Source organism: Rutidosis leptorrhynchoides, chromosome 6 (genome assembly GCF_046630445.1).
Source record: "Rutidosis leptorrhynchoides isolate AG116_Rl617_1_P2 chromosome 6, CSIRO_AGI_Rlap_v1, whole genome shotgun sequence".
NCBI classification, from domain to species: Eukaryota; Viridiplantae; Streptophyta; class Magnoliopsida; order Asterales; family Asteraceae; genus Rutidosis; species Rutidosis leptorrhynchoides.
Window position 1 is genome coordinate 327,149,884 of NC_092338.1, and position 288,358 is coordinate 327,438,241.

The 288,358-nt window shown below is 34.1% G+C and overlaps 1 protein-coding gene across 1 annotated transcript; it reads left to right on the top strand.

Annotated features, from left to right (window-relative positions):
• The first annotated feature begins 123,078 nt into the window (after positions 1 to 123,078).
• Positions 123,079 to 125,465, top strand: LOC139851330 (uncharacterized). Its single transcript, XM_071840346.1, has 9 exons — positions 123,079 to 123,323; positions 123,434 to 123,485; positions 123,586 to 123,659; positions 123,772 to 123,894; positions 124,008 to 124,166; positions 124,305 to 124,356; positions 124,462 to 124,535; positions 125,005 to 125,094; positions 125,229 to 125,465. Exons 1-9 carry the CDS (start codon positions 123,193 to 123,195, stop codon positions 125,284 to 125,286), a joined length of 813 nt encoding a protein of 270 aa, XP_071696447.1. The 5' UTR covers positions 123,079 to 123,192; the 3' UTR covers positions 125,287 to 125,465.
• Positions 125,466 to 288,358: the final 162,893 nt, after the last annotated feature.

Sequence of the window (288,358 nt, forward strand, 5' to 3'; positions counted from 1 at the left end):
GTTTAAAAATCATTAAGTTAGTAGTCTTGTTTTTACATATGTAGTTCATTGTTAATATACTTAATGATATGTTTACTTATCATAGTATCATGTTAACTATATATATATCCATATATATGTCATCATATAGTTTTTACAAGTTTTAACGTTCGTGAATCACCGGTCAACTTGGGTGGTCAATTGTCTATATGAAACATATTTCAATTAATCAAGTCTTAACAAGTTTGATTGCTTAACATGTTGGAAACATTTAATCATGTAAATATCAATCTCAATTAATATATATAAACATGGAAAAGTTCGGGTCACTACAGTACCTACCCGTTAAATAAATTTCGTCCCGAAATTTTAAGCTGTTGAAGGTGTTGACGAATCTTCTGGAAATAGATGCGGGTATTTCTTCTTCATCTGATCTTCACGCTCCCAGGTGAAATCGGGTCCTCTACGAGCATTCCATCGAACCTTCACAATTGGTATCTTGTTTTGCTTAAGTCTTTTAACCTCACGATCCATTATTTCGACGGGTTCTTCGATGAATTGGAGTTTTTCGTTGATTTGGATTTCATCTAACGAAAAAGTGAGATCCTCTTTAGCAAAACATTTCTTCAAATTCGAGACGTGGAAAGTGTTATGTACAGCTGCGAGTTGTTGAGGTAACTCAAGTCGGTAAGCTACTGGTCCGACACGATCAATAATCTTGAATGGTCCAATATACCTTGGATTTAATTTCCCTCGTTTACCAAATCGAACAACGCCTTTCCAAGGTGCAACTTTAAGCATGACCATCTCTCCAATTTGAAATTCTATATCTTTTCTTTTAATGTCAGCGTAGCTCTTTTGTCGACTTTGGGCGGTTTTCAACCGTTGTTGAATTTGGATGATCTTCTCGGTAGTTTCTTGTATAATCTCCAGACCCGTAATCTGTCTATCCCCCACTTCACTCCAAAAAATCGGAGACCTGCACTTTCTACCATAAAGTGCTTCAAACGGTGCCATCTCAATGCTTGAATGGTAGCTGTTATTGTAGGAAAATTCTGCTAACGGTAGATGTCGATCCCAACTGTTTCCGAAATCAATAACACATGCTCGTAGCATGTTTTCAAGTGTTTGTATTGTCCTTTCACTCTGCCCATCAGTTTGTGGATGATAGGCAGTACTCATGTCTAGACGAGTTCCTAATGCTTGCTGTAATGTCTGCCAGAATCTTGAAATAAATCTGCCATCCCTATCAGAGATAATAGAGATTGGTATTCCATGTCTGGAGATGACTTCCTTCAAATACAGTCGTGATAAATTTCTCCATCTTGTCATCTTCTCTTATTGGCAGGAAGTGTGCTGATTTTGTGAGACGATCAACTATTACCCAAATAGTATCAAAACCACTTGCAGTCCTTGGCAATTTAGTGATGAAATCCATGGTAATGTTTTCCCATTTCCATTCCGGGATTTCGGGTTGTTGAAGTAGACCTGATGGTTTCTGATGCTCAGCTTTGACCTTAGAACACGTCAAACATTCTCCTACGTATTTAGCAACATCGGCTTTCATACCCGGCCACCAAAAATGTTTCTTGAGATCCTTGTACATCTTCCCCGTTCCAGGATGTATTGAGTATCTGGTTTTATGAGCTTCTCTAAGTACCATTTCTCTCATATCTCCAAATTTTGGTACCCAAGTCCTTTCAGCCCTATACCGGGTTCCGTCTTCCCGAATATTAAGATGCTTCTCCGATCCTTTAGGTATTTCATCCTTTAAATTTCCCTCTTTTAAAACTCCTTGTTGCGCCTCCTTTATTTGAGTAGTAACATTATTATGAATCATTATATTCATAGATTTTACTCGAATGGGTTCTCTGTCCTTCCTGCTCAAGGCATCGGCTACCACATTTGCCTTCCCCGGGTGGTAACGAATCTCAAAGTCGTAATCATTCAATAATTCAATCCACCTACGCTGCCTCATATTCAGTTGTTTCTGATTAAATATGTGTTGAAGACTTTTGTGGTCGGTATATATAATACTTTTGACCCCATATAAGTAGTGCCTCCAAGTCTTTAATGCAAAAACAACCGCGCCTAATTCCAAATCATGCGTCGTATAATTTTGTTCGTGAATCTTCAATTGTCTAGACGCATAAGCAATCACCTTCGTTCGTTGCATTAATACACAACCGAGACCTTGCTTTGATGCGTCACAATAAATCACAAAATCATCATTCCCTTCAGGCAATGACAATATAGGTGCCGTAGTTAGCTTTTTCTTCAATAACTGAAACGCTTTCTCTTGTTCATCATTCCATTCAAATTTCTTCCCTTTATGCGTTAATGCAGTCAAGGGTTTTGCTATTCTGGAAAAGTCTTGAATGAACCTTCTGTAGTAACCAGCTAGTCCTAAAAACTGGCGTATGTGTTTCGGATTTTTCGGGGTTTCCCACTTTTCAACAGTTTCTATCTTTGCCGGATCCACCTTAATACCTTCTTTGTTCACTATGTGACTGAGGAATTGAACTTCTTCCAACCAAAATGCACACTTTGAAAACTTAGCGTACAATTCTTCCTTCCTCAATACTTCTAACACCTTTCTCAAATGTTCACCGTGTTCTTGGTCATTCTTTGAGTAAATAAGTATGTCATCAATGAAAACAATGACAAACTTGTCAAGGTATGGTCCACACACTCGGTTCATAAGGTCCATGAACACAGCTGGTGCATTAGTTAAACCAAATGGCATGACCATAAACTCGTAATGACCGTAACGTGTTCTGAAAGCAGTCTTTGGAATATCATCTTCTTTCACCCGCATTTGATGATACCCGGAACGTAAGTCAATCTTTGAATAAACAGACGAGCCTTGTAGTTGATCAAATAAGTCGTCGATTCTCGGTAGTGGGTAGCGGTTCTTGATGGTAAGTTTGTTCAACTCTCGGTAGTCGATACACAACCTGAATGTACCATCTTTCTTCTTGACAAACAAAACAGGAGCCCCCCACGGTGATGTGCTTGGTCGAATGAAACCACGCTCTAAAAGTTCTTGTAATTGGCTTTGCAGTTCTTTCATCTCGCTGGGTGCGAGTCTGTAAGGAGCACGAGCTATTGGTGCAGCTCCTGGTACAAGATCTATTTGAAATTCAACGGATCGATGTGGGGGTAATCCCGATAATTCTTTCGAAAATACATCGGGAAATTCTTTTGCGACGGGAACATCATTGATGCTCTTTTCTTCAGTTTGTACTTTCTCGACGTGTGCTAAAACAGCATAGCAACCTTTCCTTATTAGTTTTTGTGCCTTCAAATTACTAATAAGATGTAGCTTCGTGTTGCCCTTTTCTCCGTACACCATTAAGGGTTTTCCTTTTTCTCGTATAATGCGAATTGCATTTTTGTAACAAATGATCTCTGCTTTCACTTCTTTCAACCAGTCCATACCGATTATCACATCAAAACTCCCTAACTCTACTGGTATCAAGTCAATCTTAAATGTTTCGCTAACCAGTTTAATTTCTCGATTCCGACATATATTATCTGCTGAAATTAATTTACCATTTGCTAATTCGAGTAAAAATTTACTATCCAAAGGCGTCAATGGACAACTTAATTTAGCACAAAAATCTCTACTCATATAGCTTCTATCCGCACCCGAATCAAATAAAACGTAAGCAGATTTATTGTCAATAAGAAACGTACCCGTAACAAGCTCCGGGTCTTCCTGTGCCTCTGCCGCATTAATATTGAAAACTCTTCCGCGGCCTTGTCCATTCGTGTTCTCCTGGTTCGGGCAATTTCTAATAATGTGGCCCGGTTTTCCAAATTTATAACAAATTACATTGGCATAACTTGCTCCGACACTACTTGCTCCACCATTACTCATTCTGACACCATTTGTTCCTTTCGTTCTATTAACCCCTGGTCCGTAGACCTCACACTTCGCCGCGCTATGACCATTTCTTTTACACTTGTTTCAAAATTTGGTGTAGAACCCCGAGTGATACTTTTCACACCTTTGGCATAGCTACTTCTGATTGTTGTTGTTGTTGTTGCGGTTATTATTGTTGTTGGGATGATTGTTGTAGTTGCTGTTGTTGTTGTTGTTGTTGTTGTTGTTGGGCTGTTTGTTGTAGTTGCGATTGATGTTGCGATTGTTGGGATAATTGTTGCGATTATTGTTGTAATTGCTGTTGTTGTTGTATTGGTGATTCTTATCACCGTTTTCCTCCCACTTTCTTTTGACTTGCTTCACATTGGCCTCTTCAGCAGTCTGTTCTTTAATTCTTTCTTCAATCTGGTTCACTAGTTTATGAGCCATTCTACATGCCTGTTGTATGGAGGTGGGCTCGTGTGAACATATATCTTCTTGGATTCTTTCCGGTAATCCTTTCACAAACGCGTCGATGTTCTCTTCCTCATCTTCGAATGCTCCCGGACACAATAGGCACAATTCTGTGAATCGTCTTTCGTACGTGGTAATATCAAATCCTTGGGTTCGTAACCCTCTAAGTTCTGTCTTGAGCTTATTGACCTCGGTTCTGGGACGGTACTTCTCGTTCATCAAGTGCTTGAATGCTGACCACGGTAGTGCGTACGCATCGTCTTGTCCCACTTGCTCTAGATAGGTATTCCACCATGTTAACGCAGAACCTGTGAAGGTATGTGTAGCGTACTTCACTTTGTCCTCTTCCGTACACTTACTTATGGCAAACACCGATTCGACCTTCTCGGTCCACCGTTTCAATCCGATCGGTCCTTCGGTTCCATCAAATTCCAAAGGTTTGCAGGCAGTGAATTCTTTGTAGGTGCATCCACCACGATTTCCTGTACTGCTAGATCCAAGGTTATTGTTGGTATGTAGCGCAGCCTATACTGCGGCTATGTTTGAAGCTAGAAAAGTACGGAATTCCTCTTCATTCATATTCACGGTGTGTCGAGTAGTCGGTGCCATTTACTTCAAATAGTCAAATGGAACAAGTTAATCATACAGAATATTAAGAGTAGTTAATAGTATTTCGTAGCATAATATGAACTCATTTATAAAAGCTTTTTCTTCATATTAGCGTTTTATAAGTTTAAATTCGGGTAGTACCTACCCGTTAAGTTCATACTTAGTAGCTAATATACAATTCAACTACTATAATTCTATATGAAAAACTGATTATAATAATATTTCGCGTTCAAACTTTTATACAATATTTTACAAACTTACAATACTGCTTATTTTACATAAAGCATGAAATATAGAACACAATAACTTTGATACAAGATAGTTGTGAAGATAATTCTAGCTAGTACACAAGTCGTTCAGCAAAGACAATAAAGACACGTAATTCATACGTCCAGAAACAAGTCATGCATTCTGGTTTTACTAGGACTACTTCCCATCCTTGGTCTTGTGGAACATAACCGTTATGGCCGTTGATAAGACAGCGTGTTGTAACGTCGTCAAAGGGACGAGGGTTACGTAATGTCCAACAGTCCCATAACAATCTAAAAACCTCATTTCTTACCCCAATTACTGACTCCGTCACTTGTGGGAACGTTTTGTTTAATAGTTGTAGGCCGATGTTCTTGTTCTCACTTTGGTGAGAAGCGAACATTACTAATTCGTAAGCATAACATGCTTCTTTATGTTGCATGTTAGCCGCTTTTTCTAAATCACGAAGTCCAATATTCGGATATATTGAGTCAAAATAATTTCTTAACCCATTGCGTAAAATAGCATTTGGGTTCCCCGCAATATATGCGTCAAAGTAAACACATCGTAACTTATGGATTTCCCAATGTGATATCCCCCATCTTTCGAACGAAATCCTTTTATAAACCAAGGCATTCTTGGAACGTTCTTCGAATGTCTTACAAACTGATCTCGCCTAAAATAGTTGTGCCGAAGAATTCTGACCGACTCTAGACAAGATTTCATCAATCATGTCTCCGGGTAGGTCTCTTAAAATATTGGGTTGTCTATCCATTTTGTGTTTTTATACTGTAAAATAGACAAGAGTTAGATTCATAAAAAAAATACTTATTAATACAAGCAATTTTTACATATATCATGAAGCATAAGCACACTATATTACATATATTACACCACACGAATACAACTATCTTATTCTGACTCGCTTGTTTCTTCTTCTTCGGTTTTGGTTCGTTTTGCCAAGTGTCTAGGGATATATGATGTTCCCCTAATACGAGCCGTCGTTATCCACATTGGTTTAGAAAAACCTGGTGGTTTAGAGGTTCCCGGGTCATTATTACAACTTAAGGACTTCGGGGGTTGACGATACATATAAAGTTCATCGGGGTTGGAATTAGATTTCTCTATTTTTGTGCCCTTTCCCTTATTATTTTCTTTTGCCTTTTTAAATTCAGTTGGGGTAATTTCTATAACATCATCGGAATTCTCGTCGGAATCCGATTCATCGGAGAATTGGTAATCCTCCCAATATTTTGCTTCCTTGGCGGAAACACCATTGACCATAATTAACCTTGGTCGGTTGGTTGAGGATTTTCTTTTACTTAACCATTTTATTATTTCCCCCACCGGTTCTATTTCTTCATCCGGTTCCGATTCTTCTTCCGGTTCCGATTCATCTTCCGGTTCCGACTCTTCTTCCGGTTCCTCTTCGGGAACTTGTGAATCAGTCCACGAATCATTCCAATTTACATTTGACTCTTCATTATTATTAGGTGAGTCAATGGGACTTGTTCTAGAGGTAGACATCTATCACATAATATCAAACGCATTAAGAGATTAATATATCACATAATATTCACATGTTAAAAATATATAGTTTCCAATAAAATTTGTTAAGCAATCATTTTTCAAGTAAACACGGCCGAAGTCCAGACTCACTAATGCATCCTAACAAACTCGATAAGACACACTAATGCAAAATTCTGGTTCTCTAAGACCAACGCTCGGATACCAACTGAAATGTCCCGGTCTTATTGATTAAAAACGTTCCATATTAATTGATTTCGTTGCGAGGTTTTGACCTCTATATGAGACGTTTTTCAAAGACTGCATTCATTTTAAAACAAACCATAACCTTTATTTCATCAATAAAAGGTTTAAAAAGCTTTACGTAGATTATCAAATAATGATAATCTAAAATATCCTGTTTACACACGACCATTACATAATGGTTTACAATACAAATATGTTACAACAAAATAAGTTTCTTGAATGCAGTTTTTACACAATATCATACAAGCATGGACTCCAAATCTCGTCCTTATTTAAGTATGCGACAGCGGAAGCTCTTAATAATCACATGAGAATAAACATGCTTAAAACGTCAACAAAAATGTTGGTGAGTTATAGGTTTAACCTATATATATCAAATCATAATAATAGACCACAAGATTTCATATTTCAATACACATCCCATACATAGAGATAAAAATCATTCATATGGTGAACACCTGGTAACCGACATTAACAAGATGCATATATAAGAATATCCCCATCATTCCGGGACACCCTTCGGATATGATATAAATTTCGAAGTACTAAAGCATCCGGTACTTTGGATGGGGTTTGTTAGGCCCAATAGATCTATCTTTAGGATTCGCGTCAATTAGGGTGTCTGTTCCCTAATTCTTAGATTACCAGACTTAATAAAAAAGGGCATATTCGATTTCGATAATTCAACCATAGAATGTAGTTTCACGTACTTGTGTCTATTTTGTAAATCATTTATAAAACCTGCATGTATTCTCATCCCAAAAATATTAGATTTTAAAAGTGGGACTATAACTCACTTTCACAGATTTTTACTTCGTCGGGAAGTAAGACTTGGCCACTGGTTGATTCACGAACCTATAACAATATATACATATATATCAAAGTATGTTCAAAATATATTTACAATACTTTTAATATATTTTGATGTTTTAAGTTTATTGAGTCAGCTGTCCTCGTTAGTAACCTACAACTAGTTGTCCACAGTTAGATGTACAAAAATAAATCGATAAATATTATCTTGAATCAATCCACGACCCAGTGTATACGTATCTCATTATTGATCACAACTCAAACTATATATATTTTGGAATCAACCTCAACCCTGTATAGCTAACTCCAACATTCACATATAGAGTGTCTATGGTTGTTCCGAAATATATATAGATGTGTCGACATGATAGGTCAAAACATTGTATACGTGTCTATGGTAACTCAAGATTACATAATATACAATACAAGTTGATTAAGTTATGGTTGGAATAGATTTGTTACCAATTTTCACGTAGCTAAAATGAGAAAAATTATCCAATCTTGTTTTACCCATAACTTCTTCATTTTAAATCCGTTTTGAGTGAATCAAATTGCTATGGTTTCATATTGAACTCTATTTTATGAATCTAAACATAAAAAGTATAGGTTTATAGTCGGAAAAATAAGTTACAAGTCATTTTTGTAAAGGTAGTCATTTCAGTCGAAAGAACGACGTCTAGATGACCATTTTAGAAAACATACTTCCACTTTGAGTTTAACCATAATTTTTGGATATAGTTTCATGTTCATAATAAAAATCATTTTCTCAGAATAACAACTTTTAAATCAAAGTTTATCATAGTTTTTAATTAACTAACCCAAAACAGCCCGCGGTGTTACTACGACGGCGTAAATCCGATTTTACGGTGTTTTTCGTGTCTCCAGGTTTTAAATCATTAAGTTAGCATATCATATAGATATAGAACATGTGTTTAGTTGATTTTAAAGGTCAAGTTAGAAGGATTAACTTTTGTTTGCGAACAAGTTTAGAATTAACTAAACTATGTTCTAGTGATTACAAGTTTAAACCTTCGAATAAGATAGCTTTATATGTATGAATCGAATGATGTTATGAACATCATTACTACCTTAAGTTCCTTGGATAAAACTACTGGAAAAGAGAAAAATGGATCTAGCTTCAACGGATCCTTGGATGGCTCGAAGTTCTTGAAGCAGAATCATGACACGAAAACAAGTTCAAGTATGATCATCACTTGAAATAAGATTGTTATAGTTATAGAAATTAAACCAAAGTTTGAATATGACTATTACCTTGTATTAGAATGATAACCTACTGTAAGAAACAAAGATTTCTTGAGGTTGGATGATCACCTTACAAGATTGGAAGTGAGCTAGCAAACTTGAAAGTATTCTTGATTTTATGTAACTAGAACTTGTAGAATATATGAAGAACACTTAGAACTTGAAGATAGAACTTGAGAGAGATCAATTAGATGAAGAAAATCGAAGAATTAAAGTGTTTGTAGGTGTTTTTGGTCGTTGGTGTATGGATTAGATATAAAGGATATGTAATTTTGTTTTCATGTAAATAAGTCATGAATGATTACTCATATTTTTGTAATTTTATGAGATATTTCATGCTAGTTGCCAAATGATGGTTCCCAAATGTGTTAGGTGACTCACATGGGTGGCTAAGAGCTGATCATTGGAGTGTATATACCAATAGTACATACATCTAAAAGCTGTGTATTGTACGAGTACGAATACGGGTGCATACGAGTAGAATTGTTGATGAAACTGAACGAGGATGTAATTGTAAGCATTTTTGTTAATTAGAAGTATTTTGATAAGTGTATTGAAGTCTTTCAAAAGTGTATAAATACATATTAAAACACTACATGTATATACATTTTAACTGAGTCGTTAAGTCATCGTTAGTCGTTACATGTAAGTGTTGTTTTGAAACCTTTAGGTTAACGATCTTGTTAAATGTTGTTAACCCAATGTTTATAATATCAAATGAGATTTTAAATTATTATATTATCATGATATTATCATGTATGAATATCTCTTAATATGATATATATATATACATTAAATGTCTTTACAACGATAATCGTTACATATATGTCTCGTTTAAAAATCATTAAGTTAGTAGTCTTGTTTTTACATATGTAGTTCATTGTTAATATACTTAATGATATATTTACTTATCATAGTATCATGTTAACTATATATATATCCATATATATATGTCATCATATAGTTTTTACAAGTTTTAACGTTCGTGAATCACCGGTCAACTTGGGTGGTCAATTGTCTATATGAAACATATTTCAATTAATCAAGTCTTAACAAGTTTGATTGATTAACATGTTGGAAACATTTAATCATGTAAATATCAATCTCAATTAATATATATAAACATAGAAAAGTTGGTCACTACAGAGAATACATGCGCTATTTTTACAACTGCTTTATTAAATGCTTTTGAAATATATTTTGAACTGCGAATACATGAAATGCTTTTATAAATGTTTGACGAGATAGACACAAGCAAAACATTCCTCGAATGAATTATTATGCAGACAGAAGTTCTGCGGATTATTATTGAATTATGTGGACATGATAATTGCCACCATTGAATTATGTGGACATGATAATTATCACCATTGAATTATGTGGACATGATAATTGCCACCATTGAATTATGTGGACATGATAATTGCCACCATTGAATTATGTGGACATGATAATTTCCACCAGTTGATGTGAATGTTATATATCGAGAGAATGACTTTTATATACAGGTTATGTGTATTAGTTTTTGTGCACAAAATATGTGTACGGTTACTAGGATTTATGAAAATGGATTGCGTACATGAGAAAGGTGTACTGTATTTAAAAGATATCGCATGTACATTACATGTGGGTATAGGATTCGGGCCCATTTGTACCATGCAGCATTTAAATCTTGTGGTCTATCAAAATGATGAATTTTATTGTTTTATGATAAACCTATGAACTCACCAACCTTTTGGTTGACACTTTAAAGCATGTTTATTCTCAGGTATGAAAGAAGTCTTCCGCTGTGCATTTTCTCATTTTAGGGATATTACTTGGAGTCATTAATGGCATATTTCAAAAGACGTTGCATTCAAGTCGTTGAGTTCATCAAGAGTATTACCAAGTCAATTATAGTTAGATATAGTATGAAATGGTATGCATGACATCAACTTCCGATGTATTGAAAGATTGTCTTTTCAAAAACGAATGTAATGTTTGTAAAATGTATCATATATAGTTCAAGAACCTCGCAATGTAATCAACTGTTGTTTATCATAAAATAATAAAATTCATCATTTTGATAGACCACAAGATTTAAATGCTGCATGGTACAAATGTGCCCGAATCCTATACCCAACTGTAATGTACATGCGATATCTTTTAAATACAGTACACCTTTCTCGTGTACGCAATCCTCTTTCATAAATCTTAGTAACTGTACACATATCTCGTGCAAAAAAATAACATACACATAACCTGTGTATAAAAGTCATTCTCTCGATATATAACATTCACATCAATTGGTGGCAATTATCATGTCCACATAATTCAATGGTGGCAATTATCATGTCCACATAATTCAATGGTGGCAATTATCATGTCCACATAATTCAACGGTGGCAATTATCATGTCCACATAATTCAACAATAATCCGCAGAAATTCTGTCTGCATAATAATTCATTCGAGGAATGTTTTACTTGTGTCTATCTCGTCAAACATTTATAAAAGCATTTCATGTATTCGCAGTTCAAAATGTATTTCTCGTCAAACGTTTACATGGGAATCCGAAGAGTTTGTCTTGGTCTATCTTCCGGCTTGTTTATGTAAGACCCTAATATTTATTATACGGAAGTGTAATTATGCTACATAAAGTGCAGGAAGCATTGTGTAATTAAACAAAGCTCAGATTCTGCCCAGACATGGGTGCGCGCAGTGCACACCCATGGGTGCGCGCCGCGCATAGCCCAGCGACAGAATTCTGTTTTTTCTATTTTGGGTTTAATGAGGGGCTTTTTGATCTTTTCACTTGAGGCCGGATGTGAAGCCATATCAGCTGGTTAGATTCAATTTTGGATCACATTTCACATCCATTAACACTCTCAAATCATTCTAGAGAGAGAAGGAGATTTCTAGAGAGAGATTTGGGGTTTTGGAGAAGAAGGAGCTTGAATTGATCAAAGTCTCGGGTTTTAAAGTTGTTCACCTCGTTCCTAGCTACGTTTTGGTGGTTGTGGTAAGTTCTAACTCCGAATTTCATTGTTTGATTTTGATAATCAAGTTAGGGTTTGAACTTAAATTGATGAGAAACCCATTTAAACTCTTGGAGTGAGTTTAGTGATGCTAGTAATCGGGTTTATTGCTATTGTTGGTGGATTATGGGTTGGTGAACAAATTGACCATGATTAGGACTTGAAATTGGGTTTAATCACTTAAGTTAGTGATTATGGAAGTATTGAAACCCATTTAGGGTTATTTGGTTGACTAGTTTTGACTTTGGGTCAAAATTAGGGTTTATGGGCAATTTGGAGATTTGTAAGTGTTTAACACCCGTGTTCGGGTTTAATTGGCGTGTTAGGACCATTCTCACTTGTGTTAGTGATTATTGGTTAATTTTGGGGGCGGTTTGTACTTGGAAGTGCATTTGGGTCGAATTTGCACTAATTGTCAATTTGGTTTGGTTTGTAAATCCAATCTAAGTGTGTTGTTGAATTTGTGATAATGGAATAGGTACTTTCCATTGGCGAGTTGTGGTTTACTTGGAAGCATTCATCAAGGCGACAAGGTGAGTGTTAATATCCTATGTGCATATGTATGTGTAGGATGGGTGCGGGTCGGGTGAAGTGGTTCTCGGTTATAGAGCTCACTTCACATATAGGTGCATTTGATAGACTTGCGTTTAGATCCAATTGGCATGGTTGTGCATTTTGGTTGACCACCTTTGGCGAGGTACACATTTTATGTGTACACTATCACACTGGTTGTGATGTGGATGATATAACCCCAATGGCGAAGGGTTTTGAGTTGGAGAAGTGAATCGCGTGTAGTTCGGATTCACGATGACGCGTGTAGTTCGGTCATCTTATCAAAATGAATCTCGTGTAGTTCGGATTCATGGTGACTCGTGTAGTTCAGTCATCTTATTGAGGTAGTAATCTCGTGTGGTTTTGGATTACTAAGGCTCGTGTAGTTCGGCCAACCTCGATGTTGTGAAGATAGTAATCTCGTGTGGTTTCGGATTACTAAGGCTCGTGTAGTTCGGCCAATCTTCATTGTGGTATTTGGTTCTCGGTATTGGGTTAAGGTGTTAACCTTGTTCGTTTATATTGTTATATATTAATGTATTGTTGTAGTGTAGCTAACCCTCCGGGTGTAGCTTCTTGGCGTTGTTCACATCGTCGTTGGTGAACTTATAATTGTTGTTGTATCTTTAGCTCGTTGCTTAGAGATCGTACGGTATGCTTAATGTAGTGCCTTATATATGGATGCTTCGGTATGCGGTATTTGTTATTTCGTGGCATGTCCATTTTATGCATATATATGTATGTAGTATATTATCATTCACTAAGCGTTAGCTTACCCTCTCGTTGTTGACTCTTTTTATAGATTGCATGCGGATGGTGGCTCGGGTAAGCGCGAGGATTAGAGGACTTGCATAGTTGCTTTAGAAGATCTTGCTTTTGGATTGATTAGGATTGGGTAGCGTATCCCCAATCGCCATGCTCGGTCTTTATTTTGTGTTAAAAATCATGTGGTCGAAACTTGTATTTTGTACGAAAGTCGTAAAACGGCCGATGTGGGCCCGATCTCATAAAACTCATTTTATTATTGGAACGTGTTAGTTTTAACTAATATAAATTGTTGTGAAAAGCGTTTGGTCTAAAAGTGTCGGGAAGTCGAAGATCTTTTCGCGAAAAATGGACATTTTAATCAGAACTGTCACAGGCCTTGTGCGCGCCGCGCACAGGCAGTGGTGCGCGCCGCGCACCCTTCTGTCCAGTTTAAATTTTTTTTTTATTCCGCGTTTTTGGTTGGTTAACGGGTTGGGATGTTACAAGTGGTATCAGAGCATGGTCTAAGGGATTTAGGTGACTTGAGATAGGTGCCTAAACTTAGACTTTTGTGTGTGCTTAATTTGTTGCGGGACTTGTAGGATTACGAGTCGGAATAGGTTATAGTTAGTGCCTTGTTTGTAGGTGGACTAACGTTTATATTAGTAATGTGGATATTATTAATATATTATTTGTGTTGTGGTAATAATTCTCGCGTGTGTTTGTACCGCGTAGAATTTTAGTTGTGTTGGTTATATCATCGAGCGAGGCGGTCATTGTACTAACGAGTTGAGACAACGTGTGTGCGTAATAAGGACTTGCAAACCTTATTACGGGTGCAGATCGTGTCTAACAAGTGATGTACGATGAGTGTTTAGCAAGATGGGGCAGTGTGGTGCGTATGGTTTTATACGTTCATGGACTAATCGTTTTGCATTCTTTAGAATGGCGACGCAAAATGAGATCGAGACGAATGACGAGGAGTTTAATACTAGAGTTGCGGCCGCCGTTGCTGAGCAAATGGGTGCGTTGGAAGAAAGAATGGATAGGAAGTATTCCGAATTTCGGGGTAGTAGTGAAATGGAGCGTTATCTTAAGAGCTTCATGAGGACTAAACCCCCGATGTATGACGGGAAACCGGATCCTTTGATAAGCACAACTTGGATTTCGGACGTCGAAGGGTGTTTCCGTACTATTGATTGCCCTCCAGAGAAAGACGAGACTCGCTACGAGTTTGTTGCGGGGTAGGGCAAGGGATTGGTTGGATGGTAAGATTGATCTTGTCGGTGGCGAGACGTTTACGGCTTTATCGTGGGATGACTTTAAGGAGGAATTCTTCGAGGAGTTCCGGACTTCGGCCGATTTGTGGGAATTGCGTAATGAGTTGCGAAATTTGCGACAAGAATCTATGGATTTGAGTACTCTCAAGACGACCTTTATGGCGAAGGCTCGTTTTTTTCTGGAGTATTTGGGGAATGATCGTTTGTTGATGGGGGATTTCTATCGGACCTTGAACGATGACTTGAAAAGTAAAATTAGTCGGGGTCAAGCGAAATCGTTTTCGGAATTATTCGACTTGGCTAGAGGTTTCGAGTCGTATTCACGATCGAAAAAGGGTGAACCTTCAAGTGAGCGAAGGGTCGTTTCTTATGGTGCTCCGAGTAAGAGGGCTAAGGGTCCGAGTGTGAGCACGGGTGGTACGCGAACGGGTATCTCAGATTCTAGTGCGGCTAGATGTTACAATTGTGGCATGAGGGGTCACAAGTCTTGGGAATGTTCGGTACCAAAGGGTGATGGTATGGTGTGCTTCAATTGCCAAAAAGAAGGACATCGTAAGTCGGAATGTCCCAAGTTAGCGGGGACGGGTGCGGCAAGGAGACGTTAAGGTACGTTTCAATTTAATAAATATGTCTTTTGATTATTTATTAAGTGCCGTTTGAGTTTGTGTAGTATGCCTTTTGTTGTGCATGTTATTGTTGTGGGTGACGTTCCTAAAGGAAGTACCGTATGTTGATGTTTGATTGTCGGACGAAAGGCGTAAGACTTGGTGCAACCAAGCATTCCTTAGTATTGGGAATTGTTTCTACCAAGCCACGGAAATGGTTTTGGTGTTTGGTTGTTAAGCGCGTGTTCGCTTTTATGTTGAAGTGATGAATCATGAGGTTCGTCGGTTGGTTGGAACCCTTGAGATCGAGTGTTTTAAATCTCGATGTGTGTTGGTAATGGAGTCTTTATGACGCGACATTAGGTGCCTCTTTTATACCTACTAGCGTGGTGTTCGACTCCGATTGGGTTGTGGTTACATTGTACTTAGGGTACCTGGAGAAACCCTTAGGTACATGAGTGACTAGGTGAAATTTGACAAACTAAAGCAATTGGATGATTACGAGGGTATGGTTTGTGAAATCGTAGTACACTTTTCGTTCGAAGTGTTTAAGGATGGTTTGAAATCCATCGTGTGCTCAAGGTTGGAGCAAGATGTGGTGATGGGTCGTGTGTACCCAATTGTTGGTAAAGTCTACCTTGGTAGCATTGTACGGGTGTACAAGTTGTAATATTGGAACGTGGTTCCAAGTGGGGGAGTTACACTTCCGCACGAGGAAGTTTTAGTGTGAGATTTCGGATGATGTTTTTGGTAGATCCGGAAATTTGGTCGAGACCTAGTTTGGATCGATTTGTAGTAGAGTGCAATTTCGGTTAACTTGTACTTATGATATTGGATTTGTAAATTATCACCGAGGTGGTAAGTTGGTGAATCTCGTTGGGAGATAATGGACGTGTTTGGCGAGCAAGGTGAAATCCTTCGGTTAAGGGAGGTGTGTGTCGGGTTCTCTTTTGGTGAATTATTGTTTGGTACCTATGTTTGGTATAGGTGGTTCTTGCTCGATTATGGATGGTTAGTGGTCCGCTAGGGTCCACTGTAGTGTAGCAGAGCGCGATGTTGCACGACTCGGTGATTGAGGCCGAAAGTGCGTATGTGATTGATGAAGCATGACTTTCGGAGTCCGCTGACTTCATTATGGTATGGTTGATTGATGAAGCATGATCTTTAGGGTCCGCTGACTTCATCATGGGAGTACGTGATTGGTGGAGCATGACTTTCGGGGTCCGCTGACTTCATCATGAGCGTGGTGTTATATCGGTGAAGCATGATCTTCGGGTCCGCTGACTTCATCCGGTGTTGAGATTGGTGAAGCATGATCTTCGGGTCCGCTGACTTCATCATGGTTGTGGATCGCGTGTGTTTTGGGATTCACGATGACGCGTGTAGTTCGTTCATCTTATCGGAATGAATCTCGTGTAGTTCGGATTCATGGTGACTCGTGTAGTTCGGTCATCTTATTGAGGTAGTAATCTCGTGTGGTTTCGGATTGCTAAGGCTCGTGTAGTTCGGCCAACCTCGATGTTATGGAAGTGAATCTCGTGTAGTTCGGATTCACAAATGACTCGTGTGGTTTCGGTCATTGTATTGAGGAGTGAGTCTCGTGTAGTTCGGATTCACAAATGACTCGTGTAGTTCGGTCATTCCTCTGGGATAGTGACTCTCGTGTAGTTCGGATTCACTATGGCGCGTGTAGTTCGGCCATTCCCGATTGTGTTGTGGTGAAGGTAGTGAGTCGCGTGTAGTTCGGATTCACTAAGGCGCTTGTAGTTTTCGGCCAGCCTTCGTGTGGTGTGATCTATCGGTTGTTTTATACACCGATGGTGGGGTCGTAAGGACCGTGTGGTTTGATCTATTGGTGTTTTATGCACCAATGGTGGGGTCGTAAGGACCGTGTTGTGAGAACTATCGGTTGTTTTATACACCGATGGTGGGGTCGTGAGGACCATGTTGTGAGATTAGTGAGGCGATAGCCGTGTTTCGCTCACATGTTGCTACGGGTGTGACGATAGTTGATTTGGTACACCTTGGGATTTGCGTTTCCATAGTCGTTTTGGGCGCTATCGGTTTTAGCCGTTTGCTTTATGATGTTACCGTAGTTGCGTTTTGGTCGTATTGCGCACTACCAGGGATGTCTAATGATTGGTGTTATCCGTAAGGATTCGTTTGGTTCGGTCTTCATCGTTCGGGTTGTTGACCTTAGGTTGAGACTTGGTTGCTTTTAGTGTTGTACTCGGTAAGGGTACGCTAAGGGATTGATATCTCGGTACGAGATTGGTCGATTTTCCCGATGTTAGGGAATGAGCATGGTTTTAGTGCTCGGATTGGTGGATTAGATAAATCGCGGGTGACAATTTAGTTTTTAAACACGATTCATTGGGAAGACTTGCCTAGGGAAAGTCGGTTTGGGACTTATGTTTGAGGACCGTGGAGTGTGGTCCGTTTGGTTAAGTGACGAGGATCACGAGGACGTGATCGATTCTAAGTGGGGGAGAGTTGTAAGACCCTAATATTTATTATACGGAAGTGTAATTATGCTACATAAAGTGCAGGAAGCATTGTGTAATTAAACAAAGCTCAGATTCTGCCCAGACATGGGTGCGCGCCGCGCACACCCATGGGTGCGCGCCGCGCACGAGCCCAGCGACAGAATTCTGTTTTTTCTATTTTGGGTTTAATGAGGGGCTTTTTGGTCTTTTCACTTGAGGCCGGATGTGAAGCCATATCAGCTGGTTAGATTCAATTTTGGATCACATTTCACATCCATTAACACTCTCAAATCATTCTAGAGAGATGGGGAGATTTCTAGAGAGAGATTTGGGGTTTTGGAGAAGAAGGAGCTTGAATTGATCAAAGTCTCGGGTTTTAAAGTTGTTCACCTCGTTCCTAGCTACGTTTTGGTGGTTGTGGTAAGTTCTAACTCCGAATTTCATTGTTTGATTTTGATAATCAAGTTAGGGTTTGAACTTAAATTGATGAGAAACCCATTTAAACTCTTGGAGTGAGCTTAGTGATGCTAGTAATCGGGTTTATTGCTATTGTTGGTGGATTATGGGTTGGTGAACAAATTGACCATGATTAGGACTTGAAATTGGGTTTAATCACTTAAGTTAGTGATTATGGAAGTATTGAAACCCATTTAGGGTTATTTGGTTGACTAGTTTTGACTTTGGGTCAAAATTAGGGTTTATGGGCAATTTGGAGATTTGTAAGTGTTTAACACTTGTGTTCAGGTTTAATTGGCGTGTTAGGACCATTCTCACTTGTGTTAGTGATTATTGGTTAATTTTGGGCGCGGTTTGTACTTGGAAGTGCATTTGGGTCGAATTTGCACTAAGTGTCAATTTGGTTTGGTTTGTAAATCCAATCTAAGTGTGTTGTTGAATTTGTGATAATGGAATAGGTACTTTCCATTGGCGAGTTGCGGTTTACTTGGAAGCATTCATCAAGGCGACAAGGTGAGTGTTAATATCCTATGTGCATATGTATGTGTAGGATGGGTGCGGGTCGGGTGAAGTGGTTCTCGGTTATAGAGCTCACTTCACATATAGGTGGATTTGATAGACTTGCATTTAGATCCAATTGGCACGGTTGTGCGTTTTGGTTGACCACCTTTGGCGAGGTACACGTTTTGTGTGTACACTATCACACGTGGTTGTAATGTGGATGATATAACCCCAATGGCGAAGGGTTTTGAGTTGGAGAAGTGAATCGCGTGTAGTTCGGATTCACGATGACGCGTGTAGTTCGGTCATCTTATCAAAATGAATCTCGTGTAGTTCGGATTCATGGTGACTCGTGTAGTTCGGTCATCTTATTGAGGTAGTAATCTCGTGTGGTTTCGGATTACTAAGGCTCGTGTAGTTCGGCCAACCTCGATGTTGTGAAGATAGTAATCTCGTGTGGTTTCGGATTACTAAGGCTCGTGTAGTTCGGCCAATCTTCATTGTGGTATTTGGTTCTCGGTATTGGGTTAAGGTGTTAACCTTGTTCGTTTATATTGTTATATATTAATGTATTGTTGTAGTGTAGCTAACCCTCCGGGTGTAGCTTCTTGGCGTTGTTCACATCGTCGTTGGTAAACTTATAATTGTTGTTGTATCTTTAGCTCGTTGCTTAGAGATCGTACGGTATGCTTAATGTAGTGCCTTATATATGGATGCTTCGGTATGCGGTATTTGTTATTTCGTGGCGTGTCCATTTTATGCATATATATATGTATGTAGTATATTATCATTCACTAAGCGTTAGCTTACCCTCTCGTTGTTGACTCTTTTTATAGATTGCATGCGGATGGTGGCTCGGGTAAGCGCGAGGATTAGAGGACTTGCATAGTTGCTTTAGAAGATCTTGCTTTTGGATTGATTAGGATTGGGTAGCGTATCCCCAATCGCCATGCTCGGTCTTTATTTTGTGTTAAAAATCATGTGGTCGAAACTTGTATTTTTTACGAAAGTCGTAAAACGGCCGATGTGGGCCCGGTCTCGTAAAACTCATTTTATTATTGGAACGTGTTAGTTTTAACTAATATAAATTGTTGTGAAAAGCGTTTGGTCTAAAAGTGTCGGGAAGTCGAAGATCTTTTCGCGAAAAATGGACATTTTGATCAGAACTGTCACAGGCCTTGTGCGCGCCGCGCACAGGCAGTGGTGCGCGCCGCGCACCCTTCTGTCCAGTTTAAAAAAAAATTTTATTCCGCATTTTTGGTTGGTTAACGGGTTGGGATGTTACAGTTTATGCGGCTTGGATCGCGAGGACGCGCTACGATTCAAGTGGGGGAGAGTTGTAACTTCCCGTTTTTCCCATACGTATTGAAAGGTACATACTTAATAATTTGTACGTTTATAACTCGTTAGCTTACGTGTAAATGTATGAATATACATATAGATATAAATATAGATGTGTATACTTGATAATGTGTGCTTAAGCAAGTCTATATGTGGGTTTTGATAGCGTTAAGTCTTGCGAGACTATAGTTGAAGGTTAGGTGAGAATAGGAAGCGGGTTTGGAATGTACAAAATTAATTAATGTTGAAATTTGTTTAAGATGGTCGAGCTGCTCAGTTACAGCCTTAGGCCGCGTCGCGACAAAATGGTCCGCGCCGTGGCATAACAAGCAAACCAGGAACATAATGAGGGTTAAGAAGGGTCGATATTCATGTTGAATATCGCGCCGCGATGAATTGGGCCGTGCCGCGGCAGTCCTGCTGGACAGAATCCGGACTTAGCTCATTTTAAGTGATTTTAAGCGACAATTTGGTAATTTGGCATATAGATCAGATTGGAGCATTAAATCTCATCCACTTGTTCATTTAATTCAATTCCTTTTCCCTTTTCTTTCTATTTTCTCTCCCAAAACTTAAAACCCAATTGAATTAAAAGTGAGATTTGAGAGTGAAGGATTGAGGGTTGATCTTTGGAGCAAGAATTAAAGTTGTTCCTCTTATCTCTAGCTACCCGTTGATAGTCTCGGTAAGTTCTAACTCTAAGTTTTGAGTTTTAATTGGTTAATGGCTAGGGTTTTGGTTACTAGGGACTTGTGTGACCCATTTGGGGTTAAAATGGGTGAACTTGGGTTATGTGGGTGAAAGGAAATCTTAAATAGCTATAACCTAGGGTTTGGCCTTATGATTTAAGATTTGTAAGTATTAATGGTGTTGTTAAGCTTTAAAACACTTGTTTAATGTTGAAAGAGTGTTAAAATGGGTCAAAAGGGGTAATGTTGACCTAGTTTGGGTGAAATGGGTATGAATTACCCTAAGTTGCGATTAATTAATGTTAGTAGACTTAGATCACTAGCTTTAGTGATTTAATATGAGTCTTGGCCATTTATGGGCGGTTTTGAGGTAGGTGAGCTATTTAATGCAAATGGGTCATTCAATGCTCAAGTGATATGTAGTGTGGTAAGTTCCACTAGTTGTGTAATTAAATGTGTACTTATGTATTAGGTACGTTGCCTTGAAGTTTCGGAAGTGCATAATCATCACCGAAGTGTTAAGGTGAGATGAATAATTATATGCGTGCATATATGATGTATTTATTTGTGTAGTTGAGTTGTGAAGTGTCGACGTGTTAAGACACCACTCCTCACGTGGCGAGTGGAGTGTCGATGTGTTAAGACACCACTCGGGAGTGAAGTATCGATGTGTTAAGATGCCACTCCGAGAGATGTAACGAGTGAAGTGTCGATGTGCTAAGACACCACTCGGGGTGAAGTGTCGAAGTGTTAAGGCACCACCCGGGGTGAAGTATCGACGTGTTAAGATGCCACCCGTGGGGTTAGTGTACGAAGTGTTAAGTGCACTAATGGTTGTTATGAACTCCGACGGTCTTTAAACACCGTTCCCTCGTTCGTTTGGTTAACCATGGTTGTTGTGTGTGTGGATTGTGGTAAATTATATTATTTAAACTATATGCTATTGTTACTCTAGCTCGTATGTTGGAAGGTTTAGTGTTATACTTGTGATGGTATGATTACTTATAATGCTAGCATGTATGCGGTAAATGCGTAAGTGATTGCAAGTAAGTAGGTTGTATATGTAAACGTATAATTGTTGCACTCACTAAGCATTAGCTTACCCCTCTCGTTGTTTATCTTCTTAGATGCAGGTGTGGACAAGGGCAAGGGGGTTGTTGGGCACTAGGTGTCCCTTGATGATGTTATGTTGGAGCTTTTGGAAGTTGGCCTAGCGTTTTGGGTAGTTTAGTCCCAAACCATGCTCGATGTGTTGTTTGGTTTAAAACTATCATTTTTGTATTGGTCAAACTTGTATCACATTCGTTAATGGCCTTTGTGCCTTTTGTAAACACTAAACTTGTTGTATGTTTTAACGAAACGTGTGGAATGGTTTACATATTTAATTGGCGCGTAAATGTGTATTATTTTAAAAAAAAATTATCGTATGGAATACGGGTTGGGTTGTTTCAAGTGGTATCAGAGCATTGTCTAAGAGATTTAGGTAACTTGAGATAGGTGCCTAGACTTAGACTTTATTGTGCATGCGCTTTCATGCGGGACTTGTAGGACTTTGGGTCTAATCGGGAATTGTTAGTGCTTTGGTTATGTGAACTAACCTCGTGCTAATTGATTTGTGTTGTGTTTAGCAATCATCAAGCGAAATGGACGTTGTACTAGCAAGTTAATGCGACGTGCTCGCGTAACAATGATTAGCTACCATTGTTACGGGTGCAAATCGTGTCAAACAGGTAATGTACGACGATTGTTGAGTAAGATGGAGTAGTGTGGGGTATACGTAAATGCATACGTGTTATGTCCTTTTGTTTCGTTCGTTGTTTAATCTTTTTCGTTTTATAGAATGAAGATGAGAAACGGACACGACACCGAGAATGGGGGCACTAGTGAGGACGTCGAGTTGACGGCCAAGATTGAGGCCATTCTTAAAAGTCAAAAGGCGGAGTACCTTGTGGAGATCAAGAAGATGTTCCTAGACTCAATTGACGAGCAATTGGTCAATGTAGTCAAAGAACAAGTTAAAGCCGTCCTACATGAAGATAATGTGGGAAGATGTGACTTTCTCTATAAGAACTTTAAGGATGCTCAACCACCTACTTTTAAGGGCGAAAGAGACCCGTTAAAGAGTGCCCAGTGGATCTCCGATATGGATGGGGCCTTTCGAACTTGTGAATGCCCGATTGATAAAAAGACAAGGTATGGTTGTAGCATGCTAAGAGGTGTTGCGAAGCTATGGTGGGATGCAAAAATCTAAGTTTATGGCGAAGAACAATGCATGGATTTTACTTGGGATGAGTTCAAAACGGAGTTCTTCCAAGAGTACCGAACTTCGGCCGATCTTACTAGGCTTAAGGACGAGTTACGTTCCTTGAGGCAAGGGTCGATGGATTTGAATACTCTTAAATCCGTTTACTTGTCGAAAACTAAATTTTGCCCGGAGTATGTCGGGAATGATAAAATGTTGAAGGAAGACTTTTACCGAATCTTGAATGATAATTATCAAGAGAAGATAAGCGTGAATGTGGTGAAGAGTTTTGATGAGTTGTTTGATATGGCCAAAGGTTTCGAGTCACTCATCTTGAGAAAGAGTGGCTTTACCTTCGGCAAAAAGAAGTTTGAAGCTACTACTCATTCGAACTTTTCTAACAAGAAGCACAAGAAGGGCTCCGAGAGTGTTGGTAGTGTTAAGAAGGGTGCTTCCGGTGATTTTACTTATGCTTGCTACAATTGTGGGCAAAGGGGGCACATGGCTCGTGAGTGCCCGAAACAATCAACCGCAACCAAGCTCACTTGTTTTAATTGCGGTAAAGAAGGGCATAAGAGGCCGGAGTGTCCCGAATTACAGGGTGATCATGTTAAGAGGTTAGAGAAGGCAGCGGGCACGGCTAAGGGGCGGAATTATTTGATGACCAATGATGAGGCCAGGCATTCCAATGAAGTTGTCTCAGGTACTTTCATGGTTAACTCTAATCCGGCAAAGATATTATTTGATAGCGGTGCTAATTTGTCTTTTGTATCGCCTCGATTTGTGTCTAAGCTTAACAAACCGCTAGCTAAGTTAAGTCATCCGGTAGAAGTTGAAATAGCGGATGGTAAGACGGTGTTAGGGGTTGATGTGTGTAAAGATTTTAATGTTGTGTTTGGTACCGAAACGTTTAAAATCGATCTCATTCCGATGACTTTGGGTGAGTTTGATATTGTTGTTGGCATGGATTGGCTCGATCGTTATAGAGCCGATATTGCATGCCATGATAAATTCATTCGTGTGAGAACCCCAAGTGGGGGAGAGTTGATTATTCACGGTGATAAATGAAGAAGACTCGTACCATTATGCACTTATGCACGGGCACGACGTTTTCTCAAGAGTGGTGGTGTATGTTATCTTGCTCATGTAGTTGATACTCGTGATGAGCCACCACCCATTCGTAAAATTTCGGTGGTTAGTGAATTCGGAGACGTTTTTTCGGACGAGTTACCGGGTGTTCCGGCGGAAAGACAAGTTGAATTTCGCATTGAGTTGGTTCCGGGGGCTACTCCCATTGCTAAAACTCCTTATCGTTTACCACCAATAAAAATGCAAGAGTTGTTAAATCAAACCCAAGAGTTGCTTGAAAAGGGTTTTATTCGACCGAGTGCTTCGCCATGGGTCGCTCCGGTTTTATTCGTGAAAAAGAAGGATGGTAGTATGCGGATGTGCATCGATTATCAGGAGTTGAATAAGGTGACGATCAAGAATCGTTATCCATTGCCTCGGATTGACGATTTGTTTGACCAACTCCAAGGTGCGACGTATTTCTCAAAGATTGACCTACGGTTCGGCTATCACCAAATGCGGGTCCGTGAGGAAGATATTGAGAAAACGGCTTTTCGAACGCGTTATGGGTATTTTGAGTTTGTAGTTATGCCTTTTGGTCTTACGAATGCACCGGCGGCATTCATGGATCTTATGAATCGAGTGTGCCAACCTATGTTGGACAAGTCGGTAATTGTGTTCATCGACGACATACTTGTTTATTCTAAGAGTATGAAGGAACATGAGCACCATTTGCATGAAGTGTTGAAGACATTGTGGAAGGAGAAGTTGTATGCTAAGTTCTCCAAATGTGAATTTTGGCTAAGGGAGGTTCAATTCCTTGGCCACATTGTGAACAAAGACGGTATTCAAGTAGATCCGGGGAAGATAGATATGGTGAAGAGTTGAAGACAACCGACTACGCCTACGAAAATCCGAAGTTTTCTCGGATTGGCCGATTATTATCGTCGGTTTATCCAAGATTTTTCTAAGATCGCTTCTTCGTTGACGAAATTGACAAGGAAGAACGCGAGATTTATGTGGGAGAACGAGCAAGAAATTGCTTTTCAATTGTTAAAAGAGAAATTGTGTCAAGCTCCGGTGTTAGTGTTTCCGGAAGGGGTAGAAAATATGACGGTTTATTGTGATGCTTCTCTAAATGGGCTCGGGTGTGTTTTGATGCAAAGAGGTAAAGTCATCTCTTACGCCTCTCGACAATTAAAGGAACACGAAAAGAGATACCTGACTCACGATCTCGAATTGGCGACGGTGGTTCATGCGTTGAAAATTTGGTACCACTACTTATATGGTGTCAAGTGTACGATTTATTCGGACCATAAGAGTTTGAAACATCTCTTTACTCAACGAGATTTGAATTATTGTCAACGTAGGTGGATGGATGTGGTAAAGGATTATGATTGTGAGATTCTTTACCATCTCAGAAAGGCGAACATGGTCGCGAATTCGTTGAGTCGAAAGAGTCAACATCCGGCGATACGAGTAGGATCGTTACGCATGATTATTACTAACGATTTTCTTGTAAAGCTTGGTGAGATTCAAATAGAAGCGTATGTTCACAACAAGCATGAAGAGCGGATAATGGGGCAAACGGAGTTCATTACTATGGGCTCGCGTGGTTTGTTGTCGTTTCAAGGAAGAGTGTGGGTACCTAAGATGGGTGGTAACCGACAAGTGCTACTAGATGAAGCACATAAGTCAAAGTATTCCATTCATCCGGGTGCAACGAAGATGTACTATGACTTGAAGAAAGATTATTGGTGGCCCGATATGAAACGTGATGTGGTTAAGTATGTTGAACAATGCGTTACATGTTTGCAAGTTAAAGCCGAACACCAAAATCCGTACGGTAAGTTACAACCCTTGGAAGTCCTGAAATGGAAACGGGAGCACATTACCATGGACTTCATTACCAAGTTATCGAGGACGGCGCGAACCCAATACGATGCGATTTGGGTGATTGTTAATCGATTGACGAAAAGTGCTTTGTTTCTTCCCATTCGGGAAACGATATCGTCGGAGACTTTATCCAAGTTGTTTATCAAGGAGGTGATATCGAGACATGGGGTTCCTATATCTATTGTTTCGGATCGAGATACTCGTTTTACGTCCCAGTTTTGGAACAAGTTTCATGAAGATATGGGTACTCAATTAAAAATGAGCACGGCGTATCATCCTCAAACAGACGGTCAAACCGAGCATACGAACCAAACGTTGGAGGATATGTTAAGGGCGTGTATTATTGATTTTGGTGGAAGTTGGGATGAGCACTTGCCATTGGTGGAATTCTCGTACAATAATAGTTACCACACTAGTATCGGAATGCCACCGTATGAGATGCTTTATGGAAGTAGGTGTCGAACTCCCATTTGTTGGGGAGAAGTGGGTCAAAGAGAGATCGGGAGCTCCGATTTGGTTTTGGAAACGAATTGTAAGATTGAGATGATTCGGGCTCGACTTAAAGCGGCACAAGATAGACAAAAGTCTTATGCCGATAAAGGTAGGAGAACGATTGAGTTTCAAGAAGGTGACATGTTGATGCTTAAGGTTTCTCCATGGAAGGGTGTTATTCGGTTTCGAAAGCGAGGAAAGTTAGCTCCTCGGTTTATTGGTCCTTTCAAGGTTTTGGCACGTGTTGGTGAAGTTGCTTATCGACTAGAGTTACCCGAAGAACTTGCGGGAATTCATAACACATTTCATGTTTCCCATCTTCGTAAGTGTCTTGCGGATGACTCGACTTGGGTGCCTTTAGATGAGATTACGTTGAATAACAAGCTCGAGTATGCGGAAGAACCGGTTGCAATCCTTGATGAGAAGGTTAAGATGTTGCGAAACAAGGAAATTAGAACTTTCAAGGTGCAATGGCGACATCGAAAGGGTTCCGAATTTACATGGGAATCCGAAGAGTTTGTCTTGGTCTATCTTCCGGCTTGTCATGCGGCTTGGATCGCGAGGACGCGCTCCGATTCAAGTGGGGGAGAGTTGTAACATCCCGTTTTTCCCATACGTATTGAAAGGTACATACTTAATCATTTGTACGTTTATAACTTGTTAGCTTACGCGTAAATGTATGAATATACGTATAGATATAAATATAGATGTGTATACTTGATAATGTGTGCTTAAGCAAGTCTATATGTGGGTTTTGATAGCGTTAAGTCTTGCGAGACTATAGTTGCAGGTTAGGTGAGAATAGGAAGCGGGTTTGGAATGTACAAAATTAATTAATGTTGAAATTTGTTTAAGATGGTCGAGCTGCTCAGTTACAGCCTTAGGCCGCGCCGCGACAAAATGGTCCACGCCGCGGCATAACAAGCAAACCAGGAACAGAATGAGGGTTAAGAAAGTTCGATTTTCATGTTGAATGTCGCGCCGCGACGAATTGGGCCGCGCCGCGGCAGTCCTGCTGGACAGAATCCGGACTTAGCTCATTTTAAGTGATTTTAAGGGACAATTTGGTAATTTGGCATATAGATCAGATTGGAGCATTAAATCTCATCCACTTGTTCATTTAATTCAATTCCTTTTCCCTTTTCTTTCTATTTTTTCTCCTAAAACTTAAAACCCAATTGAATTAAAAGTGAGATTTGAGAGTGAAGGATTGAGGGTTGATCTTTGGAGCAAGAATTAAAGTTGTTCCTCTTATCTCTAGCTACCCGTTGATAATCTCGGTAAGTTCTAACTCTAAGTTTTGAGTTTTAATTGGTTAAAGGCTAGGGTTTTGGTTACTAGGGACTTGTATGACCCATTTGGGGTTAAAATGGGTGAACTTGGGTTATGTGGGTGAAAGGAAATCTTAAATAGCTATAACCTAGGGTTTGGCCTTATGATTTAAGATTTGTAAGTATTAATGGTGTTGTTAAGCTTTAAAACACTTGTTTAATGTTGAAAGAGTGTTAAAATGGGTCAAAAGGGGTAATGTTGACCTAGTTTGGGTGAAATGGGTATGAATTACCCTAAGTTACGATTAATTAATGTTAGTAGACTTAGATCACTAGCTTTAGTGATTTAATATGAGTCTTGGCCATTTATGGGCGGTTTTGAGGTAGGTGAGCTATTTAATGCAAATGGGTCATTAAATGCTCAAGTGATATGTAGTGTGGTAAGTTCCACTAGTTGTGAAATTAAATGTGTACTTATGTATTAGGTACGTTGCCTTGAAGTTTCGGAAGTGCATAATCATCACCGAAGTGTTAAGGTGAGTGGAATAATTATATGCGTGCATATATGATGTATTTATTTGTGTAGTTGAGTTGTGAAGTGCCGATGTGTTAAGACTCCACTCCTCACGTGGCGAGTGGAGTGTCGATGTGTTAAGACACCACTCGGGAGTGAAGTATCGATGTGTTAAGATGCCACTCCGAGAGATGTAACGAGTGAAGTGTCGATGTGCTAAGACACCACTCGGGGTGAAGTGTCGAAGTGTTAAGGCACCACCTGGGGTGAAGTATCGACGTGTTAAGATGCCACCCGTGGGGTTAGTGTACGAAGTGTTAAGTGCACTAATGGTTGTTATGAACTCCGACGGTCTTTAAACACCGTTCCCTCGTTCGTTTGGTTAACCATGGTTGTGTGTGTGTGGATTGTGGCAAATTATATTGTTTAAACTATATGCTATTGTTACGCTAGCTCGTATGGTGGAAGGTTTAGTGTTATACTTGTGATGGTATGATTACTTATAATGCTAGCATGTATGCGGTAAATGCGTAAGTGATTGCAAGTAAGTAGGTTGTATATGTAAACGTATAATTGTTGCACTCACTAAGCATTAGCTTACCCCTCTCGTTGTTTATGAAATGTCCCGTTCTTATTGATTAAAAACGTTCCATATTAATTGATTTCATTGCGAGGTTTTGACCTCTATATGAGATGTTTTTCAAAGACTGCATTCATTTTAAAACAAACCATAACCTTTATTTCATCAATAAAGGTTTAAAAAGCTTTACGTAGATTATCAAATAATGATAATCTAAAATATCCTGTTTACACACGACCATTACATAATGGTTTACAATACAAATATGTTACAACAAAATAAGTTTCTTGAATGCAGTTTTTACACAATATCATACAAGCATGGGCTCCAAATCTCGTCCTTATTTAAGTATGCGACAGCGCAAGCTCTTAATAATCACCTGAGAATAAGCATGCTTAAAACGTCAACAAAAATGTTGGTGAGTTATAGGTTTAACCTATATATATCAAATCATAATAATAGACCACAAGATTTCATATTTCAATACACATCCCATACATAGAGATAAAAATCATTCATATGGTGAACACCTGGTAACCGACATTAACAAGATGCATATATAAGAATATCCCCATCATTCCGGGACACCCTTCGGATATGATATAAATTTCGAAGTACTAAAGCATTCGGTACTTTGGATGGGGTTTGTTAGGCCCAATAGATCTATCTTTAGGATTCGCGTCAATTAGGGTGCATGTTCCCTAATTCTTAGATTACCAGACTTAATAAAAAGGGGCATATTCGATTTCGATAATTCAACCATAGAATGTAGTTTCACGTACTTGTGTCTATTTTGTAAATCATTTATAAAACCTGCATGTATTCTCATCCCAAAAATATTACATTTTAAAAGTGGGACTATAACTCACTTTCACAGATTTTTACTTCGTCGGAAAGTAAGACTTGGTCACTGGTTGATTCACGAACCTATAACAATATATACATATATATCAAAGTATCTTCAAAATATATTTACAACACTTTTAATATATTTTGATGTTTTAAGTTTATTAAGTCAGCTGTCCTCGTTAGTAACCTACAACTAGTTGTCCATAGTTAGATGTACAAAAATAAATCGATAAATATTATCTTGAATCAATCCACGACCCAGTGTATACGTATCTCAGTATTGATCACAACTCAAACTATATATATTTTGGAATCAACCTCAACCCTGTATAGCTAACTCCAACATTCACATATAGAGTGTCTATGGTTGTTCCGAAATATATATAGATGTGTCGACATGATAGGTCGAAACATTGTATACGTGTCTATGGTATCTCAAGATTACATAATATACAATACAAGTTGATTAAGTTATGGTTGGAATAGATTTGTAACCAATTTTCACGTAGCTAAAATGAAAAAAAATTATCCAATCTTGTTTTACCCATAACTTCTTCATTTTTAATCCGTTTTGAACTCTATTTTATGAATCTAAACAGAAACGTATAGGTTTATAGTCGGAAAAATAAGTTACAAGTCGTTTTTGTAAAGGTAGTTATTTCAGTCGAAAGAACAACGTCTAGATGACCATTTTAGAAAACATACTTCCACTTTGAGTTTAACCATAATTTTTGGATATAGTTTCATGTTCATAATAAAAATCATTTTCTCAGAATAACAACTTTTAAATCAAAGTTTATCATAGTTTTTAATTAACTAACCCAAAACAGCCAGCGGTGTTACTACGACGGCGTAAATCCGGTTTTACGGTATTTTTCGTGTTTCCAGGTTTTAAATCATTAAGTTAGCATATCATATAGATATAGAACATGTGTTTAGTTGATTTTAAAAGTCAAGTTAGAAGGATTAACTTTTTTTTGCGAACAAGTTTAGAATTAACTAAACTATGTTCTAGTGATTACATGTTTAAACCTTCGAATAAGATAGCTTTATATGTATGAATCGAATGATGTTATGAACATCATTACTACCTTAAGTTCCTTGGATAAACCTACTGGAAAAGAGAAAAATGGATCTAGCTTCGACGGATCCTTGGATGGCTCGAAGTTCTTGAAGCAGAATCATGACACGAAAACAAGTTCAAGTAAGATCATCACTTGAAATAAGATTGTTATAGTTATAGAAATTGAACCAAAGTTTGAATATGATTATTACCTTGTATTAGAAAGATAACCTACTATAAGTAACAAAGGTTTCTAGATCTTGGATGATTACTTGGAATGGATTTAGAAAACTTGGAAGTAAACTTGCAATCTTGGAAGTATTCTTGATTTTATGAAACTAGAACTTTTGGAATTTATGAAGAACACTTAGAACTTGAAGATAGAACTTGAGAGAGATCAATTAGATGAAGAAAATTGAAGAATGAAAGTGTTTGTAGGTGTTTTTGGTCGTTGGTGTATGGATTAGATATAAAGGATATGTAATTTTGTTTTCATGTAAATAAGGCATGAATGATTACTCATATTTTTGTAATTTTATGAGATATTTCATGCTAGTTGCCAAATGATGGTTCCCACATGTGTTAGGTGACTCACATGGGCTGCTAAGAGCTGATCATTGGAGTGTATATACCAATAGTACATACATCTAAAAGCTGTGTATTGTACGAGTACGAATATGGGTGCATACGAGTAGAATTGTTGATGAAACTGAACGAGGATGTAATTGTAAGCATTTTTGTTAAGTAGAAGTATTTTGATAAGTGTATTAAAGTCTTTCAAAAGTGTATAAATACATATTAAAACACTACATGTATATACATTTTAACTGAGTCGTTAAGTCATCGTTAGTCGTTACATGTAAGTGTTGTTTTGAAACCTTTAGGTTAACGATCTTGTTAAATGTTGTTAACCCAATGTTTATAATATCAAATGAGATTTTAAATTATTATATTATCATGATATTATCATGTATGAATATCTCTTAATATGATATATATACATTAAATGTCTTTACAACGATAATCGTTACATATATGTCTCGTTTAAAAATCATTAAGTTAGTAGTCTTGTTTTTACATATGTAGTTCATTATTAATATACTTAATGATATGTTTACTTATCATAGTATCATGTTAACTATATATATATCCATATATATGTCATCATATAGTTTTTACAAGTTTTAACGTTCGTGAATCACCGGTCAACTTGGGTGGTCAATTGTCTATATGAAACATATTTCAATTAATCAAGTCTTAACAAGTTTGATTGCTTAACATGTTGGAAACATTTAATCATGTAAATATCAATCTCAATTAATATATATAAACATGGAAAAGTTCGGGTCACTACAGTACCTACCCGTTAAATAAATTTCGTCCCGAAATTTTAAGCTGTTGAAGGTGTTGACGAATCTTCTGGAAATAGATGCGGATATTTCTTCTTCATCTGATCTTCATGCTCCCAGGTGAACTCGGGTCCTCTACGAGCATTCCATCGAACCTTAACAATTGGTACCTTGTTTTGCTTAAGTCTTTTAACCTCACGATCCATTATTTCGACGGGTTCTTCGATGAATTGAAGTTTTTCGTTGATTTGGATTTCATCTAACGGAATAGTGAGATCTTCATTAGCAAAAAATTTCTTCAAATTCGAAACGTGGAAAGTGTTATGTACAGTCGCGAGTTGTTGAGGTAACTCAAGTCGGTAAGCTACTGGTCCGACACGATCAATAATCTTGAATGGTCCAATATACCTTGGATTTAATTTCCCTCGGTTACTAAATCGAACAACGCCTTTCCAAGGTGTAACTTTAAGCATGACCATCTCTTCAATTTCAAATTCTATATCTTTTCTTTTAATGTCAGCGTAGCTCTTTTGTCGACTTTGGGCGGTTTTCAACCGTTGTTGAATTTGGATGATCTTCTCGGTAGTTTCTTGTATAATCTCCGGACCCGTAATCTGTCTATCCCCCACTTCACTCCAACAAATCGGAGACCTGCACTTTCTACCATAAAGTGCTTCAAACGGCGCCATCTCAATGCTTGAATGGTAGCTGTTGTTGTAGGAAAATTCTGCTAACGGTAGATGTCGATCCCAACTGTTTCCGAAATCAATAACACATGCTCGTAGCATGTCTTCAAGCATTTGTATCGTCCTTTCGCTTTGCCCATCAGTTTGTGGATGATAGGCAGTACTCATGTCTAGACGAGTTCCTAATGCTTGCTGTAATGTCTGCCAGAATCTTGAAATAAATCTGCCATCCCTATCAGAGATAATAGAGATTGGTATTCCATGTCTGGAGATGACTTCCTTCAAATACAGTCATGCTAACTTCTCCATCTTGTCATCTTCTCTTATTGGCAGGAAGTGTGCTGATTTGGTGAGACGATCAACTATTACCCAAATAGTATCAAAATCACTTGCAGTCCTTGGCAATTTAGTGATGAAATCCATGGTAATGTTTTCCCATTTCCATTCCGGGATTTCGGGTTGTTGAAGTAGACCTGATGGTTTCTGATGCTCAGCTTTGACCTTAGAACACGTCAAACATTCTCCTACGTATTTAGCAACATCGGCTTTCATACCCGGCCACCAAAAATGTTTCTTGAGATCCTTGTACATCTTCCCCGTTCCAGGATGTATTGAGTATCTGGTTTTATGAGCTTCTCTAAGTACCATTTCTCTCATATCTCCAAATTTTGGTACCCAAATTCTTTCAGCCCTATACCGGGTTCCGTCTTCCCGAATATTAAGATGCTTCTCCGATCCTTTGGGTATTTCATCCTTTAAATTTCCCTCTTTTAAAACTCCTTGTTGCGCCTCCTTTATTTGAGTAGTAAGGTTAGTGTGAATCATTATATTCATAGATTTTACTCGAATAGGTTCTCTGTCCTTTCTGCTCAAGGCGTCAGCTACCACATTTGCCTTCCCCGGGTGGTAACGAATCTCAAAGTCGTAATCATTCAACAATTCAATCCACCTACGCTGCCTCATATTCAGTTGTTTCTGATTAAATATGTGTTGAAGACTTTTGTGGTCGGTATATATAATACTTTTGACCCCATATAAGTAGTGCCTCCAAGTCTTTAATGCAAAAACAACCGCGCCTAATTCCAAATCATGCGTCGTATAATTTTGCTCGTGAATCTTCAATTGTCTAGACGCATAAACAATCACCTTCGTCCGTTGCATTAATACACAACCGAGACCTTGCTTTGATGCGTCACAATAAATCACAAAATCATCATTCCCTTCAGGCAATGACAATATAGGTGCCGTAGTTAGCTTTTTCTTCAATAATTGAAACGACTTTTCTTGTTCATCCTTCCATTCAAATTTCTTCCCTTTATGCGTTAATGCAGTCAAGGGTTTTGCTATTTTGGAGAAATCTTGGATGAATCTTCTGTAGTAACCAGCCAATCCTAAAAATTGACGTATATGCTTCGGAGTTTTTGGGGTTTCCCACTTTTCAACGGTTTCGATCTTTGCTGGGTCCACCTGGATACCTTCTTTGTTCACTATGTGACCGAGGAATTGAACTTCTTCCAACCAAAATGCACACTTTGAAAACTTAGCGTACAGTTTTTCTTTCCTCAATACTTCTAGCACTTTTCTCAAATGTTCTTCGTGCTCTTGATCATTCTTTGAGTAAATAAGTATGTCATCGATGAAAACAATGACAAAGTTGTCAAGATATGGCACACACACACTCGGTTCATAAGGTCCATGAACATAGCTGGTGCATTAGTCAATCCAAACGGCATAACCATAAACTCGTAATGACCATAACGCGTCCTAAAAGCAGTTTTTGGAATATCATCCTCCTTTACTCGCATTTGATGATATCCAGAATGTAAATTGATCTTCGAATAAACCGACGAGCCTTGTAGTTGATCAAATAAGTCGTCGATTCTCGGTAGTGGATAACGGTTTTTGATGGTAAGTTTGTTCAACTCTCTGTAGTCAATACAAAACCTAAATGTACCATCCTTCTTCTTGACAAACAAAACAGGAGCTCCCCATGGTGATGTGCTTGGTCGAATGAAACCATGTTCTAATAGTTCTTGCAGTTGGCTTTGCAGTTCTTTCATCTCGCTGGGTGCGAGTATGTAAGGAGCACGAGCTATTGGTGCAGCTCCTGGTACAAGATCTATTTGAAATTCAACGGATCGATGTGGGGGTAATCCCGGTAATTCTTTCGAAAATACATCGGGAAATTCTTTTGCAATGGGAACATCATTGATGCTCTTTTCTTCAGTTTGTACTTTCTCGACGTGTGCTAGAACAGCATAGCAACCTTTTCTTATTAGTTTTTGTACCTTCAAATTACTAATAAGATGTAGCTTCGTGTTGCCCTTTTCTCCGTACACCATTAAGGGTTTTCTTTTTTCTCGTATAATGCGAATTGCAATTTTGTAACAAACGATCTCTGCTTTCACTTCTTTCAACCAGTCCATACCGATTATCACATCAAAACTCCCTAACTCTACTGGTATCAAATCAATCTTAAATGTTTCGCTAACCAGTTTAATTTCTCGATTCCGACATATATTATCTGCTGAAATTAATTTACCATTTGCTAATTCGAGTAAAAATTTACTATCCAAAGGCGTCAATGGACAACTTAATTTAGCACAAAAATCTCTACTCATATAGCTTCTATCCGCACCCGAATCAAATAAAACATAAGCAGATTTATTGTCAATAAGAAACGTACCCGTAACAAGCTCCGGGTCTTCCTGTGCCTCTGCCGCATTAATATTGAAAACTCTTCCGCGGCCTTGTCCATTCGTGTTCTCCTGGTTCGGGCAATTTCTAATAATGTGGCCCGGTTTTTCACATTTATAACAAACTACATTGGCATAACTTGCTCTGACACTACTTGCTCCGCCATTACTCGTTCCGACACCATTTGTTCCTTTCGTTCTATTAACCCCTGGTCCGTAGACCTCACACTTCGCCGTGCTATGACCATTTCTTTTACACTTGTTGCAAAATTTGGTGCAGAATCCCGAGTGATACTTTTCACACCTTTGGCATAGCTGCTTCTGATTGTTGTTGTTGTTGCGGTTATTATTGTTGTTGGGATGATTGTTGTAGTTGTTGTTGTTGTTGTTGTTGTTGGGCCGTTTTTTGTAGTTGCGATTGATATTGCGATTGTTGGGATAGTTGTTGCGATTATTGTTGTAATTGCTGTTGTTGTTGTATTGGTGATTCTTATCACCGTTTTCCTCCCACTTTCTTTTGACTTGCTTCACATTGGCCTCTTCAGTAGTCTGTTCTTTAATTCTTTCTTCAATTTGGTTTACTAGTTTGTGAGCCATTCTAGATGCCTGTTGTATAGAGGCGGGCTCGTGTGAACTTATATCTTCTTGGATTCTTTCCGGTAATCCTTTCACAAACGCGTCGATCTTCTCTTCCTCATCTTCGAATGCTCCCAGACACAATAGGCACAATTCTGTGAATCGTCTTTCGTACGTGGTAATATCAAATCCTTGGGTTCGTAACCCTCTAAGTTCTGTCTTGAGCTTATTGACCTCGGTTCTGGGACGGTACTTCTCGTTCATCAAGTGCTTGAATGCTGACCATGGTAGTGCGTACGCATCATCTTGTCCCACTTGCTCTAGATAGGTATTCCACCATGTTAACGCAGAACCTGTGAAGGTATGTGTAGCGTACTTCACTTTGTCCTCTTCGGTACACTTACTTATGGCAAACACCGATTCGACCTTCTCGGTCCACCGTTTCAATCCGATCGGTCCTTCGGTTCCATCAAATTCCAAAGGTTTGCAGGCAGTGAATTCTTTGTAGGTGCATCCTACACGATTTCCTGTACTGCTAGATCCAAGGTTATTGTTGGTATGTAGCGCAGCCTGTACTGCGGCTATGTTTGAAGCTAGAAAAGTACGAAATTCCTCTTCATTCATATTCACGGTGTGTCGAGTAGTCGGTGCCATTTCCTTCAAAATAGTCAAATGGAACAAGTTAATCATACAGAATATTAAGAGTAGTTAATAGTATTTCGTAGCATAATATGAACTCATTTATAAAAGCTTTTTCTTCATATTAGCGTTTTATAAGTTTAAATTCGGGTAGTACCTACCCGTTAAGTTCATACTTAGTAGCTAATATACAATTCAACTACTACAATTCTATATGAAAAACTGATTATAATAATATTTCGCGTTCAAACTTTTACACAATATTTTACAAACTTACAATACCGCTTATTTTACATATAGCATGAAATATAGCACACAATAAATTTGATACAAGATGGTTGTGAAGATAATTCTAGCTAGTACACAAGTCGTTCAGCAAAGGCAATAAATACACGTAATTCATACGTCCAGAAACAAGTCATGCATTCTGGTTTTACTAGGATTACTTCCCATCCTTGGTCTTGTGGAACATAACCGTTATGGCCGTTGATAAGACAGCGTGTTGTAACGTCGTCAAAGGGACGAGGGTTACGTAATGTCCAACAGTCCCGTAACAATCTAAAAACCTCATTTCTTACCCCAATTACCGACTCCGTCACTTGTGGGAACGTTTTGTTTAATAGTTGTAGCCCGATGTTCTTATTCTCACTTTGGTGAGAAGCGAACATTACTAATCCGTAAGCATAACATGCTTCTTTATGTTGCATGTTAGCCGCTTTTTCTAAATCACGAAGTCCAATATTCGGATATATTGAGTCAAAATAATTTCTTAACCCATTGCATAAAATAGCATTTGGGTTCCCCGCAATATATGCGTCAAAGTAAACACATCGTAACTTATGGATTTCCCAATGTGATATCCCCCATCTTTCGAACGAAAGCCTTTTATAAACCAAGGCATTCTTGGAACGTTCTTCGAATGTCTTACAAACTGATCTCGCCTTAAATAGTTGTGCCGAAGAATTCTGACCGACTCTAGACAAGATTTCATCAATCATGTCTCCAGGTAGGTCTCTTAAAATATTGGGTTGTCTATCCATTTTGTGTTTTTATACTGTAAAATAGACAAGAGTTAGATTCATAAAAAAAAAATACTTATTAATACAAGCAATTTTTACATATATCATAAAGCATAAGCACACTATATTACATATATTACACCACACGAATACAACTATCTTATTCCGACTCGCTTGTTTCTTCTTCTTCGGTTTTGGTTCGTTTTGCCAAGTTTCTAGGGATATATGATGTTCCCCTAATACGAGCCGTCGTTTTCCACATTGGTTTAGAAAAACCTGGTGGTTTAGAGGTTCCCGGGTCATTGTTACAACTTAAGGACTTCGGGGGTTGACGATACATATAAAGTTCATCGGGGTTGGAATTAGATTTCTCTATTTTTATGCCCTTTCCCTTATTATTTTCTTTTGCCTTTTTAAACTTAGTTGGGGTAATTTCTATAACATCATCGGAATTCTCGTCGGAATCCGATTCATCGGAGAATTGGTAATCCTCCCAATATTTTGCTTCCTTGGCGGAAACACCATTGACCATAATTAACCTTGGTCGGTTGGTTGAGGATTTTCTTTTACTTAACCGTTTTATTATTTCCCCCACCGGTTCTATTTCTTCATCCGGTTCCGATTCTTCTTCCGGTTCCGATTCTTCTTCCGGTTCCGACTCTTCTTCCGGTTCCTCTTCGGGAACTTGTGAATCAGTCCACGAATCATTCCAATTTACATTTGACTCTTCATTATTATTAGGTGAGTCAATGGGACTTGTTCTAGAGGTAGACATCTATCACATAATATCAAACGCGTTAAGAGATTAATATATCACATAATATTCACATGTTAAAAATATATAGTTTCCAACAAAATTTGTTAAGCAATCATTTTTCAAGTAAACACGGTCGAAGTCCAGACTCACTAATGCATCCTAACAAACTCGATAAGACACACTGATGCAAAATTCTGGTTCTCTAAGACCAACGCTCGGATACCAACTGAAATGTCCCGTTCTTATTGATTAAAAACGTTCCATATTAATTGATTTCGTTGCGAGGTTTTGACCTCTATATGAGACGTTTTTCAAAGACTGCATTCATTTTAAAACAAACCATAACCTTTATTTCATCAATAAAGGTTTAAAAAGCTTTACGTAGATTATTAAATAATGATAATCTAAAATATCCTGTTTACACACGATGGTTTACAATACAAATATGTTACAACAAAATAAGTTTCTTGAATGCAGTTTTTACACAATATCATACAAGCATGGGCTCCAAATCTCGTCCTTATTTAAGTATGAGACAGCGGAAGCTCTTAATAATCACCTGAGAATAAACATGCTTAAAACGTCAACAAAAATGTTGGTGAGTTATAGATTTAACCTATATATATCAAATCATAATAATAGACCACAAGATTTCATATTTCAATACACATCCCATACATAGAGATAAAAATCATTCATATGGTGAACACCTGGTAACCGACATTAACAAGATGCATATATAAGAATATCCCCATCATTCCGGGACACCCTTCGGATATGATATAAATTTCGAAGTACTAAAGCATCCGGTACTTTGGATGGGGTTTGTTAGGCCCAATAGATCTATCTTTAGGATTCGCGTCAATTAGGGTGTCTGTTCCCTAATTCTTAGATTACCAGACTTAATAAAAAGGGGCATATTCGATTTCGATAATTCAACCATAGAATGTAGGTTCACGTACTTGTGTCTATTTTGTAAATCATTTATAAAACCTGCATGTATCCTCATCCCAAAAATATTAGATTTTAAAAGTGGGACTATAACTCACTTTCACAGATTTTTACTTCGTCGGAAAGTAAGACTTGGCCACTGGTTGATTCACGAACCTATAACAATATATACATATATATCAAAGTATGTTCAAAATATATTTACAACACTTTTAATATATTTTGATGTTTTAAGTTTATTAAGTCAGCTGTCCTCGTTAGTAACCTACAACTAGTTGTCCACAGTTAGATGTACAGAAATAAATCGATAAATATTATCTTGAATCAATCCACGACCCAGTGTATACGTATCTCAGTATTGATCACAACTCAAACTATATATATTTTGGAATCAACCTCAACCCTGTATAGCTAACTCCAACATTCACATATAGAGTGTCTATGGTTGTTCCGAAATATATATAGATGTGTCGACATGATAGGTCAAAACATTGTATACGTGTCTATGGTATCTCAAGATTACATAATATACAATACAAGTTGATTAAGTTATGGTTGGAATAGATTTGTTACCAATTTTCACGTAGCTAAAATGAGAAAAATTATCCAATCTTGTTTTACCCATAACTTCTTCATTTTTAATCCGTTTTGAGTGAATCAAATTGCTATGGTTTCATATTGAACTCTATTTTATGAATCTAAACAGAAAAAGTATAGGTTTATAGTCGGAAAAATAAGTTACAAGTCGTTTTTGTAAAGGTAGTCATTTCAGTCGAAAGAACGACGTCTAGATGACCATTTTAGAAAACATACTTCCACTTTGAGTTTAACCATAATTTTTGGATATAGTTTCATGTTCATAATAAAAATCATTTTCTCAGAATAACAACTTTTAAATCAAAGTTTATCATAGTTTTTAATTAACTAACCCAAAACAGCCCGCGGTGTTACTACGACGGCGTAAATCCGGTTTTACGGTGTTTTTCGTGTTTCCAGGTTTTAAATCATTAAGTTAGCATATCATATAGATATAGAAAATGTTTTCAGTTGATTTTAAAAGTCAAGTTAGAAGGATTAACTTTTGTTTGCGAACAAGTTTAGAATTAACTAAACTATGTTCTAGTGATTACAAGTTTAAACCTTCGAATAAGATAGCTTTATATGTATGAATCGAATGATGTTATGAACATCATTACTACCTTAAGTTCCTTGGATAAACCTACTGGAAAAGAGAAAAATGGATCTAGCTTCAACGGATCCTTGGATGGCTCGAAGTTCTTGAAGCAGAATCATGACACGAAAACAAGTTCAAGTAAGATCATCACTTGAAATAAGATTGTTATAGTTATAGAAATTGAACCAAAGTTTGAATATAATTATTACCTTGTATTAGAAAGATAACCTACTGTAAGTAACAAAGGTTTCTTAATCTTGGATGATTACTTGGAATGGATTTAGAAAACTTGGAAGTAAACTTGTAATCTTGGAAGTATTCTTGATTTTATGAAACTAGAACTTTTGGAATTTATGAAGAACACTTAGAACTTGAAGATAGAACTTGAGAGAGATCAATTAGATGAAGAAATTGAAGAATGAAAGTGTTTATAGGTGTTTTTGGTCGTTGGTGTATGGATTAGATATAAAGGATATGTAATTTTGTTTTCATGTAAATAAGTCATGAATGATTACTCATATTTTTGTAATTTTATGAGATATTTCATGCTAGTTGCCAAATGATGGTTCCCACATGTGTTAGGTGACTCACATGGGCTACTAAGAGCTGATCATTGGAGTATATATACCAATAGTACATACATCTAAAAGCTGTGTATTGTACGAGTACGAATACGGGTGCATACGAGTAGAATTGTTGATGAAACTGAACGAGGATGTAATTGTAAGCATTTTTGTTAAGTAGAAGTATTTTGATAAGTGTATTGAAGTCTTTCAAAAGTGTATAAATACATATTAAAACACTACATGTATATATATTTTAACTGAGTCGTTAAGTCATCGTTAGTCGTTACATGTAAGTGTTGTTTTGAAACCTTTAGGTTAACGATCTTGTTAAATGTTGTTAACCCAATGTTTATAATATCAAATGAGATTTTAAATTATTATATTATCATGATATTATCATGTATGAATATCTCTTAATATGATATATATACATTAAATGTCTTTACAACGATAATCGTTACATATATGTCTCGTTTAAAAATCATTAAGTTAGTAGTCTTGTTTTTACATATGTAGTTCATTGTTAATATACTTAATGATATGTTTACTTATCATAGTATCATGTTAACTATATATATATCCATATATATGTCATCATATAGTTTTTACAAGTTTTAACGTTCGTGAATCACCGGTCAACTTGGGTGGTCAATTGTCTATATGAAACATATTTCAATTAATCAAGTCTTAACAAGTTTGATTGCTTAACATGTTGGAAACATTTAATCATGTAAATATCAATCTCAATTAATATATATAAACATGGAAAAGTTCGGGTCACTACAGTTTATCTTCTTAGATGCAGGTGTGGACAAGGGCAAGGGGGTTGTTGGGCACTAGGTGTCCCTTGATGATGTTATGTTGGAGCTTTTGGAAGTTGGCCTAGCGTTTTGGGTAGTTTAATCCCAAACCATGCTCGATGTGTTGTTTGGTTTAAAACTATCATTTTTGTATTGGTCAAACTTGTATCACATTCGTTAATGGCCTTTGTGCCTTTTGTAAACACTAAACTTGTTGTATATTTTAACGAAACGTGTGGAATGGTTTACATATTTAATTGGCGCGTAAATGTGTATTATTTAAAAAAAAAATATTTATCGTATGGAATACGGGTTGGGTTGTTTCATATAGTTTAGTTAAGTATATTTCTATATGACTATTGTAGTAATGATAATAATAATAGTAGTAATATTGATAATATTAATATGGTTTTTATAAAATAATAATGATAATAATAATATTAAAAATGATAATAATATTAATGTTAAAAATAATAATAATAGGAATAATAAAATAGTAATAATAAAAATAATGACAATTCTAATATTAATTATAATGATACTTAATAATAATAATAATAATGATAATAATATGAATAATAATAATAATGATACTTTCAATATTAGTAGTAGTAGTAGTAGTAGTAGTAGTAGTAGTAGTAGTAGTAGTAGTAGTAGTAGTAATAATAATAATAATAATAATAATAATAATAATAATAATAATAATAATAATAATAATAATAATAATAATAATAATAATAATAATAATAATAATAATAATAATAATAATAATAATAATAATAATATTACTACCTCAAGAGAAATTAGGCCTTTAAAAATAAAACTGCCGTTGCCCAGGCTTGAACCCAAGACCTCTCGCTTCAACACCCAAACTCCTAACCATCGAACCGTAATGTTTCTCTTGTAATAACAGGATCTTATTTCTTTTTAATACATAACTGTTCTTCTTATTCCTCTTAAAACAAACCCACTTAACATCTTCCTCATCATCCTTTAAACTCATAATTTTATCATTTTCATTTTAATCTTATTATTAATATATAACCTATTATTTTCACAAAATCAACCCGTTAACATCAACCTTATTCTATGTCATTTTATGTAACAACATACATCGAATATCATTCCTTATCATTATCGACATTCATCATGTACTTTTTCATCGTCTTTCTCTTTTTCCATTTCACAGAATCATGGGATCAAAAAGTTGTTGGGTTTCTCGTGTTTTAAACTCTAATAGGAGAAGCAAACAGAACCAGAAAAACAGTATCACTCAACCAAGTTAACAAGTGGTTTCTTATTGGGTTTGAAACCGAGTAAATGGGTTTTGAGTTGCGATAAAGAAAAAGAAACATTACAGCGGTACAGGCTGCAGTTTCGATCAAAAAGCAGAAACAGAAATCTCGAGCAGTCCAGCAGAATGAATATTAGATCTTGACCCAATTTGAAATCGATCATTAGCCCATTTACAAAATCCTAATAAAGTGGTTTACGGCATGGTCCACACAATCCCATTGCTTGAACCCTTTGTCGACAGAATCCGGAAAAAGGATAAAGGAGGAAAACGTATATTCATTTATTATTAACCTCCGCTATTATATTATCATATGCATCATCTAAAATCACGGTCCACTTATAATTAAATTAACGATTCTTGCAAAATCTATTGCAAGTGGAATAGAGATAGAATTGTATTCGACCGACCCACTCATATAAAAATAATACGGCCTAATATATAATATAAACCTTTTAAATGATCGGGTACCAAATGTTATTGAATGTATGCAGGTATCTTACTGGCTCCACCTATCAAAAAGTACTTTAACTCACCCAAGCAAGTGGCCTATCACTTTAGTACTTGTCGACTAAATATAAAAAGAAGCACGAAATTTTAATTCGAATCATCATCATTCACGTCTAATTGCAGCAACTTCTCAAATGAACAAAAAGTGCAGCATGCTTGATATGTTTATGTTGGGTTGATAAACAAAAGGAACAAGAAAAGGTTTTTGGTTATTGAAGATGTGATGTTGGGTCGTTCATAATCGAAAAGAAACAGATGTTATACAGCTGAATTGGTGGTGGTGTTTTGGTAGTTTCATGGGTGGTTTCAAAGTTGAAGATTGAAAGTGGCGTTTTAAAATATAAAAGGTAAGTAGTAGTCGACTAGCATATATGTGAGTTTGATTATATAATGATGGGTTTAAAGCGACTAAAGTGGTGATTTCACTAAAGTTATGAAAATAGTGGAAGGTGGTGCCGGTGGTGACTGAAGTGGTTGTTCGGCTGCAACACAGAAACAAAAATGGTTGGTGATGGCGGATGGAATCAAGGGTGGTGTTGTTTTAATGGTGTTTGAATGGATTTAGTGGTAGAGATTATGGTGGTAAGGAGGATAGAGTATCTGTTGCAGTTTTCTATTAAAAAATCCCTTTTTAATTCTCCAATTGCAGAAGTGATTAGCTATAATGGTTTAGGTCGAATGGTATATCTAACACTGAATGAAATCACGTTTTGTTATAGGTCGACCTGTAAAGATTCGCTTCAGACAACCCAAGCAGAAGAAACAAAAAATAAATAAAAGTGAAACAGACATTTGAAGAAAATTGGGATTGAATTCAGATTCTGTATGACATGATATCGATTTTTGAGTATCAATCAAAAGGACAATTTATACAGTGTGATGGTGAATTGCAACCAAATACCTAATTAATCTGTGTTTATATAACTTTTTATATATGTATATATATCTATTACCTACATTTTGATATTTAGTAAGTATAAATATATTAAGGTAATTAATAACACTAATAATAATATCATTAATAATATTATTAATAAAAAGCCTAATAATACTAGATGACAAATAATAATATTATTATTAGCAATTATAATAAATTTAATTACTAATAATGATAATAATAATAAAAATGATAATAATAATATTATTAGTTTTATTAATGATAATAGTAATATTGATAATAATATAATAACTTATACATATCAAATATATATATATATATATATATATATATATATATATATATATATATATATATATATATATTTCTAATAGTAACTTAAGTTGTCCTTCATTATAATTAAGCACATAATAGTTTAATCTATAATATATAATTATTTATATATATATATCCATTTACAATTAATGGTTCGTGAATCGTCGGGACTAGTCAAAGGTTAAATGATTTCATGGATAAAGATTTCAAAACTTTTGAGACTCATCATTACAGATTTTTGCTTATCGTGTCAGAAACATATAAAGATTAAGTTTAAATTTGGTCGAAAATTTCCGGGTCACTACATTCCACGCGGGAAGAAGGCACTGAAAAATAAATGGGTGTTCAAGCTGAAAAAGGATGGCAGCGGAAAAGTAGTGAAATACAAAGCATGACTTGTAGTCAAAGGATTTCAACAGAAGAAATGGATTGATTTTGACGAGATATTTTCACCAGTAGTCAAGATGACTTCAATTAGAGTCATACTTGGATTGGTCGCAAGTATGAACTTGGAGCTTGAACAGATGGATGTAAAGACAGCTTTTCTTCATGGAGATTACATGAAGAAATTTACATGGAGCAGCCGGAAGGTTTTGAGGTTTCAGGAGATAACCTCGTATGAAAGCTGAAGAAAAGTTTATATGGTTTGAAGCAGGCACCTAGGCAGTGGTACAAGAAGTTCGACTCGTGCATGGTGAGTCAAGGGTACAAGAAAAATGCAGCAGATGAGTGTGTCTACATTCAGAAGGAAATTTTGTTGCTCTTCTACTATATGTAGACGATATTTTGATCGTAGGGAAAGACGTAACAAAGATCAACCAGCTGAAGAAGGAACTCTCGAAGTCTTTTGACATGAAAGACTTAGGACAGGCTCAACAGATTTTGGGAATGCAGATAACCCGAGACAGGAAGAATAAAAGGTTATGGCTATCTCATGAGAAGTATATTGAACGAGTGCTTTCACGTTTCAATATGAACAATGCCAAACCTGTTAGCATTCCATTAGCCAAACATTTCAAGTTAAGCAAGAGTTCTTGTCCCTCATCCAAGGAAGAGATTGGGGAGATGTCTTCAGTACCATATTCTTCAGCAGTTGGAAGTTTGATGTATGCAATGGTGTGTACAAGGCCCGATATTGCTCATGCAGTGGGAACTGTGAGTCGTTTTCTCTCCAACCCCGGGAAAGAGCATTGGAATGCAGTAAAATGGATTCTCAGATATCTTAAAGGTACTACGAATCTATGTCTTTATTACGGGGGAGCTGATCCAATCTTGGAAGGCTATACAGATGCAGATATGGCCGAAGATCCTGATAGTAGGAAATCTACTTCAGGATTCATTTACACTTTTGCAGGGGGAGCTGTTTCATGGCAGTCAAGACTACAGAAGTGTGTTGCATTATCCACAACTGAAGTAGAGTATATTGCTGTCGCAGAAGCTGGAAAAGAAATGTTGTGGTTAAAGCGTTATCTTCAAGAATTTGGAATCAAGTAAAAGGAGTACAAGGTACACTGTGACAGTCAGAGTGCTCTAGATTTGAGCAAGAACTCCATGTACCATTCCCGTACAAAACATATTGATATTCGCTATCATTGAATACGTGAGGTAATTGATCGACAACTGTTGAGACTAGTGAAGATCCATACAAAGGAGAATCCTGCGGATATGTTAACAAAGGTGGTGACTCGAGAGAAGTTGGAGTTATGCAGAAACATAACTGGAATGTTCGTGGATTCGGCTGGAGGGGGAGAATTGATGGTTTCCAGCCATACACCAACTTCACCTTCTAGATGCCGTAATCAAGATTTGTTTCTAGATATTCAAAGTAGGCAACCTTGACAAGTCATATGGAAGTAGCAAAGTTGATAACGATGGCGGCCGCCAACCTTCTCCGTTCACACGACACCTTCCTCGTTCACACCATTCCACCGCCACCAAAGTTTTAGTATAAATAGAGGTTGAAACTTCAATTGTAAATCATCCCAAAAATCACTCAGAGAAGTGTAATCACAACCTAGAGAGTGTGTGTGAATTTGAGAGTTTTTTTTTTGTAAGAGTTTTGTAATACTCTGTAAATCTATTCTTGTAAGTAATAGAGTTATTTTCTCTCAAATTTGTATCTCCCAACGTCCAGGCGATCCTCTCTTCCTAACACATCTTTTTAACTAAGAATATTTATTTATGGAAATTTAATTTTTGATGATGAACACCGACTACTTGTTAAAATTTCCCAACCAAAGTTATGTTGGAGGAAAGCACAAAGAGTCATTACTTTAGTTTACTATGTTTCGCACTAATCCGTATAAGAATTGTTTGCTTTCGTTGATTTATGTAGTCTAATTAGCTTTTGTTTCAACCTCATCTCTGTCATATGTGGTGCATGATCCACCTTTTTATTGATAGATTGTGTAGTTTCTTTAATTCTTTTTTCTCTCTCTCTTTTATTTTTATGTGTTGGTGACTGGTAATACAGGAGGTTCAACTACACAAAGTTTGGCAAGTTGTAGTATGGCATCTACCGCTTAAAGATTTTTAGTGACTTAATATCGTAGGATATACAATGATTTTGTTCATTATGACTTGGTTCCAACATTTGCCATACTTTGTGTCCTGTATTAATTAGCTATTAACTTGAAATGAAAATCTAGGTTGTGCATTACTCAATAAAACTTACTCAGTATTAATACTTAATCACGAGTCAGTTTGAAACGACTGAGATGGAAACTTGAACATACACGATGACTAATGCAAATATTTTATGGAGAAACGAACCATGACAGGTTACATATTGTACTATGATGATGCCCATAAAAGATAAGGACTGGCCTTCAGGGTGTAGCTGTTAGGAAACCCGATTAGGTGAGCCCAAACAAGACAAGATAACTCAAGTTATCTAACCCACTTCCAACAAACGAAAAATATAGTGATAATCGTAACACAAGCAAGAATGATAAAAACACGGGAATTTAACGTGGTTATATGCAATCGTTTGTGATTGCTTTAGTCCACGGCCAACCAAAGAGTGTTCTTATTGATTAAATTTCGTGGTGGTGAGTTTACAATGAGTTATAATCAGGAACATTTATAGGAGAACAAGAATACATAAGCATGCTTCAAGTAATCATCAACTAGCCATCTTGATCCTCTTTACACCCTTGTATTAGCTAGATCACAGCTCTAAAACAAGGTGTAAAGTAGCCCACATGCACCTAAAGTGACAACTTGGACAACCAAATACGGATCCCATGTGCAAAAGTTGATCAACATGCTGACAGCTCACTGCCAGACAACGTGCGCGCCGTGCACACTTGATTCTTCGAGCAAACCTCCTGATCAAGTTTCACCTAGTGCGCGCAGGGTGCGCGCCGCGCACCATCATTTTTCTCTGTTTTTGCACTGTTTTGCTCTGTTTCACGCTTACCGAAATCTGCAAAATCCGTGCAAGTGTTTAAACAGTTTTTAGTGACACTTTTTTTTCCAGCTTTTGTTTAAATGTCTCCACACCTCAACAAATCTCCCACTTGGAGACTTTTAACAAACTCAATCTTCGTAAACTCGCCTAATCCAACCAAGAACATTAAATACCATTTACACACCGCCAAACGCCATTTGGGTCCTCCAATTTGTAACATCCCGCGTTTTTCCGTTAAATTTATTTTTAACACCGTTTTTTTTTTTTATATAATAATATCTTTCATATTTAAATTCGTCGACTCCGTTGACGAACGTTCATAATATTCTCGTTATTTAATTATAACATCACTCGTTTACTCTAACGTTTTAAAATATTTCGTTTGGTTAATTCCCGCACCCGACAACAAACTTGAGGGACTAGTTTCGCCAAGGTGCCAAACATTTGACTAGGTCAAATGGTCAACACCTCCTCTTATCCACTCATTTCACCTCCCACTTTCTTTTTTTCTTTTCTCTCCACCATTTTTGAACTCAAAACACCCATTCACTAAATTCATCATCTATTTCCATTCAAGCAATCAAACATCAAAACAAATTATATATTCGTGATCCTCTCTTCATCCTCTTCGATTTGGAACCAATTTCATCACATTTGGGTAACATTTCTAAATCACTAGATTTCTTTAAATTCATGTTCTTGACTTAAAAGTGTGTTAATTAGTGTCTATGGCTCATTGTGATGTTGTGTATGTAATTTGTATGCTCGATTTGTTGTTTTTGGTGTAACTAGCTTGAAAATGAAAAATGCATGCTTAATCTTTGATTTTGGATGATCATATGTTGTTTAATTGTTAAAGTTCATGTATTAAATGTGTTACTAGCATCATTAGCTTCAATTTGATGTGTAGGTTGATTAAGAAAACTTCAAAAACATGATTATTGATGTTGAGATGTTTGACTAGGGTTTGATAGTTCTTGACATGAATTTTTGGATGCTTGAATGCCATGAAATGTTAATTGTTAGTGTTTAGTAGTAATGTATGCTTCATTACCTTCAAAACGGCATATCACATGTGTGAATTGGATTCCCGAAACTTAAAATGCATTTGATGAACTTGAAACTTTGAAAATGGATTCTTAATGATCACTTGACGGAAAATCGGTTATTGAAATTGATGTTTTTGTTTGATGAAACGTGTTTAGTTGTTTTCCTTGTCAAATTACCTTTCCAACGATATATAGTATGCATTTTGGATGTTTTCGGTTCATAAAATATGTTAGTTTGAGTTTTGGTTCGTGACTTGGTCTATTTTTCTGCAAACAGCAAAAATTCCAGGTATGCGCGCCGTGCAACCTCAGCGCGCCGCGCAAAACAGAAATCCCAGATACTTGATTTCGAGATTGATTGTAATGCCTTGACCCGGATTTACACTAGGGTGCGCGCCGCGCAACCCATAGCGCGCCGCGCATATGCCCAGCTCATTTTTGTTTTTATTTTTCCTTTCACAAAATGTTTCCCGCTTAACCGTAACTCCGATTAACATGAAACTTGGCCATTCTGCTCATAAATGATTTCTCATCATGGAAAAATTGTCGGATACCCGACCCGACCCCGTTGACCTTGACTTTGACCAAGTTTGACTTTTAGTCAAACTTAACCAAACAATTATACGATCGTTCTAACATGCTTAATTACTTGTATCGTGCATGAAACTTGACTAATTGATTCACATGCTACATAATCGAGTCGTAACGAGCCATAGGACTAATTGAACATCTTTGACCGTTTGTGTTTACCGTTATTGATATAACCTATATGTTTAGGTCAAGACTAGCTTTGTCTTTGCACGCGTTTACTTGTTGAAGTACTTTATTAACTCTTGCACGCAAGGTGAGATCATAGTCCCACTTTTACTCTTTTTGAACTTATATTTGGGATGAGAAAACATAAACGATTCTTTTGAACTAAGTGAACACAAGAACGGGAAAACAAACATTCTACATACGAGTTTAGAACAAAAATCCTCAATTCGATTATCATTAGTTACACTTGACGGGTGTAAGCGAGAACTTATGTTATATGGCCATATGGGTTGACAACCCTCATCTCTGACGGTTCGCTACCGTCTACGGATGAAATATATTTTCGAGAATCAGTGTTTGTTCTAGCACTATGGATGGGGTATACAATGGATGGAATGTTAAGCTTTGATAATTGGGTGCTCGTGAATATTAACTTTTAGAATGTATTACTATTATTTCAACTTTGCAAACCTTGTGGTTCGACTTACTTACTTTTACTCACTTACTTACTTAAACCTATGATTTCACCAACGTTTTCGTTGACAGATTTCTATGTTTTTCTCCGGGCTTGCACGATATGTGAAACATGCTTCCGCTTACTATTTGATACTTGCATTGGATGTCGAGTATACATGCATTTCATGGAGCGTCTTTTGACTTTACTTTAAACCGTGTCGTCTAGATTTCATTTGTACTTATAACCTTGTAACTTAACTTTTGGTTGAACAATTCTTGTAAACTTTGGAAACAATCTTTATTTTGAAATGAAGGCGACATATTTTGGTCAAACGTTGTCATAAAGACTTATGACCAGGTGATGGGACCCATGTGGACGACGCCGTTACTTGACGATTTGTCGGGGTCGTTACAAGTGGTATCAGAGCCTTGGTTGTAGGGATTTAGAGTTCATTTGTGTCCACCCCGAGTCATAGGGTACATAGGTGAATCTAGACTACAACCGGCATATAGACTGAAGTAGGAATTACTTGACTATTTGTGCATTTATACTCGAACTCTTCTATCATATCTAACTCGTATTCGATCTTGATCTTACGTTGATAAATTTTGTTGACGCGCCACCTTGACTTTATAAAGTAATGTTAAATGCACATGTAAATCAGGGTAATATAATTTCCGGGATTATATTACGGTGATTCACATGGACGTTCCGACATTATGACATAAAGAATTTAAGGCGAGTCAAGGAAAAATTTCCTCTCTATCCTTATTCCATACTCCGGTTAGTATTGTTGAAAATACTAACCAACGATATTCTTGTGTCATGAAGGAACAATGGCTCACCAAGGTCAACACAATACTCCTCTCGAAACCCTAGAACAAGCTCTTCAACGAATGATAACCACCGCCGTGGGTACGGCCGTGGCCGATCACTTTTCTAACAACAACAATCATGGAGCCAGTAATTCAATCGAAGGTTGCTCCTACAAGAACTTCATGAAGTACAATCCTCCCACTTTCGATGGAACCGGGGGACCGGTTACTCTCACCCGATGGTTTGAACAAATGGAGACCGTTTTTAACACAAGCGGTTGTCGAGACCAAGATAAGGTCAAGTTTTCCACCCTCACTTTCACCGGTATTGCTCTCTCATGGTGGAACACGTATGTACAATTAGTGGGAAGCGATGAAGCCCACACACTCTCTTGGACCGAATTAAGAGAAATAATGATCACCGAATACTTCCCGCGCGACGAGACTCGAAGGCTCGAACAGGGTCTAAGGAATTTAAAAACGGTCGGAAATGACCTCGAAGCTTATAATCAACGGTTTACCGAACTAGTCTCGATGTGTCCAAATCTCATGACTCCCGAATCCCTAAGAGTCGAACTTTACATGGATGGCCTCCCTAAGAGCATTCAACACAGGGTAATGACACCTCGACCCACTAACCTACAAGAGGCTTTAACATTGGCCCGCCATACTTTAGACACGGCGAATGAAATGGAAACGCCGGCACCAATGGTCGAGAACCAATCGAGCGGCAATAAAAGAACATGGGAAGCCTCTCAATCAAGCAACCACAACAACCTCTCCAAGAAGCCTTTCGCCTCCAACGACAAGAAAGGCTATACCGGAAAACTACCTTTTTGTAACGAATGCCGCAAGCATCACTTTGAAGGATGTGGCAGGTTCCGCCACCGGCGCCAAGGAAGTGGTCACATCGCCAAACATTGTGAAAGTGCCACCCCCATCACTCAAAAGGGACCCAACCCACGAAAGTTGGTCACTTGCTACGCATGTGGCCAAACGGGTCATTTTAGGAATGAATGCCCAAATAAGAAAATCAACCCCAACGCACGCCGTTGAACTTTCAACATCAACGCCTAGGATGCCCGAGACGACGATGGACTAGTCACTGGTACGTTTCTTCTCAACAAACCGTATGTTTCATACTTATTCGATTCAATTACCGCTAGACGTTTTACAACCAAGACTTTGACTTGTACTCATTACATTCCACCTTTTTCCCTTAGATACTACTTAGGCAATTTAAGCGACCAACGGAAAGATATTGTGTGTCTATAAATTCTATCGGAGGATATACGTTAAGAATATTGACTTGACACCTATAGAACTAGGGAGCTCAGAACCTATTCGTTAAGGAGAAATTGTTTCCCTACAACTAGGTATAGATTATTGTGAACTAAATAATTTTCGGTTGAAAACCGATACCCTCTTCCTCGAATCCATGACCACCTGATTACTTGCATGAATCCCGTGTGCATTCCAAAACGACCTCCGTTCCGGTTATCATCAATTGGGGGTTAAGGGAGACGATGTCTCCTAAGCCATTTCCGAACTCGCAACGTTAGTTGTAAATCTCTCTTAGTACCGTTTGATTTATTTAGGACTCCGTCCGTATTCATGAACCTCCTAAACCACGAATGCAACTTATCTAGACAAATCTGTTATCGTATTTATAGATGACATCTTAACTTATTTAAGTAAAGAAGGAAAACGAACAACATCACCACCTTACGCTCGAACTTTTGAGAAAAGAGCAACTTTATACCAAATTCTCCGAGTGAGAATTTCTGTTGAACGAAGTCCAATTTTCTAGACCATGATGTTAATGGTCAAGGCATTACAATCAATCTCGAAATCAAGCCACATGTAATCAGGAAACTCTCCCAACTCAGACTTGTATTCGTAAAAATCTTAGATCTCACCGGTTGTTACCGAAGATTCATTTCTGACATTTCTCGTGTTACACAACTTTAAACCTCTTCATGTCTGAGCCTTGAACGTGATTCTTCACACCAACCTTCCTAGCTAAATTCGTATAGCACTAGATGGAACTCAAACATGGAAATATTTCTACTTGAACGGCGAAAGGCATACTCTCTCGACTCAAAATCAACGTAACTAAAATTCGTTATTTTGCGCGAAGAATTCGAATTCTAAATTGTGGATCCGATCAACTTTCTCGTCATCACGTACCACACTACATACCTATGTTATTTCACCGTTACCGTCTGATATTACTGGAATTTAAGATAACACACAATCCAACGATACTTTACTCTTCTTTGACTTAACGCCCTTGCGTTGCTGATAATCGTCCAACCATTATTCAACCCCGAACTATACAATTACGTGTACTATCTCGTTTCTCTTTCAGACTTCATTTTTTTTTTGACAACTAGAGGCACGTTATGGCAACCTCGAGATGTAAGCTCATCCAATTCTAAGTCCTCGTTTCACTCCTATCTTTATCGCTCGCACTTCCGTTTAAGGGAACTCCTTGTAACATTTCTCCATGGATAGAGAAATTCCTCATATTACCTTAGTATTCGCCACGAGGGTGAATAGTCCTAACGAACATTCTTTTTTCGAACCCTAACTGACTTGTTCAAACATATCTTAAGAGATCCTATTCTAACACGGTGTACCATTGCCAATTACCTCGGATCAAAATACTCGTATCGCTTCTAGTTTTGCAAGAAACCTTGGAAACCCACTTGGACATACGTACCGCGTATCTCCCACAACCGACGAACCGAGCAAACGAACGATTTACGTCTTGGAAAGACATGTCACAAACTCGTATTGTCACCTTTAGTAGATCACTCTTACAACAGTAGATACCACTCGTGTGTTCACACGCACTTTCCGAAACCCTATATGACCGCTAATGTCATACCCCTGTTCATTTAACCAAAGCATCAACCACCGAAATCTGAACTCCATCAAGAAACAACAATTGAGATCGTTCAAGTCCGAGAAGGGCTCGAGACAACCCATTATCGCCAGAAGAGTTATACCAAACTTAGATGAAAACCTCACCAAACCCAGTGTGTAACCGCGTAATATTGAGAAACCGCACCTTGGAAGGGTGTAATCCATTTTGGGAAATCGAGAAAGGCTATATCCGCAATATTGAACCTTTTGAAACCTTGGGGCGTATTGGAACCGCTTCCTACCGTTTAGAACTTCCGACTCAATTAAGTTTCCGTTTACCCTACATTTCGTGTAACAAACTTAGAAACGTGTCCTGCGGAACAGGAACGTGCAATCCTGCTAGATACATCAACTATCGATGACAAACTACTCTTCATAGGAAAACCAGTTGAAACCAGGGATCGTAAAAACCAAACCTTAATACAACGTAAAATCCCGACTATCCAAAATCGTGAAAATGTCCAAGGACGTATCCTCACTTACTTATAGCATTGACAACGAAAGGTCTCGAGCAAGAGACATCGACTATTACTTCCAACTAAATTTCGGGACGAAATTTCTTTTGAGGTGTGGATAATGTAACATCCCGCGTTTTTCCGTTAAATTTATTTTTAACACCGTTTTTTTTTTTATATAATAATATCTTTCGTATTTAAATTCGTCGACTCCGTTGACGAACGTTCATAATATTCTCGTTATTTAATTATAACATCACTCGTTTACTCTAACGTTTTAAAATATTTCGTTTGGTTAATTCCCGCACCCGACAACAAACTTGAGGGACTAGTTTCGCCAAGGTGCCAAACATTTGACTAGGTCAAATGGTCAACACCTCCTCTTATCCACTCATTTCACCTCCCACTTTCTTTTTTTCTTTTCTCTCCACCATTTTTGAACTCAAAACACCCATTCACTAAATTCATCATCTATTTCCATTCAAGCAATCAAACATCAAAACAAATTATATATTCGTGATCCTCTCTTCATCCTCTTCGATTTGGTACCAATTTCATCACATTTGGGTAACATTTCTAAATCACTAGATTTCTTTAAATTCATGTTCTTGACTTAAAAGTGTGTTAATTAGTGTCTATGGCTCATTGTGATGTTGTGTATGTAATTTGTATGCTCGATTTGTTGTTTTTGGTGTAACTAGCTTGAAAATGAAAAATGCATGCTTAATCTTTGATTTTGGATGATCATATGTTGTTTAATTGTTAAATTTCATGTATTAAATGTGTTACTAGCATCATTAGCTTCAATTTGATGTGTAGGTTGATTAAGAAAACTTCAAAAACATGATTATTGATGTTGAGATGTTTGACTAGGGTTTGATAGTTCTTGACATGAATTTTTGGATGCTTGAATGCCATGAAATGTTAATTGTTAGTGTTTAGTAGTAATGTATGCTTCATTACCTTCAAAACGGCATATCACATGTGTGAATTGGATTCCCGAAACTTAAAATGCATTTGATGAACTTGAAACTTTGAAAATGGATTCTTAATGATCACTTGACGGAAAATCGGTTATTGAAATTGATGTTTTTGTTTGATGAAACGTGTTTAGTTGTTTTCCTTGTCAAATTACCTTTCCAACGATATATAGTATGCATTTTGGATGTTTTCGGTTCATAAAATATGTTAATTTGAGTTTTGGTTCGTGACTTGGTCTATTTTTCTGCAAACAGCAAAAATTCCAGGTATGCGCGCCGTGCAACCTCAGCGCGCCGCGCAAAACAGAAATCCCAGATATTTGCCCCCTTTAGTTGAGTTCTGACCCGGATTTACACTAGGGTGCGCGCCGCGCAACCCATAGCGCGCCGCGCATATGCCCAGCTCATTTTTGTTTTTATTTTTCCTTTCACAAAATGTTTCCCGCTTAACCGTAACTCCGATTAACATGAAACTTGGCCATTCTGCTCATAAATGATTTCTCATCATGGGAAAATTGTCGGATACCCGACCCGACCCCGTTGACCTTGACTTTGACCAAGTTTGACTTTTAGTCAAACTTAACCAAACAATTATACGATCGTTCTAACATGCTTAATTACTTGTATCGTGCATGAAACTTGACTAATTGATTCACATGCTACATAATCGAGTCGTAACGAGCCATAGGACTAATTGAACATCTTTGACCGTTTGTGTTTACCGTTATTGATATAACCTATATGTTTAGGTCAAGACTAGCTTTGTCTTTGCACGCGTTTACTTGTTGAAGTACTTTATTAACTCTTGCACGCAAGGTGAGATCATAGTCCCACTTTTACTCTTTTTGAACTTATATTTGGGATGAGAAAACATAAACGATTCTTTTGAACTAAGTGAACACAAGAACGGGAAAACAAACATTCTACATACGAGTTTAGAACAAAAATCCTCAATTCGATTATCATTAGTTACACTTGACGGGTGTAAGCGAGAACTTATGTTATATGGCCATATGGGTTGACAACCCTCATCTCTGACGGTTCGCTACCGTCTACGGATGAAATATATTTTCGAGAATCAGTGTTTGTTCTAGCACTATGGATGGGGTATACAATGGATGGAATGTTAAGCTTTGATAATTGGGTGCTCGTGAATATTAACTTTTAGAATGTATTACTATTATTTCAACTTTGCAAACCTTGTGGTTCGACTTACTTACTTTTACTCACTTACTTACTTAAACCTATGATTTCACCAACGTTTTCGTTGACAGATTTCTATGTTTTTCTCAGGGCTTGCACGATATGTGAAACATGCTTCCGCTTACTATTTGATACTTGCATTGGATGTCGAGTATACATGCATTTCATGGAGCGTCTTTTGACTTTACTTTAAACCGTGTAGTCTAGATTTCATTTGTACTTATAACCTTGTAACTTAACTTTTGGTTGAACAATTCTTGTAAACTTTGGAAACAATCTTTATTTTGAAATGAAGGCGACATATTTTGGTCAAACGTTGTCATAAAGACTTATGACCAGGTGATGGGACCCATGTAGACGACGCCGTTACTTGACGATTTGTCGGGGTCGTTACACAATTACCGTTTAGAACACGCACCTCAACTCACGGATGAGTAGACTTTCGATATAAGGTCTTCAATGCTACTTGTTAGACTTCAAACATTATTATCCCACAATAACAACTTTGACCTACTAATTACACCTCCTTCCGTTGAGCTATAATTTGATCACCATGTTACTTGCTTGGGAAAATAAAACACAAACAACAACAACTCTTTGGATTTGACACATATCTCCTTACACTAGGAGATAACGGGTCGTTTGAGTCCGACCCCACTCAATTAACCCCATCGCCCAAGCGATCCACCCGTACACAATAACATCCACCCGGTAGATCAAACATGTGGACAATGCCATCAAGGCAACCGTGTGAGAATGCATTCACACCCTTGATCTTCCACATAACCGCCTTTGCTTTCACCATTGGAACACCGACTACATACGCGCACACGTCTTTTGACAAACCCGATTTTCCACCACGAGCCAACTCCCACTGTACAGATGTTTCTTTAACAGTGACTCTCATGAAAATCTCTTGTTCATCTTCTTCGGCCGATTGCAACAAAGTTGCCATTGAAGAAGATCTACCTGAAGTAACGAAAGCTCTAGTATAACCAATTCGTCCTGAATCTTCACTAGCTTCGACTTCCCTTGAGCTCCCACTCAAACAAGATCCCTCAACAAATCCGGAAAGCATTAGCATACTAGGAATTTTAACACCACCAAAATCACCTAGCCCTTCTTCAACCATATACTTGGCTCCCCTCTTATACCCGCGAGCAACCACATGACCTCCATTAAACACCTTCCACCTTTGATCTCCAAATAGGACATGACACTTATCATTATCCAACTGCCCAACCGAGATTAACCTACTCTTGAGCTTTGGAATGAACCTCACGTTCTTCAAGATCCAAGTATGTTTAACCATTAGATCACCAATACCCGCAACATCAAGTATACTCCCGTTCGCGACTCGAACCTTACCGGAATACGACTTGAAATTTACCATCTCGTTCATGTATGGGGTAGCATGAAACGAGGCACTCGAATCTAAAACCCAAGATTCGTCAAGAACCTCTTCTTGGCACAACAACGCATCTTCGATCACCGCATTCGTTGAACTCCCACCTGACACTAAACTCGGGCACTTCGACCTATAGTGACCTACTTGTTGACAATTCCAACACACCACACTCTTGCCCCTTGACATACTTCGCGACTTAGCTTTTCCCCGACTAACACTTAGAACCGAACCCGAACTCCTATTCGAATCTTTCCTACGAATACCTTCGCTAAGAATCAAATCACGGATTCCTTCAAAAGTGAGTTTAGTAGTTCCGGATGAACCACTAACCGCCGTCACTAAACTTGACCAACTATCGGGCAATGAAGATAGTAAAAATAACGCTTGTAGCTCATCATCAAATTTAATATCAACCGATTTTAACCGGGTTAAAATCAAATTAAATTCGTTCACATGATCCGCCACCGAGGATCCCTCCATCATTCTAGTGTTCACCAATTGCCTAACTAGGAAAACCTTGTTCAAAGCGGATGGCTTTTCATACATGTTAGATAAAGCCGTAATCAATCCCTCCGTTGTGGTTTCACCCACAATGTTGTAAGCGACGTTCTTGGCCAGAGAAAGCCGAACAACTCCTAGGGCTCGCCTATCCAACAATTCCCACTCGCCTTGATCCATTCCCTCCGGCTTAACACCCTTCAAGGGTTGGTAAAGCTTCTTTTGATAGAGCATATCTTCCATTTGCATCTTCCAAAAACTAAAGTCGGTTCCATCAAACCGATCGATCTTCACATCACTCTTTTCCGCCATTGTTCCCGAATACTCGTAAACCCGAGAGCTCTGATACCACTTGTTAGGAAACCCGATTAGGTGAGCCCAAACAAGACAAGATAACCCAAGTTATCTAACCCACTTCCAACAAACGAAAAATATAGTGATAATCGTAACACAAGCAAGAATGATAAAAACACGGGAATTTAACGTGGTTATATGCAATCGTTTGTGATTGCTTTAGTCCACGGCCAACCAAAGAGTGTTCTTATTGATTAAATTTCGTGGTGGTGAGTTTACAATGAGTTATAATCAGGAACATTTATAGGAGAACAAGAATACATAAGCATGCTTCAAGTAATCATCAACTAGCCATCTTGATCCTCTTTACACCCTTGTATTAGCTAGATCACAGCTCTAAAACAAGGTGTAAAGTAGCCCACATGCACCTAAAGTGACAACTTGGACAACCAAATACGGATCCCATGTGCAAAAGTTGATCAACATGCTGACAGCTCACTGCCAGACAACGTGCGCGCCGTGCACACTTAAACGTGCGCGCCGTGCACTCTTGATTCTTTGAGCAAACCTCCTGATCAAGTTTCACCTAGTGCGCGCAGGGTGCGCGCCGCGCACCATCATTTTTCTCTGTTTTTGCACTGTTTTGCTCTGTTTTACGCTTACCGAAATCTGCAAAATCCGTGCAAGTGTTTAAACAGTTTTTAGTGACACTTTTTTTTTCAGCTTTTGTTTAAATGTCTCCACACCTCAACAGTAGCATAGTTGATTTCAGAGATATGGACATTTTGAAGCATTTCTGGTTGAAACTCTACCAACAGCAAGGAGAAATCTAATTTAATACTGTAGAAACATTCAGTGTGAACTATCATGGAAACCACTATAATTCTATTGTTGACCGGCGTTGGTTGACTATTGGTGATGGCTGGATTTTACCTCCCTATTGGGGGTAAGTTCGATGACACGTAATTAAATAGTATACATTTTTGAATCTTACTGATTTATTTTGACATCTATATATGTTTGTGGGTTGTTCTTTAGAAAAATATTGATAATGATCAAGTGAAGTCAGCAATTAAAGGTTAATGTCAACAAACTGTTAATGTAAGCACCCATAGCTATTCAATTTTGTAGTTATAGTGATGTGTTCTCATGATCGAATCATATTCCTAATGGACATGCTCATTAGTAGAGGCCTAATTTTGTTGTTCAGATGTGGAGCTAACAGAGAAAGAAATCCAGCGTATGGTGATTAAAGCTTCACTTGCTGAATATGTGGCTAATGATCGATTAAGGCGACAACTTGATCAATGATAGTTGGCATCTAGCATCTGATATTCTCAGGTTGAACCTTCATCTTATGGAGGCAGTAAGTTTCCTTTGTTCAATCTTAAAGTGTTTTTTTTTTTCCATCTGTGCGGGTTATTTATACGGTGGTTAAGATTTGCATGTTAAACTAAATTAGTTTTTATTTCCGGTTCAATAACGAGTTCAAGATAACCAGTGTGATACTTGTGACGAAAATTGACTATCTACTAAATTAGCAGCTAAGAAGGCTCATCAAAGAAATTAGTGCAATAACAATCACAAATATTGAGATATAAAGAGATTGAATCGGCTACGAAAAGAATGCCTCTACACCTATTTTTCTTGGATATTTTTTTATCTGCAGTCTGCAAATACCATAAATACACAATAAATTTAGTGTATATCTTCAATTGTATTTGTGGACAGATCATGATGCCTAAAGACAACATAACCCTGACTTGGCAAGGATGCAAGAGGATTTTTTATATGAAACGAACAACCATGACGAGCTACCAAAGAACAGATTCAAGCTCAACAAAGACAAACGGAGAAACATAGAGTTGAGATAGAACATGAACCTATAAGAATTCAAGAATCAAGCAACGGCAAAATTTTCAAGTTTCGTACATAGATTATATTCGGGTAAAAAGTCATACATTTTCATACATAACTCTATATGTAAAAAAAAAAACTAAATTTGTTTCTTGCGGTCTTGCAGGCAACAAAATATTATGAGAAAGCCGTTAGTTGAGCAGTCTGCAGGTACATGACAAAATTTATCTATGTATCATAGTTTTGAGGTGTATATAATGTCAGTCATCATATGGTGCTAAAACTACACATTTTGTTACATTTTAGGCTCTAAATAATTCGGAACTTGCTTTACAAGCGCATCAATCTTTCCTGAAAATATGATCTTTTTCTAATTGAGTACTTTCCCTAATGTGTTGAGCATATGTTACTTGCTTGACATTTGGTTACATTTTGTTGGGCTGAGCATATGTTGCCTATTATTTTCAAATCACTTCTAATCTAAATCTAAATCAACATCAAACGATAATGTCAATTTTCGGAGATGGGTTGGGATGTGCATATGCACAGCCAAAAGATCTACTAGTATAGATACATAAAGACAATTGTTATACTCTAATCTTAAATTTCACAAATCTAAAACGTCACATAATAAATAACTTAATATAACCATAATTTTTGATTTTGATTTATTTTATAAATCTAAAACAAAAGATTAGGCGGAATAGATTGCCCGTTTTGTCGGAACTTGACAAGAGGGGTATTGATTTACATTCCGTCCTTTGCCCCTTATGCTACGACGAGGTCGAAACGGTGAATCATGCTCTACTTCCATGTAAAAAGGTTCGAGAAATTTGGGAAAAGGTGTTTATGTGGTGGGGTATCGTATTCAATCAACAAAGTCTTGAAGATATTTTGAGTGGATCTCCTCATCCTCAATGTTGGCAAACAATGATTTGGGCAAGCATATACCTAATTTGGAAAAATCGGAACAATATGATATTCAAAAAGTCGTGTTGGTCCTCTCCGGTTGCCTTGTGTGATATTCAAGTAAAGAGCTTTCAATGGATTGGGAAGAGATACAAGAAGAAAAATATCGATTGGCTTGATTGGTTGCACAACCCTCATGCTCTAGTTTTGTAATCTTTTTTGCTATCTTGAGTTTTTGTGTATTTGTATTTCGTGTACGGTGCGTTTTTTTTTTAGATGTTCACATAAGATTCTATCTCGGTATCGTTATGTGTATCATCTTGTGCGGACTTTTTGTACCTTTTCGGGTTTATCAATAATATTGCCGTTCAAAAAAAAAAAAAAAAAAAAAAACAGATGATGAAAGAAAGATCAATTACCTCTAACAAAGTTAGTGAATTTAGGATCTCTATTTACAACCAGCCGATGAACATAAACAATTACACATAAAGTTCAAATATGAAATTTAGGAAAAACAAGTAAAATTTAACTTTGACCTTATATTCAACTTTATGCTTTTCAGATTCTTCAAGAGGAATGTAATACTTAGCTAAACGAGGTTTCCCCCTGTTTTGCAGCAAAATGAATCGGACAAGTACATTGTATACGACACTATAATTTCAATATTATATAGAAATTAATAAAACTGAAATAAAATTAGGGTTTTAGATCCAAAGAGTGTCTCAGATCACCATGTTCGAGCGAATCATGCAATGAGAAGAGAAATGATCGAACTGTTTCTGTTGATTATGTAAAACCAGTTGCACAATGTATTGAAAGATTTTTTTTATTTAAAACAAAAACCAAGCCTTTGTGCACATGGATTCACTGAGATTAGATGATGATTTTGAAGTTTTAAATTTGGGGTTTTTATTTTGGGTTTTTGCAACTTTAAGTTTGATGGGTTTGGTGAAGATTCAGATGAAGATGAAGGTAAAAAAGAGAGAATTTATGCTCACATGCAATGCACACGTCAATATTTAACGGACTTTTTAACGACAGTTTAACGAAGGGATGCTGATTGCACTTTATTGATAATCAAGGGATTCTTGTTGAGTCCCCAAAATAATTAAGGATTTAATTATGACAAAATAACAAATATGTACACTAAAATGTTATGTGCAGCCAACATATGTTTGTTTATGATAGACAACAAATATTGTTGTGTCGAGTGTTTAGTATGCTGCCTGATCTACCAGCACAAGGTAGATAGTAGTCTTCAATTAGCACAGGATGAGTACCCAGCAAATCATTAAGAGCACGTGACTCAGCATAGAAGAACCAGCATGGCTGGTAAGCAGCATACTACACGAAGACAGCTATGCTCCATTACAAGCATAGTGGTTTTCTGAGTGGTCTACATCAATTGTACTATTCAACAGAAGTCGAAGACAAAGTTGAACAGAAAGGACACGTGTCGGCGGCTGACAAGTGACCTTACAAGATCACGTGAGAATGCAGAAGTTTAACGCATGTGCAGACATGTGTAATACTTTGTCAACGCCTAGGGAACACAACATTCTATTTGTTTATTCAAATAGTGGTGCCAAACCGACTTGGGGTGTTCCTGCAAATAGCTACCAAAGAGGAAAGAAGAGAGCACGCTCTCTGATGCAGTTGTCCCCACAAGTACAGACATCCTATATGCCAACGGACAATAGAACAATTACATGGATCATAGGACTACTATAAATAGAAGTATCCACTATTGTAATAACTAGTGGTGTGAGTTTATTAATTTAGAGCTCAAACTTGTAATAGCTTAAGATATCGTCGATAGCTATAACTTAGGTATAATCTGTATCAACCAACTATCATTCCGCCGAGGACATTTGTAATTCTTTGTGATTCATATCAATAAAGAATAACCGTTGAAAAATTACCTTTGACTCTTATTTAAATTACTTGCTTGAATAATAAACTGCTATAACTGTTAAGTTAATCAAAAGAATTGTATTCACCCCCATCTACAATACTCCTGTTGTTAATCGAGGGACCAACAATTCTAAATGCGAAAAAACCCCGAGGGACGCTGATTGCAATATTTGGTATAATAGAAGGACCAATGGAGCAATAACGTCTAATATTTTTAATACCACCGAAGCTTCGGTTGGGGTACCACCAACTCAGATTCGATTCTCATTCCAAGCAGGAGTTTCCAACCTTTGAAGGTACTGTCAACATTAATGTAATTTGGGAAGGTATCTAGAGGGTTTTCCCAACCTTCGATGGTACTGCCAACATCATCGCCAATTGAGTTTTCTTTTAACGCGTGTGTGGGTGACAAATGAGAGCATTCGATGTCGATATCGCCGTTCAAAAAAATATTTTTAATCATTTAGTTCGGTTAATAACGATTTTATTAATTGGCTTAAATTGGTTAGCGACTAGATGTGAAACGGTTAATTAGATTAACCATTTACGAACAAAAAATTCATATGTTGTGCTAAATAATTTCATATAATATAACTACATTTTATTTTGAGAAGCAACTGTATAATTGGTGTGTATGTAATATATAAAATGAAACTAATCCAACCTGATAACGGAAAAGACTCGCAAATTTATTTATTTATTTTTTATTTTTTTACAGGTCACCCTCGCGTCGCGGACCAAAATGGTCACGCCGCGAGGTTAAGTATGTTTTTACGTTCGAGCATTCTGACCAGACCAGAACACATTAATTATCACACTGTCGCGTCGCGACCTGGAGGGGTCGCGTCACAACACCACTCTGTTCCAGATGCTCCAGTCCTTTAAAATGCTCGGCCTCCGAAATACACTGTTGGTCGCGTCACGAGGTTGGGAGGTCGCGCCACGACGTAAAGTTGATGAGGTTTCTGTTTTGCATCATTTAATCACAATACAATTTTCCAACATTACAAGTATTTGATCACCAAAACCTGTTTAAACGTTAATTAATTCAAAATACATTAAGTTACGAGTTTACAACATCGGGAACACAAGTCCCATAATTTGACCAATGTTTATCACGACCCATTTTACCAAAGTAACCCAAAAAGTGAGCATGACCGTCGGTACCATTACCAAAAGCGTCTTCCCAAGACCACCAATACGCAAGCTAAGCCAATCCCTTACCATTGTCATTCGAAGTGCCACAATCTATAAAAAGATAAATAAAGAGGAAGTAAGCAACAATGCTTAGTGAGTGCTGTAGTGACCCGAACTTTTCATTGATTATATATTAATGGAAAACTATATTTACATGATTAAATGTTTCCAACATGTTAAGCAATCAAACTTGTTAAGACTTGATTAATTGAAATAGGTTTCATATAGACAATTGACCACCCAAGTTGACCGGCGATTCACGAACGTTAAAACTTGTAAAAACTATATAATGATATATATATGGATTTATATATATATAGTTAACATGATATTATGATAAGTAAGTATCTCACTAGGTATATTAACAATGAGTTATATACATAAAAATGAGACTACTAAGTTAAGAAACTCGAAACGATATATATAACGATTATCGTTATAACAACGTCTTACTAAATACATATGAATCATATTAAGATATTGATACATTATGTTTAACATGATAAAATGATAATTAAGTATATCATTAAGTGTGTTAACAATGAACTACATATGTAAAATAAGACTACTAACTTAAGAATTTCGAAACGAGGCATATATGTAACGATTATCGTTGTAGCGACATTGTAATGTATATATATCATATTAAGATATATTCATACATCATAATATCATGATAATGTGATAATTTAACATCTCATTTCATATGATAAACAAGGGATTTATTTACATTTAACAGGATCGTTAACTTAAAGATTTCAAAACAACACTTACATGTAACGACTAACGATAACTTAACGACTCAGTTAAAATGTATATACATGTAGTATATTAAGATGTATTAGTACACTTTTGAAAGACTTCAAGACACATATCAAAGTACTTCTACTTAACAAAAATGCTTACAATTGCATTCTCATTCATTTTCATCAACAATTCTACTCGTATGCACCCGTATTCGTACTCGTACAATACCCAGCTTCTAAATGTATTTACTATTGGTATATACACTTCAATGATCAGCTCTTATCAGCCCTTGTGAGTTACCAAGACATGTGGGAATCATCATTTGGCAACTAGCATGAAATATCTCACAAAATTACAAACTAATGGAACCTTATATGCTAGTGCATTATCACGTTTTCAACAACCATCACTAACACTTCCATTTTTCAATTTACTTGAATCAAATTACTCTCTCTCTCTCAAGTTTTCTCTTGATGTTCTAAGTGTTCTTCATCATCTTCAACAAAATCTAGCTCAATCTAGTTCATAAATCCTAACCTAGATCCACTTTCAAAACAACTACTCAAGTAAACTTCAAGAACACTTTCAAGTTTGCAAGTCTACTTTCAAGCTTTCTAATCCATTCCAATATTATCTAAGATCAAGAAACCTCTGTTATTTACAGTAGGTTATCATTCTAATTCAAGGTATAATTCATATTCAAACTTTGATTCGATTTCTATAACTATAAACTATCTTAATTGGAGTAAAAATCTTACTTGAACTTGTTTTCGTGTCATGATTCTACTTCAAGAACTTTCAAGCCATCCAAGATCCTTTGAAGCTAGATCATTTATTGTCACTTCTAGTAGGTTTACCTACTAAAATTGAGGTAGTAATGATGTTCATAACATCATTCGATTCATATATATATAACTATCTTATTCGAAGATTTAAACTTGTAATCACTAGAACATAGTTTAGTTAATTCTAAACTTGTTCGCAAAAAAAGTTAATCCTTCTAGCTTGACTTTTAAAATCAACTAAACACATGTTCTATATCTATATGATATGCTAACTTAATGATTTAAAACCTGGAAACACGAAGAACACCGTAAAACCGGACATACGCCGTCGTAGTGAAACCGGGAACTGTTTGGGTTAGATAATTAAAAACTAAGATAAACTTTGATTTAAAAGTTGTTCTTCTGGGAAAATGATTTTTCTTATGAACATGAAACTATATCCAAAAATCATGGTTAAACTCAAAGTGGAAATATGTTTTTCAAAATGGTCATCAAGACGTCGTTTTTTTCGACTGAAATGACTACCTCTACAAAAACGACTTGTAACCTGTATTTCCTGACTACAAACCTATACTTTTTCTGTTTATTTTCATAAAATACAGTTCAATATGAAACCATAGCAAGTTGATTCACTCAAAACGGATTTAAAACGAAGAAGTTATGGGTAAAACAAAATTGGTTAAAAATGGTTAATTTGACTACGGGATGAATTGACAAAAATCTATCCTAACCATATCCTAACTAACTTATATTGTATTATACATATATTCTAACATATATTATGTAATCTTGATAGACCATAGACATGTATACTATGTTTTGACATATCATATCGACGTCATCTATATATATTATTTGCAACAACCATAGACACTCTATATGCGGTAAGGTTCGAGTTAGCTATAGAGGGTTGAGGTTGATTCCAAAATAATATATATACTTTGAGTTGTGATCGAGTCTGAGACTTGTATACACTGGGTCGTGGATTGATTCGAGATAATAGATATTGATTTATTTTTGTACTACTAACTATGGACAACTAACTGTGGACTACGAACGTTGGACTGTTAACTTAACAAACTTAAATTGTTAAAATATAATAAAACATATTGTGAATATATTTCGATCATACTTTGATATATATGTATATGTATATATTTGTTTTAGGTTCGTGAATCGACCCGTGGCCAAGTCTTATTTCCGACGAAGGAAAAATCTGTGTAAGTGAGTTATAGTCCCACTTTTAAAATCTATTATTTTTGGGATGAGAATACATGCAGTTTTATAAATGTTTTACAAAATAGACACAAGTACTTGAAACTATATTCTATGATTGAATCATTATATCGGATATCACCCTTTCAGCTTGGTAGCCTAAGAATTTGGGAACAGACCCCCAAATTGATGCGAATCCTGAAGATAGATCTATGGGCCTAACTGTAGTGACCCGAACTTTTCCATGTTTATATATATTAATTGAGATTGATATTTACATGATTAAATGTTTCCAACATGTTAAGCAACCAAACTTGTTAAGACTTGATTAATTGAAATATGTTTCATATAGACAATTGACCACCCAAGTTGACCGGTGATTCACGAACGTTAAAACTTGTAAAAACTATATGATGACATATATATGGATATATATATAGTTAACATGATACTATGAAAAGTAAACATATCATTAAGTATATTAACAATGAACTACATATGTAAAAACAAGACTACTAACTTAATGATTTTTAAACGAGACATATATGTAACGATTATCGTTGTAAAGACATTTAATGTATATATATCATAGTAAGAGATATTCATACATGATAATATGATGATAATATAATAATTTAAAATCTCATTTGATATTATAAACATTGGGTTAACAACATTTAACAAGATCGTTAACCTAAAGGTTTCAAAACAACACTTACATGTAACGACTAACGATGACTTAACGACTCAGTTAAAATGTATATACATGTAGTGTTTTAATATGTATTTATACACTTTTAAAAGACTTTAATACACTTATCAAAATATTTCTACTTAACAAAAATGCTTACAATTACATCCTCGTTCAGTTTCATCAACAATTCTACTCGTATGCACCCGTATTCGTACTCGTACAATACACATCTTTTAGATGTATGTACTATTGGTATATACACTCCAATGATCAGCTCTTAGCAACCCATGTGAGTCACCTAACACATGTGGGAACCATCATTTGGCAACTAGCATGAAATATCTCATAAAATTACAAAAATATGAGTAATCATTCATGACTTATTTACATAAAAACAAAATTACATATCCTTTATATCTAATCCATACACCAACGACCAAAAACACCTACAAACACTTTCATTCTTCAATTTTCTTCATCTAATTGATCTCTCTCAAGTTCTATCTTCAAGTTCTAAGTGTTCTTCATATATTCTACAAGTTCTAGTTACATAAAATCAAGAATACTTTCAAGTTTGCTAGCTCACTTCCAATCTTGTAAGATGATCATCCAACCTCAAGAAATCTTTGTTTCTTATAGTAGGTTATCATTCTAATACAAGGTAATAATCATATTCAAACTTTGGTTCAATTTCTATAACTATAACAATCTTATTTCAAGTGATGATCTTACTTGAACTTGTTTTCGTGTCATGATTCTGCTTCAAGAACTTCGAGCCATCCAAGGATCCGTTGAAGCTAGATCTATTTTTCTCTTTTCCAGTAGGTTTATCCAAGGAACTTAAGGTAGTAATGATGTTCATAACATCATTCGATTCATACATATAAAGCTATCTTATTCGAAGGTTTAAACTTGTAATCACTAGAACATAGTTTAGTTAATTCTAAACTTGTTCGCAAACAAAAGTTAATCCTTCTAACTTGACTTTTAAAATCAACTAAACATATGTTCTATATCTATATGATATGCTAACTTAATGATTTAAAACCTGGAAACACGAAAAACACCGTAAAACCGGATTTACGCCGTCGTAGTAACACCGCGGGCTGTTTTGGGTTAGTTAATTAAAAACTATGATAAACTTTGATTTAAAAGTAGTTATTGTGGGAAAATGATTTTTATTATGAACATGAAACTATATCCAAAAATTATGGTTAAACTCAAAGTGAAAGTATGTTTTCTAAAATGGTCATCTAGACGTCGTTCTTTCGACTGAAATGACTATCTTTACAAAAACGACTTGTAACTTATTTTTCCGACTATAAACCTATACTTTTTCTGTTTAGATTCATAAAATATAGTTCAATATGAAACCATAGCAATTTGATTCACTCAAAACGGATTTAAAATGAAGAAGTTATGGGTAAAACAAGATTGGATAATTTTTATCATTTTAGCTACGTGAAAATTGGTAACAAATCTATTCCAATCATAACTTAATCAACTTGTATTGTATATTATGTAATCTTGAGATACCATAGACACGTATACAATGTTTCGACCTATCATGTCGACACATCTATATATATTTCGGAACAACCATAGACACTCTATATGTGAATGTTGGAGTTAGCTATACAGGGTTGAGGTTGATTCCAAAATATATATAGTTTGAGTTGTGATCAATACTGAGATACGTATACACTGGGTCGTGGATTGATTCAAGATAATATTTATCGATTTATTTCTGTACATCTAACTGTGGACAACTAGTTGTAGGTTACTAACGAGGACAGCTGACTTAATAAACTTAAAACATCAAAATATATTAAAAGTGTTGTAAATATATTTTGAACATACTTTGATATATATGTATATATTGTTATAGGTTCGTGAATCAACCAGTGGCCAAGTCTTACTTTCCGACGAAGTAAAAATCTGTGAAAGTGAGTTATAGTCCCACTTTTAAAATCTAATATTTTTGGGATGAGAATACATGCAGGTTTTATAAATGATTTACAAAATAGACACAAGTACGTGAAACTACATTCTATGGTTGAATTATCGAAATAGAATATGCCCCTTTTTATTAAGTCTGTTAATCTAAGAATTAGGGAACAGGCACCCTAATTGACGCGAATCCTAAAGATAGATCTATTGGGCCTAACAAACCCCATCCAAAGTACCGGATGCTTTAGTACTTCGAAATTTATATCATATCCGAGGGGTGTCCCGGAATGATGGGGATATTCTTATATATGCATCTTGTTAATGTCGGTTACCAGGTGTTCACCATATGAATGATTTTTATCTCTATGTATGGGATGTGTATTGAAATATGAAATCTTGTGGTCTATTGTTACGATTTGATATATATAGGTTAAACCTATAACTCACCAACATTTTTGTTGACGTTTAAAGCATGATTATTCTCAGGTGAATACTAAGAGCTTCCGCTGTCGCATGCACCTAAAGTGACAACTTGGACAACCAAATACGGATCCCATGTGCAAAAGTTGATCAACATGCTGACAGCTCACTGCCAGACAACGTGCGCGCCGTGCACACTTAAACGTGCGCGCCGTGCACTCTTGATTCTTTGAGCAAACCTCCTGATCAAGTTTCACCTAGTGCGCGCAGGGTGCGCGCCGCGCACCATCATTTTTCTCTGTTTTTGCACTGTTTTGCTCTGTTTCACGCTTACCGAAATCTGCAAAATCCGTGCAAGTGTTTAAACAGTTTTTAGTGACACTTTTTTTTTCAGCTTTTGTTTAAATGTCTCCACACCTCAACAGTAGCATAGTTGATTTCAGAGATATGGACATTTTGAAGCATTTCTGGTTGAAACTCTACCAACAGCAAGGAGAAATCTAATTTAATACTGTAGAAACATTCAGTGTGAACTATCATGGAAACCACTATAATTCTATTGTTGACCGGCGTTGGTTGACTATTGGTGATGGCTGGATTTTACCTCCCTATTGGGGGTAAGTTCGATGACACGTAATTAAATAGTATACATTTTTGAATCTTACTGATTTATTTTGACATCTATATATGTTTGTGGGTTGTTCTTTAGAAAAATATTGATAATGATCAAGTGAAGTCAGCAATTAAAGGTTAATGTCAACAAACTGTTAATGTAAGCACCCATAGCTATTCGATTTTGTAGTTATAGTGATGTGTTCTCATGATCGAATCATATTCCTAATGGACATGCTCATTAGTAGAGGCCTAATTTTGTTGTTCAGATGTGGAGCTAACAGAGAAAGAAATCCAGCGTATGGTGATTAAAGCTTCACTTGCTGAATATGTGGCTAATGATCGATTAAGGCGACAACTTGATCAATGATAGTTGGCATCTGGCATCTGATATTCTCAGGTTGAACCTTCATCTTATGGAGGCAGTAAGTTTCCTTTGTTCAATCTTAAAGTGTTTTTTTTTTTCCATCTGTGCGGGTTATTTATACGGTGGTTAAGATTTGCATGTTAAACTAAATTAGTTTTTATTTCCGGTTCAATAACGAGTTCAAGATAACCAGTGTGATACTTGTGACGAAAATTGACTATCTACTAAATTAGCAGCTAAGAAGGCTCATCAAAGAAATTAGTGCAATAACAATCACAAATATTGAGATATAAAGAGATTGAATCGGCTACGAAAAGAATGCCTCTACACCTATTTTTCTTGGATATTTTTTTATCTGCAGTCTGCAAATACCATAAATACACAATAAATTTAGTGTATATCTTCAATTGTATTTGTGGACAGATCATGATGCCTAAAGACAACATAACCCTGACTTGGCAAGGATGCAAGAGGATTTTTTATATGAAACGAACAACCATGACGAGCTACCAAAGAACAGATTCAAGCTCAACAAAGACAAACGGAGAAACATAGAGTTGAGATAGAACATGAACCTATAAGAATTCAAGAATCAAGCAACGGCAAAATTTTCAAGTTTCGTACATAGATTATATTCGGGTAAAAAGTCATACATTTTCATACATAACTCTATATGTAAAAAAAAAACTAAATTTGTTTCTTGCGGTCTTGCAGGCAACAAAATATTATGAGAAAGCCGTTAGTTGAGCAGTCTGCAGGTACATGACAAAATTTATCTATGTATCATAGTTTTGAGGTGTATATAATGTCAGTCATCATATGGTGCTAAAACTACACATTTTGTTACATTTTAGGCTCTAAATAATTCGGAACTTGCTTTACAAGCGCATCAATCTTTCCTGAAAATATGATCTTTTTCTAATTGAGTACTTTCCCTAATGTGTTGAGCATATGTTACTTGCTTGACATTTGGTTACATTTTGTTGGGCTGAGCATATGTTGCCTATTATTTTCAAATCACTTCTAATCTAAATCTAAATCAACATCAAACGATAATGTCAATTTTCGGAGATGGGTTGGGATGTGCATATGCACAGCCAAAAGATCTACTAGTATAGATACATAAAGACAATTGTTATACTCTAATCTTAAATTTCACAAATCTAAAACGTCACATAATAAATAACTTAATATAACCATAATTTTGATTTTGATTTATTTTATAAATCTAAAACAAAAGATTAGGCGGAATAGATTGCCCGTTTTGTCGGAACTTGACAAGAGGGGTATTGATTTACATTCCGTCCTTTGCCCCTTATGCTACGACGAGGTCGAAACGGTGAATCATGCTCTACTTCCATGTAAAAAGGTTCGAGAAATTTGGGAAAAGGTGTTTATGTGGTGGGGTATCGTATTCAATCAACAAAGTCTTGAAGATATTTTGAGTGGATCTCCTCATCCTCAATGTTGGCAAACAATGATTTGGGCAAGCATATACCTAATTTGGAAAAATCGGAACAATATGATATTCAAAAAGTCGTGTTGGTCCTCTCCGGTTGCCTTGTGTGATATTCAAGTAAAGAGCTTTCAATGGATTGGGAAGAGATACAAGAAGAAAAATATCGATTGGCTTGATTGGTTGCACAACCCTCATGCTCTAGTTTTGTAATCTTTTTTGCTATCTTGAGTTTTTGTGTATTTGTATTTCGTGTACGGTGCGTTTTTTTTTTAGATGTTCACATAAGATTCTATCTCGGTATCGTTATGTGTATCATCTTGTGCGGACTTTTTGTACCTTTTCGGGTTTATCAATAATATTGCCGTTCAAAAAAAAAAAAAAAAAAAAAACAGATGATGAAAGAAAGATCAATTACCTCTAACAAAGTTAGTGAATTTAGGATCTCTATTTACAACCAGCCGATGAACATAAACAATTACACATAAAGTTCAAATATGAAATTTAGGAAAAACAAGTAAAATTTAACTTTGACCTTATATTCAACTTTATGCTTTTCAGATTCTTCAAGAGGAATGTAATACTTAGCTAAACGAGGTTTCCCCCTGTTTTGCAGCAAAATGAATCGGACAAGTACATTGTATACGACACTATAATTTCAATATTATATAGAAATTAATAAAACTGAAATAAAATTAGGGTTTTAGATCCAAAGAGTGTCTCAGATCACCATGTTCGAGCGAATCATGCAATGAGAAGAGAAATGATCGAACTGTTTCTGTTGATTATGTAAAACCAGTTGCACAATGTATTGAAAGATTTTTTTTATTTAAAACAAAAACCAAGCCTTTGTGCACATGGATTCACTGAGATTAGATGATGATTTTGAAGTTTTAAATTTGGGGTTTTTATTTTGGGTTTTTGCAACTTTAAGTTTGATGGGTTTGGTGAAGATTCAGATGAAGATGAAGGTAAAAAAGAGAGAATTTATGCTCACATGCAATGCACACGTCAATATTTAACGGACTTTTTAACGACAGTTTAACGAAGGGATGCTGATTGCACTTTATTGATAATCAAGGGATTCTTGTTGAGTCCCCAAAATAATTAAGGATTTAATTATGACAAAATAACAAATATGTACACTAAAATGTTATGTGCAGCCAACATATGTTTGTTTATGATAGACAACAAATATTGTTGTGTCGAGTGTTTAGTATGCTGCCTGATCTACCAGCACAAGGTAGATAGTAGTCTTCAATTAGCACAGGATGAGTACCCAGCAAATCATTAAGAGCACGTGACTCAGCATAGAAGAACCAGCATGGCTGGTAAGCAGCATACTACACGAAGACAGCTATGCTCCATTACAAGCATAGTGGTTTTCTGAGTGGTCTACATCAATTGTACTATTCAACAGAAGTCGAAGACAAAGTTGAACAGAAAGGACACGTGTCGGCGGCTGACAAGTGACCTTACAAGATCACGTGAGAATGCAGAAGTTTAACGCATGTGCAGACATGTGTAATACTTTGTCAACGCCTAGGGAACACAACATTCTATTTGTTTATTCAAATAGTGGTGCCAAACCGACTTGGGGTGTTCCTGCAAATAGCTACCAAAGAGGAAAGAAGAGAGCACGCTCTCTGATGCAGTTGTCCCCACAAGTACAGACATCCTATATGCCAACGGACAATAGAACAATTACATGGATCATAGGACTACTATAAATAGAAGTATCCACTATTGTAATAACTAGTGGTGTGGGTTTATTAATTTAGAGCTCAAACTTGTAATAGCTTAAGATATCGTCGATAGCTATAACTTAGGTATAATCTGTATCAACCAACTATCATTCCGCCGAGGACATTTGTAATTCTTTGTGATTCATATCAATAAAGAATAACCGTTGAAAAATTACCTTTGACTCTTATTTAAATTACTTGCTTGAATAATAAACTGCTATAACTGTTAAGTTAATCAAAAGAATTGTATTCACCCCCATCTACAATACTCCTGTTGTTAATCGAGGGACCAACAATTCTAAATGCGAAAAAACCCCGAGGGACGCTGATTGCAATATTTGGTATAATAGAAGGACCAATGGAGCAATAACGTCTAATATTTTTAATACCACCGAAGCTTCGGTTGGGGTACCACCAACTCAGATTCGATTCTCATTCCAAGCAGGAGTTTCCAACCTTTGAAGGTACTGTCAACATTAATGTAATTTGGGAAGGTATCTAGAGGGTTTTCCCAACCTTCGATGGTACTGCCAACATCATCGCCAATTGAGTTTTCTTTTAACGCGTGTGTGGGTGACAAATGAGAGCATTCGATGTCGATATCGCCGTTCAAAAAAATATTTTTAATCATTTAGTTCGGTTAATAACGATTTTATTAATTGGCTTAAATTGGTTAGCGACTAGATGTGAAACGGTTAATTAGATTAACCATTTACGAACAAAAAATTCATATGTTGTGCTAAATAATTTCATATAATATAACTACATTTTATTTTGAGAAGCAACTGTATAATTGGTGTGTATGTAATATATAAAATGAAACTAATCCAACCTGATAACGGAAAAGACTCGCAAATTTATTTATTTATTTTTTATTTTTTTACAGGTCACCCTCGCGTCGCGGACCAAAATGGTCACGCCGCGAGGTTAAGTATGTTTTTACGTTCGAGCATTCTGACCAGACCAGAACACATTAATTATCACACTGTCGCGTCGCGACCTGGAGGGGTCGCGTCACAACACCACTCTGTTCCAGATGCTCCAGTCCTTTAAAATGCTCGGCCTCCGAAATACACTGTTGGTCGCGTCACGAGGTTGGGAGGTCGCGCCACGACGTAAAGTTGATGAGGTTTCTGTTTTGCATCATTTAATCACAATACAATTTTCCAACATTACAAGTATTTGATCACCAAAACCTGTTTAAACGTTAATTAATTCAAAATACATTAAGTTACGAGTTTACAACATCGGGAACACAAGTCCCATAATTTGACCAATGTTTATCACGACCCATTTTACCAAAGTAACCCAAAAAGTGAGCATGACCGTCGGTACCATTACCAAAAGCGTCTTCCCAAGACCACCAATACGCAAGCTAAGCCAATCCCTTACCATTGTCATTCGAAGTGCCACAATCTATAAAAAGATAAATAAAGAGGAAGTAAGCAACAATGCTTAGTGAGTGCTGTAGTGACCCGAACTTTTCATTGATTATATATTAATGGAAAACTATATTTACATGATTAAATGTTTCCAACATGTTAAGCAATCAAACTTGTTAAGACTTGATTAATTGAAATAGGTTTCATATAGACAATTGACCACCCAAGTTGACCGGCGATTCACGAACGTTAAAACTTGTAAAAACTATATAATGATATATATATGGATTTATATATATATAGTTAACATGATATTATGATAAGTAAGTATCTCACTAGGTATATTAACAATGAGTTATATACATAAAAATGAGACTACTAAGTTAAGAAACTCGAAACGATATATATAACGATTATCGTTATAACAACGTCTTACTAAATACATATGAATCATATTAAGATATTGATACATTATGTTTAACATGATAAAATGATAATTAAGTATATCATTAAGTGTGTTAACAATGAACTACATATGTAAAATAAGACTACTAACTTAAGAATTTCGAAACGAGGCATATATGTAACGATTATCGTTGTAGCGACATTGTAATGTATATATATCATATTAAGATATATTCATACATCATAATATCATGATAATGTGATAATTTAACATCTCATTTCATATGATAAACAAGGGATTTATTTACATTTAACAGGATCGTTAACTTAAAGATTTCAAAACAACACTTACATGTAACGACTAACGATAACTTAACGACTCAGTTAAAATGTATATACATGTAGTATATTAAGATGTATTAGTACACTTTTGAAAGACTTCAAGACACATATCAAAGTACTTCTACTTAACAAAAATGCTTACAATTGCATTCTCATTCATTTTCATCAACAATTCTACTCGTATGCACCCGTATTCGTACTCGTACAATACCCAGCTTCTAAATGTATTTACTATTGGTATATACACTTCAATGATCAGCTCTTATCAGCCCTTGTGAGTTACCAAGACATGTGGGAATCATCATTTGGCAACTAGCATGAAATATCTCACAAAATTACAAACTAATGGAACCTTATATGCTAGTGCATTATCACGTTTTCAACAACCATCACTAACACTTCCATTTTTCAATTTACTTGAATCAAATTACTCTCTCTCTCTCTCAAGTTTTCTCTTGATGTTCTAAGTGTTCTTCATCATCTTCAACAAAATCTAGCTCAATCTAGTTCATAAATCCTAACCTAGATCCACTTTCAAAACAACTACTCAAGTAAACTTCAAGAACACTTTCAAGTTTGCAAGTCTACTTTCAAGCTTTCTAATCCATTCCAATATTATCTAAGATCAAGAAACCTCTGTTATTTACAGTAGGTTATCATTCTAATTCAAGGTATAATTCATATTCAAACTTTGATTCGATTTCTATAACTATAAACTATCTTAATTGGAGTAAAAATCTTACTTGAACTTGTTTTCGTGTCATGATTCTACTTCAAGAACTTTCAAGCCATCCAAGATCCTTTGAAGCTAGATCATTTATTGTCACTTCTAGTAGGTTTACCTACTAAAATTGAGGTAGTAATGATGTTCATAACATCATTCGATTCATATATATATAACTATCTTATTCGAAGATTTAAACTTGTAATCACTAGAACATAGTTTAGTTAATTCTAAACTTGTTCGCAAACAAAGTTAATCCTTCTAGCTTGAATTTTAAAATCAACTAAACACATGTTCTATATCTATATGATATGCTAACTTAATGATTTAAAACCTGGAAACACGAAGAACACCGTAAAACCGGACATACGCCGTCGTAGTGAAACCGGGAACTGTTTGGGTTAGATAATTAAAAACTAAGATAAACTTTGATTTAAAAGTTGTTCTTCTGGGAAAATGATTTTTCTTATGAACATTAAACTATATCCAAAAATCATGGTTAAACTCAAAGTGGAAATATGTTTTTCAAAATGGTCATCAAGACGTCGTTTTTTTCGACTGAAATGACTACCTCTACAAAAACGACTTGTAACCTGTATTTCCTGACTACAAACCTATACTTTTTCTGTTTAGTTTCATAAAATACAGTTCAATATGAAACCATAGCAAGTTGATTCACTCAAAACGGATTTAAAACGAAGAAGTTATGGGTAAAACAAAATTGGTTAAAAATGGTTAATTTGACTACGGGATGAATTGACAAAAATCTATCCTAACCATATCCTAACTAACTTATATTGTATTATACATATATTCTAACATATATTATGTAATCTTGATAGACCATAGACATGTATACTATGTTTTGACATATCATATCGACGTCATCTATATATATTATTTGCAACAACCATAGACACTCTATATGCGGTAAGGTTCGAGTTAGCTATAGAGGGTTGAGGTTGATTCCAAAATAATATATATACTTTGAGTTGTGATCGAGTCTGAGACTTGTATACACTGGGTCGTGGATTGATTCGAGATAATAGATATTGATTTATTTTTGTACTACTAACTATGGACAACTAACTGTGGACTACGAACGTTGGACTGTTAACTTAACAAACTTAAATTGTTAAAATATAATAAAACATATTGTGAATATATTTCGATCATACTTTGATATATATGTATATGTATATATTTGTTTTAGGTTCGTGAATCGACCCGTGGCCAAGTCTTATTTCCGACGAAGGAAAAATCTGTGTAAGTGAGTTATAGTCCCACTTTTAAAATCTATTATTTTTGGGATGAGAATACATGCAGTTTTATAAATGTTTTACAAAATAGACACAAGTACTTGAAACTATATTCTATGATTGAATCATTATATCGGATATCACCCTTTCAGCTTGGTAGCCTAAGAATTTGGGAACAGACCCCCAAATTGATGCGAATCCTGAAGATAGATCTATGGGCCTAACTGTAGTGACCCGAACTTTTCCATGTTTATATATATTAATTGAGATTGATATTTACATGATTAAATGTTTCCAACATGTTAAGCAACCAAACTTGTTAAGACTTGATTAATTGAAATATGTTTCATATAGACAATTGACCACCCAAGTTGACCGGTGATTCACGAACGTTAAAACTTGTAAAAACTATATGATGACATATATATGGATATATATATAGTTAACATGATACTATGAAAAGTAAACATATCATTAAGTATATTAACAATGAACTACATATGTAAAAACAAGACTACTAACTTAATGATTTTTAAACGAGACATATATGTAACGATTATCGTTGTAAAGACATTTAATGTATATATATCATAGTAAGAGATATTCATACATGATAATATGATGATAATATAATAATTTAAAATCTCATTTGATATTATAAACATTGGGTTAACAACATTTAACAAGATCGTTAACCTAAAGGTTTCAAAACAACACTTACATGTAACGACTAACGATGACTTAACGACTCAGTTAAAATGTATATACATGTAGTGTTTTAATATGTATTTATACACTTTTAAAAGACTTTAATACACTTATCAAAATATTTCTACTTAACAAAAATGCTTACAATTACATCCTCGTTCAGTTTCATCAACAATTCTACTCGTATGCACCCGTATTCGTACTCGTACAATACACATCTTTTAGATGTATGTACTATTGGTATATACACTCCAATGATCAGCTCTTAGCAACCCATGTGAGTCACCTAACACATGTGGGAACCATCATTTGGCAACTAGCATGAAATATCTCATAAAATTACAAAAATATGAGTAATCATTCATGACTTATTTACATAAAAACAAAATTACATATCCTTTATATCTAATCCATACACCAACGACCAAAAACACCTACAAACACTTTCATTCTTCAATTTTCTTCATCTAATTGATCTCTCTCAAGTTCTATCTTCAAGTTCTAAGTGTTCTTCATATATTCTACAAGTTCTAGTTACATAAAATCAAGAATACTTTCAAGTTTGCTAGCTCACTTCCAATCTTGTAAGATGATCATCCAACCTCAAGAAATCTTTGTTTCTTATAGTAGGTTATCATTCTAATACAAGGTAATAATCATATTCAAACTTTGGTTCAATTTCTATAACTATAACAATCTTATTTCAAGTGATGATCTTACTTGAACTTGTTTTCGTGTCATGATTCTGCTTCAAGAACTTCGAGCCATCCAAGGATCCGTTGAAGCTAGATCTATTTTTCTCTTTTCCAGTAGGTTTATCCAAGGAACTTAAGGTAGTAATGATGTTCATAACATCATTCGATTCATACATATAAAGCTATCTTATTCGAAGGTTTAAACTTGTAATCACTAGAACATAGTTTAGTTAATTCTAAACTTGTTCGCAAACAAAAGTTAATCCTTCTAACTTGACTTTTAAAATCAACTAAACATATGTTCTATATCTATATGATATGCTAACTTAATGATTTAAAACCTGGAAACACGAAAAACACCGTAAAACCGGATTTACGCCGTCGTAGTAACACCGCGGGCTGTTTTGGGTTAGTTAATTAAAAACTATGATAAACTTTGATTTAAAAGTAGTTATTGTGGGAAAATGATTTTTATTATGAACATGAAACTATATCCAAAAATTATGGTTAAACTCAAAGTGAAAGTATGTTTTCTAAAATGGTCATCTAGACGTCGTTCTTTCGACTGAAATGACTATCTTTACAAAAACGACTTGTAACTTATTTTTCCGACTATAAACCTATACTTTTTCTGTTTAGATTCATAAAATATAGTTCAATATGAAACCATAGCAATTTGATTCACTCAAAACGGATTTAAAATGAAGAAGTTATGGGTAAAACAAGATTGGATAATTTTTATCATTTTAGCTACGTGAAAATTGGTAACAAATCTATTCCAATCATAACTTAATCAACTTGTATTGTATATTATGTAATCTTGAGATACCATAGACACGTATACAATGTTTCGACCTATCATGTCGACACATCTATATATATTTCGGAACAACCATAGACACTCTATATGTGAATGTTGGAGTTAGCTATACAGGGTTGAGGTTGATTCCAAAATATATATAGTTTGAGTTGTGATCAATACTGAGATACGTATACACTGGGTCGTGGATTGATTCAAGATAATATTTATCGATTTATTTCTGTACATCTAACTGTGGACAACTAGTTGTAGGTTACTAACGAGGACAGCTGACTTAATAAACTTAAAACATCAAAATATATTAAAAGTGTTGTAAATATATTTTGAACATACTTTGATATATATGTATATATTGTTATAGGTTCGTGAATCAACCAGTGGCCAAGTCTTACTTTCCGACGAAGTAAAAATCTGTGAAAGTGAGTTATAGTCCCACTTTTAAAATCTAATATTTTTGGGATGAGAATACATGCAGGTTTTATAAATGATTTACAAAATAGACACAAGTACGTGAAACTACATTCTATGGTTGAATTATCGAAATAGAATATGCCCCTTTTTATTAAGTCTGTTAATCTAAGAATTAGGGAACAGGCACCCTAATTGACGCGAATCCTAAAGATAGATCTATTGGGCCTAACAAACCCCATCCAAAGTACCGGATGCTTTAGTACTTCGAAATTTATATCATATCCGAGGGGTGTCCCGGAATGATGGGGATATTCTTATATATGCATCTTGTTAATGTCGGTTACCAGGTGTTCACCATATGAATGATTTTTATCTCTATGTATGGGATGTGTATTGAAATATGAAATCTTGTGGTCTATTGTTACGATTTGATATATATAGGTTAAACCTATAACTCACCAACATTTTTGTTGACGTTTAAAGCATGATTATTCTCAGGTGAATACTAAGAGCTTCCGCTGTCGCATACTAAAATAAGGACAAGATTTGGAGTCCATGTTTGTATGATATTGTGTAAAAACTGCTCAAGAAACTGATTTCGATGTAACATATTTGTATTGTAAACAATTATGTAATGGTCGTGTGTAAACAGGATATTTTAGATTATCATTATTTGATAATCTACGTAAAGCTTTTTAAACCTTTATTTATGAAATAAAGGTTATGGTTTGTTTTAAAAATGAATGCAGTCTTTGAAAAACGTCTCATATAGAGGTCAAAATCTCGCAACGAAATCAATTAATATGGAACGTTTTTAATCAATAAGAACGAGACATTTCAGTTGGTATCAGAGCGTTGGTCTTAGAGAACCAGAATTTTGCATTAGTGTGTCTTATCTAGTTTGTTAGGATGCATTAGTGAGTCTGGACTTCGACCGTGTTTACTTGAAAAATGATTGCTTAACAAATTTTGTTGGAAACTATATATTTTTTAACATGTGAATATTATGTGATATATTAATCTCTTAACGCGTTTGATATTATGTGATAGATGTCTACCTCTAGAACAAGTCCCATTGATTCACCTAATAATAATGAAGAGTCAAATGTAAATTGGAATGATTCGTGGACTGATTCACAAGTTCCCGAAGAAGAACCGGAAGAAGAGTCGGAACCGGAAGAAGAATCGGAACCGGAAGAAGAATCGGAACCGGATGAAGAAATAGAACCGGTGGGGGAAATAATAAAACGGTTAAGTAAAAGAAAATCCTCAACCAACCGACCAAGGTTAATTATGGTCAATGGTGTTTCCGCCATGGAAGCAAAATATTGGGAGGATTACCAATTCTCCGATGAATTCCGATGATGTTATAGAAATTACCCCAACTGAATTTAAAAAGGCAAAAGAAAATAATAAGGGAAAGGGCATAAAAATAGAGAAATTTAATTGCAACCCCGATGAACTTTATATGTATCGTCAACCCTCGAAGTCCTTAAGTTGTAACAATGACCCGGGTACCTCTAAACCACCAGGTTTTTCTAAACCAATGTGGATAACGACGGCTTGTATTAGGGGAACATCATATATCCCTAGAAACTTGGCAAAACGAACCAAAACCGAAGAAGAAGAAATAAGCGAGTCGGAATAAGATAGTTGTATTCGTGTGGTGTAATATAAGTAATATAGTGTGCTTATGCTTTATGATATATGTAAAAATTGCTTGTATTAATAAGTATTTTTTTTATGAATCTAACTCTTGTCTATTTTACAGTATAAAAACACAAAATGGATAGACAACCCAATATTTTAAGAGACTTACCCGGAGACATGATTGATGAAATCTTGTCTAGAGTCGGTCAGAATTCTTCGGCACAACTATTTAAGGCGAGATCAATTTGTAAGACATTCGAAGAACATTCCAAGAATGCCTTGGTTTATAAAAGGCTTTCGTTCGAAAGATGGGGGATATCACATTGGGAAATCCATAAGTTACGATGTGTTTACTTTGACGCATATATTGCGGGGAACCCAAATGCTATTTTACGCAATGGGTTAAGAAATTATTTTGACTCAATATATCCGAATATTGGACTTCGTGATTTAGAAAAAGCGGCTAACATGCAACATAAAGAAGCATGTTATGCTTACGGATTAGTAATGTTCGCTTCTCACCAAAGTGAGAACAAGAACATCGGCCTACAACTATTAAACAAAAGGTTCCCACAAGTGACGGAGTCGGTAATTGGGGTAAGAAATGAGGTTTTTAGATTGTTACGGGACTGTTGGACATTACGTAACCCTCGTCCCTTTGACGACGTTACAACACGCTGTCTTATCAACGGCCATAACGGTTATGTTCCACAAGACCAAGGATGGGAAGTAATCCTAGTAAAACCAGAATGCATGACTTGTTTCTGGACGTATGAATTACGTGTCTTTATTGCCTTTGCTGAACGACTTGTGTACTAGCTAGAATTATCTTCACAACCATCTTGTATCAAATTTATTGTGTGCTATATTTCATGCTATATGTAAAATAAGCGGTATTGTAAGTTTGTAAAATATTGTGTAAAAGTTTGAACGCGAAATATTATTATAATCAGTTTTTCATATAGAATTGTAGTAGTTGAATTGTATATTAGCTACTAAGTATGAACTTAACGGGTAGGTACTACCCGAATTTAAACTTATAAAACGCTAATATGAAGAAAAAGCTTTTATAAATGAGTTCATATTATGCTACGAAATACTATTAACTACTCTTAATATTCTGTATGATTAACTTGTTCCATTTGACTATTTGAAGGAAATGGCACCGACTACTCGACACACCGTGAATATGAATGAAGAGGAATTCCGTACTTTTCTAGCTTCAAACATAGCCGCAGTACAGGCTGCGCTACATACCAACAATAACCTTGGATCTAGCAGTACAGGAAATCGTGTAGGATGCACCTACAAAGAATTCACTGCCTGCAAACCTTTGGAATTTGATGGAACCGAAGGACCGATCGGATTGAAACGGTGGACCGAAAAGGTCGAATCGGTGTTTGCCATAAGTAAGTGTACTGAAGAGGACAAAGTGAAGTACGCTACACATACCTTTACAGGTTCTGCGTTAACATGGTGGAATACCTATCTAGAGCAAGTGGGACAAGACGATGCGTACGCACTACCTTGGTCAGCATTCAAGCACTTGATGAACGAGAAGTACCGTCCCAGAACCGAGGTCAATAAGCTCAAGACAGAACTTAGAGGGTTACGAACCCAAGGATTTGATATTACCACGTACGAAAGACGATTCACAGAATTGTGCCTATTGTGTCCTGGAGCATTCGAAGATGAGGAAGAGAAGATCGACGCGTTTGTGAAAGGATTACCGGAAAGAATCCAAGAAGATATAAGTTCACACGAGCCCGCCTCCATACAACAGGCATGTAGAATGGCTCACAAACTAGTGAACCAGATTGAAGAAAGAATTAAAGAACAGACTGCTGAAGAGGCCAATGTGAAGCAAGTCAAAAGAAAGTGGGAGGAAAACGGTGATAAGAATCACCAATACAACAACAACAGCAATTACAACAATAATCGCAACAATTATCCCAACAATCGCAACATCAATCGCAACTACAACAAACGGCCCACAACAACAACAACAACAACAGCAGCTACAACAATCATCCCAACAACAATAATAACCGCAACAACAACAACAATCAGAAGCAGCTATGCCAAAGGTGTGAAAAGTATCACTCGGGGTTCTGCACCAAATTTTTTTACAAGTGTAAAAGAAATGGTCATAGCGCGGCGAAGTGTGAGGTCTACGGACCAGTGGTTAACAGAACGAAAGGAACAAATGGTGTCAGAACGAGTAATGGCGGAGCAAGTAGTGTCGGAGCAAGTTATGCCAATGTAGTTTGTTATAAATGTAGAAAACCGGGCCACATTATTAGAAATTGCCCAAACCAGGAGAACACGAATGGACAAGGCCGCGGAAGAGTTTACAATATTAATGCGGCAGAGGCACAGGAAGACCCGGAGCTTGTTACGGGTACGTTTCTTATTGACAATAAATCTGCTTACGTTTTATTTGATTCGGGTGCGGATAGAAGCTATATGAGTAGAGATTTTTGTGCTAAATTAAGTTGTCCATTGACGCCTTTGGATAGTAAATTTTTACTCGAATTAGCAAATGGTAAATTAATTTCAGCAGATAATATATGTCGGAATCGAGAAATTAAACTGGTTAGCGAAACATTTAAGATTGATTTGATACCAGTAGAGTTAGGGAGTTTTGATGTGATAATCGGTATGGACTGGTTGAAAGAAGTGAAAGCAGAGATCGTTTGTTACAAAAATGTAATTCGCATTATACGAGAAAAAGGAAAACCCTTAATGGTGTACGGAGAAAAGGGCAACACGAAGCTACATCCTATTAGTAATTTGAAGGCAGAAAAACTAATAAGAAAAGGTTGCTATGCTGTTCTAGCACACGTCGAGAAAGTACAAACTGAAGAAAAGAGCATAAATGATGTTCCCATTGCAAAAGAATTTCCCGATGTATTTCCGAAAGAATTACCGGGATTACCCCCACATCGATCCGTTGAATTTCAAATAGATCTTGTACCAGGAGCTGCACCAATAGCTCGTGCTCCTTACAGACTCGCACCCAGCGAGATGAAAGAACTGCAAAGCCAATTACAAGAACTTTTAGAGCGTAGTTTCATTCGACCAAGCACATCACCGTGGGGAGCTCCTATTTTGTTTGTCAAGAAGAAAGATGGTACATTCAGGTTGTGTATCGACTACCGAGAGTTGAACAAACTTACCATCAAGAACCACTACCCACTACCGAGAATCAACGACTTATTTGATCAACTACAAGGCTCGTCTGTTTATTCAAAGATTGACTTACGTTCCGGGTATCATCAAATGCGGGTGAAAGAAGATGATATTCCAAAGACTGCTTTTAGAACACGTTACGGTCATTACGAGTTTATGGTCATGCCTTTTGGTTTAACTAATGCACCAGCTGTGTTCATGGACCTTATGAACCGAGTGTGTGGACCATACCTTGACAAGTTTGTCATTGTTTTCATTGATGACATACTTATTTACTCAAAGAATGACCAAGAACACGGTGAACATTTGAGAAAGGTGTTAGAAGTATTGAGGAAGGAAGAATTGTACGCTAAGTTTTCAAAGTGTGCATTTTGGTTGGAAGAAGTTCAATTCCTCGGTCACATAGTGAACAAAGAAGGTATTAAGGTGGATCCGACAAAGATAGAAACTGTTGAAAAGTGGGAAACCCCGAAAACTCCGAAACACATACGCCAATTTTTAGGACTAGCTGGTTACTACAGAAGGTTCATCCAAGACTTTTCCAGAATAGCAAAACCCTTGACTGCATTAACGCATAAAGGGAAGAAATTTGAATGGAATGATGAACAAGAGAAAGCGTTTCAGTTATTGAAGAAAAAGCTAACTACGGCACCTATATTGTCATTGCCTGAAGGGAATGATGATTTTGTGATTTATTGTGACGAATCAAAGCAAGGTCTCGGTTGTGTATTAATGCAACGAACGAAGGTGATTGCTTATGCGTCTAGACAATTGAAGATTCACGAACAAAATTATACGACGCATGATTTGGAATTAGGCGCGGTTGTTTTTGCATTAAAGACTTGGAGGCACTACTTATATGGGGTTAAAAGTATTATATATACCGACCACAAAAGTCTTCAACACATATTTAATCAGAAACAACTGAATATGAGGCAGCGTAGGTGGATTGAATTATTGAATGATTACGACTTTGAGATTCGTTACCACCCGGGGAAGGCAAATGTGGTAGCCGATGCCTTGAGCAGGAAGGACAGAGAACTCATTCGAGTAAAATCTATGAATATAATGATTCATAATAACCTTACTACTCAAATAAAGGAGGCGCAACAAGGAGTTTTAAAAATGGGAAATTTAAAGGATGAAATACCCAAAGGATCGGAGAAGCATCTTAATATTCGGGAAGACGGAACCCGGTATAGGGCTGAAAGGATTTGGGTACCAAAATTTGGAGATATGAGAGAAATGGTACTTAGAGAAGCTCATAAAACCAGATACTCAATACATCCTGGAACGGGGAAGATGTACAAGGATCTCAAGAAACATTTTTGGTGGCCGGGTATGAAAGCCGATGTTGCTAAATACGTAGGAGAATGTTTGACGTGTTCTAAGGTCAAAGCTGAGCATCAGAAACCATCAGGTCTACTTCAACAACCCAAAATCCCAGAATGGAAATGGGAAAACATTACCATGGATTTCATCACTAAATTGCCAAGGACTGCAAGTGTTTTTGATACTATTTGGGTAATAGTTGATCGTCTCACCAAATCAGCACACTTCCTGCCAATAAGAGAAGATGACAAGATAGAGAAGTTAGCACGACTGTATTTGAAGGAAGTCGTCTCCAGACATGGAATACCAATCTCTATTATCTCTGATAGGGATGGCAGATTTATTTCAAGATTCTGGCAGACATTACAGCAAGCATTAGGAACTCGTCTAGACATGAGTACTGCCTATCATCCACAAACTGATGGGCAGAGCGAAAGGACGATACAAACGCTTGAAGACATGCTACGAGCATGTGTTATTGATTTCGGAAACAGTTGGGATCGACATCTACCGTTAGCAGAATTTTCCTACAACAACAGCTACCATTCAAGCATTGAGATGGCGCCGTTTGAAGCACTTTATGGTAGAAAGTGCAGGTCTCCGATTTTTTGGAGTGAAGTAGGGGATAGACAGATTACGGGTCCGGAGATTATACAAGAAACTACCGAGAAGATCATCCAAATTCAACAACGGTTGAAAACCGCCCAAATTCGACAAAAGAGCTACGCTGACATTAAAAGAAAAGATATAGAATTTGAAATTGGAGAGATGGTCATGCTTAAAGTTGCACCTTGGAAAGGCGTTGTTCGATTTGGTAAACGAGGGAAATTAAATCCAAGGTTTATTGGACCATTCAAGATTATTGATCGTGTCGGACCAGTAGCTTACCGACTTGAGTTACCTCAACAACTCGCGGCTGTACATAACACTTTCCACGTCTTGAATTTGAAGAAATGTTTTGCTAAAGAAGATCTCACTATTCCGTTAGATGAAATCCAAATCAACGAAAAACTTCAATTCATCGAAGAACCCGTCGAAATAATGGATCGTGAGGTTAAAAGACTTAAGCAAAACAAGATACCAATAGTTAAGGTTCGATGGAATGCTCGTAGAGGACCCGAGTTCACCTGGGAGCATGAAGATCAGATGAAGAAGAAATACCCGCATCTATTTCCAGAAGATTCGTCAACACCTTCAACAGCTTAAAATTTCGGGACGAAATTTATTTAACGGGTAGGTACTGTAGTGACCCGAACTTTTCCATGTTTATATATATTAATTGAGATTGATATTTACATGATTAAATGTTTCCAACATGTTAAGAAATCAAACTTGTTAAGACTTGATTAATTGAAATATGTTTCATATAGACAATTGACCACCCAAGTTGACCGGTGATTCACGAACGTTAAAACTTGTAAAAACTATATGATGACATATATATGGATATATATATATATAGTTAACATGATACTATGAAAAGTAAACATATCATTAAGTATATTAACAATGAACTACATATGTAAAAACAAGACTACTAACTTAATGATTTTTAAACGAGACATATATGTAACGATTATCGTTGTAAAGACATTTAATGTATATATATCATAGTAAGAGATATTCATACATGATAATATCATGATAATATAATAATTTAAAATCTCATTTGATATTATAAACATTGGGTTAACAACATTTAACAAGATCGTTAACCTAAAGGTTTCAAAACAACACTTACATGTAACGACTAACGATGACTTAACGACTCAGTTAAAATGTATATACATGTAGTGTTTTAATATGTATTTATACACTTTTGAAAGACTTTAATACACTTATCAAAATATTTCTACTTAACAAAAATGCTTACAATTACATCCTCGTTCAGTTTCATCAACAATTCCACTCGTATGCACCCGTATTCGTACTCGTACAATACACAGCTTTTAGATGTATGTACTATTGGTATATACACTCCAATGATCAGCTCTTAGCAGCCCATGTGAGTCACCTAACACATGTGGGAACCATCATTTGGCAACTAGCATGAAATATCTCATAAAATTACAAAAATATGAGTAATCATTCATGACTTATTTACATGAAAACAAAATTACATATCCTTTATATCTAATCCATACACCAACGACCAAAAACACCTACAAACACTTTCATTCTTCAATTTTCTTCATCTAATTGATCTCTCTCAAGTTCTATCTTCAAGTTCTAAGTGTTCTTCATATATTCTACAAGTTCTAGTTACATAAAATCAAGAATACTTTCAAGTTTGCTAGCTCACTTCCAATCTTGTAAGGTGATCATCCAACCTCAAGAAATCTTTGTTTCTTATAGTAGGTTATCATTCTAATACAAGGTAATAATCATATTCAAACTTTGGTTCAATTTCTATAACTATAACAATCTTATTTCAAGTGATGATCTTACTTGAACTTGTTTTCGTGTCATGATTCTGCTTCAAGAACTTCGAGCCATCCAAGGATCCGTTGAAGCTAGATCTATTTTTCTCTTTTCCAGTAGGTTTATCCAAGGAACTTAAGGTATTAATGATGTTCATAACATCATTCGATTCATACATATAAAGCTATCTTATTCGAAGGTTTAAACTTGTAATCACTAGAACATAGTTTAGTTAATTCTAAACTTGTTCGCAAACAAAAGTTAATCCTTCTAACTTGACTCTTAAAATCAACTAAACACATGTTCTCTATCTATATGATATGCTAACTTAATGATTTAAAACCTGGAAACACGAAAAACACCATAAAACCGGATTTACGCCGTCGTAGTAACACCGCGGGCTGTTTTGGGTTAGTTAATTAAAAACTATGATAAACTTTGATTTAAAAGTTGTTATTCTGGGAAAATGATTTTTATTATGAACATGAAACTATATCCAAAAATTATGGTTAAACTCAAAGTGGAAGTATGTTTTCTAAAATGGTCATCTAGACGTCGTTCTTTCGACTGAAATGACTACCTTTACAAAAACGACTTGTAACTTATTTTTCTGACTATAAACCTATACTTTTTCTGTTTAGATTCATAAAATATAGTTCAATATGAAACCATAGCAATTTGATTCACTCAAAACGGATTTAAAATGAAGAAGTTATGGGCAAAACAAGATTGGATAATTTTTCTCATTTTAGCTACGTGAAAATTGGTAACAAATCTATTCCAACCATAACTTAATCAACTTGTATTGTATATTATGTAATCTTGAGATACCATAGACACGTATACAATGTTTCGACCTATCACGTCGACACATCTATATATATTTCGGAACAACCATAGACACTCTATATGTGAATGTTGGAGTTAGCTATACAGGGTTGAGGTTGATTCCAAAATATATATAGTTTGAGTTGTGATCAATACTGAGATACATATACACTGGGTCGTGGATTGATTCAAGATAATATTTATCGATTTATTTCTGTACATCTAACTGTGGACAACTAGTTGTAGGTTACTAACGAGGACAGCTGAATTAATAAACTTAAAACATCAAAATATATTAAAAGTGTTGTAAATATATTTTGAACATACTTTGATATATATGTATATATTGTTATAGGTTCGTGAATCAACCAGTGGCCAAGTCTTACTTCCCGACGAAGTAAAAATCTGTGAAAGTGAGTTATAGTCCCACTTTTAAAATCTAATATTTTTGGGATGAGAATACATGCAGGTTTTATAAATGATTTACAAAATAGACACAAGTACGTGAAACTACATTCTATGGTTGAATTATCGAAATCGAATATGCCCCTTTTTATTAAGTCTGGTAATCTAAGAATTAGGGAACAGACACCCTAATTGACGCGAATCCTAAAGATAGATCTATTGGGCCTAACAAACCCCATCCAAAGTACCGGATGCTTTAGTACTTCGAAATTTATATCATATCCGAAGGGTGTCCCGGAATGATGGGGATATTCTTATATATGCATCTTGTTAATGTCGGTTACCAGGTGTTCACCATATGAATGATTTTTATCTCTATGTATGGGATGTGTATTGAAATATGAAATCTTGTGGTCTATTGTTACGATTTGATATATATAGGTTAAACCTATAACTCACCAACATTTTTGTTGACGTTTAAAGCATGATTATTCTCAGGTGAATACTAAGAGCTTCCGCTGTCGCATACTAAAATAAGGACAAGATTTGGAGTCCATGTTTGTATGATATTGTGTAAAAACTGCATTCAAGAAACTGATTTCGATGTAACATATTTGTATTGTAAACCATTATGTAATGGTCGTGTGTAAACAGGATATTTTAGATTATCATTATTTGATAATCTACGTAAAGCTTTTTAAACCTTTATTTATGAAATAAAGGTTATGGTTTGTTTTAAAAATGAATGCAGTCTTTGAAAAACGTCTCATATAGAGGTCAAAACCTCGCAACGAAATCAATTAATATGGAACGTTTTTAATCAATAAGAACGAGACATTTCACTAACGAATCCCATCCATGTTATGGATGCTTTAGTACTTCGATTTTATATACAGATGAGTGTACCTGTATATTGGGGATATTCTAGATGCATTTGTTAATGTCGGTTACCAGGTGTTCATCATATGAATAATTTTTATGCAGATTGCATGTTGTTTATGAGAAATCGAAATATGAAATCTTGTGGTCTATTATTACGATTTGATAAATATATAGGTTAAACCTATAACTCACCAACATTTTTGTTGACGTTTTAAGCATGTTTATTCTCATGTGATTATTAAGAGCTTCCGCTGTTGCATGCTAAATAAAGACAAGATTGGAGATTGCATGCTTGTATAATATTATTTAAAAACTGCATTCGAAGACTTAAGTTGATGTGTAATATTATTGTAAACCATTATGTAATGGTCGTGTGATAACGCTATATTTTAGATTATCATTATTTAATAATCGTCGTAATATTTTTAAAACCTTTATCGGTAAAATAAAGGTTATGGTTGTTTTAAAAATCGAATGCATTCTTTGAAAAAAGTCTCATATATAGGTCAAAATCTCGCAACGAAATCAATTAATATGAAACGTTTAAAATCTTTATGAACGGGACATTTCAGTTGGTATCCGAGCGTTGGTCTTAGAGAACCATAAATTGCATCAGTGTGTCTTACCGAGTTATTAAGATGCATTAGTGAGTCTGGACTTCGACCGTGTTTTCTTTAAAAACGATTGCTTAACACTTTTTATTGGAAACTATATATTGTAAACATGTAAATATTATGTGATATATTAATCTCTTAACGTGTTTGATATTGTGTGATAGATGTCTACCTCTAGTACAAATCCCATCGACTCACCTAATAATAATGAAGAGTCGAATATATTTTGGGAAGATTCACAAATTCTCGAAGAGGAACCGGAAGAAGAGGAACCGGAAGAAGAGGTTCCAGAGGAGGAAATATTAGAAACCACAGAAAAATAGATAAATAAAAGAAAATCCTCAACCAACGGACCAAAGTTAAAAATGGTCAATGGTGTTTCCGCCGAGGCGTAGTGACCCGAAATTTTCCATGTTTATATATATTAAATAAAATTGTTATTTACATGATTAAGTGTTTCCAATATGTTAAGCAATCAAATTTGTTAAGACTTGATTAATTTAAATAGGTTTCATATAGACAATTGACCACCCAAGTTGACCGGTGATTCACGAACGTTAAAACTTGTAAAAACTATATGATGACATATATATGATTATATATATAGTTAACATGATATTATAGTAAGTAAGTATCTCATTAGGTATTTTAACAATGAGTTATATACATAAAATTGAGTTTATTGAATTAAGAAACTCGAAACGATATATATAACGATTATCGTTATAACAACGTCTTACTAAATACATATGAATCATATTAAGATATTGATACACTATGTTTAATCATGATAAATGATAAGTAAACATGTCATTAAGTGTATTAACAATGAACTACATATGTAAAAACAAGACTACTAAATTAATGATTTCGAAACGAGACATATATGTAACGATTATCGTTGTAACAACATTTAACTGTATATATATCATACTAAGATATATTAATATATCATAATATCATGATAATGTAATAATTTAACATCTCTTTAGATATAATAAACAATGGGTTAACAACATTTAACAAGATCGTTAACCTAAAGCTTTCAAAACAACATTTACATGTAACGACTAACGATGACTTATCGACTCAGTTAAAATGTATATACATGTAGTGTTTTAATATGTATTCATACACTTTTGAAAGACTTCAAGACACTTATCAAAATACTTCTACTTAACAAAAATGCTTACAATTACATCCTCGTTCAGTTTCATCAACAATTCTACTCGTATGCACCCGTATTCGTACTCGTACAATACACAGCTTTTAGATGTATGTACTATTTGTATATACACTCCAATGATCAACTCTTAGCAGCCCATGTGAGTCACCTAACACGGTGGGAACCATCATTTGGTAACTAGCATAAAATATCTCATAAAATTACAAAAATATTAGTAATCATTCATGACTTATTTACATGTAAACAAAATTACACATCCTATATATCTAATCCATATACCAACGACCAAAAACACCTACAAACACTTTCATTCTTCAATTTTCTTCATCTAATTTATCTCTCTCAAGTTCCATCTTCAAGTTCTAAGTGTCCTTCATAAATTCTACAAGTTCTAGTTTCATAAAATCAAGAATACTTCCAAGTTACTAGCTCACTTCCAATCTTGTAAAGTGATCATCCAACCTCAAGAAATCCTTGTTGTTTACAGTAAGATATCATTCTAAATCAAGGTAATACTCATATACAAACTTTGATTCAATTCCTATAACTATAACTATCTTAATTTGAGTGATAATCTTACTTGAACTTGTTTTCGTGTCATGATTCTACTTCAAGAACATTCAAGCCATCCAAGATCCTTTGAAGCTAGATCATTTCTTGTCACTTCCAGTAGGTTTACCTACTAAACTTGAGGTAGTAATGATGTTCATAACATCATTCGATTCATACATATAAAACTATCTTATTCGAAGATTTGAACATGTAATCACTAGAACATAGTTTAGTTAATTCTAAACTTGTTCGCAAAAAAAAGTTAATCATTCTAACTTGACTTTTAAAATCAACTAAACATATGTTCTATATCTATATGATATGCTAACTTAATGATTTAAAACCGGAAAACACGAAAAACACCGTAAAACCGGATATACGCCGTCGTAGTAACACCGCGGGCTGTTTTGGGTTAGTTAATTAAAAACTATGATAAACTTTGATTTAAAAGTTGTTCTTCTGCGAAAATGATTTTTCTTATGAACATGAAACTATATAAAAAAAAATCATGGTTAAACTCAAAGTGGAAGTATGTTTTCCAAAATGGTCATCTAGACGTCGTTCTTTCGACTGAAATGACTACCTTTACAAAAATGACTTGTAATTTATATTTCTGACAATAAAACTATAATTTTTATGTTTAGATTCATAAAATAGAGTTCAATATGAAACCATAGCAATTTGATTCACTCAAATCGGATTTAAAACGAAGAAGTTATGGGTAAAACAAGTTTGGATATTTTTTGATTGTTGTAGCTACGGGAAATATTGTAACAATTCTATACAAATCATATCTTAGCTAACTTATATTGTATTATACATATATTCTAATATATTATGTAATCTTGGGATACCATAGACACGTATGCAAATGTTTTGACATATCATATCGACCCATGTATATATATTATTTGGAACAACCATAGACACTCTATATGCAGTAATGTTGGAGTTAGCTATACAGGGTTGAGGTTGATTCCACAAATATATATACTTTGAGTTGTGATCTAGCCTGAGACGTGTATACACTGGGTCGTGGATTGATTCAATATAATATATATCGATTTATTTCTGTACATCTAACTGTGGACAACTAGTTGTAGGTTATTAACGAGGACAACTGACTTAATAAATTTAAAACAGTAAAACGTATTAAAAATGTTGTAAATATATTTTGAACATACTTTGATATATATGTACATATTTGTTATAGGTTTGTGAATCGACGAGTGGCCAAGTCTTACTTCCCGACGAAGTAAAAATCTGTGAAAGTGAGTTATAGTCCCACTTTTAAAATCTAATATTTTGGGATGAGAATACATGCAGTTTTATAAATATTTTACGAAATAGACACAAGTAATTGAAACTACATTATATGGGTGAATGATCGAAGCCGAATATGCCCCTTTTGCTTGGTAACCTAAGAATTTGTAAACCGACCTACTAATTGACGCGAATCCTAGAGATAGATCTATTGGGCCTAACGAACCCCATCCAAAGTACCGGATGCTTTAGTACTTTGAATTCGTTTTTATCATGTCCGAAGGATTTCCCGAAATGATAGGGGATATTCTTATATGCATCTTGTTAATGTCGGTTACCAGGTGTTCACCATAAGAATGATTTTTATCTCTATGTATGGGATGTATATTGAAATATGAAATCTTGTGGTCTATTATTATGATTTGATAATATATAGGTTAAACCTATAACTCACCAACATTTTTGTTGACGTTTTAAGCATGTTTATTCTCAGGTGATTATTAAGAGCTTCCGCTGTTGCATACTAAAATAAGGACAAGATTTGGAGTCCATGCTTGTATGATATTATGTAAAAACTGCATTCAAGAAACTTATTTTTGATGTAATATATTCTTATTGTAAACCATTATGTAATGGTCGTGTGTAAACGGTATATTTTAGATTATCATTATTTTATAATCTACGTAATGCTTTTTAAACCTTTATCGATAAAATAAAGGTTATGGTTGTTTTAAAAATGAATGCAGTCTTTGAAAAACGTCTCATATAGAGGTCAAAACCTCGCGACGAAATCAATTAATATAGAACGTTTATAATCAATATGAACGGGACATTTCACGAGGAAGCAAAATATTGGGAAAATTACCAATTTTCTGATGAATCGGATTCTGTTGAGGATTCCGATGATGTTATAGAAATTACCCCGACTCAATTTGAAAAAGCAAAAGAAAACAATAAGGGAAAAGGTATCAAAATAGAGAAATCTAATTCCAACCCCGATGAACTTTATGTTAACATGAAATATCCCGATGGGAAATACCGTCAACACCCGTATTTCTTAAGTTTTAACTATAACCCGGGGACATTTAAGCCACAAGGTTTTTTTAAACCATTTGTGAAAATAACGGCTCGTATTAGAGGAACATCATATATTCTTAGGAAATTAGTGAAACGAACCAAGTCCGAAGAGGAAGAAACAAGTGAGTCGGAATGAAGAGGAGTAATCATTGTGTGTAATATATGTATTGTAGTGTGCTTGTACTTTGATAATATATGTAAAAATTGCTTGTATTGTTTGTTAACTATCTTTTACAAATATAATCCTTGTCTATTTTACAGTATAAAACACACAATGGACGTTAAGGATAGACAACCAAAAATTTTAGAAGACCTACCTGGGGATATGATTAATGAAATCTTGTCTAGAGTCGGTCAGAATTCATCGACACAATTATTTACGGCGAAATTAGTTTGTCGAACATTTGAAAGACGTTCCAAGCATGCCTTAGTTTATAAAAGGCTTTCTTTTGAAAGATGGGGTATATCACATTGGGGAGACTATAAGTTACGCCGTGTTTTCTTTAAGACATTAAATGCGGGAAACCCATATGCAATTTTACGCTACGGGCTGAGAACCTATTTTGACTCCACATATCCCAACATAGGACTTCGTTCTTTAGAAAGAGCTTCAAACATGCAATATAAAGAAGCATGTTATGTTTACGGGTTAGTGATGTTCGCTTCTTACCAAATTGAGAAAAAGAACATCGGATTGCAACTGTTAAATAAAACATTCCCACAAGTAACGGATTCAGTAGTTGGAGTGAGAAATAAGGTTTTTAGATTGTTACGTGGCTGTTGGGCATTACGTAACCCTCGTCCTTTTGATGACGTTACAACATGTTGTCTTGCCAACGACCACAGCGGGACTAAAGATGGGAAATAATACTTGTAAAACTCGAATGCATGACTTGTTTCTGGACTTATGAATTACGTGCCTTTATTGCTTTTACTGAACGACTTGCGTATTAAATAGAATTGTCTTCACAATTGCCTTGTATCAAAGTTATTGTGTGCTATATTTTATGCTATATGTAAAATAGCAGTATTGTAAGTTTGTAAAATATTGTATATAAGTTTGAACGCGAAATATTATTGTATTTAGTTTTTCATATAGAATCGTAGTAGTTGAATTGTATAGTAGCTACTAAGTATGAACTTAACAGCTAGGTACTACCCGAATTAAAACTATAAAACGCTAATATGAAGAAAAAGCTTTTATAAATAAGTTCATATTATGCTACGAAATACTATTGACTACTCTTGAATTCTATATGATTAACTCAATTCTTTTGGCTATTTTTGAAGGAAATGGCACCGACGACTCGTCAGAACTTGAACATGAGTGAGGAAGACTTCCGTGTTTTCCTTACTGCGAATATAGCCGCAGTGCAGGCCGTAATGCAAAATAACAACAATAACTCTAGTTCTAGCAGTGGAACTAATTCCACAAGAAATAGTGTAGGATGCTCATACAAAGAATTCACTGCCTGTAAACCTTTAGAATTCGATGGAACCGAGGGTCCAATCGGATTAAAACGGTGGACCGAAAAGGTTGAATCGGTGTTTGCCATAAGTAAATGTACCGAAGAAGACAAAGTAAAGTACGCTACGCATACCTTCACAGGTACTGCGTTAACATGGTGGAACACCTATCTCGAGCAGGTGGGACAAGATGCTGCTTACGCATTACCGTGGTCAGCATTCAAGCACTTGATGAAAGAGCAGTACCGTTCCAGAAACGAGATCAATAAGCTCAAGGTAGAGCTTAGAGGATTATGAACGCAAGGTTTCGACATTACCACGTACGAACAGCGATTCACAGAGTTGTGCCTATTGTGTCCAGGAGCGTTCGAAGATGAAGAAGAGAAAATCGACGCATTTGTAAAAGGGTTACCGGAAAGGATTTAAGAAGATGTGAGTTCACACTAGCCCGCCTCTATACAAAAGGCAAGTCGAATGGCTCACAAACTCATAAATCAGATTGAGGGAAGGATTAAATAACAGGTGGCCGAAGAAGCCAACACGAATCAAGTCAAGAGAAAGTGGGAGAAAAACAGTGATAAGGGTCACCAATACAACAACAACAATTACAACCACAATCGCAACAACCGTCCCAACAACAATAACAACTGTCCAACAACAACAACAACCGTCCCAACAACAACAACAATCGTCCCAACAACAACAATAATGACAACAAGAGGCAGAAAAACAGGTGCTTAAGGTGTGAGAAATACCATCAGGATAATTACTGTAGGGAGTTATGCACAAAATGCAACAGAACGGGTCACAGTGCTGCAAAGTGTGGAATCTATGGACCAAAGATTAACAGGATTAAAAGAACAAATAATGTCGGAACATTTAATGCTGCCATTACTTGTTTTGGGTGCGGAAAGAAGGGCCATTACAAAACTGCATGCCCGGACGAAGTAAATAATAATGGCCAAAACCATGGAAGAGTCTTCAACATTAATGCAGTTGAAGTGCAGGAAGACCCGGAGCTTGTTACGGGTACGTTTCTTATTGACGATAAACCTGCTTATGTTTTATTTGATTCGGGTGCGGATTGAAGCTATTTGAGTAGAGATTTTTGTGCTAAATTAAGTTACCCATTAACGCCATTGGAGAATAAGTTTTTACTCGAATTAGCAAACGGTAAATTAATTACAGCAGATAAAATATGTCAGAATCGAGAAATTAAACTGGTTAGCGAAACGTTTAAGATTGATTTGATACCAGTAGAGTTACGGAGTTTTGATGTGATAATCGGTATGGACTGGTTGAAAGAGGTGAAAGCATATATCGTCTGTTACAAAAATGCAATTCACATTGTACGAGAAAAAGGGAAACCCTTAATGGTGTACGGAGAAAAGAGCAACGCGAAGCTAAATCTTATTAGTAATTTGAAGGCGCAAAAACTAATAAGAAAAGGTTACTATGCCGTTCTAGCACACGTCGAAAAAGTCAATTCCGAAGAAAAGAACATCAACGATGTTCCTGTCGCAAAAGAATTTTCCGATGTATTTCCGAAAGAATTACCGGGACTACCTCCACACCGATCTGTTGAATTTCAAACAGATCTTGTACCAGGAGCTGCACCAATAGCTCGTGCTCTATACAGACTTGCACCCAGCGAAATGAAGGAACTCCAAAGCCAATTACAAGAACTTTTAGAGCATGGTTTCATTCGACCAAGCACATCACCATGGGGAGCTCCTGTCTTGTTTGTCAAAAGGAAGAATGGTACATTCAGGTTGTGTATCGACTACCGAGAGTTGAACAAACTTACCATCAAGAACCGTTACCCACTACCGAGAATCGACGACTTATTTGATCAACTACAAGGCTCGTCAGTTTATTCGAAGATTGATTTATGTTCTGGGTATCATCAAATGCGGGTGAAGGAGGATGATATTCCGAAGACTGCTTTCAGGACGCGTTACGGTCATTACGAGTTTATGGTTATGCCGTTTGGTTTGACTAACGCACCAGCTGTGTTCATGGACCTCATGAACCGAGTGTGTGGATCATACCTTGACAAGTTTGTCATTGTTTTCATCGATGACATACTTATTTACTCAAAGAATGATCAAGAGCATGGTGAACATTTGAGGAAGGTGTTAGAACTATTGAGGAAGGAAAAATTGTACGCTAAGTTTTCAAAGTGTGCATTTTAGTTGAAAGAAGTTCAATTCCTAGGTCATATAGTGAACAAAGAAGGTATTCAGGTTGATCCAGCAAAGATTGAAACCGTTGAAAACTAGTAAACCCCAAAAACTCCGAAGTATATACGTCAATTTTTAGGACTGGCTGGTTACTACAGAAGATTAATCCAAGATTTTTTTTTAAAATAGCAAAACCCTTGACTGCATTAACGCATAAAGAGAAGAAATTTGAATGGAAGGATGAACAAGAGAAAGCTTTTCAATTGTTAAAGAAAAAGCTAACTACGGCACCTATATTGTCATTGCCTGAAGGGAATGATGATTTTGTGATTTATTGTGACGCTTCGAAGCAAGGTTTTGGTTGTGTATTAATGCAACGAACGAAGGTAATTGCTTATGCGTCCAGACAATTGAAGATTCACGAACAAAATTATACGACTCACGATTTGGAATTGGGCGCTGTTATTTTTGCATTAAAGACTTGGAGGCACTATTTATATGGGGTCAAAAGTATTATATATACCGACCATAAAAGTCTCCAACATATATTTAATCAGAAACAACTGAACATGAGGCAGCGTAGGTGGGTTGAGTTGTTGAATGATTACGAATTTGAGATTCGTTACCACCCGGGGAAGGCGAATGTGGTAGCCGACGCTTTGAGTAGAAAGGACAGAGAACCTATGCGGGTAAAAGCTATGAATATAATTATTCGTACTAACCTTACTACTCAAATAAAGGAGGTGCAACAGGGAGTTTTAAAAGAGGGAAATTTGAAGGATGAAATACCCAAAGGTTCGGAAAAACATCTTAATATTAGGGAAGACGGAACCCGGTATAGGGCTGAAAGAATTTGGGTACCAAAGTTTGGAGATGTGAGAGAAATGGTACTTGAGGAAGCACATAAAACCAGATACTCAATACATCCTGGAGTGGGAAAGATGTACAAAGATCTCAAGAAACACTTTTGGTGGCCGGGTATGAAAGCCGATATTGCTAAATATGTAGGAGAATGTTTGACGTGTTCTAAGGTCAAGGCTGAACATCAGAAACCATCAGGTCTACTTCAACAACCCGAGATCCCGAAATGGAAATGGGAAAACATTACCATGGATTTCACTACTAAATTTCCAAGGACCGCAAGTGGTTATGATACTATTTGGGTAATAGTCGATCGTCTCACCAAGTCAGCACACTTTCTGCCAATGAGAGAAGATGATAAAATGGAGAAATTGGTGCGATTATACTTGAAGGAAGTTGTCTCCAGACATGGAATACCAATCTCTATTATCTCTGATAGGGATGGCAGATTTGTTTCAAGGTTTTGGCAGACATTGCAACAAGGATTGGGGACTCGTCTAGACATGAGTACCGCCTATCACCCACAAACTGATGGGCAGAGCAAAAGGATGATACAAACGCTTGAAGACATGCTACGAGCATGTGTTATTGATTTTGAAAACAGTTGGGATCGACATCTACCGTTAGCAGAATTTTCCTACAACAACAGTTCCCACTCGAGTATTGAGATGGCATCGTTTGAGGCACTTTATGGTAGAAAGTGCCAGTCTCCTATTTGTTGGAGTGAAGTTAGGGATAGACAGATTACGGGTCCAGAAATTCTCCAAGAAACTACAGAGAAAATCATTCAAATTCAACAACGGTTGAAAACCGCCCAGAGTCGACAAAAGAGCTACGTGGACATTAAAAGAAAAGATATAGAATTCGAAGTTGGAGAGATGGTCATGCTTAAGGTTTTACCTTGTAAGCTAAGCCAATACGCAAGCTAAGCCAATCCCTTACCATTGTCATTCGAAGTGCCACAATCTATAAAAAGATAAACAACGATGAAGTAAGCAACAATGCTTAGTGAGTGCTGTAGTGACCCGAACTTTTACATGATTATATATTAAATGAAAACTATATTTACATGATTAAATATTTCCAACATGTTAAGCAATCAAACTTGTTAAGACTTGATTAATTGAAATAGGTTTCATATAGACAATTGACCACCCAAGTTGACCGGCGATTCACGAACGTTAAAACTTGTAAAAACTATATAACGACTCAGTTAAAATGTATAAACATGTAGTATATTAAGATGTATTAGTACACTTTTGAAAGACTTCAAGACACATATCAAAGTACTTCTACTTAACAAAAATGCTTACAATTGCATTCTCATTCATTTTCATCAACAATTCTACTCGTATGCACCCGTATTCGTACTCGTACAATACCCAGCTTCTAAATGCATTTACTATTGGTATATACACTTCAATGATCAGCTCTTAGCAGCCCTTGTGAGTTACCAAGACATGTGGGAACTATCATTTGGCAACTAGTATGAAATATCTCACAAAATTACAAACTAATGGAACCTTATATGCTAGTGCATTATCACGTTTTCAACAACCATCACTAACACTTCCATTTTTCAATTTACTTGAATCAAATTACTCTCTCTCAAGTTCTCTCTTAATGTTCTAAGTGTTATTCATCATCTTCAACAAAATATAGCTCAATCTAGTTCATAAATCCTAACCTAGATCAACTTTCAAAACAACTACTCAAGTAAACTTCAAGAACACTTTCAAGTTTGCAAGTCTACTTCCAAGCTTTCTAATCCATTCCAATATTATCTAAGATCAAGAAACCTCTGTTATTTATAGTAGTTTATCATTCTAATTCAAGGTATAATTCATATTCAAACTTTGATTCGATTTCTGTAACTATAAACTATCATAATTCGAGTAAAAATCTTACTTGAACTTGTTTTCGTGTCATGATTCTACATCAAGAACTTTCAAGCCATCCAAGATCCTTTGAAGCTAGATCATTTCTTGTCACTTCCAGTAGATTTACCTACTAAGCTTGAGGTAGTAATGATGTTCATAACATCATTCGATTCATATATATATAACTATCTTATTCAAAGATTTAAACTTATAATCACTAGAACATAGTTTAGTTAATTCTAAACTTGTTCGCAAACAAAGTTAATCCTTCTAGCTTGAATTTTAAAATCAACTAAACACATGTTCTATATCTATATGATATGCTAACTTAATGATTTAAAACCTGGAAACACGAAGAACACCGTAAAACCGGACATACGCCGTCGTAGAGAAACCGGGAACTGTTTGGGTTAGATAATTAAAAACTATGATAAACTTTGATTTAAAAGTTGTTCTTCTGGGAAAATGATTTTTCTTATGAACATGAAACTATATCCAAAAATCATGGTTAAACTCAAAGTGGAAATATATTTTTCAAAATAGTCATCAGGACGTTATTTTTTTCGACTGAAATGATTACCTCTACAAAAATGACTTGTAACCTGTATTTCTGACTATAAACCTATACTTTTTCTATTTAATTTCATAAAATACAGCTCAATATGAAATCATAGCAAGTTGATTCACTCAAAACGGATTTAAAACGAAGAAGTTATGGGTAAAACAAAATTGGTTAAAAATGGTTAATTTGACTACGGGATGAATTGACAAAAATATATCCTAACCATATCCTAACTAACTTATATTGTATTATACATATATTCTAACATATATTATGTAATCTTGATAGACCATAGACACGTATACTATGTTTTGACATATCATATCGACGTCATCTATATATATTATTTGGAACAACCATAGACACTCTATATGCGGTAATGTTTGAGTTAGCTATACAGGGTTGAGGTTGATTCCAAAATAATATATATACTTTGAGTTGTGATCGAGTCTGAGACTTGTTTACACTGGGTCGTGGATTGATTCGAGATAATAGATATTGATTTATTTCTGTACTACTAGCTGTGGACAACTAACTGTGGACTACGAACGTTGGATTGTTAACTTAACAAACTTAAATCATTAAAACATAATAAAACATATTGTGAGTATATTTCAATCATACTTTGATATATATGTATATATTTGTTTTAGGTTTGTGAATCGACCCGTGGCTAAATCTTATTTCCGACGAAGGAAAAATCTGTGAAAGTGAGTTATAGTCCCACTTTTAAAATCTAATATTTTTGGAATGAGAATACATGTAGTTTTATAAATGTTTTACAAAATAGACACAAGTACTTGAAACTATATTCTATGATTGAATCATTATACCGGATATCACCCTTTCAGCTTGGTAGCCTAAGAATTTGGGAACAGATCCCCAAATTGACGCGAATCCTGAAGATAGATCTATGGGCCTAACAAACCCCATCCATGTTATGGATGCTTTAGTACTTCGATTTTATATACAGATGAGTGTACCTGTATATTGGGGATATTCTAAATGCATTTGTTAATGTCGGTTACCAGGTGTTCATCATATGAATAATTTTTGCAGATTGCATGTTGTTTATGAGAAATGGAAATATGAAATCTTGTGGTCTATTATTACGATTTGATAAATATATAGGTTAAACCTATAACTCACCAACATTTTTATTGACATTTTAAGCATGTTTATTCTCAGGTGATTATTAAGAGCTTCCTATGTTGCATGCTAAATAAAGACAAGATTGGAGTCTGCATGCTTGTATAATATTATTTAAAAACTGCATTCGAAGACTTAAGTTGATTTGTAATATTATTGTAAATCATTATGTAATGGTCGTGTGATAACGCTATATTTTAGATTATCATTATTTGATAATCATCGTAATATTTTTAAAACCTTTATCAGTAAAATAAAGGTTATGGTTGTTTTAAAAATCGAATGCAGTCTTTGAAAAACGTCTCATATAGAGGTCAAAACCTCGCAACGAAATCAATTAATATGAAACGTTTATAATCTTTATGAACGGGACATTTCAAGTGCAATACTCATATGCATACATACATAAACCACTTACTTGCACAACTTACAAATAACCGCATACAAGATAGCATCACTAACTCATATATACACAATCCGAACACACACTAGCATGTTAATCGCGTGAAACAATAATATAACACGTTACACTACAAATACACAAACATATGGTTAACCATACCCAATATTGTTAGTCATCAAATCCATAACACTATCAACCCGTGTACATGGCCGACAAAAATGCCTCCCGGATGGCATTACCATATACACACGAATGTGGCCGACAAAAAGCAAAACCGAAAGGTGACACTTACCACATCTTCACAACTGGCCGACAAAGAGTGTATCCATACGTTCAACACTCACCACTTCCCACAACGCAATGTGGCCAACAAAAAGTGAATCCTTAAGGACATCACATACCACGTTGCACGGAGTGGCCGACAAAGAGAAAATTCATTATGATCGGATATTGTTCGTCACTAAACCCGCAAGCAAACAATTTATATATACACACATATAAATACTCCACTGACCTTGATCACTTAGATGAGTTAGTAACCGCGCTAGGACTTCAAGAATGATCCAAAAGCAATTCACCTAGCATCAAAACACAACATCAAGCTATAAACACTAGTAGCTTGACCCAAAAGCACCCAAGTGCAATTTTGTAACGACCCGCATTTTTTCGATCATACTATACTTATAAGATTAATATTTACATAAATTAAACCTTGCCAACATGATAAGCAATCCAAATTGTCGAGATTTATATTTCCGAAAAGAGTTTTATGCAACGTTTGACCGTCTAGTTTGACCAATGATATCACGAACTATACAATATATAATAATTATACGTTTGTGTATATATATGTATATATACATATTTAACATGATTAATAAATGTTTTAATATCTCATTTTGTATTAATAACAACAAGTTATAAGTATATTTTGAAACTACTAACTTAAGTTTTCAAAATGATAACAATACGTAACGTTAATTGACATAAATACTTAAGACTTATAATGTTTATACATATATTGTATAAGTAATGTATTTAATCACTTTTAAAGACTTAAATACATAAAATCATATAAGTGTATTCACAAAAGATAGCTATATTTGAATCCTCATTCCATTTTTCACAAAATTTCTATACGTATACCTAGAGTATTTGTACTCGTATCATACCAAGCTTCTATACGTATTTACTAATAGTAAATACACATCAAATCACCACCTAACCCACCCTTGTTACTGCCCTTAGAGCAAGGTAATTGGATTTTGGATGCATGCATGAATTATTACACAAAAATACAACATGTGAACTTGTCCATCATCATCATCATTCACGTTTTTATGGTGTATATATACATGATCATTTTGCTTCATTTACTACTTCAATTTCCTAGCTAAAACACACACTCTTTCTTACTCTCTAAACTCCATAACAACCCAGCAAAATTCCATAAAGATCTAGCTTCAAAAACCATACTAAAACACCATAAGAAAACCATACAAAAACACTTCAAGAAAACCCTCCAAGAACACCAACTTACTTCCAATCTTTCATCCACTTCTATCACCCTTTTGATTCTAGCTTCTTACTTCTCTTTTACAGCAACTTCATCCAAGGAACTTGAGGTAGAATATATGTTCATAACCTTATTCGATTCATATATATATAGCTATCATATTTTGTGATATACAAGTTTAACAACAAGAACATAGTTTGAATGTTTTCAAACTTGTTTGCAAACTAAATAGATCCTTCTAACCTAACTTTTAAAATACTTCAAGACATGTAACATAACTTATTTATATGTTAATTTAACAAGGTAAAACTTGGTTTTTCAAAGTATAAGTATTTTTGGAAAAATGGTCATTAAATGATTTTGTTGTAACAAAATGTTTAACTTCATATGTTTCACTAAACTTTCACTTATGCCGTATGATTTTGAATACAAACCAAGGTATTTACAGTTCATAGTCTTAAAGAAGAACTCGATCCAAGAAGATGGCAATTTGAATCAACGAAAACGGACTTGTAACGAAGAAACTATGACCGAAACAAAATTGGCTATCCTAGACATTTTCAACTACGGGATTCATTGGAAAAATTTACATAAAATCACATACTTCTAAGATAACATGATATTTTATATATATGTACTCATAATTCAATTTCATATGGTTCAGGATCACCCGTAAGCAACACGAGAAGATTAATCATAAGATCCCATGATTGTACGCAACACGTCATTTGACAACACCGGTACTTTATGTACGCAACACGTCATTTGACAACACCGGTACCATGGGTCAAGATTAATCTCGACCAATACATATACGTTGGGGTTTTATTTATTTCGTTGGGGGTTTTATTTATTGTGGGTATATTAAACATCTAAAAAATGAACCATTAAAAATTGAATTGCTAACCTCGGACAGCTAACTTCGGACTAAGGAAATATTCAAAGTATTAAAAGTATAACAAGTATATATATATATATAACGTTTGTTTTAAAATGAAAACATATTGATATATTATATATGGATAGGTTCGTGATATCAACCGGAAGACCGAGTCAAATTATTTATATCATCAAGACAAGAGTGAGTATATAGTCCCACTTTTAAACTCTAAATATTTCGGGATGAGAATACATGTATTTTATGTTTTACGATATGGACACAAGTAACTGAAAAATATGTTCTACGTTGAGTTGTACCACTGGCATACTTCCCTGTAGCTTGGTAACTAATATTTACAGCGGTATTGTAAACGCGAATCCTGTTGATAGATCTATCGGGCCTGACAACCCCAACCGGACTGGACGACCAGTATTCAACGGTTGCACAGTACTTCGTTTTTGTGACTACACTTGGTACGGTGTAGTAAGATTTCATATTAAAGGGAATATGCGACGTGAAAATGTTAAGTATGGTTACCGAGTGCTCAACCACTTAGAATACTTTTATTAAACTGATTATATACGAAATCTTGTGGTCTATATATATATTGCAGCCGGCATTAAACCTATATCTCACCAACTTTATGTTGACCTTTTTAAACATGTCTATTCTCAGGTGATTTCTAAAGCTTCCGCTGCATCATGTTGGATCTAACCAGGATCTTGCGTACGCATGTTTGTGTCAAAAATAAAACTGCATATCCAAGATGTTGTACTGTAAAATATGCTAGAAACCGTGTTGTTGTCATCATTTGTAAAGTTTGTAAGTCGAAGATTATCGCTAAACGTTAATCTTCTTTTTATTGTCTTAAGTTTGTAACAAAAATAATGGTTATGGTTTGTAATGTATAATATATGCAGTTTTCTTTCAAAAATGTCTCATATAGAGGTCAATACCTCGCAATGAAATCATACGTTATCTAACGCGTTCTTATGGTTAAGGACGGGTTATGACATGTGGTATCAGAGCGGTGGTCTTAGCGAACCAGGTTTGCATTAGTGTGTCTAAACCGATAAGTCGTTAGGATACATTAGTAAGTCTGGACTTTGACCGGGTTTGATTTTAAAAAAAAAAAAAACCATTGCTTATCACTGTTGGTTAAAAATTCATATGTAAATATTATGTAAGTACTAATGGGTTAGTTGTTGTGTGATAGATGTCGGGCTCGAAACTTATTATCACATTCAGCGACTCCGAATCAGAATCTTCAGATTGTGTTTCAGTCATTAACATATCCGATGACGAAAATGGTATTTTTGGGGAAGACTCACAATTTCCAGATGAACCAACTATAGAAATATCGGAAAGTGAACCCGAGGAGGAAAGTGAACCCGAAGAGGAAAGTGAACCCGAAGAAGAAAGTGAACCCGAGGAAGAAATACTAGAAATTACGAAAGAAAAATTCGATCAAGGAAAGAAACGAAAAGCGAATGAATTAGAAAATTCAAATCCCGAACTTAGTGAGAATGACGTAGCACCAATTCCACTCAACACTACCACCCCTATTCCCGCTATTCCTATTAGTGCTATCCCCGCATCTAGTTCTTCGGCTCCTCAGCCAAAACGTAGGCAGACAGCTAGGATAAGCGTTAGGCCATTCATTGGAACTAAACGCCCTAGAAAATAGACCGAACGATGCACTGCCGTATTAAGCCATGGAATCATATAATGTTTTGTATAATATTATTAGTGTGGTTTGCTTAAAGTTTGATGTAAGATAAGCATATGTAAAATAGCGAAGTATGAAATGCAATAATTTTCCATGGTTAAGTATTATTTAGATTGTAGTAATTGATTCTGTACTAAGCTATTAAGTATGAACATTAACGGGTAGGTACTACCCAAGATATAATTATAAAACGCTAATAAGAAGAAAAGGCTTTTATAATAATACCTGGTTCATATTATTAACAAGCTATAAATGTACTATAAATACATACTACATCTATAATAATCCATGTGAATAATTATTTTCTTTCATTAGGAAATGGCGCGATTGAACAGAATGACGGAACAAGAAGTCGAGAACTTCATCAACCAGCGAGTCAACGATAGAATGCTATGGGTCGAAGCTGCAAGAGCTACTGCAGTTAATCCAAATCCTCGTGTAGGATGCTCCTACAAGACGTTTCAAGCTTGCAAACCTTCATCATTCAGTGGAACGGAAGGACCTATCGGTTTAACCCGATGGATAGAAAAGATGGAGACGGTGTTCAAAATCAGCGGTTGTGATGAAAAAGACATGACCAAGTATGCATCGTGCACTTTACAAGATAGTGCACTCACATGGTGGAAGAATTATGTGAAGGCGGTAGGAGGAGATGTAGCTTATGATACTCCATGGGAAGAATTCAAAGCAATGATAATCACCGAGTATTGTCCAAGGAATGAGGTTATTAAGTTAGAAGATGAGTTACGAAGTTTGAAGGTGGTTGGTACTGAAATCACCAACTACAACCAGCGATTCATGGAATTAGTTTTACTATGTCCTGAATTGGTCCCAACCGAAGCACGGAAGATTGAAATGTACAAAGGTGGTTTGCCCAAAAAGGTCAAGGCAAACGTTACGGCGTCAAAACCTAAGACAATTCATGAAGCTATAACCATGGCGAACGAGCTAATGGATCAGGTCATTTTGGACAAGAAAGCATTCAATACTGAGGTGAAGGTATTGGGGAACAAGAAAAAGTGGAATGGAGGTTATGATCGAGGTAACCAACAACAACCTTATAAGAAACAAGAAACCACGAAAGGTGCGGGTAGCGGTTCAGGCTTTGGTTACAAAGGACAAAGTCCTTTATGCAACCGTTGTCACAAACATCATTTTGGTTACTGCAGTGTGTTGTGCACCAAATGCAATAGACAGGGACATCTTGCTGAGGATTGTAAGGCTCTCGTTACAAATGCAAATGGTAACAAGACTCCTGCCACCAACGCAAATAGAACTGCTTTGGCTAACATTACTTGTTTTGGGTGTGGAAAACAAGGTCACTATAAGAGCCAGTGCCCGAATCAGAATGGCGGACCTGCACGTGGAAGAGCGTTTGTTATTAATGCTAGAGAGGCACGAGAAGACCCGGAACTTGTTACGGGTACGTTTACCATTAATAACTTATCAGCATCTATTTTATTTGATACTGGCGCCGATAGAAGTTACGTGTGTATAAATTTTTACACTAAATTGAATTGTTCATCATTACCTCTAGATGCTAAGTACTTGATTGAGTTAGCTAATGGTAAGCTAATTAAAGCCGATAAAATTTGTCGTGATTGTGAAATAAATCTAGCCGGAGAAACGTTTAAAATCGACTTAATACCCGTAGAATTAGGAGGTTTTGATGTAATAGTCGGCATGGACTGGATGTCCAAAATAGGAGCGGAAGTTGTTTGTGCCAAGAAGGCAATTCGTATTCCTGGTAAGGATAAAATACCGGTGATGATTTATGGAGAGAAGGGTAATTCAAAGCTAAAACTCATTAGCTGTTTGAAAGCCAAGAAGTGTTTAGAAAAGGGATGTTACGCTATTTTAGCACATGTTAATAAAGTCGAAAAGAAAGAAAAGTGCATCAACGACGTGCCTGTGGCAAGAGATTTTCCTGAAGTTTTTCCGGAAGAATTGCCGGGATTACCTCCATTTAGATCGGTAGAATTTCAAATAGATTTAGTACCAGGAGCTGCACCAGTGGCTCGTGCGCCATATAGACTTGCACCGTCCGAATTAAAAGAACTTCAAAGTCAGTTAAAAGAATTATTGGACCGTGGATTCATACGACCAAGTACATCACCGTGGGGAGCTCCAATTTTGTTTGTTAAGAAGAAAGATGGATCTTTTAGGATGTGCATAGATTATCGTGAATTAAATAAGTTAACTATCAAAAATCGGTATCCACTACCGAGAATTGACGACTTATTTGATCAACTCCAGGGATCATGTGTTTATTCGAAAATCGACCTAAGATCGGGCTATCATCAACTACGTGTCAAAGAAGAGGACATTCCGAAAACTGCTTTTCGAACACGTTATGGTCATTACGAATTTTTGGTCATGCCGTTTGGGTTGACAAATGCGCCAGCTGTATTCATGGACCTCATGAATCGAGTTTGTAGTCCGTATTTAGATAAGTTTGTTATCGTTTTCATTGATGATATTCTTATCTATTCCAAGAGTGAGCAAGAGCATGAGCAGCATTTAAGGTTGATATTAGAGTTGTTGAGAAAAGAACAGCTATACGCTAAATTTTCTAAGTGTGCTTTCTGGTTGAAAGAAGTGCAATTTCTTGGTCACGTTGTTAATAGCAAAGGAATTCAGGTCGATCCAGCAAAAACTGAAGCTATTGAAAAATGGGAGACTCCTAAGACACCAACACAGATACGCCAATTTTTGGGTTTAGCCGGTTATTATAGAAGGTTTATTCAAGATTTTTCCCGAATAGCTAAGCCGTTGACAGCATTAACACAAAAAGGGAAGAAATACGAATGGACCTCGGAGCAGGAGAACGCATTTCAATTACTGAAGAAGAAGTTAACTACGGCGCCTATTTTATCGTTACCAGAAGGGAACAATGATTTTGAAATATATTGTGACGCTTCGCGACAAGGTTTTGGTTGTGTTCTTATGCAACGGAAGAAAGTTATTGCATTTGCATCCCGACAATTGAAGATTCACGAGCGAAATTATACGACGCATGATCTAGAATTGGGAGCAGTCGTGTTTGCATTGAAGATGTGGAGACACTACTTGTATGGGGTTAAATTCACTGTGTTTACTGATCATAAAAGCCTTCAACATATTTTTGATCAGAAACAATTGAACATGAGGCAACGTAGGTGGGTCGAGTTAATAAACGACTATGATTGTGAAATTCGTTATCATCCCGGGAAGGCAAACGTGGTGGCTGATGCTTTAAGCAGAAAAGAACGAGAACCAATTCGAGTTCGAGCAATGAACATAAAAATTCGTATGAATCTCAACTCACAAATCAAAGAAGTTCAACGAGAAGCACTTACTAAAGAAAATGTAGGAAATGAAATAATGAAGAAGTATGAGAAGCAACTCATTATGCGGGAAGATGGAATTCGATATTTTGCAAATCGTATTTGGGTACCGAAGTTGGGTGGATTAAGGAAGTTGATATTGAACGAGGCACATAAGACAAGATACTCGATACATCCTGGAGTTGGAAAAATGTATCAAGATCTTAAGACACGTTATTGGTGGCCTAATTTAAAAACAGACGTTGCAACATATGTTGGGGAGTGTTTAACTTGTTCCAAGGTTAAAGCAGAACACCAAAAGCCGTCAGGGTTACTTCAACAACCAGAAATCCCAGAATGGAAATGGGATGGTATTACCATGGATTTCATCACGAAGTTACCAAAGACTGCCTGGGGATACGACACCATTTGGGTGATTGTTGATCGTCTCACCAAGTCTGCACATTTCTTGCCTATAAAGGAAACGGATAGAATGGAGAAACTATTACGATTGTATATAAAGGAAGTTGTTTCAAGGCATGGAATACCTATTTCCATTATATCCGATCGTGATAGTAGATTTACCTCAAAGTTTTGGCAATCACTACAGGAGGCACTAGGAACTCGTTTGGATATGAGTACCGCATATCATCCGCAGACCGACGGGCAGAGTGAAAGAACAATTCAGACTCTTGAAGATATGCTCAGGACATGTGTGATCGATTTTGGAAACGGATGGGATAAGTATCTACCGTTAGCAGAATTCTCGTATAATAATAGTTATCATGCGAGCATTGGAGCTGCACCATTCGAAGCATTGTATGGAAGGAAGTGTAGATCTCCTATCTGTTGGACTGAAGTAGGAGATCGGCATTTAACTGGTCCCGAGATCATACACGAAACGACCGAGAAGATAGTACAAATCAAGGAGAGATTGAAAACAGCCCGTAGTCGCCAAAAGAGCTACGCCGATGTCCGAAGGAAACCATTAGAGTTTCAGGTCGGGGACATGGTTATGCTAAAGGTGTCACCTTGGAAAGGTGTAATACGTTTCGGCAAAAGGGGTAAACTAAACCCAAGGTACGTAGGCCCGTTTAAGATCATCGAACGCATTGGACCGGTAGCTTATCGACTCGAGTTACCGCAACAACTCGCTGGAGTACATAATACCTTTCACGTCTCAAACCTTAAGAAGTGTCTTGCAAAGGAAGACCTTACCATTCCTCTCGAAGAAATCCATGTCGACGAGAAACTACAATTCGTCGAAGAACCAATCGAAATCATGGACCGTGAAGTTAAACAGCTCAAACAGAGCAATATACCGATTGTTAAGGTTCGTTGGAATGCTAGAAGAGGTCCCGAGTTTACTTGGGAACGAGAGGATCAGATGAAGCAAAAGTATCCACACTTGTTTCTTGATGACGCAAAATAGGTACAATTTTAAAATTTCGGGACGAAATTTATTTAACGGGGAGGTAATGTAACGACCCGCATTTTTTCGATCATACTATACTTATAAGATTAATATTTACATAAATTAAACCTTGCCAACATGATAAGCAATCCAAATTGTCGAGATTTATATTTCCGAAAAGAGTTTTATGCAACGTTTGACCGTCTAGTTTGACCAATGATATCACGAACTATACAATATATAATAATTATACGTTTGTGTATATATATGTATATATACATATTTAACATGATTAATAAATGTTTTAATATCTCATTTTGTATTAATAACAACAAGTTATAAGTATATTTTGAAACTACTAACTTAAGTTTTCAAAATGATAACAATACGTAACGTTAATTGACATAAATACTTAAGACTTATAATGTTTATACATATATTGTATAAGTAATGTATTTAATCACTTTTAAAGACTTAAATACATAAAATCATATAAGTGTATTCACAAAAGATAGCTATATTTGAATCCTCATTCCATTTTTCACAAAATTTCTATACGTATACCTAGAGTATTTGTACTCGTATCATACCAAGCTTCTATACGTATTTACTAATAGTAAATACACATCAAATCACCACCTAACCCACCCTTGTTACTGCCCTTAGAGCAAGGTAATTGGATTTTGGATGCATGCATGAATTATTACACAAAAATACAACATGTGAACTTGTCCATCATCATCATCATTCACGTTTTTATGGTGTATATATACATGATCATTTTGCTTCATTTACTACTTCAATTTCCTAGCTAAAACACACACTCTTTCTTACTCTCTAAACTCCATAACAACCCAGCAAAATTCCATAAAGATCTAGCTTCAAAAACCATACTAAAACACCATAAGAAAACCATACAAAAACACTTCAAGAAAACCCTCCAAGAACACCAACTTACTTCCAATCTTTCATCCACTTCTATCACCCTTTTGATTCTAGCTTCTTACTTCTCTTTTACAGCAACTTCATCCAAGGAACTTGAGGTAGAATATATGTTCATAACCTTATTCGATTCATATATATATAGCTATCATATTTTGTGATATACAAGTTTAACAACAAGAACATAGTTTGAATGTTTTCAAACTTGTTTGCAAACTAAATAGATCCTTCTAACCTAACTTTTAAAATACTTCAAGACATGTAACATAACTTATTTATATGTTAATTTAACAAGGTAAAACTTGGTTTTTCAAAGTATAAGTATTTTTGGAAAAATGGTCATTAAATGATTTTGTTGTAACAAAATGTTTAACTTCATATGTTTCACTAAACTTTCACTTATGCCGTATGATTTTGAATACAAACCAAGGTATTTACAGTTCATAGTCTTAAAGAAGAACTCGATCCAAGAAGATGGCAATTTGAATCAACGAAAACGGACTTGTAACGAAGAAACTATGACCGAAACAAAATTGGCTATCCTAGACATTTTCAACTACGGGATTCATTGGAAAAATTTACATAAAATCACATACTTCTAAGATAACATGATATTTTATATATATGTACTCATAATTCAATTTCATATGGTTCAGGATCACCCGTAAGCAACACGAGAAGATTAATCATAAGATCCCATGATTGTACGCAACACGTCATTTGACAACACCGGTACTTTATGTACGCAACACGTCATTTGACAACACCGGTACCATGGGTCAAGATTAATCTCGACCAATACATATACGTTGGGGTTTTATTTATTTCGTTGGGGGTTTTATTTATTGTGGGTATATTAAACATCTAAAAAATGAACCATTAAAAATTGAATTGCTAACCTCGGACAGCTAACTTCGGACTAAGGAAATATTCAAAGTATTAAAAGTATAACAAGTATATATATATATATAACGTTTGTTTTAAAATGAAAACATATTGATATATTATATATGGATAGGTTCGTGATATCAACCGGAAGACCGAGTCAAATTATTTATATCATCAAGACAAGAGTGAGTATATAGTCCCACTTTTAAACTCTAAATATTTCGGGATGAGAATACATGTATTTTATGTTTTACGATATGGACACAAGTAACTGAAAAATATGTTCTACGTTGAGTTGTACCACTGGCATACTTCCCTGTAGCTTGGTAACTAATATTTACAGCGGTATTGTAAACGCGAATCCTGTTGATAGATCTATCGGGCCTGACAACCCCAACCGGACTGGACGACCAGTATTCAACGGTTGCACAGTACTTCGTTTTTGTGACTACACTTGGTACGGTGTAGTAAGATTTCATATTAAAGGGAATATGCGACGTGAAAATGTTAAGTATGGTTACCGAGTGCTCAACCACTTAGAATACTTTTATTAAACTGATTATATACGAAATCTTGTGGTCTATATATATATTGCAGCCGGCATTAAACCTATATCTCACCAACTTTATGTTGACCTTTTTAAACATGTCTATTCTCAGGTGATTTCTAAAGCTTCCGCTGCATCATGTTGGATCTAACCAGGATCTTGCGTACGCATGTTTGTGTCAAAAATAAAACTGCATATCCAAGATGTTGTACTGTAAAATATGCTAGAAACCGTGTTGTTGTCATCATTTGTAAAGTTTGTAAGTCGAAGATTATCGCTAAACGTTAATCTTCTTTTTATTGTCTTAAGTTTGTAACAAAAATAATGGTTATGGTTTGTAATGTATAATATATGCAGTTTTCTTTCAAAAATGTCTCATATAGAGGTCAATACCTCGCAATGAAATCATACGTTATCTAACGCGTTCTTATGGTTAAGGACGGGTTATGACAAATTTCAACCCAAATTGTACCTAAACCACCAACTTGGTCAAACAACCTCAACACCCCAAATCAGTAATAGTTAGTGATCTTGGCTCAAACTCACCAAATCACAACTTATGGTCAAGTAGTGGAAGTACTTCATGACCCATTTCAACAAAAGACTCATTTTGACCCAAATTAGGGACAACACTCAAAATCAAGCTCAAGTGCACAAATCTACTAAGTTGCAAGTGTTCAAGTGAACATCAAGCCATTGCAAGTTCATGCACTTGTAAAAATCACCATTAAACCCCATAATCATGAATTAAGGTTCATACACCCAAACTACCCTCATTCTTTGAAAGACATACATCTTTCCATTTTACTTTAGCCTTTTCCATTTTCTTCTTTCCTTCACACCAAAGGAAACCACGCAAAAACTTATCGATTTCTTTTATAATAACATCCAGTGAAATGAATACAGGAGACCAATAAACCTGCATAGAGGAGAGAACGAAGGTAAGTAAATGAATACTACCTGCGAAAGACAAAATTTTGTTCTTTCAATCGCCAATCTTCATTTTTACTCGATCAACCAAGGATTTACGGTCCTTATGATAAAGACAAGAAGAAACCAATGGGACTCCCAAGTATCTAACAAGAAGCAATCCCTCAACAATAACATCAAAGTAAGAATAGAACTCTTCAAACCTGTCGATAAATTTAAAAAGAAAGCTGTACTTTTTGGAAGACTCGAAACCAAGCTTGAACACCTTTTAAATTCATCCAAGGCCTAAAAAACCACCTTCACAGACTCCGTATTCGCGTGAGCAAACATAAATAAATCATAGGAAAAGCACACAGTAAATATCTCTCTCTCTTCGCATTTGGGATGGAATCTGAGGGAATCTTCAAACTGAATGTTCCTCTTAATCATTAAAGTTAAGCATTTCATCACCAATGGCGACATAGGGTCTCCTTGTCGTAACCCTCTCCTATAATCCAATAATGAATTATAAATGATTTCAGATATTTTTAGACTGTTGATGAATTTTTGAAACTAAATGGAGAATCAAATGACATGTCCAAGATGATTTGAGGCACTTATTCGAGTTAAAAGAATAGAAAGTTGAATTCTGGTTGGAGACCAAAAGCGCCACCATTCAAATAGTAAGAGTTGCTTTGGATCTGATGGGAAATTCAATTAAGATGGGTCAAAGAGCCTCTTGTAGAGAGAAAGAGTCGCTTTCTTAGTTTAAGAGCCGCTTTAGGAGAAAGCTTCGCTTGAAATTTTTTTCTGAGGTTTGATTTGAAGGAGCAAGCGACGCTTTGTCTAGGAAGCACCACTTTGTCAGGGAAGCACCGCTTTCACAAAGAAAGCACCACTTAACTCGTTAAGTTTTTGTATAAGGAAAGGTGATAGGAAGCGGATTAATTTGTGATGAGTTTTTGTCTTAGTTAATTAGTTTTATCTTTAAAATATCCCAAACCATTCCTAAGACCAAGTGTAATGGTAAGAAGGTTTTTTGGTGTAGCTGGGTGTTGTGCTGAGTGATATTTTGGGGGTAAGTTGGGATTATTTTAATTTCTTTTTCATTTTTCTTATTGTAAAATTTATTTTATTTTGTTTAATTACTTAAACTAAATTTAATTAATTAATAATAAATATATAAAACATACTTAATTAAAATTAAAAACGGCTACATTATTAAAAGTCCTAAAAATACAAATAATAATAATAATAACAATATAGTCCTAAAAATTGATAAACACGGTAATATAAATATGAAAACTACACGTCGTCCTCATCATCCGATAATTGAATTAAGTCACTGTACTCTTAGAGCAGTTTCTTCTTCAACTTCATAACACATTTATTTTAACTCGCGTTCGTGATGCTTAAACTTTCAATTGATTCGATAAATTTTGTAGTTTCGACCGCGCCTTTCGTACGTTCTGTCAGGGTGATTGCATTCATAGAATAATTTTTTTTCTCCATAACATTTTCTTGTACGTGTTTACATCTTTTATTAACTCCTCAAGTTTTGAGGAGTTTGTTCCGAGAGGATGTCGTCGCATAAGAAGAAGTTGAACTTTGGCCGCATTCTTTGCTTACTCTCTTTCTACGGGGCGCGGAATCGCATCTTCACGAAATAACTCGTTAGCTCGATCATGATCTTATTTTGCCCTTTCTTTGATGGCTTCTTTTTTTCATTGATCCACCGGCTTTAGTTTGTTTTGTTTGTTTGGGTTGTTGTCGTAGTTGTTGTTGTTTGGTTTGTTTTTGTTGAGTTGGTTGAAAAGTTGGTTGTTGAAACCCGAACTGTTGTTGAAGTTGTTGTATTTGTTGTTAAATTTGTTGGTAGATATCAACCGGGTTTTAGCTAAAAGCGGCAAAAACAAGTAAATGTCTACTTTGGGTGGAATACGACGATCTAGGTGTAGTCGGTTCGTTACCCAAATAATTAATATAGAACGACCACTCGTTCGGGTTTTGATTTGGGTTAGCTATTTTTTATTAATGTTTTATAAAAAATAAATAAGTAATAAAAATTGAGAGAAGAGAATTGAGTTGATAGTGATAAAAAAAGTACTGAGAAGTGTTGTTTTTATAGTTGAAAAAAGTAGTTTAAATTATTGTTTATTATATTTATCTACTATTTTAATTTTTGGAATTTATCTGTGAGAAATTTTTTAATAAACAGTCAATTTTTAAACAACAATCACCTACCATCTGTCACATGTCCAACACGCGAGGAACCATCACCGTGCCAGCACCAAGCATGCCACATATTTTATCCATCAATACATCGCGCTACGGTGTGTTGATGAAGTCACTCCGATTGGTCAAACATAGTCAAAGTCAAAGAACTAAGAACTCTATATTCAATTTAGGCGCATACAAGCATGAAAGTTGGATTCTTTTTTATCTAGACATGTTAGATAAGCATACAATAACCAATTGAATCATTATAATCTCAATTAGACACCACGTTCAAAATCCCCCAAATTGGGATGAACCCTAAAAATTCAAAGTTCAAAATTTTGAAATCAAGCATGCAAATCATGTTAGAAAACATGATAATAACAAGAATCCATCACCAATTTAACATTATCATCATCAGTTGTTCATAAATCTAGAAAGTAGCATAAGCATGAACATGGCAAGAATCATGTAAAATTTCGAAATTAAAGAGTAATGTAGCATGAATCTTACTTTGTCCATGTTAAATGATGATGAAAATATTTATTATTATTATTTCTTGAGTTGTCCCAAATTAGATGTTGGAGAAGTTAATAAAAATAATAAGGTAAATTTGTTTTATGTCTTGGCTTTATGAATATAAAATAAAAAAGTGTATAAAATGTAAGAAGTAAAACTAGAAAGCAGTTAAACAAAAATAATGTAAGGCCACATACAATGGTGCTTGATTTTAACACTACTTTTACCCGCCACATCAGCGCCACATCAGCACAAACACTTTAACATTCTTTTCACTAAACTTTCACAATCATAAACTTCACCACCTCACCTTACCCATTTTTTATTATTACTAGTGAAATGACCCGTGGAACCACGAGTTTGGTTAAACGAAACAGTTTAATGATATGTTTTAGGAATTAAGTGAATGTAAATGCTAAAGTCGTTTAATTTAATGACCCGTAAAACCACGAATTCTGACTAAGAAACTTGTCATTTTTTTTACAAACATATAGAGATATGTATATTCGCATACATATGTAACGTAATTAATTCCGTAAAAAGAATCTATATTTGAATATTAATATTATAATAATAATTATTATAATTATAATAATAATTAATAATAATAATAATAATAATAATAATAATAATAAAGTTTGCTTAAAAATTGAGTATTTATATTTTTAATAATAATAATTATTACTAATAACAAATGCCTTTTGAAAATTTTTTAAAAATTAAATTACTATTATTATATGAAAGTTGTACAATATGTTTTAAAATTTGTACATTTGTTCATTGAGTGTCTTGTAGAAGATTGTACACTTTGTTTTAAAGTTTGTACATATGATCATGTGGGTGTTTTATCATAAGTTTGTACATAATGCTTCAAATATTGTAAATATGGTCATGAGGGTGTTTTACTATAAAGATGGTGTAGAAGATGAATGAAACTATTTTTTGAGGAGATAAATTTAAATTCTTTGTAAAAGAGAGTAAGTAAAGGGGTCGTTTGGGTTTTATAGTGTTTTAATTTGATTTAGAAAAAAGAGATATTTTAAGGACAACGATTTGTAACGGTATATGCTTTTTGATTTAGCGGATATATTGTGGAGCACGAGTGTAATTTTATTTACCATATAAAAAAACAAATATTCCGTAATTTACAAAAGGAATAAAGGTTGCATCTTTTGTTAATTTATATTTTAATCATAATTAATTGTAAAGATTAAATTTTTATTGTAAATTAAATTGATTTATGATGTCATCCAAGTGGGTTAGATTTTTTTTGTATTTTCTTTTTGATTTTTTTCAATAAAGGAAAATAACTATTTATGATGTCATCATTATAGCATTTTAATATTAACTATAGATTTAAAACTTAAAATATAAATATAAATAACATTTATAAACTAAAAAAAATAAAAAAATACGGATTAGAGAAAAAATAATAAAAAAGCCGATTACATTAATTAATAAAAATACGCTTACATTAAAATTAGAATTAAACTACGAGTACATTACAAAAATGAGTACATAAAAAAAATACGAGTAAATAAACTAAATACTGATTAATCGGTATAATAATCATCCTCACTACGATCAGTTAAGTGAGGAAGATCGACTCAAATATGTTTCGTATACAACACGACATTTAGTTGATTATTACGGTTCCGAGTAGCCACGTCCATTTATCGTTATCCTCGAGCCACTCGAAGACCTTCTTTTCGTCATTCCAGTATGCAAAATGTGAAACCTCGTTGCAATCAGCGGTTCGCCTCAAATGATCGAACAAATAGCTAACGTAAAGGCCGGTAACCGCCACATCTAAGGTATCGACCCTCCCACTGTCGTATCGGTGCATGTCATCGGAAAACAACCCGCCGCAGTGAACCTTGAACGTAACCGTGTTTGTGATAACCATTTTTGTGTAAAAATTGAGAGTGAAAAATGTATGTGTGAGATAATTTGAGAGTGAAATGATATGATTTTGGTTAAGTTAATGGTATATATATATATATATATATATATATATATATATATATATATATATATATATATATATATATATATATATATATATATATATATATATATGAAATGGGTTGGAAAAAAGAAAAAGAAAAAAAAAGGAAACTAGCCGTTTGAAGAAAAAAAAGGTGGGGCCCACTAATCCAGCCGTTAGGCTCGTTGCAGGGTCCACTAACGAGCCATTTAACGGTTTGCTGATGGTGGCTGTTAACGTTTAACGGACGGCGGTGGTTGTGTCTAACGGATCATTGCATCCGGCCTAACAATCAGTTTTTTAAAAAATTGCGTGATTTTTCTTGGATAAAAGTTATATGGGAGCGAGAGAATAATTGGGCATACTATTAATTATTTTAATTATTAAGGGGTTAAAAGGAAGTGTATAATTAGTTAACGGACCAAAAATATGACAAATGTCTATCTCCTTCACCACACCTAATCTGCCACAAACTTCAACTCTTGATCACAATCTACCGCTCAACTATATTTATTTTCAAAACAAACACACTGGAATACGAAATACACTTCAATAGTTAAGGGTGACTAGTCCCCTAGCTACTCGCTAAATGTATCGTTTTAAGTACATTTCAACAAGTCTGTTTCTCCAAACTCATACAAGTTAATTAGTGCGATAATGGCTACGCCAACGTCAATGTTTGTAAAATTGAAGACGGTGTTTGTCGTATTGACATGTATAATGGCAGTTACAATTGTCTGGTCAGTCGCCAGTGATCTGTACGCATCTTGTTTCTACCCAAGGGCTTGGTAAATTTGACGCTTAATTAATTAGAATATATATATATATATATAAATTTATATATTAGTATATATTATTAATTAAGAGCCCGATTTGGTATCTAATAAGTTTGTTGCAGGTGGATGAAACTAACAGGAACGCATGTTGTTGTAGATACTGTTTTCATAACGGTATGAAATTAACTATGAATAATATCCCAATTTTATTTCTTAAATATTTGTTGTTTACTTTTACACAATAATATTGGACTCATGTGTAAGTAATGTTTAGGCTTGGTTTTTCTACAAGGAGTCTAGCTGGATCAAAACAATTGTTTATGCGTTTTTAATAACTGGGACTGGAAGGTAATCAATTTTAATTTCTTTTTTGTTGATTCCGTAATCACATTTTTTGCTGATGGGTTCCTGTTATTATACGTTATACGATTTATTATTATTTGTCATTTATTTTCTACAGTTTTGCAACATGTGGATACATCGTTATACAGTTGTTCAAGTTGTCACCTGAAGAATCTATGACCGATCCAATATATTACGCGTTAGCGAAAAAACACAAAGAACTAAAAACACCTGTAACAACGTATCTGATCATCAACAAATATGCTAAGCTATATATCCTTCTAGTTATAATTCTAATTCAAATTCTAATTCTAGTTCTTTTTGTATAAATATATATACTATACTATTGTTTAGGGATGGCAGTGGACAACACAAAGGACGACGGCCTTATGTTTTTTTAACGTCAATAGTAATGGTTGTTGCACTAGCATGTACCATGCTAACACTACTAATAAGTGCGTTGATCATTGATGGAATGCCTTTTCATCTGGAACTACGCACACTACTCACACAGTAAATTCAATCTTTACTTACCTTCTTTTAATTGCAAGTACTACTAATAGTAGCTAAAAAAAAAAAAAAAAAGTACTGTTAATAGTAATAGGACGCCAATCACCTGAACATAAATTTGACGTTAGTAAGTTTTCACAGGTGTTTCATTACGGCAGTTATTGACATGAATGTCCACGCTGTGGTATTCTCGGCACGTCCCGTTCATCAATATTTTCAGGGTTAATTATGTACAAAAAAAAAAAAAAAAAAAAAAAAAAAAAAAGTAGTGGTAGAGCATTTTAAATATTCATTTCACGTGTGGATTGCATATAAAGAGTCAAGTTGGTTAAGTTCTGCCATATGGATACTTCTACTTGTATGTTTTAACAGGTAAGCATTTGTATGAATTATATGTCACTATTTCACTCTCATGGTACTTGCCTTAATAAAAATAAAAATGGGTTCATATATAGGTTAAATTTTTTTACGACGCATAAAAAAATAACACTTCAATTTATCTATTTATTTACTTACATTGTATTTAACTATTAAAATCAAGACATTTTAACTTTAATTGATAATTTTTATCTGATTTAATTAAATAAATATTGAGAAAAACATTTACATATTTAAAATTTTGAGTCATTCTAAATTTTTGAGCTCTAAGCGGTTACCTATCTTGCCTATGCTCGAAGACACCGGCCTCTAGCCTTAATAAATTAAATTCTCAACAAATTTACTTAATAAAAAAGTAGTGGTTAAGTTCTGATCATACTCCTAACTTCATTTGAATAATTGCAAATATATTTTAATTACATATTGTGATTTATTGATATTATTACTGTTAACTCTTTTGCAGCATCACTCTGTGTGTGTACGTACTGCGACAATTATTCAAGCTATCAGATTCACAACCTATTTATCTAATACTTTTCAACCAACGTAACAGGTAATTAGCATCGAAAAAAATATTAGCATCGAAGATAATAACTACTATCTCCAACTGTGACATATACATTTCTGATTTGGGTAGAATTGAATCGGAGTGATTTTTCCTTTTTTTTTTTTTTTTAAATATTGTAGGGACATGATGATGTCGAGCAGTGATCCGCTCATCACCAAGCATACCGATAATGTATAAGTACATTATGCAACGATGTTGTGTCCGGCTAACTTCAAAATGTCATGTGGCTTAAGGAATAAAAGTGATGTTTAACGGATCAATTCCAAATAATTTCGGTTGGATTAGTATTGTTGGGTTATTTCGATTTCTTGTTCTGTATGATATTTTGTATCCAACATTTCTGATTATTTTGTCTTGTTCCGAATATAAGGCAAGTCGTTAAAAGTTTACGAAATTTTAAACTGTGAATTTAATGTGCCAAATATTGAAGCAGGTAAAAATAGTTGGCGGAAAAGGGTGGGTGTCACACAGTTACGTTTTGGCATGAATGAAACATTGGTGTTAATTGTTAAACGCATAAGCTGGAATTTGGATGGTACAATTAGAAATTGATATTGTGAAATCTGCAATATGAAATTTCATTTATTTTAATTTTGTGTATATTACACTAAGACCATTACCCTGCCTATAACGTCACAGACATGTGATGTACTTTTTGATGATGTGGAATGTCAATAAGTGAAGTTTTAATAGGAGTGTTAAATTTGTGATGAGTGATGTGGTAATTATTATTGATAGTTGAGTATAAAATATATTAATTAATAATATATAAATATTAATGTTAAAATCTGATTGGTCCATACACATCTGACGCCTATTTTTTTCTGTCAATTTTTTAAGTGACGCCCCCAGGACGTGAGGGGGCATCAGGGTTAACGGCGTCAGGGGCGTCAAATCACATGACACGTCAGTTTTTTGGGCGTCAGATTTCTATTTTGACGCCGCTTTATATATGGTCTAACATGTAGCTAGGGTTAACAGTGAATTTTTTTTCAGTATAAATTTTTTTTTTAGTTTTGCGACTTTGACTCCAGTGAATTTTTTTTTTGCCCCATGCCTACATATTTTGCTTCAAAACTTTCAAATTTTGTCCAAAAATTTCCAACTTTTGCCTCAAAACCTTCAAATTTTGCCTAAAAACCTTCATAATTTGCATAAAAACCTCAAATTTTTTCCCTAAAACCTCCATAATTTGTCCAATTTTTTTTTTACGATTTTAAATTTTTTTTCCCTCGATGAAAAAAGTCCTAATTCTGCCACTTCCAGTAGCATCTTATTATTGAAGGGAGACGATACTCACACACTCAATATTGATCCATACACACCTAATTGACTATTATTTTCTTATTTACAATAATAGAGGTTCAAGTTCCAAGATAAATCTAAGGATATAATTGTAAGTTTTATTGTAAAAAGTGTGTATGGATCAAAAACTAGTGTGTGAGTATCACCTATCATTATTAAAACATCGATCAGTCTAATACTCTAATATATCTACTATTGTTATAATAATGATAATATTATTTATATGTGGATAATCAATTTTGTATCAATACTTAGTCAATATTGAGTAGCTTTGTTTGTAGTATAAATAGCCATGTATTGCAAGCTAAAACACTTGCACCATTCTAATATACTTTCAAGAAGTATTCTCTCCTTTCTCTCATATATATTCTATTCTTATGTTATAAGAAATTTGTAGTTAGATTAGTATACTAAAAGTTGTTAAATACAACTTAATTATAACACGTTATCAGCACGAAGTGCTCCGTATAATCAAGGTTTATCTAAGCAAGCACAAGTCACTAATCAAGGTAAGAAATTCTTTAACGATATCTTCGATTATTTATTAGTAAGGTAAATATTATTATCATAAGTAAAATTATATTTCTGTAATCTAACTTTTATTAACTTCACTAACATTTATATTTATGTTATTTAAGTTATATATGGTCGGTTATACCGCCTGAATTATATTTATGTAATTTAACTTTTTTTAACTTCACTAACATTTATATTTATGTTATCTAACATTTATGATTACTTATGCAATTAATCATTATTTATTTCATGCATACTAATGTTTATTCTTAAAATTTATTATTTATGTATAATATGTTTATTCTCTTAATCTTCGTATTTATACTAAATGTATTTATACTAAATGTATTTATAGTAATCGTATGTGTACTAATAAAATTCTTTTATTAAAATTATTATTAATACAATGAGTACATAACAGTCGTTAACGTCAACTAACGACGTTACAACGGTCATATATACATAATGGTTGTTAACGTCAACTGACGACGTTACAACGACTATATTTTTCAAATATAAAATAAACATCTTCGTTTTCACATTTTCACAAATCAATCTTCATTTTCTCAGATTACCACTCTCAAAAAGTTTTTTTTTTTTGTAAAGATGATTCACACAAGAATGATTTTTCCTATTGTATTGGTCATACTAACTATCATCATTATTGCTAATATACCACGGGGTGAACCTATATTCTATCCTGCTCTTGTGGTTTTATCATTTGTAATCATGCCATTATTCTGTTGTTTGCTACTTATGAATTTAAAATGATTCTAATTTCATTTTATTATTTGTCTATGAATAGAAGTTGAGTATGATTATGATTTATGTTGTTCATCTTTTGATAATAGAAAATGTTGAATTTGAAAAAGGCTTAAATTTGCTCCTTTAGAATCAAGTGGGAACAACTACTTAACATGGGTTATGAATGTAGAAAAACATCTCGAATCAATCGGTATTTTAGAAACCCTGAATGAAAATAACAATTGTTCCGAACAAGAGAAAGCAATAGCAAGTATTTTTCTTAGCAAACATATTGACGAGTCCTTAGAATCTACATATTATATGATCGAAGATCCAAGTGTATTATGAAAAATACTCAAAGATAGATACGATATTAATTATCAAGAAATAATGGTGATCCATGAAATAATAAAATTGAAGATGTTAGTAGACGCTTTTATAAGAATCCCAGAGATTCTTATTAATGATCTGGTAATGTGGATCATCAGTCTAGTATTTCTTGAATACATGAACATCTTGTTTAGCTCTACAAATAAGTCCCAAAAGAAAAGAAAACGAGAGTGAATCTATTGAAAAATCTTGATTAAATAAACCCTGAGCTACCTTGAGACTTGAATGGTTTGAATTTTCTAAGATGCCTAGCTTGTTATGTATCACTCATAAATAAATGGTTTTAGACCATATCGCATATGTTTATTAAGTGTCATCTTTTATATACTTCAGATTGTAACTTGTTTGCAGGTAATATAACTTGATTATCTTGCTGAAATATAACTCATTATTTGCTTATCTTATTTGAAGTTTTAGTATGAATTCTGCTGAAATACAACATCAATTAAATGGTAAAGACCTATGTATTGCAGATAGTGGTAACATACACCCTATGATCAAATCTAAGAAATATTTCATTGATTTAAATCAAATGAAGGAATTATAAATACTATATCAGGTCTTGCAAACTTGATATAAGGAACGGAAAAGACAAAAATTCATATTACCAAATGGTACGGATTTTATGATAAACAATGCCTTGTTTTCTCCCAAATCAAAGAGAAATTTGTTAAGTTTCTTTGATATATATCATAATGGATATGATTATCAGTTAATGATAACCGAAAATGGGAAATATCTATGTAGCACCAAAAAGCGCATATGATGAAAAGCGCAGAGCATATGATAAAAAGCGCATATGATGAAAAGCGCATATGATGAAAAGCGCAGCGCATATGATGAAAAGTGCATATGATGAAAAGCACAGCGCATATGATTTAAAGCGCATATGGTGAAAAGGATATATGATTAAAAGTGCATATGATAAAAGGTGCATATGATGAAAAGCGCATATGATGAAAAGCGCAGCGCATATGATTAAAAGCGCATATGATGAAAAGTGCATATGATGAAAAGCACATCGCATATGATTAAAAGTGCATATGGTGAAAAGGATATATGATGAAAAGAGCATATGGTGATTAATGAAAAAGCACATATGGTGATTAATGAAAAGCATATATATGGAGCAATTCATCTGTGACGCCCCGTACAAAACCATCGTGTACGAATCATCAACAACAGGATCATTACAAGGTCAAACACTATATGCTATTTCAAAATACGGTTGCATTCATGATAAAAGGTGACGTCTTAACCAACATCAATGTTTAATAACCAAAAGTATGCTTCAATGAACAGAAGCCGTTAATAATGTACGTGACCCCAATGGTCGTTACAAGTCATAGTTTCAAAAGTAATTAAGTTCGAATGCAAGATAAAGTAGTTCATGCAGTGACATCTCTAAAGCAGCGGGTGTCTACAGCAAGACTAGTACACAGCGGAAGCAACCTTAAGCACCTGAGAAAAACATGCTTAAAAATGTCAACACAAAGGTTGGTGAGCTATAGTTTAAGTATAACAGTATGTAAGGTAGGCCACGAGATTTCAGTGTTACAAAGAGCGTTTCAAAACAGTATGATAAAGTATATGTTAACCGTGGGCACTTGGTAACTAACTTAACGTTTATACCCCCTGAAAGTACACTTGGCAAGTGCGTATGTTTACGAAGTATTAAACACTCGTTAAATGCTAGCGCTACTAGCCAGAGTGGGGGTGTCAAACCCTATGGATCCATATCTAAGATTCGCGTTCACCGGTTCAAAAACCAATGACTAAACGTTACCGAGCTAAAGGGAATGTTTATGCCGTTGTATAACCCACACATATATAAGTTTAAGTACTCGTGCCTAGTATGTAAAACGTAAAATGTGCATGTATTATCAGTTCCCAAAATAGTTAAAGTAAAAAGGGATGCTATAACTCACAATGAATAAGTAGCGGTAAAGTCGAGTCGGGAAATAAGCAAGTACGTAGGTCCGGAAAGTTCTCAACCTAAGTCAAATAGTACAAAGTCAGTAAGTCGTCTGAATAGGATTAAAAGTATGTAAATAAGGTCTTAAGGGTCATAATCATTCATCATTAAACAAAAGGTGTAAAGTAAGTTTCGTTCTAAAAAAGAGTTTAAAACAAAGGCTGACTTGGATCAGTCACCACGGCCTCTATACCTATTGAAATAAGGTGAGACAAGTGGCCATGGCTCCGTATATGAGTCCTTTAGATGTGGTAAAAATCCCAGAAGCAAAATCATCTTCGTTTGACCGTGACGACGGTCTAAGTGCGAGTAGGTCAGAATTTTCAGACAACGTTAAAAGGACATAGTGACGATCGGAGGGCCATAAACCCTAAACCATAACTCGGATTAAGACGAGTCCTAAATGAAAAGTTATATACACGAACAGAGCTATCTGAAAATCATATTTACAGTAGCCCAGGTCATACGGGTCAGACACAGAAACAGTAAAACAGTAGGTTCCGGTGGTTCTTGGTACTCGATGCTTATCACGGTTCTCATCCTTGATGCATATAGCTTCAAGTGTACAACTTGTTGATGTGTTTGCATCATATTAACCAAGGTTTCACCATCATAGCACTTGTGTAAGTCTAAGACATGTAGCACAACTCATTTAAGTATTGTATGTAGTTCGATGAACCAAAGTTACATCAAAGTCTTAGATCCGACACATACATGAACTATAAAAGTAATATTAACCAAGTTTTGACTATTATGACACAAGTGTAAGTCTAAGACATGTAGCACAAGTCACTTAAGAGTTGTATGAAGTTTGATGAACCAAAGTTACATCAAGGTCTTAGATCTAACACATACATGAACTTTAAAACTAATAATAAGTTCCAAACTTGAAAGTAAACTTATGAAATCAAGATCTTAAGTTGTAGAACATGGTTCTTAGTTAGATCTTGAAGATCCTAGACCCAAAAGTCTAGATCTATCAGAAGTGTACAAAGTCATAATTAAAGAAAGCTTACTTACATGTTCTTGAACTTTCAAGTTAACTTTTAGTTCAAGATTAATGAGATCAAAGTTAACTAGTAACACTTGACCATTTAAACCAACAATCATGAATTTAAAGTGCATAATATGAGAAAATAAACTAAGTAAACAAATAATAAGTTCATGGGTTTCATACTTTTAAAGATTCAAGCCTAAGTCTTGATCTTTAGAAAGTAAACTTTAAGTTTACTTCATGAACTTCAAGTATGGTTTTAACTTATGAACTTTAATCCTTTAAAACAATAAATGTAGAACATAACTAGAAAGTTTATGTTCTTGTTTGTTCTTGTTAATACAAGATGATATGAAGAATCTAACTATAAAGTTTGATTCTTAGTAACATGTAAGTAAATAACTAACAACAAGTAACAATAATTAAAGACAAGTATTCAAACAAGCAAAGATGATGATGAAGATGTATATGAATCGGTTCTTACAAAGAAAAGAAGAGAGAAAAGTCTTCAAGTTACTTACAATATTTAGAAAGAATAAGAGAAAGAAATGAGAGAAAATTGAGTGTGTAAGTATGTGTGTGTAAGAGTGAAATGATACTAGTGAAAGCAAGTGACTAAGTAATACAAAAAAAAAGAATTTTGAACTCCCTCTCACCCATTGAAGTCGACGGTCATCAGAAAAAAAAGGGAAGGGGGAGAAGTCCACAAGGTTATTGCATGTAAAAGTCTTAAAAGGTGGTTACTAGGGTGCATGGTGTTGGAAGATGGTGCAAGTAAATGGTAACTAGATTCCATAAGTGACTAAATCCATCTAGTTCCATCTTAAGAGTAATACTTACATGTGTTGGGCTAAATAAGTCCATATAAGATGTAGGGTGGGCTTCCAAGCCCACTAATCACTAATAAAGGCCCATGTTCCATTAATTAAAAAGTAAATCCAATTAAAGCCCAAGTAATTAACTAATATCCATAGTTAATCAAAATGATTAATAAAACTTAATCATGAATGTAAATAATATTCAAAAATATTATTCGTATAATGTATGTGTGTCACAAAGACGTTTCGGGCATCCAAAGTCAAGTATGATCAATCAAACTAACAAGTAAATGTAATAACATACATTCAATAAATCACAAGAATTAATAATAACAATTATTAATAAATAAACGTTGGAAAATCCAAGGTCGTTACATTACCCACCTGTTAAAGAAAATTTCGTCCCGAAATTTTAAGTTGAGGTAGATGGAGGAGTCGGGAAAAGGTGAGGATACTTCCGCATCATTTGATCCTCTCGCTCCCAGGTAAACTCAGGTCCTCGTTTGGCATTCCACTGTACTCGGACGATCGAAATCTTGTTGCGTTTCAAAGTCTTGACCTCACGGTCTATAATTTCAACAGGCTCTTCCACAAAGTGGAGTTTGTCGTCAATTGTAAGTTCTTCAAGTGGTATGATAAGTTCTGGTGCAGCAAGACACTTCTTCAAGTTTGACACGTGGAAGGTAGGATGAACTGAGCACAATTGAGCTGGAAGATCCAAATGGTAAGCAACGGGTCTAACACGTTCCAAGATTTCGAAAGGACCAATGTATCGTGGGTTTAACTTTCCACGTTTTCCAAAGCGAATCACACCTTTCCAAGGTGCAACCTTCAACATTACACGGTCACCAACGTTAAATTCAAAGTCTTTACGTTTAAGATCGGCATAACTCTTTTGACGATCGCGGGCAGTCTTAAGTCTCGCTTGAATCTGAGCAATCTTCTCCGTTGTTTCATGGACTACCTCGGGTCCGGTAATTTGCTTTTCGCCTACTTCGGCCCAACAAATAGGAGATCGGCACTTGCGGCCATACAACGCTTCAAAAGGTGCGGCATTAATGCTAGAGTGATAACTGTTGTTGTAAGAAAATTTGGCGAGTGGCAAATGCCTTTCCCAGGCCTTTCCGAAATCAATGACACATGCACGCAACATGTCTTCCAATGTCTAAATCGTTCATTCACTTTGCCCGTCAGTCTGTGGGTGATAAGCAGTACTCATGTCGAGACGGGTTCTCATGGCTTCTTGTCAAGAACGCCAAAATCTAGAAGCAAAACGGGGATCGCGATCTGAGATGATCGATAAAGGTACACCATGACGAGATACAACCTCTTTGATGTATAACTGAGCAAGTATCTCCATCGTATCCGTCTCCTTCATCGCTAAGAATTGTGCAGATTTAGTAAGGTGGTCAACAATAACCCAAATGGTATTGTACCCGCCCACCGTCTTTGGTAGCTTGGTGATGAAATCCATTGTTATCTGTTCCCACTTCCATTGTGGGATTTCTGGTTGTTGAAGTAATCCAGAAGGCCTCTGATGCTCGGCCTTAACTTTCGAGCAAGTCAAACACTTACTAACATAAGTTGCAACGTCCTTCTTAAGATTCGGCCACCAATACTGTTCCTTAAGATCGTGGTACATTTTGCTCGCTCCAGGATGAATCGAATATCTCGATTTGTGTGCTTCATCAAGTATAAGGTTCCGTAGATCTCCATAAAGAGGTACCTAAATTCTTCCGGCATAACATCGGAGTCCAGACTCCCTAACCTCGAATCGAGAGACAAGTATGTTCAAATGTTCATGAGATATATTCTCCTCCTTGAGAGCCTCATCTTAGGCTACTCTGATCTGGCTGTTAAGGTTCGAATGGATGGTGATGTTCAGAGCCCTAACACGAAGAGGTGCCATCCTCTCCTTTCGGCTTAAAGCGTCAGCTACAACATTGGCCTTTCCAGGATGATAGCGAAGTTCACAATCATAGTCATTTAGCGTCTCGATCCATCGATGCTGTCTCATATTCAATTGCTTTTGATCAAATATGTGCTGGAGACTCTTGTGATAGGTGAAGATAGTGCTCTTAGTTCCATAAAGATAGTGTCTCCACAATTTGAGCGCAAAGACAACGGCTCCAAGTTCGAGATCGTGAGTAGTGTAGTTCCGCTCGTGAATCTTCAATTGATGGGAAGCATAGGCAATAACCTTTGATCGTTGCATCAATACACAACCAAAACCACTTTTCGATGCATCACAATAAACGACGAAATCGTCACTACCTTCAGGGAGAGATAAGATAGGTATGGTGGTTAACTTCTTCTTCAAAGTTTGGAATGCTGATTCATGTGCGGGTTACCAAATGAACTTCTTGCCCTTGTGAGTCAGCGCGATCAAAGGACGCGCGATCAGAGAAAATCCTTCAATAAACCTTCGGTAGTAACTGACGAGACCTAGGAATTGGCGAATATGCATCGGAGTAGTGGGGGTCTTCCACTAGCTGATAGCTTCAATCTTGGCGGGATCAACTTTGATACCCTGGTCGCTCACAACATGACCCATAAATTGAACTTCCTTCAACCAAAATTCACACTCGGAGAATTTGGCGTAAAGCTGCTCTTGTCTCAAGAGTTCAAGTACTAGTCGGAGGTGTTGCTCATGATCTTCTTCGCTCTTAGAGTAGATGAGGATATCATCTATGAAGACGATAAAAAACTTATCCAAGTACGGCTTGCAGACACGATTCATGAGGTCCATGAACATGGCAGGTGCATTTGTCAAACCGAATGGTATCACGAGAAACTCATAATGACCATAACGGGTCCTGAATGCAGTTTTCATCACGTCACTTTCCTTCACCCTCAACTGGTGATAACCGAATCGCAAATCGATCTTTGAGTAGACACTCGATCCTTGTAGTTGATCAAAAAGATCGTCAATGCGGGGAAGAGGATACCGATTCTTAATCGTCAATTTGTTGAGTTCATGGTAGTCGATACACATACGGAAGGATTCATCCTTCTTCTTCACAAACAGAACAGGTGCGCCCCAAGGCGAGAAACTTGGTTGGATAAATCCACGGTCTAACAGCTCTTGTAGTTGACTCTATAATTCTTGCATCTCGGAAGGTGCGAGTCTATAAGGTGCGCGAGCTACAGGTGCAGCTCCTGGCACTAAGTCGATCTGAAACTCTACTGCTCTCGGCGGCGGTAATCCAGGCAATTCTTCAGGGAAGACATCGGAAAATTCGTTCATAATTTGAACGTCGTTCACATTCTTCACCTCGGTTTCTACCATTTTCACATGCGCTAGGACAGCAAGACGTCCCTTCTTCATGATCTTTTGCACTTTCACGCAACTAATGAGGTTCAGCTTCAAGGTACATCTCTCTCCGTAGATGATCAGTGGCTCACCATCTCCTTGTGGTATACGAAGAGCTTTATCTCCACAGATAATATCGTCCCTTATCTTGGTCAACCAATCCATACCAACGATCACGTCAAAACTTCTCAGTTTGATGGGTATCAAATCAATTTCGAAATCTGCACCAGCTATGTTGATAATAGCTCCTCGACTAATATGGTCAACCTTCTCCAGTTTTCCATTGGCGACCTCGACAAGCATACTCTCTTTTAACGGGACTAACGACCAATTAATCTTATCGTAAAAACGTCTACATACATAAATTCTATCGGTACCAGTATCAAATAAGACAGAAGCTAATAGATTGTTGATAGTGAATATACCTGTCACCAAGTCGGAATTCTCGCGTGCATCCCTTGCATTAACGTTGAAAGCTCTACCTCGCGGTGGTCCACCGTCTTTTCTTTTGTTGGGGCATGCATTTCTAAAATGGCCCGTCTGTCCGTATTCGTAGCACTTTTTCGGTCCATTGGTGTTTGACTTCCCGTTCAGGGTGGTGACCTTGCAGTCTTTACCGATATGTCCAGTCCGTTGACACTTTTCGCAAACAACGTTACAATACCCAGTATGGTGCTTGTAGCACCGCTTGCATTGTGGTAAGGTTCTTTTGTAGTTCGGGTTTGAGTTCCCACCATTGTTGTTTCCTTTAAAACCCTCAGGTCGCTTCACCGGGTTTTGATCATAGGTTCTTCCCCTGTTGTTATCCCATTTGCGCTTCTCACTAGTACCCGCTTCAGACTTAGACTTCTCCAGTTCATCGATGATGATTTGATTCATTAAAGTATGCGATGCGCAATGGCTCTGGGACATTAGGTGGCTTGGACGAGGTGACGTTTCCCTTAATGCTCTTAGGAAGTCCCCAAAAGTACCTTTCCATTCGTTTGAACTCCGGTGTAACCATGGTAGGACACATCAGGGCTAGTTCCATAAATCTCCGGTTGTAGCTATCAAGGTCGCTCCCAACGGCCTTTAACTGCATAAATTCTATTTCCATCCTCTGGATTTCGGTCCTAGGGCAATACTCCTCAATCAGGGCCCCTTTGAACTCCTCCCATGGAGTAGCAAAGGCCTCATCGATACCTTTTGCTTGAGCCCACTTGTTCCACCACGTTAGTGCGCCATCAGACAGCGTGCATGAAGCAAACTTGGTTTTATTCTCCTCTGAATAGTTGCTGACTCGGAACACAAATTCAAGTTTCTCGAACCATCTAGTGAGACCAACCGGCCCCTCTGTTCCACTGAAGTTGTGAGGTTTGCAGCTCTGAAACTCCTTGTACGTGCACCCATTACGAATGGGTTGAATAACCGGTGGCGGTGGTGGTGGAGCTTGGGGTTGCATTTCTGCAATGGCTGCGGCTACCCTTTCGGCAATCATCTCCTCGATTTGGGCGGTGGTAGGTGTTGATCGTCCGTTGGCCATGGTGTTCTAAACAAAAATTTTGACTCAAGTCAAAATCCAGTATGCAAATAGTAATAATACAGTATATAGTAACCAACATGGAATCAAAACATTACATGTTATTAAGTAATGAAATCCAGGTACAAATACCACAGAATCATATAGTAACGTAAATAGAACATCGTGCAAGAATTAAATAACGCAAAGTTCCATTCATTAATAATAAGTTGCATACATCTGTATAAGTTCGTACAATACATAAGTGAAACATAAAACTACAACTAGATTACATAATAAAATCTAAATACAAAAGCCCTACGGTGAAGGTGGGTGTAGGATATCCAATACATGAGACATCTGGTCCTCGAGCTCAGTTACCCGAGCACGGAGGATCTCCACCTCCCTCATCAGTTCCTCGACAGAGGGAGTGGGTGGGGCAGGTGGTGCAGTCGGTGCGGGTGGTTCTGGTGGTGCAGATGTAGATGGTCCGGCCCCAGAAATAGTCAGTACGTAATGGGGTGCTTTACGCACAAGTGGGTCGACAGGGTACGGCACAAGAAGCTTACGGGCAGTAACCCTACGACGCCGACCAAATGCATCAGTGAATGCTCGTCCTCCGTTGATCCCCGGAATAATAGTACGGTCAAAGCGATACTGCTTTTTCGGCGAGGTGGAGGGTGGCTGTACAGGTGCATCAGGGTCCTCCTCATCGGAGTCATCGTCACTCGAGTCGTCTGTGGATGAGTTATCGGATGAAGAATCAGTGGATGATGGGTCGTCCGAATCATGTGGTGGTGACTGCACAGGCTGCCCTCCTTGGGCGGCTATCATCTGTCAGTAACGGGCGGGTCCGATAGGAATGAGACGTCCATCAGGGGCGCGTCGGCACCAATGGCGATACCGGTTACGGAATGGACCTTCCCCGAATTCCGCGGGAATCACAATCTCACCGGAGCGGGGCTGTGACACCGAGGGTCCGGGGGCAGATGGAGCTGGAATCTCCGGAGGGTCCTGGGCTGCGTCAGAAGTAGCCACTAGGGCAGGTGCATGACTGCTAGCTCCAGAAGACGAGGCACCGGGATCACTGGTGGGTAACGGGATCGGTGGATCAGCAATAGTGGCAGGTGTAGTGGCTGAAGTGTCTGAACTGCCCAAAACGATAGCAGGTGGAATATCTAACATCTGAACAAGGAAAAATAAATTTTCCATATCAGTAAGTCATAAAGCAAGCACGTATTAGGCCAACAGTCTAAATCAGGTATAGCAGTAAGTAGCATGGCAATAACGACAAGTATCATGCAATCGAAAGCAGATAGTAGCATGCAGTAGTGAAATCATGTAATAGCATATGGCATATAGCAGTAAAAGTAAGCAGCAGCATGCAGTAATTTCAGCGGAAAAAAGTAAACTAGCAAGTTGTAGATTAGTCCTATTAGTGAATCCTAATCGGGTCGGTCTTAGACTCACTAATGCAACCTAATTCCCTACAACCAATGCTCTGATACCAAATGTGACGCCCCGTACAAAACCATCGTGTACGAATCATCAACAACAGGATCATTACAAGGTCAAACACTATATGCTATTTCAAAATACGTTTGCATTCATGATAAAAGGTGATGTCTTAACCAACATCAATGTTTAATAACCAAAAGTATGCTTCAATGAACAGAAGCCGTTAATAATGTACGTGACCCCAATGGTCATTACAAGTCATAGTTTTAAAAGTAATTAAGTTCGAATACAAGATAAAGTAGTTCATGCAGTGACATCTCTAAAGCAGCGGGTGTCTACAGCAAGACTAGTACACAGCGGAAGCAACCTTAAGCACCTGAGAAAAACATGCTTAAAAACGTCAACACAAAGGTTGGTGAGCTATAGTTTAAGTATAACAGTATGTAAGGTAGGTCACGAGATTTCAGTGCTACAAAGAGCGTTTCAAAACAGTATGATAAAGTATATGTTAACCGTGGGCACTTGGTAACTGACTTAACGTTTATACCCCCTGAAAGTACACTTGGAAAGTGCGTATGTTTACGAAGTATTAAACACTCGTTAAATACTAGCGCTACTTGTAGTGACCCGAACTTTTCCATGTTTATATATATTAATTGATATTGATATTTACATGATTAAATGTTTCCAACATGTTAAGCAATCAAACTTGTTAAGACTTGATTAATTGAAATATGTTTCATATAGACAATTGACCACCCAAGTTGACCGGTGATTCACGAACGTTAAAACTTGTAAAAACTATACGATGACATATATATGGTTATATATATAGTTAACATGTTTTTATTATAAGTATGTATCTCATTAGGTATTTTAACAATGAGTTATATACATAAAAATGAGACTATTAATTTAAGAAACTCGAAAACGATATATATAACGATTATCGTTATAACAACGTCTTACTAGGTACATATGAATCATATTAAGATATTGATACACTTGGTTAATTATGTTAAATGATAAGTAAATATATTATTAAGTGTATTAATAATGAAATACATATGTAAAAATAAGACTACTAACTTAATGATTTCGAAACGAGACATATATGTAACGATTATCGTTGTAACGACATTTAACTGTATATACATCATACTAAGATATATTATATATCATAATATCATGATAATATAATAATTTAACATCTCATTTGTTATAATAAACAATGGGTTAACAACATTCAACAAGATCGTTAACCTAAAGGTTTCAAAACAACATTTACATGTAACGACTAACGATGACTTAACGACTCAGTTAAAATGTATATACATGTAGTGTTTTAATATGTATTCATACACTTTTGAAAGACTTCAAGACACTTATCAAAATACTTCTACTTAACAAAAATGCTTACAATTACATCCTCGTTCAGTTTCATCAACAATTCTACTCGTATGCACCCGTATTCGTACTCGTACAATACACAGCTTTTAGATGTATGTACTATTGGTATATATACTCCAATGATCAGCTCTTAGCAGCCCATGTGATTCACCTAACACATGTGGGAACCATCATTTGGCAACTAGCATGAAATATCTCATAAAATTACAAAAATATGAGTAATCATTCATGACTTATTTACATGAAAACAAAATTACATATCCTTTATATCTAATCCATACACCAACGACCAAAAACACCTACAAACACTTTCATTCTTCAATTTTCTTCATCTAATTGATCTCTCTCAAGTTCTATCTTCAAGTTCTAAGTGTTCTTCATATATTTTACAAGTTCTAGTTACATAAAATCAAGAATACTTTCAAGTTTGCTAGCTCACTTCCAATCTTGTAAGGTGATCATCCAACCTCAAGAAATCTTTATTTCTTACAGTAGGTTATCATTCTAATACAAGGTAATAATCATATTCAAACTTTGGTTCAATTTCTATAACTATAACAATCTTATTTCAAGTGATGATCTTACTTGAACTTGTTTTCGTGTCATGATTCTGCTTCAAGAACTTCGAGCCATCCAAGGATCCGTTGAAGCTAGATCCATTTTTCTCTTTTCCAGTAGGTTTATCCAAGGAACTTAAGGTAGTAATGATGTTCATAACATCATTCGATTCATACATATAAAGCTATCTTATTCGAAGGTTTAAACTTGTAATCACTAGAACATAGTTTAGTTAATTCTAAACTTGTTCGCAAACAAAAGTTAATCCTTCTAACTTGACTTTTAAAATCAACTAAACACATGTTCTATATCTATATGATATGCTAACTTAATGATTTAAAACCTGGAAACACGAAAAACACCGTAAAACCGGATTTACGCCTTCGTAGTAACACCGCGGGCTGTTTTGGGTTAGTTAATTAAAAACTATGATAAACTTTGATTTAAAAGTTGTTATTCTGAGAAAATGATTTTTATTATGAACATGAAACTATATCCAAAAATTATGGTTAAACTCAAAGTGGAAGTATGTTTTCTAAAATGGTCATCTAGACGTCGTTCTTTCGACTGAAATGACTACCTTTACAAAAACGACTTGTAACTTATTTTTCTAACTATAAACCTATACTTTTATGTTTAGATTCATAAAATAGAGTTCAATGTGAAACCATAGCAATTTGATTCACTCAAAACGGATTTAAAATGAAGAAGTTATGGGTAAAACAAGATTGGATAATTTTTCTCATTTTAGCTACGTGAAAATTGGTAACAAATCTATTCCAACCATAACTTAATCAACTTGTATTGTATATTATGTAATCTTGAGATACCATAGACACGTATACAATGTTTCGACCTATCATGTCGACACATCTATATATATTTCGGAACAACCATAGACACTCTATATGTGAATGTTGGAGTTAGCTATACAGGGTTGAGGTTGATTCCAAAATATATATAGTTTGAGTTGTGATCAATACTGAGATACGTATACACTGGGTTGTGGATTGATTCAAGATAATATTTATCGATTTATTTCTGTATATCTAACTGTGGACAACTAGTTGTAGGTTACTAACGAGGACAGCTGACTTAATAAACTTAAAATATCAAAATATATTAAAAGTGTTGTAAATATATTTTGAACATACTTTGATATATATGTATATATTGTTATAGGTTCGTGAATCAACCAGTGGGCAAGTCTTACTTCCCGACGAAGTAAAAATCTGTGAAAGTGAGTTATAGTCCCACTTTTAAAATCTAATATTTTTGGGATGAGAATACATGCAGGTTTTATAAATGATTTACAAAATAGACACAAGTACGTGAAACTACATTCTATGGTTGAATTATCGAAATCGAATATGCCCCTTTTTATTAAGTCTGGTAATCTAAGAATTAGGGAACAGACACCCTAATTGATGCGAATCCTAAAGATAGATCTATTGGGCCTAACAAACCCCATCCAAAGTACCGGATGCTTTAGTACTTCGAAATTTATATCATATCCGAAGGGTGTCCCGGAATGATGGGGATATTCTTAAATATGCATCTTGTTAATGTCGGTTACCAGGTGTTCACCATATGAATGATTTTTATCTCTATGTATGGGATGTGTATTGAAATATGAAATCTTGTGGTCTATTGTTACGATTTGATATATATAGGTTAAACCTATAACTCACCAACATTTTTGTTGACGTTTTAAGCATGTTTATTCTCAGGTGATTATTAAGAGCTTCCGCTGTAGCATACTTAAATAAGGACGAGATTTGGAGTCCATGCTTGTATGATATTGTGTAAAAACTGCATTCAAGAAACTTATTTTGTTGTAACATATTTGTATTGTAAACCATTATGTAATGGTCGTGTGTAAACAGGATATTTTAGATTATCATTATTTGATAATCTACGTAAAAGCTTTTTAAACCTTTATTGATGAAATAAAGGTTATGGTTTGTTTTAAAATGAATGCAGTCTTTGAAAAACGTCTCATATAGAGGTCAAAACCTCGCAACGAAATCAATTAATATGGAACGTTTTTAATCAATAAGAACGGGACATTTCAGTTGGTATCAGAGCGTTGGTCTTAGAGAACCAGAATTTTGCATTAGTGTGTCTTATCGAGTTTGTTAGGATGCATTAGTGAGTCTGGACTTCGACCGTGTTTACTTGAAAAATGATTGCTTAACAAATTTTGTTGGAAACTATATATTTTTAACATGTGAATATTATGTGATATATTAATCTCTTAACGCGTTTGATATTATGTGATAGATGTCTACCTCTAGAACAAGTCCCATTGACTCACCTAATAATAATGAAGAGTCAAATGTAAATTGGAATGATTCATGGACTGATTCACAAGTTCCCGAAGAGGAACCGGAAGAAGAGTCGGAACCGGAAGAAGAATCGGAACCAGAAGAGAATCGGAACCAGATGAAGAAATAGAACCGGTGGGGGAAATAATAAAACGGTTAAGTAAAAGAAAATCCTCAACCAACCGACCAAGGTTAATTATGGTCAATGGTGTTTTCGCCAAGGAAGCAAAATATTGGGAGGATTACCAATTCTCCGATGAATCGGATTCCGACGAGAATTCCGATGATGTTATAGAAATTACCCCAACTGAATTTAAAAAGGCAAAAGAAAATAATAAGGGAAAGGGCATAAAAATAGAGAAATCTAATTCCAACCCCGATAAACTTTATATGTATCGTCAACCCCCGAAGTCCTTAAGTTGTAACAATGACCCGGGAACCTCTAAACCACCAGGTTTTTCTAAACCAATGTGGAAAATTACGGCTCGTATTAGGGGAACATCATATATCCCTAGAAACTTGGCAAAACGAACCAAAACCGAAGAAGAAGAAACAAGCGAGTCGGAATAAGATAGTTGTATTCGTGTGGTGTAATATATGTAATATAGTGTGCTTATGCTTTATGATATATGTAAAAATTGCTTGTATTAATAAGTATTTTTTTTATGAATCTAACTCTTGTCTATTTTACAGTATAAAAACACAAAATGGATAGACAACCCAATATTTTAAGAGACCTACCCGGAGACATGATTGATGAAATCTTGTCTAGAGTCGGTCAGAATTCTTCGGCACAACTATTTAAGGCGAGATCAGTTTGTAAGACATTCGAAGAACGTTCCAAGAATGCCTTGGTTTATAAAAGGGTTTCGTTCGAAAGATGGGGGATATCACATTGGGAAATCCATAAGTTACGATGTGTTTACTTTGACGCATATATTGCGGGGAACCCAAATACTATTTTACGCAATGGGTTAAGAAATTATTTTGACTCAATATATCTGAATATTGGACTTCGTGATTTAGAAAAAGCGGCTAACATGCAACATAAAGAAGCATGTTATGCTTACGGATTAGTAATGTTCGCTTCTCACCAAAGTGAGAACAAGAACATTGGGCTACAACTATTAAACAAAACGTTCCCACAAGTGACGGAGTCGGTAATTGGGGTAAGAAATGAGGTTTTTAGATTGTTACGGGACTGTTGGACATTACGTAACCCTCGTCCCTTTGACGACGTTACAACACACTGTCTTATCAACGGCCATAACGGTTATGTTCCACAAGACCAAGGATGGGAAGTAATCCTAGTAAAACCAGAATGCATGACTTGTTTCTGGACGTATGAATTACGTGTCTTTATTGCCTTTGCTGAACGACTTGTGTACTAGCGAGAATTATCTTCACAACCATCTTGTATCAAATTTATTGTGTGCTATATTTCATGCTATATGTAAAATAAGCGGTATTGTAAGTTTGTAAAATATTGTGTAAAAGTTTGAACGCGAAATATTATTATAATCAGTTTTTCATATAGAATTGTAGTAGTTGAATTGTATATTAGCTACTAAGTATGAACTTAACGGGTAGGTACTACCCGAATTTAAACTTATAAAACGCTAATATGAAGAAAAAGCTTTTATAAATGAGTTCATATTATGCTACGAAATACTATTAACTACTCTTAATATTCTGTATGATTAACTTGTTCCATTTGACTATTTTGAAGGAAATGGCACCGACTACTCGACACACCGTGAATATGAATGAAGAGGAATTCCGTACTTTTCTAGCTTCAAACATAGCCGCAGTACAGGCTGCGCTACATACCAATAATAACCTTGGATCTAGCAGTACAGGAAATCGTGTAGGATGCACCTACAAAGAATTCACTGCCTGCAAACCTTTGGAATTTGATGGAACCGAAGGACCGATCGGATTGAAACGGTGGACCGAAAAGGTCGAATCGGTGTTTGCCATAAGTAAGTGTACTGAAGAGGACAAAGTGAAGTACGCTACGCATACCTTCACAGGTTCTGCGTTAACATGGTGGAATACCTATCTAGAGCAAGTGGGACAAGACGATGCGTACGAACTACCGTGGTCAGCATTCAAGCACTTGATGAACGAGAAGTACCGTCCCAGAACCGAGGTCAATAAGCTCAAGACAGAACTTAGAGGGTTACGAACCCAAGGATTTAATATTACCACGTACGAAAGACGATTCACAGAATTGTGCCTATTGTGTCCGGGAGCATTCGAAGATGAGGAAGAGAAGATCGACGCGTTTGTGAAAGGATTACCGGAAAGAATCCAAGAAGATATAAGTTCACACGAGCCCGCCTCCATACAACAGGCATGTAGAATGGCTCACAAACTAGTGAACCAGATTGAAGAAAGAATTAAAGAACAGACTGCTGAAGAGGCCAATGTGAAGCAAGTCAAAAGAAAGTGGGAAGAAAACGGTGATAAGAATCACCAATACAACAACAACAGCAATTACAACAATAATCGCAACAATTATCCCAACAATCGCAACATCAATCGCAACTACAACAAACGGCCCAACAACAACAACAACAACAACAACAACAACAACAACAACAACTACAATAATCATCCCAACAACAATAATAACTGCAACAACAACAACAATCAGAAGGAGCTATGCCAAAGGTGTGAAAAGTATCACTCGGGGTTCTGCACCAAATTTTGCAACAAGTGTAAAAGAAATGGTCATAGCGCGGCGAAGTGTAAGGTCTACGGACCAGGGGTTAATAGAACGAAAGGAACAAATGGTGTCAGAACGAGTAATGGCGGAGGAAGTAGTGTCGGAGCAAGTTATGCCAATGTAGTTTGTTATAAATGTGGAAAACCGGGCCACATTATTAGAAATTGCCCGAACCAGGAGAACACGAATGGACAAGGCCGCGGAAGAGTTTTCAATATTAATGCGGCAGAGGCACAGGAAGACCCGGAGCTTGTTACGGGTACGTTTCTTATTGACAATAAATCTGCTTACGTTTTATTTGATTCGGGTGCGGATAGAAGCTATATGAGTAGAGATTTTTGTGCTAAATAAAGTTGTCCATTGACGCCTTTGGATAGTAAATTTTTACTCGAATTAGCAAATGGTAAATTAATTTCACCAGATAATATATGTCGGAATCGAGAAATTAAACTAGTTAGCGAAACATTTAAGATTGATTTGATACCAGTAGAGTTAGGGAGTTTTGATGTGATAATCGGTATGGACTGGTTGAAAGAAGTGAAAGCAGAGATCGTTTGTTACAAAAATGCAATTCGCATTATACGAGAAAAAGGAAAACCCTTAATGGTGTACGGAGAAAAGGGCAACACGAAGCTACATCTTATTAGTAATTTGAAGGCACAAAAACTAATAAGAAAAGGTTGCTATGCTGTTCTAGCACACGTCGAGAAAGTACAAACTGAAGAAAAGAGCATCAATGATGTTCCCATTGCAAAAGAATTTCCCGATGTATTTCCGAAAGAATTACCGGGATTACCCCCACATCGATCCGTTGAATTTCAAATAGATCTTGTACCAGGAGCTGCACCAATAGCTCGTGCTCCTTACAGACTCACACCCAGCGAGATGAAGGAACTTCAAAGCCAATTACAAGAACTTTTAGAGCGTGGTTTCATTCGACCAAGCACATCACCGTGGGGAGCTCCTATTTTGTTTGTCAAGAAGAAAGATGGTACATTCAGGTTGTGTATCGACTACCGAGAGTTGAACAAACTTACCATCAAGAACCGCTACCCACTACCGAGAATCGACGACTTATTTGATCAACTACAAGGCTCGTCTGTTTATTCAAAGATTGACTTACGTTCCGGGTATCATCAAATGCGGGTGAAAGAAGATGATATTCCAAAGACTGCTTTCAGAACACGTTACGGTCATTACGAGTTTATGGTCATGCCGTTTGGTTTAACTAATGCACCAGCTGTGTTCATGGACCTTATGAACCGAGTGTGTGGACCATACCTTGACAAGTTTGTCATTGTTTTCAATGATGACATACTTATTTACTCAAAGAATGACCAAGAACACGGTGAACATTTGAGAAAGGTGTTAGAAGTATTGAGGAAGGAAGAATTGTACGCTAAGTTTTCAAAGTGTGCATTTTGGTTGGAAGAAGTTCAATTCCTCGGTCACATAGTGAACAAAGAAGGTATTAAGGTGGATCCGGCAAAGATAGAAACTGTTGAAAAGTGGGAAACCCCGAAAACTCCGAAACACATACGCCAGTTTTTAGGACTAGCTGGTTACTACAGAAGGTTCATCCAAGACTTTTCCAGAATAGCAAAACCCTTGACTGCATTAACGCATAAAGGGAAGAAATTTGAATGGAATGATGAACAAGAGAAAGCGTTTCAGTTATTGAAGAAAAAGCTAACTACGGCACCTATATTGTCATTGCCTGAAGGGAATGATGATTTTGTGATTTATTGTGACGCATCAAAGCAAGGTCTCGGTTGTGTATTAATGCAACGAACGAAGGTGATTGCTTATGCGTCTAGACAATTGAAGATTCACGAAAAAAATTATACGACGCATGATTTGGAATTAGGCGCGGTTGTTTTTGCATTAAAGACTTGGAGGCACTACTTATATGGGGTCAAAAGTATTATATATACCGACCACAAAAGTCTTCAACACATATTTAATCAGAAACAACTGAATATGAGGCAGCGTAGGTGGATTGAATTATTGAATGATTACGACTTTGAGATTCGTTACCACCCGGGGAAGGCAAATGTGGTAGCTGATTCCTTGAGCAGGAAGGACAGAGAACCCATTCGAGTAAAATCTATGAATATAATGATTCATAATAACATTACTACTCAAATAAAGGAGGCACAACAAGGAGTTTTAAAAGAGGGAAATTTAAAGGATGAAATACCCAAAGGATCGGAGAAGCATCTTAATATTCGGGAAGACGGAACCCGGTATAGGGCTGAAAGGATTTGGGTACCAAAATTTGGAGATATGAGAGAAATGGTACTTAGAGAAGCTCATAAAACCAGATACTCAATACATCCTGGAACGGGGAAGATGTACAAGGATCTCAAGAAACATTTTTGGTGGCCGGGTATGAAAGCCGATGTTGCTAAATACGTAGGAGAATGTTTGACGTGTTCTAAGGTCAAAGCTGAGCATCAGAAACCATCAGGTCTACTTCAACAACCCGAAATCCCGGAATGGAAATGGGAAAACATTACCATGGATTTCATCACTAAATTGCCAAGGACTGCAAGTGGTTTTGATACTATTTGGGTAATAGTTGATCGTCTCACCAAATCCGCACACTTCCTACCAATAAGAGAAGATGACAAGATGGAGAAGTTAGCACGACTGTATTTGAAGGAAGTCGTCTCCAGACATGGAATACCAATCTCTATTATCTCTGATAGGGATGGCAGATTTATTTCAAGATTCTGGCAGACATTACAGCAAGCATTAGGAACTCGTCTAGACATGAGTACTGCCTATCATCCACAAACTGATGGGCAGAGCGAAAGGACGATACAAACGCTTGAAGACATGCTACGAGCATGTGTTATTGATTTCGGAAACAGTTGGGATCGACATCTACCGTTAGCAGAATTTTCCTACAACAACAGCTACCATTCAAGCATTGAGATGGCGCCGTTTGAAGCACTTTATGGTAGAAAGTGCAGGTCTCCGATTTGTTGGAGTGAAGTGGGGGATAGACAGATTACGGGTCCGGAGATTATACAAGAAACTACCGAGAAGATCATCCAAATTCAACAACGGTTGAAAACCGCCCAAAGTCGACAAAAGAGCTACGCTGACATTAAAAGAAAAGATATAGAATTTGAAATTGGAGAGATGGTCATGCTTAAAGTTTCACCTTGGAAAGGCGTTGTTCGATTTGGTAAACGAGGGAAATTAAATCCAAGGTATATTGGACCATTCAAGATTATTGATCGTGTCGGACCAGTAGCTTACCGACTTGAGTTACCTCAACAACTCGCGGCTGTACATAACACTTTCCACGTCTCGAATTTGAAGAAATGTTTTGCTAAAGAAGATCTCACTATTCCGTTAGATGAAATCCAAATCAACGAAAAACTTCAATTCATCGAAGAACCCGTCGAAATAATGGATCGTGAGGTTAAAAGACTTAAGCAAAACAAGATACCAATTGTTAAGGTTTGATGGAATGCTCGTAGAGGACCCGAGTTCACCTGGGAGCGTGAAGATCAGATGAAGAAGAAATACCCGCATCTATTTCCAGAAGATTCGTCAACACCTTCAACAGCTTAAAATTTCGGGACGAAATTTATTTAACGGGTAGGTACTGTAGTGACCCGAACTTTTCCATGTTTATATATATTAATTGAGATTTATATTTACATGATTAAATGTTTCCAACATGTTAAGCAATCAAACTTGTTAAGACTTGATTAATTGAAATATGTTTCATATAGACAATTGACCACCCAAGTTGACCGGTGATTCACGAACGTTAAAACTTGTAAAAACTATACGATGACATATATATGGTTATATATATAGTTAACATGTTTTTATTATAAGTATGTATCTCATTAGGTATTTTAACAATGAGTTATATACATAAAAATGAGACTATTAATTTAAGAAACTCGAAAACGATATATATAACGATTATCGTTATAACAACGTCTTACTAGGTACATATGAATCATATTAAGATATTGATACACTTGGTTAATTATGTTAAATGATAAGTAAATATATTATTAAGTGTATTAACAATGAAATACATATGTAAAAATAAGACTACTAACTTAATGATTTCGAAACGAGACATATATGTAACGATTATCGTTGTAACGACATTTAACTGTATATACATCATACTAAGATATATTATATATCATAATATCATGATAATATAATAATTTAACATCTCGTTTGTTATAATAAACAATGGGTTAACAACATTCAACAAGATCGTTAACCTAAAGGTTTCAAAACAACATTTACATGTAACGACTAACGATGACTTAACGACTCAGTTAAAATGTATATACATGTAGTGTTTTAATATGTATTAATACACTTTTGAAAGACTTCAAGACACTTATCAAAATACTTCTACTTAACAAAAATGCTTACAATTACATCCTCGTTCAGTTTCATCAACAATTCTACTCGTATGCACCCGTATTCGTACTCGTACAATACACAGCTTTTAGATGTATGTACTATTGGTATATACACTCCAATGATCAGCTCTTAGCAGCCCATGTGAGTCACCTAACACATGTGGGAACCATCATTTGGAAAATAGCATGAAATATCTCATAAAATTACAAAAATATGAGTAATCATTCATGACTTATTTACATGAAAACAAAATTACATATCCTTTATATCTAATCCATACACCAACGACCAAAAACACCTACAAAAACTTCCATTCTTCAATTTTCTTCATCTAATTGATCTCTCTCAAGTTCTATCTTCAAGTTCTAAGTGTTCTTCATATATTTTACAAGTTCTAGTTACATAAAATCAAGAATACTTTCAAGTTTGCTAGCTCACTTCCAATCTTGTAAGGTGATCATCCAACCTCAAGAAATCTTTATTTCTTACAGTAGGTTATCATTCTAATACAAGGTAATAATCATATTCAAACTTTGGTTCAATTTCTATAACTATAACAATCTTATTTCAAGTGATGATCTTACTTGAACTTGTTTTCGTGTCATGATTCTGCTTCAAGAACTTCGAGCCATCCAAGGATCCGTTGAAGCTAGATCCATTTTTCTCTTTTCCAGTAGGTTTATCCAAGGAACTTAAGGTAGTAATGATGTTCATAACATCATTCGATTCATACATATAAAGCTATCTTATTCGAAGGTTTAAACTTGTAATCACTAGAACATAGTTTAGTTAATTCTAAACTTGTTCGCAAACAAAAGTTAATCCTTCTAACTTGACTTTTAAAATCAACTAAACACATGTTCTATATCTATATGATATGCTAACTTAATGATTTAAAACCTGGAAACACGAAAAACACCGTAAAACCGGATTTACGCCTTCGTAGTAACACCGCGGGCTGTTTTGGGTTAGTTAATTAAAAACTATGATAAACTTTGATTTAAAAGTTGTTATTCTGAGAAAATGATTTTTATTATGAACATGAAACTATATCCAAAAATTATGGTTAAACTCAAAGTGGAAGTATGTTTTCTAAAATGGTCATCTAGACGTCGTTCTTTCGACTGAAATGACTACCTTTACAAAAATGACTTGTAACTTATTTTTCCGACTATAAACCTATACTTTTATGTTTATATTCATAAAATAGAGTTCAATTTGAAACCATAGCAATTTGATTCACTCAAAACGGATTTAAAATGAAGAAGTTATGGGTAAAACAAGATTGGATAATTTTTCTCATTTTAGCTACGTGAAAATTGGTAACAAATCTATTCCAACCATAACTTAATCAACTTGTATTGTATATTATGTAATCTTGAGATACCATAGACACGTATACAATGTTTCGACCTATCATGTCGACACATCTATATATATTTCGGAACAACCATAGACACTCTATATGTGAATGTTGGAGTTAGCTATACAGGGTTGAGGTTGATTCCAAAATATATATAGTTTGAGTTGTGATCAATACTGAGATACGTATACACTGGGTCGTGGATTGATTCAAGATAATATTTATCGATTTATTTCTGTATATCTAACTGTGGACAACTAGTTGTAGGTTACTAACGAGGACAGCTGACTTAATAAACTTAAAACATCAAAATATATTAAAAGTGTTGTAAATATATTTTGAACATACTTTGATATATATGTATATATTGTTATAGGTTCGTGAATCAACCAGTGGCCAAGTCTTACTTCTCGATGAAGTAAAAATCTGTGAAAGTGAGTTATAGTCCCACTTTTAAAATCTAATATTTTTGGGATGAGAATACATGCAGGTTTTATAAATGATTTACAAAATAGACACAAGTACGTGAAACTACATTCTATGGTTGAATTATCGAAATCGAATATGCCCCTTTTTATTAAGTCTGGTAATCTAAGAATTAGGGAACAGACACCCTAATTGACGCGAATCCTAAAGATAGATCTATTGGGCCTAACAAACCCCATCCAAAGTACCGGATGCTTTAGTACTTCGAAATTTATATCATATCCGAAGGGTGTCCCGGAATGATGGGGATATTCTTAAATATGCATCTTGTTAATGTCGGTTACCAGGTGTTCACCATATGAATGATTTTTATCTCTATGTATGGGATGTGTATTGAAATATGAAATCTTGTGGTCTATTGTTACGATTTGATATATATAGGTTAAACCTACAACTCACCAACATTTTTGTTGACGTTTTAAGCATGTTTATTCTCAGGTGATTATTAAGAGCTTCCGCTGTCGCATACTTAAATAAGGACGAGATTTGGAGTCCATGCTTGTATGATATTGTGTAAAAACTGCATTCAAGAAACTTATTTTGTTGTAACATATTTGTATTGTAAACTATTATGTAATGGTCGTGTGTAAACAGGATATTTTAGATTATCATTATTTGATAATCTACGTAAAAGCTTTTTAAACCTTTATTGATGAAATAAAGGTTATGGTTTGTTTTAAAATGAATGCAGTCTTTGAAAAACGTCTCATATAGAGGTCAAAACCTCGCAACGAAATCAATTAATATGGAACGTTTTTAATCAATAAGAACGGGACATTTCACTACTAGCCCGAGTGGGGATGTCAAACCCTATGGATCCATATCTAAGATTCGCTTTCACCGGTTCAAAAACCAATGACTAAACGTTACCGAGCTAAAGGGAATATTTATACCGTTGTATAACCCACACATATATAAGTTTAAGTACTCATGCCTAGTATGTAAAACGTAAAATGCGCATGTATTCTCAGTTCCCAAAATAGTTAAAGTAAAAAGGGATGCTATAACTCACAATGAATAAGTAGAAGTAAAGTCGAGTCGGGAAATAAGCAAGTACGTAGGTCCAGAAAGTTCTCAACCTAAGTCAAATAGTACTAAGTCAGTAAGTCGTCTGAATAGGTTTAAAAGTATGTAAATAAGGTCTTAAGGGTCATCATCATTCATCATTAAACAAAAGGTGTAAAGTAAGTTTCGTTCTAGAAAAGAGTTTAAAACAAAGGCTGATTGGATCAGTCACCACTGCCTCTATACCTACTGAAATAAGGTGAGACCAGTGGCCATGGCTCCTTGTATGAGTCCTTTAGCTGTGGTAAAAATCCCAGAAGCAAACTCGTCTTCGTTTAACCGTGGCGACAGTCTAAGTGCGAGTAGGTCAGAATTTTCAGCACAACGTTAAAAGGACATAGTGACGATCAGAGGGCCATAAATCCTAAACCGTAACTCGGATTAAAACGAGTCCTAAATGAAAAGTTATCTACTCAAACAGATATATCTGAAAATCATCTTTACAGTAGCCCAGGTCGTACGGGTCAGACACAGAAACAGTAAAACAGTAATTTCTGGTGGTTCTTGGTACTCGATGCTTATCACGGTTCTCATCCTTGATGCATATAGCTTCAAGTGTACAACTTGTTGATGTGTTTGCATCATCTTAACCAAGGTTTTACCATAATAACACTTGTGTAAGTCCAAGACATGTAGCATGAAAGAATCCGTTCATATACATTATAAACGATTCACAATAGTTGATTACATCGCGAGGTATTTGACCTCTATATGATACGTTTTACAAACATTGCATTAGTTTTTAAAAGACAAACTTTCTTTACATCAAAAATTGACGGCATGCATACCATTTCATATTACATCCAACTATAATTGACTTAATATTAATCTTGATGAACTCAACGACTCGAATGCAACGTCTTTCAAAGTATGTCATGAATGACTCCAAGTAATATCCTTAAAATGAGCTAATGCACAGCGGAAGATTTCTTTAATACCTGAGAATAAACATGCTTTAAAGTGTCAACCAAAAGGTTGGTGAGTTTATTAGTTTATCATAATCAATCATTTCCGTAATAGTAATAGACCACAAGATTTCAGTTTCTATAAATATCCGTACACTCGCGAGTGTATAAAAGTATTCTATAAGTTGTAGGCACCCGGTAACAAGCCTTAACGTTCATGTTTTACCCTCTGAAGTACACCAGATCAGGTGTGTTTAAAATAACCTCGAAGTACTAAAGCATCCCATAGTCAGGATGGGGTTTGTCAGGCCCAATAGATCTATCTTTAGGATTCGCGCCTACCGTACATAGACAAGTAGTTTAATGTTACCAAGCTAAGGGTATATTTCTGGTTTAAACCCACATAGAATTAGTTTTAGTACTTGTGCCTATTTCGTAAAACATTTATAAAACAGCGCATGTATTCTCAGCCCAAAAATATATATAAAAAGGGAGTAATGAAACTCACCATACTGTATTTCGTAGTAAAAATACATATAACGTCATTTAACAAGTGCAAGGTTGGCCTCGGATTCACGAACCTATATTAATTATATATATTTATATGTTGGTCAATATTTGTCTAACAATTTTTGGTCAAGTCATAGTGTACCACAATCCTAATGCTCGAGACTAATATGCAAAAGTTAACAAAAGTCAACTTAACCCAAAATGACTTTTAAAATTTATACGTGTTTATTATATAACTTAACTATAGTCATTTTATATATTTAAATGTATTTATTAGATTTTATAATCATAAAAGTCATTTATTAATAAAAATTTATATTAACGTTTATATATGATAAAATATACTTTTATATATCTTAAGTAGTAAAATTTATAAAGTTCACTTAATATCGTAAAACTATAGTGGTAAGTATTATTAATGTAATTATATTACGCGTGGTGAAAAATATCTTTGTATCCCCTATTTATTTGATAAAGTAATATTGATCATAATAATAATAAGTAAAAGTTGTATTATTTTGTAATAATAATTATTATTATTCTATAAAAAATAACAATATTTATATTTACTAAAAATGTTATTATGATAAAATGATAATACTAACATAATAGTAATAATGATATTTTATAATAACAATGATATTTCTATTAAAATAATAACGACGATAGTAATAATAATCTTTTTAACAATAATACTAAAATTCAGTTGACTATAACTTCTAATCCGTTCATCGAAACCATTCGATATCTAAATGAAAAGTTCTTAATTTTTCGCTAGCTTTCCAATGACATGCATATCATATACCCTATCTCAGTAGCATATGTATCTAATTCAGGATTCAACAAACCTATCTAAGGACAATATCGAATGTACAAGCATGCATAATCCTATATACTCGAGCACTAGTCAGGGATACACTATTGAAATATAAAAGTTAAGTTATGAGTGCTCACGTATCAATATTGAGATTCAATATTGCAGGAAAGTACGTAGACGAAACGAAAATGATAAACGTTAGGTTGACCTCACGAGCAATACCCTCGATCAATACCCATAACCTCCATAGCTATAACCCATAATTTCCTTAGCTCTATCCCGTTTGAAAACTTATTTTAAAATCGTCTGAATATAACTCCGTCGTAGTATTTTATGTATACTAATAATATCTTGAAATAATACAAAGAAAATATATATGTGTAATTCGATTGAGAGAGTTTAGAGAAATATATTTTCAAGTTTTATAAAATAATAAAACCTATTGAATTCTATTTATAATAGATTTTTGAATTATTAAAGTGAATTATTAAAGTATGAATTATTAAAGTGAATTATTAAAGTATGAATTATTAAAGTGAATTATTAAAGTATGAATTATTAAAGTGAATTATTAAAGTATGAATTATTAAAGTGAATTATTAAAGTGAATTATTAAAGTATGAATTATTAAAGTGAATTATTAAAGTATGAATTATTAAAGTTAAAGTAAAGTAAAAGTAAAGTAAAGGTAAAGTTAAAGTATAGTAAAAGTATAAAACTATGTACGTATAATACGCGTATAAATATATATAATATTAATTTAAATCGTTATATATATTTGATAAAATAAAATATAAATATCGTTATTTTATCATACTAGTTAAGTAATGAGTGGTCAAAAAGAATAGATTTCTTAAATCACAGTGGACCTCATAACATAGGCCCGTAATCATATCATAATGTATCTGATAATTCAATCATTTGATGTTATCTCTTAATTCTGTCAATAAATATATCGAAACAAATACGTTCATGTAAAGTATCATATATCTAATACTTTGTTAATGTTTTCAGTTAATATTATATATTATATATACATATCTATATACACATAATTGTTCGTGAATCGTCGAACACGGCCAAAGGATAATTGATTACATGAATGTAGTTCCAAACTTTTTGAGATTCAACACTACAAATTCTGCTTATCGTGTCGGAAACATATAAAGGTTAAGTTTAAATTTGGTCGGAAATTTTCGGGTCGTCACAGTACCTACCCGTTAAAGAAATTTCGTCCCAAAATTTGATCGAGGTCGTCATGGCTAACTATAAAAATGTTTTCATGACGAATATGAGTTGATAAATAGAGTTTTATCATCATTGAGTAATATAGATAAAACAATTTGATTACGCGAAGAGTATAAGTGAAGCTATCGCAAGAGAGTGAAATGAGTAAACGTATATTTATTTTAACCGATGACGTAGTTATGATTGATTTCCAGAATTCATTGGATTTAAAGAAAATCTTTGCAATAAGATTTGGTTCTTCGGCGATTAAGAAAATCATGACCTTCTTTGATTAAATGCGATAATCTATCTCGATTTCTCTGTCTGATATTTTACTATAAATCCACCCCTTCGTTTCTTTATTTCCGCAGCTCACACCTTCTAGTCTTTCTCCCCAATTCATACTTTAAAGCATTCGTTAATATGCTTCATCCAGTATTGATTCTTGATATACTCTTAACTTTCATATCTGTCATTCTTCTTTTTCATCTACCACCGGAGGAAGTTATTTTCTTCTACCATTACCTTGGGGTTATTGTGTTTTTCATTCTCCCGTGTCTTTATATTGCTATACGCATTGATATACACGGTTTGTAATTTCGAGGTTGTTATCGGGCTTTATATTCTCCATTATATTTCGGAGCTTCATGCTTTCATTTTCTCTTCCCAGCCTTAAGTCAAGCGGATAATGGTCCAGAATTCGTAGATATGAATTTTTGGATGAACATAGTTAATGTTCCAAGAAGAAAATCGTAATGGCACGATCTTAATTTGGCAACTTACCAGAATATCTGAAAATATAGAGCTATCAAGATGATATGTTCTTAATATGTTTGGAAATTGGGTAGAATGTAAGAGTCGTGTAAATAGTACATGATGACGGTATGTTCTATGAATCATCACGTTCCATTAGAAACTCAGCATGACTTACTGTAATATAATCACGTTGATCAAGTGTCATTATATTATACTAACTCATGTTTCAGTTCCCAACACTGCTTTAAAAACATTCCTATTTTAAATTCGAATTTTTTTTTTCTTCGGAATTTAGAAACTAACACAGTTTCTTTTTATGTTGTAACGCAGATATTGCGAAGAGATAAAAGATTTCGGATAAGAATAGTTGTGAAAATATCTTCAGGAATATCGAAGATATTTATAATAAAAGATACGATAATATCTTAGAATTCTTAACATAGATGGATGATGAAGAAGATTTGTCTGTGAAGGTTTAGAATAAGAAGTAAGGTGTTTGCTAACGATTTCAGTATACACTGAAACATTTGGATCCTTTGAAGGCAGGTTTAGTCTTTGTGATTTGTCCACAGCCTCCTTCATGGTCTGCTCAATCCATTTTCCAGTTTCAAACCTTTTCTTTTTCTCAGCTTTACCACCATACTATTCTTTATCATCAAACTTTTGACTGTTAAAGTCGTTAACAGTTTTTGCTGCTTCATCAGCATTTTTCCAATTTCGGAGAACTAGTTCATAGTTTGGGATGTTTTTCAGAAAATTCACATTCGAAGTATGTAAGTCTAGGAGATAGACGTTATATGTATACATATAACTTTTAACGTAAAATTGTTGCGAAATTCAAAATACTGATTGCTAATTCCCAGTAGTTGGTGTGACAATTATTGTTACAGGATGTAGATGAGTACATGATGGGGTTTTAATGAATAAGTATAGTGGATTTTCGGAGAGGATTAAGTCGAAGGTTAATGAAGTTGTTGATAAGTTTACTGCTAATGTGACGAGATATGAAAGGTTCCCCGGTAACCATGATGAAGGGTTTATTCGTATAAACAAATGAAGGTGATTTGCTGGAGCTGTGACAAAACTGTCTATTTTGGAAAGAGATTGAAAAATTATATTTGGTAATAAATATCAAAGGATCTGACATGGATACATGTTAAACTATAACTTTGGTTTCGAGAGCTTTTCAAGTGCATGACAGTGGGTAATGCGTGGTTGGATAATCATCTCGCATGTCTTTAGGAATTTCGAAGTGTTTGAACACATATTGTAATTGTTAATATACATATGATGTTCTAAGATTTTGAATGATACAAATATTTTTGTGAGTTCCATGAATAGAAATGAGGTTCTAGGACAGTTTTGAAGTCAAAGTATAGTTTTGAAAGATGTAGGAATCTAAGAGTGATGATTTCGGTTATATCTTGAATCGAATTCTGAGATTTTAAAATCAGAATATGTAATTAGATTTTGAATGAGTATGGTTGTTTTGATTTCTATAAAAGAATGTATATTGTTGTGAAAGTAGGGAGTATAATGGATGACTTGCAGAATCAGATTCGAAGAATGTAACATATTAATTGTGAATTTATATATCTCTCGGGTATTACCTACCCGTTAAAAAAAAAATTCACAATTAATATTTTGTACAAAAGAATTTTATTACAGTCTTTATGGAAATATATATGTGTATATTTCTTCAGATGTAATATAGATTTAATGAGTTAATATTAAATTAAACTCATTTGATTTATGGTTAAGGCTAGGATAGATAATTTCTAAACATTAGAAATTACATAATCGCCATAGAATGTTTCCCCAATGAAGTTATGAATCAATACTTAATCGTTGTGGTATTCCTTGGTATCTACATGGCGTATGACGTCGATGCTCGTGGGACAGATTGTGAAGTTGAGGTTTGCTATGCGGTTGTTGTTGGTGGTGGTAATGGTCCTGTTGATGTTGTTGATGGTGGTACTGGTTATGCTGCTGGTGCTGCTGCTGGTGTTTGTAACCTTTGCACCATATTCTCCAAAGCCACTACCCGAGCGCGAAGCTCGTTGACTTCTTCTATTACACCGGGGTGATTGTCGGTTCGGACGAGCGGATAAATAAGATCTAGAATTTGGTGTAGTATATAATCATGACGAGATACTCTGGAAATGAGAGAGAAAATGGTGTTTCGAACAGGTTCGCCAGTAAGTGCTTCAGGTTCATTGCCAAGAGGGCAATGTGGTGGATGAAAGGGATCACCTTCTTCTTGTCTCCAATGGTTAAGTAGATTACGAACCCATCCCCAATTCATCCAGAATAGATGATGGCTAATTGGTTGATCCATTCCGGTCACGCTGCTTTCGGAGCTCATGTGGAAATCCATATCGGCATAGCTGTCGGAATCCGAGGAACTCAAACTGGTTGAGGGATCCATCTTGTATGATCAGGGAAAGAATTTTTTTGTATGAAATAGATTGTAGAATTTAGATTTGGTATTCTTCAATACATAATTTACATATGTATATATAATAACAAAATCCCATAAATTACGGAGGAATCTTTGAAAGATGTCAGTCAAAGTTCACAGTAACAGATATGCTAAGATAAGAATTCGTCTATACACTATTATGCAATAAATGTAGGAAAACGCGTCTAGACTTAAGAATGATAAGCAGGTAATCTCCTAAGGGTGGTAAGTAGATGATTTCAGACTAAAAATGATAAGCAAAACTTTTGACATGCAGACACGGTCGAAGTCCAGACTCACTGATGCATCTTAACAACTATCAGTTAGACACACTAATGCAAGACCTGGTTCGCTAAGACCACCGCTCTGATACCAACTGAAAGGATCCGTTCATATACATTATAAACGATTCACAATAGTTGATTACATCGCGAGGTATTTGACCTCTATATGATACGTTTTACAAACATTGCATTAGTTTTTAAAAGACAAACTTTCTTTACATCAAAAATTGACGGCATGCATACCATTTCATATTACATCCAACTATAATTGACTTAATATTAATCTTGATGAACTCAACGACTCGAATGCAACGTCTTTCAAAGTATGTCATGAATGACTCCAAGTAATATCCTTAAAATGAGCTAATGCACAGCGGAAGATTTCTTTAATACCTGAGAATAAACATGCTTTAAAGTGTCAACCAAAAGGTTGGTGAGTTCATTAGTTTATCATAATCAATCATTTCCGTAATAGTAATAGACCACAAGATTTCAGTTTCTATAAATATCCGTACACTCGCGAGTGTATAAAAGTATTCTATAAGTTGTAGGCACCCGGTAACAAGCCTTAACGTTCATGTTTTACCCTCTGAAGTACACCAGATCAGGTGTGTTTAAAATAACCTCGAAGTACTAAAGCATCCCATAGTCAGGATGGGGTTTGTCAGGCCCAATAGATCTATCTTTAGGATTCGCGCCTACCGTACATAGACAAGTAGTTTAATGTTACCAAGCTAAGGGTATATTTCTGGTTTAAACCCACATAGAATTAGTTTTAGTACTTGTGCCTATTTCGTAAAACATTTATAAAACAGCGCATGTATTCTCAGCCCAAAAATATATATAAAAAGGGAGTAATGAAACTCACCATACTGTATTTCGTAGTAAAAATACATATAACATCATTTAACAAGTGCAAGGTTGGCCTCGGATTCACGAACCTATATTAATTATATATATTTATATGTTGGTCAATATTTGTCTAACAATTTTTGGTCAAGTCATAGTGTACCACAATCCTAATGCTCGAGACTAATATGCAAAAGTTAACAAAAGTCAACTTAACCCAAAATGACTTCTAAAATTTATACGTGTTTATTATATAACTTAACTATAGTCATTTTATATATTTAAATATATTTATTAGATTTTATAATAATAAAAGTCATTTATTAATAAAAATTTATATTAACGTTTATATATGATAAAATATACTTTTATATATCTTAAGTAGTAAAATTTATAAAGTTCACTTAATATCATAAAACTATAGTGGTAAGTATTATTAATGTAATTATATTACGTGTGGTGAAAAATATCTTTGTATCCCCTATTTATTTGATAAAATAATATTGATCATAATAATAATAAGTAAAAGTTGTATTATTTTGTAATAATAATTATTATTATTCTATAAAAAATAACAATATTTATATTTACTAAAAATGTTATTATGATAAAATGATAATACTAACATAATAGTAATAATGATATTTTATAATAACAATGATATTTCTATTAAAATAATAATGACGATAGTAATAATAATCATTTTAACAATAATACTAAAATTCAGTTGACTATAACTTCTAATCCGTTCATCGAAACCATTCGATATCTAAATGAAAAGTTCTTAATTTTTCGCTAGCTTTCCAATGACATGCATATCATATACCCTATCTCAGTAGCATATGTATCTAATTCAGGATTCAACAAACCTATCTAAGGACAATATCGAATGTACAAGCATGCATAATCCTATATACTCGAGCACTAGTCAGGGATACACTATTGAAATATAAAAGTTAAGTTATGAGTGCTCACGTATCAATATTGAGATTCAATATTGCAGGAAAGTACGTAGACGAAACGAAAATGATAAACGTTAGGTTGACCTCACGAGCAATACCCTCGATCAATACCCATAACCTCCATAGCTATAACCCATAATTTCCTTAGCTCTATCCCGTTTGAAAACTTATTTTAAAATCGTCTGAATATAACTACGTCGTAGTATTTTATGTATACTAATAATATCTTGAAATAATAAAAAGAAAATATATATGTGTAATTCGATTGAGAGAGTTTAGAGAAATATATTTTCAAGTTTCTATAAAATAATAAAACCTATTGAATTCTATTTATAATAGATTTTTGAATTATTAAAGTGAATTATTAAAGTATGAATTATTAAAGTGAATTATTAAAGTATGAATTATTAAAGTGAATTATTAAAGTATGAATTATTAAAGTGAATTATTAAAGTATGAATTATTAAAGTGAATTATTAAAGTGAATTATTAAAGTGAATTATTAAAGTATGAATTATTAAAGTGAATTATTAAAGTTAAAGTAAAGTAAAAGTAAAGTAAAGGTAAAGTTAAAGTATAGTAAAAGTATAAAACTATGTACGTATAATACGCGTATAAATATATATAATATTAATTTAAATTGTTATATATATTTGATAAAATAAAATATAAATATCGTTATTTTATCATACTAGTTAAGTAATGAGTGGTCAAAAAGAATAGATTTCTTAAATCACAGTGGACCTCATAACATAGGCCCGTAATCATATCATAATGTATCTGATAATTCAATCATTTGATGTTATCTCTTAATTCTGTCAATAAATATATCGAAACAAATACGTTCATGTAAAGTATCATATATCTAATACTTTGTTAATGTTTTCAGTTAATATTATATATTATATATACATATCTATATACACATAATTGTTCGTGAATCGTCGAACACGGCCAAAAGATAATTGATTACATGAATGTCGTTCCAAACTTTTTGAGATTCAACACTACAAATTCTGCTTATCGTGTCGGAAACATATAAGGTTAAGTTTAAATTTGGTCGGAAATTTTCGGGTCGTCACATAGCACAACTCATTTAAGTGTTGTATGTAGTTTGATGAACCAAAGTTACATCAAAGTCTTAGATCCGACACATACATGAACTATAAAAGTAATATTAACCAAGTTTTGACTATTATGACACAAGTGTAAGTCTAAGACATGTAGCACAAGTCACTTAAGAGTTGTATGAAGTTTGATGAACCAAAGTTACATCAAGGTCTTAGATCTAACTCATACATGAACTTTAAAACTAATAATAAGTTCCAAACTTGAAAGTAAACTTATGAAATCAAGATCTTAAGTTGTAGAACATGGTTCTTAGTTAGATCTTGAAGATCCTAGACCCAAAAGTCTAGATCTATCATAAGTGTACAAAGTCATAATTAAAGAAAGCTTACTTACATGTTCTTGAACTTTCAAGTTAACTTTTAGTTCAAGATTAATGAGATCAAAGTTAACTAGTAACACTTGACCATTTAAACCAACAATCATGAATTTAAAGTGCATAATATGAGAAAATAAACTAAGTAAACAAATAATAAGTTCATGGGTTTCATACTTTTAAAGATTCAAGCCTAAGTCTTGATCTTTAGAAAGTAAACTTTAAGTTTACTTCATGAACTTCAAGTATGGTTTTAACTTATGAACTTTAATCCTTTAAAACAATAAATGTAGAACATAACTAGAAAGTTTATGTTCTTGTTTGTTCTTGTTAATACAAGATGATATGAAGAATCTAACTATAAAGTTTGATTCTTAGTAACATGTAAGTAAATAACTAACAACAAGTAACAATAATCAAAGACAAGTATTCAAACAAGCAAAGATGATGATGAAGATGTATATGAATCGGTTCTTACAAAGAAAAGTCGAGAGAAAAGTCTTCAAGTTACTTACAATATTTAGAAAGAAATGAGAGAAAATTGAGTGTGTAAGTATGTGTGTGTAAGAGTGAAATGATACTAGTGAAAGCAAGTGACTAAGTAATATAAAAAAAGAATTTTGAACTCCCTCTCACCCATTAGAGTCGACGGTCAGCAGAAAAAAAGGGAAGGGGGAGAAGTCCACAAGGTTATTGCATGTAAAAGTCTTAAAAGGTGGTTACTAGGGTGCATGGTATTGGAAGATGGTGCAAGTAAATGGTAACTAGATTCCATAAGTGACTAAATCCATCTAGTTCCATCTTAAGAGTAATACTTGCATGTATTGGGCTAAATAAGTCCATATAAGATGTAGGGTGGGCTTCCAAGCCCGCTAATCACTAATAAAGGCCCATGTTCCATTAATTAACAAGTAAATCCAATTAAAGCCCAAGTAATTAACTAATATCCATAGTTAATCAAAATGATTAATAAAACTTAATCATGAATGTAAATAATATTCAAAAATATTATTCGTATAATGTATGTGTGTCACAAAGATGTTTCGGGCATCCAAAGTCAAGTATGATCAATCAAAGTAACAAGTAAATGTAATAACATACATTCAATAAATCACAAGTATTAATAATAACAATTATTAATAAATAAACGTTAGAAAATCCAAGGTCGTTACATCATCCATCATGTAGACCATTATGATATTTCATGGTTCTAATAGACGCATCTAGCGGATGGTCTCATGTTTGTGTGTTATCAAGCCATAATATGGCATTTGCAAAGTTTCTCGCACAAATTATTAAATTGAGAACACATTATTCTGATTACACCATTAAAAGGATGAGACTTGATAATTCTTGTGAGTTAACATCTCAAACATTTAATGATTATTATATATCTACAGGGATTGTTGTTGAATATCCAGTTGCTTATGTGCATACACAAAATTGGTTTAGCTGAATCAATAGATAAACTCTTGCAGGTAATAACTAGACAATTGGTAATGAGTACAAAACTCTCAATATTTATATGGAGACATGTAAATTTACATGATGCGATATTAATTCACATTAAACCAAGTGAAAGTCATAAGTATTCTCCATTACCAACTTAATTTTGGTCGAGAGACAAATATTTTCCATCTTTAAACATTTGGTTGTGCGGTTTATGTTCCTATCGCACCACCACAACGTACTAAAATGGGTCCTCAAAGAAGGATGAGAATATATATTGGATATGAAACATCTTCAATCATAAGATAAATTGAACCCATGACGGGTGATGTTTATACAGCACGTTTTGCTGATTGTCATTTTAATAAAATATTGTTCCCTAGATTAGGGGGAGAAATAAAAAATAAAGAAAATGATGTTTCATGGTGTGAACCTCAATTAATGTATCTTGATCCTCGTACAAAAGAATGCGAGATCGAAGTTCAAAAATAATGCATATGCAAGAACTTGCGAATAAATTGCCTGATGCATTTACAGATATAAAAAAGTGACTAAATCATATATATCAGCAGCAAATGCTCCAGCTCGAATTGAAATTCCAAAAGCTGGAAATAATGTCACTCTTGAGTCTTTGTCACGCCAGAAACGTGAGAGACCAATTGGTTCAAAAGATAAAAATCCTCGAAAAAGAAAATCAGCTGATAATGAGGTAAAAGAACGTGTTCAAGAAGAACCACAAATCAATATTCCTTCTGCAGAGGATATTGACGATGTAAATATATAAATTGCAATAAATTATGCAATATTATGGAACCGAAACAAAATGACAAATATTGATTTTTTATATAATTTTACAATGACATCATGAATAAAGATGATGATCTGGAACCAAAATCTGTCATTGCATGTCAAAATAAACATGATTGGACTCAATGGAAAGGAGCAATACGAGCTGAATAAGAATCGCTCAATAAAAGAAAAGTTTTCGGATCAATCGTTATCACTTTTAAAGATGTGAAACGTATGAGATATAAAATGAATTTTTATCCGAAAAATAAATGAAAAAAAAAATGAAGTTACAAGGTAAAGCTAGACTTGTAACTCAAGATTTCTCTCAAAGACCATGAATGGATTATGAGGAAAACTTATTCTCCTGTTATGGATGCAATTACTTTTAGATACTTAATCAGCCTAACAGTTTCTAAAAAAAAAAATAGAAATGCATCTCATGAATGTTATTACTACTTATTTAAATGAATCACTTGATAGTGATATATACATGAATATCCATGAAGGGTTTAAGGTATCAGAAGCATCTAATGCAAAACCCAAAGAAATATATTCCATTGAATCACAAAGATTTTTATATGGGTTGATACAATAGTATAACTAATTAAGTGATTACTTAATGAGAAAAAGAGTATACAAATAATCTTATTTGAACATGTGTTCTTATTAAGAAAACAACATCCGTATATGTGATCATAGCTGTTTATGTTGATGATCTTAACATCATAGGTACAAATAAAGAGATCCATAAAGCCATTCAACTTCTAAAGAAAAAATTTAAAATGAAAGATCTCGAAAAAATCAAGTATTGCATTGGTTTACAAATTGAGCATATGCCTAATAGTTTACTTATACATCAAACAACATATACTGAAAATATTTTGAAATGTTTCAATATGGAAAAGGCAAAACCATTAAGTAATCCTATGGTTGTTAGATCACTCAATGTTGAAGCTGATCCATTTCGTCCATGTGAAAATCATGAAGTTATTTTTGGACCAGAAGTACCATATCTTAGTGCAATTGGAGCTCTTATGTATCTTACAAATTGTACAAGACCTGACATTTCTTTTGCAGTTAATTTGTTGGCAAGGTTCAGCTCTGCTCATACCAAAAGACACTGGAATGGGATCAAACACATATTTCGATACCTTCGAGGAACTATTGATTTAGGATTATTTTATTCTAACGAATCAAAACAAGATTTGGTTGGTTATGCAGATGCAGGTTATTTATCTGATCCACATAAAGCTAAATCTCAAACTGGATATGTATTCCTAAATGAAGGTACTGCAATATCATGGCATTCTCAAAAACAAACACTTGTTGCAACATCATCAAATCATGCCGAAGTGATTGCATTACAAGAAGCTACTCGGGAATGTTTTTGGTTGAGATCAATGACACAACTCATTACTAATTCTTGTGGACTAGAACGCAATAAAAGTCCAACAACTATATATGAAGATAATGCAGCTTGCATAATACAAATAAAAGAAGAGTATCAAAAGTGACAGAACAAAATATAAATGCTGACTAGGCACCAAAGCCATAGACGGTCTTAATGGTCATAAGTTTGATGGAAAAGAATTGTATGTTGGTAAGGCTCAGAAAAGACTAAAAGGGAATAGGAATTGAAACAAGGGTTTGAGAAAACCATGAAGGAGACTGTAGACAAATCACATGGGCTAAACTTGTACATAAAAGATTTAGATGATACAGTTTCAGATGAAAACCTCATATTCTTCTCATATACTCAAGATCTCGTAAAAGACAACCAGATTGAAATGACATATGTTCAATCCAACAAAAACTCTGCTGATCTTTTCACGAAAGCACTTCCAACTGCTATTTTCAGAACACACGTTCATAACATTGGCATAAGACATGTTCAAAAGATGTAACAACTGAAGCGATGTCTACTTGAGGGGGAGTCAACTCCATGCTGCATTCTTTTTCCCTTAGCTAAAGTTTTTTTCCCACCGGGTTTTCTTTAGCAAGGTTTTTAATGAGGCAGTAACTTATAGTTGATCTTCAACAAAATAAAATTGATATCCAAGGGGGAGTGTTATAATAATGATAATATTATTTATATGTGGATAATCAATTTTGTACCAATACTTAGTCAATATTGAGTAGCTTTGTCTGTAGTATAAATAGCCATGTATTGCAAGCTAAAACACTTGCACCATTCTAATATACTTTCAAGAAGTATTCTCTCCTTTCTCTCATATATATTCTATTCTTATGTTATAAGAAATTTGTAGTTAGATTAGTATACTAAAAGTTGTTAAATACAACTTAATTATAACAACTATATTTAATTTGAAGCCTAGAATGGGCCTAGGTTTTTTGGGTTAGGCCATGACCCAACTACTTTGTTACAATAGCATCATCTTTTCTGGATTATACTTGAAATATAAAGATCTGTTTTTTGTTGAAAGCTAGAGAGTTGCACTAATGTGGCAAGTATATGTAAATTTTCCTTTCTTTTAATAATGTACATTTGTAAAATGAACAATATTACTATTACTATATTATCTAATAGTCAAAATGGTGAATAGTAACTAGGGGCATTTTTGTCCTTTTGTGACGACTCGAAAATTTCTGACCAAATTTAAACTTAACCTTTATATGTTTCTGACACGATAAGCAGAATTTGTAATGTTGAATCTCAAAAAGTTTGGAACTACATTCATGTAATCAATTACCCTTTGACCGTGTTCGACGATTCACGAACAATTATGTGTATATAGATATGTATATATAATATATAATATTAACTGAAAACATTAACAAAGTATTAGATATATGATACTTTACATAAACATATTTGTTTCGATATATTTATCGACAGAATTAAGAGATAATATCAAATGATTGAATTATCAGATACATTATGATATGATTACGGGCCTATGTTATGAGGTCCACTGTGATTTAAGAAATCTATTTTTTTTGACAACTCATTACTTAACCAGTATGATAAAGATAACGATATTTATATTTTATTTTATTATATATATATATATATATATATATATATATATATATATATATATATATATATATATATATATATATATATAACGATTTAAATTAATATTATATATATTTTTATACGCGTATTATACTTACAAAGTTTTATACTTTTACTATACTTTAACTTTACCTTTACTTTACCTTTACTTTACTTTAACTTTAATAATTCATACTTTAATAATTCACTTTAATAATTCATACTTTAATAATTCACTTTAATAATTCATACTTTAATAATTCACTTTAATAATTCATACTTTAATAATTCACTTTAATTCATACTTTAATAATTCACTTTAATAATTCACTTTAATAATTCATACTTTAATAATTCACTTTAATAATTCATACTTTAATAATTCACTTTAATAATTCATACTTTAATAATTTACTTTAATAATTCAAAAATCTATTATAAATAGAATTCAATAGGTTTCATTATTTCATAGAAACTTGAAAATATATTTCTCTAAACTCTCTCAATCGAATTACATATATATATTTACTTAGTATTATTTCAAGATATTATTAGTATACATAAAATACTACGACGGAGTTATATTCAGACGATTTCAAAATAAGTTTTCAAATGGGATAGAGCTAAGGAAATTATGGGTTATAGCTATGAAGGTTATGGGTATTGATCGAGGGTATTGCTCGTGAGGTCAACCTAACGTGTATCATTTTCGTTGCGTCTACGTACTTTCCTGCAATATTGAATCACAATATTGATACGTGAGCATTCATATCTTATCTTTTATATATTAATATTGTATCCCTGACTAGTGCTCGAGTATATATGATTATGCATGTTTGTATGCTTAGTTTCGTCGTTAAATAGTTTATGATAAATCACAAATTTGATACATATGCTACTGAGATAAGTTATATGATATGCATGTCGTTGAAAATCTGAAGAAAAAATTAATAAGTTTTCATTTAGAAATCGTGTGGTTTCGATGAACGGATTAAAAGATATGGTCAATTGAATTATCATTAATTTTAATATTATTATTAAAACGATTATTATAACTGTTATCAGTTGATGTTATTACTAAAATTATCTTTATTACTAAAAATTAATATTTTTATTGAAACTATCATTTTATTATTTTTATCATTATTATTTTATCAATATTATTTTATCAAATAAATATGCGTACAAAGATATTTTTACCACACGTAATGTAATTACATTAATAATACATACCACTATATTTTTATGATATTAAGTGAATTTTATAAATTTTATTATTTGAGATATATAAAAGTATATTTTTATCATATATGAATTTTAATATAAATTTTTATTTATTAATAAATGACTTGTATTATTTAGTATAATAAGATCTGATAAATATATTTAAATACATAAAACTACTATATATAAGTTATATAATAAACATGTATAGATTTTGGAAGTCATTTTGGGTCAAGTTGACTTTTGTTGACTTTTGCATGTCGGTCTCGAGCATTAGGATTATGATACACTACGACTTGACCTAAATTGTTAGACAGATATTGACCAACATATAAATATATATACTTAATATAGGTTCGTGAATCCGAGATAAACACTGCACTTGTTCAGTGCCGTCATATACATAATTGCTACGAAATACAGTATTGTGAGTTTCATTTGCTCCCTTTTTATATATATTTTTGGGCTGAGAATACATGCGCTGATTTATAAATGTTTTACGAAATAGGCACAAGTACTAAAACTAATTCTATGTGGGTTTAAACCAGAAATATACCCTTAGCTTGGTAACATTAAACTACTTGTCTATGTACGGTAGGCGCGAATCCTAAATATATATCTATTGGGTCTGACAAACCCCATCCTGACTATGGGATGATTTAGTACTTCGAGGTTATTTTAAACACACCTGATCTGGTGTACTTCAGAGGGTAAAACATGAACGTTAAAGCTTGTTACCGGGTGCCTACAACTTATAGAATACTTTTATACACTTGCGAGTGTACGGATATTTATAGAAACTGAAATCTTGTGGTCTATTACAATTACGGAAATGATGGATTATGATAAACTAATGAACTCACCAACCTTTTGGTTGACACTTTAAAGCATGTTTATTCTCAGGTATTAAAGAATTCTTCCGCTGTGCATTAGCTCATTTTAAGGATATTATTTGGAGTCATTCAAGACATACTTTGAAAGACGTTGCATTCGAGTCGTTGAGTTCATCAAGATTAATATTAAGTCAATTATAGTTGGATGTAATATGAAATGGTATGCATGCCGTCAATTTTTAATGTAAAGAAAGTTTGTCTTTTAAAAACGAATGCAATGTTTGTAAAACGTATCATATAGAGGTCAAATACCTCGCGATGTAATCAACTATTGTGAATCGTTTATAATGTATATGAACGGGTCCTTTCACCTTTCATTTTTTTAATTCTAATTAAATTTCACTACACCAACAAAGACCCCCCACACTTTTTTTAAATATTCAAATCGACCCCCCAAACAGGGGAGTAAAGTGTCAAATAATCATTTTCATAAAATATCTTAAATAAACTCTATCCAAATATTTAACAGACCATATCTTCTCGCTCACAATTTGTTAAATTTTTTCGACACCATCATTAAACTCGAAATAATTTTAGGAACACAATGTCACTAACTATACGCAAAACGGACGCTTTTTAAAAAATGCTAAATATTGGAGGTACTTATCATACACGTTGATTTTGCGTTAAATTTTTAAAAGTCGATAAATACATAGCTAAACGCGGAGACGGACATACATTGTTAATTTAAAATAACATTTAAATCTTTCACGGGTTATAACTTTTAGTCGACTCGAGTTGCGCTTCAACGACATCATTCTTTAGCCACGAAATAATTTTACAAACTAAACGCAATTGAATACATTGAAAACCGAATCCCCGGCACGAAGCGAGGGTTCAACAACTAGTTATAGAAAAAGAACGATCGGAAATTTATAGATTTGTAACATTGCGACTCATTTATAGTAGGGTTAAGGCTACTCAAAGGTCATATACTTATTTTTTGTCTCGATGTAGGCTATATACCCAGAAAATTATTGTTGTAGGCTATATATTTTGAAAAAGTGTGCTAATGAAAACAAAAGGTGAGGTCATCTTCATCACCAACATTTGTTGATTGCTGCTCAAGGGTCGTGTTCCAATCAATTTTGAGGATCAATTTTATCAAATTTTACTTTGAAAGATTTTGTTCATCTTGTTCTCTTTACAGCAGGTTAACAAGTTAAGTGTGTTTACATTAACACACTTTTTCAAAGTTTATAGCCTACAATAGTATTTTTTGGGTATATGGCCTACATCAGGACAAAAAAAATATATGACCCTTGAGTAGCCTTAATCCTTTGTAGTATAGTGATTAATCGTTGTTGTACTGCTCGTTGCCAAATACACCTTAATAAAATTTGACATTTTTCAGAAGAATAACTATCTTTGACTAATGTATAAGATATATGTAATAACCGCCTTTGTCCGTTAATTTATTTTAACGCCGTCTGTTTTTTAAATAATATCTTTCGTTATCAAAATTCGTATCTTCCGTTAATTAGCGTTTTCAATATTTTCGTTATTTAATTATAACATCTTCCGCTAGATTGCGTATCTAAAATAATTCGTTTGGTTAATTCACGCACCCGCTTCCAAACTCGAGGGACCAAAGTTACCAATGGGCCAAACTAGTTGACTAGGTCAACTAGTCAAAGCCCATCACCACCACTCATTCATCACCTCCCATTTTCTTCTTCTTTCTACTACTTCCACTTTTTCCTCTCAAACTCTCAATTCACTAAATCATCATCTAAATCCGATCTAGGAGGCTAACATAAAAACAAATGATACTTTTGGAATTCTCTCTTCATCCTCTACGTTTTGGTACCAATTTCATAGCTTGGGGTAAGCTTTTCAAAATCTCTAATTTTCATAAATTAGACCTTTAAACTTAAAAGTGTGTTAGTTAGTGTCAATGGCTCGAGTCTAACATGAATATGTTATTTATTTGCTCGATCTTGTTATTTTGCATAAACTAGCATGAACTTGAAAATGGATGTGTTTAATCTTGAGTTTTGGGCGATTTAATGTTGTTAGATGTTAATGATATTGTGTTAAATGTGTTACTAATATCATTAGCTTCGTTTTGGTATGTAGGTTGACTTGGAAAAACTTCATTAACATAAATGTTGAATTCATGATTCTTGGTTAGGGTTTGATAGCATTTAAAATGAACTTTTGATGCCTTGAATGCTATGAGACGCTATTGGTAAGTGTTTAGTTGTATTGTATACGTAATTACCTACGAAACGGAATATTATATGTGTGTAGTTAGTTCCTGAATCATGAAATGCTTTTTACGAACTTGAAACTTTAATGATGAACTTTTAACGATCATTCGACGAGGATTTGGTCATTTTAAATGACGTAATTGTTTGATGATATTTGTTTAGTTGTATTCCTCATTAAAATACCTTTCCAACAATGTATGGCATGCATTTTAAGTGTTTACGGTTCATTAGTTGTGTTAAAATGAAGTTTGGTTCTAGACTTGAACACTTGAAACAGCCCAAGGATAAGCCCACGTGTATTGCCGCAGCGCGGCCCACCTTTGACGCGGCGCGGCATTTGCCTGGATTGGGGGTTGTTCAACTTTGCATTTTCACGTTTAATTCTAACTATGCTACGCACCTCCGATTAACATGTAACTTGTCCTAACATGCTCATATATGAATATATGAAATGTCCCGTTCATATTGATTATAAACGTTCCATATTAATTGATTTCGTTGCGAGGTTTTGACCTCTATATGAGACATTTTTCAAAGACTACATTCATTTTTAAAACAACCATAACCTTTATTTTATCAATAAAGGTTTTAAAAACATTACGTAGATTATCAAATAATGATAATCTAAAATATACTGTTTACACACGACCATTACATAATGTTTACAATAGAAATATATTACATCGACATATGTTTCTTGAATGCAGTTTTTACACAATATCATACAATCATGGACTCCAAATCTTGTCCTTATTTTAGTATGCAACAGAGAAAGCTCTTAGTATTCACCTGAGAATAAACATGCTTTAAACGTCAACAAAAATGTTGGTGAGTTATAGGTTTAACCTATATATATCAAATCGTAACAATAGACCACAAGATTTCATATTTCAATACACATCCCATACATAGAGATAAAAATCATTCATATGGTGAACACCTGGTAACCGACATTAACAAGATGCATATATAAGAATATCCCCATCATTTTGGGACACCCTTCGAATATGATATAAATTTCGAAGTACTAAAGCATCCGGTACTTTGGATGGGGTTTTTTAGGCCCAATAGATCTATCTTTAGGATTCGCATCAATTAGGGTGTCTGTTCCCTAATTCTTAGAATACCAGACTTAATAAAAAGGGGCATATTCGATTTCGATAATTCAACCATAGAATGTAGTTTCACATACTTGTGTCTATTTTATAAATCATTTATAAAACCTGCATGTATTCTCATCCCAAAAATATTAGATTTTAAAAGTGGGTCTATAACTCACTTTCACAGATATTTCATTCCTCGAAAATAAGACTTGGCCACGGATCGATTCACGAACCTATACAAATATGTACATATATATCAAAGTATGATCAAAATATAATTACAACCATTTTTAATTATGTTTTAAAGATTTGAGTGTATTAAGTCAGCTGTCCTCGTTAGTAACCTACAACTAGTTATCCACAGTTAGATGTACGGAAAATAAATTGATATATATTATCTTGAATCAATCCACGACCCAGTGTATACGCGTCTCAGGCTAGATCACAACTCAAAGTATATATATTTTTGGAATCAACCTCAACCCTGTATAGCTAACTCCAACATTACTGCATATAGAGTGTCTATGGTTATTCCAAATAATATATATACATGGATCGATATTATATGTCAAAACATTTGCATACGTGTCTATGGTATCCTAATATTACATAATATATTAGAATACATGTATAATACAATATAAGTTAGCTAGGATATGATTTGTATAGATTTGTTAAACATTTCCCGTAGCTAAAAAGATCAAAAATATCCAATCTTGTTTTACCCATAACTTCTTCATTTTAAATCCGTTTTGAGTGAATCAAATTGATATGGTTTCATATTGAACACTAATTTAAGAATCCAAATAGGAAAAGTATAGGTTTATTGTCGAAAATTTAAGTTACATGTCAATTACTAAAGAGGTAGTCATTTCCGTCGAAAGAACGACATCTTGATGACCATTTTGAAAAACATACTTTCACTTTGAGTTTAACCAATATTTTTGGATATAGTTTCATGTTCATACGAAAAATCATTTTCTCAGAAGAACAACTTTTAAATCAAAGTTTATCATAGTTTTTAATTATCCAAACCAAAACAGCCCCCGGTTTCACTACGACGGCGTATATCCGATTTTATGGTATTCATCGTGTTTCCAGGTTTTAAATCATTAAGTTAGAATATCATATAGATATAGAACATGTGTTTAGTTGATTTTAAAGGTCAAGTTAGAAGGATTAACTTTTCTTTGCGAACAAGTTTAGAATTAACTAAACTATGTTCTAGTGATTACAAGTTTAAACCTTCGAATAATATAGCTTTATATATATGAATCGAATGATGTTATGAACATCATTACTATCTCAAGTTTTCTGGATAAAACTACTGGAAATGAGAAAAATGGATCTAGCTTCAAAGTATCCTTGGATGGCTTGAAAGTTCTTGAAGCAGAATCATGACACGAAAACAGTTCAAGTAAGATTTTCACTCGAAATTAGATTATTATAGTTGTAGAAATTGAATCAAAGTTTGAATATGAATATTATCTTAAATTAGAAAGATAACCTACTATAAATAACAAAGGTTCCTTGATCTTAGATGATTACTTGGAATGGATTAGAAAGCTTGGAAGTAGACTTGCAAACTTGGAAGTATTCTTGATTTTTATGAAACTATACTTATGGAATTTATGAAGAACACTTAGAACTTGAAGATGGAACTTGAGAGAGATCAATTAGATGAAGAAAATTGAAGAATAAAAGTGTTTGTAGGTGTTTTTGGTCATTGGTATATGGATTAGATATAAAGGATATGTAATTTTATTTTCATGTACATAAGTCATGAATGATTACTAATATTTTTGTAATTTTATGAGATATTTCATGCTAGTTGCCAAATGATGGTTCCCACATGTGTTAGTTGACTTACATGGGCTGCTAATATCTGATCATTGGAGTGTATATACCAATAGTACATACATCTAAAAGCGGTGTATTGTACGAGTACGAATACGGGTGCATACGAGTAGAATTGTTGATGAAACTGAACGAGGATGTAATTGTAAGCATTTTTGTTAAGTAGAAGTATTTTGATAAGTTTCTTGAAGTATTTAAAAAGTGTATGAATACATATTAAAACACTACATGTATATACATTTTAACTGAGTCGTTAAGTCATCGTTAGTTGTTACATGTAAATGTTGTTTTGAAGCCTTTAAGTTAACGATCTCAATTAATGTTGTTAACCCGATGTTTATTATATCAAATGAGATGTTAAATTATTATATTATCATGATATTATGATGTATGAATATCTCTTAATATGATATATACATTAAAATATCGTTACAACGATAATCGTTACAACGATAATCGTTACATACAAGTCTCGTTTCGTAATTCTTGAGTTAGTAGTCTTGTTTTTACATATGTAGTTCATTATTAACACACTTAATGATATATTTAAATATCATTTTATCATGTTAAATATTGTGTATCAATATCTTAATATGATACATATGTATTTAGTAGACGTTATCATAACGATAATCGTTATATATATCATTTCGAGTTTCTTAACTTAGTAATCTCATTTCTTATGTATATCACACATTGTTAATATACTTAGTGAGATACTTACTCATCATAATCTCATGTCAAACATATATATATGTCTATATATACCACAACATGTAGTTTTTACAAATTTGTAACGTTCGTGAATTGCCGGTCAACTTGGGTGATCAATTGTCTATATAAAACTTATTTCATTTAATCAAGTCTTAACAAGTTTGATTGCTTAACACATTGAAAACATTTAGTCATGTAAATATCAATCTCAATTAATATATATAAAGATGGAAAAGTTCGGGTCACTACAATATATAACTCAGAAAAATTGTCCGAGACCCGACCCGAACGTGTTGACTTTTTTGTTGACTTTAACTTGACCAAAGTTGACTTTTATTCAAACTTAACCAATACTTTATTTAATCGTTATAACTTTGCTCTTATACTTGATTCTTTCATGAAACTTGACAACTTGATTCACATGCTATATAATCGAGTCGTAACGAGCCATAGGACTAATTGAACAAATTTTGCCCGACCTTGTGTCGTAACCGGTAATTGATACAACTTACTTGTTTAGGTCAATACTAAGCAACTTTCATGCACACGTTTATTTTGTGAAGTACCTTTATACTCGTGTACTCAAGGTGAGATCATAGTGCCATCTTTTCAATAACTTTTATACTTTAAATCATGGGATGAGAAACATATACGTATCATACTTTTATGTTTTGAACACAAGTATGAAAATAAAGATTCCACAGCGAGTTAGAACAAAAAGCCTCAATTCAATTATCATTAGTTACACTTGTAGGGTGTAAACGTGAACTTAAGTTGTGTGGATCCATACGGGCTTGACGCGCCCTCATTCGGACGGTTCGCTACCGTTAGCGGATGAAATATATTTTCGGGTATAGTGTAGGTTCTAACATATGATAACGGGGTTCGTAAAACATTTAAGTCTTGATAATTGGGTGCTCGCGAACGTACAACAACTTTGGAATGCAAATGATTTGGATAATCAACTCATACAAAATATGTGGTTCAAAAACAACGTTTACAAATACACCTATGATTTCACCAAAGTTTTTCGTTGACAGTTTTCTATATGTTTCTCAGGTTCATACTTGACTACTTGATACATGCTTCCGCACACTTGAATTACTTGCTTATGTTCAAGCATACATGCATATGCTAGTGATAGCACCTTTGGATTCAAACTTAATGTTTACATGCATACGCTATTGATAGCATTTGGGATTTTCAACTTATATTATGTTGCAAGTTATTTCAATTATACTTTATAACTTTTGTAAACTTATACTTGTTGTCGATACGTTTGGTAACTTAAAACTTTGCAAGTCATGCACGTTTCAAATGAGTGCGACATAATTTTGGTCAAACGCATCTCATTTAGGGACTATGACCACGTAACGGGACCTAAGTTGATGGCGCCGTCAATGGCAATTTTGTCGGGTCGTCACAGTTGGTATCAGAGCGTTGGTTGTAGGGATCTAGGATGTGCATTAGTGTGTCTGACAGAGTCGTTAGGACGCATTAGTGAATCTAGACTACAACTGGATAGTTAATCATTGCATTCTGACTTGCATTTGCTATAGATAGCACTTACTTGACTACTTGAGCATTTATACTTGAATTTTTCTTAGGTGAACTTCTTAATGGTACCAAATTTTCTTCATACGAACTCGTACTCTGCCACTTTCTGGTAAGACACGTAAAGATTTGAGATTCATACGCGTAAGGAGGACGACGACTTCATTAGTTATACTAGTTCGGGAACTTTTTCTCCCAGGTTGTTATTCACCACCGTCCCAGCTTACTATCCACGAGTGCTATAAAGGTTCCACCACTATGGCAATCACTAACCACTACCGATGTTACACCGGTGTTCTTCACTATCTACCACTTCTTGTTACTACCACCACTACTCCAGATGAGTATCGTCATCACTGCTTATCACTACAGTTGCATGCTACTCGTTATCCAAATTCGTTACTCTTTTCATACCTAAGGACATTATTGTTGACTTGAACGGCATTGACGTGAACAACCAGTTATACACTTCCCTCGGGAAATGTATCTTCAGAGTTGCACTAATTCTTTAGATTAAATACGAGTCACGTTAGAGATGTCGTTACAATTTGTTCATTTTAAATCTTCACGATTACACGAACTTGATTTTATGGAGTGATGTGGGAATGGAGGTATGAATTAGCATAATATAACGAGACTCGATCAATGTGGTTATATTATGGTAAGTCATACCAAAGTTCTAATGACTAGTGATGGTGATTGGACTCGATCAACCTAATCACCACCATGTGCCATGTACATGACTTTATTTTTCCTTGTTGCCATCCGAAAACTCCGAGAATATTGATAACAACCATACCAAGGACACACCTTTGATTATCGCCAAATTATATTGATGCTTCTGAATAAATGACCAAATTCTTTCAATTTCAAAACATATGTTATACGTGTATACTATCTCGTTTTCACACAGTTTTATCGACGAACTACAAAACGCTTGATATTCTCACATCGAGGCGGAAACTTCTTTCGCATTATGCCCGTACTTCCGCGTAAGGAAATCCTTTATCTAAATTCTCAATGGAGAGAGAGACTCTTCACGTTATACTAGTATTCGCCACGAGGGTGAATAGTCCTAACAAACGTTTTCAGAAACCGATAAGAAACTTGTTCTAACAGACATTTTTCAGAAAGCGACAAGATGGAAAAACTTGTACAACTATACATTATAGGAATTCTATCTCGACACGGTGTGCCAATGTCATTTATTTCGGATCGAGATGCTCGTTTCACTTCTAGATTTACAAGAATCCTTGGGAACACGTTTAGACATGAGTACCGCGTACTATCCACAAACCGACGGACCAAGCAAACGTACGATTCAAACCTTGAAAGACGTATTACGAACTTGTATTGTTGCTTTAGCCGATTTCTCATACAATGATAGTTATCATTCGAGTATTAATGTCGCACCCTCCAAAATTTTATATGACCGAAAACGTCGTTCTCTGTTTGTCAAACCAAGTAAATGATAATCAATTCACCGGGCCCGAGATTATTCATGAACGATCGAGAAAATTTATTCATATTCAAGAAGGACCCAAAACAACCCGTAGTCATCGAATGAACTATGCCGATGTTAGATGTAAACCTCTCGAATTCCAAGTGGGTGACCGCGTAATATTAATACTCGCACCTTGAAAAGGTGTAATCTGTTTCGGGAAACGTAGGAGGCTTAATTCGCGATATTTTGATCCTTTTGAAATCTTGGAGCTTATTGGACCCGTTGCTTACCGTTTCAAACTCCCAACCCAATCGAATTCCGTTCATCCTACATTTCATGTATTAAACTTAAAGAAGTGTCTTGGCGAACTAGAACTTGTTATTCCTTTCGATGAGCTTACTATCGATGACAAACTCCACTTCATAGGAGAATCGGTTGAAATTATGGATCGTAAAACCAAACCTTAAAACAAAGTAAAATTCTGATTGTTGAAGTTCGTTGGAACGCCAAAAGAGGACCCGAGTTTACGTGAGAAAGACAAGATCAAATGGAAAGAAGTACTTTCACTTATTCGTAGAATTGGCAATGCAAGGTCTCTAGGAAGAAACAACGACTACTACTTCCAACTAAATTTCGAGACGAAATTTCTTTTAAGGTGTGGCTAATGTAATAACCCGCCTTTTTCCGTTAATTTATTTTAACGCCGTATTTTTTTTAAATAATATCTTTCATTATCTAAATTCGTATCTTCTGTTAATTAGCGTTTTCAATATTCCCGTTATTTAATTATAACGTCTTCCGCTAGATTGCATATCTAAAATAATTCGTTTGGTTAATTCACACACCCGCTTTCAAACTCGAGGGACCAAAGTTGCCAAGGGCCCAAACTAGTTGACTAGGTCAACTAGTCAAACCCCACCACCACCACTCATTTATCACCTCCCATTTTATTCTTCTTTCTACTACTTTCACTTTTTGCTCTCAAACTCCCAATTCACTAAATCATCATCTAAATCCGATCTAGGAGGCTAACATTAAAACAAATTGTACTTTAAGAAATCCTCTCTTCATCCTCTACGTTTTGGTACCAATTTCATAGCTTGGGGTAAGCTTTTCAAAATCTCTAATTTTCATAAATCAGACCTTTAAACTTAAAAGTTTGTTAGTTAGTGTCTATGGCTCGAGTCTAACATGAATATGTGATTTATTTGCTCGATCTTGTTATTTTACATAAACTAGCATGAACTTGAAAATGGGTGTATTTAATCTTGAGTTTTGGGCGATTTAATGTTGTTAGATGTTAATGATATTGTGTTAAATGTGTTACTAGCATCATTAGCTTCGTTTTGGTATGTAGGTTGACTTGGAAAAACTTCATTAACATAAATGTTGAATTCATGATTCTTGGTTAGGATTTGATAGCATTTAAAATGAACTTTTGATGCCTTGAATGCTATGAGACGTTTTTGGTAAGTGTTTAGTTGTATTGTATGCGTAATTACCTACGAAACGGCATATTATATGTGTGTAGTAAGTTCCTGAATCATGAAATGCGTTTTACGAACTTGAAACTTTAATGATAAACTTTTAACGATCATTCAATGAGGATTTGGTCATTTTAAATGATGTAATTGTTTGATGATACGTGTTTAGTTGCATTCCTCGTTAAAATACCTTTTCAACGATGTATGGCATGCGTTTTAAGTGTTTACGGTTCATTAGTTGTATTAAAATGAAGTTTGGTTCGAGACTTAAACACTTGAAACAGCCCAGGGATCAGCCCACGTGTATTGCCGCCGCGCGACCCACCTTTGGCGCGGCGCGGCGCGACATTTGCCTGGATTGGGGGCTGTTCAACTTTGCGTTTTCACGTTTAATTCTAACTATGCTACACACCTCCGATTAACATGTAACTCGTCCTAACATGCTCATATATGTATATATAACTCAGAAAAATTGTCCGAGACCCGACCCGATTGTGTTGACTTTTTTGTTGACTTTGACTTGACCAAAGTTGACTTTTATTCAAACTTAACCAATACTTTATTTAATCGTTATAACTTTGCTCTTATACTTGATTCTTGCATGAAACTTGACAACTTGATTCAAATACTATATAATCGAGTCGTAACGAGCCATAGGACTAATTGAACACGTTTCGCCCGACCTTGTGTCGTAACTGGTAATTGATACAACTTACTTGTTTAGGTCAAGAGTAAACAACGTTCATGCACACGTTTACTTTGTGAAGTACCTTTATACTCATGCACTCAAGGTGAGATCATAGTCCCATCTTTTCAACAACTTTTATACTTTAAATCATGGGATGAGAAACATATACGTATCATACTTTTATGTTTTGAACACAAGTACAAAAACAAACATTCCACAGTGAGTTAGAACAAAAAGCCTCAATTCAATTATCATTAGTTACCCTTGTAGGGTGTAAATGTGAACTTATGTTGTGTGGATCCATACGGGCTTGACGCACCTGTCATGACCCGAAACTTTTTGACTAATTTTAAATCAAACTCTCGGTACGATTTAATATTTTTAACACGATAAGCAAAGTCTGTAACGATGAGTCACAAAATTTTTGAACTATTTTCAGATATGCAATTACCCCTCAACTATTTTTGACGATTCACGAACAACTATTTGTAATAAACATGTATGTATATTATAAATTGAAATACATTAATAACATATTATTTGATTTAGTTGTTAAAACTAATTATGTAAAATATTATATGATATAATAAAATTTATTATTAATACGTATATAATTATTAAACGTTAGTATTACTCGTTTGTTATCTCAATTGTTATTAAATAAGTAAAATAAACATAAGAGGATTTGAAATTAAACATTAGTTAGTAAATAAGTTATGTGAATCTTATGTAATAAAATAACTATCTTTCTAATTTTAATTAGAAATTTTAAATACTATATAGTACATATATTAACTGGGACTGAATACATAATTAATTAGGTAGTCAATAGTTGAGTCATGAAAATTCGATGACTTTTGTGAATCTGTTTAGTTATATTTCATTTCAAACTAATTAGACTATTGAACCACTTTACACCATATCATTTGATTGATATATTCGTTTTAAGAGTATTATGAAAGAGTAAAATATTAAAAAGAAAACACTACACAAATTGTGTTTAGAACTTGTGATTTATTGCTCGTATAATGTTTCAATATTTTAAAAAAAGTGACGAACCAAGTCAAAAGTTGGCAGTGATACATGAACGGAACCTAGCTCCATTTGTCCCATCAACCACCACTTGTTACATTCTCTATTATTAATATCATTTATTTGCAAGAAAAGCAAAATGTATCCACATGGTTGTTGTCAACCAAAAATATAAAAGGATGGGACAAGTTGTTTTCTTTCTTATCCAAATATACACTCACAACTCACTATATCCATAAATCCATATATCATAATCATAACCTACAAGCACTATAGATTACTACTACTGCTTTTGGTTCCTTCCTGTTGAATGATCAAACGACTAAAACCACTATCCACCACCTTAGACCATTAATTTGATCAATATGATGCTTGTTTGCTTCGGTCATTAAGCCAACCGAAAACCCAAGATCATAACCATAATCAAGACCACCTTCAAGCTTCTTCTTCTCTAATATCACACCTGCCATCATCCACCACAGTCACCATGATAACCACTACATGCTCACACCCCTTGTTGTTGCTAAATCAAGACAAACACATATCATCTAGTCATGCTGCTACAGCTCCTGTTTTCGTTTGTTTTGCAACCTAAAAACCAAACATGGAAATCCTCTTGTGAATTACTGCACATCCGTGAACCCACCATCACAAACCCACAACCTGCTGCTATGATTATGCTTGTACTTCAGTCGTAAACTACACCCAACACCACCCATTCAATTAACAATTCCCCATTAAAACCGCCATCTAGGCTAGTTCATCTCTTGTTGTTTTAAGCTCGATTAAACAACAAACAAACACCTACAACAACTACCTACTCCTACCACTATTATGATTCTGTTTCTGTTCAAACGAACAATGGATAGTGCTCCTGTGATGATAGAACAGCAACAACGGTGATGACTGTTAAATAATGAAGATGATGATGGTGCCGTTAATTATGATGATACAAGAATGAAGATGGTTACGATCTTAATTCCTTTTTCTATCCAAAACAGCTTCAAACCACCACCTGCACGATAGAATACTGCTGTTATACCTTCCTGTTCGACTGCAACTATTATTCTTGATTCTATGTATCTGCTACAGTAACAGTAGCGTTGAAGAAGATGATACTACAGTACTTCGGTCTCCTTCGCTGCTGCTATACTTTTTGTTTTCTGTTTCACGATCGAACCATCCAACCACAACCACCATATATTTCTATTTTATTTCTAAAACTGCTACAACGATTACTATGCTTGTATTTCGTTTCTGTATCTTGATATAACATTGAGTGAAGGTGATGATGAACTGTAAAAACATTTAGATATCGACGGTTATAATTCATGTTCTAAACGTAATGAATTCGGGCCAATTAAACTTCTGTTGGACTAATTTGTTAAATTGAACTTGGGCTCGTGAACTGATTTGGCCGATTAAGTGAAGTTGGGCCGAGACCCAACTAAATTAAGGTTGGGCTGAAACAGTTATTGATGAGTAATATGGGTTAAATAAAATCAAGGTATGGAATAAAACAGAAAGACACAGACAGATCCATGGATAGGCGTGTTGTGTTAACGAGAGGTCTTGAGTTCGAGCCTGGGCTAAGGCAATTTATTTGTTTTTGATGCTTTTTCTTCAAAGGTAGTTTCTATTACTATTATTATTATTATTATCATTTTTATTATTATTATTATTATTATTATTATTATTATTATTATTATTATTATTATTATTATTATTATTATTATTATTATTATTATTATTATTATTATTATTATTATTATTATTACTATTATTATTGTTACCATCATTAACATAATTAAATTATTACTATCATTATAGTTATCACTAAGTATTATCACTAAGCATTAGGAATATTATTAAAATTATTATTATTAATATAGGTATTATGACCATTATTATGATTACGATTATTATTATTATTATTATTATTATTATTATTATTATTATTATTATTATTATTATTATTATTATTATTATTATTATTATTATTATTATTATTATTATTATTATTATTATTATTATTATTATTATTATTATTATTTTAAAAACAATGCAAATTATTATTATTTTTATTAACATTAGTATTAGTATCATTTTTATTATTATTAGTATTATTATTATTAACATAACTATCATGATTAACAATATCAATTTTATTATTAGTATTATCATTATTAATAAAGTTATTATTATTATTATTATTATTATTATTATTATTATTATTATTAGTAAATCATCATTTTCAAAACTATCATTTTAACAAATAAATATTTTGTATATAAAAAAATATACTTATTACATATACTATAACTATATTACTATTACATATACATTATATATTAAACCTAATAACATTATTTACATAAATATTTACATATAACAAATTTTTGATTTAACAATATAATACTAATTATATAGATACATATGTATTAGTATAACTATATGTATAAATATTAATTTACAAAATAAATATATATATATATATATATATATATATATATATATATATATATATATATATATATATATATATATATATATATATATAACCTCTGAAATAACAAATATATTACTAAATTAAATAAGTAATATATATAAACTAGTTCGATTATTATTACATGTTAAGTATATGTGTTAATATATATACTTGATATAGGTTCGTGAATCCGAGGCCAACCTTGCATTATTTAGTTCTGTCGTATGCATATTTTTAATACAAAATATCGTATCGTGAGTTTCATTTGCTCCCTTTTTAAATGCTTTTGCAATATATATTTTGAGACTGAGAATACATGCGTTGTTTTATAAATGTTTTACGAAATAGACATAAGTACTTAAAACTACATTCTATGGTTGGATTATTAAACCGAATATCGTCCTTCAAGTCTGTGTGACACCCTGTACAAAACCATCGTGTACGGTTTATCAACAATAGGATCATTACAAGGTCAAACACTATATGCTGTTTGAAAACCAGTTTTGCATTCATAAAAAGATAGCGTTTTACAAAAGATAACGTGCTTCCTACGAATAGAAGCATTAACATAAGTATGTGACCCAAAGGTCGTTACAAAGCTATTGTTTGAAAATAACGTAAGTTACGAATGCAAAATAAAAGTTCCATGATTGAGACATCTCTAAGTAATGCCGCGGAAGTCTAACACAGCAAGTTTGTAACAGCAAGTCTAACACCAAGACAGCAAGTCTAACAGCGGAAGAAACAACGTCTAAGCACCTGAGAAATACACGCTTAAAAAGTTAACACGAATGTTGGTGAGCTATAGTTTGTTTGTAATCAGTAATGTAATGTAGACCACGAGATTTCAGTGCTTCAATCTGCAGTTTAAATCAGTATGAAAAGTATATGCTTAACCGTGGGCACCCGGTAACTAGACTTAATGTATGTATATCACCCCATAAAAGTGCACTTGGCGAGTGTGTTTGTCCTCGAAGTATTAAACACCCGTTGAATGCTAGCGCGAGTAGCGCAAGTGGGTTGTCAAACCCTATAGATCCATATCTAAGATTCGCGTTCACGGTTAGGAAACCAATGATTAAATGTTACCGAGCTAAGGGGAATGTTTGTGCCGTTATATCACCCACACATATGTAAAGTTTAAGTACTCGTGTCTAGTATGTAAAACGTAAAAAGCGCATGTATTCTCAGTCCCAAAAATAGTAAAAAGTAGTAAATGGATGCTATAACTCATAGTGAATAAGCAGTAAAATTCGATATGAAACGTATGCAGGTAGTAAGTCGGTCCGAAAGGTCTTCAACCTAAGTCAAAGGTCACTAGGTCAGTATGTTGTCCTCAAAAGTTTAAAAGTGAATAAATTACGTTTAAGTGTCATCATCAACATCATCATCATTCATCAAAGCTAAGGTAAGTTTAACAAGAATAGAGATCGAAACAAAATGCTGACTTCGGACAGCTGTTACGACCTATATACAAATCAAAAAGACGCGTAGTCAGTGGCCATGGCTCCGTATGTGAGTCCTCTAACCACTGGCCAATTTTCAGAACCTACCTCATCTTCGTTTGACCGTGGCGGCAGTTTAAGTGCGAGTAGGTCAGAAATTTCAACACAACGTTACAAAGGCGTAGTGACTTTCAGAAGGCTATAAATCCTAAACCGTATATCGGAGGCCTAAATAAAAAGTCATATACTCGAAATGAACTATTTGGAAACAATTTTCCAGAAGTCCAGGAGTTTGATCAGACCCCGAAAAACAGCAAACAAGTGCTCCGGTGAGATTCTTGGTGCTTGATGCTCATCACGGTTCTCATCCTTGATGCTTGTAAGCTTCAAGTGTACAACTCTTTGATGTTTTAGCATCAGTTTGACCAAGGTTCAACCATCAATTCACAACTAAGAGTAAAATCTATCATTCTACAAGTTTTGAACATCAAGATTGCCTCTTTATTGCATAGATCCAATAAAGCTTCAACCTTGTCCATTTTACACAAGTTTATGCATCTCCATCATATATGATGATGAAGACTTGATCTTTATCATCACAACAAACACAAAAAGGTTCCAAGTAAGTGAGATCTACAATAATAACTTAGATCTCAAGTATTAAGAAAACTCTAAGCTAGAAAGCTTGGATCTTTACAAGATTAATGAGACCATAAGCTAGAAAGCTAAGATCTTTAACAAAATAATGAAAGTAATGAGACCATAAGCTAAAAAGCTAAGATCTTTAACTTAATAATGAAACCCTAAGCTAGAAAGCTTGGATCTTTAGTGTTCTTGAAGATCTTGAAGCATAAAGCTTGGATCTTTAAGATACATGAAGATCATAAACACAAGTTTTGATCTTTATAACAAAATAAAGAAATCACAAGCTAGATCTAATAAGTAAATGAAGATTCAAAGCTAGAAAGCTTGAATCTTTCATGTTCTTGAAGGATTCAAACCCAAGTTTGAATCTACAAGATATAACAAGATCAAAAGCTAAAAGCTAGATCCATTAAATGATGATGATGATGTCGTGAATATGAAGAAGAGAAGAAGAAGAAGAAAATTTAATACTTACACTTTTTAGAGTGAGAAAGACTAGAGAGAAAATAAGAGAGTAAGTGTGTATAAATTGTGAGTGAGATCAAGTGTAAAATGAAATGAAATGGCTTGGTATTTATAGGGGTGGGGGAGGCCTCATGGCTGTAGCTTTTGGGGGACAAGGGAGGGGACAACTTTTGCTTTTTGGTTAATGTTTGTCTAAAGTTGGTGCTTATGTTGGGATCTCATGCAACAATTATGATTATGGTTAACAAAAATGCTAGTATGCTCCCTCTAATTAATGGGCATTTGTCTTACATTTATATGGGTCATAAACTTATTAAAATTGGGCTAATTAAATAGTCCATTAGCTAGAGTAGGGTGGGCTTGAGTCCAACAAGGTAGAAAGTCCAACAAGACTAACTAGTAAGCACAAGTAAATTACTAATCGTAATTAAGCATCCAAAAACCCAAGTAATTGTTATTATAAAATAACAATTAGTATTTCATAGTCATAATATTCCGATTATGACCAAAGTTAAACGTGTACCAAGTACATAGCTCGTTTCAAACGTCAAGTGACACCAATGGTCGTAAAAGCTTTCGGGGATCAAGTTAAGTGATTACACACTTAATAGCACGTTGTAAGATATTAACGAAAGTAATTAATCATTAAATAAGATCCCAGAGCATAAACTAGCTCAGTACGCACATATACGCAGTTTCGTACAAGCACAAAGCACAAAAGCACATCGAAAAAGCCGGGTCGTTACATTACCCACCTGTTAAAGAAAATTTCGTCCCGAAATTTTGAGGTGTGACCCACAATGGTACCAAATTTGAATTAAAAGGAGTGTATCAAAGTTCCGAGAGACTCGTGGTCTCAAAAGTGAGCTATTTACCTTGAAAGGTACTTGGGCGTATAAAAGTAAGATTAGGTATATGCCATCAATTAAGTCTCTTATCCTAAGAGATCAACAAATTGATTTCGTTTCTGGTTAACATGTGTATGTCATCTGAATATATATCCACAAAAGGAAAGATGATGTTTTTAGTCTTACAGGCATCTTCAGTAAGTTGGATGCATGAAATGTATCATGAATGTTACCAAACTCCTCTAAAACATTGGGTGCTTATGTCGCAATATAAATCTGACAGATAGAATGGAAAACATGGTGATCACAACCATGCGATTTGATGTCTATATAGTGTTAGCCACGGATTTTACTAACCCCTTGATTTCAGAAGGAGGCCATTGGCATAAAGAACCTGATATTTAAGAATGTTTCATTTGACTAATGAATTGAAATTTTAGCTGAAAGTGACCAATCGGACTTATATGCAATGCAAGCCATAATTATTTATAGTGTCTTCAGGATGGTCTGAACGAACAATGAAGATATCACCCAGTTTACCATACTGCAGGTGAACTTATCCTTAGATGGAATGAAAGCACAGTTCCATAATGTAACTTTATCCTTTCAGTTACATGTTGAAGTTAGGGTTAACATTAATCTAGAACAACATATAGTTGTAACCAATGAATGAAGGAATATGTAGAGTAACCACATCTGTGTCGTAGATGTTTTAAGCAGTCCCTTCCAAGAAGATAACAAGATTCATAGATTCTTAAAGTAATTTACATTACATTTCTGAAAGAAAATCGCACGAAATGTGTGATCTTTGAACGAGAGTGAACTCTTCGAGCGGTTCATTCTGAATTTTATTCTTATACTTAAGGGGATGCGCGGATGAGAAGATACGTGAACTCTTGGTCCTAAAGAATGGTTTATTTCCAGTGAAAAGAATCTCCAAAAATGATTCCTTGTACCTCAACTTACTGATTCATAGAGATGATGTTTACGAGGGGGTTGCGATTAGCCATGCAATATTGAGAGTGGAAGCCCGCCTAGTGCCTTTCCTACAATGGGGTGACCACTGAGTGTAGCCCGGAAAATTGATTTATCGGCCCGCGTTTTTGCCATGTCTAATCCAAAAAGGAACATTTTATGAGCGCAAAGACTTCCTAACAAATCTTATAAAATGGCCATCCAAAGTGGCTCCAGAGTTTTTAACAAAGATCTTAATAGTAAGCTTCATCCCTAACGGAGGGCGAGAAGAAATGTGATCCATACGTGGTATAGTCTAATACGAAAACCTTTAGTAAAATCAACCAAGGAAGTTTTGAAAATCCTTTAAGCGTTTGATGTGACAACATAAACGGAACGAAGTTCCTAGTAAATTTAGAAGTATGTACAACGCGTACCATTTTGCACAAAACTATTTGACCTATGTTAAACAACTCAATATAGGAGCGATTTTTAAATAATTTGGAGGTATAACTTAGTATGTACTAACCAAAATAAGTAAGGGTAAATTTATACATATATGATTTTATAAATTGCATAAGTGACAGAAAAGTTTTTAGTGCTTTCATTTGTCCATAAATCTCGTGAGGACCGCACAAATAAGCAACGTGTAAAAATTTTGATAAACATAATTTTTCGTATTTCAGAGGTTACGAGTTGAAAAAGATTGAGTGAAAAATCTTTGAATCACCGGGTGACATTTTACTAGGTAATGAAAACTAATGAATTAATTGTAGTTTTGATAATCATCAGGACATAAGTCTTTGGGCCAAGAATGTTCACGTGCGAAGCCGTTGCTAAAGAGTGAGGTATGAAGGATAGGGCATGAGGATGAGAAGTTAATCGCTTCTTGATTTTGTAAAATGCCAAACAGGTTATGTTTAGTACTAAAGTCGGAATACTGATGGTGTTGATATCGTTAGATGAGAATCCCCTGGAATAAGTCAGGACTTAGAGTTACGTAAGAAAGAGCATCGTTCCAACAGGTGTGGTAAATAAGATTTTTGGGGTAACGCATTAACTTTGAATGGTTTAAGTGTTAGTGGATGCCCAAAGGTTCTGTATGGTGTGGTAGTAAGTACCTTCATCACATACACATACACACATATGAATCTTTCAATTTTGACGGTTGTAAGTCTTCATGATGACTTGGATACGAATAAGCAACGAAAAATTTTATATAACGAAAATTTTATAGAAATTGTTTGAGGTGACAATGTAAGAAAAGAAACGAAGTTCTTAGTAAACTAGGGTTATGTACAACACATACCATTCAAGGTAAAATATCTTTTTAATAAAAGATTTGATTCGAAAAAGTGAAAGTAAAATTTCATATGTATTAGTCAAAAAGAAGTAATTATTTACTTTATTTTATATAACGTATACGATTTCAAAAATTTACACGAATGACAAGTAAAATAAATTTATTTCTATTAAGTTTTGAGAGGATCACACAGTAAATAGTGTAAGTAAAATTTTGGCAAACAAAATTTTCATAATTCGGAGGTTACAAGTTGGAAAAAGATTGACGAGAATCGAGTAAAAGACTTTTGAAAATCTCGGGTGATATTTGAGCAAAAATGTTACGAGGTAATGAAAACTGTTGAATTTAAATGTGGTTGATGACTATTAGTAGGGCATAAGTCCTTTGATCAGAAATACCTAAGTGTGAAGTTGTTGCTTATAAGTGAGATACGAATGGGAGAGTACGAGGAGGAGAATTAACCACTCATTAATTTTGAAAAATTTCGAACTGGTATGACTAATATCGAAGTAAGAAGGATGATGGTGTGATTATCATCAAATAAGAAATCTCTCGGAATAAGTTAGGATCTAGAGTCGCGTAAGAATAAGTATCAAATAAGATTCTTGGGTAGTCCTTAATATAGAATTTGAATCACTGAAGTGACGGGATACAATTTCCTTCATGTATCGTTGTACAAGTTTATCCATTGTATTGGTTTCTTTCATGGCTAGAAAGTGAGCAGATTTGGTGAGATGGTCAACAATAACCCAGCTATTGTCCTAACCGCCTACCATTTTCGGTAACTTCATGAGGAAATCCATTGTTATTCCTTCCCATTTCCATTGTGATATTTCGGGTTGTTGTCATGCAACTAATAAGGTTCAGTTTCGGGCTACTTTTCTACCCGTAATAGTTCACCATCCTCGCGAGGTATACAAATAATTTTCTTCCTATAAATAACTTTCGCTTTCATCCTTGAAAGCCAGTTCGTTCTAACTATTTCATCAAAGTTTCCCAACTTGATGAGTATTAAGTTAATCCTAAAGTCCATTCCAACTTTTACATCAAGCTTCCTAACTTGATGGGTGTTAGGTTAACCTTAAGGTTCATTCCAACCACATCTTATTATACTGTTGTGAAAAATTCTATCAATCTTCTCAAATAACATCTGCTTGTGCATAGGTAACTAATCCTTTCCAACTACTACTTTAAAACTTCCAAGTTTTGTTCACACGAGGTCATCTCCAAATGACCCACCTGTTAATTTTAAGGCACTACCTTAAATTATTCCTCTATCTCTGCCAGCTTACCATTAGCTTGTCCTATAGAATACTTAACTCTCATGGTTGTTAATTGCTTATCAGTCATGACGCTAATGTTCTTAGATATAAGGTTTCTACCGCTCTAGTTTTAAACAACTCCGAGAAAATAAAACGTTGTGAAGAAACGTACCCTAACTAAAATCAGGATCCATGCGAGTCTCCATAGCTGAGATAACGATTGCTCTACCGCAAGTAAGTCCAAAGTTTTTCCTATTTGAGAACTTTTTCCTTAAGTGTCCAGGGTTTCTGTATCTATAACAAATTTTTGGGTTATCAATTTTTCAATCAAGGCCCTTCTTGTACGGTATCTGGGCTATGTGGTTATTCTTTCCCTACCTCTAACAGACCATAATGCGTATACTCAAGTGGTTCCGACCTAAGTTTTCTTTGAATCACTTCATATTCCTTATGTAATAATATTGGAACTTCTGCGTGATTTACTTCAATATAGTCACGCTGGCTTAGCGCCATTATATTGTACTAAATCGTACGTTCATTCCAATATCACTCCATATGGTCAATGTAACGTGATCACTTCAAGTTCTACTCAATTTCATCTAACTATTCTTTATCTATGCTATCTCAAAACCAAATCTACATAATTAATCTCACGGTTTCTTAGTGTGGGTGCATAGGTTCCGTATGTCAGGCATCAATGCCTAAATGTCCCGAAATTTCTTCAAGATGTTCGGGTTCAGGTAACGTTGTTAGGTTCCTTTCTAGAAATTGTACGTGTAGCAAGTAGTAATACGATATGTCTTGAGGCGACTCCCAAGTCTTTGGGTATGGCTGAGCATCAGTGAAAGACACTATGACCTTGCGAAAGGAGATGCCTTTCCAACTTCTCCAACGCCTAAGAGTGTTAGGGATCTAAGTCCAGAAGTGTCGTTAGATCGTCGAGTAGCGGTGAAGGATGAAAGAGATAGGTGACGGTCATGAAAGTGTACGGGATACGAGTCAACTTACGAAAACTGAACAACCTTCTAATGTTCATATGTCGTACGTGGCTAATTAGGGTAAACTCGGGGTGCGGTTACTCCGACAAGTCCTCACATCCCTCCTCCTCCGAGGATCAACTTTAGCGGGCTTGTAATCCGAGGGGTACTCCTCCTAGATTGCGTGAAGTAATGTTTCGATCTCTGGAACGGTGGAACGGTAGTAACAGGTGGACTAAAATAATAGTCCTTAGGGTTAGACGAGTGGGAAAATGGTTCAGAAATGCATCTGAACTAGGAAAGATAAGTTTTCCAAGTTGGTACAGCGAATAGCAGACATGTAACAAGAACGTAATCAGGCATAATAACTACAACAACCTAGATCATCTACAGCAGTACATAGCATAGCAATAATAGCAGTATTAAGCAGAAGTAACATGCAAAAAGGCAGATAGTAGAATGCAATAGCGAGGATAAGCAATAGCATACAGCAAGTTTACATAGCAGTAAAAGTATGCAGTAGCATGCAGCAAGTTCATACAGTAGTAGAAGTAAGCAGTGGCATGCAGTAGTAATAAGCAGTAACATGCAGTAATATAACACAGTAGAATGCAGCAGGTTCCGCAGAAACAAGTAAACGAGCAAGTTGTAGATTAGTGCTATTAGTGAATCCTACTCGACTCGGTCAAGACGCACTAATGCAACCTAATTTCCTACAACCAATGCTCTGATACCAAATGTGACGACCCGTACAAAACCATCGTATATTGTTTATCAACAACATGATCATTACAAGGTCAAACACTATATGCTGTTTGAAAACCAATTTTGCATTCATAAAAAGATAGCGTTTTACAAAAGATAACGTGCTTCCTACGAATAGAAGCATTAACATAAGTATGTGACCCAAAGGTCGTTACAAAGCCATTGTTTGAAAATAACGTAAGTTACGAATGCAAAATAAAAGTTCCATGATTGAGACATCTCTAAGTAATGCAGCGGAAGTCTAACACATCAAGTTTGTAACAGCAAGTCTAACACCAAGACAGCAAGTCTAACAGCGGAAGCAACAACGTCTAAGCACCTGAGAAATACACGCTTAAAAAGTCAACACGAATGTTGGTGAGCTATAGTTTGTTTGTAATCAGTAATGTAATGTAGACCACGAGATTTCAGTGCTTCAATCAGCAGTTTAAATCAGTATGAAAAGTATATGCTTAACTGTGGGCACCCGATAACTAGACTTAACGTATGTATCACCCCCTAAAAGTGCACTTGGCGAGTGCGTTTGTCCTCGAAGTATTAAACACCCGTTGAATGCTAGCGCGACTAGCCCGAGTGGGGTTGTCAAACCCTATGGATCCATATCTAAGATTCGCGTTCACGGTTAGGAAACCAATGATTAAATGTTACCGAGCTAAGGGGAATGTTTGTGCCGTTATATCACCCACACATATGTAAAGTTTAAGTACTCGTGTCTAGTATGTAAAACGTAAAAAGCGCCTGTATTCTCAGTCCCTAAAATAGTAAAAAGTAGTAAAAGGATGCTATAACTCACAATGAATAAGCAGTAAAATTCGATATGAAATGTATGCAGGTAGTAAGTCGGTCCGAAAGGTCGTCAACCTAAGTCAAAGGTCACTAGGTCAGTATGTTGTCCCCAAAAGTTTAAAAGTGAATAAATTACGTTTAAGTTTCATCATCAACATCATCATCATTCATCAAAGCTAAGGTAAGTTTAACAAGAAGAGAGATCGAAACAAAAGGCTGACTTCGGACAGCTGTTACGACCTCTATACAAATCGAAAATACGCGTAGTCAGTGGACATGGCTCCGTATGTAAGTCCTCTAACCGCTGACCAATTTTTAGAACCTAACTCGTCTTCGTTTGACCGTGGCGGCGGTTTAAGTGCGAGTAGGTCATAAATTTTAGCACAACGTTACAAAGGCGTAGTGACTTTCGGAAGGCTATAAATCCTAAACCGCATATCGGATTAAGTCGAGGCCTAAACGAAAAGTCATCTAATTGAAACGAACTATATGAAAATCAGTTTTCCAGAAGTCCAGGTGAAGCGACCCATCGTAATCCATAAGGATGAATACAATAACATATGGTTACATTGCGAGGTATTTGACCTCTACATGATACATTTTACAAACATTGCATTCGTTTTAAAAAGACAAACTTTCAATACATCAAAAGTTGACAGGCATGCATACCATTTCATATTATATCAACTATCAATGACTTAATAATAATCTTGATGAACTCAACGACTCGAATGCAATGTATTTTGAAATATGTCATGAATGACTCCAAGTAATATCTCTAAAATGAGCAAATGCACAGCGGAAGATTTTTCATACCTGAGAATAAACATGCTTTAAAGTGTCAATTAAAAGGTTGGTGAGTTCATTATTTTATCATAAATAATCATTTCCAATATTTTAATAGACCACAAGATACTCATATTTAGAAAATAATATGTGCAGGTCTGCTCATTGCTGTAAAAATCATTCATATGAAGAACATCGGAACCTTTCAAACAACTCACCAATGGTAGCTAATGTGTAGTGCAATGACAAAATCATCTCACCGTGGTAGTTAATACAATATAATTTTACAACGGTAGCTAGTGCGTAGTGCAATGCAAAATCATCTCACCGAGGGTAGCTAAGACGGTAGCTAGTGCGTAGTGCAATGCAAAATCATCTCACCGTTACTAACTACAAAATCGAATACAATATAATATAACGGTAGATAACGCGTAGTGTAATACGAAATCATCTCACCGAGGGTAGCTAATGAAAGGACTCGTCCTAATCCATCTGGACGAAGTCACCAACATCTGGTTCCATTGTGATGATCGACTCCAAATAATGTCTTTAAAATGAGCAAATGCACAGCGGAATGTTTCTTTCATACCTGAGAATAAACATGCTTTCAAGTGTCAACCAAAAGGTTGGTGAGTTCATAAGTTTATCATAAAACAATAAAATTCATCATTTTGATAGACCACAAAATTTAAATGTTGCATGGTACAAATGGGCCCGAATCCTATACCCACCTATAATGTACATGCTATATCTTTTTAAATACAGTACATCTTTCTCGTGTACGAAACCATTTTCATAAACCATAGTAACCGTACACATATCTTGTGCATAAAAATAACATACACATAACCTGTGTATAAAATCATTCTCTCGATATATAACATTCACATCAACTGGTAGCAATTATCATGTCCACATAATTCAATGGTGGCAATTATCATGTCCACATAATTCAAGGGTGGCAATTATCATTTCCACATAATTCAATAATAATCTGCAGAACTTCTGTCTGCATAATAATTCATTCGAGGAATGTTTTGCTTGTGTTTATCTCGTCAAACATTTATAAAAGCATTTCATGTATTCGCAGTTCAAAATATATTTCAAAAGCATTTAATAAAGCAATTGTAAAAACAGCGCATGTATTCTCAGTCCCAAAATTATAAAGAGTAAAAGGGAGCAAATGAAACTCACTCTACAATATTTTGTAGTAAAAATATTCATACGACGATACTGAACAATGCAGTGTTGGCCTCAGATTCACGAACCTATATCAGGTATGCATATTAATACATATAATTGTAATCGAACAACTTTATTTATTATGTCTTAATTTATATATTATATATTTTAATTTTTGTATATATTCTAAATGATTAATACCTATATAGTTATATTAATATATCCATATTTATTTATATACATTATTGTTTAATGTTATATTTAAAATTAATAGTTTGTTATATGAACATATTTAAATAAATAATATGAGTAAGTTTGATTTATATAGTTATGTGAAATATTAATATAATTATAGTATATGTAATAAGTATATTTTATGTACAAAATATTTATCTAATTAAAAAGATAGTTTTTGATAATACTAATAATAATAATGATATTGGTAGTAATTATAATAATACTAATGATAATATTAATAATAATACAGCTTAATAATAATACTTCATTTAAACCGTATTTTAATTATCATTTGTATTTATAGCTTTTAATTCATAATCATAACAACATTTTTAACCAATACATAATACTTAGAATTTATTTTCCAAATCATAATATTAACCACGTATTAACTAAGTCATTTTTATGGTAATAATTATAATAATAATAAAAGATAATAATAAAAGTGACGAAGATTATACCATCCTAATCGCATCCTCAACATTTCATCATTATCATAATTTAAATCTAATTGCGATCATCCTTTCATTGTTTTCTCTTCATCACCGTGTCATCTTACTCGCTTTCTAATCATCGATCGTTTCTTGTGATATAATTATCTCATCACTTATACCGTATCATCATCAAAATCATACAACTATAACCATCTTCATCATCATCATCCTTAACTTCATAGCACAATCATCTTCTAGATCATGATCAGATTATCATCACAACCTCGCCCATACTATAATCATTAACCATATTACCATCATCATAACTATCATGACCATCCTATATTCATCTCACCATCATTTATTATTTTTATATTATCATGCACATTTTATCATTTGTTTCATCTGCTATACCAACATATATCATCTATCTAATACTCGTTATCATCAATATTTCATGGTTCCATGATTATCAAGTCATCGACTAACATCATGTATCGTCTACCATTATTGCATACATCTTCCTTGTCCTCCTTTCGGTCTAACAGAAACCCAGCTGCATCCCGGCCCAACAAAAATTCCAGGCCCAACTATAAAGGATTATGACAGCCCATCAATTGAATCTCCAAGCCCAATCATTTAACAGAATAAATCCAAGGGAGAAAAGAAAAAAATGTCGGTAGTGGTTTATGATTAAAATAGAAAAAGGCTGTGCAGCATCCATTATTTATTTCTTTTCATCATTATCATTTGGTTAGCTATCAACAACCAAACATTTTTCTTCATTGTTTTATTCACAGAGGTGCCGGAACAGTAGTAAATGAACCCATCGATTCTATTGGGTTCTCATGTTTTAAACCCGAATAGCAACAGTGACTAGTGAGCCGTAAAGATAGAAAAGAGAACTAGTAACGTGGCAGTCGAATAGAACAACAAAAGAAGCGAGAAAACAATGGTGAACGTTGTCGTTGGTGATGATGAAGGCTGAAGATTGTGAAGGTGTGGTGGTTTGTTATATGATCATGGTGTCGTGGCGATTATGTAAAACCGAAACAGGAGGTTCCGGGTTGGGTTTATAAATAAAACAGAAAAACATAAGTAGTAGAAGCGGTAGGGTTCGAAACTAATGGGTTTTGTAGATTGTTTGGTGTTCACGATGGTTGCAGGTGGTGGGGATTTAATTACATTCCAAGTATATCTATGTATGTGTGTATATATAATCTAGAAAGAGAGGTGTAGTGATGGTGGATATGGGTGATAATAGGTGGTGTGTTAGATGGTACTGGTGATGAAAGGTGAAAGGGTTTGATGGTAATTGATGGTTGGCATTCGGTTTTGGCTTGAACAGAAATGGGAAGTAACAGAAATGATTCATTGCAGTAGATTGTGGTGATGATGGTGAGTAAAGATGTAAATGATGAAGTGGTGGTTTAATAGGTTATTCGAGTAACATGGGTGACGGGTCTTAAGGTGGTGATTGTAAGAGATGTTTGATGATGGGTTGTGGTGATGAGAGTGGTGGTGTCAAGTTGATCATGGAAGTGATGAAGTGATCCTTGGGGATGGTTGTTAGTGATGGAGGTGGTTAATAAGAGGTGACGGGTTTGGCCGATGTTCTTCAAAGAAGAAGAAAGAAAAAGAACACAAGTTGGTATGTCTTTGATTTATTTGATTAGGAATAGAAAACATGGTAATTTGAGTGGTGAGTGTGATCATAGTGGTGGACTGAGGTTGTTCCTTTCAAACTGAAACAAATAACCAAAACTTTACCATGGTGGTTTGCAAGATGTGTTGGGTCGATGGAGTTCGGAAGAAGGAATAAGAGTTTTGTATATGTTAATGTATATCATATATATTCAGATAGTGGAGGAAAGAAAGAAAAATTATCACAGTACTCAAAGAATTAATTACGCATATTTATTTATAATAATAACAAATAGAAATCCTCAATTACGTACAGTACTAAACAATTAAGCACAGTTTATGTATACATATTGAGATTGAGATCTATAACAGAAATATTATAATATAATTAAAATATAAAACGTGTGATTAAGTTAGCCGTCGTCTACTATTCCTTTCACAGATTGTTAAATCGTACCCCGTTGTTAATTCAGTGGTGAATAAAAGTCTTCAGAAAAATCTCAAGTTTTTATAATAATTATCTTTATTTATTTCAATCATTGTGGTATAAAATTTGGTTATTAACTATTAAATAAAAATTACATTAATTATTCTCTCCCAACCCCAAGTAAAATATGCTAAATGTAAAAATTAACAATTAGCTCATAAATATACTTTTAATAAGCCTATGATTTATATTACTTATTTTCGGATCACCGTTTATTTTTAAAATAATATTAGTTCGTATTTTACTCATGTAATATCCATCGAATGGCAATTGAGTGTAACAGCCGTTTACTAAATAGATTCGAAATCACAAAATATATATATAACATACTTTATTTATATTTACATATTTATTTACACACAATTGTTCGTGAATCGTCGGGAATCGTCAAAGGTTTAAATTATTACATGAACAAAGTTCAAAAGTTTTTGAGACTCAACATTACCGACTTTGCTTATCGTATCGAAAACAAATAAGATTCAGGTTTAAATTTGGTCAGAAATTTTCGGGTCGTCACAGTACCTACCCGTTAAAGAAATTTTGTCCCGAAATTTGGTCGAGGTCGTCATAGCTAACAATAAAAATGTTTTCATGACGAATATGTGTTGATAAATAAAGTTTTATCCTCATTAAGTAATATGAATAAGACAATTCGGTTACTCGAAGAGTACGAATGAAGCTATCACTAAATAGTGAAATGGGAAAGACAAGTTTCATCATAACTTTTGGTTAGTCATGGTTGAATTCCGGAATTCAAGGAATTTAAAGATATTCTTCGAAATCTAAGAGATTTGATTCTTCTGCGAATAATGAGATTAAGATCCCTATAATTAAATACGGTGATCTGCCTCGATTACTCTGTCTGATATTTCTATTATAAATTAAACTCTTCCGTTCCATTATTTTCCACCACTCCCATTTTCTATACTTTTAATTCATGTTTCCAAATCATCAGTCAATATGCTTCATCCCGTTCTTATTTTGATATACTTCTAACTTTCATATCTGTCATTTTTTTTCCTTTCGCCGAAAGAATCTATTTACTTCTGCTATACTCTTGGTTTTATAGTGTTTTTAATCCTCCCGTGTCTTCATATCGCCATATGCATCGATATATATGGTTTGTGATTTCTGGTTTGTTGTTGAGTTTTATATCTTCCCTTATATTTCGATGCCCCTATTCCTATATTCTATAATCAGTGTCATCCCCAGTTAATGCTCTCTTTTATTTGCTGCGATTTATACCCCAATTTCTATTTCGGAGTTTTGTCCCTTCGTTTCTTCTTCTTGCGATTAAGCACCGCTTGTAATGATCCAGAATTTGCAGATATGAATTTCGGAATGAATATAGTTAATGTTCTAGAAAAGAAACGGTAATAGCACAATCTGACTTGTCAAATTTCCAGAATTCAAGGGAAAGATAGGGCTATTCAGAAAAACATGTTCTTGATATGTTTATAGATTAGACGGAATGTAAGAGTCGTGTAACATGGCACATGATGACGTTATGATATGTGAATTCCATTAGAAACCCATCATGACTTACTGTAATATAATCACGTTGATCAAGTGTCATTATATTATACTAACTCATGCTTCAGTTTCCAATATTACTTCAATAACATTCATATTTTAAATTCGAAGGTTCGCAGAATATAGAAACTAAAACAGTTTCCTTTTATGATATAATACGGATAGCGCAGAGAGATAATTAATATCGAACAAGAATATTTATGAAGATATCTTCAGAAATATTGAGGATATTAATAAAGAACGGTACGATGATATCTTAGGATTTCAGAATCAAATTGTGATGAAAAAATTCATTCACGATGATTTAGAGTGGTTAGGGAGTAAGGTATTCGCTAAAGATTTCATCAGAAACAGAATCATCTGGATTCTTTATGTACAAGTTTAGTCCTTGTGATTCATTCAGAGACTCCTTCGTAGTTTGCTCAATCAGTTTTTCAGTTTCAAACTTTTTCTGTGCTTTGCCAACATACAATTCTTTATCATCAACTTTTGGCTGTTGAGGTCATTTACAGTTTTTGTTGCTTCATTCAACTTTTCAAAATTCAGAGCATTAATTCGCAGACTGGGTGCTTTTCAGAATTTCAGAATGGAAGATCATAGTTCTAAGAGATAAATGTTATATGGATACATATAACTGTTGATGTGGAAATGTTGCGAGACTCACAATACAGATTTGCTGATTCCCTGTAATTGGTATGGCAATTCTTGTTACAAGATGCGGATGAGTTCATGATAAGACTTCAATAGATAAATATAGTGTTTTGCCGAAGAGATTTAAGCCAAGGAGCAACGAGGTTGCTGGTACGTATGTTCGTAATATGATGGAATATAAAAATTCTCCGGTAATAATAAAAGAGCACACATATATATCAAGGTTATAATAAGGTTGTTTCGAACGAAAAATTCGAAGTTGACTTATTGAAGCTGTGACAAAATTGGCTAATTTGGAAAGAGATTGCAAAGTTATTTTCGGTAATAATAACGCTAAATGAATTAGCACAGCTACGCGTTAAATGTTTACTCAGTTTTCGAGAGTTTTCAGGTGTATAACTAGATGCATCGATTTTCTTCTGTAGGTAATGTGTGGTTGAATCATCCTCTCGATTGAGGTGTTTTCAAGAATCATGAAAGGTTTGAACGCAGATTATAATCGTCGAGATACAAATGAGGTTTAAGATGAAATCAAGTGGTAAACTTGAAGAATTGTTTAGTTTCATATGTTATAATCAATATTTTAATTCATTTTAATTGTCCAATGTCATTAGTCCACAGTCGATAGTCCACAGTTGACAGTCCAATAATTCATATATAGTTTAATGTATAATATTCGAATTAATTAATACGTATCGTGACCCGTGTACATGTCTCAGACTCGATCACAACTCAAACTATATATATTATTGTAGAATCAACCGCAACCCTGTATAACTAACTCCAGCATTACTGCATATAGAGTGTCTATGGTTATTCGAAATAATATATATAGATGCGTCGATATGATATGTCAAAACCTTGTATACGTGTCCCGATATTTAAAGTGCGTAAAATAAATAACAGAAATTAAATGACGATAAATAAAATTGCGAGAATTAAAATTGCGATAAATAAAATGCGATAAATAAATTGTGATACGGAATTAACAGTTAGCTAGGAACAGTTAGCTAGGATTTTGTTAGCGTGAATTCTTAATAGAATTTCTCATAGTTAATTCATTTGTTTCTAACAAATTTTATTTTGTCCAATGTTTTCTTCATTATGCCACTTGTTGAATTCTGATAGGTCAAAATCCAAATATGAAATTGAATGAAATTGGTTATTCTGCGGTGAACGGATATGTATATCTGTGGATGTAAATAGGATAGTGAATGACTATTGAATCAGATTCGAAGAATGTATAGTGTAACTTATTAATGTGAAATCTAAATATTTCTTGGGTATTACCTACCCGTTAAAATATTTTCACCATTAACAGTTTGTACAAAAGAATTTTTAATTACAATCTTTATGAAAATATACTTGCATATATATTTTCCTCAGATGTAATCATGGATTTAATGAGTCAATATGATATTAGACTCATTTGATTTACCGTTAGAATAAGAATATATAATCTCTAAAACATTAAAGATTATATAATCGCCATGTCGAACGAAGATAAATAGTGTAGAATGATTCGTAGAACGATGATTATACTCGAGGTACAGAATGAGATGTTGAGCATGTAATGTTGAAACTTATGTTGTTGGTTGTACTGTTGATGCAGGTGATGTTGCTGAAGCTGGTACGTTTTGCACCATATTCTCCAAATTGATTACTCGAGCGCGAAGTTCGTTGACTTCTAGTATTACTTCGGGATGATTGTCGGTCAGAACGAGCGAATGAATAAGATCTAGGATTTGAGATAGTATATAGTCGTGATGAGATACTCTGGAAATGAGGCTGAAAATGGTGTTTCGAATAGCTTCACCGGTAAGTGCTTCAGGTTCTTCGCCAAGAGGTGAATTCGGTTAGTGGAAGGGATCGCCTTCTGCGCGTCTCCATTGATTAAGTCGACTATGAACCCATCAAATGAATTGGTTGATTCATTCTGGCGACACTGCTTTCGGAGCTTAAGTGAAACTCCAAATCGGAATAGCTGTCGGAATCCGAGGGATTCGAACTGGTTGAGGGATTTGTCTCGTACGATCAGATGAAGGATTTTCGATAAGAATAGATTATAGGATGTAGATTAGTACCCTGCAATACATAATTTACATATGCATATAAAATACTAAAATCCCATAAGTTACGGAGGAATCTACGGAATATGTCAGGCAAGGTTTACAGTAACAGATACGCTAAGATACGAATTTATCTATACACTATCTATGCAATAAAGGCAGTAAGATGTGTCTAGACTTTTAGGATGATAAGCAAGTAATTTTTCAACACGAAAAGATAAGCAAAACTTTTGACATGCTGACACGGTCGAAGTCCAGACTCACTAATGCATCTAAACAACTATCAGTTAGACACACTAATTCAAGACCTGGTTCGCTAAGACCACCGCTCTGATACCAACTGAAAGGACTCGTCCTAATCCATCTGGACGAAGTCACCAACATCTGGTTCCATTGTGATGATCGACTCCAAATAATGTCTCTAAAATGAGCAAATGCACAGCGGAATGTTTCTTTCATACCTGAGAAAAAAAATGCTTTCAAGTGTCAACCAAAAGGTTGGTGAGTTCATAAGTTTATTATAAAACAATAAAATTCATCATTTTGATAGACCACAAAATTTAAATGTTGCATGGTACAAATGGGCCCGAATCCTATACCCACCTGTAATGTACATGCTATATCTTTTAAATACAATACATCTTTCTCGTGTACGAAACTATTTTCATAAAGCATAGTAACCGTACACATATCTTGTGCACAAAAATAACATACACATAACCTGTGTATAAAATCATTCTCTCGATATATAACATTCACATCAACTGGTGGCAATTATCATGTCCACATAATTCAATGATGGCAATTATCATGTCCACATAATTCAAGGGTGGCAATTATCATGTCCACATAATTCAATAATAATCCGCAGAACTTCTGTCTGCATAATAATTCATTCGAGGAATGTTTTGCTTATGTCTATCTCGTCAAACATTTATAAAAGCATTTCATGTATTCGCAGTTCAAAATATATTTCAAAAGCATTTAATAAAGCAATTGTAAAAACAGCGCATGTATTCTCAGTCACAAAAATATAAAGAGTAAAAGGGAGCAAATGAAACTCACTCTACAATATTTTGTAGTAAAAATATTCATACGACGATACTGAATAATGCAGGGTTGGCCTCAGATTCACGAACCTATATCAGGTATGCATATTAATACATATAATTGTAATCGGACAACTTTATTAATTATGTCTTAATTTATATATTATATATTTTAATTTGTGTATATATTCAAAATGATTAATACCTATATAGTTATATTAATATATCCATATTTATTTATATACATTATTGTTTAATGTTATATTTAAAATTAATAGTTTGTTATATGTACATATTTAAATAAATAATATGAGTAAGTTTGATTTATATAGTTATGTGAAATATTAATATAATTATAGTATATATAATAAGTATATTTTATGTACAAAATATTTATCTAATTAAAAAGATAGTTTTTGATAATACTAATAATAATAATGATATTGGTAGTAATTATAATAATACTAATGATAATATTAATAATAATACAGCTTAATAATAATACTTCATTTAAATCGTATTTTAATTATCATTTGTATTTATAGCTTTTAATTCATAATCATAACAACATTTTTAACCAATACATAATACTTAGAATTTATTTTCCAAATCATAATATTAACCACGTATTAACTAAGTCATTTTTGTGGTAATAATTATAATAATAATAAAAGATAATAATAAAAGTGACGAAGATTATACCATCCTAATCGCATCCTCATCATTTCATCATTATCATAATTTAAACCTAATTGCGATCATCCTTTCATTGTTTTCTCTTGATCACCGTGTCATCTTACTCGCTTCCTAATCATCGATCATTTCTTGTGATATAATTATCTCATCACTTATACCGTATCATCATCAACATCATACAACTATAACCATCTTCATCATCATCATCCTTAACTTCATAGCACAATCATCTTCTAGATCATGATCAGATTATCATCACAACCTCGCCCATACTATAATCATTAACCATATTACCATCATCATAAATATCATGACCATCCTATATTCATCTCACCATCATTTATTATTTTTATATTATCATGCACATTTTATCATTTGTTTCATCTGCTATACCAACATATATCATCTATCTAATACTCGTTATCATCAATATTTCACGGTTCCATGATTATCAAGTCATCGACTAACATCATGTATCATCTACCATTATTGCATACATCTTCCTTGTCCTCCTTTCGGTCTAACAGAAACCCAGCTGCATCCCGGCCCAACAAAAATACTCGGCCCAACTATAAAGGATTATGACAGCCCATCAATTGAATCTCCAAGCCCAATCATTTAACAGAATAAATCCAAGGGAGAAAAGAAAAAAAATGTCAGTAGTGGTTTATGATTAAAATAGAAAAAGGTTGTGCAGCATCCATTATTTATTTCTTTTCATCATTATCATTTGGTTAGCTGTCAACAACAAAACATTTTTCTTCATTGTTTTATTCACAGAGGTGCCGGAACAGTAGTAAATGAACCCATCGATTCTGTTGGGTTCTCGTGTTTTAAACCCGAATAGCAACAGTGACTAGTGAGCCGTAAAGATAGAAAAGAGAACTAGTAACGTGGCAGTCGAATAGAATAACAAAAGAAGCGAGAAAAACAATGGTGAACGTTGTCGTTAGTGATGATGAAGGCTGAAGATTGTGAAGGTGTGGTGGTTTGTTATATGGTCATGGTGTCGTGGCGATTATGTAAAACTGAAACAGGAGGTTCCGGGTTGGGTTTATAAATAAAACAGAAAAACATAAGTAGTAGAAGCGGTAGGGTTCGAAACTAATGGGTTTTGTAGATTGTTTGGTGATCACGATGGTTGCAGGTGGTGGGGATTTAATTACATTCCAAGTATATCTATGTATGTGTGTATATATAATCTAGAAAGAGATGTGTGGTGATGGAGGATATGGGTGATAATAGGTGGTGTGTTAGATGGTACCGGTGATGAAAGGTGAAAGGGTTTGATGGTAATTGATGGTTGGCATTCGGTTTTGGCTTGAACAGAAATGGGAAGTAACAGAAATGATTCGTTGCAGTAGATAGTGGTGATGATGGTGAGTAAAGATGTAAATGATGAAGTGGTGGTTTAATAGGTTATTCGAGTAACATGGGTGACGGGTCTTAAGGTGGTGATTGTAAGAGATGTTTGATGATGGGTTGTGGTGATGAGAGTGGTGGTGTCAAGTTGATCATGGAAGTGATGAAGTGATCCTTGGGGATGGTTGTTAGTGATGGAGGTGGTTAATAAGAGGTGACGGGTTTGGCCGATGTTCTTCGAAGAAGAAGAAAGAAAAAGAACACAAGTTGGTATGTCTTTGATTTATTTGATTAGGAATAGAAAACATGGTAATTTGAGTGGTGAGTGTGATCATAGTGGTGGACCGAGGTTGTTCCTTTCAAACTGAAATAAATAACCAAAACTGTACCATGGTGGTTTGCAAGATGTGTTGGGTCGATGGAGTTCGGAAGAAGGAATAAGTGTTTTATATATGTTAATGTATATCATATATATTCAGATAGTGGAGGAAAGAAAGACAAATTATCACAGTACTCAAAGAATCAATTACGCATAGTTGTTTATAATAATAACAAATAGAAATCCTCAATTAGGTACAGTACTAAACAATCAAGCACAGTTTATGTATACATATTGAGATTGAGATCTATAACAGAAATATTATAATATAATTAAAATATAAAACGTGTGATTAAGTTAGCCGTCGTCTACTATTCCTTTCACAGATTGTTAAATCGTACCCCGTTGTTAATTCAGTGGTGAATAAAATTCTTAAAAAAAATCCCAAGTTTTTATAATAATTATCTTTATTTATTTCAATCATTGTGGTATAAAATTTGGTTATTAACTATTAAATAAAAATTACATTAATTATTCTCTCCCAACCCCAAGTAAAATATGCTAAATGTAAAAATTAACAATTAGCTCATAAATATACTTTTAATAAGCCTATGATTTATATTACTTATTTTCGGATCACCGTTTATTTTTAAAATAATATTAGTTCGTATTTTACTCATGTAATATCCATCGAATGGCAATTGAGTGTAGCAGTCATTTACTAAATAGATTCGAAATCACAATATATATATATATATATATATATATATATATATATATATATATATATATATATATATATATATATATATATATATATATATATATATATATATATATATATATATATATATATATATATAACATACTTTATTTATATTTACATATTTATTTACACACAGTTGTTCGTGAATCGTCGGGAATCGTCAAAGGTTTAAATTATTACATGAACAAAGTTCAAAAGTTTTTGAGACTCAACATTACCGACTTTGCTTATCGTATCGAAAACAAATAAGATTCAGGTTTAAATTTAGTCGGAAATTTTCGGGTCGTCACAGCTAAAACGGTAGATAGTGCGTAGTGCAATGCAAAATCATCTCACCGTTACTAACTACAAAATCGAACCATTTCGGTAGCTAACGCGTAGTGCAATGACGAAATCATCTCACCGATGGTCGATAATAAAATCTTTATATAAGTCGAACCTCTGAATCCAAATAATTCTATCATAGAATTTAGTTTTGAATATTTGTGTCTATTTCGTCAAACGTTTATAGAAGCAGTTCATGTATTCTCAGTTCAAAAATATGTATCTCAAAAGCATTTAGTAAAACAGTTATAAAACAGCGCATGTATTCTCAGTCCCAAAAATGTAAAGAGTAAAAGGGAATCAAATGAACTCACAATACGATATTTTGTAGTAAAAAAATATGCATACGACGATACTGAACAATGCAAGGTTGGCCTCGGATTCACGAACCTATATCATGTATATATATATATATATATATATATATATATATATTAAAACATGTAATTGTAATCGAACAAGTTTATATATTATTCTTAGTGACATAATTATTATTTTTAATAATTTATAGGTTTTATTAATAATTTAGTTAGATATATTTACTTTATTTACTTTAGATAAATAATTAGTATTTATTATAAAAATATTAATATAGTTATGTTATATGTAGTAAATATGATTTTATATAACTAATAGTCATTCGATGAAATAATATTGATAATAATAAATAAAAAGTTGTTTAATCCTATAATAATAATAATATAATAATAATAATAGTTATAATAATAAAAATGATAATTTTTATAAAAATGATACTTTTAATAATAATGAATACTAATAATAATAACTATAAAAATAATGATTTTTCTAATAATAATAATACTAATATTAATATTAATAATTATAATGATAATAATACTATTAATAATAATACTATTAATAATAATACTATTAATAATAATACTAATACGTATGATAATAATAATAAAAAAATAATATTGATAATAATAATAGTCCTAATGATAATTCTAATAAAAATGTTAATTTTAATGAAAATGATAATAAAAATATTAGTTTCAATAAAAATGATAATCTTTATAATTTTAACTAAAAGGATAATTTTTGGAATAACATTAATAATTATAACAATAAATAATAACAATAATAATAATAATAATAATAATAATAATAATAATAATAATAATAATAATAATAATAATAATAATAATAATAATAATAATAATAATAATAATAATAATAATAATAATAATAAATAATAGTATTACTACCTTAAGAGAAAAGGCTTCAAAAAGGACATAAACTGCCTTAGCCTAGGATCGAACCCGTGACCTCTCACTCCTCAACATCACCCCTAACCATCTGCTCTGTTTCGATTTACTGATTTAATTACTTCCTTAAATCTATTTAACCCTAATCCCATTATTGTAACAGACCCAAGTATAAGCTAAATTATAACGGCCCAATAAAACAGTTTTCACAAGCCCAATTAATATATCGTCCAATAATTAATCAGGAGCCCATAATAACTAAATCCAACTAGTCATATAATCATCATCTTTATCGCTGTAACAGAAAGAGGATACAACGGAGTAGCTGAAATATCCCGTTCATATTGATTATAAACGTTTCATATTAATTGATTTCGTTGCGAGGTTTTGACCTCTATATGAGACGTTTTTCAAAGACTGCATTCATTTTTAAAACAATCATAACCTTTATTTTTATCAATAAAGGTTTTAAAAACATTACGTGGATTATCAAATAATGATAATCTAAAATATATACTGTTTACACACGATCATTAGTTAATGGTTTACAATAGATATATATTACATCAACATATGTTTCTTGAATGCAGTTTTTACACAATATCATACAAACATGGACTCCAAATCTTGTCCTTATTTTAGTATGCAACATCGGAAGCTCTTAGTATTCACCTGAGAATAAACATGCTTTAAACGTCAACAAAAATGTTGGTGAGTTATAGGTTTAACCTATATATATCAAATCGTATCAATAGACCACAAGATTTCATATTTCAATACACATCCCATACATAGAGATAAAAATCATTCATATGGTGAACATCTGGTAACCGACATTAACAAGATGCATATATAAGAATATCCCCATCATTCCGGGACACCCTTCGGATATGATATAAATTTTGAAGTACTAAAGCATCCGGTAATGTGGATGGGGTTTGTTAGGCCCAATAGATCTATCTTTAGGATTCGCGTCAATTAGGGTGTCTGTTTCCTAATTCTTAGATTACCAGACTTAATAAAAAGGGGCATATTTGATTTCGATAATTCAATCATAGAATGTAGTTTCACGTACTTGTGTCTATTTTGTAAATCATTTATAAAACCTGCATGTATTCTCATCCCAAAAATATTAGATTTTAAAAGTGGGACTATAACTCACTTTCACAGATATTTCCTTCCTCGGAAATAAGACTTGGCTACGGATCGATTCACGAACCTATACAAATATGTACATATATATCAAAGTATGATCAAAATATAATTACAACCATTTTTATTATGTTTTAAAGATTTGAGTGTATTAAGTCAGCTGTCCTCGTTAGTAACCTACAACTAGTTGTCCACAGTTAGATGTACAGAAATAAATCGATATATATTATCTTGAATCAATCCACGACCCAGTGTATACACGTCTCAGGCTAGATCACAACTCAAAGTATATATATTTTTGGAATCAAACTCAACCCCGTATAGCTAACTCCAACATTACTGCATATAGAGTGTCTATGGTTGTTCCAAATAATATATATACATGGGTCGATATGATATGTCAAAACATTTGAATACGTGTCTATGGTATCCCAAGATTACATAATATATTAGAATACATGTATAATACAATATAAGTTAGCTAGGATATGATTTGTATAGATTTGTTAAACATTTCCCGTAGCTAAAAAGATCAAAAATATCCAATATTGTTTTACCCATAACTTCTTCATTTTAAATCCGTTTTGAGTGAATCAAATTGATATGGTTTCATATTGAACTATAATTTAAGAATCCAAACAGAAAAAGTATAGGTTTATAGTCGGAAATTTAAGTTACATGTCAATTACTAAAGAGGTAGTCATTTCCGTCGAAAGAACGACATCTTGATGACCATTTTGAAAAACATACTTTCACTTTGAGTTTAACCAAGATTTTTGGATATAGTTTCATGTTCATATGAAAAATCATTTTCCCAGAAAGACAACTTTTAAATCAAAGTTTATAAAAGTTTTTAATTATCCAAACCAAAATAGCCCCCGGTTTCACTACGACGGCGTATATCCAATTTTATGGTGTTCATCGTGTTTCCAGGTTTTAAATCATTAAGTTAGCATATCATATAGATATAGAACATGTGTTTAGTTGATTTTAAAAGTCAAGTTAGAAGGATTAACTTTTGTTTGCGAACAAGTTTAGAATTAACTAAACTATGTTCTAGTGATTACAAGTTTAAACCTTCGAATAAGATAGCTTTATATGTATGAATCGAATGATGTTATGAACATCATTACTACCTCAAGTTTTCTGGATAAAACTACTGGAAATGAGAAAAATGGATCTAGCTTCAAAGGATCCTTGGATGGCTTGAAAGTTCTTGAAACAGAATCATGACACGAAAACAGTTCAAGTAAGATTTTCACTCAAAATAAGATTGTTATAGTTGTAGAAATTGAATCAAAGTTTGAATATGAATATTACCTTGAATTAGAAAGATAACCTACTGTACCTTGAATTGGAAGTATTCTTGATTTTTATGAAATTATACTTATGGAATTTATGAAGAACACTTAGAACTTGAAGATGGAACTTGAGAGAGATCAATTAGATGAAGAAAATTGAAGAATGAAAGTGTTTGTAGGTGTTTTTGGTCATTGGTATATGGATTAGATATAAAGGATATGTAATTTTGTTTTCATGTAAATAAGTCATGAATGATTACTCATATTTTTGTAATTTTATGAGATATTTCTTGCTAGTTGTCAAATGATGGTTCCCACATGTGTTAGGTGACTCACATGGGCTGCTAAGAGTTGATCATTGGAGTGTATATACCAATAGTACATACATCTAAAAGCTGTGTATTGTACGAGTACGAATACGGGTGCATACGAGTAGAATTGTTGATGAAACTGAACGAGGATGTAATTGTAAGCATTTTTGTTAAGTAGAAGTACTTTGATATGTGTCTTGAAGTCTTTTAAAAGTGTAAGAATACATATCAAAACACAACATGTATATACATTCTAATGGAGTCATTAAGTCTTCGTTAGTCGTTAAATGTAAGTGTTGTTTTGAAACCTTTAAGTTAACGATCTCAATTAATGTTGTTAACCCAATGTTTATTATATCAATTAAGATGTTAAATTGTTACATAATCATGATATTATGATATATAATATATCTTAGTATGATATATATACAGTTAAATGTCGTTACAACGATAATCGTTACATATATGTCTCGTTTCGAAATCATTAAGTTAGTAGTCTTATTTTTACATAGGTAGTTCATTGTTAATACACTTAATGATATATTTACTTATTATTTAACATAATTAACCAAGGGTATCAATATCTTAATATGATTCATATGTACCTAGTAAGACGTTGGTTATAACGATAATCGTTATATATATTGTTTTCGAGTTTCTTAATTTAATAGTCTCATTTTTATGTATATAACTCATTGTTAAAATACCTAATGAGATACTTAATTCGAATAAAATCATGTTAACTATATATATAACCATATATATGTCATCGTATAGTTTTTACAAGCTTTAATGTTCGTGAATCACCGGTCAACTTGGGTGGTCAATTGTCTATATGAAACCTATTTCAATTAATAAAGTCTTAACAAGTTTGATTGCTTAAAATGTTGGAAACACTTAATCATGTAAATAAAAATTTCATTTAATATATATATAAACATGGAAAAGTTCGGGTCACTACAGTACCTACCCGTTAAATAAATTTCGTCCCAAAATTTTATGCAGTTGGAGGTGTTAACGTATCTTCTGGAAATAAGTGCGGGTATTTCTTCTTTATCTGATCTTCATGATCCCAGGTGAACTCGGGTCCTCTACGAGCATTCCATCTAACCTTAACAATCGGTATCTTGTTTTGCTTAAGTCTCTTAACCTCACGATCCATTATTTCGACGGGTTCTTCAATGAATTGAAGTTTTTCATTGATTTGGATTTCGTCCAACGGGATAGTGAGATCTTCTTTAGCAAAACATTTCTTCAAATTCGAGACGTGGAAAGTGTTATGTACAGCCGCGAGTTGTTGAGGTAGCTCCAGTTGGTAAGCTACTGGTCCGACACGATCTATAATCTTGAATGGTCCAATGTACCTTGGATTTAGTTTCCTCTGTTTACCAAATCGAACAACATCTTTCCAAGGTGAAACCTTAAGCATGACCATTTCTCCAATTTCAAACTCTATATCTTTTCTTTTACTGTTCGCGTAGCTCTTTTGTCAACTTTGGGCTGTTTTCAATCGTTGTTGAATTTGGATGATTTTCTCGGTAGTTTCTTGTATTATCTCCGGACCCGTAATCTGTCTATCCCCCACTTCGTTCCAATAAATCGGATACCTGCACTTTCTACCATAAAGTGCCTCAAACGGCGCCATTTCAATACTAGAATGATAACTGTTGTTGTAGGAAAATTCTGCTAACGGTAGGTGTCGATCCCAACTGTTTCCGAAATCAATAACACATGCTCGTAGCATGTCTTCAAGCGTTTGTATCGTCCTTTCACTCTGCCCATCAGTTTGTGGATGATAGGCAGTACTCATGTCTAGACGAGTCCCCAATGCTTGTTGCAACGTCTGCCAGAACCTTGAAACAAATCTACCATCCCTATCAGAGATAATAGAGACGGGTATTTCATGTCTGGAGACAACCTCCTTCAAATACAATCGCTCCAAATTCTCCATTTTGTCAGCTTCTCTCATTGGCAAGAAGTGTGCTGACTTGGTGAGACGATCAACTATTACCCAAATAGTATCATAACCACTTGCATTCCTTGGCAATTTAGTAATGAAATCCATAGTAATATTTTCCCATTTCCATTTCGAGATTTCAGGTTATTGTAGTAGACCTGATGGTTTCTGATATTCAGCTTTGACCTTAGAACACGTCAAACATTCTCCTACATATTTAGCAATATCGGCTTTCATACCCGGCCACCAAAAGTTTTTCTTGAGATCTTTATACATCTTCCCCGCTCCGGGATGTATTGAATATATGGTTTTATGTGCTTCTTTAAGTACCATTTCTCTCACATCTCTAAACCTTGTTACCCAAATTCTATCAGCCCTATATCGGGTTCCATCTTCCTGAATATTAAGATGTTTCTCTGATCCTTTGGGTATCTCATTCTTCAACTTTCCTTCTTTTACAACCCCCTGTTGCGCCTCCTTTATTTGAGTAGTAAGGTTAGTACGAATAATTATATTTATAGCTTTTACCCGTATAAGTTCTCTGTCCTTTCTACTCAAAGCGTCGGCTACAACGTTCTCCTTCCCTGGGTGGTATCGAATCTCAAAATCATAATCATTCAACAGTTCAATCCACCTGCGTTGTCTCATATTCAGTTGCTTCTGATTAAATATATGTTGGAGACTTTTGTGGTCGGTATATATAATACTTTTGACCCCATATAAATAACGCCTCCAAGTCTTTAATGCAAAAACAACAGCACCCAATTCCAAATCGTAAGTTGTATAATTTTGCTCATGAATCTTCAATTGTCTAGACGCATAAGCAATCACCTTCGTTCGTTGCATTAATATACAACCGAGACCTTGATTTGATGCGTCACAATAAATCACAAAATCATCATTCCCTTCAGGCAATGACAATATAGGTGCCGTAGTTAGCTTTTTCTTCAATAACTGAAATGCCTTCTCTTGTTCATCCTTCCATTCAAATTTCTTCCCTTTATGCGTTAATGCAGTCAAGGGTTTTGCTATTTTGGAGAAATCTTGGATGAATCTTCTATAGTAACCAGCCAATCCTAAAAATTTACGTATATGCTTCAGAGTTTTTGGGGTTTCCCACTTTTCAACGGTTTCGATCTTTGCCGGGTCCACCTGGATACCTTCTTTGTTCACTATGTGACCGAGGAATTGAACTTCTTCCAACTAAAATGCACACTTTGAAAACTTAGCGTACAGTTTTTCTTTCCTCAATACTTCTTGCACTTTTCTCAAATCTTCTCCGTGCTCTTGATCATTCTTTGAGTAAATAAGTATGTCATCGATGAAAACAATGACAAATTTGTTAAGATATGGCCCACACACTCGGTTCATAAGGTCCATGAACACAGCTGGTGCGTTAGTCAATCCAAACAGCATAACCATAAACTCGTAATGACCATAACGCGTCCTAAAAGCAGTTTTTGGAATATCATCCTCCTTTACTCGCATTTGATGATATCCAGAACATAAATCGATTTTCGAATAAACCGACGAGCCTTGTAGTTGATCAAATAAGTCGTCAATTCTCGGCAGTGGATAACGGTTTTTGATGGTAAGTTTATTCAACTCTCTGTAGTCAATACACAACCTAAATGTACAATCCTTCTGTAGAAACCCGTCATAATCCATCCGGACGAAGTCCATATCGATTATAAACGATTCACAACAGTTGATTACATCGTGAGGTACTTGACCTCTATATGATACATTTTACAAGCGTTGCATTCGTTTTTGAAAAGTCAATCTTTCATTACATCGAAAGTTGACGGCATGCATACCATTTCATAATATATCTAACTATAATTGACTTAATAATAATCTTGATGAACTCAACGACCCAAATGCAATGTCTTTTGAAATATGTCATGAATGACTCCAAGTAATATCTCTAAGATGAGCAAATGCACAGCGGAAGATTTCTTTCGTACCTGAGAATAAACATGCTTTAAAGTGTCAATTAAAAGGTTGGTGAGTTCATTAGTTTAACATAAATAATTATTTCATAATTTTAATAGAACACAAGATTTCATATTTCCATTTCTCATAAACATACGTCCCATGCATAGAGACAAAAATACCATTCATATGGATTGAACACCTAGTAACCGACATTCACAATATGTATATAAGAATATCCCCATCATTCCGGGATCCTCCTTCGGACATGATATAAATTTCGAAGTACTAAAGCATCCGATACTTTGGATGGGGCTTGTTGGGCCCGATAGATCTATCTTTAGAGTTCGCGTCAATTAGGGTGTCTGTTCCCTGATTACCAGACTTAATAAAAAGGGGCATATTCGTTTTCGATCATTCAACCATAAAATGTAGTTTTGATTACTTGTGTCTATTTCGTAAAAACATTTATAAAAATTGCGCATGTATTCTCAGCCCAAAAATATAAAGGGTAAAAAGGTAAATGAAAACTCACCTAATGTATTTGGTAGTAAAAATACATATGACTATACTGAAATATGCAGGGTCGGCCTCGGATTCACGAACCTATATCAATTATTTATATTAATACACATAATATCAATTAAACAAGTTTATATATTATTATTTTTGTAAAAGTCTTACATAAATTTTTAGTATATACTTTGTTTGTATGTATCTTAATTTGTTTAACCAAACAGTAGTTCTATTATACTAAGTTATTATTAGTGAAAATAAATAATGATAATAACATTACTAATATACATATATTAATAATAATCCTATTAATGATAACAACAATGTTATTAATAATAGTATTTGTAACAATATTAATTTTTACTTGTTTATGATAGTCGTGATATTACTGGTTTAATAATAATAATAATAATAATAATAATAATAATAATAATAATAATAATAATAATAATAATAATAATAATAATAATAATAGTTACAAAGGTGATATCAATACTAAAATTAATGAAAATAACGATAACTCCTATTATTTTCATAATAATAATAACAATAATCCTAATCATAATAATAATAATAATAATAATACGATTTTTTAGTGATAATAATAATAGTATTCGTACTAGTATTTATAATCCTAATAAATGAAAATTTGTATTATCATACTTTTATTAGTAATCATAATATTAATGATTGAATTTTTACAATACTTGATAATAATAATAATAATAATTATAATACTTATTGGTAATAATAATAATAACCTTTATGACAAGTGTAATAATAACAATAAGAATATCAATCATGATAACAATACAAATAATAATAATAATAATAATCATAACAATAACAATAGTAGTAATAATAATAAATTTAAACTTGGAAACTACCTCAAAATTCAGGATAAAAAGAAGTCTCAAGCAGGTCTTGAACCCGCGACCCCTGGGTTACACCAACACCCCTAAACCGTTCCTCCATCTTTCCATTTCTGATAAACTACCCCTATAAATTTATTTAACCTTTTTCTGTTTCATTGCTTCTTCTTCTTTTCAAACCCAACATGGAATCAACCAGGGATCAAATGAATCAAGATAACAATATATGATAACGTTTAGGTCTTGTAACCAAAATATAAACAGAAAAAGGGGTTCTTGATTAAATGAAAACAAAAAAAGAAAAAAAAATATAAATATATGAATGAACTGCTGTAGCGACGGTTAGAAAAAAAAAATGATTTCGTGATTGAGGCTGTTTTAGATCAAAAGTTTAACATGAAACAGGTTTTAATTCTTTCCTAAAAACTTTCTCAATCCTTAATTTTACTTAAAACATAACAAGTAACTCGAATTTAATCCAAGTTCATAAGGTTTGACTTTTATTTTAAAACTTTGAATCCACAATTCGAAATCGTTACAAGAAATTGTGATTTGAAACTTTGCAGGTAGATTAAACACATGATTCCTAACAAAATTACATTTTTAGTTTTTGAAATAGAAATCAAATTCGAGTTTTGGTTAAAATGAGTTTATAACACTATAACAGGGAACGAAGCTGGGTTTTTGTTTTGATGTATCTGATTAACTCAACAGGTTGACTAATTAAAATGATAAATGGGTATTGAAGATGAGTAGTTGGATGTTGTGTGAGTAAATAAAAAAAACTCGTTTGATTTATAACCGATTAATATTGCCTGTGATTAAATTCAATCAAGAAAAGAAAGAAGAAAGAAAAAAAAATATATAAAAATAAATAAATAGATGATACTGATGGCTAACGATTTTTGGATTATATCTGTACTGTGATTGATCTTGTAACAAATATTAGAGACAGAATCCAAAATGAGTCACAGGATGATAGTACATGAACATATTATGGTTCTAGTTTTATATATATAATTTTATATAAGTAATATCATTAATTAATATTTACAATTATATTAATCAAAATTACTAGTAATATTAATAATACTAATAATAATAATAATAATAATAATAATAATAATAATAATAATAATAATAATAATAATAATATAATGATATCAATAATAATGGTATTAATAATAGTAAATATAATATTTATAAAAAAATAACATTATGCTAATATTAATAAAGATAATGATAATAAGAAATTTATAATAATAAATTATAATAATAACAATATCAATAATATTAATAATAGTTATATTATTGATAATGATAATGAGAATTATTAAATAATAATAATAATTAAAATTATGGTTCTAATTATTCTTCTAATTATATTTATTTTTATTGTCTTTATTTTTGATAATCATAAGTTTTGATTTGTAATATTAATGATAATACAATTGTTGATAATAATAATAAAAGTACCAATATTATTATTATATCAACTATATTTTCAACTCGTCATTTCATATAATACAATTACATGTTATTAATTATGTAATTTTACATAGTGTATATATATAATATCATATTTTGAATGTTTAATGTTTAAACATTTTAATATTTTGTAATATACATACGATCACATGTTTAAACATTTCAACTACTATATACAATCTTGTTTTTACATATTAAGTAGATAACTATATTAATTATATTAAATTCAAATTATACCTTTAATACCTTGTTAACGTTGACAAATTTTATTAAAAAAAATCATTTACATTCAGCACTCTTTATAATAAACTAAACAGTTATAAATAACAAGTTTGTAAATTATCTTAAGTTATCTTTAAGTATAACTAAATCACGTAATAGTTTAATTTAATTTATATATAATCATTTACATATATAATTATTTATATATATTTTTCTATTTACAATTAATAGTTCGTGAAACATCGGGAAGAGTCAAAGGTCAAATGAATCCATTTAAATAGTTCACAAATTTCAAGACTCAATCTAATAGACTTTGCTTATCATGTCGAAACTATATAAGATTCAAGTTTAAATTTGGTCGGAAATTCCCGGGTCATCACAGTACCTACCCGTTAAAGAAATTTCGTCCCGAAATTTGAGTGAGGTGGTCATGGCTAACAATAAAAATGTTTTCATGATAAATATGAGTTGATAAATAGAGTTTTATCATCATTGATTAGTATGGAATAAATAATTCGATTGTTTGATGAGTACGAATGAAGCTATTACAAAAGAGTGAAATGAGTAAATGCAGTTTTGAATTAACCGGTGACGTAGTCACGGTGGATTTCCGGAATTCCAGGGATTCAAAGAAAATCTTCGAAATCTAAAAGATTTGATTCTTCGGCGAATAAGGGAATTAAGATCTCTATAATTAAATACGATGATCTGCCTTGATTACTATGTCTGGTATTTCCTTTATAAATTAAGCTCTTCCGTTCCATTATTCTCACCATTTCTATACCTTCTTTCCTAGTTCATACATCCAAAGATTGTCAAAATGCTTAATCCAGTTCCAATCCTTGATATTTTTCTAATTATCATTTCTGTCTTCCTTCTATTCAATCTTACACCAGAAGAATCTGTTTACTTCTACTATTACCTTGGGGTAATACTATTCTTAATTCTACCATGTCTTTATATTGCTATTCGTATTAATATCCACGGTTTATAATCTGCGTATTGTTATTGGGCTTTATATTCTCCCTTATATTTAGGAGCTCTTTGTCTTTTTATTATCCTCCCGACCTCTAGTAAAGCGAGTAATGATCCAGAATTCGTAAGTATGGAGTTTTGAATGAACTTAATGTTCTAAACGAGAAAGAACAAAATCGCACGATTTGATTTGTCAAATTACCAGAATCACTGAGAACAGAACTATCAAGAATATGTTTTCTTGATATGTTCAGAAGTTAATTAGAATGAAAGAGTTATGTAACATGGCACGTGATGACGTTATGGACTGTGAATCATCATGTCCCATTAGAAACTCAGCATGACTTACTGTAATATAATCACGTTGATCAAGTGTCATTATATTATACTAACTCATGCATCTATTTCCAACATTACTTCAATAACATTTATATTTTAAGCTCGAAAGTTTACAGAATATAGAAACTAACAGTTTCTATATGATGTAATACTGATAGCACGAAGAGATTAATGATTTCAGATAAGATTAGTCATGAAAATATATTCAGAAATATCGAGGATATTTATAATGAAAGATACGATAATATCTCAGAATATCTAAGATCAGAGGATGATAGAAACTATGGTCCGCAAGGGTTTAGAGTAAGGAGTAAGATATTCACTAAAGACTTTAGCAGACATTGAATCATTTGGATTCTTTGAAGTCAAACTTATTCTTTGTGATTTGTCCACGGCTTTCTTCATAGTTTCGCATAATCTGCTTTTCGGTACTAAATTTTCTCTTGAACGTTTCCAATATAATGATACACAGGAAGTACGAAGAGGTATATAATTTCGGACAAGAATATTTATGAAAATATCCTCAGAAATATCGAAGATATTGATGATGATATTTTGGAATTTCTAAGTTCGATGGTTGATGAAGAAAGATTTTCCGCAAGATTTTAACATGAGTACGGAGTAAGATATTCGTTGAAGGTTTCATCGGATCCAGAATTACCTGGGTTCTTTGAATATATGGTATGGTCCTTGTATTTGACCTTGATCTCCTTCATGGTTTGCTCAATCTGTTTTTAGTACCAAATTTTCTATCGAGCGTTCCTAACACTCCCTTCTTTATCGTCAAACTTTTGGCTGTTTAGACCATCTACAATTTTTCTGTTTCCTCTGCATTTAAGGCTATGATATCTGAATCATCGGTTATCAATCCGAGGTGGTTTCAGGAGAATTGTGTTTTTAGATGATTAAACGCTGATGGTTATATGGTACAATATAACTGTTCTCCGGTAACAATAAATGGGCACTCTTATATATCAAAGTTACAACAAGGTTTCTTTGAATGAAAGGTCCATGTTGATTTGTTGGAGCTGTGACAAAATTGTCTAATTTGAAAAGGGATTGAAAAGTTATTTTCGATAATAACAATGCCAAAGGAGTTAGCACAAATATGTGTCAAACGTTTGTTCAGGTTCCGAGAGTTTTTCAGGTGCAATACTATATGCATAAATCTTTCCTTCTGTAGATGAAGTGCGGTTGGTTCATCCTTTCAATTGAGGTGTTTTCAAGAATCATGAAAGGTTTGAACGTAAATTAGAATTGTCAAGATACAAATGGCGTTTAAGATGAAATCAAGTGGCAAACTTGAAGAATTGTTTAGTTTCATATATTATAATCAATATTTTAATTCATTTTAATTGTCTAATGTTATTAGTCCACAGTCGATAGTCCACAGTTGACAATCCAATAATTCATATATATAGTTTAATATATAATATTCGAATTAATTAATACGTGTCGTGACCCGTATACGTCTCAGACTCGATCATAACTCAAACTATATATATTATTGTAGAATCAACCTCAACCCTGTATAGAGAACTCGATCATTACTGCATATAGAGTGTCTATGGTGATTCCAAATAATATATATAGATGCGTCGATATGATATGTCAAAACCTTGTATACGTGTCCCGATATTTAAAGTGCGTAAAATAAATAACAGAAATTAAATAACGATAAATAAAGTGCGTAAAGTAAATAATAGAAATTAAATAACAATAAATAAAATTGCGAGAATTAAATTGCGATAAAATAAATTGCGATAATTAATTTGCGATAAATAAAATGTAATACGGAATTAATAGTTAGCTAGGAACAGTTAGCTAGGATTTTGTTAGCGTGGATTCTTAACACAATTTCATATTGTTAATTAGTCTGTTTCTAATCAATTTTTATTGTGTCCATTTTTTTTTCTTCATTATGCCACTTGTTGGATTCTGATAGGTCAAAATCCTAATATGAAATTGAATTTGAATGAAAATAGTTATTCTTTGGTGAACGGATATGTACATCGGTGGATGTAAGTAGGATAGTATATGACTATTGAAACAGATTCGAAGAACGTACAATGTAACTTATTAATGTGAAATTTAAATATTCCTCGGGTATTACCTACCCGTTAAAATATTTTCACCATTAACAGTTTGTACACGAGAATTTTTAATTACAATCTTTATGAAAACATATATACATATATATTTTCTTCAGATGTATTCATGGATTTAATGAGTTAATATGATATTAAACTCATTTGTTTTTCGGTTGGAACTAGAATAAATAATCTCTAAAACTTTAGAGATTACATATTCGCCATGTCGAACGAAGATAAATGAGGTAGAACGATACGTAGAACAAAGATCATACTCAAAGTACATATGATGATATTGAAACATGGATTGTTGATGGTATTGGTGCTGTTATTGATGGTACTGTTGGTGCCGGTGATGTTGCTGAAGCTGGTATATTTTGCACCATATTCTCCGGATTGATTATTCGAGCGCGAAGTTCGTTGACTTATTACTCCAGGATGATTGTCGGTCGGAACGAGCGGATGAATAAGGTTCAGAATTGTGGATAGAATATAATCTTGTCGAGTTACCCTGGAAATGAGACTAAAAACGGTGTCTCAAACAGGTTCGCCGGTAAACGCTTCAGGTTCATTGTCAAGAGGTGAATTCGGTTGGTGGAAGGGATTGCCTTCTGCACGTTTCCATTAATTAAGTCGACTACGAACCCATCAGATGAATTGATAATGGCTGATTGGTTGATTCATGTCGATGACGCTGTTTTTGGAGCTTAGGTGAACATCTATGTCGGAATAGCTGTCAGAATAATTATCGGAATAGTTATGAGAATCTGAGGGACTCGAACTGGTTGCAGGATTCATCTCGTACGATCAGATGAAGGATTTTCGATAAGAAATAGATTATAGGATGTAGATTAGTACCCTGCAATACATAATTTACATATGCATATATAATACTAAAATCCCACAAGTTACGGAGGAATCTACGGAAGTTGTCAGGCAAAGTTACAGTAACATATACGCTAAGATATGATGTAGCAGATACGCTAAGATATGAATTTTTTTTTCTATACACTATTCATGCAGTCAATGCAGTAAAACGTATCTAGACTAAGAATGATAAGCAAGTGATTCTCTAAGAATGATAAGCAGGTAATTTTTGACACAAAATGATAAGCAAAACTTTTGACATGCAGACACGGTCGAAGTCCAGACTCACTAATGCATTCTAATGACTTATCAGTTAGACACACTAATGCAGACATGGTTCGCTAAGACCACCGCTCTGATACCAACTGTAGAAACCCGTCCTAATCCATCCGGACGAAGTCCATATCGATTATAAACGATTCACAACAGTTGATTACATCGCGAGGTACTTGACCTCTATATGATACATTTTACAAGCGTTGCATTCGTTTTTGAAAAGACAATCTTTCATTACATCGAAAGTTGACGGCATGCATACCATTTCATAATATATATAACTATAATTGACTTAATAATAATCTTGATGAACTCAACGACCAAAATGCAACGTCTTTTGAAATATGTCATGAATGACTCCAAGTAATATCTCTAAGATGAGCAAATGCACAGTGGAAGATTTCTTTCGTACCTGAGAATAAACATGCTTTAAAGTGTCAACCAAAAGGTTGGTGAGTTCATTAGTTTAACATAAATAATCATTTCATAATTTTAATAGACCACAAGATTTCATATTTCCATTTCTCATAAACATACATCCCATGCATAGAGACAAAAATACCATTCATATGGATTGAACACCTGGTAACCGACATTCACAATATGTATATAAGAATATCCCCATCATTCCGGGATCCTCCTTTGGACATGATATAAATTTCGAAGTACTAAAGCATCCGGTACTTTGGATGGGGCTTGTTGGGCCCGATAGATCTATCTTTAGAGTTCGCGTCAATTAGGGTGTCTGTTCCCTAATTCTTAGATTACCAGACTTAATAAAAAGGGGCATATTCGTTTTCGATCATTCAACCATATAATGTAGTTTTGATTACTTGTATCTATTTCGTAAAAACATTTATAAAAATTGCGCATGTATTCTCAGCCCAAAAATATAAAGGGTAAAAAGGTAAATGAAAACTCACCAAATGTATTTGGTAGTAAAAATACATATGACTATACTGAAATATGCAGGGTCGGCCTCGGATTCACGAACCTATATCAATTATTTATATTAATACACATAATATCAATTAAACAAGTTTATATATTATTATTTTTGTAAAAGTCTTACATAAATTTTTAGTATATACTTTGTTTGTATGTATCTTAATTTGTTTAACCAAACAGTAGTTCTATTATACTAAGTTATTATTAGTGAAAATAAATAATGATAATAACATTACTAATATACATATATTAATAATAATCCTATTAATGATAACAACAATGTTATTAATAATAGTATTTGTAACAATATTAATTTTTACTTGTTTATGATAGTCGTGATATTACTGGTTTATAATAATAATAATAATAATAATAATAATAATAATAATAATAATAATAATAATAATAATAATAATAATAATAATAATAATAATAATAGTTACAAAGGTGATATCAATACTAAAATTAATGAAAATAACGATAACTCGTATTATTTTCATAATAATAATAATAACAATAATTCTAATCATAATAATAATAATAATAATACGATTTTTTTAGTGATAATAATAATAGTATTCGTACTAGTATTTATAATCCTAATAAATGAAAATTTGTATTATCATACTTTTATTAGTAATCATAATATTAATGATTGAATTTTTACAATACTTGATAATAATAATAATTATAATACTTATTGGTAATAATAATAATAACCTTTATGACAAGTGTAATAATAACAATAGGAATATCAATCATGATAACAATACAAATAATAATAATAATAATAATAATAATCATAACAATAACAATAGTAGTAATAATAATTAATTTAAACTTGGAAACTACCTCAAAATTCAGGATAAAAGAAGTCTCAGGCGGGTCTTGAACCCGAGACCCCTTGGTTACACCAACACCCCTAAACCGTTCCTCCATCTTTCCATTTCTGATAAATTAACCCTATAAATTTATTAAACCTTTTTCTGTTTCATTGCTTCTTCTTCTTCTCAAACCCAACATGGAATCAACCAGGGATCAAATGAATCAAGATAACAATATATGATAATGTTTAGGTCTTGTAACCAAAATATAAACAGAAAAAGGGGTTCTTGATTAAATGAAAATGAAAAAAGAAAAAAAAATATAAATATATGAATGAACTGCTGTAGCGACGGTTAGAAAAAAAAATGATTTCGTGATTGAGGCTGTTTTAGATCAAAAGTTTAACATGAAACAGGTTTTAATTCTTTCCTAAAAACTTTCTCAATCCTTAATTTTACTTAAAACATAACAAGTAACTCGAATTTAATCCAAGTTCATAAGGTTTGACTTTTATTTTAAAACTTTGAATCCACAATTCGAAATCGTTACGAGAAATTGTGATTTGAAACTTTGCAGGTAGATTAAACACATGATTCCTAACAAAATTACATTTTTAGTTTTTGAAATAGAAATCAAATTCGAGTTTTGGTTAAAATGAGTTTATAACACTATAACAGGGAACGAAGCTGGGTTTTTGTTTTGATGTATCTGATTAACTCAATAGGTTGACTAATTAAAATGATAAATGGGTATTGAAGATGAGTAGTTGGATGTTGTGTGAGTAAATAAAAAGAACTCGTTTGATTTATAACCGATTAATATTGCCTGTGATTAAATTCAATCAAGAAAAGGAGGAAGAAAGAAAAAAAAATATAAAAAAAATAAATAGATGATACTGATGGCTAACGATTTTTGGATTATATCTGTACTGTGATTGATCTTGTAACAAATATTAGAGACAAAATCCAAAATGAGTCACAGGATGATAGTACATGAACATATTATGGTTCTAGTTTTATATATATAATTTTATATAAGTAATATCATTAATTAATATTTACAATTATATTAATCAAAATTACTAGTAATATTAATAATACTATTAATAATAATAATAATAATAATAATAAGAATAATAATATAATGATATCAATAATAATGGTATTAATAATAGTAAATATAATATTTATAAAAAAATAACATTATGCTAATATTAATAAAGATAATGATAATAAGAAATTTATAATAATAAATTATAATAATAACAATATCAATAATATTAATAATAGTTTTATTATTGATAATGATAATGAGAATTATTAAATAATAATAATAATTAAAATTATGGTTCTAATTATTCTTCTAATTATATTTATTTTTATTGTCTTTATTTTTGATAATCATAAGTTTTGATTTGTAATATTAATGATAATACAATTGTTGATAATAATAATAAAAGTACCACTATTATTATTATATCAACTATATTTTTAACTCGTCATTTCATATAATACAATTACATGTTATTAATTATGTAATTTTACATAGTATATATATATATATATATATATATATATATATATATATATATATATATATATATATATATATATATATATAATATCATATTTTGAATGTTTAATGTTTAAACATTTTAATATTTTGTAATATACATAAGATATATATATATATATATATATATATATATATATATATATATATATATATATATATATATTTATATATCAACTACTATATACAATCTTGTTTTTACATATTAAGTAGATAACTATATTAATTATATTAAATTCAAATTTTACCTTTAATACCTTGTTAACGTTGACAAATTTTATTAAAAAAAATCATTTACATTCAGCACTCTTTATAATAAACTAAACAGTTATAAATAACAAGTTTGTAAATTATCTTAAGTTATCTTTAAGTATAACTAAATCACATAATAGTTTAATTTAATTTATATATAATCATTTACATATATAATTATTTATATATATTTTTCTATTTACAATTAATAGTTCGTGAATCATCGGGAACAGTCAAAGGTCAAATGAATCTATTTAAATAGTTCACAAATTTCAAGACTCAATCTAATAGACTTTACTTATCGTGTCGAAACTATATAAGATTCAAGTTTAAATTTGGTCGGAAATTCCCGGGTCATCACACCTTCTTCTTGATAAACAAAACAGGAGCTCCCCACGGTGATGTGCTTGGTCGAATGAAACCACGCTCTAAAAGTTCTTGTAATTGGCTTTGCAGTTCTTTCATCTCGCTGGGTGCGAGTCTGTAAGGAGCACGAGCTATTGGTGCAGCTCCTGGTACAAGATCTATTTGAAATTCAACGGATCGATGTGGGGGTAATCCCGGTAATTCTTTCGAAAATACATCGGGAAATTCTTTTGCGACGGGAACATCATTGATGCTCTTTTCTTCAGTTTGTACTTTCTCGACGTGTGCTAGAACAGCATAGCAACCTTTTGTTATTAGTTTTTGTGCCTTCAAATTACTAATAAGATGTAGCTTCGTGTTGCCCTTTTCTCCGTACACCATTAAGGGTTTTCCTTTTTCTCGTATAATGCGAATTGCATTTTTGTAACAAACGATCTCTGCTTTCACTTCTTTCAACCAGTCCATACCGATTATCACATCAAAACTCCCTAACTCTACTGGTATCAAATCAATCTTAAATGTTTCGCTAACCAGTTTAATTTCTCGATTCCGACATATATTATCTGCTGAAATTAATTTACCATTTGCTAATTCGAGTAAAAATTTACTATCCAAAGGCGTCAATGGACAACTTAATTTAGCACAAAAATCTCTACTCATATAGCTTCTATCCGCACCCGAATCAAATAAAACATAAGCAGATTTATTGTCAATAAGAAACGTACCCGTAACAAGCTCCGGGTCTTCCTGTGCCTCTGCCGCATTAATATTGAAAACTCTTCCGCGGCCTTGTCCATTCGTGTTCTCCTGGTTCGGGCAATTTCTAATAATGTGGCCCGGTTTTCCACATTTATAACAAACTACATTGGCATAACTTGCTCCGACACTACTTGCTCCGCCATTACTCGTTCCGACACCATTTGTTCCTTTCGTTCTATTAACCCCTGGTCCGTAGACCTCACACTTCGCCGCGCTATGACCATTTCTTTTACACTTGTTGCAAAATTTGGTGCAGAACCCCGAGTGATACTTTTCACACCTTTGGCATAGCTGCTTCTGATTGTTGTTGTTGTTACGGTTGTTATTGTTGTTGGGATGATTGTTGTAGTTGTTGTTGTTGTTGTTGTACCTTTTGTTGTAGTTGCGATTGATGTTGCGATTGTTGGGATAGTTGTTGTTGTTTTGGTAACTCTTATCACCGTATTCCTCCCACTTTCTTTTGACTAACTTCACGTTGGCCTCTTCGGCCGCCTGTTCTTTAATTCTTCCCTCAATCTGGTTCACTAGTTTGTGAGCCATTCTACATGCCTTTTGTATGGAGGCAGGCTCGTATGAACTTATATCTTCTTGGATTCTCTCCGATAACCCTTTCACAAATGCATCGATCTTCTCTTCCTCATCTTCGAACGCTCTCGGACACAATAGGCACAATTCTATAAATCGTCTTTCGTACGAAGTAATATCGAATCCCTGTGTTCGTAACCCTCTAAGTTTTGACTTGAGCTTATTAACCTCGGTTCTGGGACGGTACTTCTCGTTCATCAAGTGCTTGAATGCTGACCACGGTAGCCCGTAAGCAGCATCTTGTCCCACTTGCTCTAGATAGGTATTCCACCATGTTAACGCAATACCTGTGAAGGTATGCGTAGCGTACTTCACTTTGTCTCCTTCAGCACACTTACTTATGGCAAACACCAATTCAACTTTCTCAGTCCACCGTTTCAATCCGATTGGTCCTTCGGTCCCATCAAATTCTGAAGGTTTGCAGGCAGTGAATTCCTTGTAGGAGCATCCTACACTATTTCTTACGCCGTTAGCTGTATTGCTAGATTCAGAGTTATTGTTGGTATGTAGCGCGGCCTGTACTGCGGCTATGTTTGAAGCAAGAAAGGCACGAAATTCCTCTTCGCTCATATTCAAGGTGTGTCGAGTAGTCGGTGCCATTTCCTTCAAAATAGTCAAATGGAACAAGTTAATCATACAGAATATTAAGAGTAGTCAATAGTATCTCGTAGCATAATATGAACTCATTTATAAAGCTTTTTCTTCATATTAGCGTTTTATAAGTTTAAATTCGGGTACTACCTACCCGTTAAGTTCATACTTAGTAGCTAATATACAATTCAACTACTACAATTCCATATGAAAAACTGATTATAATAATATATCACATACAAATATTTTTCAAACTTACAACTTCGCTATATTACATATAACATGAAATATAGTACACTATGATACAGGACAGTTTTGAAGATAAATCTAGTTAATACGCAAGTTGTTCAGCAAAGGAAATAAAGACACGTAATTCATAAGTCCAGAAACAAGTCATGCATTCTGGTTTTACTAAGATGACTTCCCATCCTTGGTCTTGTGGAAAATAACCGTTATGAGCATTGGTTAGGCAGCATGTTGTAATGTCGTTAAAAGGACGAGGGTTTTGTAATGTCCAACAGCCCCGTAATAATCTAAAAACCTTGTTTCTCACCCCAACTACTGAATCTGTCAATTGTGGGAAAGTTTTATTTAAAAGCTGCAATCCGATGTTCTTTTTCTCACTTTGGTAAGAAGCGAACATCACTAACCCGTAAGCATAGCATGCTTCTTTATGTTTCATGTTAGAAGCTCTTTCTAATTCACGAAATCCTATGTTGGGATATGTTGAGTCAAAATAGGTTCTTAACCCGTAGTGTAAAATTGCATTTGAGTTCCCTGCATTTAACGCTTTAAAGAAAACACGGCGTAACTTAAAGTCTCCCCAATGTGATATACCCCACCTATCAAAGGAAAGCCTTTTATAAACTAAGGCATTTCTGGAAGTCTTTCAAATGTTTGACAAGTTAATTTCGCCATAACTAAATGTGCTGATGAATTCTGACCGACTCTAGACAAGATTTCCTCAATCATATCCTCTGGTAGGTCTTCTAAAATATTCGGTTGTCTACCCTTAACGTCCATTTTGTTTTTATACTGTAAAATAGACAAGGATTAGATTCGTAAAAACAAACAATACAAGCAATTTTTACATAAAACATAAAAGTACAAGCACACTACAATACATTTATTACACAACATGCTCACACCCCTCTAATCTGAATCACTGGTTTCTTCTTCTTCGGACTTGGTTCTTTTTCCTAATCTTCTAGGGATATATGATGTTCCTCTAATACGAGTCGTCGTTTTCCACATTGGTTTAGAAAAACCTGGTAGTTTAGAGGTTCCCGGGTTATTGTCACGATATTGAAAATACGGGTGTTGACGGTACATATAAAGTTCATCGGGGTCGGAATCAGATTTCTTTATTTTAATGCCTTTTCCCTTATTATTTTCTTTTGCCTCATTAAATTGGGTTGGGGTAATTTCTATAACATCATCGGACTCCTCATCAGGATCCGATTCATCAGAAAATTGGTAATTTTCCCAATATTTTGCTTCCTTAGCGGAAACACCATTGACCATTATTAACTTTGGTCCATTGGTTGAGGATTTTCTTTTATTTGATCGGTTTTCTATCGTTCCTACTATTCCCCCCTCTGGAACCTCTTCTTCTTCCGGTTCCTCTTCTTCTGGTTCCTCTTCTTCCGGTTCCTCTTCCGGCGGTTGCGTTTCCTCTTCTTCCGGTTCTTCGGGAACTTGTGAATCTTGCCAATATATATTCGACTCTTCATTATTATTAGGTGAGTCAATGGGATTTGTGCTAGAGGTAGACATCTATCACATAATATCAAACATGTTAAGAGATTAATATATCACATAATATTTACATGTTAATAATATATAGTCTCCAACAAAAATGTTAAGCAATCATTTTTAAAGAAAACACGGTTGAAGTCCAGACTCACTAATGCATCCTAACAAACTCGATAAGACACACTAATGCAAATTTTCTAGTTCTCTAAGACCAGCGTTCAGATACCAACTGAAATATCCCGTTCATATTGATTATAAACGTTCCATATTAATTGATTTCATTGCGAGGTTTTGACCTCTATATGAGACGTTTTTCAAAGACTGCATTCATTTATAAAACAACCATAACCTTTATTTTATCAATAAAGGTTTTAAAAACATTACGTAGATTATCAAATAATGATAATCTAAAATATACTGTTTACACACGTCCATTACATAATGGTTTACAATAGATATATATTACATCAACATATGTTTCTTGAATGCAGTTTTTACACAATATCATACAAACATGGACTCCAAATCTTGTCCTTATTTTAGTATGCAGCAGCGGAAGCTCTTAGTATTCACCTGAGAATAAACATGCTTTAAACATCAACAAAAATGTTGGTGAGTTATAGGTTTAACCTATATATATCAAATCGTATCAATAGACTACAAGATTTCATATTTCAATACACATCCCATACATAGAGATAAAAATCATTCATATGGTGAACACCTGGTAACTGGCATTAACAAGATGCATATATAAGAATATCCCCATCATTCCGGGACACCCTTCAGATATGATATAAATTTCAAAGTACTAAAGCATTCGATACTTTGGATTGGGTTTGTTAGGCCCAATAGATCTATCTTTAGGATTCGCGTCAATTAGGGTGTCTATTCCCTAATTCTTAGATTACCAGACTTAATAAAAAGGGGCATATTCGATTTCGATAATTCAACCATAGAATGTAGTTTCACGTACTTGTGTCTATTTTGTAAATCATTTATAAAACCTGCATGTATTCTCATCCCAAAAATATTAGATTTTAAAAGTGGGACTATAACTCACTTTCACAGATATTTCCTTCCTCGGAAATACGACTTGACCACGGATCGATTCACGAACCTACACAAATATGTACATATATATCAAAGTATGATCAAAATATAATTACAATCATTTTTATTATATTTTAAAGATTTGAGTGTATTAAGTCAGCTGTCCTCGTTAGTAACCTACAACTAGTTGTCCACAGTTAGATGTACAGAAATAAATCGATATATATTATCTTGAATCAATCTACGACCCAGTATATACACATCTCAGGCTAGACCACAACTCAAAGTATATATATTTTTGGAATCAACCTCAACCCCGTATAGCTAACTCCAACATTACTGCATATAGAGTGTCTATGGTTGTTCCAAATAATATATATACATGGGTCGATATGATATGTCAAAACATTTGCATACGTGTCTATGGTATCCTAAGATTACATAATATATTAGAATACATGTATAATACAATATAAGTTAGCTAGGATATGATTTGTATAGATTTGTTAAACATTTCCCGTAGCTAAAAAGATCAAAAATATCCAATCTTGTTTTACCCATAACTTCTTCATTTTAAATCCGTTTTGAGTGAATCAAATTGCTATGGTTTCATATTGAACTCTAATTTAAGAATCCAAACAGAAAAAGTATAGGTTTATAGTCAGAAATTTAAGTTACATGTCAAAACAGCCCCCGGTTTCACTACGACGGCGTATATCCAATTTTATGGTGTTCATCGTGTTTCCAGGTTTTAAATCATTAAGTTAGCATATCATATAGATATAGAACATGTGTTTAGTTGATTTTAAAAGTCAATTTAGAAGGATTAACTTTTGTTTGCGAACAAGTTTAGAATTAACTAAACTATGTTCTAGTGATTACAAGTTTAAACCTTCGAATAAGATAGCTTTGTATGTATGAATCGAATGATGTTATGAACATCATTACTACCTCAAGTTTTCTGGATAAAACTACTGGAAATGAGAAAAATGGATCTAGCTTCAAAGGATCCTTGGATGGCTTGAAAGTTCTTGAAACAGAATCATGACACGAAAACAGTTCAAGTAAGATTTTCACTCGAAATAAGATTGTTATAGTGGTAGAAATTGAATCAAAGTTTGAATATGAATATTACCTTGAATTAGAAATATAACCTACTGTAATTAACAAAGGTTCCTTGATCTTATATGATTACTTGGAATGGATTATAAAGCTTGGAAGTAGACTTGCAAACTTGGAAGTATTCTTGATTTTTATGAAACTATACTTATAGAATTTATGAAGAACACTTAGAACTTGAAGATGGAAATTGAGAGAGATCAATTAGATGAAGAAAATTGAAGAATGAAATTGTTTGTAGGTGTTTTTGGTCGTTGGTATATGGATTAGATATAAAGGATATGTAATTTTGTTTTCATGTAAATAAGTCATGAATGATTACTCATATTTTTGTAATTTTATGAGATATTTCATGCTAGTTGCCAAATGATGGTTCCCACATGTGTTAGGTGACTCACATAGGCTGCTAAGAGCTGATCATTAGAGTGTATATACCAATAGTACATACATCTAAAAGCTGTGTATTGTACGAGTACGAATACGGGTGCATACGAGTAGAATTGTTGATGAAACTGAACGAGGATGTAATTGTAAGCAGTTTTGTTAAGTAGAAGTACTTTGATATGTGTCTTGAAGTCTTTTAAAAGTGTAAGAATACATATCAAAACACAACATGTATATACATTCTAATGGAGTCGTTAAGTCTTCGTTAGTCGTTACATGTAAGTGTTGTTTTGAAACCTTTAAGTTAACGATCTCAATTAATGTTGTTAACCCAATGTTTATTATATCAATTGAGATATTAAATTGTTACATTATCATGATATTTCATAATATATCTTAGTATGATATATATGTTTGAATTCATCATATTAACAAGTTTCATATATGTACATGTCAAAACCAATTTCAACTTTTAAGCGGAAGCAATTTTCACAAACAAATTAATATGTTGTTTAATCCTTTTAAACATGAATCCCAAAACCATATCAAGTCTAGAAATATACTTACAACTATAAAAGAGCTAGAAAAGGGATGTACCTACTCCAAGTTAGGAGGTTACAAGATGATGAAGATGATGATGAACAAGAGTGTAAAACCCAATCCTTTGAACACCACCCTTTAAGTTAGTTAAGATTTAGGCACTTAACTAACTAATTAACCAAGCTCAAAACCCCTTTGATTACACTTGAAAAACTGGACAGCGGCTACTAGAAAGATGATGAGAATGCAAGCTTCAAAAGCATGAAACCTCAAGAGATAATACCCGAAACTAATAACCAACACCTAGTACTTTGGTTAAGATTTAATTAGGACACTTGATTAACAAGATTACTATGCAAAAACACTCCCTTCTTCCCTCTAAAAGGCCACGACCAGCTGCTGTGTTTCAGCAGGAAAAAAAGGCAGTTTTTATTAGTGTATTGCTTGTTTACCCTCTCACTTGAGTCAAGGAATCCCTTGGTTAAAGAGAGTCTTGCATGCCTTAAGGAATATATTGTTTTCAAGTAACCAAGGCAAGCATGGGATGTCACCTAGGAGTCCCAAAATCTGCATTCTTATATCATTTAAATAACAAGTATAATTTATATAAAACTTGTTACATTTTATATAAAACTTGTTATTAAATTTCAAGTTATAAATATAGGTTACTTGTACTTTATAAACTAATTTATAAAGTATAACAAAACATAATTATTTATACATATAAATAATCAAATCCTTTATATATAAATTGTCCAAACAATTTATCTCAAGTGATAATATTTTAGAAACCCGATTTTCTAAAATTCAAGTGTCGCGTATTTGATTAATGATCCAACAGTTAAGATCAAATACGTTTAAGGTGTCGGTAAGCTTGTTATTGGGTATGACCCGACTTGGATCATAACATGTTAGCCACATTAATTAAATATGTCTTTTGGGCATACGAAAAACCTTCAATCTCCCACTTGCACGAGAAACATAAGAAATTAATGCAAGTGATGGATACCACCTAATGACCGTCCATCACCCCTAATATGTTATGACTTGGTGCCATTCAATAACATCATCCCTTTCGAGTTCCCATCTCGGATATGATTAGGTGAATCTTTCAATATATCCTTTTGTCCTAGATGTCATGTTAAATCCAAGAGACATAGAGTGATCACTCTCTTATAGATTTAACTTTATCAGGCCTTAGACATCTGACTCTCAACGAATAAGAGGGACAAATTCCATCTTGGCTACATACGTCCTAGACACTACACTTTATACCATACCTGAAGCCTCCCTTATGAGCTACCTTTTCAGAATAGCGAAGGAAGGAATCAAGGCACGATATTCGGTGAATATCTGAACCCAATATGTATCTCAGGTCAGAGGATACAATGATATTCTCCTTTACTCAAGATTACATGTGATCAACCACAAAGGCTCCATACAGTAAATCTTGAGAGCGGGTCTTCCAATATTTGTGTCCCACAAATATCTATGAACCTTGGTTGTAACCTCGCCCCACATTCACCATTTGAATGTTAACCAATCCAAGTTCATAATAGTCTAGACCTCACACTTGTTCCCACAAATGTGATCAACTACGGAATTTAGAATAATTATTTATTCATGGATAAAATATGCAAAATAGGAACACGACTCAAAATTAAATTAATACCATAATTATATTAATGAGTTTGAACTAATTTGTTCCATTACAATACATAAAATAGATCATGTCCAATCACTAGCATATCGAAGCCCTAATGCACAAACATGTCCCTCATGTTTTGGCCCATGTAAAAGCTTCGTGAGTGAATCCGCAACATTATGATCTGTGTAAACTTTGTGAATACATATATTTCCCTTTTCAACCTCATCCCTGATGTAATTGAATCTCCGCTCAATGTGACGAGTCTTTTGATGAGCACGAGGTTCCTTGATCTGAGCAATCGCACCCTCGTTGTCACAAAAGATCTCAAGAGGGTCCTGAATGGAAGGGACCACTCCTAAGTCATCGATGAATTTCTTCATCCATGCAGCTTCCTGAGCTGTAAATGATGTGGCAATGTACTCTGACTCCGTAGTGGATAACGCAACAACATCCTGTTTTGAACTCTTCCAAGAGACCGCACCTCCATTTAACATGAAGACATAACCGGACTGTGATCGAGAGTCATCTCGATCAGTTTGGAAACTCGCATCCACGTAACCTTTTACTGCGAGTTCCTCTTCACCAGACCCATATATTAGAAACATATCCTTAGTTCTCCTAAGGTATTTCAATATAATTTTAACAGCAACCCAATGACTGTTTTCTGGGTTATTCTGGTATCTACTTGTCAAGCTTAGAGCGCATGACACGTCCGGTCTAGTACACATCATTGCATACATGATTGACCCAATAGCAGATGCGTATGGGACATTTTTCATCCTCTCTTGTTCATCTTTTGTGGTGGGACATTGAGATGAACTAAGGAGCGTTCCTCTTTGAATAGGTACCAAACCTTTCTTAGAGTTCTCCATCTTGAACCTTTTCAAGATCTTTTCAATGTATGCACTTTGATTCAAACCTATCAATTTCTTGGATCTATTCCTGTAGATCCCAATCCCCAAAACGTATTGTCCTTCTCCAAGATCCATAATGGAGAAGCATTTACTTAGCCAAGTTTTAACTCCTTGCATTGCCAGAATATCATTTCCAAATAACAATATATCATCCACATATAGTACCAGGAACATGATAGTGCTCCCACTAGCTTTCTTATATACACAATCTTCATCACCATTTTTAATGAAGCCAAATTTCTCGGCTTCCTCATTAAAACGATGATTCCACATTCTAGATGCTTGTTTCAATCCGTAGATTGACTTCTTTAACTTGCATACCTTTTTAGGATATTTTGGATCAACAAAACCTTCAGGTTGAACCATATAGACATCTTCCACAAGATATCCATTTAGGAAAGCGGTCTTGACATCCATTTGCCATATTTCATAATCATAATGAGCAGCAATGGCAAATAATATCCTAATAGACTTTAGCATTGCCACAGGTGAAAAAGTTTCATCATAGTCAACCCCTTGAGTTTGAGTGAAACCTTTTGCTACAAGTCTAGCTTTATATGTATCCAAGTTTCCATGTATGTCAGTTTTCATTTTGAAAAGCCATTTACAATCAACTAGCCTTGAGCCAGTCGGTTGTGTAACAAGTTCCCAAACTTGGTTGTCATACATGGATTGCATCTCAGCGTTCATGGCTTCCTGCCATTTATCTTTATCAATCCTTGATAAAGCATCTTCGGATTTTGTGGGTTCATCCAAATCAACCACATGGCAACCATCCATGAGAAACCCATATCTATCGGGAGGATTACTAATCCTACTAGATCTACGAACGTCCTGTGTACTTTGATCAACCACTTGATCATTCTCAACATTTTCGTGTTGAGTGCTAGTGTCAACCAATTGTGTATCATCTATTTGATCTTGAACCTCTTCAAAATCTATCTTCCTTTCACTATTACCTTCCATTAGGAACTTAGTTTCAAGGAATTCCGCCTTTCGAGCAACAAATACATTTTGCTCGGTCGGATCATAGAAATAGTATCCCATATCATCCTTGGGATATCCTATGAAGATACACTTCGTGGATCGAGCATGCAACTTATTAGCATTATAGCGCTTTGGATAAGCTTCACATCCCCATACTTTCAAGTATGAAAGAGAAGGAGGTTTTCCAAACCACATCTCGTGAGGAGTTCGTTCCACTTTCTTAGTTGGGGCCATATTTAAAATACGAGCCGCGGAGCATAGACAATAACCCCAAAACGATAGAGATAACGAGCTTCTTGCCTTCATAGATCGAACCATATCCATTAGGCTTCAGTTCCTCCTTTCAGAAACTCCATTAAGTTGAGGTGTTCCTGGTGGAGTAAGTTGCGAGATAATCCCACAACTTCTAAGATGATCTTGGAAGGCATCGCTTAGGTATTCACCTCCTCTATCGGTACGAAGTACCTTGATTGTCTTATTGAGTTGATTTTGTACTTCATTTTGATACTCTTTGAATGCTTCAAAAGTTTCGTCCTTATGTCTTAACAAGTAGACATATCCGAAACGACTGAAGTCATCAATGAAAGTAACGAAGTATCTTTCACCATTCCTAGTTATGGGCTTAAAGGGTCCACATATGACCGAATGTATTAATCCCAATAAGTCCTTAGCCCTTTCGTAGGTCCCTTTGAAAGGAGCTTTAGTCATTTTGCCTTGCAAACAGGATTCACATACATCAAACGAGTCCATCTCATTTGATTTCAAAAGTCCATTCTTTTGAAGTGTATGTATTCGGTTCTTGTTTATGTGACCAAGGCAGCAATGCCATAAGTAGGAATCACTCAAATCCCTTTTGAGTTTCTTGGTGCTTGTATGGTATATTGAGCTACTAGATGATGTGTCATCATGAACCAATTCATAAATTCCATTTGAAGGAGTAGCCTTAAAATAGAATACATTATCTAAACAAACGTGGATATCATCATTAACAAAATTAAGATTAAAATCACATTGTTTCAAACGGGAAACTGAAATAATGTTTCGACATAAATTCGGTGCATACAAAACATTGTTCAAAATAAGTTCCAAACCACTTGGAAGCTTTAACTCAAAGTCTCCTTGAGCCTTCACTTGCACTTTGGCTCCATTACCATGAAGAGACTTGACGTTCCCGTTTGCTTGCTACTTCTTTTGAACCCCTGCAAAGAATTGCAAATGTGAGTTCCACATCCAGTGTCTAATACCCATGTATTAGAAGAAGTAATACTAAGCTCTATATATACCATATATATGTTACCTGAGGATTGCCCCGCATCCCTCTTTTCCTTCAACTCCTTAAGGTAGACCGGGCAGTTGCGTTTCCAGTGACCCATTTCACCGCAAACCGAAGCACGGGTCTTCCTTGGGGTTTGCTTGTCCAGCAACCTTTTGCTTCTTGTTTTTGTTTTTGGTTGGGGTAACCATCCTCCCCTTTCCCTTGCCTTGATGGGCGGGTCCTTTCCTCTTAGCCGCTTTAGGCTTAGAGGTGCTATTACCTTTGGACCCACCATCATTGATCATTAGCACGGGTGAAGCCCTCTTACCCATGCTAGTTTCCACCGTCCTAAGCATGCCATGAAGTTCTCCAATGGTCTTATCCATCCCATTCATATTGTAATTAATTACAAATTGGTCAAACCTCTTTGACAAGGAGTTTAGGATAAGATCCATGGCTAGCTCATTAGATATGTTGAGATTAAGACGGTTTGCGCGATCAATAAGGCTTTTCATTTTGAGGACATAAGATGAAACGGATTGGGTGTCATCCATACGACATGCATGTAGCGCTCGAACCATTTCGAAGCGCTCGACACGAGCTTGTTGAAGGAACATCTCCTTCAATTGAGTGATCATGTCATATGCACTATGATGCTCGAAATCTTTTTGGAGTTCAGGTATCATAGTCCCAAGCATTAGGCAAGTGACTTGCACCGAATTGGCGCAATACTTATCCCAATAAGCCATGCCCTCTATATCTTCCTCATCCGGTTGGTCAGGAATAGAGTCCTCCAACACATACACTTTATCCTCAAGTTTGAGGACAATTCTAAGATTACGGAACCAATCCATAAAGTTCGTATGGTTGAGTTTGTCTTTCTCGAGGAGAGACCTTAACGATAGGTTGTTTAGGTTAAGTGGTGCATTTTGCATGTTGTTGTTGTTGGCGGCCATCTACAAAATTTAACAAAGTTCCTTTAAGTATCGATTTTAAATTTAATAAACAATACCCTTTTATATTTTAATTGTTTTATTAAATCTTAGAATCCAACGGTAAATCAAATTTCGGTTAGGTGACCTTTATCCCTTCATTTGATTTAGCTAGGTAGTCATTTATGTGACAATTGCAATCCTTTTGCAACTTCTAAGTTATGGGATCATGCAATCCTTTTGCATGGCATATTTATCCCATCAACGCCTATTTGTTCCTCATGCTTCGGTGATCCTAAGTTCATGATTCCCAAATCAAGTCGTCCTACTTGTGTAAACATGTAAAATTAACATGCAAGTGGTTAGGTGACCTTTATCCCACAAGCATGCAAATTTTATCTTAACATATTAGTTTGATCATAACGGTTAGGTGACCTTTATCCCATTATGAGTTCCCTACTATGTTTAAGTGTTCCACAAAAGGATGGCGTTAAACTTGTTTTCCTTGTTTTAGTATTAAAGGGATTTTTAAGTTTTCTTTATTCTAGTATAAGAAAACACAATTTCCATACACTAACATGCATTTAGTGTGTGGTCCATTTGAAAATCCATTTTTCATGTCAAGTTTTATATCCAATAAACTTGTATAAACCATTTTATATGTTATCCTTTTGTTGTTCATAATAACCATTTATTAAGTCCTTATGTTGTTTCTAATATAACCAATTATAATTTCATTTTGCAAGTTGTTAATATGTGATTTTACTTGTATCATCCAAACATACAAACACAATAATCATACAAGCATGCATAACAACAATGTTCACAATCAAGCCAAGGTGGTGGACACTTGTTTAGCCGAAAACAAGTGTCACCTAAAGGGTTAGATCACAAAGTAAGAGATTTTTCAAAATCTCCAACTTAATCTTGCATCCATATGCTCCATCTTGTGTTCTTCCTTCATCATCTTGAATCTTCATTTCTTTTTACAAAAAAAATATACAACCTAATACATTTTTTTTCTAGGAAAAAGAAATTACAACCTAATCTATTTTACATACCAAAATAAAATAAATTACATTGCCAAATTACAAGATTATTACAAACCAAATGAATGAATAAATATTACAAACCATAAGAATGAATAAATCAACCAAATCATACACACATCCAACCACAAGGTCAAGGCTTGATTGTGAACAACAACTAACAACAAAACATGACCAAATTTGAAGCTCCAAACCCTTTTGGAAGCCCCATAAATTCGGCCATTTTAACATCCCACCCAAAACCCAAAAAAATTTTCATTCTAGTTTCATGCATGTTACTAGATTGTAATCTAAATGGGTTTTCAAGCCAAATACAAGAAGCATATTTCTATGACCTCGGCTCTAGATACCATTGTTTGAATTCATCATATTAACAAGTTTCATATATGTACATGTCAAAACCAATTTCAACTTTTAAACGGAAGCAATTTTCACAAATAAATTAATATATTGTTTAATCCTTTTAAACATGAATCCCAAAACCATATCAAGTCTAGAAATATACTTACAACTATAAAAGAGCTAGAAAAGGGATGTACCTACTCCAAGTTAGGAGGTTACAAGATGATGAAGATGATGATGAACAAGAGTGTAAAACCCAATCCTTTGATGCACCAACACCACCCTTTAAGTTAGTTAAGATTTAGGCACTTAACTAACTAATTAACCAAGCTCAAAACCCTTTGATTACACTTGAAAAATTGGACAGCAGCTACTAGAAAGATGATGAGAATGCAAGCTTCAAAAGCATGAAACCTCAAGAGATAATACCCGAAACTAATAACCAACACCTAGTACTTTGGTTAGGATTTAATTAGGACACTTGATTAACAAGATTACTATGCAAAAACACTCCCTTCTTCCCTCTAAAAGGCCACGGCCAGCTGCTGTGTTTCAGCAGGAAAAAAGGCAGTTTTTATTAGTGTATTGCTTGTTTACCCTCTCACTTGAGTCAAGGAATCCCTTGGTTAAAGAGAGTCTTGCATGCCTTAAGGAATATATTGTTTTCAAGTAACCAAGGCAAGCATGGGATGTCACCTAGGAGTCCCAAAATCTGCATTCTTATATCATTTAAATAACAAGTATAATTTATATAAAACTTGTTACATTTTATATAAAACTTGTTATTAAATTTCAAGTTATAAATATAGGTTACTTGTACTTTATAAACTAATTTATAAAGTATAACAAAACATAATTATTTATACATATAAATAATCAAATCCTTTATATATATATTGTCCAAACAATTTATCTCAAGTGATAATATTTTAGAAACCCGATTTTCTAAAATTCAAGTGTCGCGTATTTGATTAATGATCCAACAGTTAAGATCAAATACGTTTAAGGTGTCGGTAAGCTTGTTATTGGGTATGACCCAACTTGGATCATAACATGTTAGCCACATTAATTAAATATGTCTCTTGGGCATACGAAAAACCTTCAATATATACAGTTAAATGCCGTTACAACGATAATCGTTACATATATGTCTCGTTTCAAAATCATTAAGTTAGTAGTCTTATTTTTACATATGTAGTTCATTGTTAATACACTTAATGATATATTTACTTATCATTTAACATAATTAACCAAGTGTATCAATATCTTAATATGATTCATATGTACCTAGTAAGACGTTGTTATAACGATAATCGTTATATATATATCGTTTTCGAGTTTCTTAATTTAATAGTCTCATTTTTATGTATATAACTCATTGTTAGAGTACCTAATGATATACTTACTTCTAATAAAATCATGTTAACTATATATATAACCATATATATGTTATCGTATAGTTTTTACAAGCTTTAACTTTCGTGAATCACCGGTCAACTTGGGTGGTCAATTGTCTATATGAAACCTATTTCAATTAATCAAGTCTTAACAAGTTTGATTGCTTAATATGTTGGAAACACTTAATTATGTAAATAAAAATTTCATTTAATATATATATAAACATGGAAAAGTTCGGGTCACTACAGTAGCAGCAACAGTATAACATCACCAACTTCGCTCTTCATCTCATCATTAACGTTATCACTTTCACATAATCACCTCCGTAATCATAATCATACTCATCATCATCACTGTACACGTGTATCTTTATCTTCGTCATCGTACATCATCTTTTTCGCTACTATTCATCATCATCATCATCATGGTTAACCGATCAGAAAAATAGAACAACAACAGATCAAGGCAGATGTAGGTTGTGATGGACAATTTCAACAGAAAGATAAAACAGAAAAACACAAGCGTATACGAGCAGCAATTCTAAGTGGGTTTCGAATAATAGAAAACAGAAACAGAAAACTTATAGCTGCATTGGGTCTATAGCAGCGAGTGGTTGATTGGAATAGAAGACCGAAAAAGTTTTGATGATGTTAGTTTTTGTGGATTAATAACGTTAGTGATTGTTGAAGATGGTAGAGTGGTTTTCACGACATAAAACAAAAACAAGTTACAGCAACCGTTGGTTCATTGTAAGCAGGAAACGGAAACTGTAGGTGTGGTGGTGTGATGATTGATTAGAAGAGGAGACAAGGTGGTGGTTTAGATGGGTTACGGTTTTAACAGCTGCTCTAGCTCGATCCTAGATGAAGGAGATGATCTAGTGGTGATTGTTGGTTGATGATGATCATAAAAACAGAAAAAGATACCGTAGTAGTGACTATTATGGTTTGTGTTGGTGATCAAATGACAACAATAAAATAACAGCAGTAAAAGATCGGAACAGTAATAGCATCCTTGTAATAGAAACGGCTTACTTTTGGGTGGTGAAGGTGGTTAATATCGACATATAAATCAGAATACGAATAGTAACAAGTGGGTCTCGGTTTTTGGAGCAGATTTCAGTCACGAACATTAAGCAGGTGGGTGTTTGGGTTTGAGTTGTTCATACAGGAACCAGAATAGAAAATCATGGTGGTCGAGTGGTTGTGGTCACGAAGGGAGAAGGAATGAAGAAGGGAAAAGAAGTTGGCTAAGTGTTAGGTGATGAATGCATACATATATATGCATCTTTCATATATACATATTACAGTAATCCATAATAATAACATATAATAATATTTACAATATAAAGTAATAATAATAAATACTATAGTGAGACACTTGATTGAATGCATTTATCAATTTAGCATAGTGTTGGTCGATGATTGCAAGTAGAAAAGTGATGGGGAAAACACCAAACAGAGATTATATATCTATGATATCTATAATTGCATAAAGATAGAATATTAATAATAATAAAATAATATTAGTAATTAAAACATGTTAATGAAATAGATTATATAAGTATTAGCCACCTAATTTTCTTGTATATTAGTAAGAAAGTGAAAAGCAAATGGGCTCTAATTTGTGTGGTATCTAGTTGCACATATATTTGTATATAAAAAGAATAAGAACACAGTTAAAATCCATTATCTAATATCATATTGATTCATATTACAAACGTGTAAATAAGAAATAAATTCTACCGACAATTTTCGTAGACTGTGTATCGTGCGCAATCAGTGGCGGATAAAAGTGTTCAAAAAAATCCCATATTTTTAAATTAACTATATTTATTTATTTTGGTCATTATGGTATAAAATGCGATTATTAACTATTAAATAAAATTTACATTAATTATTCACTCCCAACCCCAAGTAAAATATAAAAATTTTAAAATTAAACAAATAGTTCCTAAATACATTTTTAATAAGCCTAAAATTTATATTACTCATTTTCGGATTACCGTTTATTTTAAAATCACATAAGTTCGTTTATAACTTGTTTATTATCAATCGAATGATAATTGAGTGTTACTATCATTTTCCAAATAAATTCAAAACTATATATATATATATATATATATATATATATATATATATATATATATATATATGTATATATATATGTATATATATATATATGTATATATATATATGTATATATATATATATGTATATATATATATAGGTATATATATATATGTATATATATGTATATGTATATATGTATATGTATATATATATACATATATATATATATATATTCAATACACTTTATTTATATAAATAGATACTTTTTAAATAATAATCATTATAATATCTTGTTTTTATTTTACTTTACATAATTAAATTATAGTAACAACAACCTACACTATTTAAAATTATGTTTCCAATTATTATATATATATATATATATATATATATATATATATATATATATATATATATATATATATATATATATATATACACATACAGAGTTACAATTAATTGTTCGTGAATTGTCGGAACTGGTCGAAGGTCAAATGGTTTCATAAACTAGTTCAAAAATTTTGAAATTCAATTTAATAGACTTTGCTTATCATGTCAAAACCATATAAAGATTAAGTTTAATTTTGGTCGAAAATTTCCGGGTCGTCACACCAGGAGTCTGATCAGACCCCGAAAAACAGCAAACAAGTGCTCCGGTGAGATTCTTGGTGCTTGATGCTCATCACGGTTCTCATCCTTGATGCTTGTAAGCTTCAAGTGTACAACTCTTTGATGTTTTAGCATCACTTTAACCATGGTTCAACCATCAATACACAACTAAGAGTAAAATCTATCATTCTACAAGTTTTGAACATCAAGATTGCCTCTTTATTGCATAGATATAATAAAGCTTAAACCTTTGTCCATTTTACACAAGTTTATGCATCTCCATCATATATGATGATGAAGACTTGATCTTTATCATCACAACAAACACAAAAAGGTTCCAAGTAAGTGAAATCTACAATAATAACTTAGATCTCAAGTATTAAGAAAACCCTAAACTAGAAAGCTTGGATCTTTACAAGATTAATGAGATCATAAGCTAGAAAGCTAAGATCTTTAACAAAATAATGAAAGTAATGAGACCATAAGCTAAAAAGTTAAGATCTTTAATATAATAATGAAACCCTAAGCTAGAAAGCTTGGATCTTTAGTGTTCTTGAAGATCTTGAAGCATAAAGCTTGGATCTTTAAGATACATGAAGATCATAAACACAAGTTTTGATCTTTATAACAAAACAAAAAAAAGAAATCACAAACTAGATCTAACAAGTAAATGAAGATTCAAAGCTAGAAAGCTTGAATCTTTCATGTTCTTGAAGGATTCAAACCCAAGTTTGAATCTACAAGATATAACAAGATCAGAAGCTAAAAGCTAGATCCATTAAATGATGATGATGATGTCGTGAATATGAAGAAGAGAAAAAGAAGAAGAAAATTTAATACTTACACTTTTAGAGTGAGAAAGACTAGAGAGAAAATAAGAGAGTAAGTGTGTGTAAATTGTGAGTGAGATCAAGTGTAAAATGGAATGAAATGGCTTGGTATTTATAAGGGTGGGGGAGGCCTCATGGTCGTAGCTTTTGGGGGACAAGGGAGGGGACAACTTTTGCTTTTTGGTTAATAGTTGTCTAAAGTTGGTTCTTATGTTGGGATCCCATGCAACAATTGTGATTATGGTTAACAAAAATGCTAATATGTTCCCTCTAATTAATGGGCATTTGTCTTACATTTATATGGGTCATAAACTTATTAAAATTGGGCTAATTAAATAGTCCATTAGCTAGAGTAGGGTGGATTTGAGTCCAACAAGGTAGAAAGTCCAACAAGACTAACTAGTAAGCACAAGTAAATTACTAATCGTAATTAAGCATCCAAAAACCCAAGTAATTGTTATTATAAAATAACAATTAGTATTTCATAGTCATAATATTCCGATTATGACCAAAGTTAAATGTGTACCAAGTACATAGCTCGTTTCAAAAGTCAAGTGACACCAACGGTCGTAAAAGCTTCCGGGGATCAAGTTAAGTGATTACACACTTAATAGCACGTTGTAAGATATTAACAAAAGTAATTAATCATTAAATAAGATCCTAGAGCATAAACTAGCTCAGTACGCACATATACGCAGTGTCGTGAAAGTACAAAAGCAAGTCGAAAAAGCCGGGTCGTTACAGTCTGGTAACCTAAGAATTAGGGAAATGGCCCCTAATTGACGTGAATCCTAAAGATAGATCTATTAGGCCTAATAAACCTCCATTCAGGTTATGGATGGCTTTAGTACTTCGAGATTATTATTATACAGACGAGAGGTTCTGTTTGGGGATATTCTATGCGTTAAAGTTAACGTCGGTTACCAGGTGTTCAATTCATATGAATAATTTTTATACATAGGTTATGTGTAATGAATAAATGAAATCTTGTGGTCTATTAAAATATTGAAATGATTGTTATGATAAACCTATGAACTCTCCAACCTTTTGGTTGACACTTTAAAGCATGTTTATTCTCAGGTATGAAAGAAATCTTCCCCTGTGCATTTGCTCATTTTAAATATATTACATGGAGTCGTTCATGGCATACTTAGGACAGTACCTCGCAATGGGACTAAATGTTGAAGACTTCGTCCAGATGGATTAGGGCGGGTCTCTACAGCACCCTCATTCGGACAGTTCGCTACCGTTAGTGGATGAAATATATTTTTTGGTATAGTGTAGGTTCTAACACTATGATAACAGGGTTCGTAAAACAGTTAAGTCTTGATAATTGGGTGTTCACGAACGTACAACAACTTTGGAATGCAAACGATTTGGATAATCAACTCATACAAAATCTTGTGGTTCAAAAACAACGTTTACAAATACACCTATGATTTCACCAACATTTTTCGTTGACAGTTTTCTATATGTTTCTCAGGTTCATACTTGGCTACTTGATACATGCTTCCGCACACTTGATTTACTTACTTGGGGTCAAGCATACATGCATACGCTAGTGATAGAACCTTTGGATTCAAACTTAATGTTTACATGCATACGCTATTGATAGAATTCGGGATTTTCAACTTATATTATGTCGCAAGTTATTTCAATTATACTTTATAACTTTTGTAAACTTATACTTGTTGTCGAACCGTTTGGTAACTTAAAACTTTGCAAGTCATGCACGTTTCAAATGAATGCGACATGATTTTGGTCAAACGCGTCTCATTTAGGGACTATGACCACGTAACGGGACCTAAGTTGACAGCGCCGTCAATGGTGATTTTGTTGGGTCGTCACAATATAACACATTTTCCCTTTCTAATATAGACTCAGGTGGTACTAATCGGCCAACTAATAGCAGCAGTGTTCCAACAGCTAGCCTTACTCATGAGTGATCACAGTCCGGTTTGATATGGTTTGGACTAAATCTCAAACCAAACTAGTGTATACGGTTTCAACATATAACAAACCAGATCAGAATGAGTAAGTTGTTTTACTGGACGGTTTACTCCGGTGTGGGGCGAATTGACTTGATTGGTTTGGCGATTTCGAGTTCTTTTTTCTTCATTAATTCATATATGATTATGAACATATAACACTGAAGCTTGACTTTAGTGGTATGGGGTGAGATCCAACCAGGGGTACTTCCAACCCAGGCAAGGTTCGATTCTCATTCAAAGTGGGGAGTTTTCAACCTTTGATGGTATTGTCAACATCAATGTGATTTGGGAAGGTCTCTGGGGGTTTTCCCAAACTTCGATGGTACTGCCAACATCGTCGAGATTTGGGATTCTTCCTAGCGCGTATGTGATTGACAAATGAGAACATTCGATATCGATATCGCCGTTAAAAAAATAATGACTTTATTTGTTAGATATTAGAGACATTTTTTGAAAACCACATGATATATATATATATATATATATATATATATATATATATATATATATATATATATATATATATATATATATATATATATATATATATATATATATATATATATATATATATATATATATATATATATATATAATGTGATAAACCTAACCTATAAAATTAAACTAGTAAATATAAAAAACGATTAACACACAAATAGGTAACTATCCTAATCGTGCAATAATAGCTATAGAAAACCCTGGTTCGTTTCATAAGGAGTAGTTGTGATTAAGAATTTTAAATTATTAATTATCCTAAGTATATTGGGTAGTTTTGTTTGAAACTAAATAACTAATTAACACAAAGTAAAAGATAAAAATCCCGAGGAGATAAGGATATCCACTGAGAGTCAATTTCCAAATATCTAGATTGATCTAATTAAAACCATTATATTAATTGATTTCATTGGTGACACTGTAATTATTCTCCGATTCTCACAATTTTCTAAACTAATTCTCTAACTTTAACTGTCGTTAACCTAGTTCACTAATCAATTCACCAATTAATAATCTGGGCTGGTGTCCCTCACCTAAACTACCAATATTATCATGAAAGTGTATCAAATAGCGATGGTTTCCCACACGTAAATCAAGAACACAATCAATCAATCATTCAAGTTTATGATTCAATTTCAAGTTAATTAAGTATCCTTCTTTTACCTCCCAATTACTCTAGCTAGTTAACCAATTCAATCTCTATTGTCTAATTACACTGGTGTCCCACATTCAATCTAACAATATCCAAATTATCTTTCAATAACATAGATAAGTTCATCAATCTAATTAACTGTCGCTAATTTAACTAACAAGCTTGCAATAGAATCAATCAATAAGCATAAGCAACGATGGATCTTAAATCAAATATAAACATGAGCAATTATCAATTATATAAATCATAGTATTAGGAATCCATCACCTAGGTCATCTAAGTGGAAACAAAAGATTTAGCTAGACATAGTATTGACATAAGGAATCAAACAAAGAGATAAACAATAATCAACCATTGTATTAATCAAAATTAAAGAAAAGAGAATACCAATGATTAATCCTTGGCTAAAGATGAAATCCCAATGTTAAAAACCCTTAAAATAACCTTGAACTCTACAATTCGACCCTAAACCCTAAAATTCGTAAAGTAAAAAGCTGATGAAAAGTTAGGGTATAAGTGGGGCATTTATAGATGGAAATTTGGACCCCAAAACAGCCATAACCTCGCGACCACGACATAGGATCTCACGACCGCGAGATGGAAGAATTTGGAATTTCGCGATCGTGAAAAGGAAATCTCATCTCTTATTCAAATCTCACGCCTCATAATCATTAACCTCGCACCCGTAATCTACCACCTCGCGACCGCGATCTACGGGCTCCCGACCGCGAAATGCAGCCCGAACAACAGTTAAATTCAATTCTTCGTTTTCTTTGTCTAGAGCCTGTTTAATGCTGAAATTTTGTTGGAATTGCCAGAAATCATCTAATAAATACTTCTTGAGTTGAAAACATTATTTCTATCATAACCACATTCAAAAGTCTTCAATCCTTCTTGAAAATGTAACGTTGAACACTAATATCACGAATAAATAAATATATAAATGAGGCGATATCAAATTTCCCCACACTTAAACCTTGCTTGTCCTCAAGCAAGACTAATCTTCAATAATCATGTAAATAGGCAAGCTTCAAGTCTTTAAAGTGCGTGTATAACTGTAAGCTCGAACAAACACCAAATGTAACATATGACAGGGGAACCATGTACAAATTACATGCTACGCTCTAGCTATTAAACTAGAGGCGTTTACCATCAATTCCAAGAAATACCACAAAGCTTCAAACGGGTGAAACTTAGTTGAATGGTAGGTGTGCCAAAATGATTATCCTCATGTGTAACAGACAGAAACCTGGGCTAGACGTAAGATGACCTTTTTGCCCATATGATTATATGTTTTATTTTAATTATATTTTTAGTATTAGCTCATACTTTGGTTAAGACCAATTTGTGACAAGGGTCACATAGCACATTTTTTTATTTAATTTGGACACCGTTAGGGCCGCCTAACAAAATATGTGAGATATCAGATAATACGTAAATACAGTGTGATGTGGCTTATGGGTTTTAAACCCAAATAAGTGTATGTATCTACTCATTTCTCTCTCTTTTCCTAAATCTTCACACTCACTCTCGTACCTAACTTTTCACCCTTTGAAACCCTAAATCATTGATTCTCCAAATCTTGTCCTAGATCCTTGATTGTATTAGAAATCAGAAGTTAGTGATATCATGTGTCCAAATAAGGTGAGATTTATGTCAAATCGTGCTTGAATATATGTCAATTTGGGTTTCAAGTTAGGTTTTATAAAAGTGTTATTTTGATGTCAAATTGTCCAAATCTTGTGTTATTTTGGCTCAAAACTTGTGGGTTTATGTCCTAGAACGTCTTGTAAACAACATGTGTTCAGTTTTAAGGTCAAAAAATGAGTTTAGGATCGAGATTTGGTGATTTTTGGCTCAAACCCATGAGTTTGTTGGTGCTGGTGCTGCTGATGAACACAGTCGGCTGACTGTCTCTCATTCGGTAGTTTGTCTCGACAGTCGGTAGTTTGTCTCGACAGTCAGTAGTTTGTCTCAACAGTCGGTATTTTGTCTCGACGGTCGGGAGTTTGTCTCGACAGTCGGTAGTTTGTCTAGACAGTCGGCCAACTGTCTATGATAGACTACCAAAATGGGCAGTTTGGGGAAATTTAATGAAAGTTTTTATCCGTTATGCTTCCCGTGAGTCTAATTTTGATTAGAAGACTATACAAATGTGGTTTATATGGTTCTCAGGCTATAAGAACAAGGAAGAAGCTCAGAATGTAGATAACTGAGTTGTAGCTGATATTCGGTGAGTGAGTCTATCTCTGGATAGAGTTTAAGTATCATGTCATGCTACTGTGGTTTACTCTATTACCATGCTTTATTGTGATATTATTGCCATGTTTAGAAAATGGTTGTCATGCTAGTTGGATATTGCATGATTATTGTTGTTATGTGATCTTATGTGCGCACTGTGTTTGCTCCAGTCGTGCCTAGAGAGGTTGAGGACTTTCAACCATTCCTAGGGAGGTTGTAGTCCATATGAGGTCAACCGAGTCATGGGAGGTTGGGTTCATATCTTGGTGTATGTATACAGATTCAACAGGAAGGACTATCGGTAGACCTTAGCCTGATTAGCTAGGGTCGTGTGCCCGTAGAAGCCGCTGATCCACGTATTGTCTATAGTTATATGCTAGTTAGTTGTTAGCATGTTTGTGATGTTATTTGAATGTGTGATGCTTAAGATTGTTCTGTTAGATACATTCTATTCACTTAGCCTAGTGCTAACTCCCCTACATTTCCACCCTTACAGATTTAGGTACTGCTAGTTTGGATAGATGAGGTGTTGAAGACATGTTTGACATACGAACTCTGATGTGGACTTTTGTAACCTATCATTTGTAATAACGTAACACCGTTTTGTAAACCTAAACTTAATTATGTGTATTTATGTAATGATGTAATTGATGTTGTGGTATAACTTAATAATTTTTCCGCTGTGTTTATAAAAAAAAAAAATAATGGTCGGTGTTACATCGTGTTCAGGACAACGACACTCATCAAATGTACCACTGACCACTCTGATGACTCTAGAGCAGGGTGCACAAATAAAGGTTAGTCGTGGACTTTAAGCCCCACATGACATATAACAAGATAAATGGTTCTTGAATTTAGCCCCAAGTAGCTCTCGTTTTTCAACTTTAGCCCCAAAGAGGCTATCTTTTACGAACTAAATATTTTATAGACATTTTATACATAAGTCATTTAACCCGAAGTAGATGAACTCAAATGGGGGTTACAACTGCAAAGAAAAAGCGGTCGCGTGGTACGAATCTTGCTCCAGCTTAAAATGTAATTAGTCTTGCAATGGACAGCAGCCCGGATTTAACCTACTAAAAAAATTCGATTGAAAGTTCAAGACTTTCTCTTCCCACGGCACCTTTACATCTTAAAATGATGTTCGTATGAAATGATATAGTTTTGGAAGTATGCTATATCAAGTAAAACAAAGTTCGAAAGACTTTACCTCCTCCTAGGATGGAACAACTACATCCTTTAACACACATACAGACACCAAAACACACAAAAACACCATAGTTCATTATCCAGGTACCTGCACAACTTATCATACCATAGTGACAAAATCTGCTCAACAAAACAATTACAACTTGGCTTTTAAACGATTCAAAATTTTTAAAAAATTCTTAAATTTTTCAAAAATGACTCAAAAATAAGACGTGTAAAGCCAAGTGTCATACATCCGCGAGAATTTATATCCCCCAACCACCCCGGATGTAGAGCAAAAGATTGGGAAACGAAATGATAGACTGCTCTGCAGTAACGGCCATTCCTTGATTATCATCACAATGTCCAACACCAATTTACCTGCAAATGATTACACAAGAAAAACAAAAAAACAAAACAAGCAAAATATTTTTGGGTTCTTAAAAGTTTTCAAAATTTTAGGAGTTTTTCAATTTTCAAAAATAAATATACAAACTTTACAAGGATACCTACGCATGTTTATTTACAAGTCATGCACTCGAAGATCTAAACTCAATTTGAGTCAAAAACCAAACATTCGCAATTTTAAAATCCTCGCACAAATCCCTTAACTTCTCCTTTTGATTTGTAGACAAATTTTAAATCAACCTATTCCGGTAAAGATTCCATCCAATCGCTAGCATCTCCTTTCAAGGACCAAGAAAATGACCTTAAATACACAACTTCATCTTGAACCTCTTTCAATTTAAACAAAGTACATATCCCCAGAAAAGTACGAAGATGCTCGTTAGCATCCTCGTTTGTAGATTGGCTAAACTGACACTGATTGGATATGTGAAGGACTTGGACCTTAATCTCAAACTCATTAGCAATGGAAGCCTGAGTAATTGCATGCCCTTGTCCTGTATGTGTATCCTTCATCTTATCTACCATTGATTGTTGTTGATCTGCCATTTGAGGAGTTGGTGGTACAACAGTTTGAAAAAAACTACCCAACAGAATCGCAGTTCGACTCGAAGAAGAAGAATCCATCATAACCGAGTGTTCAGTGTTCACACTCCGAAAATTTCTCTCTGGTTCTAATGGTGAAAATATTTTAGAATCCGAAGAACGAGTGTGTGGCATTTACTACATGTAATTTGTCAAAACACAAACAATGAACCGATTACAAGAACCGAAATAAAGCATAAAAAAACTAAAAACAAAAAACTAATAATAAACAAAAAAGATTCAAACAAATTACACTAGCAAACAATCTTAATTCGACACAATTGTCCCCAGTAACGGCGCTAAAAACTTGATGTGTAAAATCGAGTATATAACTTATGTATGGAAATTACCGATTAAAAGACAATTACACAACTAGGGAAGTGGACCTAATAATATAGTAGTATCAAGTTGGAAATCCATAGATCGTCCACAAGAAAGTTATAAAATCAAACTGAGGTTGGTAAACTAAATGTAATTAAGAAACTAAGATAATTTAAGCAAATAACAATATTTGGGTTGCCTTTTAATGATAGGAAAATCACGAGAATGATGAAAATAAAGACAATGTTTTTTGGTTTTCAATTTATAAGAAGTAAACCAATTTAACGTAAGAAGATAGTTTTGATATCAAATTGAAACAAGAATGCTCATCTAGACCTATTACCTTCGGTATTGGATGTATTGCAATCAAGACATAATTAACTGACTAATGCATGCATATTACTCGATCGGTTCACCAAGAGTTCCCTTTAGCAAACACTCAAACTAAATTACACAGTGCAGGGTTTCCTATCACCTAAGACCTTTTCCTTTGTGTTCAAATAACTTAACTAGATTAAAGACATGAATAACAACTATGCTAGTGTTCATTGCACACAATTCACCCTTATATCGTCTATACCTTCTAATCCAATTTATCCCATTGGTCCAGTTTAGCAAACAGTCGATTAAGGTAAATCAATTGTAAATTAATGCACTAAATTAATAAGAGTTATCTCAATTAAACAAACGCATTAATCCATTGGCTAGAAACGATTGAACATCAATAAGAATCGATATTTTATTCAAACTATTAAAATATCATGCATAAGAACAATCAATCATTAAAAATACATCCAGCGCCTTAGTTATTAATCTAGATGAACATCAAAAACTTAGCCACCAACCATAGTTATAGATAAAATCAAACCAAAATTTAAGATAGAATTCATTGTTTAAGAACGAGAAATTAACCTAATAGAGGTAGTAATCTTTAATGTTGTTGTCATTGATCCTTGTTTCCAGAGTGACTAGATGCTTTGAATGATCTTAGAGTTCTCCAAAAATAACCTAAGATCTCCTTAGATACTCCTAAGAACGGCCAAATGTAAGAGATGAACATTAGGGTTCAAAAATTAGATAAAAACTACAACGTTCAGCATCCCCCATGTAGGATGCGCGATGCACAAGAAGTTGGCGGGACACTCCACATAACTGCAACTTAACTGCTCAATATTTGATGTTGGCTGAAATGATTTCTCGTTATACTGCGTGGCGCTCCATGGATCTACGCGGGCGCCGTTTTACTGAAGATTTGGCTTATCACTTTTATTTCTCTCTGTAATTGTTTCACCCTTTGTGGCGCGAAGCGCCATGTTTCTGTGCGGCACGCAGTAGTATAGATTAGTAAGAATCACTCCAAAAACCATGTTTTGACCCCCAAATCTTACCCGGACCAACCTTAATGATACTATGGCATAGAAAACATCTCGAAATTACTAAAAACTCTCCACAAAGCACTTATCGACACAATTATATCTATCTCATAAAATTTTATTGAAAAGCCTTCAAACTTGCACGAAACTGATACAAATGTCACCGATATTGCGAGTATAAACATGTATAAATTGAGCAATATCACCAAGTTAAGCTTTAACTTCCATGAATACGTCTAGTTATTTAATGTTTCCATTCATTTATGATTTAAACAAACAGTTCCTTGATTTAACTAAAGTATGCCTGAGCTTAATACAATGCTCTAGCCGTGTTATGACTAAATGTACTTACATGTCCTTGAGGTTGTTTTAAGAGTTGTACATAGCATTATTACGACTTACTACAACTGTTGCGCCTCGAAAAGTTTTTACTATGCTTATTAGGATGGTGACTACACCGCATAGATCGAGGGTTAACTTTTTACTCCAAACACCAAGACAGAAGTTTCATTATAAAAGCTTCATCAGTCAGAGTTCATAGTGTATGTGGACGTACTACAACCGTTGTACCTTCGTCAAACACAATGTGTATCTGGCGAAGTTTTCTTAACCAAGATTTTGACACAGATAGTGTACTCTGAATCGAGGTTCACGATGTCTCAACAACAGAGTTGATATCCTTGTTCTATTAGTTGGAAATTGATTAAGTTTAAAACATAATCTGAAAGTATTACGACAGCATCACAGTTCACGTTTCTATTTCAATAGCGTAACTAACTACATCGTAACATACACTTAAAGATAACTACTCTCTAATCAAGATTGTAAGTAACTAGAGGGGGGTGAATAGTTACTTTATACGATTTTTAAAACTTTTTCGATGATCAACAAGATTTGAACAACCTTGATCAACTTAATCAACTCAAACTCAATGTGTGTAGTGTTTATGATTCAAGAAATGCGAAAGTTAAAGTAAAGAACATAAACACAATGATTTATAGTGGTTCGGGTGGATGTTAACTAATCCACCTTAATCCACTCCCTGATTTACTAATCGGGATTTTTGCTTTACTAAGCATTTTCTCTAAACTCGGTGGAGATCTAATTTACAAGTCTTGTACTCCTTTGTAGACAACAAACCTAATATTTCTATCCCTTTGAAAGATTAACTCTAACTTAGATCAACTTGTCTTCACCTTGGACAAGTATTAATCCCCAATGGAACTAATCAACTTCCTAGTTCCTTTTAAGGAAGATGATAGCTAAGCTAGCTTATGCTTCTAGTTACAAGATACAAGACTCACCCTTTCTAGTGATGAAAATCCTAAGACAATTCAAAGGATAATACAACATTAAGTAAACTTACAAAGATAGTAATTTGATAGTAAGTTTACAATATTTCTACAATCTATAAGATCATAGAACTTCTCTTGCTAATCACAATATATATATATATATATATATATATATATATATATATATATATATATATATATATATATATATATATATATGAATTATGATCTTGTGATTCTGATGTGTCAAAAGTGTGTGCAGTAGTGCTTAATTTGTCTTTCAACTTTTAAATTTATTAAACCTTAATTTTACTTTTAACGCCCTAACGAGCAACAACACCCAGTCAGATGTAGTAATTTAGGTTATCATCCCAAGAGAGCGTAGAAGCAGATAAGAGTTGTTGTTTAAGTTTGAATTATTATCTCTTAGGAAAGAGATGATTAAGGATATGTTTTTGATAACTTTTAATAAACTATTTAGGAAAGATAGAACAAAGATTTAAATTAGATAAACAATATAAAAGAGAAGTTATTACAAGGACGTGCGAATCATAAGGGAAATATATCAATTATTTCATAACTTATATTAACAAATAGCAAGATAACAATCATAGACCAATTATTATCCCTAAAAGGTTAAGCTAAATGTCGCATATCATTCATAAGGTAGGACCTAAAGCATACATCTTCATTCATAAGGTAGGACCTAAAGCATACATTAACTAAGTGATGTTCATAGCTAACGTCTTCATTCATGGCATTCAAATAGTCACATGATAAATATTACCTAAACCTGATGTGGATCCAAGGCAATATTCAATTAGACTGACAAATAGATAAGCTAATAAACTTAATCAGATCAACTCAAGTTACTAGTTGAAAATCAATCTTAATCAAGTTCTCATGCAATTAACAATTAAACACACATAAACAAAGGTTCTTCGATTAAGCCTAAAAATAATGAATTCTATTATATAAGTGTGATTCAAGTTCAACTAGTTGTATAACTACCAATGATGTTTACCTAAGTTGCATGCAATCCAAGCACTATATTTGATGGACTAGATCTAAATAAGTGATATGAATCGAATATAAGATCATAGAATCAATGACTAGTTAATCCTAGATTTATAATATTTAATCATTAAGCATGACAAACAAGTTATTGAATCATGGCAGACATAAAACAGTTTAAATAATCATCACAGAAACATGAACATACAGATCTGGAAAAGAACCAGAAACTATACGGAATGAAGCACGAAGCCGACGGCTTGGCTCAGTCAAGCTGGCGGCTTGGACTGAGGAAGCCGGCGGCTTCATCTGTTTTCCCAGATTTTCACAGTTTTCGTCCAAGTAACCACTATGAACGTTTAGTTCATAGCTGGAGACGAACAAAAACAATTAAATAAATAAAAGACATTAAATAAATTAATACTATAAAATATACTAAAGACAAATAAATAAAAGACGATAAATAAAAGACATTAAATAAAAGACAATATATTAAAAGACAATAAATAAAAGAAAAGAACTAATTAAATTAAAATGAGAAAACACTTGCAAAATAGAAAGAAAACATTCGGGCAGAACCTCGACGTCATAGCATAAAATATTAAACTAATGCACACCTCTTAACTCCATAAACCTGATACAGGAAGGAGGATTCAATTCTCAAAAGAGGAAAAAGAATACAATAAGGTACACGTAAACTAAGGGGGTGAAGGCCTCCTTTTATATGTGAAGGAGGAGCCTTTTACATTTGTTTTCTAGCAATGTGGGACAAAAACTAGCTAAAAACCTTTAAAATCCCGCATCTGAATTTCAGCAGCCATATTTTTCCTTCTAGCTTTCGAACAGGGCCGAATTAGACAAAACTTATAAAACGAAAGTTGTAGAGCTATGTCATACGGACGTCTGAACACCTGGAACGCCTTATTCGGATATTGTATGAGTAAATTATGGTCAAAATACTGATTCTGCAGCTTTCTACGTATTACTTGGTCGCCAAATTGGTTCCATAAAGGGCTCCATAGCCGGCGGCTTGGGATGGGTAGCCGGCGGCTTCAGTTGATCAAGCCGGTAGCTTTATTATACTTTAACTTTTTCTCCAAGTTCTTCGATTTTTGCTCAATTCTGGAACATTCTTGACTTTTGTACTTTAGCCGGCGGCTTCCTTGCATCCATGCCGGCGGCTTCATCCATTTCTGCTTTTTATCTATTTTTGATCCTATTTAATACATAACTCAAACGAAACATTAAAAATACATTTTTCTTGATTTTATCCATTTTTGTATGTTAAAGTTGTAGTGACCCGAACTTTTTCATGTTTATATATATATAATGAAATTGGTATATTTACATGATTAAATATTTTCAACATGTGAAGCAATCAAACTTGTTAAGACTTGATTATTTGAAATGAGTTTCATGTAGACAATTGACCACCCAAGTTGACCGGCGATTCACGAACGTTAAAACTTGTAAAACTATATGTTGATATATATATGGACATATATATATATATATATATATATATATATATATATATATATATATATATATATATATATATATATATATATATATATATATATATATATATATATATATATATATATATATATATATATATATAGTTAACATGATTTTATGATAGGTAAGTATCTCACTAGGTATATTAACAATGAGTTATATACATAAAATGAGACTATTGAATTAAGAAACTCGAAACGATATATATAACGATTATCGCTATGACAACGTCTTACCAAGTACATATGTATCATATTAAGATATTGTTACAATATATTTAACATGATAAAATGATAATTATTTATATTATTAAGTATGTTAACAATGAACTACATATGTAAAACAAGACTACTAACTTAAGGATTTCAAAACGAGTTATATATATAACGATTATCGTTGTAACGACATTTTAATATATATATCGTATTAAGATATATTCATACACCATGTTATCATGATAATATGATAAATTAACATCTCACTAAATATAATAAATAATGGGTTAACTACATTAAATAATATCGTTATCTTAAAGGTTTCAAAAACAACACTTACATGTAACGACTAACGATGACTTAACGACTCAGTTAAAATGTATATACATGTAGTGTATTAAGATGTATTAATACACTTTTGGAAGACTTCAAGACACGTATCAAAACACTCATACTTATCAAAGTTGGTCACAATTACACTCTCAATCATTTTCATCAACAATTCTACTCGTATGCACCCGTATTCGTACTCGTACAATACACAGCTTCTAGATGTATTTACTATTGGTATATACACTCCAATGATCAGCTCTTAGCAGCCCTTGTGAGTCACCAACACATGTGGGAACCATCATTTGGCAACTAGCATGACTTATGAGCAAGGAAACAAAACAAGAACTCCTTTTAACCCCACTCACCCTTCACCACTCACCACCCACTCCATTTCACTTCCAATTCTCTTTCTAATTCTCTCTCAACACCTACACACACTTATGAATGAATTTTTCCAGTAACTAATCATCATCTTCATCAAAAATTACTTCAAGAATCAAGCTATAATCATCATAGGAAGAACACTTCAAGAACACTTCAAAAATCCTTTCAAGTTTACTAGTTTACTTCCAAGCTTTCTAATCCATTCCAAGTAATCATCTAAGATCAAAAAACCTTTGTTATTTATAGTAGGTTATCTTTCTTATTCAAGGTAATATTCATATTCAAACTTTGATTCGATTTCTATAACTATAAACTATCTTAATTCGAGTAAAAATCTTACTTGACTTGTTTTTGTGTCATGATCCTACTTCAAGAACTTTCAAGCTATCCAAGATCCTTTGAAGCTAGATTATTTCTTGTCACTTCCAGTAGGTTTACCTACTAAACTTGAGGTAGTAATGATGTTCATAACATCATTCGATTCATATATATATATAACTATCTTATTCGAAGATTTAAACTTGTAATCACTAGAACATAGTTTAGTATATTCTAAACTTGTTTGCAAACAAAGTTAATCCTTCTAACTTAACTTTTAAAATCAACTAAACACATTTTCTATATCTATATTATATGCTAACTTAATGATTTAAAACCTGAAAACACGAAGAACACCGTAAAACCGGATATACGCCGACGTAGTAAAACCGGGGGCTGTTTTGGTTTGGATAATTAAAAATTATGATAAACTTTAATTTAAAAGCTATTCTTCTGGGAAAATGATTTTTTCTTATGAACATGAAACTATATCTAAAAATCATGGTTAAACTCAAAGTGGAAGTATGTTTTCCAAAATGGTCATCTAGACGTCGTTCTTTCGACTGAAATGACTACCTTTACAAAAACGACTTGTAATCTGTATTTCTGAATATAAACTTATATTTTTTCTATTTAGATTCATAAACTTAAGTTCAATATGAAACCATAGCAACTTGAATCACTCAAAACGGATTTAAAACGAAGAAGTTATGGGTAAAACAAGATTGGATAATTTTGCTTGTTATAGATACGTGAAATTTGTAACAAATCTATACAAATCCTAACTTAACTAACTTATATTGTATTATACATGTATTCTAACATATATTATGTAATCTTGGGATACCATAGACACGAATACAATGTTTTGACATATCATATCGACCCATCTATATCTATATATTTTGGAACAACCATAGACACTCTATATGCAGTAATGTTGGAGTTAGCTATACAGGGTTGAGGTTGATTCCAAAATATTATATATACTTTGAGTTGTGATCTAGCCCGAGGCTTGTATACACAGTCGTGGTTTGATTCGAGATAATATATATATTGCTTTATTTCTGTACATCTAACTGTGGACAACTAGTTTTAGGTTACTAACGAGGATTGCTGACTTAACAAACTCAAATCATTAAAACGTAATAAAAAATGGCTTAACAAACTCAAATCATTAAAACGTAATAAAAAATGTTGTAATTATATTTTGAACATACTTTGATACATATGTACATATTTGTTATAGGTTCGTGAATCAACCCGTGGCCAAGTCTTACTGCCCGACGAAGTAAAAATCTGTAAAAGTGAGTTATAGTCCCACTTTTAAAATCTAATATTTTTGGGATGAGAATACATGCAGCTTTATAAATGTTTTACAAAATAGACACAAGTACATGAAACTACTTTCAATGGTTGAATGATCGAAGCCGAATATGCCCCTTTTTGCTTGGTAACCTAAGAATTAGTAAACTAGTCTACTAATTGACGCGTGTAACACCCCATTTTTCAGTTACGCGTTATTTCGAACGTCATTCGAAATATGAGGCATGTAAGCGTATATTTGGATCCCAAATAAAGTTGGAGTTAAGGTTCTAAAACCTTATCATTGGATAGTAAATCTCATTACGTTTCCAACGATATTTGATTCATCGAAAACAGAGTTACTGTTTGAAAGTTACGACCAAAACAACTTCAGAAAACTGAGTCAGTTAATCTGGACGCCGATAAAAAGGCCTGACGGGCCAGCTGTGACATTTTGAAGCTTTTAAAAGAGGTTATTTGGGTCTTTTCACTTGGGGGTCGTTTGGGCCATCAAAACTCACCCTTATCCTCATTTTCACCCACAAACACTCTCAACTAAACCCTAGAGAGAGAGAGAGAGAGAGAGAGAGAGAGAGGAGTTTCTAGAGAGAGGAAGCTTGGATTAGTGTTTAAGGTGGTGATTTTTGCCCAAATTGGAGTGGTTCTTGGTGCTTGTTGGTGATTCTAGCTACTAGAGCTCGTTTTGGTGCTTGAGGTAAACCCTAATCCGAATTGTAGTGTTTGATTTCTTGTTTGAGTTAGGGTTTATGTTAGTTAGAGTTATAAACCCATTTATTGTGAAATTTGGAGGTTTTGGGTAAGACTCGTGTAAGTAAGCCTAAATGGGTGACTTAGGGTTTTGATTGATGAAATTGTGAGTTTGGATCTTGCATGTGTTGGTTAAACTTAGAACACTTGTGTACTAGTGATTTTGGTGTGTATCGACTTGATTTTGGGTGTAAACCCTAATTTGGGTCAAATGGGTATTTTGGGTCAAGTAAGCTTGATTCGGTGTCAAATTAAGTTTTGAGTCAAGTTTTGGTAAATCAAGTATGTAAATAATTGATTTAGGTGTTAGTTGGTGTTTTGGAAAGTTAATCACTAGCCGTTAGTGATTAAAGATGTTTTTGGGACTTATGTCAAAATGGGTTGACTTTGATGGGTCAAAAATTGGTAATGACACTAGTTTGGATTAAATGGATGTTAAACGCTTTTGTTAAGTGTTAAATTGTACTTTGTGGAGCGGGTTTGAATTACCACCCGAAGTGGTACTTGGTTTGTGTCCATTAGGTGTTAAATGGGCGAGTTTTGGCGAGCAAGGTGAGATCCCTCGACTAAGGGATGTGAGTGTCGGATTCTCTTTTAGAGAATTGTTATTTATGTGTATTTTGTGCCTATGTGTGATATAGGTGGTTACTTGCTCGGATTTGAGGACGGGGATCATGTTATACATGACTTGTGCGGACATTCCAAGGTGAGTGGAGTAATTATACATATGTGTATATGGCGTGTTTATTTGTGGGTGTTATGTCATGAACCATCGAGCCGGTAGTGCCATAACATGTGTGCGATAAGATGTGAACCACGAGCCGGTAGCATCGAGTGTGAACCACGAGCTGGTAGCACTATAAACTAAGATGTGAACCACGAGCCGGTAGCATCGAGTGTGAACCACGAGCCGGTAGCACTATAAACTAAGATATGAACCACGAGCCGGTATCATCGAGTGTGAACCACGAGCCGGTAGCACTATAAACTAAGATGTGAACCACGAGCCGGTAGCATCGAGTGTGAACCACGAGCTGGTAGCACTATAAAAGAGTATGACTCAATTGCGTATGGTGTGAACAACGAGCCGATAGCACCATAGCATTTATGGTTAACCATATTAAGATTCTTGATTGTTTAGCATATTATATATATTGAGTTGAGTGTATGCTAATGTGGTTTTGTGATAATGTACGACTTGTTAGTATTACAGGTATGATGACATGCTATTTGAGTTACAAGTTCGTATGAGGTATTTGGTGGAGGTGATTGCAAATAGATGGGTTATATATGTATATTTTTAATTATTGCATTCACTAAGCTTTTAGCTTACCCCTCTCATTGTTTACCTTTTTACAGGTATTATGATTATGAAGCCAACTAGTTGTTATACTAGATGCTTAGGAGCGCTTGGGCTTGATGGGGTAGCTTTTGGATATACGGACGTGGATTGGGGATTTGGTAGTCCCCGGGATTATGCTCTTGGTATCGAGTTGGGTTGTAGAGTCCTAATCCGCGTATATATATATAAGTGGGTTGAAATGGTCACTTTGTCGTAATTTGGGTCGATGTTGGCCCGGTGTTGTAGAACTCGATTTTATTGTGGAAATCTCTTAATTATAATTATACTAATGTGTTGTGAAAACCGTTTCGTATAAAAGTGTTGGGAAGCGGGTTTTCCGCCCGCGTGAAACTGAAAAACTGATCAGGAACTTTTAGTTCAAATGGACGTCGTCCTGATTTAGGGACGCCGTCCTGTCTTTTGTAACTGGACGCCGTCCAGAGACCTGGACGCCATGCAGATGGTCTGGCACATATAAAAAAAAAGTTTGTCGTGTTTTTGGTAATACGAAGTTGGGTCATTACAAGTGGTATCAGAGCATAGTCTAAGGGAATTAGGTGACCTTGGATTTGGAGCCTAGTCTTAGACTTGTTGTCGGTTGTGCGTTATTTGAGGGACTTGTAGGATTACGGGTCGGATTGAGATTTGTTAGTGCCTTAGAGTAGGTGACTAACTAGGACTTGCGTTTGTCCAAAGTGTGTTTATGTAGGGCCTTATTTCGTGTGTAAATTAGTGCCTTAGATTGCTAGTGCCTAATGTAAGTAGGCGAACTTGGACGTTGTTTTAGTGATAGTCACCTAGGTTGTAGGTTGACTTGTTATTGTGGTGTACTTGTGTACGTTTATTATTATTGTATATTGGTGTATATATACATGTATCTTTTGGTGCGGTGTCCTAGGGACGAATCTATTGGAGAGATTCGCATGTTGGCGGTTTGAGTGATCGAGTTCACGGTAAGGACTTGGGTCATTCGGGTACTAGGAGTTATCGCGTGTTATTTTGTGTGAATGTTGCGTCAGTCCGGGTAAAGTACTTTGCATGACCACGTGGAAATGGTAAGGTACGCATTTGTAATAGTGACCAATCACCATTATTACAACCGTGTATCTTGACACTAAGCATGACATGACAAGTACCGAACGGAGGAAACGTGGCATGGTTGGGGTAAAACGGGACGAGTTAGGAATCTTTTATTGGTTCCTAGTTTATAGTGGTCTCGGTGATGTGCTTGTTATCACATCAGGTTCTTTGTGAGTCGGGAAGTGTACGATGGATTCGGTTAGTTAAGTGAGCGAGCCAACTCACGAGTTTGGTGCGTGTTTAGTCACCCTAAGTAGTGGGTGCACTGTTGAGATTGTTATTGGTTTTAGTTACCCATTGTAACTAGGATGACCGATTTACACTTGCGTGTGTGCGACGAGGACTTGAATTCTGTAATGGAATGCGACAAGTCTAATTATTATAGTTTGATTTACACTCGGTAGAGTGTGTGGTTAGAGAATCGTGTTAGGATTCTAGTTGTGAGTCGCCTTGGAATTTGCGAATCGAGGAGTCTTCGGGTCGTTAAACTCATGGGAGTGGGACCCGTATAACGATGATTTCGTTAGCGTGTTGTGGATTATAAGGTAACATTCCTAATGGAATATCCCTTGTAGTAGTGGTTTTATCGAGATGTAGAAGGGTGTAAGACTTGGTGTTCCCGAGCATCTCCTTAGTGTTAGATGAAGGGCCTTGATGTTATGCGAGGTGTATATGAAATAGCTTATATTTTACTATGAAAAACTATTAAATACGATACAATTTTACACAAGATATTTATTTATTTATAGAATGGATATACTTAAACCTTGCTACAACACTTATAGGCAGTGTACCTAATCGTACAGTAGTGTAGTTTTTAGTAAGTCCGGTTCGTTCCACAGGGAAAAATCTTTAAACAAAGCTTAACGCTATATTAGTTTTATTTATAAAAATACAAATATATATATATATATAAGTAATACTATTATTATAAAGGGGGGTTTTTACCGTTTAATGACCGGTTTGTCGATTTTAAAAACTTAAGTCGCAGTTAAAACCAAATGTAAAATATTAAAAATAAATACAAGACTTAATTTAAAGCGTAAAATAAATAACGATAATGAAATTGCAATAAATAAAAGTGCGATAAAATAAAATTGCGATAATTAAAAAGTACGATAATTAAAAGTGCAATTAAATACAATAACAATAAATAAAAGTACGATAATTAGAAGTGCAATTAAATATAAAATAAAGGAAATTAAATATGAAATAAAAGAATTATGCTTATTTAAACTTCCGTAATCATGATGTTTGACGTGTTGATTTTAGTTTTATGCCCGTGGATTAATTGTCCTTTGTCCTGGATTATTTAATATGTCCGTCTGGTTTTTGTCCATAACAGTCCATCAGTCATAAATATAAAGTGCGAGTGTCCTCGTCAAATTATCCTTATACCCGAAGTTAAATATTCCAACTAATTGGGGACTTAAACTGTAACAAGATTTTAATACTTTGTTTAATAATTACACCAGGTTATCAACTGCGTGTAACCCAAGGTTTTAATACTTTGTTATCAATTATGCCAAGTGTCATTGTACATAATTTCACCCCTGTTTTAATAATTCTAGTGACTATTAATCCATTCCCGTGTCCGGTTAAATGAACGATTATTCGTACATATAAATACCCCGCCCATCGTGTCCGATCGAGTGTATATGGTTATTTATAGGGACGTCCAATTGTAAATCTTTATATTAAAATTAACAAATTATCATTTAGTTAAACCCATATAAAGCCCATTAATCGCCCATAGTCTAATTTCCACAAGTGTCGTTCTTTTGTCCAAACCCCAATTATGGTACAAAGCCCAATTACCCAATTTTAATATTTTTAGCCCAACATCATGATTACTTCGGAATAAATAAGCATAATAATAACTTAGCTACGAGACATTAAATTAAAAAGGTTGAACATAACTTACAATGATTAAAAATAGCGTAGCGTTACCCAGATAGAATTTCGACTTACACCCTTACAACATTCGTTAACATACCCTTATTATTAGAATTAAAATTAAAATTAAAATTAAAATTAAAACTATAATATATATATATATATATATATATATATATATATATATATATATATATATATATATATATATATATATGTTTACGAGATAGAGAGAAAGATATGGATATATGGTACACCAGAGCTCGTGTTTTATAGGCCTTGTGAACTGAAAAAGTTGGCCATGCGATCGCATGGCTTTTGTGCCTCCAGGCCATGCGATCGCATGGTGGTAGGTGACAGCTCAAAATTCTTGTTTTCTTGTTTGTCGACGTTTTAATTAAATAAATATAATATATAAATAATTATAAGAATTATTTAAATATTATATTATATTTATGTGCATAGTTGACTTGTAATTTTTAGTCCGTTGCGTCGAACGTTGAGAGTTGACTTTGGTCCCGGTTCCGGATTTTCGAACGTCCTTGCGTACAATTTAATATCTTGTACTTTGCGTTTTGAATCTTGTACTCTTGTAATTTCGAGACGTTTCTTATCAATAATTGGAACCTCTTTGATTGTATTTTGTACTTTTGAGCTTTTTGGTCGTTTGCGTCTTCAATTCGTCGAATCTGTCTTTTGTCTTCACCTTTTATTATTTAAACGAATATCACTTGTAAATAGGACAATTGCAACTAAAACCTTGTCTTTCTTGAGGAATAATGCTATGAAATATATGTTCATTTTTAGCATTATCAAATATTCCCACACTTGAGCGTTGCTTGTCCTCAAGCAATATAGTCTTGAAATACTAGAATCACTTCTTTATTCTTCACACTTTGTACATCAATGATTTCTTTACGGCGGTATAAACAATGGTAGTAACGATGTGGTTTACAGTCCCACATGACTATAAAATTTAGATCCATTAAGGAAATTGGATCTTTATGAAAACATTTGATCTTTTTGAAAATTAAATCTAGCTTTTACCCTAGATAAGTTTTCCGGAATAACCCTTCACCGGTGTTTGCAAAATATTTTTGTGGGTTTGGTGGGTTTCAGATTTGAAAATTTTAGCTCAAAACTTGCGGTTTTGTGTCACCCACTTGCTAACCTTGTATTGGGAAAGTAACACGTCCAGTTTACTTGTTCCGAATATTACCTTTCGGTAAACTACCGTCCGGTTGTAAAGGAAAGCGTTGAACAAGCAACTGTTAAGGCAATGTTCCCTGACATGCTTTTAATTATGGTATATAACGTGTCGGACGCAATTACTATCCTTTGTAGGAGCAATAGTAAAGCTCACCCTTATAATTTTTTCAGTCTGGCACAAGGTCCTGTCTTTGACCATGCTATGCAGCCACCGTTCTTACGGTTGACTCCCGATTTGGTTCAGATGACCTAATGAATTCCAGGTGAATTCCTAGGATTTTACGTTCAATGGTAATGAACGCATTGAAAATGGGTTTTCAGAAAAAAATCGGTTTATAATTTGATCAAAATATTTTCTCGTTCAAGCTTGAGTTTAGATATCATTGAATTCCATGAGTTTGTAATTCTCAATCTTTAAGGTCAATCTCTAGGATTGAGTAATATCAGTCTTAAAAGCTGATTTTTGATCTTTAAAGGAGATTATCCTTTCTGGGGATCTGATTTATTAGTCTTATCAAGTTAATTTGCACGGTGCCCCCCTATTGTACGAGATAAATCCTTCTCATGGTTAGGATAAATCTGACCACTTGGCGACCCTGTTTTATGCTGAGGTCCGTGGATTTCCTGCTGATTTTAGAGATGACTTTTCTAGATTTTTTATCAACCTACAGCTGGTCTGTACGACAACTTCATGACCTAAATCAAGAAGCGCGTTTCTTTTTTGGAAGACTTTACTTCCTTTTAATGATAGAATTGATTCATCGTGTAGATCCATCTTTCTTACAGTAAATCGGGTAAAACTGTTTAGTTTAGTCCAAAGCAAAAGTATCTTTAATTATTTGTTACAGAAATATGTGACATATGTTTAAAATAACTTGGTAAATTTTCCCACTCTTGGCTTTTATTTTCCTTTTTATTGTCCTCTATTCCATTTTAAATGAATTTTAACATTTTGGTTTGTTTCTCAATTTATGTCCTTTCCGAGGTAACAATAATTTCGGTGTTAATACCTAATTTTATCGTTCATAAATATGTATAAACATGATTTTGAATTCATTTAATTGAAAATTTTAAAAAATTTTACTAGAATTGGGTAGTCAGTATATAAGACTAGGGTTTTCTTTATTATCAGAGAGCACTAGATTCTAATACAACTACTGCTTTACTAGTATTTCTAATGGTAACCAAGTGTATAAAGTAAAAATTTTAAAATCCGAAAGAATTTAACCCCTTCCCACACTTAAGATCTTGCAATGCCCTCATTTGCAAGAAATCATTAACAATTTAAATTATTGAGGGTGATTAGCGTAGAAATGATTAAATTTTACCAAAGTTTCCAAACATATTGGCGTTTGTTTGCTGAATGATAAATGGTGCATATCATTTGTTCATTCCGTCTATTGTTACATCATATTTATTTGTCATCTTGTCGTCAAAATTAGTAGCTTTTGCTGAACTTAATGCCAGTCTTTGAAAATGCGCTGTTTTACCCTGTTTTGTACAATCGACAATATACATACATACAAATATAAACATGCATGGCAATTTGAAATGGAACTTAATATCCCACTTTCAAATCCTAAATGTGAAATATTAGTACACAATAAAAATAAAAATGATAAAAATTACACAAATATATCCAATAAAATAAGTTTAAACATGAAAAAGTCAAAAGATAAAAACATAACAATCATAAAAATAACCAAATGGAACCAAATCAGTCTGGATAGGGGTTCCAGTTCATCTCATCAGGTGGGTTCCATTGTTGGTTATAGGTGTTCTGATAGGCTTGGTTATAGTCATACCGGTTAAAGGGTGGTCGGATATCGGGGCTGTGTGGCGGAAAATAAGCAGGTCGAGTAGGTACATAGTTATTTGGTACCTGATATGATAGGTGGCTCATGATTTGGTGCTGATGAACTAACCAGCTATCGTGTTGGCGTTGCCTATAATCCTCGTATACTCGCTCGGAGTTCCACTGCTCGTACATACTATGTCTGGCCGCGCTCGTCATTGCTTCCTCATCTATACGAACGTGGACGTCAAGAATAGCATCTTGAAAGACATCTCTAATGTCTTCTGCCTCCTCCATTTCCTCGTCTGAGCCTCTCTCTACCTGAGGATGAGGTCCCTCATAGGGTACTGCCTGGTTACATCTACTTTTCAATACCTTAGCACCCACATAAACTTTCAATCCTAAGGGCTCAACCTGTTCTCTACAAAGCTGTAATAGACCCCCTTGGTTCCTATCAACACCTAAATACTCTCCAATGAGAGTAACAAAAATACCTCCTCCTATTATACTTCCGTCCTGCATTCCCTCTACCATTTTAGATAAATAAAAAGCAACACAGTAAGGGATATTGACAAAGCTTCTAGAATCCCGAATACACTTTATGTAGAATAAATCATGTAAGGTAATTTTTTCTTTATTATGACCTCTCTGTGTAATCGAGTTAGCCAAAAATCTATGAATAATACGAAGCTCGGCTCTGTCAATATGTGTATAGGAGTGTCTTCCTGCTCGTGTAAAAACATCAAAATGTGACACACGCCTCCAAATGGCGTCAGCGTCAAAGTTGCTATCTACCCTTTCACCATAATGAATCAAGTTTGTACAATCGGGTAATAGCAACTCACCATGAGTATATATCTGTAAAGCCCTGGCCATGTCCAGCATGGACCTTCTGCACATCCTACCGCCAAGGATAAACCTAAGAAATCTTCTATCATCTATTCTAACTATATTTGTATCAAGTGATACAGTACTCATCAACTCAACACACCATTCCTTATATACAGGTCTACGAATGGTGAAAAGACGTTCCCAATATGTAAAAGAAGAACTGCCATACCTTTGAACTAAAAGCTGTCTAACACGATCAGCTAGATGGACCGTTTCTAAAGGAACCCAATCGATTACCCTTGGCACCTCTACATTTTTTGTTACCAATTTGAATTTGTTCCTTTGATATGTCTCGTAATCTCTCCATCTCCTATCAAATCTCAGATTAGGATGCAGAGTGTGCTCAGGAATCGTTGGGAATTCTACTGGCGGCCTCATTGGGAATACTATGAATTCATCAACAAACTGTACCGGATCATAATAAGGTATGTGCTGATCAGGCTGTTGTTGTGGTTCTTGTTGTGGTTCTTGTTCGTGTTGCATTTCTGATTCTGGTTCTGGTGCTGGTGCTGGTGCTGGTGCTGGTCGTCTAGATGATGATGCTCCTGAACCTCTCGTATCGGCTTTCTGCAAAACAAATTAAACATAAAATTTGTGCATCCAAATATGCATTAGTGTTAGCAAAATAACAACTTAAAACAATCACTATAACATGTTAAATCAAAATTAAACTTATACACATTTTCACAATTTTTCACAATTCTACACTTTTTTCAAATGAGCACATATGAAAATGTATACAAAGTTCATAAGCATTTAACTCAAATAACATGTCAAAATAGTCATTACTATTAATTAAACAAGTCTCAAATGGCAATTACATCAAATTAATCAAGTTCATGAATTTTGAATTTAAAAAGTCCACTTTAATCTATAAAAATCATGTTTAGGATCAATGTTTAGATCATTTAACTACCTAAACATGTTACACTACTCAATTTAGTAATAATTCATGACAAAAATTGGCCATAACCTGTTTATATAAAAAAACCCCAAATTTCTCAAGAACACAAACCCTAGATTTCTAAAATTTTTGAAGTTTTTGGCTTCAAATCATGTTAAATAGCATCAATCTAGGTTATACATGCATAAAATACTAACAATTTAACACTAATTACACTAGAAATTAACAAAATTGCATTAGATAAAAAATTGGTAATTATCACAAAAACTAGGAATTTATAGAGTTTAGGGGTGTAATTTTTACCATTTTGCTGAAGAATGAGAATCTAGGCATGATTAGAGCAAGAAAAATGACGAATTACGGAGAAAAATGGAGAATTTTAGAGGTGATTTGGGAGTATTTTCGTATGTTTGTGTGTTGTGGTGTGAAGAACTCAGCTCTCTGAGCTATTTGTTTCTGGCCTGCATTTGGTCCCCATGCGATCGCATGGGTTCCAAGTGCAAACCCCATGCGATCGCATGGGGTGCCGGCTATAGTACTTTCAGCTTTTTTTTTTTATGTAAAACCTTATACTTTATAAAACATATAATTAATAAAATTCTAAAAATTTTGTTTTCCTTTAGGAGCGAGGGCGTTTCAGATCGTTGTCATAGTCTGTCCCTCGACAAAATTTTAAAATTTGTCAAATCAAAGCGCGGTTTTAAAAGTAAAGATTTTTGGGTTTTTTAATGTTTTTGGCATACTTTAGTTCAATAAGATTAAAAATAATGATAATAAAAGTTCTCGTCTCTCCCTCGGGTAAAGCAATTTCGGTTCAACGACCTAGTCTTCAACTCACGACGAATTTTAAAAATCATATTTTTAACTTAGCAAAATAAAGTAAATTTTTGTTTTTTAAATTCACACCAAACTTAAATTTAAAATGCTTAAAATTAAAAAAAAATTCACACCAAACTTAAATTATATTTTTGTTTTTATACATACAAACTTATATTAAAAATATTAACTTTTCAAATATTTACAATTTTAAATAAGTTTACAATATTAAATTAATAATTATATATTAATTGTAAAAACATGGTAAAAATAAAATTAAAAATCTTTTTTGGCTTTTATCCCACTTTAATCAATCAAATATTATCAAAAATATACGCCCCTCTTTTCGGTAAAGTAATTTCGGTTCCATGACCTAATTTAACTCATGACGAATTTTTGAAATATTTTGTGTTGATTGATTAAAGATATTTATACCTTAAGAATAAACGTTAAATTTCGCAGTGATGTAATAAATTTTTGAATGATATCAATAATTTCGGTCACCAAACCTAATTTCATCGAATATCAATTTAATACTTTATAGCGAACAAATTAGCATTTATTATCAAAAGGTTAAAAATAAAAATAAAAAAATAAAAACTGTACAGACTTACCTGTGAGATAGTATTCTTAGTGATACGATCTATCCCACTCATAAGATAGTCGGTTTAATTAGTTTTCCATAGCTACATAGGCGTAACCTCGAGCATTAAGTGTTTTTTCTTCTAAACATATGAACGGTCCGTCTCTGCATAAAGTAACAAATTCGGTGTTTGAATAGGTTTGATTATTTGAACATTTACCTCCATGTGACCATTTTCCGCATTTGTGACATCTTTCTAGGTGTCGTGCTCTTCTTTTCGCTGCGGATTTTGATTTTCCTTTAACAAATTGTAACTTATTATCTTTGCATCTGGATTCTTTTCTTACTCCGTCCAATCTTTCTCTGATTACTGATACTAGTTCACTTGGAAGTGTGTCATTATTACGTTTAGTGATCAAAGCGTGTAGCATTAGACCTTGGTTTAGTTCACAGGAAGTCTTCATTTCGTAAAAACCTAAAAAAATAAAAATTCAGAATGGGGGGAGAAGACTTGTTCTTTAGGGTCTGCTAGGGAAAGACCATTCGGGTTCCATTTTCGAGAATTACACGAAAACAGAAAATCTAACTCTAACAGAAATACATATTATCCTTTAAAGACTTGATTCTCCCCACACTTAGTTAGCTGTGGTATCGAAATTGTGATTAACTTCGTTGTCGACTTCCATCGGACCATGTATGTAATGTTTAACTCTGTGACCATTAACTTTAAATTCAATCCCATTTAAATTTATTAATTCTACTGTTCCGTATGGGAAAACTCTTTTGACTATGAATGGTCCAGACCATCTTGATTTCAATTTTTCAGGAAATAGCTTGAATCGTGAATTGAAAAGAAGAACTCTGTCTCCTTCTTTGAATTCTTTTGAACTTCTGATTCTTTTATCATGCCATTTCTTCGTTCTTTCCTTATAGATTAACGAATTTTCGTATGCTTCTTGTCTTAATTCTTCTAATTCGTTTAATTGACTTAACCGTAGACGTCCAGCTTCATGTAAATCAAGATTACATGTCTTCAAAGCCCAAAATGTTTTGTGTTCAATTTCTACTGGAAGATGACATGCTTTTTCGTAAACGAGTTTAAAAGGTGTGGTTCCAATTGGAGTTTTGTAGGCTGTTCTAAAAGCCCAGAGTGCATCCTTCAATTTAATGGACCATTCCTTCGGATTTGATCCTACGGTTTTCTCTAAAAATACGTTTTAAAGCTCGGTTGGTATTTTCAACTTGTCCACTTGTTTGTGGATGATATGCGGTGGAGATTTTATGAGTTACTCCATATCTTTTAAGAACTTTCTCAAGTTGATTATTACAGAAATGAGTTCCCCGATCACTTATTAAAGCTTTCGGTGTTCCAAAAGATAAAAACATAACAATCATAAAAATAACCAAATGGAACCAAATCAGTCTGGATAGGGGTTCCAGTTCATCTCATCAGGTGGGTTCCATTGTTGGTTATAGGTGTTCTGATAGGCTTGGTTATAGTCATACCGGTTAAAGGGTGGTCGGATATCGGGGCTGTGTGGCGGAAAATAAGCAGGTCGAGTAGGTACATAGTTATTTGGTACCTGATATGATAGGTGGCTCATGATTTGGTGCTGATGAACTAACCAGCTATCGTGTTGGCGTTGCCTATAATCCTCGTATACTCGCTCGGAGTTCCACTGCTCGTACATACTATGTCTGGCCGCGCTCGTCATTGCTTCCTCATCTATACGAACGTGGACGTCAAGAATAGCATCTTGAAAGACATCTCTAATGTCTTCCGCCTCCTCCATTTCCTCGTCTGAGCCTCTCTCTACCTGAGGATGAGGTCCCTCATAGGGTACTGCCTGGTTACGTCTACTTTTCAATACCTTAGCACCCACATAAACTTTCAATCCTAAGGGCTCAACCTGTTCTCTACAAAGCTGTAATGGACCCCCTTGGTTCCTATCAACACCTAAATACTCTCCAATGAGAGTAACAAAAATACCTCCTCCTATTATACTTCCGTCCTGCATTCCCTCTACCATTTTAGATAAATAAAAAGCAACACAGTAAGGGATATTGACAAAGCTTCTAGAATCCCGAATACACTTTATGTAGAATAAATCATGTAAGGTAATTTTTTCTTTATTATGACCTCTCTGTGTAATCGAGTTAGCCAAAAATCTATGAATAATACGAAGCTCGGCTCTGTCAATATGTGTATAGGAGTGTCTTCCTGCTCGTGTAAAAACATCAAAATGTGACACACGCCTCCAAATGGCGTCAGCGTCAAAGTTGCTATCTACCCTTTCACCATAATGAATCAAGTTTGTACAATCGGGTAATAGCAACTCACCATGAGTATATATCTGTAAAGCCCTGGCCATGTCCAGCATGGACCTTCTGCACATCCTACCGCCAAGGATAAACCTAAGAAATCTTCTATCATCTATTCTAACTATATTTGTATCAAGTGATACAGTACTCATCAACTCAACACACCATTCCTTATATACAGGTCTACGAATGGTGAAAAGACGTTCCCAATATGTAAAAGAAGAACTGCCATACCTTTGAACTAAAAGCTGTCTAACACGATCAGCTAGATGGACCGTTTCTAAAGGAACCCAATCGATTACCCTTGGCACCTCTACATTTTTTGTTACCAATTTGAATTTGTTCCTTTGATATGTCTCGTAATCTCTCCATCTCCTATCAAATCTCAGATTAGGATGCAGAGTGTGCTCAGGAATCGTTGGGAATTCTACTGGCGGCCTCATTGGGAATACTATGAATTCATCAACAAACTGTACCGGATCATAATAAGGTATGTGCTGATCAGGCTGTTGTTGTGGTTCTTGTTGTGGTTCTTGTTCGTGTTGCATTTCTGGTTCTGGTTCTGGTGCTGGTGCTGGTGCTGGTGCTGGTCGTCTAGATGATGATGCTCCTGAACCTCTCGTATCGGCTTTCTGCAAAACAAATTAAACATAAAATTTGTGCATCCAAATATGCATTAGTGTTAGCAAAATAACAACTTAAAACAATCACTATAACATGTTAAATCAAAATTAAACTTATACACATTTTCACAATTTTTCACAATTCTACACTTTTTTCAAATGAGCACATATGAAAATGTATACAAAGTTCATAAGCATTTAACTCAAATAACATGTCAAAATAGTCATTACTAATAATTAAACAAGTCTCAAATGGCAATTACATCAAATTAATCAAGTTCATGAATTTTGAATTTAAAAAGTCCACTTTAATCTATAAAAATCATGTTTAGGATCAATGTTTAGATCATTTAACTACCTAAACATGTTACACTACTCAATTTAGTAATAATTCATGACAAAAATTGGCCATAACCTGTTTATATAAAAAAAAACCCCAAATTGCTCAAGAACACAAACCCTAGATTTCTAAAATTTTTGAAGTTTTTGGCTTCAAATCATGTTAAATAGCATCAATCTAGGTTATACATGCATAAAATACTAACAATTTAACACTAATTACACTAGAAATTAACAAAATTGCATTAGATAAAAAATTGGTAATTATCACAAAAACTAGGAATTTATAGAGTTTAGGGGTGTAATTTTTACCATTTTGCTGAAGAATGAGAATCTAGGCATGATTAGAGCAAGAAAAATGACGAATTACGGAGAAAAATGGCGAATTTTAGAGGTGATTTGGGAGTATTTTCGTATGTTTGTGTGTTGTGGTGTGAAGAACTCAGCTCTCTGAGCTATTTGTTTCTGGCCTGCATTTGGTCCCCATGCGATCGCATGGGTTCCAAGTGCAAACCCCATGCGATCGCATGGGGTGCCGGCTATAGTACTTTCAGCTTTTTTTTTTATGTAAAACCTTATACTTTATAAAACATATAATTAATAAAATTCTAAAAATTTTGTTTTCCTTTAGGAGCGAGGGCGTTTCAGATCGTTGTCCTAGTCTGTCCCTCGACAAAATTTTAAAATTTGTCAAATCAAAGCGCGGTTTTAAAAGTAAAGATTTTTGGGTTTTTTAATGTTTTTGGCATACTTTAGTTCAATAAGATTAAAAATAATGATAATAAAAGTTCTCGTCTCTCCCTCGGGTAAAGCAATTTCGGTTCAACGACCTAGTCTTCAACTCACGACGAATTTTAAAAATCATATTTTTAACTTAGCAAAATAAAGTAAATTTTTGTTTTTTAAATTCACACCAAACTTAAATTTAAAATGCTTAAAATTAAAAAAAAATTCACACCAAACTTAAATTATATTTTTGTTTTTATACATACAAACTTATATTAAAAATATTAATTTTTCAAATATTTACAATTTTAAATAAGTTTACAATATTAAATTAATAATTATATATTAATTGTAAAAACATGGTAAAAATAAAATTAAAAATCTTTTTGGCTTTTATCCCACTTTAATCAATCAAATATTATCAAAAATATACGCCCCTCTTTTCGGTAAAGTAATTTCGGTTCCATGACCTAATTTAACTCATGACGAATTTTTGAAATATTTTGTGTTGATTGATTAAAGATATTTATACCTTAAGAATAAACGTTAAATTTCGCAGTGATGTAATAAATTTTTGAATGATATCAATAATTTCGGTCACCAAACCTAATTTCATCGAATATCAATTTAATACTTTATAGCGAACAAATTAGCATTTATTATCAAAAGGTTAAAAATAAAAATAAAAAAATAAAAACTGTACAGACTTACCTGTGAGATAGTATTCTTAGTGATACGATCTATCCCACTCATAAGATAGTCGGTTTAATTAGTTTTCCATAGCTACATAGGCGTAACCTCGAGCATTAAGTGTTTTTTCTTCTAAACATATGAACGGCCCGTCTCTGCATAAAGTAACAAATTCGGTGTTTGAATAGGTTTGATTATTTGAACATTTACCTCCATGTGACCATTTTCCGCATTTGTGACATCTTTCTAGGTGTCGTGCTCTTCTTTTCGCTGCGGATTTTGATTTTCCTTTAACAAATTGTAACTTATTATCTTTGCATCTGGATTCTTTTCTTACTCCGTCCAATCTTTCTCTGATTAGTGATACTAGTTCACTTGGAAGTGTGTCATTATTACGTTTAGTGATCAAAGCGTGTAGCATTAGACCTTGGTTTAGTTCACAGGAAGTCTTCATTTCGTAAAAACCTAAAAAAATAAAAATTCAGAATGGGGGGAGAAGACTTGTTCTTTAGGGTCTGCTAGGGAAAGACCATTCGGGTTCCATTTTCGAGAATTACACGAAAACAGAAAATCTAACTCTAACAGAAATACATATTATCCTTTAAAGACTTGATTCTCCCCACACTTAGTTAGCTGTGGTATCGAAATTGTGATTAACTTCGTTGTCGACTTCCATCGGACCATGTATGTAATGTTTAACTCTGTGACCATTAACTTTAAATTCAATCCCATTTAAATTTATTAATTCTACTGTTCCGTATGGGAAAACTCTTTTGACTATGAATGGTCCAGACCATCTTGATTTCAATTTTTCAGGAAATAGCTTGAATCGTGAATTGAAAAGAAGAACTCTGTCTCCTTCTTTGAATTCTTTTGAACTTCTGATTCTTTTATCATGCCATTTCTTCGTTCTTTCCTTATAGATTAACGAATTTTCGTATGCTTCTTGTCTTAATTCTTCTAATTCGTTTAATTGACTTAACCGTAGACGTCCAGCTTCATGTAAATCAAGATTACATGTCTTCAAAGCCCAAAATGCTTTGTGTTCAATTTCTACTGGAAGATGACATGCTTTTTCGTAAACGAGTTTAAAAGGTGTGGTTCCAATTGGAGTTTTGTAAGCTGTTCTAAAAGCCCAGAGTGCATCCTTCAATTTAATGGACCATTCCTTCGGATTTGATCCTACGGTTTTCTCTAAAAATACGTTTTAAAGCTCGGTTGGTATTTTCAACTTGTCCACTTGTTTGTGGATGATATGCGGTGGAGATTTTATGAGTTACTCCATATCTTTTAAGAACTTTCTCAAGTTGATTATTACAGAAATGAGTTCCCCGATCACTTATTAAAGCTTTCGGTGTTCCAAACCTTACAAAAAGACATTTTAAAAAGTTGACTACAACTCGTGCATCGTTAGTTGGGAGAGCTTGTGCTTCCGCCCATTTAGATACATAATCAATGGCTACGAGAATATAGAGATTATTTTGAGATTTTGGAAATGGACCCATAAAGTCAATACCCCAAATGTCAAATACTTCACATACTTGAATGAAATTTTGTGGCATTTCATCACGTTGACTTATTTTTCCGGCCCTTTGACAAGCATCACAGGATTTGCAAAGAAGGTGTGCGTCTTTGAAAATTGTAGGCCAATAGAATCCAGTATCATAAACTTTTCTTGCTGTTAGTTGAGGCCCATAATGCCCTCCTGTTGGTCCTGTGTGACAATGGTTTAAGATTTGATTGGCTTCATCTCCGAATACGCATCGGCGTATTATTCCATCTGGACAACTTTTAAACAAATGTGGATCTTCCCAGAAATAGTGTTTTATATCACTGAAGAATTTCTTTCATTTTTGGTACGATAATCCTTTTTCAAGGAATCCACATACTAAGTAGTTTGCATAGTCTGCAAACCATGGAATTTCATTATAATCTATCTTCAATAGATATTCATCAGGAAAGTTGTCTTGTATGGCCGATTCATTTAGAACTTCTAAGTCGGGATTTTCAAGACGAGAAAGATGATCAGCGGCGAGATTTTCTGCTCCTCTTTTATCTCGGATTTCAATATCGAACTCTTGTAAGAGTAAGATCCAACGGATTAATCTTGGTTTGGCATCTTGTTTCGAAAATAGATATCTAAGAGCAGAATGGTCGGTATAGACCACCGTTTTTGCTAGAACGAGATATGAACGGAATTTGTCAAAAGCAAAGACAATAGCAAGGAGTTCTTTTTCAGTAGTTGTGTAATTTGTTTGTGCTCCTTGTAACGTCTTACTTGTATAATATATAGGTTGAAATCGTTTTTCAATCCTTTGTCCTAAAACGGCTCCCATTGCAAAATCACTTGCATCGTACAAAAGTTCAAACGGTAGATTCCAATTTGGTGTTATCATGATCGGTGCATTAGTGAGTTTCTCTTTAAGAATATTAAAAGATTTGATACATTCCTCTGAAAAGATGAATGGAGCATCCTTTTCTAGGAGTTTATTCATAGGAGTGGCAATTTTAGAAAAATCTTTTATGAAACGTCGGTAAAAACCGGCATGCCCTAGAAAACTCCTAACTCCTCTAACATTGGTGGGATGTGGAAGTTTAGCAATTACATCTACTTTAGCTCTATCCACTTCAATTCCTTCCTTTGAACTTTTATGACCAAGAACGATGCCTTATTTAACCATGAAATGGCATTTCTCCCAATTAAGTACTAGATTTGATTGTTCGCATCTAATAAGCATTCGTTCCAGATTAACTAGACATGACTCAAAAGTATCACCGAAGATTGAAAAGTCATCCATGAAAACTTCCATGCATTCTTCTATCATGTCGTGAAAAATTGCCATCATGCATCTTTGAAAGGTTGCAGGGGCATTGCAAAGTCCAAATGGCATGCTTTTGTAAGCAAAAGTACCATAAGGGCACGTGAATGTGGTTTTCTCTTGGTCTTCGGGTGCTATTGGAATTTGAAAATATCCCGAAAAACCATCTAGAAAACAATAGTAACTATTTCCGGCTAATCTTTCCAACATTTGATCAATGAAAGGTAAGGGAAAGTGATCTTTTCTGGTGGCGTCATTTAATTTTCTATAATCAATACATACACGCCATCCTGTTACAGTCCTAGTAGGAATAAGTTCATTTTTCTCATTTATAATGACAGTCATGCCACCCTTCTTAGGCACGCATTGAACTGGGCTTACCCATGGACTATCAGAAATTGGATAAATTAAACCTGCATCTAGCAATTTAATTATTTCTTTTTTAACAACATCTTTCATATTAGGATTTAGTCTTCGTTGGCGTTGCACATACGTTTTATGACCTTCTTCCATAAGGATTTTATATGTGCAATACGAAGGACTTATTCCTTTAATATCATGAATCTTCCATGCAATGGCTGGTTTATGAGCTTTCAACACAGAAATGAGTTGAGATTTTTCATTTTCAGTAAGAGAAGACGATATTATTACAGGTAATTCAGATTCAAGATGTAAATAAGCGTATTCCAAATGGTTTGGAAGTGGCTTTAACTCTAATGTCGGAGGTTCTTCTATCGATGATTTGTATCGATATCTGTCTTCTTCTTTTAGCATTTGAATTTCTTCTGTTGTTGGTTCATATCCATTAGCTATTAGTGTAGCTAACATTTCAGGTTCATCAATTGGTTCAGTTCCTTCTCCTAAAGAACATTCTCCTGTTCCTTGTAATTCTGGAAATTCTTCTAACAATTCTGCATGTGAATCTATAGTTTGAATATAATAACATGTATCATCTGTAGATTGCGGTTGTTGCATTGCTCTATCAACTGAAAAGGTAACACTCTCATCCTCTATACTTAGGGTCAATTTCTTACCAAACACGTCTATCATTGCTTTAGCCGTGTTTAAGAATGGTCTTACTAATATGAGAAGAACTTGAGAATCTTCTTCCATGTCCAGAACAACAAAATCTACTGGAAATACTAAAGTACCAACTTTAACTAGCATGTTCTCCATTATCCCTCTAGGATATTTTATTGATCTATCGGCTAGTTGTATACTTATTCTTGAGGGTTTCAATTCTCCAACGTCTAGTTTAGTGTATAGTGAATACGGCATTAAATTTATATTAGCACCTAAGTCTGCTAATGCTTCTATTGAACTAAGACTACCCAGAAAACATGGAATTGTGAAACTTCCTGGATCAGATATTTTTTCTGGTATCTTATTCAACAGCACTGCTGAACAATTAGCATTCATAGTAACAGCCGAGAGTTCTTCCATTTTCTTTCTATTTGTGATCAGATCTTTCAAGAATTTAGCATATCTAGGCATTCCTGAAATCACATCAATGAAAGGAAGATTGACATTTATTTGTTTAAACATATCCAAGAATTTAGATTGCTCGGCTTCAAGTTTCTCTTTTTTCATTTTACTCGGGTAAGGAAGTGGTGGTTGGTATGGTTTAACATAAGGTTTAGCCTTAACTATGTTATCTTCATTAACCTTTTCAACTACCGGTTCTTTTTACTTATCTTGATCAGGTTGTGGTTCTTGTGGAGTAGGAATAGTTTCATCAGAAGTTGGTATTTCATGTGGTTTAAGTGTTGTACCACTTCTTGTGGTAATGGCTTTAGCTGTTTCATTTCGGGGGTTTGCATTTGTATCACTAGGTAAACTTCCCGGTTTTCTTTCACCTATTAACCTTGCTAGGTTACTTACTTCTTATTCCAAATTTTGAATAGAAGCTTGTTGATTTCTAAATGCTTGAGCATTTTGTTCATTAGTTTGTTTCTGAGATGTGAAAAACTGCGTTTGAGTTTCAACTAGCTTTGTCATCATATCTTCTAAATTCGGCTTTTTATCATCGGTTTGTGGTGGTTTGTTTTGAAAATTAGGTCTTTGCTGATTGTAAGTATTATTGGATACTTGTTGATTACTAGGACCTTGTTGGTTGTTGTATGGAATATTTCGATTATAATTCTAGTTTTGATTGTAAATCGGTCTTGGCGGTTGATAATTATTCTGATAATTAATTCCAGGCCTTTGGTTTATGTATGAAATATTCTCTCTTTGTTCCATCGTTAGCTCAATACTAAGACAATCTTTTGTCAAATGTGGTCCTCCACACTGCTTACAACTAATTCGTATTGAGTGGATATCTTTAGTCATATTTTCCATTCGTCTCTAGACAGCATCTATCTTTGCTGAAATGGAATCTAAGTCATGGCTAGAATCAGCTCTAGCTGCTTTAGATGATCTAACGATATCTTTTTCTTGGTGCCACTCATGTGAGTGGGAAGCAGTGTTATCAATAATTTTGTAAGCATCAGTTTCGGTTTTCTTCATAATAGAACCACCAGCTGCTATATCGATGTCTTTCCTTGTAGTGATGTCGCATCCTTGGTAGAATATTGGTACTATTTGACAGGTGTCTAAACCATGTTGCGGACATCCTCTTAATAACTTTCCAAATCTTGTCCACGCCTCATATAGAGTTTCATTCGATTTCTGTGTGAACGTAACAATTTCTCCTTGAAGTCTTACGGCTTTAGATGCCGGAAAGAATTGTTTAAGAAATTTTTCAACTAAAACGTCCCATGTATCAATCGCCCCTTGAGGTAACGATTCCAACCAATCTTTGTCTTCTCCCTTTAAAGTCCAGGGAAATAACATGAGATATATCTGTTCATCTTCAACTTCTCTTATTTTAAATAGTGTGCAGATCCTATTAAAGGTACAAAGATGTTCATTTGGATCTTCTTTCGGCGCACCACTAAATTGGCATTGATTAGTCACCATATGTAGAATTTGCCCTTTGATTTCATAATCTGGCGCATTAATGTCAGGATGAGTAATTGCGTGACCTTGGCCAGTGCGTTTAGCTCTCATTCGGTCTTCCATGCTTAAAGGTTCCAGATTTTCCATAATTGAATTTGTTGAATCTGAATCACTAGAGGATTCTGATTTAATGGTTCGTTCCTCAACAATCTCTGTTTGAATGATTGGTGGTTCTGGAGGAAAAATTAATGGTTCAGGATCTATGAATCGTCCCTGAATATTCTCCGGATTCTCAATTGTGAGGTCGGGTTCAAAAAATGGATTATCGGAAATTTGAATTGGAGTACTTGGTTGACTGGATGACGATTCTAAAGAAAAATCAATGGCGACAATATTTGCTAGATATCTTGATCTGGTTACAGGTGGTGAACGTACAAAAGGTGGTGAACGTCTTACTCGGTGCATTCACTGAATATCCTATTAGTTTTTAAAAGGAAAGAAAAATTATATAAGTTATCCAATTAATAGACTTTTCTGATTTTGCTCACGTTTCGAATAGCCAAAAGATGTAGCAGAGGGGCAGGATTTGTTTGGTCTCAATATAATTGAGTACTGTTTGGCTCCAATAACCCGGTCCACGTACAAATCCAACTATTACTACGAACCAGAAAATTTTGATGTCTATCAATTTAACCACTTAAATAAATTTTCGTAATTTTAAGAAATTTAGATAAGAAGTAGAGAAAATTCTAAGTCCTAAAAACTAGAATAGCGAGAAATAAGAAAGAAAAAGAGCGCGTCGAAAAAGGTCGAAAAAGAAAAGAAAAAGAGCGACTTATAAAATTTTAAAAACACTCGACTAACCCAACCTTATTACTATCACTAACTTAAAATTAAAATTGCAAATTGAGATTACTAATTGGAGTGATAATCGATACATAGGTAAAAGGCGTCGAAAAATAAAAATAAGAAAGTAGCGCGTTGAAACTTAAAAAGGAACTAAAAACTAAAAACTAAAAGTTGCGTCTAAAAATATTAAAGCTTACAAGTAATACTATATCCCAAATGGCAATAACTTAAAAAGAAACTAAAACTTAAAAAGGCGTCGCAAAATTCTAAAGCACCTAAATCTTAGTCTAAAGAAAAAGCACTTAAGGGATTTTACGGCAAAGCCTAAAATTCTAGATATAAAAATAACTATGGCAAAAATTATATCTTAAAACTAAATACGAGCGAAAAATATAAAAATTACGCTAAAACAATTAAAAAGATACAAAATATAAAAATATATTAAAAGTTATAAAAAATTACAATTTTTATAAAAATATTATTTTTATATTGTTTATTTTATAAAACTATTAATTTTATAAACTAATTAAACTAATTAAACTAAATAATACAAATTAAATATAAAAACTAAAACTAAATAATAAAAAAATACAACCCTAATTAGGGTTTTAAGTTAAATAATAATAATTATTATCCGTAATAAATACTGATTTCAGTCAATTCTGGCGTGCCTGCAGAGCTCATGCGATCGCATGAGTTCTAAGTTACCCGGCCATGCGATCGAATGGGCTAGGGTTTCGGGTCAGACACTGGGCTGCTACAGTACTTGGACTCGAGTGTTTTTTTTTTTTTTTTTTTTTTCTGTTTTGCTGTTTTAATAAAAAATTATGTAATATATTTATATAAATTAAATAAAACTTATTTTTTATAAAATAAAGATAAAGAAAATTTTTATATAACTTACAAACTCTTAAAAATATTTATATTTTTGTTTTTCTTTTTATATTTTCGAATATTTAAAATGTATTTTTACAAAAGTGTATTTTCTTTATAAAAGTAAACTAAAAATAAAAATCTTTTTTTATATTTAGCGTTGCGCTTCCGGCTTTTAAGCTAGATTTCAATCCCCGACAGCGGCGCCAAAAATACTTGATGTTATGCGAGGTGTATATGAAATAGCTTATATTTTACTATGAAAAACTATTAAATACGATACAATTTTACACAAGATATTTATTTATTTATAGAATGGATATACTTAAACCTTGCTACAACACTTATAGGCAGTGTACCTAATCGTACGGTAGTGTAGTTTTTAGTAAGTCCGGTTCGTTCCACAGGGAAAATTCTTTAAACAAAGCTTAACGCTATAATATTTTTATTTTATAAAAATACAAATATATATATATATATATATATATATATATATATATATATATATATATATATATATATATATATATATATATATAAGTAATATTATTATTATAAAGGGGGGTTTTTACCGTTTAATGACCGGTTTGTCGATTTTAAAAACTTAAGTCGCAGTTAAAATCAAATGTAAAATATTAAAAATAAATACAAGACTTAATTTAAAGCGTAAAATAAATAACGATAATGAAATTGCAATAAATAAAAGTGCGATAAAATAAAATTGCGATAATTAAAAAGTACGATAATTAAAAGTGCAATTAAATACAATAACAATAAATAAAAGTACGATAATTAGAAGTGCAATTAAATATAAAATAAAGGAAATTAAATATGAAATAAAAGAATTATGCTTATTTAAACTTCCATAATCATGATGTTTGACGTGTTGATTTTAGTTTTATGCCCATGGGTTAATTGTCCTTTGTCCTGGATTATTTAATATGTCCGTCTGGTTTTTGTCCATAACAGTCCATCAGTCATAAATATAAAGTGCGAGTGTCCTTGTCAAATTATCCTTATACCCGAAGTTAAATATTCCAACTAATTGGGGACTTAAACTGTAACAAGATTTTAATACTTTGTTTAATAATTACACCAGATTATCGACTGCGTGTAACCCAAGGTTTTAATACTTTGTTATCAATTATGCCAAGTGTCCTTGTACATAATTTTACCCCTGTTTTAATAATTCTAGTGACTATTAATCCATTCCCATGTCCGGTTAAATGAACGATTATTCGTACATATAAATACCCCGCCCATCGTGTCCGATTGAGTGTATATGGTTATTTATAGGGACGTCCAATTGTAAATCTTTATATTAAAATTAACAAATTATCATTTAGTTAAACAAATATAAAGCCCATTAATAGCCCATAGTCTAATTTCCACAAGTGTCGTTCTTTTGTCCAAACCCCAATTATGGTACAAAGTCCAATTACCCAATTTAAATATTTTTAGCCCAACATCATGATTACTTCGGATTAAATAAGCATAATAATAACTTAGCTACGAGACATTAAATTAAAAAGGTTGAACATAACTTACAATGATTAAAAATAGCGTAGCGTTACACGGACAGAATTTCGAGTTACACCCTTACAACATTCGTTAACATACCCTTATTATTAGAATTAAAATTAATATATATATATATATATATATATATATATATATATATATATATATATATATATATATATATATATATATATATATATATATATATATATATATATATGTTTACGAGATAGAGAGAAAGATATGGATATATAGTACACCAGAGCTCGTGTTTTATAGGCCTTGTGATCTGAAAAAGTTGGCCATGCGATCGCATGGATTTTGTACCTCCAGGCCATGCGATCGCATGGTGGTAGGTGACAGCTCAAAATTCTTGTTTTCTTGTTTGTCGACGTTTTAATTAAATAAATATAATATATAAATAATTATAAGAATTATTTAAATATTATATTATATTTATGTGCATAGTTGACTTGTAATTTTTAGTCCGTTGCGTCGAGCGTTGAGAGTTGACTCTGGTCCCGGTTCCGGATTTTCGAACGTCCTTGCGTACAATTTAATATCTTGTACTTTGCGTTTTGAATCTTGTACTCTTGTAATTTCGAGACGTTTCTTATCAATAATTGGAACCTCTTTGATTGTATTTTGTACTTTTGAGCTTTTTGGTCGTTTGCGTCTTCAATTCGTCGAATCTGTCTTTTGTCTTCACCTTTTATTATTTAAACGAATATCACTTGTAAATAGGACAATTGCAACTTAAAGCTTGTCTTTCTTGAGGAATAATGCTATGAAATATATGTTCGTTTTTAGCATTATCAGGCCTCATTAGGCCATATCGTTTGGCCTTGTGAAAATGGAGGGTATCGTGTGATCGCTTGGAACTTTCGATAAGACAATAAACCGTAAAGGTTGTCGGGTAGGTATGACTTCGGGTCATTATTATAGAGAGATGGGTGACATCTGGTGTATGGAACCTAAAGATCGATTTTCTAAAATTCGATTGATTGTGGTGGGAGTCTGCATGACACTGCTTCAGGTGCCCTTTTATACCTGCTAGTGTAATGTTCAACTCCGATAGTGGTGTGATCACATTGTGCTTAGGGTGCCCTTGAGATACCCTTGGAAGCATCGGAGATTATAAAGTGATCGACGGGTGATTGTAATTCGACGGTTGCGAAAGTCGAAGTTTAAGAGCATTGTGATGAATACTTCTTATGAAGTGACGGGTGAGCGAATCTTGTTGCTCTTAAGTGATAGACGGGTAAAGATGACCGGTGAGCCGGTGACGGACTTAATAGTCAGTTAGTCCGAAGGGTATAATGAAGTGTTGATATTGTGGTGGACACAATTAGGGTGTCAGAATTGGTCACTCTTCTCCACGAGAGTGAGCAATTGTCGATAAAGGTTCGTTGCATGGAAGGGCAGGTGATCTCGACTGAGATGCACTACTGGTTAAGTGGAGTTACATATGCCTAGTCGTAGAGGCGTATGTGACACTTTGATGGAGTTCGCTTTGCGAACGATGAAGGACTATTAATTGTATTTATGGTATGAGGATGCGATGTTATCGCGTGTACGTCACTTCAAGCGAATGTGTATGTCGGTTCTGAGAGCCCGAATTGAATTCGTGGTGATTTGGAGTGTATGACCAGTGACGAGAGTGGTCATGTGTTTCGTGGAATGCTAATTCCTCAGGATGTTATCATCTTGGCGGTGAGAATGTGGAGCCAAATTCTAAGTGGGGGAGTTTTTACTGCCGCCCGAGGAAGCTCCAGTGGTGTTATATATAG

What these genes read in the sequence shown, in the direction of transcription:
- LOC139851330 (XM_071840346.1), top strand. Translation starts at nt 123,193, where the DNA reads ATGGCTACGCCAACGTCAATGTTTGTAAAATTGAAGACGGTGTTTGTC. An exon ending in TGTTTCTACCCAAGGGCTTG is followed by an intron (nt 123,324 to 123,433) that starts GTAAATTTGACG and finishes AGTTTGTTGCAG; the next exon opens with GTGGATGAAACTAACAGGAA. An exon ending in TCCACGCTGTGGTATTCTCG is followed by an intron (nt 124,357 to 124,461) that starts GCACGTCCCGTT and finishes TATTCATTTCAC; the next exon opens with GTGTGGATTGCATATAAAGA.